This window comes from Mugil cephalus, chromosome 19 (genome assembly GCF_022458985.1).
Source record: "Mugil cephalus isolate CIBA_MC_2020 chromosome 19, CIBA_Mcephalus_1.1, whole genome shotgun sequence".
NCBI lineage: Eukaryota > Metazoa > Chordata > Actinopteri > Mugiliformes > Mugilidae > Mugil > Mugil cephalus.
In genome coordinates this window covers 2,262,213-2,546,325 of record NC_061788.1, presented here as the reverse complement: position 1 = coordinate 2,546,325, position 284,113 = coordinate 2,262,213, and the positions used below count along the sequence as shown (strand labels likewise).

At 41.4% G+C, this 284,113-nt stretch overlaps 14 protein-coding genes and 5 non-coding genes across 31 annotated transcripts in view; 10 read left to right on the top strand and 9 right to left on the bottom strand.

The window, feature by feature from the left end:
• The window catches only part of clip1b (CAP-GLY domain containing linker protein 1b), a 27,831-nt gene extending 16,510 nt beyond the window's left edge, over nt 1-11,321 (top strand). For 2 of the 3 annotated variants that reach the window (XM_047569058.1, XM_047569056.1), the window contains 8 exons: nt 1,422-1,528; nt 6,084-6,132; nt 6,343-6,383; nt 7,030-7,135; nt 7,229-7,388; nt 7,482-7,534; nt 7,623-7,735; nt 8,127-11,321. In XM_047569058.1, coding sequence (XP_047425014.1) covers nt 1,422-1,528; nt 6,084-6,132; nt 6,343-6,383; nt 7,030-7,135; nt 7,229-7,388; nt 7,482-7,534; nt 7,623-7,735; nt 8,127-8,361 — 864 coding nt within the window. In that variant the 3' untranslated portion in view covers nt 8,362-11,321. Of the gene's footprint in view, nt 1-1,421; nt 1,529-6,083; nt 6,133-6,340; nt 6,384-7,029; nt 7,136-7,228; nt 7,389-7,481; nt 7,535-7,622; nt 7,736-8,126 lie in introns of all 3 variants that reach the window. The other variant, XM_047569057.1, reaches the window with a different exon arrangement.
• Nucleotides 11,322-12,701: 1,380 nt separating this feature from the next.
• bcl7a (BAF chromatin remodeling complex subunit BCL7A) lies at nt 12,702-20,108 on the bottom strand. The gene is made up of 6 exons (XM_047570180.1): nt 19,930-20,108; nt 16,849-16,930; nt 16,623-16,719; nt 16,247-16,417; nt 15,151-15,254; nt 12,702-15,032 (listed from the first exon to the last, which is right to left on the bottom strand). Exons 1-6 carry the CDS (start codon nt 20,106-20,108, stop codon nt 14,958-14,960), a joined length of 708 nt encoding a protein of 235 aa, XP_047426136.1. The 3' UTR covers nt 12,702-14,957.
• A 1,937-nt stretch (nt 20,109-22,045) lies between these two features.
• eif2b1 (eukaryotic translation initiation factor 2B, subunit 1 alpha) lies at nt 22,046-25,292 on the top strand. The gene is made up of 9 exons (XM_047570611.1): nt 22,046-22,358; nt 22,446-22,547; nt 22,879-23,015; nt 23,164-23,280; nt 23,371-23,483; nt 24,516-24,584; nt 24,670-24,745; nt 24,906-25,031; nt 25,105-25,292. Exons 1-9 carry the CDS (start codon nt 22,346-22,348, stop codon nt 25,258-25,260), a joined length of 909 nt encoding a protein of 302 aa, XP_047426567.1. The 5' UTR covers nt 22,046-22,345; the 3' UTR covers nt 25,261-25,292.
• Nucleotides 25,274-31,227, bottom strand: ddx55 (DEAD (Asp-Glu-Ala-Asp) box polypeptide 55). Its single transcript, XM_047570610.1, has 14 exons — nt 30,994-31,227; nt 30,852-30,902; nt 29,684-29,770; nt 29,504-29,595; nt 29,231-29,293; nt 29,004-29,153; nt 28,061-28,253; nt 27,887-27,969; nt 27,415-27,546; nt 27,209-27,301; nt 26,976-27,090; nt 26,704-26,872; nt 25,526-25,818; nt 25,274-25,451 (listed from the first exon to the last, which is right to left on the bottom strand). Exons 1-14 carry the CDS (start codon nt 31,099-31,101, stop codon nt 25,302-25,304), a joined length of 1,779 nt encoding a protein of 592 aa, XP_047426566.1. The 5' UTR covers nt 31,102-31,227; the 3' UTR covers nt 25,274-25,301.
• Nucleotides 31,228-35,835: 4,608 nt separating this feature from the next.
• On the bottom strand, nt 35,836-39,262 carry tmed2 (transmembrane p24 trafficking protein 2). 2 transcript variants are annotated; one of them, XM_047570296.1, is made up of 5 exons: nt 38,929-39,262; nt 37,996-38,188; nt 37,855-37,872; nt 37,435-37,542; nt 35,836-37,354 (listed from the first exon to the last, which is right to left on the bottom strand). In XM_047570296.1, exons 1-5 carry the CDS (start codon nt 39,106-39,108, stop codon nt 37,230-37,232), a joined length of 624 nt encoding a protein of 207 aa, XP_047426252.1. In that variant the 5' UTR covers nt 39,109-39,262; the 3' UTR covers nt 35,836-37,229. The 2 variants fall into 2 exon arrangements, with proteins under 2 accessions (XP_047426252.1, XP_047426254.1); XM_047570298.1 differs by lacking the exon at nt 37,855-37,872.
• A 2,219-nt stretch (nt 39,263-41,481) lies between these two features.
• ptpn11a (protein tyrosine phosphatase non-receptor type 11a) lies at nt 41,482-56,999 on the top strand. Of its 2 annotated transcripts, none has more exons than XM_047569740.1 (16): nt 41,482-41,760; nt 44,001-44,123; nt 46,165-46,359; nt 47,079-47,274; nt 48,564-48,683; nt 48,762-48,875; nt 49,857-49,953; nt 50,059-50,138; nt 50,359-50,517; nt 51,363-51,494; nt 51,855-52,009; nt 52,099-52,166; nt 52,253-52,404; nt 52,488-52,606; nt 52,687-52,792; nt 54,242-56,999. In XM_047569740.1, exons 1-15 carry the CDS (start codon nt 41,747-41,749, stop codon nt 52,754-52,756), a joined length of 1,794 nt encoding a protein of 597 aa, XP_047425696.1. In that variant the 5' UTR covers nt 41,482-41,746; the 3' UTR covers nt 52,757-52,792; nt 54,242-56,999. The 2 variants fall into 2 exon arrangements, with proteins under 2 accessions (XP_047425696.1, XP_047425695.1); XM_047569739.1 differs by having other exon boundaries at nt 41,483-41,760; nt 50,059-50,156.
• Nucleotides 57,000-63,401: 6,402 nt separating this feature from the next.
• rph3aa (rabphilin 3A homolog (mouse), a) lies at nt 63,402-91,906 on the top strand. 2 transcript variants are annotated; one of them, XM_047569938.1, is made up of 16 exons: nt 63,402-63,531; nt 81,061-81,193; nt 81,336-81,465; nt 82,442-82,525; nt 84,086-84,248; nt 85,212-85,394; nt 85,532-85,747; nt 85,847-85,926; nt 86,276-86,350; nt 86,577-86,686; nt 86,758-86,884; nt 87,654-87,707; nt 89,000-89,151; nt 89,845-89,926; nt 90,009-90,105; nt 91,016-91,906. In XM_047569938.1, exons 2-16 carry the CDS (start codon nt 81,078-81,080, stop codon nt 91,147-91,149), a joined length of 1,803 nt encoding a protein of 600 aa, XP_047425894.1. In that variant the 5' UTR covers nt 63,402-63,531; nt 81,061-81,077; the 3' UTR covers nt 91,150-91,906. The 2 variants fall into 2 exon arrangements, with proteins under 2 accessions (XP_047425894.1, XP_047425895.1); XM_047569939.1 differs by having other exon boundaries at nt 63,416-63,531; nt 81,064-81,193.
• Nucleotides 91,907-93,983: 2,077 nt separating this feature from the next.
• Nucleotides 93,984-101,299, top strand: pla2g3 (phospholipase A2 group III). Of its 2 annotated transcripts, none has more exons than XM_047569993.1 (7): nt 93,984-94,622; nt 94,958-95,090; nt 95,968-96,102; nt 96,181-96,707; nt 96,817-96,949; nt 98,149-98,259; nt 99,144-101,299. In XM_047569993.1, exons 1-7 carry the CDS (start codon nt 94,085-94,087, stop codon nt 99,376-99,378), a joined length of 1,812 nt encoding a protein of 603 aa, XP_047425949.1. In that variant the 5' UTR covers nt 93,984-94,084; the 3' UTR covers nt 99,379-101,299. The 2 variants fall into 2 exon arrangements, with proteins under 2 accessions (XP_047425949.1, XP_047425948.1); XM_047569992.1 differs by having other exon boundaries at nt 99,141-101,299.
• A 1,412-nt stretch (nt 101,300-102,711) lies between these two features.
• On the top strand, nt 102,712-202,623 carry ttc28 (tetratricopeptide repeat domain 28). 2 transcript variants are annotated; one of them, XM_047570272.1, is made up of 34 exons: nt 102,712-103,104; nt 110,739-111,155; nt 162,340-162,487; nt 165,849-166,121; nt 166,214-166,344; nt 170,224-170,445; nt 171,251-171,439; nt 172,172-172,268; nt 176,711-176,907; nt 176,990-177,143; nt 177,227-177,398; nt 177,651-177,819; nt 177,907-178,067; nt 179,252-179,740; nt 179,825-180,017; nt 180,126-180,206; nt 181,138-181,390; nt 183,237-183,346; nt 186,405-186,534; nt 186,621-186,848; nt 188,153-188,333; nt 190,303-190,443; nt 191,172-191,316; nt 191,387-191,566; nt 192,576-193,132; nt 193,308-193,555; nt 194,284-194,408; nt 194,515-194,592; nt 194,679-194,838; nt 196,097-196,173; nt 197,338-197,467; nt 199,688-199,795; nt 200,002-200,665; nt 201,067-202,623. In XM_047570272.1, exons 1-34 carry the CDS (start codon nt 103,075-103,077, stop codon nt 202,097-202,099), a joined length of 7,671 nt encoding a protein of 2,556 aa, XP_047426228.1. In that variant the 5' UTR covers nt 102,712-103,074; the 3' UTR covers nt 202,100-202,623. The 2 variants fall into 2 exon arrangements, with proteins under 2 accessions (XP_047426228.1, XP_047426230.1); XM_047570274.1 differs by lacking the exons at nt 102,712-103,104; nt 110,739-111,155 and adding an exon at nt 135,699-136,106.
• Nucleotides 118,285-118,356, bottom strand: trnap-agg. Its single transcript has one exon. It is a non-coding gene; the product is annotated as a tRNA-Pro (tRNA).
• trnap-agg lies at nt 120,260-120,331 on the bottom strand. Its single transcript has one exon. It is a non-coding gene; the product is annotated as a tRNA-Pro (tRNA).
• trnap-cgg lies at nt 123,518-123,589 on the bottom strand. Its single transcript has one exon. It is a non-coding gene; the product is annotated as a tRNA-Pro (tRNA).
• Nucleotides 161,313-161,384, bottom strand: trnap-ugg. The gene has a single exon. It is a non-coding gene; the product is annotated as a tRNA-Pro (tRNA).
• On the bottom strand, nt 161,939-162,010 carry trnap-ugg. The gene has a single exon. It is a non-coding gene; the product is annotated as a tRNA-Pro (tRNA).
• A 965-nt stretch (nt 202,624-203,588) lies between the features above and the next one.
• On the top strand, nt 203,589-227,262 carry pitpnb (phosphatidylinositol transfer protein, beta). Of its 3 annotated transcripts, XM_047570459.1 has the most exons (12): nt 203,589-203,635; nt 209,631-209,661; nt 212,532-212,677; nt 213,803-213,894; nt 214,014-214,021; nt 215,401-215,475; nt 215,888-215,971; nt 220,322-220,399; nt 220,526-220,630; nt 220,857-220,979; nt 222,745-222,829; nt 224,672-227,262. In XM_047570459.1, the coding sequence occupies exons 1-11, from the start codon at nt 203,616-203,618 to the stop codon at nt 222,790-222,792; spliced, it is 810 nt and encodes a 269-aa protein (XP_047426415.1). In that variant the 5' UTR covers nt 203,589-203,615; the 3' UTR covers nt 222,793-222,829; nt 224,672-227,262. The 3 variants fall into 3 exon arrangements, with proteins under 3 accessions (XP_047426415.1, XP_047426414.1, XP_047426413.1); XM_047570458.1 differs by lacking the exon at nt 222,745-222,829; XM_047570457.1 differs by lacking the exons at nt 222,745-222,829; nt 224,672-227,262 and having other exon boundaries at nt 220,857-221,813.
• Nucleotides 227,263-228,383: 1,121 nt separating this feature from the next.
• naa25 (N-alpha-acetyltransferase 25, NatB auxiliary subunit) lies at nt 228,384-244,607 on the top strand. The gene is made up of 24 exons (XM_047570370.1): nt 228,384-228,513; nt 231,145-231,230; nt 231,333-231,471; nt 231,744-231,862; nt 231,954-232,028; nt 232,121-232,228; nt 232,672-232,750; nt 232,835-232,946; nt 233,100-233,189; nt 234,475-234,647; nt 234,748-234,860; nt 236,175-236,388; nt 237,261-237,350; nt 237,422-237,602; nt 238,345-238,444; nt 238,536-238,687; nt 239,309-239,434; nt 239,524-239,770; nt 240,839-240,962; nt 241,423-241,488; nt 241,575-241,672; nt 241,838-241,948; nt 242,052-242,192; nt 243,034-244,607. The coding sequence occupies exons 1-24, from the start codon at nt 228,456-228,458 to the stop codon at nt 243,154-243,156; spliced, it is 2,925 nt and encodes a 974-aa protein (XP_047426326.1). The 5' UTR covers nt 228,384-228,455; the 3' UTR covers nt 243,157-244,607.
• Nucleotides 244,608-244,997: 390 nt separating this feature from the next.
• Nucleotides 244,998-265,090, top strand: LOC124996550 (BRCA1 associated protein). Of its 3 annotated transcripts, XR_007110862.1 has the most exons (15): nt 244,998-245,375; nt 245,864-246,022; nt 246,128-246,314; nt 246,620-246,809; nt 246,917-247,030; nt 248,333-248,481; nt 249,844-249,919; nt 250,020-250,158; nt 251,490-251,599; nt 251,677-251,766; nt 251,843-251,946; nt 253,495-253,634; nt 260,063-260,428; nt 260,707-260,799; nt 262,180-265,090. XR_007110862.1 is itself a non-coding variant. In XM_047569692.1 (13 exons), exons 1-13 carry the CDS (start codon nt 245,297-245,299, stop codon nt 260,269-260,271), a joined length of 1,746 nt encoding a protein of 581 aa, XP_047425648.1. In that variant the 5' UTR covers nt 244,998-245,296; the 3' UTR covers nt 260,272-260,587. The 3 variants fall into 3 exon arrangements, 1 of the variants encoding a protein (XP_047425648.1); XR_007110861.1 differs by lacking the exon at nt 262,180-265,090 and having other exon boundaries at nt 260,707-261,482; XM_047569692.1 differs by lacking the exons at nt 260,707-260,799; nt 262,180-265,090 and having other exon boundaries at nt 260,063-260,587.
• Nucleotides 265,091-265,723: 633 nt separating this feature from the next.
• On the top strand, nt 265,724-272,787 carry tor4aa (torsin family 4, member Aa). Its single transcript, XM_047569693.1, has 3 exons — nt 265,724-266,098; nt 268,539-269,009; nt 270,296-272,787. Exons 2-3 carry the CDS (start codon nt 268,539-268,541, stop codon nt 271,142-271,144), a joined length of 1,320 nt encoding a protein of 439 aa, XP_047425649.1. The 5' UTR covers nt 265,724-266,098; the 3' UTR covers nt 271,145-272,787.
• Nucleotides 272,788-274,071: 1,284 nt separating this feature from the next.
• zgc:56235 (Voltage-dependent anion-selective channel protein 2-like) lies at nt 274,072-282,645 on the bottom strand. Of its 2 annotated transcripts, XM_047569461.1 has the most exons (10): nt 282,482-282,644; nt 280,569-280,640; nt 279,817-279,866; nt 279,488-279,490; nt 277,956-278,108; nt 277,813-277,865; nt 276,998-277,219; nt 276,045-276,195; nt 275,887-275,944; nt 274,072-274,932 (listed from the first exon to the last, which is right to left on the bottom strand). In XM_047569461.1, the coding sequence occupies exons 2-10, from the start codon at nt 280,633-280,635 to the stop codon at nt 274,841-274,843; spliced, it is 849 nt and encodes a 282-aa protein (XP_047425417.1). In that variant the 5' UTR covers nt 280,636-280,640; nt 282,482-282,644; the 3' UTR covers nt 274,072-274,840. The 2 variants fall into 2 exon arrangements, with proteins under 2 accessions (XP_047425417.1, XP_047425418.1); XM_047569462.1 differs by lacking the exon at nt 279,488-279,490 and having other exon boundaries at nt 282,482-282,645.
• Between the last annotated feature and the right edge of the window lie 1,468 nt (nt 282,646-284,113).

Here is a 284,113-nt window from a genome sequence, read left to right as displayed (position 1 = left end):
GTTCAAACTTTGGCTTTGATTTATTCTCTCAGCCTGTTTGAATTCTGTTGTGTCATAGTCGTCTATAGACTTTATCGTAAAATAAAACTGTTACGTTAAAGGTGTCACTGATGTAAATGGTGACAATTAGAAGTAGCACAGGTATGAGAAAATACTGAGAAGGTCTTGAAAAAGTCTTAAAAGGTACTGAAATGAACGTCTGACTTGTAAAAGGTAATTATTTTTTTCTTGTTTGGTGTATTTTGGTGTGTTTGGAGTCGAGTTTCTTCTTCTTCTTCTAGTTTTATTTATATTTGCCAGTGTTTTCTGGTGACCTGATTGATTGGTTGGTGTTTCATTCGTAGTATTTGTTGCCTGTTCTTATATATAAACTCTGCAGTTACTTCTTTGCTGTGTCTCATGTGTCAGTCAGCTGTAACAGTCGCTCCTATTGGACTATTTTCTTCACGTGTTTAACTTTAGCATCGTTCTGGTTCGGCCTCTTTTCAAGGTATGAAGCCGAAAACAAAAAAAAAAAAAATGGTCCAAGTTTTCTGAGGTGGTGACAAAGAGCTGGAAGAGAAGTGATGTGATGTGAATCTGAGTCAGTGTTGCTGTCACGGTGTCGACTTTTGATCTTTTTCTGTGATCTGTCTGGTTCCTGCGTCTCTATTTCCCCCTTTGATTGATTGATTGATTGGTTTCTGCCCTCGTTAGTTTCACATGTTACATGTTTCACCTCGTTAACTCGGCCTGTGTGTGTTTGTTTGGTCCCGTCTTTGCTTTAGTCTTTTGTCATGTCGTCTGTTGAGTTACCTGCTCGTTCACGTTCCCTCGTGTCTGGATGTGCTTCACAATGTAATCTGTCATTAAACGTGTTTTTTTTTTTTCGTACATGTCCTGCATTCAGATCAAACCTCCTACACATTCCAGTGTCTCTGTACTGTGCCATTAAAATAAAAGCTAAAATGCCCCAAAAATGAGACGTCACTCTGATATCAGCCATTAACCAACGTCCCCGTTAAAATCCTGCTCCAGAGACGTTTGAGCCGAGCATCGTGTTTTTAGCTTTTATTTGTTTTAATGGTGCCAAATAAACAAAAACATGCTCATAAGACAAAACATATCTCAATGTAAAAGTCATGTTTCGCACTAATTTGACCAGAAGCAGCTCTTTGTGTGAAACAAAAAGAGCACGGACAACAGTTTTAAACCCTCTGTGGGTGGGATTTAAAGTGTCGACCACTTACTTGAAACAAAACAAATAAAACAGCAGGTAATCGCAGCTGTAATTATATAATATCCTCATAATCGCTCCACACGGGGGGAGGGCAGAGTCGGCCCGTCGCCCGTAGAGAAATGAATCCAGTCCGAACGAGGTTATAATTGGCGTTTCGGTTTTTTAAATCTAAATATATTCTCTCTGATGGTCTTTTCTGCAGCTCGAGGCTTTGAAACAGCAAAACTCCAAATATCAGGAGGAGCTGAGTCTGTCCAAGGAGAGGAGCAGCTCTGAAAAGCAGCGCATCGGCGTCCTCTGCAAGGAAATGTGAGTACACGGGGTGACGGATGTGTTTTTTCCTGTAAAGGTGACCCTGCACAGCCAGTCTGCTGCTGTCCTGGAGGGGGGGAGGAAGGGGGGAGGATGGGGGAGGGTCTGTACCGTGAATTATACGCATGCATCGGTTTAACTGTTATGAGTGCGACTCTCCGGAGAGATGCTCCCACTTGTAAATACACCATAAATTGTTGCGTGAGACACGTAATCGCGCTGTTACTTACCGTTATTATGGATGCGTTGATGGAGAACAATGCACAAAACGTATAATAGTCACGGCCTCTTGGGTATTTCGGCTTCCAAATAAACATTCCTAAACCACGAGTCTTCACTGGAAATGTTTATTCAAAACGGTGCTCGTCCAAGTTAACTAGTGCGTCTCAGCTAAACTAAAGTCTCAGCTTAAGTTTGAGTTCAAAATAAAATATCATATCATTTGAAACTTGAACTTTTCGTTAAAACAATGCATCATATAGCTAAAGCTAACACGCTAACCTCCATCTACTATGAACCACATGCCCCATATTTCATAAATGGTTCTTTAGCCATCTTGTATGGATTGAGGCCTTTGCAGAAACATGTGACGTGTCGTTTCTCTGGGGAGTTAAATGCACCAACAACAACCGTATGGAAGAAATATCAGTATTTTTATGGATTCTATAATGTGCACAGTTGTAGAATCTAATGATGTACATGCTAAATAAAATGGCTAAAGGTTGAATTACATGTACGTTTCCTCCTGCAGTGGGAATCAGTTGTATTTTGTAGCAAGATTTGCTTTCAAGAGATTTAAAAACAAAGGTGCGACCACGTTGGCTCCTTTGGTTTTACCCAAATGTCCAAACAGAGACTGGGTCTGGTTCTAATTTTACTCACATCTTTGTAGAACATGTGAGCTTTGTGGTTTCTCTGGTCCAGCTTTAGTCAAGAGGTTGTTGAATAAATTCAGTGGCATCTCTGTGTCATGATATCATTAACCTCCTGAGAACAAAAACATCTTAATTTATTTACAATAAGATTAAAATCTTTAGGTATTTGGGGTCAGTAGGACCTAAAAAAGGGATTATTTCACTGTATATTACAATTTAAGTCACCAATGTGAACCAAAAACTATAAAACTGTTTATTTTGATGCAAAAGCAGAATTGGAAGCGATGAAATCCCAACGTCCTCAAACGTGTACTTGTCAATTTGTTAAATTTTCATGTCGTATCAAACTAGAAAAGTTACTAAGAATAAATAAATAAGTTTATTGACTCTTCGCTACCAGTAGATGACAGACAACAGGTACAAACATAATGTCCCCATATGAGGACGCTGGGTCTCGGGAGGTTAATTTCAGACAAAAATGTAAATTTCCTTTCTGGCTCATCCATAGAGACCAAGCTGATTTATTTTGTCTGTTTTTAGGCGAGCTTCACCTCCCAGCTCCCACAGGCTTCACAGGTTAATAAAATATAAATTAGCAGCAGACCTTTGACTGATCGCTCAGATTTTCACGTTGCCTCGTCTTGCTCGTAGCTGCTGACGCTGAGGTCTATTTATAGACGTTGTGCAAAGCTGTCGCGTGCCTCGTTTATTTATTTCTATTTTTTTTTTTTGCACGTGTTGGTCTTTGAGTCTTTACGTTCCCGCCCTGACTCATCGGAGCTCAGAGCTGCGACGTCACAGCTCCAGATGGATCTGAGTGGCTGAATTATAGTCATCAATATGTAGCATCCTGTCGGATAAAGAGGAGGAGGAGGAGGAGGAGGAGGGAATGTCAACAAATGAGCTGCTCGTCTGCTCCTCTGTGTTTGCTTAAATAATTTAAAGGATAAAATGCCTCAGAATGGATTAGTCATGTTCAAACCGCTGCGTCTTCCTTCCTCGTCCCAACAATGTGCTCCTCCATCCTCCATCCTTCCTCCTTCCTCCCTGCTCCTCTTATGTAACCGGTCGTCTCCTCCTAGAGCCGCCTGGCTCCAACATGGCCGCCGCTCTCTCCCTGTGACATCACAGCGCGTCTGTTTTTAGACTGTTTGTGTGGAAACAAAGTGTCTCTCTGTGCGTGTGTGTGTGTGTGTGTGTGTGTGTGTGTGTGTGTGTGTGTGTGTGTAGTGTGTGTGTGTGTTGTGTTGTGTTGTGCTGCTGTTGTGGGTCACGTCCAGTTTGCATCTGTTTGGTCCATCAGTCAAATAGAAGAAGAATAAAACCACATTTATTAATAAACTCAGAGACTGAACGTTCACAAGCTCTAAAGGCCGATCAAAGTTTCTACAGCCTGGTTCACTGGAGGAGGAGGAGGAGGAGGAGGAGGAGGAGGAGAGGAGGGAAAGAAGAGGAGGATAAGGGGCAAAGGAGGAGGAGGAGGAGAGGAGAAAGGGGGAAAGAAGAGGAGGAGCAGAAAGAGGAGGAGAGGGAGGAGGAGCAGAAAGGAGAAGAAGAAGAAGAGTAGACAGACAAGGAGAAGGAGGAGAAGAAGGAGAAGGATGAGAAGAAGAGGGAGGAAGAGAAGGAGGAGGAGATGAGGGGAAGGAGAAGGCAAAAACAAAAGAGGAGAAAAAGATGTGGGCCAACGAGGAGGAGGAGAAGGAGAGGAGGGATGGGGGAAAGAAGAGGAGGATAAGGGGGGAAGAAGAAGGAGGAGCTGAAAGAGGAGGAGGAGGAGGAGGAGAGGAGGGAGGGGAGGGGGAGAGGGATGGGGGGAGTCAAAGAGGAGAGAAAGAAGGAGGACAAAAAGGAGAAAGTGACAAAGAGAGAGAAGGAGTAGGAAAAGAAGAGGGTAGAGGAGGGGGAGGAAGAGGAAAACAAGGAGGAGGATGACAAGGGGGAGGAAGAGGAAAAGGGGAGAAGAAGAGGGAGGAGGAAGAGGAGGGAGGGGAGGGAGAGGAGAAAGGGGGATAGAAGAGAAGGATAAGGGTGGAAGAAGGAGGAGCAGAAAGAGGAGAAGAGGGGGGAGGAGGAGAAGGAGGAGAAGAAGAGGAAGGAGGATAAGGGAGGAGGAGCAGAAAGAGGAGAAGAAGAAGAGTAGACAGACAAGGAGAAGGATGAGAAGAAGAGGGAGGAAGAGAAGGAGGCGATGAGGGGAAGGAGAAGGCAAAAACAAAAGAGGAGAAAAAGACGAGGGCCAACATGGAGGAGGAGGAGGAGGAGGAGGAGGAGGAGGCCTCCATGTTCCTGTTCCTCCTGATGCTGCAGGAGGTTTGATCAGTGTGGAGCTGCTCCTCCTTGTCTGTGCTGCGTTAGCGTGAAGGTGTTAAAGAGCCTCGGTGAATGTGATTATCCAGCTGAATATTTCAGCCCGATGAGGCTCAGACGGACGATTAGTCACACAGCTGCAGATCTTCCCTACGAACGACCCACATGGGGCTAAACTCCAACAAAGTCAGCATCTAAAAATATCCACGTTCATACGTTCTCAGAGTCTGTCTCCACCGCGACTTCATCTCACAGATCAGAGTTACAACGTACGCAGACTTAAAACGTACGCTGAGTTAAAACGTACGCTGAGTTAAAACGTACGCAGACTTAAAACTTAGCATGTCAAGAAGGAATCAGTCTAACTTTATTTATTTGGAAGTCTTTCAAGAATAGCTCTTCCTAGCTTCCTAGCCTCTTAGCTAATGGTAGCACTGCCTAGCGTCCCCTCATCTCAGCTAACCCTAGTTCTTCCTGGCTTCCTAGCCTCCCATCCTCGCAGCTAATAGTAGTCCTTCCCAGCCTCTGAGCTAACAGTAGCTCTTCCTAGCATCCTAACCTCTCAGCTAATGGTAGCGCTTCCTAGCCTCCCAACTAATAGTAGCTCTTCCTAGCTTCCTAGTCTCTCAGCTAATAGTAACTCTTCCTAGCCTCCTAGCCTCTCAGCTAATGGTAGCGCTTCCTAGCCTCCCAACTAATAGTAGCTCTTCCTAGCTTCCTATCCTCTCAGCTAATAGTAACTCTTCCTAGCTTCCTAGTCTCTCAGCTAATAGTAACTCTTCCTAGCCTCCTAGCCTCTCAGCTAATGGTAGCGCTTCCTAGCCTCCCAACTAATAGTATCTCTTCCTAGCTTCCTAGTCTCTCAGCTAATAGTAACTCTTCCTAGCCTCCTAGCCTCTCAGCTAATAGTAGCTCTTCCTAGCCTCTCAGCTAATGGTAGCTCTTCCCATCCTCTTAGCTAATAGTAGCTCTTCCTAGCTTCCTAGCCTCTTAGCTAATGGTAGCACTGCCTAGCTTCCCATCATCTCAGCAACAGCAGCTTTTCCTAGCTTCCTAGCCTCCCAACTAATATTAGCTCTTCCTAGCATCCTAGCCTCTCACCAACAGTAGCTCTTCCTAGCCTCTCAGCTAACAGTAGCTCTTCCTAGCTTCCTAGCCTCTAAGCTAACTGTAGTTAATATTATTTCTTCCTAGCGTCTCAGCTAATAGTAGCTCTTGACTTTAGCAACTTTTACTTGCATGAACTTCAGAAGCAAAGACATGTAACAGATCATGAACATGGTTCTGGATTTAAGCCGATAGCAACGATCCTGACACAGAAATCACTTCTTGACTTAAATGTGTCACTTCTTTCCTTTCTCCCTCAGCGAGGAGCTGAAGCTGGCCTCCCAGAACTCCCAACGTCTTGATGATGAGGTACTGACCTTTCCAGATTTCACGTTGTGTAAATGATTTCCCTCGTCCTGTTGTGGATCGGGGGGGTTAAGGCGAAGCCAGAAAAGATGACTTGATTAATAGGTTTTGTCAGAGCGAGGTTTGACCTCCTGCTGCGACCGAACTCAACGAGCTCAGACGGGTTTAGCCGCTATTTAAATGCTTCTATATCTGTGTTTGTTCGTCTCTCAGCACAATGAAGACAACAATCAGCAGCCGGACATGAAGACCAGGTAAGAAACTCTAGAAATTTAACTTTTACTCGTAGACGCTTCATAAACGACAGACGTCTGCTGCAGAATCCACTTTGTGTTCAAGGAGAACAATTTAAACCAGTTATTCTCAGCTTTGTTTTAATTCAAACAGTGAAAAGTCACATCTCTCCCACTGCTCAATGTTAAATATATATTTTTTTTTTTCATGGTTTTATGGTTTATTTATCTTTTGCACAATGTAAAGTTGATGTGATCCATTGTCCTGTCGTGTTCGTGACTCCTTGTTGGGGGGTTATAAATGTTTTATGATGCACAAAGATGCACAAAACTTTATATGATTTTATTTAAACTCAATGCTGCACCTTTAACCAACTCAATAACACATTAGAAATAAACTGATAAATTTGATAAATTTAATTTTTTGTAAAATAATAAACTATTTGTATTTATTTATAATGAAAAAAAGGATGATGTTAGAGTAGATGGCTGGTTTTTATATCTATATGGAGCCTGTGAGGCAAAACCCAGGGAAAAACTAACTGAACGTGACCCAGGATTAAATGAATGCTTTAAAACAGGGAGAAACAAAAACACTTTTAAGTGTCTAACCCTCCATGGTTCATTCTCCATGAAGCTGCAACATAAATGTCTCATGTTTCTGCAGAGAAACCATCACCAACCAGGAACCAGAGGGAGACGGAAACTTCCAGAAATCCACTGGAGCTTTGATCTCAGAAAAAGACCGGGAACTGGAAACTCTGAGGAATGAGGTAGTCCCACATGTCTCTGTCCCTGGTGTCCCTGTGAACCCTCGGGGGGTTTGTGGAGTATTATGTATTAATGTGGCGTCCCTGTCGCTGCAGATCGCGGTGCTGCGAGGAGAAAACGCCGTGGCCAAGACGCTGCAGTCGGCCGTGGAGACGCTGGAGAGAGACAAGGTTCAGCTGCAGAGCCGAGTCCAGAGTCTGGAGCAAAGGCTCATGGGAACCTCAGAGGGAGAAGACGTGGAAGCTCCTTCCTCAGGTGTGGAGATGATTCTGCTCCGTCGTTAACGTCTGAGTTCTGTCGATAAATATTGGCTGAAATATTTTCTGTTTTATGGTTCGTTCCCTGAAGGCAACGCAGCTCTGGAGCAGCTGAGGGAGGAGAAGGAGTTCGCTGAGGGGCAGGTGAGTCTAGAAGTAACCGTTCATGTTTATATATTCTGTCTTTAAGGCTTGGTTTCAGCTCTCACGCTTTCCTGATCGTCTCCTTCAGATCAACTTCCTGAACAGTGTGATCGTCGACCTGCAGAGAAAGAACGAGGAGCTGAAGATCAAACTGAAGAAACTCGCTCTGGCCGAGTTCAACGGCAACGACGGCACCGACGGGTAAAAGCCTCAAACAGTCAGATGGTTTTAAACCAGTGAGAGGCACATTTAGAGTTTCTGTCTTCATAGCTAGCTCCTTTTAGCCCGTTAATATCAGAACATGAGCCTATAATTGATCTACAACCTCAAAATACACCTTTTAAGAATATTCTAGCAAATAAAGTGTAGTTTAGTCAGGCTACGTCTTATCAGATCCAGAGAATAAAATAAAATAAGATCATCCTCCAACTAATCAGAGACATTTAGTTTGAAACTAGTCTCTGATGACTGTTACTGTTCTTTAAGCGTCTTGTTTCTAGACTTTATGCTAATTTGTGCTAACCTGCTGTAGCGTAGTTTATTGTATGTGTAACGTCGTCCGTCATCGTCTGTGTCTCGTCTTTCTTTGTAGATTCGATGAAGTCGTGTCGAAGCGTGAGAAGAAGGCGACGCCTCGTCTCTTCTGCGACATCTGCGACTGCTTCGACCTCCACGACACCGAGGACTGTCCCACCCAGGCCCAGAGCCCCGACTCCGTCCCCCACACCACCTACCACGGCAACCCGGCCGACGAGAGGCCCTACTGCGACATCTGCGAGGCCTTCGGTCACGCCACCGAGTCCTGCAACGACGACCAGACCTTCTAGAGGACGCAGGCATTTCACTCCCTCCCTCCCTCCTTCCTCCTCCCTCCTCCTCCCTCCTCCTCTTCCTCCTCCTCTGTTCCCTCCGTCCAGCCTGACTAAAGCCCCTGCAGATTTTTTCCATAATGTATTTTTATACTGTATTTATGCATATCACTGTTCGCCACTGTCCTGCTCTGAATCTGACCCGAGAAGAAACGCTAACGCTCGTCCAAATACGCTGCTTCCTCCGGTGCAATATCCGTGTTTTTATCGAACTCGTCGTCCGCGCTCGTCGTTTCTAACGTGTTTCAGTTTCTAAAAAAAAAAGGAGAAAAGAGCAACTGTTGATTTTTATTACTTGTTTAAACAAAAGGAAGCACAGTTTAAAGTAAAGGGACATGAAGAAGCACCTCGACACTCGTCACATTCCTCCAGCCAGAGACGACCTGCCCAGTGATAGTTAGAAAGTAGAAAGATAATAGTAGAGAGAGTACCAGGGCCACTGCATCAGATCCACTGCATCAGGGCCACTGGATCAGGGCCACTGTATCAGGGCCACTGTATCAGGGCCACTGGATCAGAGCCACTGTACCAGGGTCACTGGATCAGGGCACTGGATCAGGGCCACTGCATCAGGGCCACTGGAAGGGAAAGAAGAGGCCGTGATATTTAGAGAAGAAAAGTTGTTATATTTCCAGTAAAAACTTGTTCAAGATTAGTTGAAATATTTACTTTTGGATAAAAGTGGCACCATCAGACCAAAAAAAACATCAACTGACATGAAAAACCTGAAATAATTTTAGCAGGAACACGTTAATATGCTGAGGAACTGGTCGATATGGATTCAGAAATAAGTCTGGAGGTAAAGGAAGTTCTGCTCCACCAAAATAAGTTGTAATGTTCTAATGTGTCCAAGTACTTTCACATAACAGTAGGATGGAATTTGAGGAAAATGTTTTACCCCAAAATGTTCTTAAAATGTTGAGGGAAAAATTACTTTTTACCAAAATAAAATGGGAATAATTTGACAAACAAAACATATAAATGACCAAATCAAAGCTCGGTCTGCTGACACAACACCTCAAAAGTCATTTATAACCAAAATTAAGACGGTTCAGTCACAGTTACCAAAAAACATCGGAACGTTTCATTTCATTTTCCTAAACTTCCAGATATAAAGACGCGTCTTTAGTCTTAAACTCTGTGACTTTACGACTTTATTCTTGAAATATTATCTCTTACTTCTCATATTTATTATGTTTCTGATGTCACTAATTATTTTGGAAATATTACGACTTTATTCTTTAAATATTAGAACATTTTAGAGCGGTATTATAAATATATAAATAGATTAAATATGTTTGTTTGTTTTTTAAATATTCTGATTTTATTCTCTAAACCTTCCTTTCCAGAGCTTTATTTTGAAAAGTCTTTAAATATCACACTATAACATAACTATTTTCTTTCTAACTTTATTTTTTATCTATATTTTTATTTAATTTTCTAAACCTTCAGACTTTATCGTCGTGACCCAAACTCCCTGAACATTAGAAACGAAGTTCAGCCGCGACCTCGGAGGTTTTAAACCCGGAAACGTTCTCGTTTGAGACCAGAAGAGTCAGAACTAGTTTCCATGTGTCTCCTGAACGTCTCCTCCTCCCTGAGGATCCGCTAAGAATCAACCTATTTATTGTTGTGGGATCTTTTCCAGCCCTGCTGTATGTAGCATCGAAGCCTCGACTAACTCTAGTTTTTGCACTGTCCACTTTAGAGATTCATCGTACGGAGCAGATTATTTCAGCGCTCGATACATTTCAGACCAATCACAGCCGCAATCATCACGTTTCTAAATCTAAGACGAGGTTAAACAGATGCAGTTAGAGAAACAAAGTCCTGTTCCCCTCTGTAGTTTAGATAAAGGTCTCAGTCACATTTGAGTAAAATAATCCTATTTCTATACAGGATTAAAGGATATTTTATTTTCATGGACGACCTTGCAATTACACCACCGACCACTAGGGGTCCGCGGACCCCGGTTGAGAATCACTGGTTTTACTCCACTGGAGTAAATATTTCTCAATTCAGTTTCAAATGAAGGAACTTCTCAGGTTTACTGATTTAAACACGGACGTCACTTTGTGAGGCTGCGACTTCAAATCATAAAGAGACACAAATACGTTTAGTGAACACGTTTATCACAGTTTACGTCTGATTTCTCACAATAATCCTTCACATTTTATCACGTTTAGTCTGAGACTTCACTCACATTAAACCAGTAATGACTCAAAGTTAAGATGTATATGCACTTATTTACTCGTTTACCCAGTTTCTCTGGGGTTTAAACCCTCAGATTTGTCTTTTAAAGAATATTAAGCACAGTTTAAAAAAGGACTGAAGGTTGTTCCGGCTTAAATATCTGTCACTTTAGACGAAATAAGCTAAAAAAATAATACGTATGGTCGTATGGTTACGCTGAGCACGGTTCAGTTAAACGTCTGTGAGGACAATACGAAGCTACAGAAGGTTAGCGTAGCTTAGCACAGAGTCTGGGAACGTTTACATTTTGGATTTTGCACCAGTTAAAAACCGTCCTCCCTTCTTTAGCCTCGTGTTTAAAGCTCGAGCCGATAACCATCCTCCCTAAAGTCTGAACTCTTGGATCATATTGAATCTTCAGAGAGACGTCCAGCGACTGAACATGTGTAAATACTGAACCTGACGAGTTTTATTTTTTTCTGCCCGTTTGTACAGACTTTAAAACATGTTGTACTTTCTACGTGATGAGTCTAATTCTCAGTGTTTTGTATGTTAACACCCTTTTCCACATGTTGATGACGTGGTGTGACATGTTTTCTATGTTCTGTGAACTCCTCAACAGTCCAATAGAAACGATACGAGACAAAGAAACGTTCTGTCGACTTTTATTTTTATTTTACTCACCTCTTCACCACTTAAAGCACAATTAAACTTTTTAATTCAGACTTTTTTTTGTTTTTTTTTTAGATCACATTTTAAAAACTGTTCAGTGAATTTGATCTTTTTCTTAAACTTAAAAGGTTTTATGAACAGCTGCGTTTTAGTCACTGGATTTTCCATTCACAAAAGAATATTAAAAAGAAAAGAGCAGTTTTTTGATTTTCATTTTAAAATTCATGAATTAAAATTGAAATTCGAGGCATTTTTCTTTATCGGTGTCGAGAAGAGATAAAGAAAACTTTAAATTTTCATTTTGTGTTTCTAAAAATAAAAAATAAAATCGTTAGACAGAAACAAAGAAAGCGCGTTTTTTTTCTTCTTTTTTTAAACCGGAAGTTGTCGTTTTCAAAATAAGAGCACGTATGAGGACGTCGCTGTGTTTCTGTCTGAAGTTTCCTTCTTTAAGGCTAAAATGTGTTTGATTCGTTACTCTGATGTGATTTTTGACGTGATGGTAAAACAAGGCTCATTATCTGTAGAAATCTATAACGTTAGCCAGTAGCTAATTATTCCCTCATTATATTATTATTATTATTATTATAAGTTTTCAACTGAAATATGCGGCTTAGTTTTCCTGCAGTGACGTCGTCTTCACTGAGACTATTTTATTGTTTAGAAAAACTACGTTCTGATCCATGAACTTCTGTTACACAGCTTTGTCCTCACACACGCTCTTACTTTGAAAACGACAACTTCCGGTCGCACAATATGAAAAAAATCGGGGACTTTTTTAGTCTCTAACGATTTTTTTGTTTTTAGAAACAGAAAATGAAAAGCCATCGGGTTTTAAAGTTTTGTTTATCCATTCTCGACCCTAATGAAAGAAAAATGCCTTGAAATCCAATTTTAATTTTAAAATGAAAATCTAATAAACGCTTATTTGTTGTTTTTTAAATGTCTTTTTTCTGAACGGAAAATCCAAAGACCAAAACATGCACAGACCCTGGACCATAACAAAAGTTCAAGTTTTTAAAAAAGGAAACTCATTTACTGAATGTTTTAAGACAAATCCTCTCAGTTATTCTACATATTTAAATAGAAAGTCGGCTTCTTCTGAAATAAATGTGACACGTCTGTTTTTATAAAGGTTGAGGTTCTGACTCCTGAGTTAAATCCTTTTTGAAACTCGAGGAACCAAAACAGAACCTGAACTCTGCAGTGACCTGGTACTAGGAGGTAGAAAGTTCTTTTATTTTGTTAAACATGTAAAAAGCAAAAACACGTCCCACAACTTGTCAGAGTTTCTAACATGTTCTCAACATGTTTTCAGTTGTGAGTCGACTGAAGGAAAAATGTCACTTTGACTCATTTAAAATTCAACATAAACAGTTAAACACACAGAAAATAAAACCTGCTCTCGTCAAACACCGACAACAAACGACCGCAACGTTTTTGTGACTTTTATTAAGAAAACAAAACCATTGGACATGATAAAAACCAAGCACTACTGATGGAATAAATAAGTCAAACCAAACCATAAATCTGTACACGATCTAAAGAAAAACAAAATGGTCCCAAGAAAAGAAAAAAACAACAGGATTTCATATCTCACAGCTCTTTTTTTGTTTCATTTTTTTTTTCTTTAAACACACAGTTATGAGCAAACTATAAGCAATTGGCTCGATCGGGTGAAAGCTACAACGTAAGTGAGATATTTTATTTTGAACTGAGTGTACATAATGCTGTTTATAACTGTTAATGTCAATACAATAGCATTTTAAGTTCCAGCGCTGCTGGACTGGGAATGAGGTATATGCTAATCCATCCTCTAAACCGACACAACTCTCAGCTTTTAGTTTCTTTTCTCTCCATCCATGTGAAACGCTGATTCTCTGAAATCTGATCAAGTAATTATTCGGTGTGAATCGACAGCCCCTGCGCGTGTGACGAAGTCGTCGGTCCGCAGTGATTTCAATCCACAAATATATCGATTGGTAAAGTAAATGGTGACATGCGTGAGGTTTTACATTAGAGGTCCTAGGTCTGAATCCGTACGATTAAAAGTTCAAGTAAATTGCGCGAATCTGCACAAAAGCCGAGAGCTCGATGGGGCCGTAAGGATTCAGCCGACAGACAGCACCTTGAAAGGAGGATTAGAACCGACGCCGGAGCTAAAGACTGGACCCTGGACCCTTCTGTCGTCGTAGAGAAAGTAGTGACGCACAGGACGAATGAGAGGAGGAGTAACATGTGTTTCAGGAGAAGACACGGATCAGTCACCGGGAGTCCACAGGGTCTCAGACGACTGAGCTAACGTCTGGCTAGTGTTCAAACCAAAGTCTCCAGCTCTTAAAGGAATAGTTCGCTCCTCTGGTTCCTTGCTGAGAGGCGTCGCGTGAAGAGAAGTTAGCACCAGGAGACGTTAGCTTTAGCGTAAACTCTGTAACAGCTAATGCTACGTTCAGAGCGACAAGCTACAACGTGAGACGTGACGCACGGCGGATCAAGGTTGAGTCCAACGATGATTCCGTTTAACCACAGAACCGGAGGATTAGAAGTAAACTAGTTACGGAGAAAATGCTACAAAACCTCGTTAACTCGTTAGCGGCGTTAGCTCCTGGACGTCACGGTTACAAAGCTGAACTTTCTTAATTTTCACTTCGATCGGTGGAGTTTATCATCTCTGAACTGACTCAAGCTAGCAGCTTCCCTTTGCTGCCGGCCTGTATGCTAAGCTACGCTAAGCTAAGCTAGCTCTCCTGGCTTCACTTTGAGCTCTCAGCAAGGAAACAAAAATCTACACATTCCTTTAAAAATCAAACTGTTGTAGTCGCATGAACTTAGTGACAATTATAAGGCGAAAAAAAAAAAACAGAAAACAAAATGAAACCATGGCACCAACATTGTAAATCAGAACCTGCTTGACCTAAAAACGAGTCTTAAATCGTAGCAACTCAAGGCACACACACACCTCCAGGACCTACGCTAGCTACGCCCGCCTTCACTACCCATCTCCACCAGTACCGTCGTCATCTCCGTCCTCTACAAAAACCACAAACTAATTCACTTTAAAAAAACAAAACAAACAAAGAAACAAAAAAACACGTGAATGGAGAAAAAAGACGTCCACTACAGCAGCAAATCTATCTGTGATCGATTGTGACATACCATAACAGTGCATTGACCCTCCTGAGAAAAAAACCCTAAACGTTTCCTAAACAAATATAGAACATTAGTCTAACAGGAGGCGGACGGGGGCCGTCGCAGGGTCCCCAGTGTTACTCTTTTTTAGTCACAGATGCAGGTCAGTGTTTTGTCGTCTGGCCTGGCGGTGGCTGGGCTGACAGCGCTGCCCCCCCCCCCCTGGCCACAGAGGGGACTGCAGCCCGGGGGGCTTCTCTTGGCATTAGTGAAAAGTGTGGAGGACTGGAAGGAAGCTCGGAGGTAATATCCATTCTCCCTCTGTGGCGGGGGAGTGTCGGGGCAAACAGGGGGAGGAGGAGGGGGAGGAGGAGAGGGGAGGAGGGAGGCGTCCATTCTCCCTTTAGAAGAGTTTGGGTGGAGAAGAGGGAGGAGAGGAGGAGGAGGAGGAGGAGGAGTAAGAGGGGAGAGGTGGTGTGTGTCCATTAGCCCTAAATTATCTAGAGTTAATGGAGGGAGGTACAGAGGAGGGAGGCGGGAGGGAGACGACTCCAAAACATTTAACTCTCCTCAAAGTCCTGAGACGAGGACTCCAGTTTGTTTTTCTTGCTGGGGGGGCCCTCCTCCTGTAGGTCCTGCAGGGAGAGAGAGGACAGGCGGCTTAGACGGTGGGGGGGGGACATGGACATGGACATGGACAAACAGTACAGCTGAGACGTCCCCCTTTAGCTTTACCTCCCGACGGGTTCGTACCTGAGTGGATTTACTGTCTGAAGAGTCCTTCTCCCCTGAGGACAGACTGTCTCTCTTGGCACTTTGTGCTCTCTCTGAGGTCTCTGATGACGGGGTGGTCTTACCTGGAACGTTTAAGTAAATAAAACAAAACACATCAGAACAGGAGTTCTTCGTTTGACAGTGAACGCAGCATTTCTGACTCTTTAGTGACACTGTGTGGTTAAAAGGAGGAACTGCAGAGATGGACACTTCCACTCTCTCAAGTAAGTCAATAAATGTATTAAATGTTTTATTTACGAAAGCTAGAATAATGAAGGAGGAATTACTATGGACACTTTAACGAATCAAACATCGTGGAAACGTTTAGTAAATAAACCAACACTGAGAATAATTCCTTCTTCAGACGAGGGACGGATGATACGAACTGAAACATTTCTCCTTTCAGGTCGAACAGTTTTAGTCAAATGAGCTGCTTCACTGCAGGTTTAAGGAGGAAGTTGTGGAGAAAACTTTAAGTCTGAAATGTGTAAACAGCAACATCTGGCTTCATATGGAACACACAGAGTTTTTTTTTAATTTACTATAACAATTAAATATCAAGATGAAAAGAAACAGGGACAATTACAGTTTCATTTATTTTAACATCTGTCTGTAACATTAATAGCAGTGCGACCGGCTACCGTAATAACTGTAGTGTGCGCGCCACATTATTTTTTTCTCATTCATAAAAAGCTAAAATCGGGGACATTTTCGGGGACAGCTTTAGCCGGGGGACAAGTCATCCACAAACGGGGACTGTCTCCAGAAATCGGGGACGTCTGGTGGTCACACTAATTTACAGGAGGACGTGGCCGCTGTCTCCAGACTCATTTCCCGAATCTCATCATGCTCCTTAGTCATTATCGTCACATGGAACAAGTTTTCTCCACATCCTCCTTATGAAACCTGAACCAGTTCTATGTTATTGATCAGGAGCCACGTTTAGCCACAGATGAGCGACTTGCATTCATCACATTTATGACAAACTCTCATTGTGGGGATTGTTTTTGTTTGTATATCGTCATGTACGATAGCAGACGTATATATGTGTGTTTATTAGTGTGTGTGCGCTGACCCCTCTTGCTGTCCGGGCTCTGGTCAGTCTTGGCGTCGCTGTTGTCGCGGTGCAGCGTGGGGGTGGTGGTGGTGGTGGTGGTGGTGGGCTCTGGGGCCGGGCTGGTGCTACAGCTGTTCTCCTGTTTCACCGGAGACGAGTCGGCGATGGAGCTCTGGTTGCTGTTGTCGTCTGAGACGGAGACAGATACGACAAATTAGTCCGACACTGAAAGACTAGAGCGATCGGGGCAACACTAGCGTTTCTGAAGGGATTAGAAAGTTTAATAGTGGACGGTGTCAAACTGGAATCAAGCATTTATTAAACATGCAAAGAAGAAGAGCTACGACGCTGAGATTAGACGAACATGAAACTAAACATTAGTCTCAGTACCCACCATGCATGTCCATCATCCCCGGAGAGGAGCTGTTCTCTGGAGTCGTCAGCTCTGAGCCGTATTTCTCATCTTTGCCCTTCTTCTTGTTCTTGTTCTTCTAAAAAAAAAAACAATAGTTCAAGTTAGAAAAAAAAAGGCTCCAGCGTGAAATAAAGTCAGGATGAATTAACGCAGGTTCACTGCTAATAACAGGATGATGATGATGATGATGATGAAGTGGACTCACGTCGTCTGATTTAGGCTCCGTCACCGGAACCCACTTATAGATACGAAGGGACGTGTCTCCTACAGTCACCCATTTCTTCTCCCTGCGTGGGGGAGAAAACCAAACCCAGCGTCACATACAGAACGTAATAAAGACACGAATAACTCCTCATATCATTTCCAGAAATTAAAGCGCATGAATCTAAAAAAAAACAAGGGTCGATATACGCAAAAGTTTGTCTTTATGGCAGCAACTTAATAAATTCATCTGTTCTGGTCGGCTCATGATTCATAAATGTTAATAGTTGTTATAATAAAGTCTGCTTCTGGTTTTCTGTTTATTTTCTGATAAAAAAAAGGAAGAACTTTAGAGTTTAAGAGTTTAAAGCTGTTAAAATATGATACGCACAAGTAAATTCTGACGGACGCGACTGATCGATCGATAGATAATTCAGTTTTTTCGTTTATTTTTGCTAAATTATATTTAAAACCCACCAACTTTTACTGACCGTTAGCTCAGAAAAAAGCTCATACATATTTATAAAAATAAACCACCAATTTTATCTCAAGTGGCCAGAACAGTAGTTTAACAGAATAACCTTTAAGTAAGGAATTTTTACACTGTAAATATTCATGCTGCGGGACAGATTAGACCTTCTGGTGGGTCGTTTTTGGCCCACGGGTCGTATGTTTGACACCTGTGCTTTAGCGGAAAAACTAATTTATTTTATTGTGTTATATCGCTGAAAAATATTTCAGTTAAATTATTTTAGAGTCATGAATGTCAACCGACTGAGCTGGATGTGCTCGATTAATCGACCTGATGAAAAAAAATTAGCCAACTCTTAATAATAATAATAAAAAACAACAGTACATTGTATTTATAGGCGCCTTTCGGGACGCTACAGATAAGCTAGCAACTGCTAGTTTGAGGAAAAAAAACATTTAAATTAATCAATGGCGATATTGATGCATCATGAAACATTAAGTTTGGATATTTTCTTTAACTTTCAAAAATATTTTCCGTTTCCTTTAACTGACTTTGAGCTGGGTACCCTTGATAATCGACTTGATAAAAAAAAAAAGTTAGCTAACTCTTCAGCCAAGTAACTGTTTAGCTCTTTGAATCTTAAAAAAATCATGAATGAATAAAAATTGTTAAAATAGTTAATGTCATTATAGATGTAGTATATAGCTTTAATTAAGTTTGTATATTTCTTTAACGTTATCATGTAAAAACAAACAAACAAACAAAACACCCCAACTTCCACTGTCTTTGCAGTCGATTAATCGACCTGAGGGAAAAAGTTAGTTAACTCTTTAGCCAAGTAACTTTTTAGCTAGCAACTGTTAGTTAGAGAAAGAGGAATTTGTTGTAAAAAACGAACAAAAAAAAATAATGAAAACTATTGTTAAAATAACTAATGCTATTTCAGATGTACTATAAAACGTGATTAAGCTTTTTTTCTTTAATTTCATGATTCTAAAAATATTTGTTAAGTTAACGCATAGCTAACTCTTTAGCCAAGTAACTTTTTAGCTAGCAACCGTTAGAGGAAAAACGAATTAATCTTTTTAGAAAAATCGCGAATAAATCAAATCTATTGTTAAAATAATTAATGCGGTTAAAGATGCTCTATAAATGGGAATTAAGTTTGTATATTCCCTTTAATTTTGTCATCTAAAAATATTTCTGTTAAACCGATATTATTATCTATGAGCTCGGTCACTCGATTAATCGACCTGATTAAAGGAAAGTTAGCCAACTCTTCAGCCAAGTAACTTTTTAGTGTTAATATTAATAATGCACTCAAGATTACCGGATTTATCCGTCAATCTTAACGCATAGCTAACTCATTAGCTAAGTAACTTTTTAGCTAGCAACCGTTAGTTTGAAGAAAAACGAATTACGGTAATCTTTTTTTTTTTTTAAATCGCGAATAAATCACATCTATTGTTAAAATAATTAATGCCGTTAAAGATGTCCTATAAATGGGAATTAAGTTTGTATATTTTCTTTAATTTTGTCATCTAAAAATATTTCTGTTAAACTGATATTATCTATGAGCTGGGTGCACTCGATTAATCGACCTGATTAAAAGAAAGTTAGCCAACTCAACCGCCAAGTTACTTTTTAGTGTTAATATTAATAATGCACTCAAGATTAAAAAATAAAAAAATAATAATTTAAAATTAGTATAAACGTAATTAAGTTGTTTCTGTGTCGTGTAAAAAATGTTTTCCGTTAAATTAACGTTAATTTAAATCCACCAACTTCCCCTGACTTTGCGCTGGGTGCGCTCGATTTAATCCACCTGATTAAAAAGAAACGAGACAATTCCGACCACGGAGCGGGGTCACACGCTTAAAACCACACACACAAAAAAAAAACCCAGAATGTTCTCGAAACAAAAAAAAACACAATGAAACACCGGAGCCGATAAATGTGAATAAAGTGTGTTTTTTTTGTTCCCCTCCCTCGTGTTTTTTAAACGTTTCGTACTGAGTCATACGTGTTCAGCCATGCAGCCCTACTTCCCTCTCCCAACCCCCACCCGCGCCTCCGTCTCTCTCCACCAGACCTAAAGGGCGACTCAAAGCGCTTAATTTAAAACTCCAGACGGACTAAAAACTGCTCCGACTCAAGAGCGCCGTCGTCGAATTGTTTCCAAGTCCCTAAAATAAAAAAATAAATAAATAAATAAATTTAAAAAACCCTCCTCTCCGTGTGTGCTACCAGCTCAGCGGCAGGAAAAGCAATGGCTTCATGTGACTGCATCGAAATGGCTTCTGGGTTCAACCCGAGCCGCTAAAAGGAGAAGGAGAGAAAAAAAAAAAAAAAAAAAAAAAAACACCGGGTACATGTTGTGTGTTTGATTTAAGCATCGCCCGCTCCAGTGCGCCCCGCTGCACCTGAGCCGCAAGTACATCAGCCCCGCGAAGCCCCCTTCAAATACAAAAAAAAAAAAACGTCCTTTTCTTTCTATTCCATCCCTCGCTCCCGTCTCCGTCCCTCTCCTCCCCCAACAAGAAGAAGCGAGGCTTTCTCGTGTTAGATAACGAAGCCTCCTTTTTTTTTCTCCTCTCTCTCTCTCTCTCTTACCATTTTCGTACTTTCTCAATAGCGGCCATGACCCTCTTGATGTCATCCTTCGCCCTGCTCCGGGTCTCAGCTCGGACTGACCTGCCCGACATTGCCGCGGTGGGTTTAATATTTTTAAAGCTCGCCGGCAGTTCAGACACAATGCAAACAGTAGAGCGCACAGGGAGAGCACTGCGCATGCGCGGCCTGATGGAGCACACGGAGGGAGGGAGGGAGGAGGGAGGAAGGGGGGAGGATGAGGGGGGAGGGAGGGGGGTCTGCAGCTGCACTGATGTCTCCCCACTGAGAGCGAGTGCAGAACAAAGAGAGGCTCTGCTCTTAGGAAATATCCCCAGTTTCACGTTTTAGCTGCACAATTTAAATAGAAAAAACTTTTTTTTATATATATTTAACGCGTTTATATTCATTCACAACACAACAGCACAGAGAGACACACAACTACAGCAACACCAGAGAAAAACTATTTTTAGATTCTGTTGCACTCTGGAAGATTTGGTCTAACCTGTATTTTCTTGCTCTTTAATGTCACTTTTTTATTTTTATTTTTGCTTTTACTATGTGCGTCTGACTTACGGGTCTTTTCTTCAAGGTGTTTTGTGTGTTTTTTGTTTTTCTGTGTTGATAGTTCTTGTAAGGACAAATAACACAGTGGTTCCTCGATGGTTAGTTTATATTTGTAGTAGGTTCTGTGTGCGTTTACTGTTTTATTAAGTCTCTTTATGGACAGTTTAAGACATTTTGTGTCTCTTTGTAGTCATTTTAAGTAGTTTTGTAGTGGTTTTGTGTCACTTTATGATAATTTTAAGTGGGTTTGTGTCTCTTTGTAGTGCTTTTGTGTCTCTTTACGGCCATTTACGTAGTTTTGTAGTAGGTTTGTGTCTCTTTATGATAATTTTAAGTACTTTTTTAGTGGTTTTATGTTTCTTTACAATCATTTTAAGTAGTTTTGTGTCTCTTTGTGGTAGTTGTTTCTACTCTCCTTTGTATGTCTTACACAGGTGTTCTCTTCAAGATGTTTTGTGGGTTTTTTCGTTGTGTTTTTATAGTTCTAAGTTTGTTGGTGTGTGTGTTTTTTTTTAAAATAGAGTTCATTTTGTAGTGAGTTTTGTTTCTTGATCATTTTAAGTCTTTTTGTAGTTGGTTCTGTGTTGTTTACTGTTGCTTTATGACTTTTTGTCTCTTCATGGTAGTTTTAAGAAGTTTTGTGGTGGTTTTGTGTCTCTTTACGGTCATTTTTCTACTGTCCTTTGTGTATTTTACTTTATATTTGGTACGGGTCTTTTTTTCAAGGTGTTTTGTGTGGTTTTTATTGTGTCTTTATAGTCCTGAGACAAACTGAGTGTGTTTTTCTTTAGAGTGGATTTCATTAAGTAGTGAGTTTTGTTTCTTGGTGGACATTTTAAGTGTTTTTGTAGTAGATTGTGTGTGTTTTTGTGTCTTCATAGTCATTTTGAACCTTTTTTGCGTAATTCAAGGTGTTTTTGTAGTGTTTTTAAGGCTCTTTGTAGTCTTTCTGATCTGTTTGTGTGTCTTTATACTTATTTTGACTCTATTGTAATTGTTTTATGTCATTTTAATCTTAACCAAATTCTTTAAAACATCTTTAACCTGGAACACAACCTGATATTTCTGGACCACAGATGATCTCACACATTATCTGATCAACCCTCAAGTCAATAATAATGATAATAAAATCTCCCAAAATCTAATCTTATGTTATGTAACAACACACAGTTATAATCTACCTGCTCCGCAGCCTGAAACAAATCTACATGAGCACGTTGCTGAAGATCTAGTAAAGTTAATTTGAGTCATTTATTTTTTCTTGCGGTGATTTTGTGTCTTTTTGTCTCGTTTGTCTCCGTGACTATGTTGTTTGTTGTTGTTGAACCCTGTTTGACTAAATTTTACATCTCCTTGAAGCGGTTTTGCGTCTCTTTTTAGCTCAATTCGCTCTTCGACCATGTAGTTGTTGTGTAAATAAATATCAATAATTACACAAATCGTAAACTTAGTCATTTTTTTTTTATTTAACGTATTTTCTTCAAATCCATAACTACAACATTTCCGACAGTCCCTGAAGGGGCCACGCACGTTGACGGTGTAAGGAAAACGTGCTGCGTCATCACTCTGCGACACATCAACGCGCAGTTTTGAGCTGTGTTACTCGGCAAATAGTGACAACAAAACTTTTCAGGCAGAATTTGGCGAGTTTTTGTGGATGCATTCTGATAATTGTGACTTAAATTCTTAATTTAAAACATTTATCTTGACTCTTGTGGAAACAACAGCGTTGAACAAAAGCTGCGAGAGTCCGCATCATCTGGCATGTGTCAGAAACATCCCGACTGGATCCTGTCATATTAAACACCTGGTGACTTTGAATATTGTAGTTTGAGCTCTTGTGGATTCCAGGATGAATGAAGGAGGTGAGTTTTTGTTGTCGTGTGTCACGGTTCTTGTCTCGGGTTGTGGTCGGGGACGTTAACCGGGTCTCGGGGTGTCCCCGGTTTCAGAGCTGGTGGAGTATTTCAGGGCTCAGATGAGGAAGGACCCGGACATGGCCTCAGCTGTGGCCGCTATCCGCACCCTGCTGGAGTTCCTCAAGAGAGACAAAGGTGCGTTTAAACCTGTCTCCATCCTCTACACATCCACCTGTGTCTGGTCTTTATTCTATGTCCTCTTCCTCCATCTTCTCCTCTTCTTCCTTTTCATTATCTCCTTCCTCCACCTCCTTTTCCTCTTATTCCTATGTCTCCTTTTCTTCCCTCGCCTCCTCCTCTTCTTCCTTTTCATTATCTCCCTCCTCCTCCTCCTCCTTCTCCCCCTATATCCCACCCACTGAGAGGAGCCAGGTTATCAGCATCATTAACGTCACCTGTCAGTGGTCATAATGTTATGGCTGTCTTTGAACCCCACATGGACGTCTCCCGTCTCTTGGTTCCTCAGGTGAGACCATCCTGGGTCTGAGGGAGAGTCTGATGTCGGCCACCGACTGTCTGATGGGGGTCGACTCCTCGGTGGCCGTGTCCTCAGGGGGGGAGCTCTTCCTGCGCTTCATCAGCCTCACGTCCCTGGAGCAACAGGTCAGTGAACGCACCATCAGCCACGTCTGCTCACATAGATCTGTCTCTGTTCATTATTCATTTTTGGACATTTACTGTCCTTTTATGGTCATTTTGTGTCTTATTTTTTGTTTCTTTAATCGGTGTGTGTTTGGTTCCTCGTTTCCAGGACCTGTCTCGCTGTAAGAAGGTGATGGAGGAGCGAGGAGAACTTTTCCTGGAGAAGATCTCCATGTCCAGGGCCAAAGTGGCCAAGCTGTGTCACACCTTCATCAAAGATGGCGCCGTGAGTTCACGTCCTGTCACACTTCCTTCTCTCTCTCTCTCTCTGTGAACGCCGGCGCATTCATTCTTCCCTCCGTCTTCCCTCTTTTAGAAAATACTGACCCACTCGTTCTCCAGAGTCGTCCTCAGAGTCCTGGAACGAGCCGCCGCCGAGAAGAAACGCTTCTTTGTTTACGTGACGGAGTCTCAGCCGGACGCCGCTGGGTGAGTGGACACTGAGAACTCTAGGAGACTTTTATTCTGAAAAGACTCACTGGACTTTTACAGTAGAACTTTTATTCTTAAAGGACTCACTGGACTTTTATAGTAGTAGACTTTTATTTTGAAAGGACCCACTGGACTTTATAGTGGTAGACTCTTATTTTGGAAGGACCCACTGGACTTTTATAGTAGTAGACTTTTATTCTGAAATGGCTCACTGGACTTTTACAGTAGTAGACTTTTATTCTGAAAGGACACACTGGACTTTTACAGTAGTAGACTTTTATTCTGAAAGGACACACTGGACTTTTATAGTAGTGAACTTTTATTCTGAAAGGCCTCACTGGACTTTTAGAGTAGTAGACTTCTATTTTGAAAGGACACACTGGACTTTTATAGTAATAGACCCTTATTCTGAAAGGACTCACTGGACTTTTATAGTAGTAGACTTTTATTCTGAAAGGACACACTGGACTTGTATAGTAGTGGACTCTAATTCTAAAAGGACACACTGGACTTTTACAGTGGTAGACTTTTATTCTGAAAGGACACACTGGACTTTTATAGTAGTGAACTTTTATTCTGAAAGGCCTCACTGGACTTTTAGAGTAGTAGACTTCTATTTTGAAAGGACACACTGGACTTTTATAGTAATAGACCCTTATTCTGAAAGGACTCACTGGACTTTTATAGTAGTCGACTTTTATTCTGAAAGGCCTCACTGGACTTTTACAGTAGTAGACTTTTATTCTGAAAGGACACACTGGACTTTTACAGTAGTAGACTTTTATTCTGAAAGGACACACTGGACTTGTATAGTAGTGGACTCTAATTCTAAAAGGACACACTGGACTTTTACAGTGGTAGACTTTTATTCTGAAAGGACACACTGAACTTGTATAGTAGTAGACTCTTATTCTGAAAGGACACACTGGACTTTTAGGTAGTGGACTTTTATTCTAAAATGACTTACTGGACTTTTATAGTAGTAGACTCTTATTCTGAAAGGCCTCACTGACCCGTCTCTTTGTTCAGACAACAAATGGCCGAGGCCCTGAAGAAACTCAATGTTCCAGTAACAGTCGTCCTGGACGCAGCCGTCGGGTAAATAACGTTTGGTTTTATTATTGTATAGACAATTAATAAGAAGAATTTTAATTAACTAATTAATTAATTAATTAATTTGCAGGTACGTCTTGGAGAAAGTGGATCTGGTTATCGTTGGAGCAGAAGGAGTCGTGGAGAGCGGAGGAATCATTAACAAGGTGCGTTCCAGGAAATAGTCGGGACCCTGTTTCTCCTCTTTATTTTTCTCCTTTTCACGTTTTATTCTCCTCCTCTTCATCAATTTGATGCAAACTCTCATCACCTGAGTCCCCCGTCTCCATGGTAACGGCTCTCCTCCCTCTTCCTCCCACCCTCCAGATCGGTACCTATCAGATGGCCGTCTGCTCCAAAGCTCATAATAAACCCTTCTACGTCGTGGCCGAGAGTTTTAAATTCGTGCGTCTGTATCCGCTCAACCAGCAGGACGTCCCAGATAAATTCAAGGTATTTTGTATTTTATTCTGTTTTTATTTATTTTATTTGTGAGTTATTTTATTTACAAGTGTTTTTTCCTCAGTACAAAGCCGACACCCTGAAGACGGTGCAGAACCTGTCGGAGGAGCATCCGATGATCGACTACACGCCTCCCTCCCTCATCACCCTCCTCTTCACCGACCTGGGCGTCCTCACCCCGTCGGCCGTTAGCGACGAACTCATCAAACTTTATTTATAACGTCTCAAATAAAAAAAAAAGTCACAGATTTATTTCCTCTGTTATGATTCTGTTTTGTGTTTTGCCTTTGGTCCGTGACTCGTTATCTGGCTCTCAAAGTCCTCCTCGCTGATTTGACCTTTCTTTAGCTTCTTGAGGAGACGAGTGTCGCTTAGAAGCTCGTTCATGTCTTCATCGTCCACGTCGGAGCCCTGGAGACACAAAAAAGTCGTTAAAAAATACTCTAAACATCTGTTCGTCTTGTTTCATGTGTGACTGAAAGTACCTCGTTGTGCTTCCTCTTGGCCGCCACCTTCTTCCTCCGCTCCTTCTTGGTCTTCTGTTTGGACCAGGCCTTGTTCTTTATGAAGTTCCTCTTAGGAAACGGCGTCTTCTCTTTGTCTTTCTGCTCCGCCAGCATCTTGCGTCTCTGCTTCTCCCTGTTCTTGTCCTTGTAGCGGATGGTGTCCGTGTCCACCCCCGCCTCCTTGAAGTCGGGAAACGTCTTTCCCTTCAGCTCGGGCATCCTCGGGAGGCGAAGGAGCGCGAAGCCTCGGGCCAGAGCGGCAAAGTCCAGATCTACACAATAATAAAAATAAAAAACATGTCAAAGAATTTAAACCAAACCGACATCGACAAAGATCCAGAGGGTCTGGATCAAGAAGATGCACTTGAATGCACAACAAGCTTCAAGCACAGGAAGCTAGGAATAGCTACTATTAACTGTAAGGCTAGGAAGCTAGGAGGAGCTACTGTAAGTCACCCAGGAAGGCTAGGCTAGAAAGCTTGGAATAGCAACTATTAGCTGAGAGGCTAGGAAGCTAGAGGAGCTACTGTTAAGTCAGGAAGATAGGAAGCTAGGAATAGCTATTATTAGCTGGGAGGCTCGGAATAGCTAGTATTAGCTGGGAGGCTAAGAAGCTAGGAGGAGCTCATTAGTTCAGAGGCTAGGAAGCTAGGAGGAGCCACTGTTAGCTTAAAGGCTAGGAAGCTAGAGAAGCTACTGTTAGTCGGGAGGCAAGGAAGCTAGGAGGAGCTAGTATTAGTTGAGAGGCTAGGATGCTAGGAATAACTACTATTAGCTGGGAGACTAGGAAGCTAGGAGGAGCTAGTTAGCTTGGCCTGAATCATGCTAATAAGATAAAACTTTATTTAAACCCTTTGGGGAAATTCAAACACTGCAGCAACACAAGTCAAGAAGAGCACGAGAAAGAAAACTAGAGACCAAAGACATAAAGTGATAAAAGTTGTGGATAAAGTGACGGAAAAAAAAATGTCTGATGGCATCGGGCACAAAGGAGCGTCTGATTCGTTGGTTCTACAGTTTGTTCTGTGGTTCTTTAAGCCACAGACGTTCACAAAGATTCAACACCAGCAAACTGTCGCCCTTCATCCAGGCATCACATCCTTTAGATCCGTCTCAAACTTAAAATACCAAACGGTTTCTTTCTTTTTTTCTTTCACCTTTGACCCTGAAGATGAGGCTACACTCGTGTTTGGCGTAGCCCTGGACGTACGAGACGAAGGCCCTCATCCCTCGCTCGAACATGGCGCGGTCCTCCAGAGCCATGGCCTTCACTTTGGGCAGCACGTCCACCACGTCGGTTATCGGCGGCATCTTCTGGAGCGGGCACTGAAAAAAAGGACGACGACGGAGGGCGTCGTTAACTCACAGGCTACGTTAGAAATTAGTCTTTCAAAGCGTCCTGAAGGTTTATTTCTCGCTCTGAACTCACCTTCTGGTTGATGGACAGGAAGTTGACGTACGATTCCTCCATCGGCAGCAGGAAGACCAGGGCGTTGCCGTGGTTACCGATGCGAGCCGTGCGCCCGCACCGATGCACAAACGCACTGAGGGGAAACAAAGGCAAACGACAAGGTAAATAGGATGCGCCGCTGTAAATAAATAGTCCCCTTTAAACTTAATTTTGAATGATATGATAGATTCAGTCGTGTCTGTTCGTGTCACCTGGCGCTGCTCGGGGGGTCGTACTGCAGCACCCAGTGAACGTCGGGGATGTCGATGCCTCTGGCCATGACGTCCGTACAAACCAAGATCCCACTGCAACGCGACGCCAACACAAAACATTAGGTTCTTTGGTTCGTGCACGTAATAAATAAAAACTTTTTATCGCCATGAGTTACGCTTTCTACACACAAACCGCTCAGTTTCACCTTTTCAGGGCCCGAAAGTCGGCGAAGATGCTGTTGCGTTTATTCTTCATCTTGCCGTGGATGCAGCGGACGGTGACTTTCTTCACCAGCGTCTCCAGAGCTCGACCGTAGTATTCGACACACGCACACGTGCTGCAGACAACAAGCAAACACACTAACGTACATGTACTGGACCTTGATCTGCAAACTACATCCCACATCACACCTTTTTCTAAAGTCAAATATTAAAAAGATCAAATCAACTCCAAGATGCCTCCTGCCCGGGGTCCCCAGACTGTCTGGAAACAGCCCAACACGTTAAAGTACGATATAGATAATATCTAACTTTCTCTACCACTTTAGGAATCGCCGACCATCCACCAATAATGTCACGAGCCACAGTACAGTAAGATCATGTCAATAGTGATATATATCGTTGATAAGAACGTGACTGAGCTTCATTTCCCTTCTAACGTCGGCCAGTTTAACAAACCTGAAGAAGACCAGGTGCTTCTGGTGCTTGTGTTGCCGTAGAAACGTCACCAGGTTGTTGAACTTCTCGTCCGTTCTGCAAATCTGAAACGTGAGAAGGTTTGTGTTTGTGTCGTTGTTACCCTTTTTTTTTAATTTTCTGGTAGTTTGGGCATGACGGGACGACAGAACTCACGGTGTAGTAGTTGGAGAGTCTGGACGGGGTCTTCTGGGAGGCGGCGACGGCGGCCAGGCCTTTCTCTTTGACGGTGATCCGGACGGGGTTCCTGAGGCCGGCCCTCACCAGCTTCTCCAGCTCCTGCGTCTGAGTGGCTGAGAACAAGCCTGTGCGCCTCTGTTTGGGCAGGAAGCCCAAGATGGTGTTCAGGCTGGAAAAAAACAGACAGTGGTAAGACAGAAGCTACTCTGTCCACTGATGTAAAGCCTCACGTATCTGAAGCTAACCTGATAGCCTTGGCTAGCTACCAAAAATGTGAGTTTCACAATCAGCATGTCGGCATTTCTTCAAATAATTCATTAAATCCAAAAATAGCCGACAACAAATATAACTGATGTTGTTTTTGAGCCAATCCACATGATTCTCCATCAACTGTGCACCACGTGGTGACTTGCCTGACAGAGTCGTGTAACCCAATTTTGCACACAGTCCTTTGCTTCTATCTAGTGGGCGGCTCATGAACAAAATCCAATCATCGTATATAGAAAGGGACCTTTTCAGAAAGATGTAACATCGGCCTTTGAGATTAGAGTGAAATGCGTGAACAGGAGGAGATATCCATATTTTTCTGGATTCTATAATGTGCACAAAGGTTGAACTGTGTGTATGTTGCCTCTTGTAGTGGGAATCAGTGGTATTTTGCAGCCAGATTCCTTTTGCAGAGGTTAAAACACCACTTTAGGTTCTTTGGTTTTATCCAAATGTCCAAAACAAGAGTCGGTCTGGTTCTATTTTTACTCAAACTTTTGTAGAATATCTGAGCGTCTTCTGTGAACTCTCGGTCCAGTTGGTCCAGTTCTAGTCAAGACGTTGCTCAATGAGTTCAGTTCGTGATATCATCGCTATCAGGGTGTTTCCTGCCGTCTAACCCAGAAGAACTTTTAAGCGAGTGATTCCACACCTGGCCTCGAAGCCCATGTCGAGCAGCCTGTCGGCCTCGTCCAGAACCAGAACATCCAGACTCTTGACTGAGCTCGCCAGGTCCAGACCGTCGGACTTCCTCCTGAACATGTCCTCCAGTCGGCCCGGCGTCGCGATCACGATGTTCGCCCTGAAAACACAGAGGCACGAATAAATGCAAGTCGTCCACCAGGGGATAGAACTAAACTAACTAAAATCCAAACGTACCCCTGCTCCTTGAACTTCTCCACGTCCTCTATCGGGTTAGTACCACCGATCAGTAAAATCTGCCTGTAAACAAACAAAAAAAAAAGTTTGATCCTTGGGCACAAACAGAAAACAGCTTTCTAACATTTCCAGCCTGACGAAGGAAATCAAATCAATTCAGGAAAGATTCGCCTCAGAGCTGTTTGAAAGGTTTAAGAGTGACTCTTTAAATGTCTCATAATCTGAGCTCATCTTAATTAATCGATCTACATCCTGCTGCGACTTTCTACTCACGTAAACTGTGGAAACTTCTCTATGAACTGTCCCATCACCTCACTGATCTGCAGGGCCAGTTCTCTCGTGGGGGTGACCACCAGGGCCCCGACCTGCACAAAACACGATTAAAGCTTTGACAATTAAGTCCAGAAGGCCACACATGAAGTCTTTGTGTTCAACAAATGTTTTAAGTCTCACCTGCATCTTCTTCAGCTTCTCTTCTCGCTTCAGGAGCAGCTCTATGATTGGAATGACGAACGCCAGCGTCTTCCCACTCCCAGTTATCTGCAGTGAAGCAGTGATAATAAACCAGAATAGTTCTTTAATGCAGCTTCTCCCACATAGCTAATAACTCAACCTGTCAGACCTTTAGAAGTTTACGAAAATTCACACAATTAACTCAGATGATTTATGTTTTCAAAGGTAAATATTCACTAAATGCATTAATATCTGCCTGTAATTCTGAATCCTGTACTGTATCTGTTATTATTTGATCTATATTAGAATAATTTCCACCTTTGAAGAATTTCTACTTTAATTGAAAATGTATTAAAATAAAACCAATCGAGATTGAGCACATTAGGATATTATATAATTTAATTTGACTTGATTTTATATTTAAAAGTATTATGTTTTATATAATATTACTTATTTAATTTATTGTTATTTATTGTTTTTTATATGTACTTTTTGAAAACAATAAAATGGAGGCTATATTAAGAAATATTCACAAGAAATATACATTTGCTGTATCCAGATTTCAACTTATTTTTAACTTTTTATTAGATTTATATTTCATTAATAAATGGTTTTCACAGATTTTCTTCATTGTTCATTAAAATATTGAAAACGTCATTACTCTGCTATTTTGCGTATTCGTACTGTAAAATAGGTTATGAATAGTTTTTTGAAAGGAAGTATTTCCATGACACTTTTTGTCTTCGGTAAATTTGATACACAAAGAGTACATTTTGTGAATGAAAGGGAGCAGAAAGAAGAATAATAATCTTATTATAATTTGCCCCTTTACCCCAAAAATCAATTTACAAAGAACTTAAATTAAAAAAACAAGAACACAATATGCAGCAAAATAATGATAATGAAACAAGATTAACTAAAATAGGTATCGGCCAACACTGACTTTAGTTCCCAATACACAACTCCATCATACAAAACAAAATCAAATGTTTTGAGACCTTTCATGATTACACAATAGATAGGACATCAAACCAACTATTTTAAGTACAGTATAGGTAGTTTTTATTATTATTATTACTCCTCCATTTAAAATTGTGGTCAATAATAAAAAGCAAAATCTCGTCCTTCACGGAGCTCCATAAATAAACCATGTACTGGGGGAACTCACCGCCTCTGCAGCCACGTCCTTGTTGCTCATGAACAGCGGAATACACGCAGACTACGAGAGGAAAAACAAAAATAAATCACTTTCTGCGTTTAGTGGAGACTGATGAGACGCCGCTGCTGTTATTTTTACGTTTTAAATTTACCTGAACAGGTGTCATATGTGTGAACTTCAGCTCGTGGAGCGTCTCTAAAATCCTCTCGTTGAGTTTAACAGGTAAACTGTCCCACGTCCCGTCCGTCGTATTGTCCATGTTGTCACCTAAACATGAAACACGAGTTTTAAGCTTTAAACTCTCAGCGAGATTTTAGCCACTCACACACGCTGCTCTGATATCCCTGTGCGCTGGTGTTTACCCGTCGGGTGGGAACTGAAGCTTTCAGACGTCAATCGTTCCGCATCACCGTGTTGTTATTATAATTTTATTCTTTATTATTAGTTCTTTTTTCTTTTTTTTTATCTTTACCTCGCCCTTAACACACTAAATTACTATATTAAATGTTTTGTCTAATTAAAGTTAAAATTAGAAACATAGTCATTTAAATTAAAGTACCAGAATCAAAAAAATACAATTTGTGTATTAAATGTATGGAGGACCTCGAGTGCCATGAAAAAGTAATTAAAGCATTTCGTTAATTGAAGTATACAAGTACGTTTATTTGTTAATCTGTCAGTAGAAAGTAAAGGAAGTACAGTTAATGCAATGTGATAGACAGGAAGTGGGGTTAATAAATCAGTGTTAAGTGATTAATTAACATTATATGAATAATAAAGGGAGAAGGGGGAGAAAAAACAAATATTAACTGTCAGTTAATTAAAATAACCTTGGAAAGTTTGGGGTTGATGCAATATGTTAGTAAAGAAAAGCGGGACAGGGGGTTAAAGGGGTAAAGACATGGGTAAGGTTCCTAAGGTTTAGGAAAGGAAAAGTGTGTTGGGATGTTATTTGCTGAAACACTGGAAGCAGGCAGAGAAGGGCTTGCTGGTTGATTTGGCCACGGATGAGAAAAACCTACAGACTACGCACGTTTGTGTTGTTGAACGCTGAGGACAAGGTATTTTCTTCATGGCGATAGTTTCCAGTGGGAGTGATTTTACCCTGTGCAAACGAGCCATCAGAGCCTTGACGAACACCTCGTCCAAACCCTCGTTATGTGACATCATTGCGGACAGAAGCAAACTCACCGAGCCAAACTTGTCCAAGAGGTCGCCAAACAAACCATAAAGGGCATCGTCTGTGTCTAGAGCCTCGGGGTTGATTATGAGGACGCCGCTACGTTTGATTTCTGCAAGTGTCTTCCGTGTAAGACGGTTAACAGCGTCGCTACGCTCCACATGACTCAGTTGTATTTGTGTGGCTTCAACAGTGTGTTTTAGCAGCTTCTGGAGCAGTTTTTGAATCTCAGCGCCTCCGTAGTTCTTGTCTGTGTTTGGTGTCGTATCACCTTCCTCTGGACTGGCCAGTATATTTGACAAGACCTCCTCAATGTCAGTCAGTGCTACAGACACTCGATCAACGTGGCTCACGGACTCATTTCTCAACCAGAGTTGCACCTGCTGCAAGAAACTCCTGACCGCATCTTCCGTCATGACGTAGGAAAGTTCAGGTGACGTGACGGGCGATAGCTCCTCCTCCCGTTTGACCCCGTATATGGCCGCGTCCGACAGTAGCTGCCCCTCTGGAACCGTGGGAATCTGATAAGTCTTCCCGCACATTAAATGATGATAAACGCTTTCCGTGAGCTTTTTGGTGAATTTGCCAACTTCACTGACGTCAAAGATACTTTCTGAGTGTTTGTTGACAGGTGAAGCGCACGGCGTTGTCTGAGGTAGGAATACGTCCTCCAGCAGACCATCGACATCGTCCATGACTGTCTGCATGCTGTCTTCACTGTCCTGAGGAGACTGCAGATCACTTGTGTCACTTATTGAGGTCCTGATCGTGGCAAAAGCCTCAGGCGAGGACATGGGAGAGTCCTCTACAACACCTGGCAAAGAATCCCACTCATGCGTTGTTGTTGATGATGTCTGTGATGGAGGCGATGGGGGGCTGATAATCACAGGAACCTCTGTCAGTGGCTTATTCATCTTGCTCTTGAGCTCCTTCACAATGCGACACATGAGTTCTCTGGCAAACCCTCGGCATCGACCGACTGGAGAGGCGTCTCGAGAGGACGGAGAGCGCGAGGCGAAAAAGGCCTTCAGCAAACTCACCAGCGAACTTGAACTCAAGTACGGAGTCAGCTGGACGTTACCAGTGGACGCTGGCTTGTGACTGGCAGCGCTGGCGTAGTGAAAACTCTGCAGGGCTTGGGCGACGATGTTGGCCGCGACGGCGCGAGTCAGGAGGACGGTTTTGAGCGGCTGCGCGGCGCCACCTGACAACAGTGTGGAGTACTTGTCAAGGATTTCGCTCACGGCCTCGGTGGCCACAAAAACAAAGCAGTCTGACGCTAACTCCCGTGGTTCACTGAGTGTTTGCACCACAGACGGAGCTCGTGTTAAAGACATTATGTGATGAGGCTGAGTGGCTACGACCGACTCTTTGTGTAGCTCTGGACTCGTATGCAGGGCTGACGACATCTGGTCTGGAGACACGACTTCTACTGGAGTTACTGGTGAAATTAATGCACAGCTATAACTCCCTATGGGTAGCACGTCTTGTGGTTCTGGCTCAGTCTGAGTAGCCAGCATATCCAGAGTTTGGACCCCCTCCAACTTAATCCTGGCAAAGTTTTGCCGAGACAAGTGCTCCATCCTGGCAAAGCATTCACTCAGTATCCTGATGGTGCACGCCACCATGTCGTCCAGAGCGCTGGTGTAGGATACAGTGCTGCTGATAAAAAATACTGGCATGTGCGATGGTGAAACAGGGGTTTTAAGAGCCACTGAAAGGACAAAATGAACCTTCAGCACCACCTCTTTGGTTACCAGCTGGGTCAGGTACTCTGAATACGCAGAGTGCTGCCGTTCAACCTGTAAAACCTCGGTGAAACTCCGCACAATTGAGTTTCCCAAGCAGGTGTGAATGCGTTCCTCTGAAACGCCGAATAATTCAGGCGAGAGAGGATCCTCTGAGCTGGTCCTGGCGACGTGTCGATACATCACCGGCATCACTGCACTGAGGACGACTTCGGAGACGGACTGGACGATTTTCATACACATGTCTGCCAGAACCGTCCTGGTTAAAGAGTCCGGTTCTCCGACCGCGATCATCCTCCACTGACCCGGGCTCAACTTCTCCAGGGACGTGGCGACCAGCGGACGGACGGTCGCTGATGTGATGAGCGGGAATTCACAGATTATCTCGGATGTTAGTCGAACCATTGCGAGATGAAAATGGAGAAGAGACGAGAAATATAATCGAGTGAAGTGTATTAAATACGGTTTCTTTCTGTAAGTTCTGTAAACTCTACTTTGTATAATGGAACAGTGTTTTTCTGTCCTGCTGATTATGTTCTATTAAAGATATATCATGATATCAAAGGCTCATGTTCTAGAATGTTCCTTTGATGTATGTTCCCGCGGAAACGCCAGCCACTCAGAATTCTTTTTCATTTTTCCCCTTTTTTCTTTCCCCCCTTTTTTCTTTTTCTTTTTTTTAACTTTTTTCCTTTTTCTCTATTTTCTTTCCCTTTTTTTTCTTTTTTAACTTTTTTCCTTTTTCTCTTTTTTCTTTCCCTTTTTTCTTTTTTAACTTTTTTCCTTTTTCTCTTTTTTCCCCTTTTTTCTTTTTCTTTTTTAACTTTTTTTCCTTTTTCTCTTTTTTCCCCTTTTTTCTTTTTCTTTTTTAACTTTTTTCCTTTTTTGCCTTTTTTTCTTTTTCCTTTTTTTTTGTTTTTCCATCCCGTCAACCACCCACACAGCCTCAGTCGACACTTCCTTTCTTTTGTATTTATTTCCATTTTTATGAATCACTAAATCGACACAACTTTGGCCGTAGATTCCGTCACAATTTAAAGTAAATGTTTTTATGAAATCATCTGTGTGAGGGTATTTTCTTTCATAATTTATCGAGTAGATTGACAGTCGACATATTTCTGAGCAGATTTGTTCTGCCAGTCGTTAAAGTTATGGTTAAATATTGCTTTAAACTGCTGTAAATTACAAATTTATACACATACACAGATCGGGCATAACATTATGACCACTTTCCTAATATTGTACATGTCTGCCTCATTATATTTACTTGTCAGTGGTTTTAATGTTGTGGCTGATCAGTTCATGTTGCATGTTTTTGTTTTATCTGGATTTCTGTATGAATTAATTTGCTACTCTCTTCTCCCCTTGTCTCACCTTCATACATATGCTGTAGTAGTAGACAATAAAATCCTTAATTTCTCATTTTGAACCTGTTTTCTAACCATAGCTGGTGATTTAATTTGGAAGATACACAAAGTTGCATTACACATTATATATACAAATATCTAGGCTGTGGTTTTTATACTTTTTGAGATATGGCACTTTTGAACATATGACCATAGCTCAAAAATATATGTCAAAATACTGAGTTTGCAGTCCACACTACTAATATAGATTAAAAATGAATGATATTTCATGGTGATATGGCATAAAGTAACATACATATTTCTGGTGCAACTATATAAGCACAGTATGTTTCTATGTGAAGCTAATTTGGGTTTTTAGATTCTACAGTCTTTAAAAAAGTTATTTTACTAAATGAAAATCTGTTGAGTAACTTTTACTCATCAAATAAATGCAGCATAGTCAAATAATATAGAAATGCTGATGTAGCAGCACTTCATGTACATCACGGAGCTGATTCATGGTTATTACTAGAAGCTTTTCTAGTCTGATTCAGTATTTCTGATTCTGATTCTGATTCACACAGGAAAAAGAAGCGACAGCAGCAGCTCAGCTCCGAGTGCTACTGCAACGAAATGGAGCAATTAATATTTAAACCCTTCGAGCTCTTTCTCTTCAGGCCACTATAAACTCATCACACTCGTTTAGAAAGACATCAGAGTAATCGTACAGAATATCGGCTTTATTATGAAACCTGGGGCATTTCCACGGACAACCATTCTGTATTTGTACAGCTGTATTTAGCAGATATTGTTTTAATCACAAAAAGAAAATTAAAAAAAAAAAAAAAACAAACATGTACAGAGCAGCTCACCTGCCCAAGTTCACCAAAGATTTGTTTCTGATAGAAAACCGGAGCATATCCGGTAACATGCGTCGCTCGTGGAGATGCTGCTGTGTGCTAGGTGTCAAGCTACGGCCTTGGACGTACGTTTTTAAATCGTGTGGTGAAAGAAGACGGTAAAAGAAGTTCCTCCAAATACTTGCACGTTACTGGATATGCTCCCAGAAAAAAAAAAAAAAAACGTTCAAAATTGTATACAATCGTATAATTTAAAACCCCCGACCCCAACAAAATAACTATAGTAGAAGCAACTAAAAGGTCACAGCAGTCATTAGGTGTCAGACCCCCACCCGCCCCCCCCACCCAGCAAGCCTCAATCAACATGTAACATCAGCATTCCTCTACGTTTTTCTGCTTTGGAGCCAAACCCCACGTAATTCGGTTAAATCCCCGCCCTGCTCCGGCTCCTCGACATCTTCAGGCCAAATTGTTTTAAAATTTAATCAAAGTGTGAACTCTCAGGCCCGAGAAACTACTCGCCTGTCGCCCCTTTTTTCTCAACTAGACGTGGAGCGAGACACGTCCACCCCCCCAGGAAAAGACGTCCACGAGTCGACAGACGGTCCTACGAGCTGCACGGTTTCCCTTAAAGACCGGCAGCGACGTGAATCCTTCAGGTGTTCACACGTTCTCATCAGGAGTGCAATTTGTTTGAGAGCGTTAGTGCAGATATCACATATATCTGCAGAGCATCGTCTGACTTTCACACTGGAAACACGATCCTCTGCATCTCAGACAATAAACTAATGCGTTCCGTTTTTTTTTTTTATTATTTCAAAATCCATTTAAATCTGGATGAAGGAAACCTCCTCCTGTAGACTCCACTTATGTCTATCCAGTGCTTTTTTTTATTTTAGTCTTTTTTTTTTGCCACTTACTTCAAATTATGAGACTCAAGTCGTCTTCACAGGTCAAACTGTACTAGCAAGTAATTAACTGTAGTTTTAAATTAAACTGGACAAACAAATAAATCTGTTAAGACAAATAAAGAAACGATGAACATCTATTGCAGAATCTTCCATCAAAACATCTGTAAAGAAAGAAACAAACAGGGAACAGGAAAAAAAAAGAAACAAAACATCTGAGATCCGATCATTTTTTTTGGGGGGTGGGTTTACTCAAAAACTGCCAGTCTCATGTCTGAATGTAAAATAACTGTCTTGGTGTTGGAGGAAACAGTGGAGGACACAGAGGGACTCGTTAAGATGGCGCTACACCACCCTCCGTACTTCAAAAAATCTCTTCAGGTAGTAAATCTGTCCGAGCGTCATGGCCACGAGGACCAGGGCTTCGAAGAACGACCACAGGACCACTCTGCTGTTTGTGTTGTCGTTGACTAGAAACAGAAGGAGAAGAGACAGTTAGCGAAGATGCTACGATTACAAACGACTCGACGACCAAACGTTTCGTCCTTACTTGCTCTGTGTATCCTCTCGCGGACCTCCATGTACTCCTGCTCGTGCTTCACGGCCGTCATGGCCACGGCCAGCTCGTTGATCATCTCCTCCAGCTTGTTTTGGTGAGCTGAAAGGGTGAATAAATAAATCGTGAGCAAATAAAAAAAAAATAAACAACTCACAACGCGGTGTGATTGTGCACGAAGAAAACATGCACACGGTTTATGCAGCACATGCATCACATCGTCACACTCGTGGCAGGTGATGCTGTGTCTCTGTTACCGGAGACACTTCATACATGTTCTCACTGTGCAGCAGTCAAACCATTCGCGCTCGTCTATGCTCGACATTAGTTACTACGGAAACAACACTGGTTAGAGGAGACTCTGCAGTGCATCACAAACTCAAAATGTCTATTTGTTTCTGCCCTGTTCCCTACCATCCCAGCCGTCAGCACCTACAGAAAGAGCCAAAGTACAGTCAGAAGGAAGGAGACTCACAGAAGAAGCTAAACAAGATTAAGAAAAAGCAGAATGAAGGAAGACGTTTGTTCTCAGCATAACCCGTGAAGAAAACCTACCTTCCGTCTCCATGTCCTGGCCTTTAGGTGCTTCTCCGATGTCGATCGTGAACATGACAATCTTGGGCGTCATGGTCGACATCTTGTTGCTGAAGCAGAACTTGTAGGTGCCGTCCATGTGCGCCGCAACGGAGTATTTCCCGCTGGACTCTCGGTCCCCTTTGTAGATCTGCTTACCATCTGGCCCCGTTATCTGTCGGAAAAGGGAAAAAGTAATCATTGGGTAACAACAACAATGCTGTGAAATCAGAGAGGATCCTATTAATAGGGAGCTGTGGATCACAGGTGCATCTTTGCTCGGCTGCTCCGAGAACAAAATCAGAATGTGTGTGTGTGTGTGCATAGCAAACAAAGTTAATTAACTGTGTCTATGACGCCTGCTGCAAAATGCTAAAGTCATTTCCTTCGGGAGAACAATAAAACTGACCTGAACTGAACTAATAACAGAGAATGTGTGGCAGCTTTTGGGAAACATATGGCAGCAACTGAACGCAACATAAACATCTCATTATGTACATTTCATGGTCATTTTTTTTTCATTATGACAAATAAACTCTATTAACTATTTAAAATAACATATCTTAGCATAACTACACTTCATTAAATATTATAATACAGGCAGTTAGCATAGTTAGCAGCTTATAGCCACTGCACTTCCTGTAGCATTAAAAATAGTTCAACGTAAATATAACATATTTATTTTGAGGAAACATCTAAATTGTGTTTTTAATAAGTTGTAATATGGAAACTGAATCAAACTTGTAGTTAAATGTCAAAAACCTGCCACTGGCTGAGCCTGACATCACGTTAGAAGCTAACAGCTAGCGGCTAACGTTAGCACGGGCCTAGTGCATCAACGTCGCAGTTGGTGCCACAAAAGCGCACATTTTTGGTTTGGTTTGTGGCAGTTTTCATGTCGGGAACGACTCTCACCTCCACGTCGATGTCCAGGAAGCCTCCTTCGGCCACCTCGAACATCAGGCCCATCTTGGTGCCGGAGTTGACCCGCTCGTAGAAGCACTCCTCGGCATGGGCGTCGATGCTAACGAAGTAACCGGACGCAGTGGCGCTGAGGACGGCCAGCAGGACGACCAGCTCCGACAGGGTCAACATGGTCCAAGCGTTGTGGAGTAAAAAATTACGTGGCGATTTAAAGAGTGGCCTCGTCTGCGTGTGCCTTGCGGACTGTGGGTTTGTATGAGTGGGGACTGTTGCGGGAGAGGAGCAGCTACAGCCTCAGCTGCTGTCAGACTGCCACGTACAGGCTAATAAGACGGCGAGCTGCGAGGGACAAACAGGAGCGAAGTAGAGGGTGGATCGATCCAAATATCGATACCACAATTGTGTATCGATATTTATCGATACCACTGTTTTAGTATCTAGCAAGTATCGACACCAACTGTGGTATCGATATTGATCATTTGGTTTCTCAAATCATGACTCCAGAGGTTTCATTATTTTTATTTATTTATTTATTGCTATTTTTTCTTTGCAGAGGTTTCATTAAAGAGGCAGCTTCACTGTGTTTGTCTAAATACTGCGGTTATGACACTTTTCTTTGAAATGGTGCAATGAAGGGAGACATTTAGCTTTATAGCCGTAGTTTCTGAATCCTACCTGAAAATGTTGTATTTGAATATGTTTTGAATTTGTTTTCATTTGTTCTCAAGTTATCATTTTGTGCTGTTACAACTGTTATTGTAATATTAACATATTTTTAATTTATTTAGTTTAAACTTTGCACAAATCCTGTATGTACTGGATTTTAACTGATTAATCCAAAAAAAAAAAAAATAATAATAATAAAAAATACATGATACAGAAGTTTTTATTGTCATTGTCTGATGAAAAACAACAGTTTGACTGTTCTTTGGTCCAGGAGCAATAAAATTGAAAGTATAGTAGCTTAACCCATTTCCTTTATTGTACATTATATATATATTATAGTCTACTCACATTTAACGCACAAATCCATCTGTATATGTTGATAATACCTCAGTCAGTCATTATGTACATTCTGCTCACTCACCTGAATATATGGCCTCACCTGTACATAGGTTTCCATCTGTATATATTGTCCATATGCTATAAAAACAACCTGTACCAAACCACTTATAAACCATTCATCATATTATAGACAAAAAACATCTGTCCAATATATAACATCATGCACAGTTCTGCTCCTCCTCTACTATACGGTTTCATAAATTTTAAATCTGCTGCTTTAAGAAAAAAAGACAGTGAGACTGTGGAGATGTCATACATAAACATTTTGTGTATATAACTACTAAAAATAAATAAAAATAAAAGTACATTATGAACAATATTATTTGAATTTAATGAAATCCTGTCCTTTTACAAAATATTTATGAACAACCTACAATTTCTTACAGAAAAATAAATGCTTGTCCGAGTGTTTGACACTAGTGCATAAAAAAATGCACTATGTTCATATTGCTTCGAGAAGCCATGAACCAACAAGGAACGAGGAGAAGTGTCATGTTGTTTTTCCTCTTTTTGACTGAACTTGTTTAACCTGCACATATCTTTGGGCCATGTATTTTAAGGAAAAGTTTACTCACCCTAATTAAGGTCAAACTGAGTGCTCACTGCGTCACAGTGAAACGTTGGCTACGTGACGTTTTCCACCTAGATTTTATTAAAATCAAATAAAATAGTTGAAATATGAGGCAGTTAGGCAGCATTTCGAGTTTGCATGAATATTTTCACTTTTTCTCAAATTATGTTTATTTGTGGAGGTATTGAGGGTGAGTTTAATTTTAGTTTATCAGTTCAAAATTAGTAATATTTATTATTCTTATCTGATGATTTGTGAAAAGTTTCGCTTTGACAGCAGCCTGAGGCGAAAGTTTCGCTTACTGAATTAATTTATTATTATCAATAATAATAATAATAAAACTCAAGAACATCCTTTCTACATCTGTTGTGTGGGGAGGAAGTTTTGGGACAGCACGCATGAATGGCAAAGAATGTTATACCTGTGTTTGTACAATACAATTTCATTAATATTCAAGAATTTTATTGTGTATATACACATAGGAACTTATGTGCAGTCGTTCAGGGATTCAGATAAGTTCAGTTTCTTTGCGTGAAACAAAGATTGGGAATTTAAGTGTAACAATATAGTGATAATTGCATATTTTTCTATACATAAATGTAGTTTTTTTTTAAAGTTGCTTCAAATTGTATCGCTTTTTATTGGTCTTTTATTTTGTTGTGTCATGTGGTTGCTCCCTGTTTGTTATTGAACGCGCTTAAAAAAATAAATATATATATATATTGAAAAAAAGTTCTACAAAGTACAGTAAAAACTCCAAATACGCACCAAAAAAACAATAAAAACTACGAAATAAAAAAGGGTCTAGACAATATTGATAATAAAAATAAAATAATAATAATAAAAAAAATGTTAATAAAAAAAAAAAAAAACTTTATTTTGTCGCATGTTTGGTGACGTCCGCAATAATCGACTTCTGTTCTGTTGGAGTCTCCGGGGCCGAGGCCTAGAGACGCTCTTTTTTTTTTTTTAGTACCGGACGACATTTAAATTTTTTTGCCGTCGATGCCCTGCCGGATTTCGGAGCCCGTTTCTGGACCGGCTATGAACCCATGAAGCACTTTATTCTGTGACTGAAGCAGTAACGGTCGGAGGCGCTAGTCGGCTAGGTGAAGCTAACTGCTAACTGCCAGCGAGGAAGTGAGGAACGAGCAAAAAAAAAAAAAAAAAAAAATGACATCTCGGAGGTAAGAAGGACTGTGTGGAAAAAAAAAAAACAACAATGTCTGCTGGTTGTGTTAGCCCAGCTAGCTGACTTTAACTGAACTCAGCTGTTTGGGGTCGACTGTTGAAACTTCCTAGCTTAGCTTTGGTCATTTGCTTCATTTACACCGGCAACTTGAAGCCGAATCTGAAGAAGGATGTTGAGTAAACAACGATGTATCAGTGCTAGCAAAAAACCTCCAGCGCTCATTTAGCTGCGGATAATAAACTGTAGTTAGCAATAGGCAAAGTTCAGATTGGCTACTCTCAGACGTTAGCCACTAAAAAGTGGCTAATGCTAACATAAAAATCGACCTGGAGGTGTTTATTATGCTTTTAGCTGATCTTTAACCCCCTTAAGTGTGTGTTATATTCGAGCCAGTTTCATTTACATCACATGTCATGTTCATAGGTCATTGATTTGACGAAGAAAGAAAAGATTTTAATCGGATAAACAAACAAATGTTGTATTGGATGTGCAGAGTTACACCAGTGACATTATACTATGGAAAATAGGGTAAAGTAATAAAGGTTTTCAGTTGAGGACGAAGCAGATTCTATTTATTTGGGCTTAATAAATTAGCAATAGGGAAACTTTAAGTTGAACCTGATTGTAGCTAATGCTAACATAAAAATCCAACTGGAGGTGTTTGTTTTGCTTTGAGCTGATGCTTCACTTGACGTTTGTGTTTAATCCGAGTCAGTTTTATTTGCAGACCAACAAAAGACATATAAACAGAGGATTGATTTGGCAAATAAAAACAGCTTTAATGGGAAAAAAATCACATTATTATACTGTAGCTATTGAATGTGCAGAGCAGACAGACGTTACAGTAAAATGTTCATAATACAAAGTGGAAAATGTTTAAACAAAGTCTCATGTAAAGGGCGAAGATTGTGGATTAACGCTTCACGCGTCACATATTTCTGGTTCAATAACAGTCGACAAGAAGAGCGTAGACGTCTTATAAGAATCAGAGAAAACTTTATTTATCCCCGAGGGGCACATAAGAATATACAGAGCAAACAAAATAAAATTCACGCACCGTCCAGAGAGGACGATGACGACAAGAAGACAAACCTGGGTGAGGATTTGGTTCACAAATCTTAGCAACCACAAACCAAACAAACAAACCGTCTCTTTTAGTTTGCATTAATAAATCCGCGATAGGCAAAGCTTAAATTTGCTGAAGTAAGGCTTGAATACAGTGACTGCGAACAAAAAATCCTGTTGGAGATGTTTATGGGCTCTGAGCTGATTTATGATCATGAATCCAAATAAGTTTCATTTACACAGCAACAAAAGAGGGTTCATAGATCCTGGAACTGAAAAAGAGAAAAACGCTTTAATGTTTCATATCTGAGCTATAGTGAAAGTGCAGAGAAGTTACATCAGCCTAATTATACTAGATAAAACCAAGGTAACAGTAAATAAACTAAAATATGTTTCTGAGAAGCTTTCACGGAAAGTCGCAAAAAGCTGGTGTGATAATAGACGACATAAAAACACACAACAACATTCACACGTTGTCCAGAGAGGAGGAAGCAGACCTGGATGGGATTTAGCTGGAATTTAATAAATTAGCAATAGGTAAACTTTAATATAGCCACTGTCAGACTTAAGCCGCTAATAAAAATGGATTACAGCTGATGCTAACTTTCGAAATGGATGTTTTTTTCTTGCTTTTAATGAGAAAAACAAACAGAAATGCTGTATGTTTTATACTATAGACAAAAATACACACTTATATCCCTTTATAATCCACAAACCGCACATTATATATTGTTTTAAAAGTAGAATTCACTCTTACTTACGCCAACTTTTACATTTAAGTGTGTCCCACCATCTAGCGCCACCACTTGTTTATAATACGTCCATGTGTCTGGTTCAAGTTCAACCCGAACTGAACCGTCTTTTAAGGAGAAGGAGCGGGGCTGAAAAACACAGAATCGGACAGAGAGGAAGTGGAGAAATTACGCATGTTAACGCTGAAAGGGAAGTTAGAAAATACTGGATGGTCATTTTTAAACGCCTGCAAAACCCTTCAAGTATGTTCCATCATAAGTTTACATAGTTTTGTTTCACCACAAAGGTTTAATCTCTTTTAACAAGCGATCGCCTCCTCATCCGGTTTTTCTTTTAATATTGAGTCTCGTCCCTTGAGTTCATTGTTGTTTGTGTCCTATGCTGATGCTGACCACTGCTTTACGTCTCTTCTCTCAGGTGGTTTCACCCCAACATCACAGGCGTGGAGGCTGAAAACCTCCTGCTGACTCGTGGAGTGGACGGGAGCTTCTTAGCCAGGCCCAGTAAAAGTAACCCGGGAGATTTCACCCTCTCAGTACGGTGAGAAAAAATATACGACTACATTATCTCCATCTGTTAAAACGGGCGTCACGCTGCAGGTTTCCTTCTTATTAAGTGTTTATCTCGCGCTGTTGTTAGTGGGTGTTGACGAGAAACTCAGCTTAATAAGTTTCAAACTGTCGATGAGTGCAGGTGATAAAATATTCAGCGTTAAAGACACGAGGCCTGAATGCTGGTGTTTTTTTTTACAGCTTATTAACCGTATAATTGACCGAGGAGTAAACAGTTTGAGCTCAGTCATTTACTGCATCTTCCCTGCTTTGCTTTTTGGAGGCGCCGCTAACTTAAAGCTGCCCCCGATCGATACCTGAACAATAACAACGGATCAAATGATGTGTAATTCAAGAGGGAACCCGACTCTGCAGCTTTTCTTTTTTAGCCTGTTTAGGATCAGGTAGGTGTGAAACTACCTAACACGCAGACAAAGCTGCCGGTAACGAGCAGGTCAACATCCAGCGTCACGAGGAGCCAGATGGTTCAGTCGGGAGCAAACCAGAGCTAAAGGAGAGTCAATATTAGACTTGCATTTATCGCACAAACATGAATCCAGGTGAACGCTCACGGTGCTGGATGTGTGAGGAGGTAATTGGTTAAAGCTTTAATGGCAGGATATTTACACAACTAAATGATTTTTTTTGTAAAAGAAAAAAGGTTCAAGCTCCATCTGAAGCACGTTGACTGAAACCCAGCATTAGCCAGAGAAGGAGGACCGGGCGTTTGTGGTTTTATCTGCGAGCCTGTGGAGTCATAAATTATCACCACGAAGTATCATTAACTCAGCTGATGTAGCCCATGTTATTTTTGTCTCATATTTGAGCTGTGCGCTCTCTCATCTTGCACCGTATTTACTTCCTATGGAAACAAAACAAGTCCTTGCTGGTTCAAACCAGCACGTCTGACTCTTTTCTTTTTTTTTTTTTATGCTGCCAGTAACTGTAAGTCACTGCAGAGCCGCTGCCACGAGTTCTCCTTTTTCTATTTTCTGACATGGTCGTGGTCACCTACCACCACTCAGCAGCTTGCGCCATTTTCCTTAATATTTATCAGCAGTTAGTCTTTTGCAGTTTCTCTCTAAGCTTATGCACAGAGAGCTGCACGATGTTCACTGTGCACGTGACACAGTTTGATCATTTAAATCATGGAGGCCTGTAGGATGCAGCTTAAGATTAGTCGGATGTAGCCAGAACCAAACGATGTGAGAGATTCAGCTCCCAACAGAGAGACTCCAGACCACCTGAGACGTGTAGACGAGGAAGCTGCTTCCCCTTTCAGGCTAGATAAGGATTATAATGTCAGTGCTGTTAGTTTGGGATATAATAAACAATAAAAATATAAAGGTTTCTGTCAGGTTTCTAGTTATATTCAGTTTAAACTAAGGATGTCAAATTCAACACCACTAACTTATGACCTCGCTCTGACTGGAGCTTTGGAAATGTGGAAGTGATCAAAGCTGCAAGTATGAAGTGTGGCTGTAGTAACTAATAAAAGCCCACAGGGGGCAGTAATACGCCCTCTAGAGTCTAAAGTGCCAAAAATCATCCCCCAAAACAAGCAGAAGAAGAAAGCACAGCTGGAGAACAGTGACAGATAAATGATAGTTCTTCATCATTATTTTAACTGTTGCATTAATAATAACATATAATTAACATATTATTTGCATAAAGCGGGTGTATTTCTCCATAAATTCACATTTTAAATGGATAAAGAGTCCAATTAATTAATGCTTTTAATGCTTTAATTCTGTTTACTATCAAAACTAACTAATTAGATTAAATTCTAGTTTAATTCTCGTTCTTAAATGATTAAGTTTTAGAAATCCATTGTTGGTTAAAATGTTAGATCTGCTGTTTAAGGATGTTTTTAGTCGTTTTCATCTAAAACACAGAAAACTGCAGATGCAGAAACTGTGTTTACCCATTTTTTTGACCAGATTAAGACACAAACCAGAGTGTATTTGTGCAGATTATCACAAACAGAAACATCAGCAGCGTTTCTCTAAAACGTTGGTTCTTCTCTGCAGGCGAAATGGAGCCGTCACCCACATTAAGATCCAGAACACGGGCGACTACTACGACCTGTACGGGGGGGAGAAGTTTGCCACCCTGGCTGAGCTGGTTCAGTACTACATGGAGCATCACGGGCAACTGAAAGAGAAAAACGGAGACGTCATCGAACTCAAGTATCCGCTCAACTGTGCCGACCCGACTTCAGAGAGGTGAGGGGGCAGTTTTCAAGATCCTGGTTAATATTATTGGGAAAATCTGACTTTTTTCTCTAGTTACAGTCAGTCTGAATATTAATATATAATATATGTGTTTATATATCCCAAAATATATGCAATTTTATATTTATGAATATAATAAAATATAATTCATATGTGAAATTATATCTGCAACATATGGAAAGATAAATCACATGTGTGTTCAGTATATGGTAGAATGTATTTTAAATACTTGTAAATATATATAGTAAATATAGTAAATGGTTTTGATTTTATATAGCGCCTGATTTCAACATTTCCTAACAGTGCAACATTTTTACAGGATGCTGTTTAACATAAAATAATATAAATTAAAGCATTTTCAATTACCAATCATAATAACTATATTTTTATACATGATAAAATATATATATCCATATATGGCACATGCATATACTCACTTATATTTGAGCATAAAAGGCAAAATATCACATAAAAATAAAGTGCAAAAGTTTTTTATATGTATCAACACACACATATGGATTAAGCACATTTTGTAATATATTGGGAAAATATAAATACTAATATGTTGCATTATATTTTCTAACATACTGTGATATAGTTTTGTGTTTGTACCTTTTTTTAAGTTGTTAGTAACCTTAAAAAAAAAGCACCTGTTCCAGTTGAATTATTGAAGCCGGTTTGTTGAGCGTTTGTCGTCGTGTCGTGGGCAGATGGTTCCATGGGCACCTGTCGGGCAGAGAAGCCGAGAAGCTGCTGACGGAGAAAGGAAAGAACGGCAGCTTCCTGGTCCGAGAGAGCCAGAGCCACCCGGGGGACTTCGTCCTGTCCGTCCGAACCGGAGACGACAAGACGGACACCAGCAGTGACAGCAAACCCAAAGTCACCCACGTCATGATCCGCTGCCAGGTAAAAACCCCCGGGACGCCTCTGGTTTCACGTCCAGACCCGATCTGATCTGATTGTATCGGCCTGTTCCACGTTCAACCAGAGAACAGAAGAGTTGGTTCCTGGTGAGGGAACGTGAGGGGACATTTAATGAAGTTATAAATCTATATTCTACATCAGGAGCAAGAATAATAAAAGACTCTGAGCAACTGCAGAGACACTTCAGCATCAATCAGCATTTTTCTGGATTTATATTTGCAGATTTATGTTCAAATATATAGTTTAACCTCCTGAGACCCTGCGTCCTCATATGGGGACGTTAAGTTTTAGGTTTGTTGTAGTTTATTCAGCTTTCGGCTTAATTTAGACCAGTTATTCCTCATAACTAGACACTGTAGTTTGATATGTAGTGGTTACAAACGGTAAATAAATACGACAGCAGCCGTTTTAGTGTTTTCACGAGACAAAAGTGGACAAAGTATAAAAAACGTATCATATTTTAGGACTGAAACTTGTTTATTTATGCTTATTAACTGTTCTAGTATCATATGACTCGCAAAATTAACAAATTCTATCAATAATAATGAGCTACACTGATGCTAATTAGCAAGTTCTCATTTGAGGGCGTTGGGATTTTATTGTAATTGTTCCATATTGGCGACTTTCTTGTATTATGCAGCGACTTCATTTGTATTTTTGTAGTTTTTTATGACTTTTTAGGTCATAATAATCCCAAATCTCAGTAGATTAATGTGTTAATGTTCAATTACTCACATAAAAGCAGAACAAATACAGCCTGGCACTCATCTAAAAATAATAAAACAAACACATTCTGTTATAAATCTTAAAAAAAAAATTAAAATTAAAATATGCACAGAACACCCAAGTTTGAAGATAAATGAAATGATTAAGAATCCACAAAAATAAATTCCAGTTATAGTGAAAAACAAAACTTCTAGTCTCCAATCGGCTTCTGATTAAAAACGAGCATCTGTCCAATTAGTCTGGAAGTTATCTCGTGATTATGGCGCCATCTGATCGGTGTTTCTTAATTAACTTACGAGGAGCTGATTTAATGGAGCATCTTTAGTGTGAAAAACGTTTGGAAGGACATTCAAAAGAGTTGGATCAGTGCTGGATCATTGAAGGTATAAGGATGAAGAACCCACCTGCAGAAACTCCATTTAGACGTTTAATGTCATGACGTTTCGGTCTGAAATGTGACCCATCTTTAAATGACTGTGTGTGTCCTGACTGCTCTGTCCTGACTGCTCCGTCCTGACTGCTCCGTCCCGTGTCTCCTCCCTCAGCATGACCTGAAGTACGACGTGGGTGGAGGGGAGAAGTTCGACTCCCTCACAGACCTGGTCGAGCACTACAAAAAGAACCCCATGGTGGAAACTCTGGGCACCGTGCTTCAGCTCAAACAGGTTCGTGTCCCGTTCGTCTCCGTCGTCCCCTCAAACGTGTCCCAGAGACATGTCCTGACGCCTGCTTGTCCTCCACAGCCCCTCAACACTACTCGTATTAACGCAGCCGAGATCGAGAGTCGAGTCAGGGAGCTGAGCAAACTAGCGGAGGCCACGGACAAAGTCAAGCAGGGATTCTGGGAAGAGTTTGAGGTAAAATCTTTACAAAAATCCTTTTATCTCAGAGCAGCTGTTCATGGTTCATATGTTACATGAATCACACGTTTATCTGATCATTTGTTTATTCATTCCTGGGATAGTAAATAAGTTCATTTTTACTCTAACAACAGACTAATAACAAACTTTCTAATTGAACTCGTTAGTGTAACTTTTTAAAACCTACAGTCGCCTGATGTATTTCTGTTTAATGAGCAGTTTAACTAATGTGACGACTCGAACTTGTAACTTTTCTTGGTTTTTCAAATGTTTTACAAAAACTAGATACTTTGTAAAGATTGTGACTCGTTCTGTAAATGTCCTGAAAACTAAACATTTCCCTGAGAGACGAACAGACGGACACATTCCCTGTTTGAGGAGGGTGTAAATATGCATCCAGAGCTATTATTTAAGGACATCCTGATAAAGTTTCATCCTGACCTTTTAATATTTAGCATCGGCCGATGTTAGTCCCCATGTTTCTTCTCGTCTCCTTCTAGAGTCGACTGGATTCAGTCCAATAAATCTCTCTTTAACCTCCTCGGGCCAAAGCACTCGTTTCCAGAAATGTTCCTCTCTCTGGAAGATTAGTCTCTTCTTTTAAACGTTCAGTTGTTGTTTGGCTGCAGCTTTTAAACCTGAGTGGACTCGTTTTACTCTTCACACGTTTAGTCACAGGATTCTAGTTCTTCTTCTCCTCCTTCTATTGGTTCTTCAACTTCTTTGTTGTTGTTTGGCTGCAGCTTTTTAGCCTGAGTGGACTCCATGGTTTTATTGTTGTCACATTTTTTTGAATCTTTGACGCCATTAAAACAGAAAAAAAGTGACTTTTTGACGCTGTAGCGACGTGGTTTTTGTTTTTTACTGCCGTCCTTAAACAGATGACTACGTAAGACCAGGCTCAGCTGAGGTCTGATCTGATCATTTTAAAGACGTCCTTAGTTGCTGAATGTGTCTCTCCTCCTCTTCTCTCTCCAGACGTTGCAGCAACAAGAGTGTAAGCTGCTGTACAGTCGTAAAGAAGGCCAGAGACAGGAGAACAAAAACAAGAACAGATACAAGAACATTCTGCCCTGTAAGAAAACCTGGTTCATGTCTCACTGTGAAAACGCTCAGAGTTCAGGCTTCACACTGACGCTCCTCTTCCTGTTTCTCTTTTTGTTTGTGTTTGTGTTTGCAGTCGACCACTCTCGCGTGGTGCTGAACGATGGGGACCCTAATGAGCAGGGCTCTGACTACATCAACGCCAATATCATCATGGTAGTATCTGCTGTCATGGTAAACTCACTTCATCCTCAGGGGAAACTCTCACTCCGTTTATTTCTGTGCATCATGATGTGTGGAGTTCACTCTGCAGCTCAGGACCAGGGCTCACCTGACCTACGCACCTGTGTTTGTGTACCTGTGTGTCTGTGTGTGCGTGTGTGTGTGTGTGTGTGTGTGTGTGTGTGTCTGTGTGTGTGTGTGTGTGTGTGTGCAGCCGGAGCTGGACATAAAGTGTAACAGCACCAAGGTGAAGAAGAGCTACATCGCCACTCAGGGCTGTCTGCAGAACACCATCAGTGACTTCTGGAGGATGGTGTTTCAGGAGAACTCCAGAGTCATCGTCATGACCACGAAGGAGGTGGAGAGAGGGAAGGTGAGAGGAAGAGAGGAGATACAGAAATAAAAAAACCCTGAACCTTCGACTCCTCCAGACCTCAGACCAATCAGAGCTCTGTTTATTAAATTCAAGTGAAGCTAAATTTAATTTTAATTTAATTTAAATGGTAAAACATCAGCTTTTATTGTCAGTCAGTCTGAATTAAACAGAAATGCACAGAGTGAAGGGAACTGGACGTATATGCTCCAATCAGCCACAACATTATGACCACTAACATCAACCAACTTGACATGACAATTCAACGTTCTGCTGAGAAACCTTTGGGCGTGATGTTCATTGTTGTGGATGTTACTTAGACATGTAGCACCCACCTAGACCAGACCAGCCCTACACAATGTCAGGGAGGTGGTCATAATGTTTTATATACAGTGGTGTCAACAGTTATGACAAATCAACATTATGCACATGTTTTATCCTCTTTCCCACCTCAACATTCAGAGATAAACAGCACATAGACATTTACACATGATACCATTAATATCAGGGATTTGACAAAACAGATTAAATTGAAATTATCTTCCAGTTCTGTTTTTATTTCCTCAGTTGCAGCTGTATACCAGAATAATATATTTTCTTGTTTAGCAGCTGTAGAAATTTACAGATGGATAATTTCAATAAGTGTTCTGTACCAACAGAGATCTCTAGTGTATGTGGTGGTTTCTATCTTATTATTCTTCTTTGACAGAGTGATGTATTTAAAGACGATGGATGGTTTAAAATAAGTATTTGGGGTCTTATGTGGTCATAATGTTATGCCTGATCGGTGTACGTCCCTGTTCTACATGCTATGACCACAATCTAATCCAGCTGTGTCTCAACAGAGTAAATGTGTGAAGTACTGGCCGGACATGTCGGCTCTGAAGGAGTACGGCGCCATGCGTGTTCGCAACGTCAAGGAGACGACCGCACACGACTACACCTTAAGAGAACTGAAACTGTCCAAAGTCGGACAGGTGAGTTATTTCTGAGAGGAGCATCGTTATTGCACTTAGATAATTTCATCACCGTACATTACAGGGTTTATGACCTATACTGCAGCCAGCCACCAGGGGGAGCTCCCCATTCATTTATTTCTTTTTTAATTCTAAGATATTTGTTTTTTATTATATGTGTTCTCCTTTTATATGTCTATCAGCTGTCAAGGTTCAGTATTTTTTTAATAAGTAACGTTTGTTTCAGCGTCTTCAGAAACGTTGAAAGTAACACGAGGATGCTTTAAAAAATACAGGAATGAATCAGTTTTTAAATTGACACAAAGATCCATAATTAAAGCGATCTCCTCGAGCTCTAACCTGCTACGTTTGCAACTCCAGAGCAACACTGAACGCACAGTTTGGCAGTACCACTTCAAGGCCTGGCCCGACCACGGCGTCCCCACCGACCCCGGCGGCGTCCTGGACTTCCTGGAGGAGGTGAACCTGAAACAGGAGAGCATCCTGGACGCGGGGCCGATAGCGGTACACTGCAGGTAGAGGCTCAAAAAAACACCCGGCGAAAGCTCCTAACAACACGTTTAATCTCCTCTGTGGTAACGATGGGATGTGTCGCGTGTTCCAGTGCAGGGATCGGGAGGACGGGGACGTTTATAGTGATCGACATCCTCATAGATGTGATCAGAGAAAAGGGTGAGTGACTCCACCCAGCTCCAGTTTGGAGTTTGATATCAAAGCAGCATCTGAACACAAATGTGCGTACATGTTCGTATTTGCAGGGGTGGACTGTGACATCGACGTGCCGAAGACCATCCAGATGGTTCGTGCCCAGCGCTCTGGGATGGTGCAGACGGAGGCGCAGTACAGATTCATCTACATGGCCGTGCAGCACTACATAGAAACCCTGCAGAGGCGCATCGAGGAGGAGCAGGTTGGCATCAGGCGGCGACTCACCGCTTTAAAGGTTTTACCGTTTTACCGTCTCTGAGCTTTCCTCTGATTTCTCCTCTGCAGAAAAGCAAGATTAAAGGGCGCGAGTACACCAACATTAAGTACTCGTTGTCCGACCTGTCCGGGGGGGAGCAGAGCCCGTTGCCTCCATGCACTCCTATTCCGACTCCCATCTGCACAGAGTAAGAGTTTGGGTCCTTAAAAAACCTGGTTGTTTAAGTATCTGCCGGTGGTTTCTGATTGAAGTGTTGTGCGTTGTCAGGATGAGGGATGACAGCTCCAGAGTTTATGAGAACGTGGGACTGATGCAGCAGCAGAAGAGCTTCAGATGAGACTCGCTCCGGACGCCGAGGCTCCATCAGTTCCAGGTAACCTCAGGCAAAAACGGCAATATTCACTAAATTTACATGATGAGTAACCTCCTGAGACCCTGCGTCCTCATATGGGGCTCGTTAAGTTTTAGGTTTCATTGCAGCTTATTCTGCTTCATTTAAATACTTAGTGCGCCATCTAGTGGTGGAAAAGGGTCAATATACTTGACGGTAAAAGCATGATTCATTCTAAAGACGAGGAACAAAACTCCATCAAATTCTATGGTTAAAACTTATTTATTTATACTTATTAACATTTATAGTTTGATATGACACAAATTTAACACATTTTATCAATAGCAACGAGCTACAACGTCGCTAATTAGCAAGTACTCGTTTGAGGACGTTGGGACTTCATTGTTCCGGTTTTGCTCAGCCACGTTCAGGTATTAAAGTAAACAGTTTTATATTTTGTCACACATTGGATGACTTTATTATAATATAAATGATGCAATAATCCCAGTGTCCACATATGAGGTGATTTCCCCAAAAACTACTACTTCCTGTTGAAAGATGATGCTTAGTTTTTATACTTCCTAGGTCCGACTGATCCCAAATACCTTGAAGAGAAATTAAAAATGAGGCTCAGACTATAAGAGATTTGGGTCGATATATTCCCAAACTCATCCCTCCCAACAACTGGATAAAAAATAAGCTCGATACTGAAGTTAAGCTACGCTAAACGTTAGCTAAAATGCTACCGTTGATGAACATCATCCACAACTCATTTAGCCTCCTGCTTTATTTTTACTTGCTGCAAAAAACTGTTAAATTTGGGGGTTATTTTGTGGTTGGCAAACCATCCTCACCAGCAGCTTTACCGCCACCTACTGGACTGGAGTGTGGAGAAAAAAGTTTCTCCACCACAATGTTGTTTTTCATCCATTTCAGTGTGAAGTGGTGCATTCAAAGCCCCCTGCTCTGTCTGGAAAATATAAATAATATCTTGTATTGTGTTCACGTCTGAGATTATATGTTGGTTTAAATCATCCTGTAGTTTGAGGCCAGACTCTTGAGTTTTAAGATTTTAGGATTCGCATCTTGTTTTGTTTTGCTACCAACATCTGTCTTTAAAAAAGGCTCTAAAAACCTCAGCGTGGCCCCCGTCCATCTAATCTCTGAGCTGCATTACTTCCACAAAAGACACAACCAAAATCAGCTTCATAGTTTCTATAATTTTAAGAACATATATGAACCAGACGTAAGAATAAGAATACAAATAAAATAATAAAATAAGAATAATTTACATGAGATATACAAACATTTTAGCTGAAGTGTCTCAGTATAAGGTGTAAATAAACAGTGTAGCTTGTAAATAAACGGTGTAACATGTAAATAAACGGTGTAGCTTTTAAATTAACAGTGTAGCGTCTAAATTTAAACCACTTTTTCCAGCTTTAACCACGGTCGCTTTATTTTATTTATTTATCTTTCTGTCCTTTTCAGGATCTCGATACCTGACAGTTTTTTCGCCAGCCACACCTTGACGCCTGAGACTTGACCGTAACGACATGGATCAAATGGGGAAATAACAAAACGCAAACACACACACACAGGAAAACAAAAGAAAAAAAAACAAAAGAAACGAAAGAAAAAGCGCGAGGGAGACCAGACACCTGGGTCGGCCGCCTCTTCTCTCACTCATCCTCCTCGAACATTTTCCCTCCAGTTGAATTCTAAACCACTGTGATTGTCAAGAAGAGCCTTTTTTTGCGCTGAATCCCCTTAACTAAACAGCAGTTTGGGTTTTTTAAGCCTTTGTAAATCTCACCCCCTCCCAATAAGGGCTGAGGGGGGGTAACACCTAGCTAACCTTTCGCTCATGTCTCATTTTTCTATTTCTTTTTGTTTGTTTTTTTGTTTTTTTTTATTAACCAAAGGAAAGTGATTGTTTCTAGATGGAAATTTTCTGGATAAAGGCCTGTGCCAAACTTTCCCCTTCCTCCCCCCCAAGTAAGTGATTTTTAACCACATTTAAAACGTTAGAGACCTTATTTCTGCACAAAAGTTTGGCCTCAGATTTCCAGAGATTATTTACTGACTGACTGACTTTAAAAACGTCTTTTCTTCCTCTTCTTCTTCTTCTTCTTCTTCTCGTCTAGTTCACATGGATTTAACATGTTGTTGTTGTTGTTGTTGTTGTCATTGGGATTCACAGCGTCTGTTAGCCAAACCATTCCTTAGCTCACGCCGAAGGTCCTTAATGCTGCGCCTTTTCTTTAGCGGCATGAACCGTTTTTCAGTCGCCGCCTTCGTTCGTTCGTTCGTTCGTTCGTTCGTTTGTTCGCCCGGTGGGTTTCTGAATGATCTCATCCGGGGGCCACATGCACGTTTATGTCAAGACTTCAGGGGAGTTTTTCATTTATCTCACCACAGACGCACGGCTGCCAAAAACAAAAAAACAAAAAAAAAAACAGCGTTATTTTTTACTTTTGCCTTTTGTGTACCGTTTTACAGTTGCCTTTTCGTGTACCATTGCCTGTTTCGAGCACCACATGTACTTAAGTTTCAGAGTCACTTTTTGTTTTAAGAAGCGTTCACACGTCTGTCGGCTTTCGGCGGCGTTCGCTGGTCCTTGTCGTGGTCGGCTGGACTCGGTGGTTCGTAAGAGACGAGTTCTCTCTCGTGTTTAAAGGAAGAGTTTGACACCGTTGGCGCCGTTCTCTCTCGTATCTGGACTGAATATGAAGCTACCGGCAGCAGATGATGAGCTGAGACTTTTCAAACTAGAACAAATCTCACTTTTGATGTTGACAGCGCTAATGCTAACGAGCAAGGAAGTGGCTGACAATGCTGTTGTTTACCTTAGCTTAGCGTGCTATATTAAGCTTATCGTCGCTACGGGCAGAATGAAACGAGGCCGGTGGAGGAGCCGGGTTTGTTTCCTGGTGTCAGACGAACTTTTGGGACCTTATGACGCCGTTGGATGGATGAGTGATGAGAGTTTTTATCCTCAGGGGAGCGCGACGCTCCGTCTAACAGGTGACGAGATGTTTCAGCCTGGACCAAAGCGGCGAAACGACGTCGCAGTCCACAGAGTAAAGGCTGAAAAAAAAACATCAGGTGTGAACTGGTTCTTGACTGATGATGCTAAGCTACGCTAATCACCAGCTTTTAAAGGGGCTGCTGTGAGAGTGGAACCAGTGTCAAACTGTTCCTTTATCGCTGTGTTTGACGCGAAGCCTTCTACTTTAAACTCGCTGACCTGGGAGAAAGAAGCGTTTCTCCTCTTTGCCTTTTTTTGCGCGACGGTCCTGAAGAACCACTGATCCACGATCACTGAGCGGCTTCTTTCTGCGACGGTTTTTTTAAAGCCAATAAATGAATAAATGAATCATGTGTAAAATCAGTGTTTTTCGGGAGCTGCTTCCTCTAACGCCCGGTTGCTGCTTCACAGCAAGTGTTCTTGGATTCCCCCCCCCCCCCCCCCCCCTCCTCGCCCCCATCCTCTCGTTGCCCGGGCGACGGCCATCCTCTACCTGAGACCCTCTGTAGCGCGTCGTCCCGTCGAGCGGATGAACCTCGTACCCGTCTAAACGTTTCGTGGCGCGCTTGCTCGTGGTGTTTCGTTGTGTCCTGTGACGTGCGCAGGGATGCTGCTAACAGCCATTACCTTCTCAGATACTTTCCTGTCTGTTTATTTTGTTTTTTTTCTTTTAATGTTTCTCCTCCCACATGATGATGATGATGATGATGATGATAATTAAAAAAAAAAAACAGAAAAAACGCTTTCCATTTATCATGTAAGCAATTTAGATGCATAGACGTGCCTTCTATGCATTTGTGTATTAGATTAGCTACTAAAAAAAAAAAGAATGAAAATAAAAACCAGTGCTCTTCACTTTTCATCCGCCGTTCAACAAACTGTAACATGACGTAAATGTGAATTCTTTCAACCTGAACAAAAAAACAATTAATAAATAACAAGGTAAAAAAAATAAAATAAACAAAAATGCAGACAAACTATATTTTTTAACATGTATATTGTACATGAGTTCCAGGTAGAGGAGAATGTACTTACTAAAAACATATCTACTTGCCAATAAAATATACTGTATGTATATTCCTGCAGCTTCCTCTCTGTGGACGCAGGGAGGAACCTCTCACACCGAGCTTCAGAGGTTTTATTGTATGACTTTCAATGCAGTTAACCATGTTAACATCCTCAGTACCAATAAATGGCTCGCTCATGCCTCAGAACGTCGCCGTCTGCTTTCTCTTTGGCTGCTGCTGTGAACACGTGTCGAGATATCGCTTATATCCACCAACGTTTAATTATTATTTCATTTCATTTGATTTTTATTGGATCTGAATCAGTTTAAAATGTTTCTCTCCTGATTTCCTTCCTTTTGTTTGTCGAGAAATTCAATCTGTTTATTTTGTTGTAATTAAAGCAGGTGGAGACGTTTAGTCACTTTATTAGTTTATCTTAATCCTGTTTGTTTTCCTCTTTGGGCCGAAGCTCAGTGAAGCCGACGGGAGCTTAATGACATTTAGGAGAAAGAAAGAAACAAAGAAAGAAAGAAAGAGCATCTTCGTATTCGTTCAGTGTTAAGTTCTCGTCCGCAGCTTCTGCTGTAACGTTTCATCTGTTGAGTCCAGATCATATTTTCTCTGAATTCTATCACCAACACGTCTCATCTGATACAGTGATGATTAAACTATTTGTATTAATTTCTGTTTAAAAATGACTGAAAGTGTCGTCAGTCCTGGAAATAAACGAAGAGAAAACAACACGAAACACAAATATTATACATTCACTCAGTCTGCATCCATTCCTTCCTTCCTTCCTTCCTTCTCACCTTGTTTCCTTCTGTCCTTCCTTCCTTCCTTTTTCTTTCTTTCCTTCCTCCCTTCCTTCTTTCCTTCCTTCCTTTGTTTTATCAATCCTTTCTTGGATTCCTTCCTTCCTTTTTCCTTCACTCCTTCTTACCTTCCTCTCCTTTCTTCGTTCTTTCATCTTTCCTCCGTTCCTTCCTTCCATACATCCTTATTTGTCCTTCCTTCCTTCTTTCCATCCTTTCTTCCTTCATTCCTTCTGTCCCTCCCTCCCTCCTTCCTTCCTTCCTTCCCTTTTCATTCTTTCCTTCCTCATTCTTCCCTTCTTTCCTTTGTTTTATCAATCCTTCGTTCCTTCCTTCCGTACATCCTTATTCGTCCTCCCTCCCTCCCTCCTTCCTTCCTGTCTTCCTCCTTCCTTCCTTCCTTCCTTCCTTCCTTACTTCCTCTCTCCCTCCCTCCCTCCCTCCCTCGTTCCTTCCTTCCTCCCTTCCTTCCTTCCTTCCTTCCTTCCTTCCTTCCTTCCTTCCTTCCTCATTCTTTCCATCTTTCCTTTGTTTTATCCATCCTCCATTATTTCCTATCCTTCCTTCCCTCCTTCCTTCCTTCCTTCCTTCCTTCCTTCCTTCCTTCCTCCATTATTTCCTATCCTTCCTTCCTTCCTTCCTCCATTATTTCTTATTCTTATTTCATTTTCTTGCAGAGTTCACTGGTAGAATTCACAGTTCATTGGTCCATCAATGATGAGCAGATGCAGCAGAACAGGCCCAAACCAGGACATTAGCGCCCCCATGTTTCATGGAGGGATGAGGTTCTGATGCTGGAATGCAGTGTTGGTTCATCTCCAAACATTTAAACCAAACTATTCTACTCTGGTCTCATCTGTCCATATCAGAGCATTGTTCATATTCAGGAAATAAATCATCAAAAATAGAATAGAATTAAATTTAATTGAGTTTCCTGATGATCATGTTTTGTGTTTATTTGATCTTTTTATTTCATCCACTTAAATCATTTACTTATTTCCTGATATTCAAACGTTAAATATGTACTGATGGTGTTAAACTGAAAACATTGAGTTCCTCTTGAGTCGTACGTTCTGTTGCCCCCGAGTGTTTGTGTCTGATGAATCTCTCTGACCCTGTTTCCCACTCGTTTTCCTTCTTTCTGGGTCGGTCTACGTACAGTAACTCCCAGCGTCAGACAGCGACGCACAAACTCCTCCGGGAGAGTTGGATTTCTCAGACAGAGACCGTTCACTATCAGCGCTCATCACTGGGACAAATAAAATAAAAAATAAATAAAAAAAGCCTCCGCTGGCTGTGATTCATGTTGACAGACTGTGACGTCCCTGCAGTAAAGAGAAACCAGCCTCCCGGTGAGTTCACGGGCGGCTTGGACACGGTCTCTCTGAAGGACTTCATCCTCAGGCCTGTTAGTGACGTTACTGAGGAGAGACAGTCGTATGTTTGAACGTTTGGATGCAGGCTGGACGAACACTCAGCCAACATGTCGCTGACCTTAAACTCTCAGCGTCGCACTAATGAATGTGGCATTTATCCGTCATTTGACATTATAACCGTGCATCCTTTTTTTTAAAAATCTTCTGCTCTACTTTCCTAAAATTCGCTGGTGTTTGGCTTTAAGGACTCGCTGCCTCGCATTGATAAAAGAAATGTTTTCTCCTGCCCGAGATAAGGAAACTATTTCAAACTCCCCAGATAAACATCAGCGTCTTTAGCGTCTAAACGCTCCAGGATGTTCACCAGGTCGTCTGTAACATGCAGGCGTTGTTTAGTGTCCCAAACAACCAGCTCACAAACGGCCTCGTGCAGACCTCAAATTAACAGGGATCTGGATCTGGGCTCAGTCCACATGTGGAGGTGGTTCTGGGACCATGTGACCTCATTCCTTTCGGTTAGTGTGAACACACAATGAGTCCCGGGTCCTGTTAAAGACCACCTACTGACCAGACGAGGAGCTGAACTCATTCATTAAATCACCGGTAGAAATGAACCTGAATCAGTGACGTCTGTTTATTAGTGATAAGACTTTTATTTGGACCTGGAGCTGAGAACCTAGCGTCGCCAGTCGTCCTGTATTGAGCCGTAAAGGAACCGACTTTGTCCCGTGTTTCCGTGAGAATCAAAAAACAGTCGTTAAAATGTCAGTTGAATCAATAAATGTCGAGGCCCTTTTATATGAACATTTACGGTAATTTTAATGCTCTACGGCTCTGACCAATGAGTCGACAATACAGAATCTCATCAGCCCTTCTCATTGGTCGAGGTACTGTTGCTTGGAGACGACGACAAACTTTAAAACTTTTTGTTATTTTACACATTTTTAAATACAAAAAAATAAATGGTTGCATTTATTGTTACAGAGGATAAGATGACATTTAGAAACCGAGCAGCAGGCTAGCAGTTAGCTACCAGCTAGCAACCAACAGGAAGACACTAGCTAACTTAGCCTAGCCAACAGCAGGAGGCAGCCTCCATGCTGCCACCACACAACCCAGAGATTAGCTTAGCTTAGCCCTGTTTACTGTCATTCAGTAAATCGTGTTGTTGCCGTGTCTGATTTAACTCTCTCCCTGGAGGACAATGAATATGGAATCATAATATGTTTTCCACGTATCTGTATCGCTCAAAAACATTCAAGTCAAATAGTTTAAAAATCATTTCACACACACAAAAAGAGACAAAAATATTTCACCGTGCTAGAGTTAGAAAGTCTATGAACCAAACTAAACAAGAAATAAAGACACGTATAAAACAGAAGTGTTCCTGGTTCTGAAACAGCAGAGATTCATTAGAGACGACACTAACTAACGTCAAAATAGAGATTATTAAGAAAGACTTTACAGCTTGTTCCAAAATATGTATCATGATGCACTCAACAACCAGCGGTTCCTGTTCTTCTGATCTGAGAGTTTATTTTTTTTGTCTGTACGAGATGAAACGTGCCCCACGGTGAAGTGTAACCAGACTCATTCTGATCACAACAGTTTGAGAGTTGTTTGTAGTGTTAGTACAAGGTTGTGCAGCGCTAAGCTAAATGCTAACGTCAGCCTTTAGCAGGTGTAATGTTCATAGATTCTTACCACATGAGTCGTCTCCGCTCCGACTCGTTACGTGAGCAGTGGTGTTGGACCGGACGCTTAATTATGCAAATATGTTGAAGAAACAAGGCGACGTGAAACACCTCAGGCGAACATGTGACGTTTAATTAAGAAAACTGGTTCATCTGTGGCCTCAGCATCAATCACAGCAGCTTTTTATTTAAACGTGAGGAAACACTTTGATGTTTCACTGTAAAACGTCTTCAAGTGTTTCTTCAGATTTACATTTTATTTTATGTTTTATGATTCAGATCAGCTCATTCATGTTTTTATACATCAACCTACCACAACATTAATCAGTTTATCAGTTAATATTCTGAAATGAACTCGTCTACATCATGATTAAAGGGTCTAATCTGAAAAAAAGTGCAAAAATGACTTTAAACACATTAACTGCAATTTGTCCAATAAAAGCGTCTGAGGTAAATATTATTTAAATATTAGTAAAGATTATGCTCAAAGCGGTCTGAGCTGATGCATCTATTTGTATGGTGTGAATGAGCTAGAGGACAAAATAAGTTGTTTCTTTCTTTCACTTTTTTATGAAGAGATGTGTTATTTTTTATTATTCTGAGGTTTCAGACAGTTTCAGTAATAACTGTGGACGGAACAGAAACTCTGAGACAAGATAGAGCCGTATAGAAATTGCATTTCTTTTTCTTAAGAAATGTCCAGTTGTTCATTACATGTGTTATTATAGTGGAGTTCATTAAATGTAAACACTTCATCATGTTCTTATTTGCACTAAAACATTTGGTTAGTTTTTTTATTTCATTCATTAATTCAAACAAAACAATTCGATATAAACACAAACGTTCCTGAATAGAATAGAAAACCTTTATTCATCCCTCAGTGGAGTAATTGCAGTTTGCAACATCACATATATATAAATATAGGGCAGAAAGGTAACAAGAATAAAGAGTGGACTGTGTAAAAATATTTTTAATAAAAAAAAATAGAATAAATAATATAAATTGTGAATGAAAGGAAACAGAAAGAAGAATCTGATGTAATCGTCCAAGAATCAATTTACAAAGAACTCATATTAAAAAAAACAACACAATAAGCAGCAAAATAATGGCAATAATAAAATAAAATGAAATAAAAAGGGTATTGGCTGATACACTGACTGTCATGTTTCCATTTTAATTCTCAAAATACAATTCCATATTCATCACAAAATAAAAATTAAGTTAATGGTCAGACCCTCCTGATTCAGAGTGTGTTTGAGAAAAGTCACTTCTAACATTTGGTTCTTTAAACCTTCACATAAAAACCCTGTTTCTGTCTTTTGTTTTTGTTTTTATTCTTCCAGCTCGCGTTAACGTTCGTTTAGAGCAGACCTCTTATAGCTCGGTCAATTAAATGTGCAGCGTAGCGCGATGACAGAGCGGCGCTGGGGGCCGATGTAGATGTAACTGTAGACGTTACAATTACAAAAAAGCCACAAGAGGGCGACGACAAGAAGGACGACGTCCGACTGCTGCTGCTGCTGCTGCTGCTGCTGCAGGTTCTGGACGCGTCGCTGTTGTTTGCTTTGAGCTGAGCCGTTCAGAGGGAATCGAACCTCTGGGACCTCAGCAAAGTCAATGGAAGCAGCTCAATGGCTCCAGAAGCTTAGAATCATCTCACATGTCAGTGGACGCGTCCTGCATGTGTTACAGTAACAACGCTCGGCTTTGTTGTTGCTCCACTGACCGCTCCAGAAAATGGCTTAAGGTTAAGCTCTCGTTGGTCGAATAATGGAATTACATAATGATTACGCTCCGTAATTGCACGGTGCAGCCGAGCCCATTGGGTTTCGTATTGTGTTGCACATAATAAGTGCAGCTGTTTAGCTGGAGGGAGAAAGAAAGCACTGAAAATAGATCTGTTTATTAGAAAGTATTCCCACATGGTGGACGCGTGCTAACGGCCGCTCACACAGACTCAAGTCCTTCAAACGATGACGCTTTAAATTAGTGGAACCACCAGCAGGAGGGTAGAAAAGAGATGATGCATTTAAAGACTGTTATTTAAACGGTTTATATTCTGAATCTGCAGAGAAACATCAAAGTAACGTGAAATAAAGAAGAAATACTTGATGGATTGATCGACAGGCCTCATAAAGAACCATTCAACGTTAAAAACACATTTAGAGAAACGGAAAACGGATTAAAAGGTACAGATTAGTTAATTTATTTTCTACAAACATAAAAAATAGGAAGTAAACGTCTGTTTCAGAATAAAACACGTTACTGGACGTTGAAAGTATTTGCATGTGATGCACGGTTTAAAATCCATCAAACAATGTGGCTTTAGTTTCTTTTCAGTAGCAGCAGTATAAGAAACTGATGCATTAACGTGCATCTGATGAAGGTAAATCTTAATTTTAAGGCTTTTTTCTTAAACGTTTTGTCTTATTAATGTGAATCTGCAGAGAAACATGTCACTGCAGTAAAATAAAATGTGAACACTTGAGCAAAATTAATCAAATTTGCAGTTAAAACGTAAATAATGGACGTGAAAGCTGCAGAATGGTGGATTTCAGAGTAAAAATACATTAGTAGACGCATGGTAGAGTGGATGAGCTTTAAGCTGCATGCACATCTTTATATGAGCATCTTTTCTTGTGCTGATGGTTGTGAGAGGGAGGAGGGTAGTAAAGGATGAAAGGATGGAGGGAGGGAGGCGGAGCGAGGCTTTTACTACGCTGGCTGAGCTGAGGAGGCTCAGAGCGGAGGAGAAGGATGCTGGACGCTGGACGCTGAGACGGTGCCGGCGTCGTTACACTGAGGAAACTCACATCCTGAACAGGAGCAACAACGACAACACATCTGTGTTCACGCCTCAGGTAACAAACAGCCTCACGGCTTCACTCATTTATCTTCATTAACTCATATCAGCTCAGACAGATTCTATTTTCAACTTTTCATTTGTTTAATTCTTAGGTTGGTGACAGTTCTCTGTGGTTTAGGTAAAATACTCTATGAAATAAAACATAATATTTGCTTATTTATCCACAGAAATCACATATTTTATGTTATTTGTGTAATAATATTAACTATTAACTAATATTATAAACAAAATATTTCACATAAAATGGAAACGTGTGTATTTAAGCTTTAAAATCTTATATTTTATTGTGTATTTGTTAATTTATTGTTATTATGTTGTTGTTAAATTTGATCAAAGTGAACAAGCAGTTTTTACAAATTTATTTAATTTTATTTTGACAAAATATGCTTTAGCATAGCTCGCTAACATGAGCTAACCACAGGCTAATTTTAATTCTATTTTGTTTCCTTCATTATGAAACTGTTTTCTGTTTGTTAGTTGATCTGATCTTCAGCTGAAACAGCTAAAAGAACAATATGTTTATTGTGTTTCTGGAAAAGAAAGTCACAAAACCCACTGACACAAAAATCTTTAAAGAAAATTACAACATTATGAATATAAAAAGAGGATTATTATTATTTTGGTGTCTAAATACTACATTACCCATGAGCCTCAGGTCCCATAGACGTGAACAGAAACCTGACTGAGACAAACAGAATTAGATTTTTAAGCTTAGTTGTTCTATTGGAAACACATTTAACTTCTCTTCCACCATCGACTTTCTATTAAAGATCCAGATTAGTTTAGAAAAACGTCTCATATTGATCCAGAACCATAGAAACGCTCCAGCTGTGAGTCCTCAAACGTTTTCTAGGGGAAGAATGAAAGGAATTTTATTTCCTGAACACGTGATGATCTTGTTATTAACTCAAGTCAAGGTAGAAAGGACAGAGTTTCCCCCAAAGTCAGACCACGTCTTTATGTGTTATTTAAAGGTGGGATTTAGTGGCGTCTGGGACTGAGTCGCTGCAACCGAACATGTAGGAGATCTGGAAATGGCTAAAACCCAGACTGAGCCAGTCCCATGTCTGTCCTTGTTGTTTGGCCTGAGTGGACTCCGTGGATTCTGTTTAGGGATTTTATCGTTGGTGGTATTGAATGATGATCAACTAATACCACATTACACTAGTTATTGGATTTACTGGAAGAAGAGCAGCAGCATTTCAGTTCTTTTCCTCCTTCTAGGATTTTTTGATGCTAAACCAATAAATATTAAAGCAGCAGATGAAGAAGTTTTAATGCCACGGAGATGTAGTTTTGGTTTATTGTAGGCAGGTTATTGTAATACAGTACCAATCGAGATATAACCCTAGTTTACAGGAACTTCCCACAACTACAATGCATTTGTCTTTTCTTGTGTTGTGTTATGTATTTTATTCTGAAATCCACTATTCTGCACGTCTTTCGCATCCATCTTTTAACTGCACTTTTAAGGTATTTTATTATTATTTATTAGTATTTGCACTTTATTTTGCTGTAGTGAGTCATGTCTCTGCAGAGTCACATTAATAGTTTAAGTAAAAAGCCTTAACATTAAGACTTAATGCTTCCATAATGAAACGTGTTTTATTCTGAAATGAATCATACAGTACATGACGTTTACTTCCTATTTTGTAGAAAATGAATGAAGGTACTTTGTTCAAGTATTTCTACTTTATTTTACTCTATGTTACTTAGGGGCGAAGGACTTCACGATACTTGAGTTGCGATACGATACTTTATTGCGATATCATGATATTGCGATAAATTGCAATATTCTACGAGAAATTTTAAATGCAGCTTAAAATACAAGTTGCATATATGTAGATCAGATGACATCAGTGATAATTCATTGGACAAATTGGGTCAAAAACCAAGATTAATCCAAATGATCCATTTTCAATTTATTGCACTTGTGCAGAAAAAGTGTTGGTGGAAGGAAACATGACTTTTTCTTTTAAAATCGATCTTAAAACATTCAAAATCGGTTTTAATAATACACTTCCTGTTGTCTTCCTTCCCACAACTAAACCTTATTAAATCAGTCTCTCACACTCTTTGGAGTCTTCGTGTTTTAAGTGGGCTGGTCAGAGATGAGGAGGCGAGGAGCTTTTATTCTAGTCTCTGGTCAGTTCCAGCCCACAGAGAGATGAAGCTTTCTAACATGTAGTGGCAGCGAAGGAGGAGGAGGAGGAGAAAAGAGGAAGGAGGAGGGACACGGTCAGTGTGGGAAATTGATTAGCGACTCAATAAGACATTTTTATTTGCTCTATCTTCTGCAGCCAGAGTCGGGCGTTTATCGAGGCCCCTCTTCTTTCCCATGCTCCGTATAAAACCCCCCTTTAACCCCCACCGATCGGCTGCATCGGGTGTTTGTGCGGCGGTGGATTAAACAGGCCGCTGAACACTCAGGTGCTGACGGTCGAGGTTAATGTGCTTGAGTCCACGCCAGCTCGACAGCCCCTGGATGCTGAATCCAGGAGAAACCCTTCTCAGCAGAGGCGTTTTATTCCCACGTTTGCATTCTTTGGTCCGGTGGCGTTCGAGATTTACAGTAATTGTCCTGAAAGCAGCTTTTAGTGCTAAAACAGCTCGGTGATAAAACATCCAGCCGTCAGCTTCGTTAACCAGGATCTGTTTAAATCAGCAGCAACAACAGTTTGTTTTTAGCACAATTTGTGAACACAACACTGACATTTCATGACCTTTAGACTAAACTGGAAAACAAACTTGTAACATCATCATTAATTTGTGTCAAACAGGTCAGTCTAAGTCCAGATTTATTCCATTTATTCAATATTTTTACTTGAACATGCTGCTCTCTGAATTCATTATTACACAGGATGAGATGTTATAATCCTTTGTGCCGAGATCTGAAGCAAAACACATTTAGAACTGAAACAAAAAAAACAAACAACCAGCAGGCTAGCCGTCAGCTACCAGCTAGCAACCAACAAGAAGACACGAGCTAACTAGCCTAGCCAGCGGCAGTAGGCTGCGGTTTTCAAGTGGCTACCTCCCTTCACCCATGTTTCTTTAAGTTAAGCCCACGACACCTCAAGAAGGCTCAACAGTGAGTTCCAGCGTCTGAAAAAAGTGATTTGATTTCTATTCACTCGGCAGCAAAATGTGTGATGTTGGAGTCTTTATTTGCTAATGAACTCAGTTTTTGGTCTCCACCAGCTACTGGCTGAAATATTCAACTCTTTCATTGAAAATGATCAATTTAAATCCAGACTTTTACCCTTTTAGCTCAGTTTTTGGCCTCCACCAGCTGTTCATAGATGTATTAAACCATGATGTTTACTAGCTAGTTGTTTCTATATAATATTATTCTTTGGAAAAAATAATTATTTACTAATTTTGCAGCTCTACTATAGTAAAGTCAGTATGTGCAGTGCAGTAAACTTAATAAAAAGATAATTCCAGTTAATTTAATATATATATTTTTGTATTTAGTATATTTCCAGTGTTTGTGCGTTTCCATGTTTTGATGCTATGCTAACATAACACTCTCTAGAGACTAGGATTCAGACATGACACAGCATGCATAAGGACAATAATAGCAATCTGTCTGAATTTAAACCAATGGAACCACATGAAGGATTAATGAAGAGTGGTTCTAATTTTTGGACGTTTTAACATGATGTCTATGGGGGTTTTACTCACTTTCGGATCCAGCCTCTAGTGGACGTTTAAGGAACTGCACTTCCACGTTGGCGCTTGATTTAAACACTGACATTAGCTAATTAATGGACCTACTCACCAGCATGTTGGCTTTTTTATAAATAAGTCAACCATTTGTCTTTAGTCTAGACTCGTAGACTGCACATTTAGCACTGAGCCACAGTAGACACATTTACAAACTTATTTATTTATTTACGACCTCCTCTGAGCTTCAGGCACTCCTGAATGACCAGAAACATCCACAGAGGGCCGGTGGAGACGGTGCATTACGTCTTGAAATCAATCCCCTGCAATAAATAATGATTATAACAGAGGAAATGCATCAAAACGCAGTACACACCGACTCCATGAGGTAATAAAACTGTGTGGTCTCGTATTATTGATAGAGTTTAAATGAGGACTCGTCCAGTCTGAGGGAGTCAAATCACCCCTTTGATCATAAAACTGTTCTGGGGTCAAATCCACTGTGACCTCATACGTTTAAAGCCGACATTGAAATTCATGAGGTTCCCTCTGTCGCCCCCTAAGGACCAAACTCATTCACTCCTTCACTGGAGGGTTGAGATTTTCACTGACCTTCATCCTGGATGGATGGACGGACGGACGGATGATGAGTGGAGGGATGGATGGATGGATGTGGATAAATGGATGGATGGATGGATGGATGGATGATAAATGGATGGTGGATGGATGTATGATGGATAGATAAATGGATGAATGGATGGATGATGGATAGATAAATGGATGGATGGATGGATGGATGGATGGATGGATGGATGGATGGATGGATGAATGGATGGATGGATGGATGGATGATAAACGGATGGTGGATGGATGTATGATGGATAGATAAATGGATGAATGGATGGATGATGGATAGATAAATGGATGGATGATGGATGGATGGATGGATGGATGGATGGATGGATGGATGGATGATGGACAGATGTGGATAAATGGATGGATGGATGGATGATGGATGGATAAATGGATGGATGGATGGATGGATGGATGGATGGATGGATGGATGGATGGATGGTGAGTTCATGGATGGATGGAAGGATGAGTTTAAAAATGGATGGATGAGTTTAAAGATGGATGGATGGATGGACGGACGGACGGACGGATGGATGGATGATAGATAGATGTGTATAAATGGATGGATGGATGGATGGATGGATGGATGGATGGATAAATGTCTAACATACCTCCACCACCTCCAGGCATTTGAATTCTTTAACACAGGAAGCTAAAAACAAAACACAATTTTCATCTTTTATTTAAGTAAAAAGCTCCAACATTTAAAAAATAATAATTCCTTCGAAGCTCATAAATATTAGACAAACCTAAAATATGAAATTCATAAATATTTATTGTTCAGAAAACTGTGAAAAACAAACTGTGTATGAAGAAGAATGTTTCCATTTGTTTCTCTGGTTTTGAAGCTCAGCGTGATGTCTCCACGGTGGCCGCCATCTTGGCCTGACTCCACCGAGACGCTGCTTTAGTCATTAACGTCTGTCTGTTTAATTAAAGGGTCACGCAGAGTTTGGTTTCGTTCTTGGCCCAGCACTCATTTATATATCCCTCCTGTAGTTGGTATATTAATTGGGAGGCTAACCATTTAGCTCGTTGAGTTTTGCAGCAGCTTGTTCAGTCTAGGGTCAAAATGGTGGATCCACATAACCTGGAAGACCAGATAAAATTTACCCACCTGCAGTTTCTTTTTGTTCTCCTGCAAACATCTGCTGGACCGTTGAGCTTGTTTGAGCCGGAGCTTTATGTGGTTGAGTAACAGTAGACGTACACATCTTCTGAGAGACATTCACAGCTGAATGTCTCTGATTGGTTCTGACTATCCAGTTGCATGTAGAGGTATATTTTTCTCTGAATCCGTCGGAACGTGCTCCATAATTTAAACCTAAATGAAACCTAAATGGCAGGTTAACCAGACTCATGCTCTGATTAGAGCTGAGTGGTTTCTACTCTGTGACGTCAAAGCTTTCTGCCACCCGTGCTGGGATTTGAAGGCCAGATTACTCTTATACATCCACATCATGCATTTACCATCAGAGTCAGAAATGGGGCTTGTGATCACACATGTGTGCGTGGACGGGTTTCAGGATAACGCAGGCGGCGATGCATCTTTGCAAAGCTAAGCTCCGTAAGCTGCTTCCTCACTGGTCTGATGAGCCTGAGTGGGAAAGGAGAGACATATGGGGGAGGTTGGGATGGAGTGAATGGATGAGGAGAGGATGCTGGAGATTGGTGGTAATGACGCTGATGGAGCGACCAGAAGTGACAGCTGTGAGGGACGGACGCTGGGTAGTGGGACGGAGGAGATGAGGGTTGTTGCGTTAGTGCTGAAATGTTCCCGTCTTATTCAGATGGGAGTGTTTGGGCTCCTTGGGGAATGTTCTGTGTACCGTAAATAACAGGGTCTTTGCTGCTATTGTAGATGAGGTTGCCCTGAGCAGGGTTCACCGTGATGACTCGTCTAATTAAAGGTTTTACGCAACTGATCTAATACAACCCACAACCCACAAATATTTGCTGCCCCACCCATTCTGACTGTGGAAAGGAAAAATCCCGTCTGCTTTGAGTTGTGTTCAATTTAAATTGTTCTTGGTGTAAGGACGGTAAAAATGAAAGGCAACAAATCATCTAATTGATTAATCAGTTCTCTTTAGCTCCACCTCTTTGACCATTTTATCTAAGTGGAATCAGGACAAGATGGCGACGGCTGCAGACGCCACGCTGAGCTTCAAAACTCAGCACCATAGACTGTATATAAATATGGATCGCTTCCTCTCATTGGCCAAAATAATGCTTTTTTCTCGGGGTTACGGACGAAAACCGTCTTGCAACTTTGGAGCCAAAGTCTGATTATTATGGTCAGAGGGCGGAGCCACTGTATTGATGCCCCGCCCACACTTTCTCCAGACTTTCTTTTAATTAATCCTATGCTCTGGTCTACCTCTTCCAGCTACAAGGAAATGTTGGATTAAAACTGAACTTCCCATGGTCCCATGGGACAGAGCGGTTAACATGGAAACTGGTGGTCGCCATTATGCCACATCCTGTTTCTATAGCGTAAAATAACAAACTAAAACCAACTTCATCCAAAAAAATGACAGTTGAACAATCTAAACATCTATAATGACAGAAAATGAACCTTGAAAAAAGTAATTTGACATGTATTTTAGTCTTTTAGTTTGGCTCAAGTCCCACCCCCTAACATGGAGTGGGTGGAGCTTATGACCTATACTGCAGCCTAAAGCCACCAGGGGGAGCTCTACTAGCTTTGGCTTCACTTTAGAGGAGCTGTTCCATATTTATATACAGTCTATGCTCAGTACAGGTCGCAGGTATTAAAATGCGTCCCCATCCAGCAAATGAGATCTGATCACAGTTTTGTGTTTTGTATGTAAGTAAACACCATGTCCTGGGTACATGATTCATATTTTGAAACAGGCTGCGCAGAAGTAATTGGTGTTCTGGTTACAGAAGTCGGGAAAATAACATGTGTGCAATATTTATTTTTGTTTGAGAGCAATGTGAAATAAAGTTTAATTTACTCAAATTGTAAATGGAACAGATAACTTGAACCAAGTCCTGGGTTTTTTACTGGAATTATTAACAGTGATGAAATCTACAAGACCATACGAGGCAGAAATTTATAAAATAAGTTTTAATTGTAGAAAAGAATACACTTTTAATCCCAGTTTGCTCTGTTTTGGTTTCACCAGGCTATTGTTTTTAGCCGTTGTTAGCAGGTCATGGGCTTGTAGTTCCCATATAACACATGAAAAACTTAAATTACACTGTAACAGCATTTCAACCTATGTATGTAGACAGATACTGTCTGTATGACCGAGTTAGTGCAGCACAAACTCATCAAAGGTGCTAATAAATGGAATAATACAGGAGCTCTTAATTACTGTTTACGTACGAGGCGGCCATCTTGGTAACTCAACTCAGACTTTGGGGTCGTTCCAGTTGAAAATTCCAACTTCCAAATCCAACTGGAGCACAACATATAACCCTGGAAGTTTCCATAATCTGTGTAACCTCTCTGCAGAGGAACTATAGCTCCTGGAATCTCATCTTTCTGTACAATCAGTGGCTTGAACTCCGGTAGCAGGACGAGTTCAATGAAAGGCGACAGCGACATCGAGCAAACATCGATGCAAACAGTGCAGCAGGTTTCACACGTTGTAGCTGGTGTACTCGTCCAGCTGGAGTTCTCAGACTGTGTCAGTGTGTGTTATTGTTTAGCAGTTGTGCGCTCCTGCTGAAAACCGGAGTTGAAGCGGTTTGAATGGTGGAGGCCTCTGGGCGTCGCAGGAAAACACAGGAGGATGACGCAGTCTGTCACAGCCTCCCTCCCTGCAGCCCTCCCACCCCTCTCCCAGACAGTGTGCGTTTGCTTGTGCGCTGACCTGTGTTTGTGTGCGTTTGTTAGTGTGACTAAGAGCCCTGCAGCTCTTCGTCAGCCCACACAGTCCCGTGGAGCCTAAATGCCTCGGTTTCCTTTTACTTCACGTCAATTTGCAGCGCTTTCCTCTGGGCCGCTGACCGTGTGTGACAGGTCCTCGCTCTGCACGCGCTCACACACAGCTTGTGCGCGCGCGCATGTGTGTTTATTTGCATGTCGATTTGTGTTAATGTTGGCGGCAGGCGGGTGGAGTGTGGGGGTTTACTACACTAGTTTGTGTCTGAATGGGTGAGCGGAAAAAGTACAGAACGGCAGAATTATCTCAAATAAATGACGTCAATGGAAAGACCCTCTTCGCTATCGCAGATTAGCATATTAGCATGCTAACACTGGCTAATCACGCCAAAATTCAATTAGTGTTGTGTAAATTTGGTCATAAACCAAAACACTGGGGAAGGACAAAGAAATCTGATGATGCTACTAATAAAAAAAAAGGGAAAAAGATCTCAAAATAGCTAATTCTGTGCTAATGTTAGCGTCATTTATTTATACTCTGGGTAGCTTTGCTTTTATAGTCACATGTAGGATCAAAGTGTTTAGTTTAATTTGTTTCATTCAGTCTGGTTTTAATGTTGCTGCTCTGGGTTCATTTCATTAACGCTGGTCGATCCAAAGTGTTTAAGGTCGTGTTGTTGAAACCTGCTGTTAATTAATGAATTAATATGTGTCTCCATTAATTTGGACTAGAACCAGGAACACATGGAAGGAAGAAAGAAAGGAAGGAAGGAAGGAAGGAAGGAAAGAGGGAGGGGAGCAAGGAAGGAAGGAAGGAAGGAAGGAAGGAGAATGACACAGGGAAGGAAGGAAATAGGAAATAGGAAGGAAGGAAGGAAGGAAGGAAGAGGAAGGGCAGGAAGGAAGGAAGAAGAGAGGGAAGGAAGGAAGGAAAGAAAGAGGAAGGAAGGAAGGAAGGAAGGAAGGAAGGAAAGAAAGAGGAAGGAAGGAAGGAAGGGAAGAGGGAAAGGAAGGAAGGAAGGAAAGGAGGAGAGTAAAGGAAGCAAGGAAAGAAAGAATGAAGGAAGGAAAGAAATAGGGAAGGAAGGAAGGAAGGAAGGAAGGAAGGAAGGAAGGGAGGGAGTAAGGACAGAAAGGAAAGTGAAGGAAAGAAGGAAGGAAGGAATCAAAGTGTAGGAAGGAAGGAAGGAAGGAAGGAAGGGAGGAGAGTAAAGGAAGGAAGGAAGGAAAGAACTAAGGAAGGAAGGGAAGAAGGAAAGAACTAAGGACACAGGGAAGGAAGGAAGGAAGGAAGGAAGGAAGGAAGGAAGGAAGGAAGGAGGGAAGGAAGGAAGGGAAAGGGGGAGAGACAGAAAGATGGAAGGAAGGAAGGAATAAGCAGGAAAGTAGGAAAGAAAGACAAGGAAGGAAGGAAGGACTAAAGGGGGAAATGATAGGGAAGGAATGAAGGAAGGATGTTGTATGAGCTTTGTCTCTTCCTGATCTGAGGACGTTAATTCAAGGACTGAACGAGGCCTCGGTGGCGTCATAACTCTGAGTCTCTGACTCCTTCTCCATCAGCGCGGAGCCGTTAACACCAGGTTCACCTCACAACCTCACAACCTCACAACCTCACAACCTCACAACTTCACAACCTCACAACTTCACAACCTCACAACCTCACAACTTCACAACCTCACAACCTCATAACCTCACAACCTCACAACCTCACGACTTATGATCTATAATCACACACACACACATGTAGCAGCGCTATATTCCTCCCGGGAGGAGGAACAACCTCCTCTCAGTCATCTCACGCTATAAAAGAGGCACAAATCAAGCTGGGCTTCATGTGGTGACATCTGTCCTTGGTGAGGAGGGTGAGGAGGGGGAGGAGGGGGGAGGAGGGGGGAGGAGAGAGGGGGTAGGAGGGGGCCTAGGGGAGGGAGGGCCTCAGAAACCACATCATCTCTCATATCATGACCCGATATAAGACAGTAGGACGTCCTGATGGATCCATTTAACCCTCCACATCCTCCTGTAGGAGCTCGTTAAAGCTGTTGTTCCTGCCGTTCATCTAATAATAATCTGGAATAAAACCGTCTCAGTCTTAACACAGTGACCAGCGGGAGTTTACCACCGGCTGCAGAGGGCTGGTGTAAACCTTTATTATTGCTACATGTAAACACTGGGTCTGATTGTTTATCTGTGGTTGGGATAAATAAATCTAATCTTTCTGAGCATGTTGGCCCCACCTAAAGGCTGATAAACGGCCGTAAAGCTGAAGTAATGTGTCCATGCCGTCCTGTTCAGACCTTTAACATTAACATCCGACCTGGGCAGTGCCAGTCATTAAGCGTTAAGTTCCCGCCTTCACGCTTTAAAATGTGCGTCCACGTCAGTCAGGTCTCAGTGTCTCTGTGTGTAAATAAACATTGGTTGGGAAGCAGTAGAATAATTATGTAATTACTTAATACCCAGCATCGTTTCAGAACCACGAACAGGTGTTTGTTGTGCACACACAGTTGACGTTTCTTGTTCATTTTAACGTCTGGTACAACTACATTTATATGGACAAATATAACGACAACAACAAAGACAAAGACAAAGACAGTCCATGTTTTACATGCAGCACCTGACGTTCTCCACCTGCTTCTGACCAGCTTCTCCCATCCTTGTTGCAGACATTTTAAAGACATTTGCTTTATTTTTGGGACTTGTTGTTCTCCATTCTGAGTTTGAGTATGATCTACAGCCTGGTCCGAATGTTCTGGTTGTTCCATCCGGGCTTTAACTGACACGTCATTCGATGCAGGAAGGAGTTAATCAGCTGATGAAAGAAGACAGTTTTCTTAAGAGGATGTGGTAACTGGTTCATTCACACAGTTGCATTTTTCCCTTTTCCACTCACACTGAAACAAGAGCAAATATGTGAAGAGCTGATAAAGTCTGGGTTGTGCTACGGCTTTAATGTCAGCAGGAAACCATTTTAGGCCTTTATATGTTCAGAGCTGCTTATGACATGAAGTAGCCTCTTATATACCCTGGGAATATAGAGCACGTCTAATAGGACATGAAGTATCATGGAATCAGCTGCATTTCTTGTCGTGTTCATTCTATTCTTCAGGTAATAAACCTTTTCTGGTACCAGGCATTAAAATGAACAGTGAAGTGAAGAAAACCAGGGCTGCACGTCAGGTTCCCGTGTATCGATCTCCACGCTGACGTTAGTTAAACCTGCACAAAACTCAGATTATAACTCTGAGTTTGCATATGAGGAAATTGAGGAAATATTTAACTGAATTCCACGTGGCTCTTTATGCATCAATAATTAACCACGTTGTGTAACGACAGAATCAGCCCTCATATTCAATCATTTCACGAGTTCATTCTAGTTGAGATTTATTTGGTCTTTGGTCCAGGGAGCGTTGCTACCAGCTCGTCTTCCACGGATCAGCCCTGGTCAGGAGGTGGACACTCATGTGTCCCAGACCACGTCCACATGTGGACTCAGACCAGATCTTCTACTTAAAGCTGCATAAATGCAGTAAAAAATAACCTGAACATAACACATTTCATGCTTCAACAGGTGAATGAGCTCATTTAAAGGCATCAAAACACATCCCTGTTCAAATGAGCAGACGTTTCTGAATCACTGAGCTCCTGACACAGTGAGTTGGACTCTTAACTGTCCATCTGTCAGACAGACGTCTTCTCGTCTTCTCGTCTGCTCGCGTCTTTGAGTTCATTCTTCCAGTCGCTGCTCAGCCTCAGTTCTCTTGTCGTTAACGTGGGCGCAGGCCCTGGATTAGTGCTGCTGATGTCTGCAAACATCATTTAATCTCTGGTTCCCTTCTACCGTCACACAGAACGGCCACACAGTCACTCTTTAAAAACTCTACGTTCACTTACAGCTGCAGGTTTGTCGTTCTGTCGAGGTTTAAGTAAAGCTCAGGTACATGTCTAAGATTTTTAAGGCTTTAAACCTAGAAAACAACATTCAAAAGTCTGGAAACATGTTGGAAAATACTGTTAAAGAAAGTGCTTTTTCTAAACTGTTCATTTGTCATTTCCAAAAGTGAACTAAACGGTGCCATTTTATTTAGCCTTTACATCATCAAATTCTTGTGCACATTATACAATCCATAAAAATATTGACATCTCCTCCACGTGGCTGCTGGGTACACAGGGACAAGTTCAGGTTCAAACTTTGTCTGCACTTGTTCCATTAGCTGAGTTTAGCTCTGACCATGTGATGCTTTCTACCTTCTTTCATTTTTAAACGACTCCCAGCATGAAAGCATGGAAGATGTGTACTTTTGCTTTTCATTTTGACTCCTTTAAGAGTTTTAATATATTTAACTGAATGAATAAACATTTTTTTTGAATAAAATCTACTTGGACATGTGTTTATAAAAGTTTAAAGTCTGATCGTTTAGCTAGAAACACCACACACCCTATTCTATGATCCACTTACTGCTGGTTTGTTGCATAACCCAAACAAGGTGCAGGGTTCAGATAATCACTTCATTAGGGCTGGAGGACGGCCGAGTGTTTGTGTTTGTTAGCATAGCATAGCATAGCATAGCATTAGCCGATGTGCATCTCCTCAGAGACGTAAGTGCAAGAGTTGTGAATGATCCGCTTGGTGGTAGCGTGTTTCTGCTTTAGTATTTCTGGCTGCTTCTTCATGTCTACACTTTTTGAATTGATTGTTTTGGAGTTGGTAACTGAGGAGGTTTGGAGATACAGACATTTCAGAAAAAGTTGAAACTCAAGCAGCAGGGAAGTAGAAACAAAATTAATCCGACTGGCAAAAAAACCCACAGCGCCCACTAGTGTTTGGGTGGTCGAACTGCATCAGTATCCTCTGGTATAGTTGGTCAGAGCTTCATCCTGCAACAAGATAATGAGCCAAAGCTTTAGTCCGAGCTAAACCAGAACTACCTCAGGATTTAAAAAACGAGATGGAAAGCTTGGAAACATGCAGTGGACCAGTCTCTAGACTTTAACCCCATGGAGCTGGTTTGTGATGAACTGGACAGAAGAGTGAAAGCAAAGCTCCCTACAAACAAGAGACACATATTTCTGGGAATAAATGTGTCAGGGTTGGGGGGGGGGCGGCCCTCAGGACAGATCCGAAATATGCAGGACATCCATGACCCCAAAAAGGTTGAGAACCACTGGTCTAAAGTGCTATAAAAGCAACTCCTTGAGCCTTGAGTTGCCCGGTGATAATTAGACACCACATCCTAACCCACAATGCATCTGGGCTCGATCATCTCTTGCTAGTGAGACACACGAGTGAAGCAGCTCGGTTGTAAACGGCGTCCGTGCTGCACATGAGCCTCGCTGAGCGTTCATCATGGGGGGGTGGAGGGGGGTGGAGGGTAATATTGATATGCTGTCATGCGTAAGCAGTCGCTGTGCTCTCCAGCAGATGACATTGGGAATCAGATAGAAGTGTCATGTCCCTGCTGCGCAGCTCCAGTGCACATTGATCCGTGAAAAGGCTCAATAGTCGATTTCTCTCTGCACGTGACGGCGAGGGACAGATGGAGAGAGACAACCCGTCCTGGCTCTAATTCATGCCGCATTGTAGTGTACATAGTGGAGATTAGTCGACCTCTGACCTCTGTGGATTTATTTACAGCTGGAACATTTGTAAATGTGCGTCTGCGTCTCCTCCTGTTACACAATTGATCCGTGATAATTGGCTGAAACCAAAGGATACGCTGATACCGTTACAAGTTATGGATAAATAATTACATATCAAATTCTACATCTGGAAAAAGGTGATGTTAATGAATGAAGTCTGTATGCTAAGCTAAGCTAACCACGTGCAGGGTTACCGCTACATCTCCCAGTGTGCATCATGAGGAGAAAATATTCCTTTGTATCTTGTGCTGCAAATAAAACATTTAACAGTTAAAGATACAGTGCTGCATATAGCATGCTAAGTCTGGATGCTAGTTATCTAGAGTTTGCAGTTAGCTTAGCTTAGCTTAGCACTGAGAAACAAGTAGAAACAACTGTCAAGGCTCTGTCCCAACTTTAACAAAACAAAACCTGCTTTTCTGAAGCACTAGCATTATGCTAAGCTAAATTAGCATCCTGCTGTTATCTGGGCTGCTTTTTGTTGCTAAATCTTGCCAGTCGTTTCCAATTCCGCTTTTGCATTAAAATAAACATTTTTTTTTTTAACATTGGTGACTTAAATTGTAAAATAGGGTGAAATAATCACTGTGTCCTTATTTTTTTTTATCCTTCTTAGGTCCTACTAATCCCAAATACCTAAAGATCTTTTGTAAAGAAATTAAAATGCATCCCTCAGCAGGTTAAAGGACTGGTTCTCATTAATCAGAATGCCTGAAAATACAAAGGATAAAAGGATAAAAGCCAAGGTTACTCGTCTAGCTGGGAAAGAAAAGAGGTGGGTGTTTTTTTTTATAGTGTTTTAAAGTGCTCAGTGGACCTGGGGAGGTACGATGCCCCCACCAGTAGAGAGCCTGGACCGAGGCCACGCCACGAGCAGCCGGTTTGATGACCTAAATGCCCTGGTTCTCGGCCTGAAAGTGTCTGAATATTTCCCGTCAGGGTGGACACACGCTGGCGGATGTCAGTCCTTCAGGTTGTCCACATTGTCCAGAGTGACAGCGAAGCTCGACATCGTTCACGGGGGAAGAGGACGGCAGCGATGAAGGGCGCTGAGGCGTTAAGTAAGAGCGACATTAAAATGTTCTTACTCAGCAGCCGCTGCCTCATCGCGTGTCTGATGATGCTCTGACATTCAGGTTGTTCTGAACAAAGGATAAAATGTGCAAACGATGAGTTAAATCCGTCCAGAACGAGCTGCAGGATCGGCATCAGTGTGTGTTTCAGCCGGCTGCCTGGACCAGAGGCAAGGAGCTGAGGTCACGCTTTGCTCTGAACAATGTTCCTGTCAGAAGATAATGAGCGCCCTCCTCCGCAGTGCTAAATGTCCTCGGGCGGGCATATTGTAGACCAGACTTAACACAACAGTGGTTCACTTTCCACCATCAGCAGTCGGCCTCAATTAACGCCCAATTTACAAATAGGACGCGAACGACGACCAGCTGATGCTCAGGAATTTAACGGCCAGAGGCAACGATGTAGCTGAAGGTGCGGCAGAGCTGGAATAAATCGAGGCTAATCAAATGAGCTCCTCTCAGACCTTTTAAGAGCAGAACATCTCCAGTCATGGTCATAATGCACAGAACTACTCGTACTGTTTTGACTCTGATTTTATTCTCGGGTAGTTGAGTTTGTGTGATTCACCACCACAACACATCAGAGTCCTGAAACCTGCTCTGAGCTTGAACATAGACTGTATATAAATATGGAGCACCACTTCCTCGCATTGGTCCAAACTGATGCTATTTCATTGGGGATACGAGCGGCGCCATCTTGTGACTTTCTAATCAGTACGGTTCGAGGGTGGAGCCAACTTGTTTCTGATTAATACTATGCTCTGCTCTACTGTTTTTTTATTTTATTTTACAGCTCTCATAGTCTCGCTTTACGGGGTGGTTGGCATGGCAACTGGTAGCTAAAATGAAACTTATCCAAAAATATTGACACTTGAACATTCATCAACATTATATTTATCACCTGAAATGAGAGAAACTCTCATTGATACGTTTTACCTAGTCCCGCCCACTAACATTGAGGGGGTGGAGCTTATGACCTGCACTGCAGCCAGACACCAGGGGGAGCTCTACTTGCTTCAGCTTCACTTTAGAGGAGCTGCTCCACTGTCCATCTTTATATACAGTCTACGGACATCATCGGTGGTTGGAGCTAAATGCTAACAATAAACATGCTATCATGCTCAAAGTGCTAATGTGCTAAGGTTTTCAAGCATGGTGCGTTCAGAAACAGTGAAAGGAAACTGAAGCTGAGCTCAGGATAAACTGAGGTCTGGAGTCTCTCTGTTGGGAAGTGATTCTCCTCCAGCAAAGATCTGCTGGGCCAATCAGACCGTTTGGAGGCGGGGCTTAATGTGATGATTGACAGAAGAGTTGAAACAGTTCCTTACTTTGTAAAAAAGCGGATTAGTGGTTTCTGTGAATGTTAATAGTAATTTATGTCAGCTCTAAAGTAGAAGTATGCTGTGTTTTATTGTCTCATCAATCCACCCCAAACTCCTCCCCCTCCTAGTTTCTTGATATAACTTTTCAGGAATTTCATTCAGCCGCCCTCACCACCACCACAGGGTGCTATACAATCCCACAGAATATTTCAATTAGGTTGTTAAAATAGTTGCTGTTTTTTCTTTATCGTATTAGCATGCTAACATTAATAACAAGGGCAACATGAATGCTTCTTCTGCCTAAAGCGTCCTGCATCACTAAAGCACAGCTAAAAATAATTAAACGCACTGAGGAGAAGGAGATTAAATCCTTATCAGTGTCCTGAGGTACTAGAGCAGATACGTAGGTTTCATCTGTAGCCACGGGGCCGTGTTTCTCAATTATCCATGCAACAAATATAGAGGCCGTGATCGGATCTCGCATAAGTTCCTTCAAAATACGTGGCCGGAGCAGAATTTTAAATCAGGAAACATCGTGGAGCCTGTCAGATGTTACGGTCGATGAGCTTAACTCAATAAATACATAGAGGTGTCAACAACTTAAAGATGGAACAGGTGAGATCAGACTGAAACTGTTTCAGGACCAGATGTAATTGAAGGAATCTGTGTTGATCCTGTTTTTCTTTCCACCAATAAATGATACTTTAACTTCCCTTGCATGTCTCTGTTTTTATATATAGACCCCTTCACCGTTCATAAACAGTGTGACGTTTTTTGAGGGACGGAGCTTAACTGGAGGCAAAAGAGCTTAAACACTACAGCCTGTAAACGGTGTTAGCATATTTCAAAGAACCGTTTTGGCAAAAACGGACACATATTTTAGAGAATAAACTAATACACTGTAGTGATACACTGGAGTGATTGTCTCACTCCAATCCTTTCATTTAATCGCGTTCAACCAAAGTCGTCTACGACTGGCAGTGATAAAACTTCAAGTTGCTTTTTCAGTTTTGGCACCAAAAAATACAGCAAGACGTCATTTTCAGCCTCCAGCTTCCCTCTGTTTTGTCTCCAGCTAACGCCGTGATGTCTGGGTGATGTAGACCATGAAGGCGTCGACACAGCGACACCTGAATGACAGTGAAGCTGCACAGACACATTTAGTTGTCATGCTTGATATCGTGTGTGACAGTTCCTGCAGCTGCTCAGCTTTACTTTACGTTTCCAGCTGAGTTCTGCATTTTTTTGGGGGAGATTTTGCTGGAGCTGCATGTTTTATCTGCATGGACACTTACTCTCTGTGTGTGTTTGTCTCTGTGTTTGCGTTTCAGCAGCGTCGGGTGAAACCATGGACGTGCACGGCGGCGCCCCGGGCGAGGAGCTCACCGACGAGGAGAAGGAGATCATCAACGGCGTGCTGGCCCGTGCCGCCATGATGGAGGCCATGGAGCAAGAGAGGATTGAGTGAGATGGAGAAACTGTTGCGTCGGTTGCACCCAATCACATGAGACGAGCGTGCACGGACGCTTCAGCCCGCTGATTGATTTTTATTTATCTCCTTATTGGTGGTTAAAACCTGCTGACATTTATTTGCATGTGCTCTCAGGCGTCTTTCCAGTCGCCTGGATAACATCAAGAAGACGGCGTGTGGTGACGGGGACTCGCTCTGTCTGCTGTGTGGGGCCTCATTCGGATCAGGGGGGGTCACGGCCGTCCTCTGTGTGCAGTGCAAAAAAGTAGGTGGATACTGCTGTTGTTGCTCCTGCCTGAATGGAGGGATTCTCTACTCCGACACTTCATTTTATTCTGTGTTTATTTCATCACAGTTCAGATGGAAACATTCTACTCTTTAACCATCAGAGTGACTCAATGTTTCTCTGAATTTGAAGAGTACAACGTTGGCATCACCCACGCAAGAAATACAACAGTGTAGATTGAACCTGAATGAGTCTGCTATGATAGATGAAGATATGATAAGATGCTCATAAAAACCCTCAACAAACTCATAAAACTGTCTTTGATATGTGTCAAGTTGCAAGGAATTTGTCTTGTCGAGGCTCTGAACACATCAGACGAACCACGGCTGCCTCCATCTTTGTCTGATACGACATCTGTTCTTCCAAAATTTGCAGCGTCAGTTAACGTTTTGGATGCGGAGCCTCGATTTACTTCCACCACACATTAACTTTTGACCTGGCTGCTTGGAAGCTGCATTTAATTGATTTAATTGGAGGCAGTCGCTCAGCTCACGGGTCGGTTAGGAGAGTTTCCTGCAGAGTCACTCAGCCTGTTAAAGTTACGTGGAAGGGTCAGCTGACTCTGAGATCTCATTTAAATCCATCATGTTTGTATCTGAGACATTTTCCTGGTTTTAATTGCGTCAAACTCCAGAAGACACGAGGCTTCACTCACTTGTCACAAATCTCACCCAAAGGAAATGGCTTGGTTGGTAACTCCAGGATTAGAGTACTTTTTCTTCTTCTTCTTCTTCTTCTTCTTCTTCTTCTTCTTCTTCTTCTTCTTCTTCTTCTTCTTCTGTTATATTTTATTTTCTATTGTCAGATCCTAAGAGGGTTCCCATGACGACAAGAAACCAATCATCCATGTCCTAACTTCTTGCATCACACTGTGTTTCTTGTTGAAGTGGTTGATGCTATGTGAACTGTGAACGTTTATGTTCAGTTGTGCGTTGTGTCTTTTTCTTTTCTGCAGCACATGTGCAGTGAATGTGGGATTTGGAGCAACAGCAGGACGTGTCCTACGTGGCTGTGTCGCATCTGCAACGAGCAGCAAGAGGTGAGGGAAGAGGCTTTTATTCGTGTAGCGTCAATAACGAACCAGAGTCTGGAACATACAGAGCAGAACTGAGGAAGGCAACGCAACAATAAACTCCTTAAGCTTAAGAGCATGTATCAGGGGACTCGTCCGCTTGGACATGGAGGGAGGCTGATAGCATCCTCTGCTGTAGTAGCACATGAATGCATCGGTAGCAAGAAAGAAGAAATTAGAGCATTGGAGCAACAGGGGGTCTGTGGATTTTTGGTTGATTAGACATTTTTTATATATATTTTTTTAATTTTCAGTCCCCCGGTGAAATCCGTTGCACGGCCCGCCGTACTGTTGCACAAAAATTGAACCTGTGTATTATTTGAATAGCTTAATATTAAATGCAAAATGATAATAATAATGCAAAATAATAAAAAACGTCAGATGTTCAGTGCATCCGAGGACGTAACTCATCTCCTACCTTTCAGACTTTTATCACAGAGCTGAATTTCACTGCAAATATGCAGCTTCTTCTTTAAGAAGAAGATATTGGACTCTCGTAAAGTTTAAATAATGAGTGTTCGTGTGTAAGACTGTTACACAATGCTGTTGTGATTATGACTATGTGGAGTATCTGTGGAGGTCTCTGCCTCCAGGAGCCCAGACTCTTTAACTTGATGCCCTCTCCTGTCAGTCATGCACAATATCTGCTCCGTAACACTGCACAGACAAAGTCTTCATGTCTAAACACTATGGAATAAAAAGACCAACAACATTAAATAATTCATTCAGAGTATCGGCTTAAAAACATGAGCAGTCACGCAAATTGAGACCAAGTGGCGTCTGGATGGATCAATGGGTGAGTGTTTATTGGTTATTGATCCAGTGAATAGATCCTCCCTCAGTGATCACTAATTAATCAGCCTTCAGCTCAAAATCGACATCCAAACGTGAAGTATCCGAATATTTAGAGCCTCGATGGACCACATAAAAACTAACGAGACCCTCATGAATGACGCTTTTCTAGGTCACACTCGTATCATTGCTAACATAATTTAAATCAGAGTAGTAAATAAAATACAATAATAAAAGCTTAGCTGAACCAAAAACAAACAAACAAAAACGCTATGGAAGCAGAAAAACGTCTGGAGGTCAGATTTTGTTTTTTCATCCAAATGCACTTTCCTGAGCTCGGACTGTTTGGTTAAATCAGCTGTAGCTAATCAGTTTAGCAAGTTAACGAGCGCTAACCAAATGCAGGAAATACAAATGCATAAGTAAAGGACAAGGTTGTCAAGTATATTGACTAAACCTGAATCCATTAATTTACCGTCAAACTTTTACGAGGATGTGAATAACACAAGATGGCGCCATTCCTGTGGAGTTTTCTCATAAACACGATAAACAGGATAAATGTGCTAAACATGGCCACCGGGTTTCACTTTGCTGGACGCAGTGAACCATCAGCACAGTTTCTTGTCAGCCAGTTAGACTGCAGCTCTGAAGGGTCCCCTCATGAATCATGTTCTGTTCATTGAACCGGGGTTACAATAAGTAACCTTTGTGTGTGTACTTTGTGTGTTCCTGTAGATACAGAAGCGTTCTGGAGCTTGGTTCTTTAAAGGGCGAGAGCAGCGGAGTCTGCCGGCCCCCCTGCCTCTGTCCAGACCCAAACAGTCGAGCTCAGAGAACAGATCGGCTCCGGGGGGCCACAGGGGCCCGAAGGAACCGACTACACATCACGGAGGAAACGGTACCTGATGGATATATTTATAATAATAATTCCATTTGGTTGTTGGACACACAACTGCTCTTTGTTCAGCTGACTGAGCTTTTCACCTGACCAAAACCTGTCTCTGTGATTGTTTTGCGGTATTTTTGTGACTTTGTGTCTCCTTCTGGTCAGTTTGTGTCTCTTTGTGGCTGTTTTGTGTCTCTTTGTGGTTGTTTTGTGTCTCTTCACAGTAGCTTTGTCTCTTTCTGATTGTTTTGTGTGTCTTTGTAGTAGTTTTGTGTGTGTTTGTGGTTGTTTTGATTCTTACTTTGGTATTTTTTGTCTCTTTGTGGTTGTTTTGTGTCTATTAGTGGCTGTTTTGTGTGTCTTTGTGGTTGTTTTGTGTCTCTTAGTGGCTGTTTTGTGTCTCTTTGTGGTTGTTTTGTGTCTCTCCGTAATAGTTTTGTGTCTCTTTGTGGTTGTTTTGTGTCTCTTCACAGTAGTTTTGTCTCTTTCTGATTGTTTTGTGTGGTTGTTTTGTGTCTCTTCACAGTAGTTTTGTCTCTTTCTGATTGTTTTGTGTGTCTTTGTAGTAGTTTTGTGTGTGTGTTTGTGGTTGTTTTGATTCTTACTTTGGTATTTTTTGTCTCTTTGTGGTTGTTTTGTGTCTCTTTCTGACTGTTTTGTGTCTTAGTTTGGTAATTTCTGTCTCTTTGGGGTCATTTTATGTCTCTTTGTGATTGTTTTGATTCTTACTTTGGTATTTTTTGTGTCTGTGGTTATTTTGTGTCTCTTCATAATAGTTTTGTGTCTCTTTGTGGTTGTTTTGTGTCTCTTCACAGTAGTTTTGTCTCTTTGTGGCTGTTTTGTGTCTCTTTGCAGTCATCCGAATGACTTCCTATCAGAAATGTTCCTGGCTGCTGTTCCGTTCGTTCAGTGATCCATCCAGTGAAGAGGAAGCTGCTCTGCTCTGACAGTTCTAATCTTATTTTGTCTCGTCAGAGCTCGGTGACGAACCACGGCAGCGTCCCGGTGGATCAGAACAGTGGGAGCAGACGGCGACAACAGCAGCTGACATCTGTAATGAGAATCATCCACATCCAGCAGCTGTAACGAAGACCGAGAGACATGTGTTGGCCTCCAAAACGCCGCGGACAAACGCACAGCAGGCGTCCTCCACCTCAGGTAAAGACACGCTGCTCCTTCTAAGAATAATCCAAACGCTGCAGGGGCTCCTTTCAGAACACTGGACGTCAACGTCAATGTATAAAAAGATGCGTCGCACTCTATTAAACACTATTGTGTTTCCATGATGTCCCCAGCTCCTGCTGCAGATGTGCACAGCAAACAGAGAGAAGAGACAGTGTCCCCTGCACCTGTGGAGGACAGAAGACAACCAGTAGTCTCCAGCTCTATTGCATCTCGTGTTCCTGCAGCTAGAGTCACTGTAAACCCACCTGCCAATAACCCGCCTCCCCCCAGACCTCCTCCAGATCGTACAGAGGAGGAGGACATCGACTACGACTCAGATGATGCCAGTAAGACTCGTTATTCTCCTGCAATTAAAACTTTAAATATAATAAATGATGAGAACGTCTGAAGACGTCGGCTGAGCTTCTGTGTTTTTACTCCTGCAGCTACTCTGGGCTCTCTGGAGTTCAGTCTACTTTACGAACAGGAGAACCACGCCCTGCATTGCTGCATCGTTAAAGCCAAGGTACATGGACAGGGAGACTGAACGGGGACAAGAAACCCCAACAAAACAAAAGAGAACAAGACAGAAAGAGACATGACAAGGTGGAATGAAGCAAGATGAGACAGGACGGACAAACTAAATAAGAGGAGACATGACAATAAACAGCGAGACGAGATGAGTAAATACACAGAACAAATGAGACTAAGGACGTAGGAATAGGCTGAGACAAGGCAGAGACAACAGGGAAACGGTATGACGACGAGACAAAAGGATTACAAGACATGAAAAAAACAGAAAAATTAAGACAAGATAGGAGATTATAAACTCAAAAGGGTCAATTTCCTACTAAATATGTCCTTTTTTGTCTCAGGGTTTGAAGCCAATGGACTCGAATGGACTGGCCGACCCGTATGTGAAGCTACACCTGTTACCTGGAGCCAGTAAGGTATGACATCATGAATTAAATTAGTCTCTAAACAGACATAGAGCAAGTTTATTGAATTAATTATTGTGTAAAAACTAAATAAATTCATTTTCAAGATCACTTTTATTTATTTCAGTCTAGCTGCTGTATGTGCTAACCTGCTAGCCGCTAATGGCGCCATTTGTAAAGATGGTGTTGGGATGTGTTTGTCACATGATAAACTCACCTGAATGTCTTTTGTCTTCAGTCCAACAAGCTTCGCACCAAGACACTTAAAAACACCCTGAATCCCGTCTGGAACGAGACTCTCATCTACCACGGCATCACCGATGACGAGATGTCACGCAAAACTCTCCGGTAAGAATGTCGAGCTTCGCCGCCTCTGTAGTTCAGAATGAAAATAGAAATCATCAACATCTTGTCTTCAGGCTGTCAGTGAGTGATGAGGACAAGTTTGGACACAACGAATTCATCGGAGAGACACGAGTGGCCCTGAAGAAACTGACATTTGACCAGAAAAAGAAGTTCAACGTTTGTTTGGAGAGAGTGATCCCGGTAAGGGCCACACAGACGCCTCGCAGAGCCAGAGAAAGATCTTTTCCAATGTAGTTTGAAACCAACAGTTTGAATCAAGTTAAACAGCAAAGCTATCGCTCCTCTGAAACATGTGTGACATGTAGTTGGATAGCAAACCCTAAGTACTGGCATCTTTAAATGATAGCTTGTAATTTGAAGCTAAAGCAAGCAGACGGTTAGCTTAGCACAAAGATTTAGTTGGACACTCCAGGACTATATGACTGATGAAATTTATTACTTTGATGACAGAGCCAGACTAAATGTTTGCACTTACTTCCAGTCGTTATGCTAAGCTAAGCTAAGCTAACTGATAGTGGCTACATTTTCCGTTTTAATTCTTGACTAATGCTTCCATGTTAAAACAAACACAGAAATCATGAAGTGTTAATGAAAACTGAATTTGACACCATTCTAAAAGTAAAGAAACAGTTAGCTTAGCTTAGCTTAGCATAGCTTAGCCTAAAGACTCCAGACTGGGTGCAGTGTCTGTCTAGACTCTCAAGTTATTATACAGACTACAGAAACAAAATGTAAAGCGTATCACTGCTATGGCTAGCTGCTTCCACTCACTCCCAATGTTTATGCTAAGCTAGGCTAACTGATAAGCTCATTTATTGAAACAAGAAATCAAATGTTTCCATGTTGAATGATATCTTTATATAAAGTCTGCCATGCGGACTTTGTTTTTTTACTTCTGTGTGATAAAGGATGATGTGATGATGATGATAATGATGTTTACTCTCCTCAGGTGAAGAAAGCTGTCGGAGGATCAGCCCGTGGGATGGCTCTGTATGAGGATGATGTAAGACTCTCTCATTAGATTATACAAGACATCTTTTAGTACATTTACATATTTTCTGAAAATCCACATTTACCATTATTATTATTATTATTATTATTATTATTATTATTATGTTTCAGGGACAAAACATTTAGCTTTAGTTCGTTCTACAGAAATCTACTCCACTGTGCTGATGCTATTATAATATCATTATTTATTTATCATGTATCAGGTATTTGAATGAATTTAGTTTCGTAAGCAAAAAGCTCCACCTACCACCTGCTCATGTTTCAAGTCCATATCACTGACTATCATTATCATATCTACCGACGACCTCGTAAGGAACATCAACCACATGTAATTGATCTGCATCAAATGTCTTCATCTCCGTTTCATTCACCCTCCAACCCCTGGTCTCATGTTAGTTTACATAAAAATTATCCCAGTACTTTCTTACACAGTTAAACTGGTTCTCAGCACCAGTTGAAGTTGAAGTATGAACAGTTATTTGACACCTCAGAAATCAGAACACACATGAATACAATACACAAGCAACAAATTAAAACAGTTAAGAGACAGAAAATGGTCACAGATACAAACCAAGCTACCAACTAATACTGGTTGCATTAATACATATATACTGTAACTAGGTGAAATGAATGTTTATGCAGCGTTTCTTCATACTGTGGAACTAAAAGACACTTACGCAGAATGAAAACTTGTGGTCCTAGTGGTGAACCCTGTGGAACTCCTCAACAGCATTATTGTTAGCATGAATATCATTTTTTTTTTTGTTTGTTTGTTTGTTTTTTGTGGGAATTTAGTCTGGGTTTACTCTGTTGGGAACTGATGATGCTCCACCAAAGATCTGCTGGGCTTTATATCACCTGAGCACTGTGGAGTTAAATTTGATTGGTTGTAGGACTATCCAGTTGTGTAAACAGGTATTTGAAGCATGCCCGGTATGAAAACCAGATGTATTATCATGAGACTTTAGTTTAGCTACAATAAGCTAGCATCTAGCAAAAAATAAATAAATAAATAAAAAAAGTAAATAAGCTAGAAATGATGGACTTTGGACTGAAACACATTAGAATCATGATAAAGTATAGAGAGACTAATCTGCAACGTAAATGGAGTTAAACCTGTTGCATAACGTCATATATGTGGATGATGCAAACATACATGATCCTCCATTAGTAGATACGATGATAGTGGCTGTGTAATCCCTCCAGACATGTGCACAGGGATCAGTGAAGACCTATTGACATGTGTGAATGTATGAATGTATGAATGTATGAATGTATGTGCAGGTGAATGAAGCTGAGGACTCAGAGGAGAGAGGTCGTATCCTGGTGTCGCTGACGTACAACAGTCAGCAGAGTCGTCTGATCGTGGGCGTGGTCCGATGTGCTCACCTGGCGGCCATGGACTCCAACGGATACTCTGACCCGTTTGTTAAAGTGTAAGTAGCTGCTAAGCTAGGTCCCGACTTAATATTTAAATTTTTAGTTTCATGTTTCATTTTATTTATTTGGATCTCCATTAGCATTGGCTAAGGCTATCGCTATTCAACACAGTTACCTTTACACTGCAGTACACAATTACTCAAAACACGCTACAACAACAACATGACACAAACAACAACTAAAAGACACCTCACAACAATCTACAAAACAAAACAAAAAGGAAAGTCATACATATAGTACATGACCTAGTTACAGGAGCAGTGACACCAGAATCTAATTCTTAGCATAATTCATGAATGGTCAGATGGTCAGTGACATATCTACTAACATGAGAAGTGATTTCAGTTTATTTAAGTATCTCATAAAACCATTTAGACTCACGTTGGTTAATTTTACGCAGGAGCCTCAACTAATTGCAGGTGAATTTTCCGGGTTTTATTTTCTATATCTTTGAATTGTCGTTAATGGTGGATGTACTTCCTGCTGAGTGTTGATTTATGTGTATGTAGTTTCCTGTTTTGTGTCCAAACAATCTGCCTCTGTGGGCTTAATAAAGCCGTCGGTTTTGTGTTGGATTGCTCTGACATTGGTATCGATCTGCCCGTCCCTGAACTCTCAGCAACAAATCACATGAGTGTGATTCTCTAAATGCTGATTCCTCCGGTTCCTTCTTCTTCTTCTCTCTCTAGATGTCTGAAGCCAGATATGGGAAAGAAAGCAAAAAACAAAACACAGATTAAAAAGAAAACCCTCAACCCGGAGTTTAACGAGGTCAGTCCTCCTTCCTAAAACAGACGTTTCCTGCTCAGACAGATCTCAGACAGGTTTCATGTTTTTACTTTATTTTTTCCAGGAGTTCAGTTATGAAGTGAAACACGCTGAACTGGCTAAAAAAAACCTTGACATCTCAGTCTGGGACTACGACATGGGGAAATCCAACGATTTCATTGGTAAGTGACAGTTACTGGTTTCTAGCCATGCTAACGTGCTAACATGCTAACAGGCTAATGGGCTGTAGGTTCATCCTCAGTGTTGGTCCAGACTGAAAGATCTCAACAACTATTGAACAGGTTGATGATTAGTCCTGATGACGTTACTTCAGCGTCTTCTAATAGTTTCCCAGATGATGTGAACCTGTAAACCGTGTTCTGGTGCCACCGCGACGCTTTTATTTCTGGTTTTCAGTCAAATGTTTTAAGTCGTGGGCAGATGGTTGTGAAAGTTGGTCCCGATGTTTCTTTTCTTCTCAAAATGAGCTGCATAGAGCTCGTTATTTATAAATTAGGGACATGCTATATTACTGAACATTATAAATAACGTAAATATGCCAGATTGTAGCTGATTTGTTGTCATTAAAGCAAGTTGATGTTCATAAAAACATGAGAAAAAAATACTGTGAAGAAAATGTAGAAAATCCCCTGAGAGGAACAGACCATGGACTTAATAAGTACACGTACACAAATTATTTTAGTGAGACAAACAAATACAAGGAGAACAAAAGTGACTCCATTCATTAGTGACCAGGATGTGACAGGAGAGACACCCAGAAATATCCGGATTGTACAGAACCTATTATTGCACATAGACTTACTCCACATCATTAGAATATTTATGTAACATGATAATAATGTATATTTATAAACAGAACACATATAGTAGGTAGGGGGTCTCTACTTAATCTCTCATCAGTTTGGGCTCCTTGGTCTAAAAAACGTTGAGGATCCCTGACCTATAGGCCGGTTCCATGGTTACAGGACTGGGCTGATCTGAGCCTTCAGATGGGACCTAAAGGCGTCTAGACGGGGTCATTCCTTTCTGGATGGAGGCTGATTATTCCATACGTTGCATTTCTTCCCTCAGGCGGGTGTCAGCTGGGCATCCAGGCCAAAGGAGAGTGTCTGAAGCACTGGTACGAATGCCTCAAGAACAAAGACAAGAAGATTGAGCGCTGGCACGTTCTTCTAAACGACAGCAGCGTCCAGTTCGAGGATTAAAACGCCTCCTCCCTCCTCCGCTCCTCCTTCTCCTCTCCCTGTAGGTTACTGTAGGTCATTGTCTTATGTCCCCAGGCTGTGATGTGAATGCTACATTTCAGGTGACCAACATGGATGTTAACCTCTGGGTCGTCATTTATTTATTTATGTTTCTTCGAAGAAGAAGTACTGACTATTATCACATCATAAACTCTATCATGTTATGAATAAACCCGACCGACTTACGGTCAGGATTGAACAGAGCGATTATCTTGTTTTATGGAGACGATAAGATCCTTGTCTTCCATGTGTTGTAACGAAGTGTCCGAGCATCTGAGCCCGCGGAGGATTCGCAGGTTTCTGTCTGACCTCTTTCCCTCGTGTTGATCTTTACTCCTGTCACATCAGATCCGTTGATCTCAGCTTGATCGAGCGTCGCCAGAAACATCCGTCTCTCGTGTTATCGTGCATCATCGTGTTGAACGGAAAACGGGACGATGTGAACAAACTGTTTTGTTGTTGTGCATGTCTCAGCTTTCTGTCTTTGTGCAGATCTAAAAAAAAAGAAAAGAAAAGAAAAGAAAAAGCTTCTGCATGATGTTTTCTGATGATGTTTTCTTCTAATTTGAGCCCAGAGTTCGTCCCATTGATGCGTTTTAAGGTCAAGTTAAATGTTTACAGCGACATACTCGACATTTTTCTCTCTGCACTGACACCGATGCACGTCTGAGCTCATGCTGTACCACACACGTGGCTGATAAATAAAGACATGGCAGCACTTCCTTTGTTCCCGCGCTTCCTTGACATCTGTTGTGTGACATGGCAGAAACTTTGTCTGAATCAGGCGAGGTTTGAGCCAATCAGCCGAGGCAGACACGCGGCTCACAGGTTTCTGAACTTTGACTCCTCTTGATAAAACCTCTTCACGCCAAGTGGGTGAAAGTTGACAGACTCGTTACACTCTGGAAACTCTGACCTTGAGTCCAGGAGAAGATTATTTTCATTTAAGCTGAGGAAAGAAGAAGAAATGAGGAAGAAGTGCCTGCACACAGTCACACAACCGACACAAAGACACAAATGACTGAAAAATCAGTAGAATTACACTGTGAACCTGACGCCTGCACCTCATTTAATCAGTAACTGTGGAGGAAATAATAAGTAAATCAATGTTTTAATCAATACAGACACAAATATACAGGAAGTAAAAGGAAAGATAAAAAATATGATAAGAAAAATGACAAAACAACCACACACAAATAGAAAAGAAAGGAAAGGAATGATTGCAAAGAGTAACAGAGGGAGCTATAAGTAATAACTACACAAAGGTGATGCAAAAATACAAAACAAATTAAAATAAGTCAAAAATATCCAGAGAAAATGCAAGACAGGCACAAATAGGGATGAAGATTTAACACGATATCAGGAAAAAAGACAACAACGAAGAAAAATGATCCAAAACAACATAAAACGGACCTAAAAACACATCACACCTGCCACTAACACACAAAAAAGAATGAAAAGCGACCACACAGAGTGAAAAACTGACAACGTGAAGAGACAAATGGAGACCAAGCGTCATAAATATACACAATTATCAAAAAGACGTAAACAATAGCTACTAATGGACACAAAAAGATGCAGGCAGCAGGCGACAAGAGACATCAAAATGCTACAAAAACATGAAACTATGGGAGAAGTGATAGAAACAACTAGAAACAAATAAAGATGCAGAATGACAAAAAGAGATAAACAGAAGAAAATGACACACACACAAAGACAAAAATTATCCAAAACGACAATAAACTGACTGGGCAAAAAATGAACACAACTGGTGAGAAGACGAGATACAGTTTAATCCTGAGACCTGAGCTTTAGTTGCATTTTTAATTTCTCTTTATTTGGGATTAATATGACACAAGAACCATAAAAACTAAGCATCACCTTTAAACTTAAAGTAGTTTTTAGGAAAAAACGATGTCCTCATATGTGGACACAGGAACTATTTCACTCAATATTATAATAAAGTCCCCAATATGTTAATTCTCACGTCTGAACATGGCTGTGCAATGTAATTAAGTCCTAATGTCCTAATTTGAGTTCTTGCTAATTAAAGTTATAGCTCGTTACTATTGATAGAATGTATCTGTCGTATTAAACTACAGAAGTTAATCATAAATAAATATGTTTCAAGTGTAAAATCTGATGAGGTTTCGCATCTTGTCCACGTTTGTTACATGATCGGCTGTAGAATGAATCCACTGAAATGATGCCGTCATGTTTTTACACCAACTAGTATAAAAGTTTAAATGAAGCAGAATAAGAAGCTGCTCCAAACCTGAAGCTTAACGTCCCCGTATGAGGACGCTGAGCCTCAGGAGGTCGAATCAAACGACTGTAACAGATATAAAACAACCACAAAGATGCAGAAAGATGAAATAAATGAACGAGAGCGGACACAACAACCTGAGGAAGATGAGAAGGAACAAGAAGAGACTGAAGACACGAACAAGGAGATGAAAAAGATGAAAACAGAACGTTTCAGTGGTGGATTCGGGGACTCGTTGTCTAATAATGTGTCTTAAATAAAACTTGTAAATGTTTTTAATGTGCCAGGGAGGCGTCCATGATGGTTAGGACCCAAAAAAACTAACATTTATGTAAATATTTGTCACGTTCTGGATGAACTGGTGTCAGTGCGTCACAGTCAGAGATGTAGGACAGATAGAGACAGACAGAGACAGACAGAGAGATGTTTGGCTACTGACAGGTCACATGATTTGGATGTTGTGTTTTATTTTGGATCCACCCCTCCTCCTCCTCCCCTCCTCCTCCTCCTCATCCTCCCCTCATTTAAACCCGGTCTAGACTCTGTCATTCTGTCATTAGATCCTCAGAGAGAGAAGCAGGCGCTCGTCTCTTTTCCATTTGTCTCCTTGTCTCCGCTGGACGCGCCACCATGACGCACGTCGCTCCCCTCGTCGCTCTCATTTTCGCATCATCTCTCCTGAGCTGCGGCGCCTCGGTCTCCTGCACCTGGACCAAAGTTTTCCCCAGCTCCGAGGTTCACATCAGCTTCCTCCGGAGCGAGCCCGAGCCCGGACCCGGACCCGGTCCTGCCGCATCATCTCTGCGGCTGTACCACAGCGTCTGGTCCGGGGAGCGCGCCCTGCTCGGCTGCGTCTGGAGCGACGACGCGGCGGTGACCCGGGACTACTGGTCCCTGTGCGGAGAGCGCACTCCACAGGAGGAGTTCTCCCGACACCCGGGGGAAGGCTTCGACCTGGACTCCCTGTCAGAGGAGCAGTGCGTCTCCCTGTCCTCTCCGGGGCTCACGGAGCTCCAGGGGCGCGCAGGAAGGAGGCCGGTGAGGAGCGCCGGTGATGGAGGCGACGGGTCAGAGGTCAGGATACATCGCCGTGTGAAGAGGGGCTTCATCGTTCCCGGGACCCTGTGGTGCGGCTCTGGCAACAAGGCGCCGTCATATGAAGATCTGGGTACGTTGGTTCCATTTGTGATGAATGTTAAGCATCATTAGGGGTTGACAGCCCTCAAGAAATGAACGGAGGGGTCAACAACTCACCAGCTTTTAGGGTTTTATTCATAAAGACCAGAAATATAAATTAAATAAATAAATAAATAAATAATAATAATAATAATAATAATAATAATAATAATGGGCAAAAGAGCAGAAACAAGACTCCAGAACAACTTCCCACCACAGAATAAATCTGTGACGTAGATAGAAGTATCCTGTGGAGCAGCTGCTCTGATTTTGGAATAAAGTTTGTGTCCAGCTGCAGAACTAATCCGGTTCTGGTTCTGGTTCCAGGGGCGTTCTCGGACACGGACAGCTGCTGCCGGGAACACGACCAGTGCAAACACTCCATCTTATCGTTCAACTCCAACTACGGCGTCTTCAACAGTAACATCTTCACCATGTCTCACTGCGACTGTGACCACAAGTGAGTGGGTTCAGCTTCGTTTACATCATCAGTGCGACTTTTATTTTAAAGCTTTGAATTAAGACTGAAAATTAGTTTGTTGAGGCCTAATAAACGAGTCTCTACCTCTTTTTATTTATTTATATCAGGGTGTTGAATTAGATAAGATAATACTTTATTGAGCCCAAGTGGGGAAATTCAAACTTCTGTATGAACTGTAAACTGATTAAAACTGTGTTATTTATTTATTTATTTATCCATCTGCTTCTTTTTGTCTTTTTTTAATTATTATTTAATTAATTTATTTTATTTTATTTCTCTGTTTGAATATGTGTCTATGGGTCAATATGTGATTAAAGGACTAAATCCATGGGATGTATCTTCATTTTTTTATTAAAAGTAAAAAAAAAATTCATTATAAACATGTCTTTACAAAATCCATAATTATTTATTATGGAAACAATCACTTATTGATAAAAAATGACCAGATATCACTAAAATGTAACTAAATAAATAAAAAACACCTTCTAATTAGCTGAACAATAATAAAATGAGCTCATTCAACACTAGTTTGTGATTGTGTTCTTTTTGTTAAGTTGTGTTAAATCCAAATCACGTGACCTGCTCCATTTATATTTAATATAAAGTAATGTGTGTCAGCAGTGTTACTACAATATATTTATGAATAACTTTCAATTTCAATTGTATCTATGATATTTCGAAGAATCTTTCTGTAAAAATTCCCTGTGGTGTTTGGTTCCTGGCGGCCATGTTGGTTTTAAGCCTGAAAACGTCACATACTGACCCCGATATGTTTGTATGTTTTATTAATAAATGAAACAGTTATTTCCTGTGGTAACTGAAAATAAAATGTCCTGATGACTGACTGTGACTGCAGGTTTCAGAGCTGCCTGAAGGAGGCCAACGACAGCATCTCCAGCGTGGTCGGCTACACCTTCTTCAACCTGCTGAAGATGCACTGCTTCAAGTTCTCCCACCGGCTCCAGTGCATGGAGAGGAACTGGTTCGGGATGTGAGTCGCGTTCTTTGGTTTGTTTAACGAGACGTTTAAGAACCAGTTCTTCATGTTGGTTCCTGCTCTGACTGACAGGTGTAAGGAGACTAAAATGGCTCTGTACGCTGAGGTCTACCCACCCACCCTGTACGAGTGGAACACAGAGGACTCCGTCAACTCCACCAGCTCCACTGACTCCACCACCGACTCCACCATTGACCCCACCACACCAGCCCTGGACCTGGACCCGGAGACCATCACCTCAGAGCCGAAGGTCTTCACCGCCCCTACGCATTCACCCAGCTCCACCTCCTCCTCCACCTCCACCTCCAGCTCCTCCACCTACACCTACACCTCCAGCTCAAGCTCCTCCTCCACCTCCTCCTCCACCTCCTCCTCCTCCTCCTCTTCCACCTCCTCCTCCTCCTCCTCTTCCACCTCCACCATCTCCTCCTCCACCTCCTCCTCCACCTCCAGCTCCACCTCCACCTCCTCCTCCACCTCCAGCTCCACCTCCACCTCCATCACTAGCATCTCAACCTCCACCAGCAGTAACACATCAGCAGCAGCATCGACGCCTGAGAGGAGAACAAACCAAACGGAGCATGAAGCTCGTATCACAGGTATTAAACTCTGAACACGTGTCAGTGGATCTGATGGTTATTATTCTGTTATTCTGTTTTTCTGTTATTATTCTAAAACACGACTGACCCTGATCCGTCCCCTCCACAGAGTTCCAGATCATGACATGTGGCGTCTTTAAGGATCTTGATCAGTGCAGGAATAAGATTCTGCCCGAGCAGAAGATGTACGGCCTCCACAACTCAGAGCCCACGACTCTGTATCACTGCAACTGCACCAGCAGGTGAGTTCACAACGAGATCTGATCCCACGGGACCCGTCACTCACTTCAGCTTCACAGTAACAGAGACGAGTGTCCATCACTGAGGACACGACGCAAGGAAGGAAGGAAGGAAGGAAAGAAGGAAGGAAGGAAGGAAGGAAATGAAGGAAGGAACGAACGAAGGAAAGTAAAGGAAATGAAGGAAGGAAATAGGGAAGGAAGGAAGGAAGGAAGGAAGGAAGGAAGGAAGGAAGGACGAAGGAATGTAGGAAGGAACAAGAAGGAAGTAGAAATAAAGGAAGATAGAAGGAAGGAAAGGAGGAGGGAAGGATCAAGTGAGGATAACAAGAAGGAAGGAAAGTAAAAGAAGGGAGGGAGGGGAGATAGGAAGGAAGGAAAGTAAAGGAAGGAAGGAAGTAAAGGAAAGGAAGGAATGAAGGAAAGAAGCAAGAAAGTGTAGGAAGGAAGGAAGGAAGGAAGGAAGGAGGGAGGGAAGGAATCAAAGTGTAGGAAGGAAAGAAGGAAGGAAGGAGAGTAAAGGAAGGAAGGAAGGAAAGAAAGAAAGAAGGAAGGAAGGAAGGAAATAGGGAAGGAAGGAAGGACGGAAGGAAGGGAGTAAGGACAGAAAGGAAAGTGAAGGAAGGAAGGAAGGAAGGAAGGAAGGAAGGAAGGAAGGAAGGAAGGGTGATTTCCAGAGTTAATTCTAGTTCAGATCTGGTCTTTAATGGGACCAGGACTCATTGTGTGTTCACACTAACCAAAGGAATGAGATCCACATGTGGACTCAGACCAGATCCACATGTGGACTCAGACCGGATCCTGGCCTCTAAGCTGGACTCTTGTGATCAGATGTTACTTTAAGTCTATAACTTTAAGGTCTTTGTGTTGCACTGCACAAATAAAACGTGGTCACAAGCATCTTAGATGTTTTCACACCTGAACCAGAGAGAGATTTCCGCCATGTGGACACGTGTCAAACCACTTTACACAAACCTATTTAAGCTCCAGAGTAAATATTTGAGGCCCTCATACAGATGCAGTGATAACACCTGGTAACCTGGGGCAGACTCGGTGGGGTGACGCTTCATAACTAGGCCAGTGTTTTACATAAGGTGAAGCAGATCTCTGTCCTTGAACATTATCCTAATCTGATGTTTGCGCACATGCCTGGTTCTCTTTTAGCTTTGGTGGTTTCTGATGTCTCACTGTTTGTCTCCCAGATTGTTCCAGACTTTGTCTAAACAGAGACGACTGACTGAAGTTCAGGCTCTTCTGCTGGGACACGTGTCTCGGTCCTGCTTCCTGCCCCGGGACTGCACGGCGGGCGACACGTCAGTACACAAATACAAATACAGATGCATTCAAAGTTTACTCTTTAATGTAGCATCATTATTGGCTAAATTAGCTTAAAGTAAATGCAGCAAAATGGTGATGCAGGTTGAGCTAATTTGACCTACTTTGCAAACAGACACTTGAAGTGCATTTTGTGTACAGCCAAAACATTCTTTAATCTTCACTAATTAATTTTATCGGTTTATTTTTTCTTTCCTGCCTAGCATGTTAGCTTAGCTAACGATGTTAGCTTGTTAACTAACTTTGTTGGTTAGTTTGTTATATAACAATTTTAGTTATGTGTTAGCGCTAGCTTTGTTGGCTAATTTGTTATATAACAATGTTAGTTACGTGTTAGCGTTAGCTTTGTTGGCTAATTTGTTATGCAACGATGTTTGCTAGCTTGTTAGTTCACTTTGTTGGCTAATTTTTTTTATATAATGACGTTATCTAGCTCGTTAACTGGCTTTGTTGGCTAATTTGTTATGTAATGATGCTAGTTAGCTTGTTGGCTAACACAGTTATGCTAATATATAATACACCGGTACCGGTGGCTAGCTGGACTATAATTTTTCCATACAGAAAACATTGACATCCTGAGTTAAACATTTCTTACAAAAGTTTTAAATGTTGTTAATGTTTATTTGTTTTCACTTGTTTCAACTTGAAACAACTATGGGTGTTTATTCTGTAATTAAATTAAGTGGGGGTATTTCTTTTGACTTTAAATGGGGGTATTTATTTGGGGGGTTTTCATTAGTTTATTTTTTCTTTCCTGCATAAAAGTTTAATCTGAAAAGTATCCAGTCAGATAAATGTGAAGTTCTTTTTTTGATAATTACAGCTTCATAAAACCTTCCATTCCTTCTGCTTCCTTCAGCAGCTGCACAGCGGTTGTGGTGACAGCTGACCTTCCCGAGCTGGAGCCCAGTGCAGCGGTGGATGAGCAGCGCCATCTTCAGGCCGTGCAGCTGAAGATCAGGAGGCCAAACACCAGGCGAGCAAAGAGGAAAGACCGAGCTTTGAGGCTCCACAAACTCTGCCTCAGGATGATCCGGCCCAGACAAACGAGCAGAAAACGAGGTCAAACCACGTCGAGAGGCCGAGCGCTGGTCTGAATGTTAATATTATACCAGGGATTCAAAGTGTTCAGCCTGATGTTAGTGCATAGACATCAAATAGAACCTGTCTGTGTTTGCCTTTTCACTCTAGTAGTTGGTTGTTTTCATTTCATTCCAGCAACTGTATCTTTAAATTAAGAAAGAAAATAAGTAATAATTGCTGGAATATTTTAAAGATGGCCTGCAATTAATAAAAAGTGAAATGAATATGGATAAAATAACATTTAAATGAATAAGCTTATTCTGAACACTTTGGTTCCCTGTGAACTGAATATTGTATTATTGTTGTGCAGTGTTATGTATTTATTTGGGATGCACTGTAGTTGTTGAGGCCAAACTGTTTGTTGCATCTATGGAACAAACTCACCAGCTCATTTAGGACGATAAAAGTTCTCCTAAGCTGTAACAGACCTCTTGGCTAGGAATGGCACACATGCAACTAATAACATTAATGGCGGCCGTGTTGCGTTCAGGTGTGCCAGGTCCAGATCCCTGCGATTATTCATGCTGGATCACTGTAATGACTCACCGGGACACTCGATACGACCGAGCCATGGTCAACGTGATTAGTTACACCTGTGTGAGATATCCGCCATGAGAGCGCTTTCTGTTTTTATCTGGGACGGCAACAACAACAAGTTTTAACTGATGTTTTAATTGGGACATGCCTTCAGTATTAAAACCCACAAGGTTTAAGATTTGTCTCAGACACAGTTCAGAGCGAAAAGAAGGATTTAAACCTAATTCATAGCAATGTGCATTTAAAGTGCCACACAGTTATTATGTTGGAGAATAATGGTAAATCCTGTCTGTATTGTGTTATTGACGTGTCAGAACACACTGTAAGTATTTGCACTGTTTTATATGAGTTGTAGATAGATGTAATTATGTTGTTAGTACAGATATGAAAAGGGATATGAAATGTGTAAATATGTGTATATAAAGAAATATATAGAAATGTTTAGTTTATGACAGGAGACCTAAACATATGATGGATTAGATTTTAAAATAATCCTTTGAGATGTGGTATTATATTCTGTTTGCTTTCTTTCTGACCGTTAGATGAGAGGATTAATCCCACTCTTGTGTTTGTAAATGTGATCAGCGTAGCTTAGTATGAAGGCTGGAAACAAATGAAAACAGCTAGCCCCCTTCTGTCCAAATCAGCTGTAAAGCTCACTTACAAACATTTTGTTTGTTTAATCCCAAACTCCACTTGCTTAAGCTTTTTTTATTTTCATTTTTAACTTTTTTGAGTTATGACATGTACTTCTGTGTTATCCTTGGACAGAACCAGCTAGCTGTTTACACATGTTTCCTGTATCTATTCTAAGCTAAGTTAACAATATCTTGAGTGTAATTTCATAGTCCCACAAGATGGCCATGAGAGTGTACCTATTTTTACTTCTGTGAATAACCATATGTGTTCAACTACTATTTATTTAAAATGTAAATATCATAATTTTAAAAACACATTTTGAGACATTAGCCTCAGTTTGTGCCACACACATGCTAACGTACATTTGGGTAGCAAAGCTAACTATTGTGTCTTTTGGATAACCAACAAACTGAAAGTATTTTTCTAAATTATATTAACAAACTAGAACAGGCTACATACATATTGCATCTTATCTTTCAAGGCTTAGCTATCTGGTTAATGCGACTGACATCTCTTACTTTCTAGATTTATTTAGTCCCTTTAGAACAGTGGTACAAACAACCTTCTGTAGAATATATATTTTTTAGAAAATTATACAATTAGCTGTATGTATGCTAATTAGCTAATGTGTGGCTCAAACTGTGGCATGCTGGACTTTTGATTAAAGGGACAACAGATGTTACACGTGTTTAATTATTTATTGTTCTGTTGATGTTTCCGTGAATTTTTGTGACATAATAAAAGTTTTGAAATGAAAAATGTCAAGTCGGCAAAATGCTAAATCTCCCTCCTTGCTTAGTTTTAAGTAAACATATATCACAAGTATCTTAACAAGTCAAATTCAATTGAAAACAGAATACAATTAAAATATTTTTGAGATTTTTTTTGAGCTTAGCTTTCAATAAAGACACCATTGTTACCTAGCTAGCTAATTCTATACTAAACACTGGCAAAAATCATGAACTTTTGCAATCATTTTATTTTTTATTATTTAATTTGTTATTATTATTTTTTTTATGTAAGTATCTTGGGTTTCAATAAAGATAGACTGGATAAAAACTATTCAGTGTTCTAAAAATGAAAAAAATTAAAATAAGCTTTTTAGCTTAGCTTGTAACCAAACTGACTATTTGTTTGCTAACTGGATTGAAAACTTAATCAAAAGAAACTTGGTTATAGGTTCGGTATAAGATTTTGTATTTTACACAATGCAATCAACTTAGATAGCTGGATCTAGATGAAAAATATTCAGTCTGTTAAATGCTAAAAAACAAAAAACAAACAAAAAAAACTATTAAGCAGCAGTGTTAGCCTAGCTTGTTAAATTAGCAAGTAATGTTGGCTAGCTTGTTAGCTAGCTATGTTAGCTAATTTGTTATGCAACGATGTTTGTTAGCTTGTTAACTGGTTTTGTTGGTTTGTTGTGTATCGATGTTAAGTTGCTTGTTAAAAGCGTCGTAGTTTGTTATAACGACGTTAGTTAGCCGTTAGCTAGCTTTGTTGGCTCCTTTGTCAGCTAACTTTGTTATGTAACGATGTTAGTTAGCTAGCTATGTCTGCTAATTTTTTAAGTAACGATGTCAACTACCTGGCTAACTAGCTCTGTTGGCTAGTAAGTTGTGTAATGATTTGAGTTATCTATTAGGTAGCGTTGTTGGCTGATATATTATGTAACCATAGATATGTTATGTAACGATGCTAGTTATCTGTTAGCTAGCTTTGTTGGCTAATTTGTTATGTAACTACGTTAGTTAGCTTGGTAGCTACTTTTGTTGATTAATTTGCTATGTAACGATGGTAGTTAGCTTGCTGGCTAACACAATTATGTAATTATGTGTGTTATGCGTAAGGAACTAAAAATTATAATTATTATTTTTATTTATCATTTTATCGAAAACATTGACATCGTGAGTTAAACTTTTGTGCTAAATTTTTAAATGTTTTTAATGTTTATTTGTTTTCACATGTTTCGACTTGAAACAAATATGGGTGTTTCTTTTGAATTTAAATGAAACGAGAGTATTTATTTTTTTAATTAAAGGAAATGGGGGTATTTCTTTTATTTAAATGAAACGGGGTTGGTTGTTCATTATGATGGGGGCAGAAGCAGCTGAGGGCGGGTGAAGCCTGCTGCTGCTGCTGCTGCTGTAATGATACAGTATCTGTCAGGTAACTCAACTCCTCTCTGATGTCATGAGCAGTAACTGAATCCAGGCTGAGGGCTGAAGGCTGCAGCCGTGGAGCCGCGGAGCCGACCGGATCCCCGCCTCTCACCGGACTAAAATTCCGCTACAGGGCGACGATCGGCGGTAGGAACATGGCGCACTCACTCCGGATTAACTTTGACCAGGAAGAAGTCTGGATGCTCGCTCCATAGCTCCGAGCCTCCCTCCAGCTCCGGGGTATCGATCCCTGATAATAAAACTGGATAAACTACAGCAGGGTTTGTTTTGGAGCCGTGTTTTCCTGCCTCCCTGCTCCTGCTGCTGCTGTGGGATGAAAGTTTAGAGCTGCGGTCGGAGGATTTAGCAGAGATGGAAAAGCAAAGAACGAGGAAAGAGAAGGTAAGAACAAAAAAGATCAGCGAGGGGCTGAGGGAAGGAAAGACAGAAGGGGGAGAAAGTTGGTCTGTGACAGTTTCCATCCCACCATGAGCTGCCTTCCTGCTGGATTTATTTTGAAACTTCTGGTTTGAGTTCACTCAGCTCCATCTGATTTCTGTCAGGCTGCAGAGGAGACTGCATGCACTGCAACTCCTCCACCTTTATCAGCCTCAGCCCTTTGTTTTACAGCCATAGGTGGAGGGTTTGACTTTTTAAAAAGGGCAAGTAGCATTTAATGGTTTTAATCAGAGCCAGGAAGCATCAAAAAAAGCACCACGTCTTTATCAAATACAGAAAAGGACACATAAAAAACACAAAAAGACAAGAGAAGGAGATTACAATAACAGAGATGTGACAAGTTAAACAATAAAAAGTGAATACAAATACAAAGGAGGAGTTTTTTCAACTTGTACAAGCTATAATGTTAGACTCAAGACAAGATATTAAAGGACATATGATAAGATATATATTTAATGTACACAGACTATTGAAAGGCACCAAACTGAATTTATTAGTCTGAACTCAGTCTCAAGCATTTGTTTATTGTAAGAAGAAGATTTGCACTTGTTATCTTAAAGGAAGCACAGTTAATGGTTTCATTTAGAGCCAGAAAGCTTCAAACGCCACTCAAATCCCTATTAAATATGGAAAGGGAGACATAAAAAGCACATTATGATAACAGGATAAAGATAAACACTGAAAATATATGGATCAGAAAGGACCAAACTCAACTCAGTTCAACTCTAAATTCAGTCTGAACCTGCATTTATGGTCATAAGAGGAGGTTTTTCAACCTGTACAATCCATAATATTTGACTCAAGCTCAAGTTAAATCACATGTCGTGTTTTATGGCATTAAATGGTTTTATTTAGAGCCCCAGAAACCACAGAAACCTTTATTAGATGCAGAAAAACAGACATAAAACCACATCAAGATAAGATATTGAATTGAATAAACGGTTTGCAAGATACAACCAGAAGGAAGCTAATTGAATTTAGTAGTTTGGATCAGTAAACCCTTGTTTTATTCTCATTAGAAGAGGATTAGAACTAGTAAGAAGGCCAGGTAGCAGTTAATGTATCTAATTAGACCCAGAAAGCCTCAGAAACTACTTAAATCTTTAATAAATATGTAAAAAAAGACATTAGAAACACATTATGATCGCAGAGGGAGAAAACACTACAGAATAAGAACCAAATTCAGCTCTAAAACCAAACCTAAGAGGAAGATTTTAACATGTTCAGGCTGTAATGTTTGACTTAACCCCCAGTAAAGAACAAGTTAAATGACAGGTCACATTTACTGGGTTTAATTAGAGCCAAAGAGCCTCAGAAACCACGAAAACATCTTCATTAAGATACAAAGAGAGGCATTAAAGGGCTCCATGGTGGAATATTAAGGGACATAAGGAGACATGCGCTGGATTAAAAATATAACGTACAGATAGTTCAGGATATGAAGCAAAGTGACGGAACAATAAATACTTAAGAAAAACCAGCGACAGGAAGGAAACTTGTGGAAAGCTTTAGTTCAGCCTCTGAATCTAAACAAGGAGATAATTCCAATCTATTTTAATCTGTCTTTTCTCATTCATCTCTATTTTTTGTGCATTTTTTATTTATTTTTTTCTAAATTAGTGGCACGTTACTGACACAGTGCGTGTGGTGACGGAGCATAATTACATGTAGTGGTTTAAAATGAAGCTTCCAGACTTGTTCAGTAAGACGTCAGCGAATCCTTTTAGAGAAAGGCTCATATTCTGGATGTTATATCGTAACTAACTATGAAAAAAACCTGACATCTTTTAGAAAACAACATCTGGAACTGAACTTATTTTCATTCCAGCTCCTCAAATGTGAAAAAATTGAACTTTTCTATGTTATTTGTGACAGAAAACTGAGAGTGTTTCGGTTTTGTGATTGTTGTTTGGACAGAATTAGATCTGAATATGGACGTTCCATTACAACTGGAAACTAATATGTGTTTGAAAGTAACTCAAATTCCTGGAGGCTCCTCCCTGATATGTAATATTGGCTCATTTTTTCCAGAGTAAACAAATAGACCAGTGTAATATTTCTGCTTCACATGTTTGTTTGGATTCTATTTATCCTCTCAACACATTCAAATACTTCTAATCGACATGTTTCATACTGTTTGTGCATCATTGACAGAATAGATTAAATGTAATATACAGGTTTTCTGTTGTTTGAGTGAATTAATTCTAAAAATAGATAAAGTTTCTGGTCGTTGTAACCTCCAGTTAACACAGAGTCACTATCAGTCGCTCCGGCTTCAGCTCGTTGTCTCGTATAAATTAAATTAGACGATGAGAAGGACACGGTTTCCTCTCTTTCAGGTATTCAGAGCCTGCGTTTCTGTCTTTATCTCCAGGAATGTTCCCGGCAGTAGTAAGACAGGGCAGAGGGGAAGTGTGTGTTTGTGTGTACAGGACAGGATATTCATGTCGTGGTTGTTCCGGCCTTTTATATTTTGGTCTGATTCTTAACTTGTGAGCTAATGTTCAAACTTACCCAGACACCTTCTGTGCTTTCCACTTCAAACGTCTAATATCGGTTCATTAAATCATCTGATTGATTATTTAAAACATTTGCCATTTCCTGCATCGTCTTTCTGGAAAAGTTACCACACAATGACAAAAACAAAGACACATGAACGATGAGAAACTAGTGAGAAAATATTAAAGGAGACGCCACAAACCACTGGAACCAATGATCACGTTAGTTCTGAGAAAACAGTCACAAAACTGAATTTATATTGAATCAAATCAAATGTATTGTATCTAAGCTTCATTATATTATTTTTCTGTAGGTTTTTATCTGTTTTTAATATAAAAAAAAACTTCCTGAAGTATTGGAATCAGAGCAGGAATGAAAAATGAATGTATGGAGCTCTAAATAACTTTAGGTTGTAAAATCCCGTGAAATCCCCTTGGCTGGACTATTAGTGTCCCACTGAGATGCTTGTCCAACAAATAATAAATAACTCAGTACATTAAAACTCCAGTTACTCCCTGAAGACTTTAATTCTTTCTTACGCGTTTCAAACACAAAGCCTCATTTTTCTTCTGTTGTTCCAGTTCTGTGGTAAGAGTCTTACAGATTTTAATGCCTCAGTACAAACGTTGCCGTGGTAACGGGTCCCGTGAGCTCTGCTTCATGTCACGTCCGTCAGATCTGAACCAGAACTTCAGAACCACCTAGAGAACAGCTGATTAATGAGTTGTGAATGTGTAGCATGAAGCTAGATTTTAAAGCTTTTATAATCTGTGAGAGTGGCATTTATATCTGAACAGGTGCATTTACTCCGCTAGAATGCTAGCTGGCAGCTAATCGGCTAGGTTGAGTGTTTATTTCAGGCTAGCTTAACTCTGATTCATTAACATAAATCTAACTTAATGCTAATTTTCTGCTACAAACGACACAAGTAACAAAAAAACAAAAAAAAAAGCATCTCACATCTTCATTAAATAGACAAAAGCAGACAAAAAAGCATCATAAGGAACCAACTTCAACTCGGTTCAACTCTAAATTCAGCCTGAACCTTAGTTTATAGTCATAAGAGGAGGTTTTTCAACCTGTACAAGCTGTAATGTTTGACTCCCAGTAAAGCACCAGTTAAATGACAGGTACCGTTTAATAGTTTTAATTAGAGCCGGAAGCCTCAGAGATATTTATTTTCACGTCTTCTACCTGTACCTGTATCATCCACTGGTGAGGACGCTAACGATGTACTGGAGCTGTTAGCTTTAGCTTTAGCTTCAGTGCATCCATTAGCTCCAAGTTAGTTAGCAAATAAATACTGTGGCCATCAAATGGACGGATAAAACTCTTCCTGAACCAGGAAGTAGTCTCCATGGTGAACCCTGGTCCAGGTCTCTCTGCTCCAGGTCTCCATGGTGAACCTTGGTCCAGGTCTCTCTGGTCCAGTTCTCTCTGGTCCAGGTCTCTTTGGTCAAGGAAGTAGTCTCCATGGTGAACCCTAGTCCAGGTCTCTCTGGTCCAGGTCTCCATGGTGAACCCTGGTCCAGGTCTCTCTGGTCCAGGTCTCTCTGGTCCAGGAAGTAGTCTCCATGGTGAACCCTGGTCCAGGTCTCTCTGGTCCAGGTCATTGTTTTCAGCTCTAAATAAACCAGTTTTTTCCTCCAGATTCACAAGACTCTAAAATAGAAATAAAATCTAAATATTGTTCCAAAGTCAAACATTAAACAATGAAAGATACATTTTTAAGCTTTTTCGGGGGTTTTTGCTTTTTAAATTGGAACTCAAATAAACTGGGAGGCTAGGAAACCAAACCTTAAATACCAAAAAGTACACGGACCCTGACGGGATGAGGCAGATTTATTTGTGGAATACCTTTCAAAAACAACAGTGAGAGCTGGGTTAGGTTATATAGACCTAGCGTCGTCAAGTCGTTCTGTTCTCTCGAGTTTTCGTGCCGGTTATTTGAAGTGAATCATCAGTTCACTTCATGACTTCTCTCTTTTGGTCTCAATCAAAAAACCCGTCGGCTGATGCATGTGCGAGTTTCACGAATCCCTCCAGTCTGCATATTTTAAGCGTGTACCCAAACAATTCAGTGGATGAGTGTGTGTGTTCGTGAGGGGAGAACAGCGAGAGATAATGAAGGCCTTGGTGTAAGCTCTGGTGAAAGGACAGATTTGGAAACGCCAGATCCGTGAGGGAGGCAGCCGCTCAGCGTTAAAGCTGCAGAGAAAAGCGCTTCACGCGAAACTTTCAGCACACAGTGACAGAAACGAACGAGAAGAACAGAACTTCCCCCCTTTTTTCTGTCTCCGTCTCTCGGAGGAATTCAAGCCGCTACCGCCGAGCAGAAAATAAAAGTGCACGCAGCAGTTTGGTGTCCCATTTGCCAACAACTGCAGCATCGTATCATGGAAATGAGGCTGGTGTCGTCTGGGAGAGAATCCTGACTGACTGACTTATGTAACGGCAGCCAGAGTTATTCTCGTTTCTCAGAGAGTTTTACTGAGAGCAGAAAGACTTTTGTCACTTGATTAATCTGGAACTTTTTGACTCACAGTACATTCGGTGAAACTTTGCAGATATTTGCAGATAGTGTTTTTGCAAACTGGAGGAGATTTTACAAGCTCCCTGTCAGCATTTAAATCACCTCCACCTTCACTGACGTGATGAAATCAATCACACATCAATTGCTGCGTTTCCATTCCCTCTAGAAATGCACAAAACCTAAATATGGAAATAAATAACTGGTAATGGAAACACCTACATTTCAGATGGTTTTCAGATGTGTCAATATAAAAGTTTATCGCAAAAAGTTGCAATGGAAACACTTTTTCCACAATTCCTCATCACCAGAGATGATTCAGGGGTCATGTGACCAGTTCACTTGAAGTCCATCTTCCTCAAAGTGACGAGAATTTAAGAGAATTATGAGATATCGTAAAACGAGACTTTACGAGAGTCACAGCACATTCACAAAACACGTTTCAATGGAAACACGTACAAAGTGCGATTAGAAATTTCAAAAATATCCCTTTTATTTTACGAAAAACTGTAACGGAAACACAGCTAATAAATGGAGCAGCCTACGCCCGTCATCCATCTCATCGACCTTCACACGTCTGTTCTTCTGATGCTTTTGAGCTTTCGTTTTAATCTGCAGCAACGTCCTCACTTTGCATCTGTTCAAACATTCATAGTTATTGAGTAAAAATAAAATAAAACATAAAACAAATCTCTTATGTAATAATCCAAACACAGCTCTAAATCATGAGCTTGATGCTGGATCAAACTTAACTTTAATGATTCACAAGAGAAAGTACTTGGTCACAGTAAGTTAGTTGCACCAATAAAATAAGATTAGATTACACTAAAATAAAAAATAAAAAGTATTAACTATTAAAATAAAATAAAAAACAGTGTAATCAAAATATCCTTGGCCTGAAAAACGTTGAAGACGATCATGTTGAGGTCTTTTGTTTTCCGATCACTGTGGCAACCATTTAACTATCGTAACAGCAGATACACCTGGTGGCTACTGGTGGTATTGCTACTTGAGTTAAATATAAAAAAAAAACTGTTTAGTGATTACAAATAGTTTGCCAGAAACACAGTAAGACAGGATAATATTGAGTCCTGATCTGGTCTTAAATCTCTTAAAGTTGGTCTCCTGCAGCTTCCAAAAGTCTTCCCTCGTCTTCTCCCGGAGTCGACTGGATTCAGTCCAATAAATCTTTCTTTCAGTCAGAGTTAATGTAGTGTGGAGAGGGGAGCTCATACCTTGTGTTCTCTACTCCAGAAATGTTCTGGTCCTCCAACGCTGCCGTAAACTCCCTAACCCTCTCTGGAAGATTAGACTCCAGGAAACTTTTCTCTTCCTTTAAACGTTCAGTGTTTGTTGTTGTTTGGGTGCAGCCTTTTAGCCTGAGTGGACTCCCTGGATTCTGTTTAGTGGTTTTATTGGAGCTGTTATTGGAGCTATCATCATCATCATCTGCCACCTCACCAAACATCCACGGTACACTACTTACGAAATGACGTCTGACTTGTGTTGTTTTTGGTAGCTTTAATGCTAGCTGACTGCCTTAAAACAGAAGAAGAAGAAGAAGTAGTTTTTGACATTAAAGAGACAGGGTTTCGGTTTATGCCAGACCCAAAATAAATAACTACAAAAGACCAGACATGTGTGAAGCATGATACGGAGCTGATTATTTAAAAAAAAAAAAACCTGAATTGGCCCGATAACGATTGAGACACGCCTGACAGCTTAAACATCCAAAACATCACTGACCAATATATACAACCTGAACCATTAAATGTGGCTTTGCTATGATTTTGGTTAACCCATGTTCTCTCCCTGTCCTCCCTCCACCCTCCTCCTGCTCCTAGGAAGCTATCGAGAGCTACTATTAGCTGGGAGGGTTCGAAGAGCTACTTTTAGCTAGGAGGCTAGGAAGCTAGGGAGAGCTACTATAAGTTAGTAGGGTGGGGGGCTAGGTAGAACTACTATTAACTAAGCGGCTTGGAAGAACTACACTTAGCTAGGAGGCTAGGATGCTAGGGAGAGCTACTATAAGTTAGTAGGGTGGGGGGCTATGTAGAACTACTATTAGCTAAGCGGCTAGGAAGAACTACACTTAGCTAGGAGGCTAGGAAGCTAGGGAGAGCTACTATAAGTTAGTAGGGTAGGGGGCTAGGTAGAACTACTATTAGCTAGGAAGCTATCGAGAGCTACTATTACCTGGTAGGCTATTCATCCAGGAAGGGTTACTATTAGGTAGGGAGCTACTATTAGGTTGAGCTACTATTAGCTATGAAGAACGAAATGAAAACCTCCCTGATGTTCAGCGCATCTCAACATTTCCCGATGAGCTGTAGCTGTTTCAGATGTGAAGCATGACACAGATCTGATTATTTTAAAAATGCCTGGATCGGCCCAATAACGATTGGGACACGTCTTACAGTTGATGCTTAAACACCCAGAACATCATGTACCAATATGTACGACCTGAAGCTTTAAATGTGGCTTTGCTATGATTTTATTAACCCATGTTTTCTCCCTGTCCTCCCTCCATCCTCCTTCTGCTCCTCAGTTCACTCTGTTTGGTTCCCGCTCCACCAGCAGCAGAACCACCAACCCTCCCTCCTCATCCTCCTCCTCTTCCTCTCCTGTGATTCCCTCGGCCCTGAGCGTGAAAAGACCCGACCGACTGTCCGGCTCCGGCTCCTGCTCCGGCTCCATCTCCGGCTCCGTCTCCGGCTCCGGCTCCGGCCCCGCCGGCGTCCTGAGCAAAGCCGAATTCCTGGAGCGCGTGCGCCGCAGTAACCAGGCCTGCCAGCAGGGGGAGTTCGCCCTGGCTGTTCGCCTGTACAGCGAGGCCTTGACCGCCGACCCCCAGAACTGCATCCTGTACAGTAACCGCTCAGCCGCCTATCTCAGACTGGGACAGTACGGCACGGCTCTGGACGACGCGATCAAGGCACGGCTCATCAACCCTAAATGGCCCAAGGTAAGAGCTTCGACCCCCGGTTACCCCTCACTGCTCCGCGTCCAAACGGTGCGTCCAAATTAAAAGGACCAGTTTAAGACGACTTAGCAGCAAGACTTGTCAACTTTCAACTTCAAACTGTAGACCAGTTTTTAAATTGTGTTGATGGGCCAAGTAAAACTAGACTCACTAGAAATAATTTACGCCACGATTTTTTCTGAATATTGTCGTCATGTTGGTGCACGAGAGAAATGGGGAAAAGGAAAACACTAGCAAGCAGATAGCAGACCATCAACCAATCAGGAAATGATGTGTCAATGGATGCTACCGAACAGGGAAAAGTTGTTGTAGCGAGGTTTTATTCAGTCTATGGAGCGACTGCGTGTTTGTGGTTTTCACAGTGAAAAACTTAACTTTTTCCTACTGGGATTTGATGGTTTTATTCTGGTTTTAGGTCCAAAGTGTTAATACAGTTAAGCTGAAAAGAATGAAACCAAACAAGGCGACAAGGTGAACAATTTTTAAGATGAAGTATGAAACGTAGTCAAAAAACGGCGAAATTATACTCTGGACTCAGCTCACTAAAGTGGATGTTTGATTGTTGTACGTGCTCTTTATTTGGCAGCTAATTATAAAAATGTTTTTCTGTCTTTGTAAGCTCAGCCTTTATGTCTTCCTGTTTGTCAGCAGTTCATGTACTGGAACCTTTTTGGAAGAGTTGGTCGAGTTATTGCCTGTTCAGAAAATACCAAAATCCTCATTTCCTCCTTCTCCTTCCCAGTTTCTGTCAGATCACTTGTTTTGCTGTAGGTTTTTTTTTTATTGTCGGTGCACGGCGGCAGAACGCAAGCCTGCTATTTGGATGCTGCAGGCCGCATGTGCTTTTATAGCGTAGGGTTAAGCTTGTGCTATATCATCTTTCTGTGTTTGACTGCACATAAATATAAGATAGGATGTGAGATGATGGCGAGCGCTGCAGGAGACTTGTAGTTAGAGCTACCATTAGCTGGGAAGCTAGGAATAACTACTATTAGCTTGGAGGCTAGGAGGCTAGGAAGAACTACTCTTAGCTAGGAAGCTAGCAAGCTATGGCGAGCTACTATTAGCTGGTAGGCTACGAAGAACTACTATTACCTGGTAGGCTAGGGGTCTAGATAGAACTACTATTATCTAGGAAAAACTACTAATAGCTGGTAGGCTAGAAAGCTAGAAATAGGTACTATTAGCTGGTAGGTTAGGAAGAACTTCAATTAGCTGGTAGGCTAGGGGTCTATGTAGAACTGCTATTATCTAGAAAAGGCTACTACTAGCCAGTAGGCTAGGAAGCTAGAAAGAGCTACTATTAACTGGTAGGCTTGGAAGAGCTACTGTTAGTGGGGAGGCTGTGAAGCTAGGAAGCGCTGCCATTAGCTGGGAGGCTAGGAAGAGCTACTTTTAGCTAGGAGGCTAGGAGTAATTGCTCTTAGCTAGGGGGCTAAGAAGCTATAAAGGACTGCTATTAGCTGGGAGGCTAGGGGCCTAGGAAGAGCTACCATTAGCTGGGAGGCTAGGAAGAGCTACTATTAGCCAGAAGGCAAGCAAGAACTACTCTTAGCTACGAGGCAAGGAAGTTAGGGAGAGCTACTATTAGCTAGGGGCTAGGTAGAACTACTATTAGCAAGGATGCTAGGAAGAGCTACTATTAGCTGGTAGAATAGGGGGCTAGGTAGAACTGCTATTAGCTAGGATGCTAGGAAGCTATGGAGCGCTATTATTACCTGGTAGGCTATTGATCCAGGAAGGGCTACTATTAGGTAGGGGGCTAAGTAGAACTACAACTAGCTAAGAGGCTAGGAAGCTAGGGAGAGCTACTATTAGCTGTCTGATGCTACGTAGTGCTGATGCTTTTAAATCTATCTTTATATTTTTACTGTGTTGATTGATCAAAGAACAAAGTAGACAAACTGAAACGAAAACCTTCCTGATGTTCAGTGCATCTAAACATTTCCCCGTGAGCTGTAAATCTCTCAGGGATTTAATTCACCATCATCGTGGTTTTAATGTCTAGTTAAATCAAGTCAGTGGCGTACGAGAGTCTGCGCTGTTAATAAACAATGTATAGTGTAACTTTTCTGAGCTTCCTTAACAGAGGGAATGTGAAAGGATCTTAACTCTTGTTGAAGTGGCTCTTTACATCCACCAAGAGGCTCAGAGTCATTCAGAGAGGGAAGGAGGCCGGAGTCTGGGTCTGTCTGGACAGCTGGGGCCGGTCCAGCTCGACTCCACTTCCTTTCTCCGCGAGAGAGAATGGACGGAAGTGGTGTTTGGGTGTGTGTATATATATATATATATATGTGTGTGTGTGTGTGTGTGTGTGTGTGTGAAAGCTTTGCACGGCTGTTATTTTGTTTTTGAAAGCCCGACTAGGCCTTGGCCCGAGTTGGGCTCTTAAAGACAATAACAGAAGCAGCATTCCTTAGCGTAGCGTCGTGAGCTCGCTGCAGCATTCACCTCAGGTCAGATGCAAGGTCAAGACTAATGAACTGCCAATAAGAGAGAGTCTCTCACCGAGGAGGAGGAGGAGGAGGAGGAGGAGGAGGAAGGAGGGGGGGGCGTTTACTTCTGCTTCAGCTCCTTCTTTCTGCCCTTCAGGCTTCTTCTTTTCTGTTCGCCCTCCCACAGTTTGCCCCACTGCTGCCCCCATCAACTTTTCTGTTGGCACAACGGGCGCAGACACGCACTCCGTCATGGGAACGGAGGGGTGGAGCTGGTCGAAAAGTCATTTGTGTTGCTTATCTGGATAACAACCCTGTACAGAATCTTGAAAACATTCGAGACGGCTCTGTTGTTCCTTTGTGATTCAAATGAAGTTGCATCCCAGAGGTAAAATGTGCTGCTGCTGCTGCTGCCGGAGAGAAAGCCTTCTTCCTAATGGAGCTTTTCTCTTTCAAAGCCGGCGGTTTTGTGTGTGAATGTTTGCTGCTGCCTGTGTGAGTTGGACGTGAAGTTCTTAGGAAGCTTTATTTTCCCACATTTAAGTGCATTTATTTATTCATATTGCTAAGCTCATAAACATTCGATCCGACACCGACCTTTTAATATCAAGTATTGACGCATCCAATCTTAAAGTTCCTCCCCTGTAGATTCCTTAAGTCTTTTCCTGTTTTGTGTTGTCCTAAAGTCAGAGTTAATGTAGTGTGGAGCTCGTATCTTGTGTTCTTTCATCCCACTGTGCAAAAGTGAAGCCCAAACATGGCGGAAATAGATGCTGCCATCTTGTTCTGTTGACTCCTTTCCAGCCTCCTCTCCTCTTGGTGGATCTTTGCGTCGTTTTGGTCTTTATCGTTGTATTTTGAAATATATGCAAACTGGATTTCTATTTGTAGACATTCATAAAAGCATCACCACTTCATAACACCATGCCAAAAGTGAAGCCCAGATATGGTTAGAAATGGATTCTGTCATCTTGTTCCTCTCCCCTTTGTCTATTCTACCTGAGATGCTAACGACTATCACACGGTTTCTGGCTTTATATTGTTGTGTTTTTTATATTTTTGGATTGTTGGTTGGACTATACAACACTTTCAAAGATTCAGTCTGGATTTCCTCTCTATTTGTAGACATTTATAAATGCACTGCCCCTTAATCCCACTCCGTAAAAGTGAAGCCCAAATATGGCGGTAATGGATGCTGCCATCTTGCTCCTCCCCCGTTTGTGTTGTGCTAACCCTGTTGTTATTGTCAGCTAATTATCATATCTTGTTTTGTTTCAAGCAATAAATCTCAACCATCATAGTATCAGACACAAATTTGCCTTTTTTTTGCTTTTCATTGTTGTATTTTAAATATTTTTTGATTGTTGGTTGGATTATACAAGAACATTTAAATATACAGTCTGGATTTCTTCTCTATTTGTAGACCACTCTGTAAAAGTGAAGCCCAGATATGGCAGCAACGGATGCTGCCATCTTTCCCCGTTGACTTGTTTCTATCCTAAGAAAGGAAGAAGAGCTACTACTAGCTGGGAGGCTAGGAGGCATGGTGGCTAGGAATAACTACTCGTAGCTAGGAAAGGCTACTTCTAACAGGTAGGCTAGGAAGCTAGAAAGAGCTACTATTAGCTGTGAGGTTTGGAGGAGCTACTATTAGGTGGGAGGCCATGATGCTAGGAAGCGCTAGGCTAGGAAGAACTACTTTTAGTTAGCAGGCTAGCTAAAGAGCTGCTATTACCCCAGACATGGCTTCGTTTTGCCGTATTTCTTATAGTTTTGCTTTTTATCATTGTATTTTAAAATATATTTGAAAAGATTGTTTAAATATACAAATGTTTATGCAGTTATTTTCATTTTTATTTTTTTACCATTTATGAACCACAAAATTAATTTGACTGTACATAAAGATAGACAACACAGCAAAAGTGAAGCCGAAATAAAGACGTGAAGCAGCCATGACCCCAGACCTTTTTTGCCTCATCGCCACCTAGTGGGTTTTTGCTTCATTTTTCTTTTAAATATATTTAAATTAATGGCCGAATTATAGAAAATGTTTATATTTTTACAATTTTTTTTTACGTTTACAAACAAAATTAATAAAATGGTCTCTTTGAGAACTGGATTATCTAATACCTGCTTTCTTCGGCTTGTTGTTGAATCTTTCCAAGTTCCTGGGTGGTCAAGTAAAACTACAAAAAACCTGACTTTTTTGTAGTTATGTTAAACTAGACGCTTGGTCACGTGGTTGTAGCTTAAACCATCCTGGACTGTTTTCTGGGAAGTTGTGGGACTTGTAGTAGGATCGGTGAAAATCATCAGCGAGCGCTTGTCGGGTCTCTGAGCCGGGAGTCGACCAGATGGCAGCCAGCTACGCCTGTTTACGCTGAAGGCCGTGGAGCTGCCCCCTGTCATTAAGAAACTACTCTGCAACCACACGCTGCAAAATATATTACCGACATACGTACAGAGAAAAAAAAAAAAAAAAAAAGAGACGTTTAGGAAGCTTCCCCACATGACAGAGTTTATATTATAAAGAGAGCTAAACGCTGGGAGTCAGTTTCCTCATGTTTGGGTTCCTCCCCTGGTTGGGTGCAAATTTAAAACCCCATGACTTGACCCGGTGGCGACGCATTGATGTTTTCTGCTGCGTTATCTGAATTTGTGTCACAGAGAGCTCAGTCTGGGTCAGTGGGGTAATCCAGGACTTACTGCAGAGCATGTGAGGGGCGAGTCTGCCTCCATCACGGCTCCACAACACTCACTTCCTCTATTGATTTAGCCGCTTTTGGAGCTCTTCTAGAACTACAGCAGAAGTTACTAGTCTATAAATCGATGAATCAGAATAAAGTGACGGCTAAACAGACTAGTCCAAGCTTCTCAGTGACGGAGATTTGCAGCTTTTCTTTGTCTTTCATGATGTTAAACTAAATCTCACGGGGTTCGGACTAGCCTGCAAGCTAGTTCCAAAGTGTAAAATGTAAAGCATTTCTCATCCTTTGTGATTATTTAGCAAACAAATCGATATTTCGACTTCACATATTGAAATGCACGTCTGATTTCATACACTTTTGACGTTTCCAAAGCTAGATCTTGACCCAAAATCACCAATACAGAGCAAAAACAAAAGTTCTTCAGTTTCATAATGATTTAAGCTGGAAAGAAACATTTTGTCTGGTACTAATACTACCTAGAGTAAAGACACAAATATTTAGCAGCATGGTGTGACTGCTATTATAGTGACAACAAATGAAAATAAATGTCACAGGATAAGAGTTTATGACCTCAGTTGTTTTTCTTACTCTCAATGAACCATGTCCAGGAACTAAACTAATGTTTCACCGTGCAAATATAGAGCAGTAACACGTTATTTTTTTTTGGTTCTGTGTGAAGAAATAAACACAGTCCGGAGAGGCAGGACAAGCAAGTGAAAGTCAGTTTAATGAAAAATAAAGAACTAAAGACGCTGTGGATGCAAGAAGGTTAAACCCAAAAACACAAGTCTAACAAAAGGTGAAATCAAATCCAAAGAGAAAGCAAAAAAACAAGCAAGCAGATTATTCAACAGATAACGAGGACTGAGGGAACATCAGGACTATATTTACCATAAAAACACAGGTGAGACTGTTACAAGGAGAAAACAATCATATAATCAATGGAGGGGAAAAACACAGACATGAAACACAAAGGAAGAAACTTTCAAAGAAGAAACAGGAAACTCAGGAAAATCAGACAGGATTAAAGAAAATGTTCAAAACTCTAAAATGCAAATACCATGATCTTTGGTGGAAGAAACCTTCATTTACAGTTGTTTAATCTCCGAGAAGTTCCTTTATAAAGAAGCACTTGTGTTTGGAACTAATTCTTCCGTATAGAGTAAGACTCTACTTGCGACTCACAGTAGCAGCAATGGCATCGAGTTATATTGAGATAAAAAGTCAGGTAGTCGAATAGGAGGAAGCACCCGGAATGTCAATAGCCCCCTGGAATACTGTCACTGGTCCAATATGACAAATAAAAATAAAAAAAATTCTCAAAACATTTGTGGATTTTCACAAAGAAATCCTGAAGAAAACCAAACAGAAATAATGGTGATTAATCACAATTAATAAGTATAAAAGTCAGTGAATCCTTGTTTCCAGTATCTGCTGTGACCTACTAACTAAAGGTTTCTGGTAACTGCTGATCAGTCGTCTGCAGCAGATGGAGAAATTTTAGTCCTTGTTGTGTTTAGATGACTAAACGTGGGCTCGTCCAGGATTTGAACCTGTATCTGTGGTTTTCAGCCTGTTTAAACCCTCTGCAGTCACTCACTAGTCTCCTGTAGAGAAGCAGCTTCCATGTTGGAACACCAACCTTTAAAACATCCCAACAAAACATTACCTGCTAAATGAACAACATTCAACATTTTGTTCTGCATAGAAATGACTCAAAGCACCAACAAGCAAAAGCACTTGTCCTTGTGTTGTAGCAATAGCACCAACTAAATGTTGTTTACAGCCGTTTGGAGGAATTTGATTCCATTCCTCAGAACAGAAACACTTCAGTACTGAGATGTTGGTGGTTTCCTCTCATGAGCTGATGCGTCAGGTCCTTCTCTACTGGGTTAAGGTCGCTCCTGAACATTCATCTTCTTCAAGTGTTTATCTGTTTATCTTCAGATGAACTAAATGGCTAAATGAGGGCTCGTCCGGGATTTGAACCCGGGACCTCTCGCACCCTAAGCGAGAATCATACCCCTAGACCAACGAGCCACATATCAGCTGTTCCTCGATGCTTTTCCAGACTCTGGTCTTTGTATTCCTGACATTTATTAGTGCTGTAGTTAGGTAATGGTCTGCAGCCTGTTTGGTTCTAATTCTACAAATGACGAAGACACATTTATTCTGACATTTATTTTAAGAAGCATGAAATAATATTTTCCTTGTGCACCCTTAAGGATGAGGTCAGCGATCGAACCCTGATTCTTGCAGCAGCCACTAGAGGGCAGCGCTGACATAAAAACCACCGGTCACAGCTTCTCCTTTGTTACAGCAGCTCAGCAGCCTTCACACAACCCTCATCACATCCAGACCATCCAGAGTCCACCTAATCCCACCCAGACCAGCCCAGACTACACAGAGCAGCACAGAAAGAGCTTTAAAAGCTGCAGAAGACGAGATGAAGCTTCTTTTTTTGGAGGGGAAAAAAAAGTGCAAATCAGCATCACACAAACCTAGAGTGACAATGAAGCCCTTCCTGCAGAGTGTGACGAGTTTAATTTCACAGACTAATTGTCTAATTGTCTGGTAGTTATCAGGAGATGTGCTCATATGCTGCTGTAGGACAGACTCAGTCCCGTCCTGAGACGTCCTTCATCCTCCCTCAGCGAACAGTCGGGGGCCTCGACTCGTCTGTCTGAGCAAAGGGAGATGAGACAGATAAAGAGCCGAACGAGATAATGAGAGAACTGGAACCAGAGTCACGGGATAAAGGTTTAGGTCCGTGGTTGTTTCTGCTGACGCTCCATGTTTGGCCACGTTTGGTGCTTTAAGTTTGGTTTTAGACTCTAAAATACAACAAAAACTAAATGGTATGCATGTAAAATTAGCTTTTAGTCCTTTAATGTATGGAAAAGAAAACAGAAAGACCTATTTTATTTCTTATAAAACTAGACATTTATGCAAAAGGAAGGAGGAGATGAAGGAAGAAGAAGCAGAAGAAGAAGAAAAAATAAATCTATTTACTTTTTCATATTTTTTGTAATAAACTTTGATTTAACTTAATATAGATATATCCCCATAATAGACCAAACTGTGCATATCTTATCAATTAATTTCTGAATTTGAAATTAATTTGAGATTTTTTTTTTGGAATGCAATTAAGTTTAATTTGCTGAACTCCAAAAAAAGAGATAAAACCAGTAAAACCTCTCAATCTCAGAGTCAGATCAGTGTGTGAAACCTCGTCACCATTAAACCAACACAATTAGAGGCTCATCTGTTTGGCCGCGTCCCAGCGACACTCTGCCAGCTCCACCGGGCATATGTGCCACCAACTGTCCATCTCCACCTCGCCTCCACCAGGAGAATCAATAACAGCAAAATAAAACGATGATCCAGCCTCTTTAACGTGGAAAAGTCTTTGTGCAGGCATCAAAGGATTAACGAATGCAGAGCTCAGCTCTTCCTCCATCAGATAAACACTCACTGTGGGGTTAACTCTCACTTGTATGTTCCAGCTTATCTTTAACCCAAAGATGAAATTATATATTCATGGGTTTAAGTGAAACTCTTGAAAAGCTCCATGTGACGTTGGGGGGGAGGGAATAATCTGAGCGACACAAGCAATCACATATGCAGCTTTCAGCCGCTGGGATCAGCTCTTCCCCAACGTCTTCATCGATAAGAGACAGAGTTCACAGGGAAACAGCAACTTCATATATTTCATTCACGTGAATATTTTTAGTATCTTTAGTTTTTCTCTTGTGTGTTTCGTGCACTTTTACCTGAACAACATCTTGCTTTGTCCTAAACTAAACGTCGTCTACAGCAGCTCGGAGGAATTTGTTCCCACTCATCAGAACAGAACCACTTCAGTTCTGAGATGTTTCATCTTGATCTTTTCAAGTACCTCTTGTGTTTTTTATGCTTGTTGTCTTCAGATGAACTAAAACGTGGGCTCGTCCGGGATTTGAACCCGGGACCTCTCGCACCCTAAGCGAGAATCATACCCCTAGACCAACGAGCCACAAGAAGATGTGACTGGAGTTGTATCAATGTCTTGGCGCTTGTATTTGTACGTCCATGGTCGACTTAGATACTGATGTGTCTACCTCCCATAGATCATTGTTCTGAGTGTGAGTGTTACTGAGATCATTGACCAGTTGTCTATTATGGAAACCACCACCCTTTAAAACATCTACAAACTCATGAAAAAGTGATGAATGAACGTTGAACATCCGTCCTTGAACACGTAGGGTGACCAGACGTCGGCGTTTTCCCAGACACGTCGTCTTTTTTGAGACCTAAAAATGTGTCCGGGCGGAATTTCAAACTTATCTAATCTATTTTGTCTGCACCTTGACTGCTGTATAATCTTTTTTTTTTATTTACAGAAGCCAGGTAGATGTTCAGTCATTTTTTTGAACATAAATGTGAAGCACAATAACCAGTGTCATTCATTTCTCAAAATGATTTAGCGATAGTGTTTATTTTGCACATGCATGATATATATACCCACATTTAACTTAACGTACCTCCACAGATCCACCCTCTTTTTCACGGACTCAGATCTGGTGACTGTACAACATGTCCAATCAAAGTAGAAGATTCCTGCACCTTTGATCTAGATGTGAATACCCACAAATAAGTCGTAGCATAATATCTCCCAACATAAACATCACGTTCACTTTGAACACGCCTTCGTGATTGCTTCCTGTTAATTGAACGCTAACAGGTTTTGTGGTGGAGGTGTGAATTTCTCCACCATCTCTTCAGCACCTTCTCCTCTCTGATGCTCGGCTGCTGTTAGATTCAGAGGAGCGTTGTGTCGGTGGGCTAAATATGACCTTCACCAGGGTCCCGGGGGGAACGCGCCAGTAACACGGCTGTCAGGCGCGAGCTGGTAATATAGTGGAATATCAGACGAGCTGAGGTTACCTGTTGGTGTGTGTGCGTGTGCTAAAGAGCATAATATGCACAATTTAATACGCTACAACCTTGCCACGAGGCATCAACAGATCATATTAGCTGTAAGTCAGCTAAGGAACGTAGCGTGGATGCAGACCTCGCTCTTGTCTTTACTGTTGTTCTTTATCTCCTCATACGAGCCTGAGCAGAGTGACTTTGTTGTGTTGAAGGGGTTTTTTTCTCAGCCAATCAATGGGATACATGGTGCAGGATGGTAACTCAGATGCTCCAGGATGATCTGGTGAGAATCCAGCAGCATATCATCACAGACTCAGATGGATCAAACTGTGGCCTTAAGTTCTACTACAGCATCACGGTATTTATATATGAATTATGTAAAAAAAAGCTAAACAAGTCAAATTACCTTTGGTCTTTTAATATATGAACAAAAATAAACCAGAAAGAAAAGCAAAGGATAAAATGGTTGTTATTTGATTCATATAAAACCAGAAACCAAAAGGCGTCGAATAAAGGCATCTGGACTTGTAGAAGAAGATGTTTCACAACTCATCTGAGTAGCTTCTTCAGATGAGTGGAGAACATCTGGAACAATATTCAGATTTAATTTTAGACTTTTAGACGACACAAGGCATCTGGTCATCTGAGTCTGGAGAAGAACCGGGTCTATTTAGACCTGGACCAATGCTCACCGTAGAGACTACTTCCTGGACCACAGATAGACCTAGTCCAGAGTTCACTATAGAGTCTACTTCCTGGACCAGAGAGACCTGGACCAACGCTCACCATGGAGACCACTTCCTGGACCAATGCTCACCATGGAGACTACTTCTTGGACCAATGCTCACCATGCAGACTACTTCCTGGACCAATGCTCACCATGGAGACTACTTCCTGGACCAATGCTCACCATGGAGACTACTTCCTGGACCAATGCTCACCATGGAGACTACTTCCTGGACCAATGCTCACCATGCAGACTACTTCCTGGACCAATGCTCACCATGCAGACTACTTCCTGGACCAATGGTCACCATGGAGACTTCTGCTTGGACCCTAGAGAGAGACCTCGACCACAGTTCACTATGGAGACTACTTCCTGGACCAGAGAGACCTGGACCAACGCTCACCATGGAGACTAGTTCCTGGACCAATGCTCACCATGCAGACTACTTCCTGGACCAATGCTCACCATGGAGACTACTTCCTGGAACAATGCTCACCATGCAGACTACTTCCTGGACCAATGCTCACCATGGAGACTACTTCCTGGACCAATGCTCACCATGGAGACTACTTCCTGGACCAATGCTCACCATGCAGACTACTTCCTGGACCAATGCTCACCATGCAGACTACTTCCTGGACCAATGGTCACCATGGAGACTTCTGCTTGGACCCTAGAGAGAGACCTCGACCACAGTTCACTATGGAGACTACTTCCTGGACCAGAGAGACCTGGACCAACGCTCACCATGGAGACTAGTTCCTGGACCAATGCTCACCATGCAGACTACTTCCTGGACCAATGCTCACCATGGAGACTACTTCCTGGAACAATGCTCACCATGCAGACTACTTCCTGGACCAATGCTCACCATGGAGACTACTTCCTGGACCAATGCTCACCATGCAGACTACTTCCTGGACCAATGCTCACCATGCAGACTACTTCCTGGACCAATGCTCACCATGCAGACTACTTCCTGGACCAATGGTCACCATGGAGACTTCTGCTTGGACCCTAGAGAGAGACCTCGACCACAGTTCACTATGGAGACTACTTCCTGGACCAGCGTTCATTGTACCTACTTCCTACTTGGTTGTTCTCAAGAAGGCGTTGAATAAAGGCAACTGGATTTATAGAATTTGTAGAATTTGTTGAAGATGTTTCGCCACTCATCCGAGTACCTTCTTCATTTCTGAGAGACTAGTGGGAAGCTGAGGTTTAAACAGGAAAACTGTTCAAACCGGTGCCACTAATTTCTATAACGGCTGGTTTCTTAAAGAGGAGGACTGTGTATCTGGGCTTCTTACTCTATGAATGGAGTCTAATGAAGCTGTTGTCAGTAGGAGCCTCCAGTCTCAAGGTGTGAATGGTGTTGACGCTTCTTGGAGACAGAAGTCACAACTATGTTATAAAGTGATGGCAGATTAAACCTCAGTCCACCTCCTCTGTTTAGAGAAGCTTTCTCCAATGTGACACAGATGGTTTCCTTTGCTCCTACTTGTTTCTTGTTGTACGACCCAGTTTCTCTTCAAATGAACTAAAACATGACCAACATGAGGGCTCGTCCGGGATTTGAACCCGGGACCTCTCGCACCCGAAGCGAGAATCATACCCCTAGACCAACGAGCCATGTTTACAGGATTTATAGAACCTGTTCCAGATCGTAGCCTTTCTGTTCTTGTTGATAAACTCTGTATTTCCTCTTGTGACGTCTTTTCACCGTTAATTATTGACTTGGATTGTGATGTTGATGAGGAAAAAAAACTGGAGCTTCTCCAGATTCACAAGACAAACGCTCACAGAGAAATTCAGATTTCATTTCATTTATTATATATATATATATATCTAAAGCTCATTGCACATTAATTAACTTCACAGTGAATGTGCCAGTGTTAGACAGCCGGCAAATTTTCAGTTGTTGTTAAAATTACAAAGCAAAAAGAGTCATTCACCACTAAAAACCTAAATAAAAGTCTAAAATTAAATCTGAATGTGGTTCCATGGTCACGTCCGTTTCTAACAGCCCTTATTTTATCGGACCAGTAATTATATTCCTTGTAACGTCCTGATTGTTGGTGTCTCTGCAGCGAGAGCTGATGTTCTGCTAAACATATTGACCCTTGAACCTATGACTCGAGGGCCTTTATGGTTTTATTTGCCTGTCTCTGTTCGATACCCACACGGATCCACCCTCCGCTCTCACCCAGGGGAAAAGAGATCAATGTCAAAAGCTTTCGGCTCGGTTACTAAATCAATTTTCTTCTTTTCTTCTCACTCCACGAACATGCGAACGCCGATAAGTACGACACAGACGCACACACACAGCTGGACGCGTCTGATAACCAAACAAACTCCCGTCTCTGCATTAGATTAGGCAACACTTTGACCCTGACCTCTGACCCCTGAACTGTTGACCTGCGCTTCACAGCCGAGGGCGGGAGAGGATGTTATTGTTGTAGTGACATTGATTTATTTTCAGAACTATAGAGAGACATGGAGGACGATGAGGAAACAGCTGTTTTATGATCATGTACTCAAATAAAAACACAAATATTTCACAGTTTCATTACGAGTTAAAGTCCTTCATTCAAAGTGAAACTGAGGTGCAATTATTATTAATGATAATGAGCTGATTTGAACTTTTTATATCCAGATAGTTTAGTGTTCAGGGCTCGAAGCTCAATGGCTTTAAAAAAGGGCTGTGATCAATTATTGTGAAAGAGAAAAAGAAGAGTCATGAAGAACATTTTCTTTCTTTTGAACCTATTTAACAGAAGAAGTCAGTGTCCAGCTCTGAATGTCTAGAGTCTTGGAAGACGACCAAGATGTCTCCACGTCTCCGTCGTCTCCGTCCTCATGGATTCCAGCTTTGGTTCATCTTGTTTTTCTACTTAATTGTTTCTGTCCCTCCTGGAAACTCCTCAACCTGATATTTATTTCTTTTTTAGTAGATGATTATCAGAGGTTAAGACCAGAGCCTCAACTCCTCATCCACCAGGAAGTTTCATTCTGATTAATAGAGGAGTCGATGCGTCATATAATATATATATATTATACCCCTTCACAGTTTGTAAACAATGTGATGTATTTTATGGGGCGGGGCTTAGCTGGAGGCAAAACATCTCTAAAACGCAAAACATTGTTAGCATATTTCAACGGACTGTTGTGGCAATAACTGAAGGCATACAAATTGTTAGACGCCCACAACCAACTCATGTTGCGTTACCTAGCTGTTACCATTAGCATTAACATGTAACAAGAATCCCCCAAATAATTATTAACTTAGTGTAATATCAGTCACAGTTTAGTCTAACCCATAATGTTATTCAGGCTGAAACTGATGACGCATTACATATTAATCTGACCTGATATCAAGTGTGTTGTTGACGATTGTCTCACTCTGAAAGTCGTCTCTGACTGGCAGTGGCTGGTGTGTGACAAAACTTCAAGTTAATGTTTTTGATTTTTTGATTTTGGCACCAGAAATACAGCAACATGACATTTTCATGGTTGACAGTGACAGTGTTCTCCTCCAGTTTCCCTCTGTTTTGCCTCCAGCTAACGTCATGACATCACAGTGACGTAGACCATGACGGGGTCTGCAGGGAGAACTCAGGTTTACGGTGTGATAACAGCATAAAGACAGAGGTTTGTCTTTGCTTTGTGTTGTGGAAACACGTCTTTTAGTTTGATGATGTGCTCACTCTCTCTGAGAAATCCCTTTTCATGGAAGAAAAGAGACTTAGTTTAGTAGAAACCCTCCTGTACTTCCACTAATGACAATGAAGTTTCCTTGAACGCGAGCAGCGAACATAATCATTTCACCTTCCTGCGTCGTCAAGTGCAGGTAGATTGGAAACGCTGCAGCGCTTCACGTCCAATTTTATTTCCCGGCGCTCAACGAGGAAGCTGCAGTTAAACATCCTTGATAAATTATACATCTCTTGCCAACAGAGAAAGCTCTCTGCGATGTGAACCTTGATGGAGAGCTTTATTTAATCAGAAACACTCTCATTCAGCCGGTTTTAGGACGGGAGTGGGAGGATGGAGGGAGGGTGGGTGCAGCTGATGGAAACTTGGCTGCGTTTATAGCGAGGATTGAGGGTCATTCTGTGATTCTGGAAAGACTGTGCAAAAAAATTATCAGATGGGAAGGAAATTAATTCTCCCTTTATTTCACAGCGCAGTGACGCTCTGAGGAAATATCACTGGCAGCTGCATTAATGAAGACTGGGGAATTGTTTTACATCCTCGAATACGTACCAGAGAGTATATTATCTGTGGTTGAGGGTGAAAACTGAGCATTAATACGCTCGAATAACCACATGTCGCACGGCTACAGTCAAGTCTTATCTTCTCTTATCAAAATTCAAGGAGCATTTTAGCATTTTTCAGCTCATTGTTTTGGTTTCACTGCCCATAAATTTACTTTGAGCCGACCAAGGCTCCCATGAGCACAAAATTAACATTGTGAGACAAATGTTAACCACAAGAAAACGTTCAACTCTAGATCACGGATGCTCCAAAAATCTCCTTCTTCTTCTTCCTCAACGTTGATCATGTGACTGGGCTTGGCATAGACTGTACATAAATATGGACACCACCAGTCTCCACGTCCTCTCATTGTTTAATGTTTAATTAATACTACGCTCTGCTCTACCTCCACTTATTATATAGAAATGTTGGATTATACACTATACGCTTATTTGTTTGTGTTTTACTACTCTCTTTATGGAGTGGTTGGCACGGTAACTGTTGGTCTCCATTATGTCACATCCTGTTTCTATAGCGTCAAATAACAAACTAAAACGAAAAACTAACCAAAAAAAAGACACAAGAACATTCATTACACAACAGTATATTAACTACCTAAAATGACAGAAACCATTGTTTTTAGTTTGGTCCAAGTCCAGCCCACTAACATGTTGGGGGTGGAGCTTATGACCTATACTGCAGCCAGTCACCAGGGGGAGCTCTCCTAGCTTTGACTTCGCTTTTGAGGAGCTGTTCCTCCTCCATCTTTAAACAGCCTGTGCTGATTTGTGACTACTGTTAATTTGGATTTGTACTTTGTGATAATGTTCAACAGCCTGTGTGTAATATATGAGACTCTCCAACATGTAATATTTTTTATTTTTTTGAGCAAATACCTCTAACACTTCATAAATATCAGACACATAATTCATGCGTTTAAGGCGAGTCTTTGACCTTCTAGCTGAACGTATTGAAGTGAATCATTTCTGGGAGTCAGCGTTGCCTCAGAAACTAACCTCGTCCTGGGAGATTTGTAAAGCGGGGACAGCGCAGAGAAGACGAGAGGAGTGTAGAGCGGGTGCTGAGGTGGATGAAAGAGAAACAACAGCAGGTGAAATACCTGTGTTGCAGTGTGTCGGTGTTTAGTGTGTGTTGTTGTGTGCTGGTGTCGTACGGGAGCAGAGATGAATGGTCTCATTTGTGGTTTGCGTCTGGAGGCCACACAGACTGATGTAGCCACACGGCTGCAGACTTTATCTCACGCTCACACCGTGTTCACACTAAACGCTGATAAATCTGAAACAAGCTTTGTGTGTCAGTGTTGCAGTTTTACAACAGAACAGTTTTCTTTCTGTTTGTTGTGTTTACATTTTTAAACCTACACAGATGCTGTAAGAATGACGTAATTACAAATATTGGTTGTAATAGTTATTGTTTCTGGAGGGAGGAGGTTGGGGCAGATGGATTTGTTTTGAGAGGCAGCTGTTTTATTTTCATATGAGTAGCTCTTCCTAGTTTCCCTTCCTCCAACTTAACATAGCTCTTTATAGCTTCATAGGCTCTCAGCTAATAGTAGCTCTTCTTAGCCTCCCAGCTAATAGTACCTCTTCATAGCTTCCAGAATAATAGTAGATTTTTTACCTTCCTAGCCCTCCCAACTAATAGTAGCTCCTCCTGGCTTCCAGACTTACAGTAGATCTTCCTAGCTTCCTAGCCTGCCGGCTAATAGTACCTCCTCCTAGTTCCCTAGCCTCACAGCACAACAGTAGCTCTTCCTATCATCCTAGCTTCTCAGCTAATAATAGTTCTGTCTAGTTCCCAGACTAATAGTAACTGTTCCTAGCTTCCTTGCCTCACAGATAATAGTAGCTCCTCCTAGCCTACCAGCTAAGAGTCACTCTTCATAGCTTCCAGACCAATAGTTGCTCTTCCTAGCTTCCTATCCTCCCACCTAACAGCAGCTTCTCTGCGATCTTCTTTAGTTTTGTCAGGTGTTGTCAGGTTGGTGGATGTGTGAACACTCTAGAATGCCAGCTCACTTCCCCACAACTCAAACTGTTTCATGGTTTGTCTTTTTACCAGCCGATGTTGGTCTGGGACGACAGATTGTTTCGAGGGTTTGCTGTAACTCAAGGCCCTCAGAGACGTCAAAGCTTATTAACCTCTCGTACACTTCCCTCCTCCTTTTATTTTTCTCCCCAACCTATATCATTTCCTCATTTGCCACAGAGAAAGCTTATTGATTTCTGCAGGAATTAATGGGTTTGTACGCTGTGTGAGAGAACGCCGCCTGCATGGGGATATTTCAGATGCAGCTGTTTATTTTAGTAAAGATGTGGTGTCCATTTAAAACCACTAAGGTAGCACAGGATTGCTAGGCCTACAGTCTGCATTGGTTTATTGGTTGGTTGACAGTCGCCTAATAATCACCGGGCCGAACCAGGCGCTTTTTAAAAGGGTGAGATCAGTATCAGGCTTCAGCCATGTCTGTTCTTTTGTTTTTGATCTGCTTTAAACCAAAAGCACGTCCCTGTAGCATCAAAACGTCAAAATGAAGAAGAACCAGAGTCCAGTGACTAAGCATGTCTGTGTATAAGAACTTTACTCTGGAAAATAAAGTTGAGTTCACTGAGGTAAAAGGCTGCACCCAAACAAAAACAAACAGTGGACACCACGTTTAAAAAAAGAGAATCAAAGCCTCAAAGCTACCAGAAGACTAATTAGAAGAACCAAATCTGGAAGAATGGAAGAGTCAGTATAGAAAACGAAGTCAGTCAGAGAGAAACGTACAAATTGTTCAACTTGAATGTCTGGTGAGGCGGTAGTCGCCTATTTAGGACATAGCCAAAGTAACTGAATGCTGCTCATGAACATGTTGGAGCTCATTCATGGTCTTGGTCTATTTTGAAAGCAAACACTCTGAAGTTTCTGTCACAAAAGTCAGAATCATTCTGTGTGGTTTTGTTCTTGCCTAATCGAAGGTGGCACACAGTTAAAAAATAATTTGTTTTGAAAAAAAATGTGTTGGCTGAATGTCTTTTATCAATGAAACCAGAAGAAAATCACATCGCGCATCATGCAGCATTTACTCAAACACAACTCATGTACAGAGCTCTGATTGGTTCAAGAAGATACTGATGTCCCATAAACCACCCAGTGGAGAGTTAAAGGGTTTAAAGATGGCAAAAAGTTGATTCCAAGATTGGTTCCTGGATAGTCCTCCATCCAGTCAGAGTAATTTTATTGTGAACGAATTCCATTCCATGTCTCTTAGATAACATGTACAAACACTGTTACTCACCACAATAAACCACGCCCCCCAAGCGATCTGGTTGGCCCGTCAGATCATTGCAGGAGCAGAAGCCCTACTTTCCACCATGAAAAAAAATTCAGGGGAAGTTTGTCAGGCTTCCAGTCCATGAACCAGCAGCACTAAACGTGTTAATAATGCAGCATGAAGGAAAAGGACTCACACTGAGCCGCTCCATTCATCACTGCCAAGGTGAGTGTTCAGTAGCCAGGTTGGCTGAGGAGAGCGCTCCATCAAACCGACTTTCCTGACATGTGGAGTGTGTAGGTGTGTTCAGACACAGATTTGATAAAGATATGCAGCTCGTCCATCAGCTCATCCTGCAGCCTGTGACTCACAGACCGGGGGTCGGAGGTCAGGGTTGGTTTTATTATCTCATCACTGAGATGCTGTCAGGAAAGCCAAGGAGCCACTTTAAGAGCTGGATTTATATATTTATTTATTTTTCCATGTTGTAGATTTCAGTTATCGTGTCTTGTGACACCGAAGCTTAGAGATGGAGCTCTTTTGAGTTTCTTTGCCTGGATCTCCTTTGTTTGCTCCTTCGTGACAGACTGTAAATATGCAGTTTACAGTTTTCATGAAAAAACAATGAGGTCGGCACCACAAGCACACAGTGACAGATAAACAGCTGTTACATTATTCATGGCATCTGAGGGTCGAGTTGGATTTAAGATAAAAACTGGCTCAATAGTAAGGTGTCCGGTACGTGCAGGACATGCCCTGATGTACATTATATAAAACTATAAATATAAGTTTAAAGCTGCACATCTTATCATTGCATTCTTCTACTACAGCATAAATATGTTTTTATAATAACATTAAATATAATAATTAAGTTTTTATCTACATCAAAACCAAGCAGAAACATACACATTAGCAAAAGCTGCAGTTCTTCCACTGTCCACTAGAGGCGGGCTCTTCTGGATTTTATAAGACTCACCTCTTTAATTATTTCAAGGCTTAAAGTTAATCATAATTAAGGGTTGTCTATAGCCTCAGCTCCACCTCTTTGAGCATTTTTGAATCAGGTAGGATTTAGGTGGAGTCCCTCCAAGATGGCGACGGCCAGCGGTGCCACACTGAGCTTCAAAACCGCTCTGGGTTATATTCATGGTCTTAGGAAATATGTGCGTATATATCTTATACTGTAACCTCTGAAAAATTAACCCAACAAGGATAAAGAATGCAGTCCCTCTAATGTCCAGTAGAGTCAGTCCTGAAAGACTTCTGTCAGACCAAGATGGCGGCCACTGTAGACGCCGCGTTGAGCTTCAAAACCGCTTTTCAGGAAACAAATAGGTGGCGTCAGGGAGCGTTTGTCCATATTTATGTCGTATCAGAGGTTATAAAGTCACCACAAAAGTAGAAGATGTAAAAGATCAAACAGCTGTTATTAGAAAGACCCTGTTTTATCTTATTTTCTGTGCTTTTTGATTAAAGGTGAAGGTTTGTAACACATTTCTACACAGAGACTAGGGGCTGGCATATATTATATCACTGTCTGTGGTAGAAACCAAGGACTTCACAATGAGATCTGTTGACTGATACGAGGTGAGACAAGTGTGTCTTTATGAGACGGAAGATGGAGGGAAACAATATTTTATTTCATTACGCGCCGTCATCTCCGCCGTCCTTGTCTGACAGCGTGACTGTCATCTGCATCCTGCACGAGGAAAATGACTTGTAGAAGCAAACAGACAAGACAGAAGGTCCCTGAAGACACACACACATTCAGAAAAAAATAAAAACACACAATCACCAAGTACATGTAAGAAATATTTGAACTTAAACCAGCAGTCAGTATGCAAATACCACAAGTCTGTCAATGACATGGTAGAGATGTTAAGGCTTCGGTTAAATCCTTGAGGGAGAACACAGACTCTGACTGTGACAGAAAACCTTTATATCTACATTAAAGAATAAAAACACACATTAAACCTACACATCTGCTGTTGAAGGTGCTGATTTTGTGGAAAGGTGAAGCTTTGGAACAACTTCATTAGACTGATGCGTTTCAGCTCACGTCCTTCATTAGGCTCAAACAATCAATTTAAATAATGTATGAGGTGAAAAATGTGTAAATCGAAACAGCACGTGTGCACGTATACACCAATCAGCCACAACATTATGACCACTGACAGGAGAAGTGAATAGCACTGACCACCTTGGAAACGTTTGGACCTGGTATTCATTCATGTGGATGTTACTTAGACGTGTAGCACCCACCGAGATCTTCTGTTGTAGCAGAAGAAAGCGCGATAATAACATATGCAGCTTTAATTTTTAATAGGGTTTTATATTCTACACTGCATTCTTAATGTACATCGGACACATGGGGGCTTGTTCTGCATGTACCGGACGCATCACCACTGAACCACAGTTGTTCTCAAATCCCTTTAGATGCCATCAATAATGTAGCTGTTCTTGCTTCAAGGCTGCCAAAACGAGTGTCTTTGCTTGAAATTCAATTAAATCTGTGCTACATTTAAATTGAAACCCAGTTGTTGGGTTTTCTCTGCGAGCAGAATGTTCTCTCACAGCATGTTTTTTTGTTGAACAATTGAAGGAGCTGATTTGGGCTGAGAGCGTTACAGAAGCAGGGTTATCATTCAGCTGATGACCAAATTAAAGCCACAGCGAGGCGTCACACTGAGCACCGAGTGGTAACTCTCCTCTAAATCTCATTTGCCCTTGGCCGTTTATTTCTGGAGATTAGGCAGTTCTTTAAATGACTGACAGTCACCCAGAGGCGGACACCACTGACACTGTGTGTGTGTTTCTATTATTGGAAATGGGGTTAGTGATCTTCATCCTTCACTACGATTTACCTTCACTGTCACTCTGTGAACTGCTTTTCTTTTTGTTATTGATCCAGGGAGCTTGTTACAACGGTGCATAACCAGAGTCACTACGAAGATGTTGTTTGGTTGTTTAGTTTCAACCTGCTGGGTTTTATCGCCGCTGCAATGATGAGGAGGAAGTTGGTGAATGTGGACATAAAACATGCTGTTCTGAAAGACACACACATTGAAAAAAGGAGTTCGGTGCAGGATGCTGGATCATGGAAGGTATAATAAAGAAACACCGTAGGAAAAATCCACACACCTGCTCCCATTTAAACTTTTATTTTCATGACGTTTGGGACCCGCAGGTCTTTATTCAGATGAAAATGAGCGGACATGGTCTGCAGAGAGGTAGGAGCTAAAAGAACATCCACATGAATGGAAGCACCCAAGGTTTCCCAGCAGAACATGGACCAAAGCATCGCACCGTCTCCACCGGCTCGTCTTCTTCCCATAATGCATCCTGGTTCCAGGTGTTCTCCAGGTCAGATCCATCACCAATGTCTCCGTCCTCCATGTTCCCTGTGGTCCGGTTCTGATGTGTCCAGACCAGAGGTCAGAGGTCAGCTTGGACACCCTGACTTCTTTCTATCAGAACCAGCATCAACTTCTTCCTCGTCTGTTGGGCCAGAACCACACGTCTCAGACTCACTGATCCTTGGTCCATGAACCTGACCCTGGTTCTCCTCCTTTACTGCACTGTTGACCACCTCCTCTTCCTTCCTTCTCCCCCTCCTCCTTGTTCCAGGACCTTGTCTCTGGTTCTTCTTCTTCCTTCGACCACTACAGACCAGGATGAAGAGCCTTAGTTCTGGAGATGTTCTGATTTAATCACCGTGACGTCATATTTTGGTCTTTTTAGTCTCTCAAAATTGTTCAACTTCACCATTTTTCCTGCTTCTAACATCACCTTGTTCTCTAATATATCTCCACCCACCGATAGGAGCCACGAGAACCAGATACTCTATTTACCTCACTTGTCAGTGGTCATAATGTTATGTTATATACTTTTATGTATAATACCTCATTTAAATGTTTATTTCCAGGGTAAATTACACCACTGCTGATTGAGCTGGCCCAGTTACAGCAACCTATAAACGCCGAATCAAAAACAGACACCAAGAGACAAATCCAGAGCCGTCATCCTCTGATTATCTGATTACCCCCCCAGTCTTTTACCAACGCTGCTGAATCCCTCTCCCTTTCTTTTTCTGTCATTGATGTGAGGACTCACTCTGTCTTTGTTTATGCAGGGTAAAGGATCCTAAAGGCTTTTCTCTGAGACCCTGTGTCCCTGCCCTCTCGACTTCCCTGATCCGCAATAATATTCCCCCCCAGCTCCAATTTCAAACAGCCCGCCCGCCACCCTGAGCGCAGAGACGCAAGGCGAGGTGTTGGGTTCTCCCTGCGCCTCCACTTGTGTGCAAGCCGACCATGTGGTTCCTGTTTTGGGAGACGACGACAATCTCCATCGCTTTAAACTAATTTCCCAAGGTGCAAGACGTGATCTGTCTTTGGCATCGACTGAGACGTTTTGTGCCTGACCAGGGCTGCACAGAAACACCATAACTCTGGTTCCTATCACCAGATTCACCTTGTTCCCTTAAACTCCTGAGACCCGAGCTTTTGTTCGGTGTGTGTTTTTAATTCCGCCGAGGTGTTTGGGATCAGTAGGACCTAAGAAGAATAAAAACTAAACATCACCTTTGAACAGGAAGTAGTTTTTGATCGTATGTGTCATGTCTCATATGTGGACACGGGGATTATTTCAGTGTATAATAATCCCATTGTGCAACAAATTATAAAACTATTTATTTCAATACCTGAACATTGTTATGCAGACTCATTGCTCTAATTGTTAGCTAATAGCATAATTGTTTGTTTTCTGGAAAACAGAAAAACGCAATTTATAGAAGCACATTTGCATTTTTTTTTATTGATATCGTAACAGCAAGTCAAAAAGTGACTTAGGCAATTATGCAATTAGGCTCACAAAATAAAACTGTTCATTTCCATGTCTGGACAAAGCTGTGCAAGAGCAGAATCGCAGACAGTGAAGTTTCAACGTTCTCAGCTTGTTACTATTAATGGAGTTTGTTAAATCTGTGTCATATCAAACTACAAAAGTTAATAAACATAAATAAACAAGTTTAAGTCGTATTTTTACATCGATTATTAACCTTTTGCCACCACATGTCAGACTGAAGTGTCTAGGGGTCTCTGAGGACTAACTGGTTTAAATTAGGCAGAATAACATGGTACTAAAATTAAAACTTAATGTCCTCATATGAGGACGCAGGGTCCCAAGAGGCTAAGACAAAGGTACGTTAAACAAGTCTAGTGGACGATGCCTCAAGGTTGAAATTTGTTCAACTTGGTAGCCACTGACTCCAAAGCTTTTTTTCTCCATTAACCTCCTGAGACCTGGCGTCCTCATATGGGGACAGGTTTTAGGTTTTTGGTAGCTTCTTATTCTGCTTCATTTAGAGCAATTGTCCTTATAAGTTCACACCTTTATCTGCCATCTAGTGGTAGCAAAGGGTCAACACACAAATTGTTGTAAAAAGTTGACAGTGCGTATTTCGTCAAAATCTTCATTTTCTTTTTATTTTTATGGTTGAAACTTGTCTATTAATGTTTATTAACGTCTCTACTTGGATATGACACGCAAATTTAACAAATTCTATCAGTAGTAAAAAGCTACAGTCACTCATATCCTGCTACTGCTAGCCTCTTCCTGTATGTACACCCCATTAAGATACAATCAGAATGCTAGCTCTGAATGCTAACGGGTAGTGCGCAACATTACAAAATATGAAATGGCTTGAGATAAATTTACATTTTTGCCACATCATATTCCAACATCCACAATTTTATGTGGTTAAAAGTTGGTCTGAATTGATTCTGCAAAGATCAGCTGACAATGAAATGTTTGGTGGGCGGGGCTTCATGCGGTGATTGACAGAAGAGTAACGGTAGTCACAGGCGTCATGTTTGAAGGATAATCCAGAGGATGCAGAGGTATTGTTTCTGTTTTTTCTTGATTAAAGCTAAAGCTGAATACCTGAGGAGTAGATTTAGAGCAGGACTGTTTTCGCTGGTGTACCTAATAAAGTGGCAAGTACATTTAAACCGTATTTCCTCGCTAATTACCTTTATTTACCTTTATTAAGGAGATTTTTTTCCTTTGCTCTTAGTGAGTGAGGGACACTTAAAGCCCCATATGTAACATCTCCCCAAGTCATGACGACTTTTTCCACAATGAAAACACAGATAAATGAAGATGGATGGAAGAACAAGTGTGTGTTAGAGAGACAGAGAGAGAGAGGGGGGAGAGAGAGAAGGAGAGGGAGGAGGAGGGAGGGTCGGTGTTGGGTTTCCCTCTCGTCTCTCCCGGTCCTCGGCTCAGTTGCGTCCTCAGAGCCGCTGGAGCAGCCGGAGCGCACGGACGATGCTCTGCGGGAACCGGCGCCTGGTTGACCGGACAGCGCGCACTCTGCTCGGCGTCACCAGCACCAGCACCAGCGTCCGCACCCCGGGATTATAACTCACTCCGTCCGACTGAAGCCGCTGCAAAAGCCGGCTGAAGGCAGCTTTCCCCCCCGCGCCGGGGTTTGAGATGCCTCTGCCTCCGCCGCCGCGTCCGCGTCGCGTCGCTCCAAACCGGCCGCTGTGACGCGTTGATGCCGCACGTATCCGCCTTCCAAATATGATGAAATGGCAGCCCCGGAAGAAGGTGAGTGCTCCAAAAGTTGCAGCTGGAATGCGGAGGACGGCTGGCACCGCGCGGATCAACAGGACTGTTTAAACACTTAGAAGAGAAAGCGCAGTCACGGCCACTTTATTAGGGATAATCCGTTAATAGCCGCATTTCACAAAGACACTGCAGCGACGTGTCTGCGGAGGATTATTGGAGGATTATACAGGAGATGAAGAATTCCACAAAGCTGAATAAAGTCCCTGTAAGCTCAGCATTCACTCCCAGAACCACTCCGAGTCTGTGCACGGAGCCTGCAGAGAATTTAAAATGTGATAAAGGTCACTGTGAGAGCGAGAGTTCTGCAGAGATAAGAAAGTTCCTTAAAGTCAGTTTATAGTCGGTGATGGCTGGTGCAGACCTCGTGCAGCTTGTGAATTTGCACCTTGTGTTGTGGCTGAAACAGAAAATTAATTATTTTAGTTTATTCGTCAAAGGAATCTGTTTATATTATATCAATGGTTTGAAAAAGCTTCATTTCACCAACGTATCCATGGTTTCCAGATGATAGAACCTGCAGACTTTGATGCTCATTTGATTGTGCAGTGCAGAACCTTGATATCTATTGAATCCATTGTGTACTACAGTGGAATCTGGTGGGCAGCGTCTACGTTCAAGGTTTCCAGGGGGTGAAACCTGGTGACTCTGTTGGTCCTTTGAGTTTTCTTTGTTAAAGTATTGAACTTCCTCCTGTGTGTAGTAAAGTCTTGCTGTCCAGCAGATGAATAGGTAAAGATTATTCCCCTGGCTTTGGTGATTATACGTAAAATCAGAATCTATCTTTGTGTTTTCCAGAGGAGGAAGCCTGTTGAATGTCTAAACGTCAGACGTATTTGGGACAAACCAGAACGTCAGATGTTCATGCTCCTGGAGGATAAATAAATCCTAAAGACTTTGATATTCTGAATTTTTCTCTTGCTCCACCATGATGGACTTATGTTGTGCAGAACCTTGATATCTATTGAATCCTGTGGCTTTTCATACTTTTCTTTGTTGCCATGAGGAGGTTGAAGCTTTAAACGTGATTGGTTCCCTGTTCTCTGATCATTTGTCTTGTCCAGTGAATGAAGACATTCAGGCTCCTGGAGGATAAATCATTGAGACTTTGATATTCTGACTTTTTCTGTTGCATTTTTGGTGAAGTATCTCAACATGTATCTGATTGAGTTCCATTTATATTGCTATGTATTCATAGTTTCCCAATGATAAACCCCACTGACTTTAATGATCTTCAGAGTTTTCCTTGCAGCGCCACCAGCAGGTCATTGATTTAACTTTTGCAGTGTAAAAACAGATGAATTGTGCTGGTTTGGTGAACTTCTGATCTTCTGAAGCTTGACCTTTTTTAAAGTTTTTCTTAAAATCTCCCAACAGCCGTTTGATGCGTTGCCATAGAAACCGTCTCCAGATGATGGATCCTCTGACCTTCTTCATGTTTGCATGTGTTTTGGTGAAACTTTCTCTTTTACTACTGTGCAGCTTGACGTGTAACTCTCATGGTTCATTCATAGTTTCCAGTGGAAGGATCATTTGTGTTTGTCTTTCTCTGACCTTCTGAACAGTTTTGTTTTTTTAAAATGAGATGGATTAGTTTGGAATCTGGTGTGTGAGTCATTGTTTCCAGTGGATGAAGTTCACTGACCTCTAGCACCAACTAGAAGCCAAATATTTGAAATTTAAATGTTAATTTTCATGCTCCCTGAGGATAAACTTCTTCATTAGCAGCTTCTCTGGTTTGTTTTTTGGTGAAATATCTTGGGATGTTTTACCTTTAACTACACATCATAATTAGCAGGTATTTGTTATCAGTGAAGCAGTCATATTGTCAGGTACATGCAGTGGAGGGAAAAACTAAAAATATTTGCTTGTGAACTGTAGCTGAGACCAAATATAAATCAGCAGGAGGTGAATACAACAAATTGATCCACATCATGTTTATCAAGCTACTCCTGGTTAGATCTTTGCATTTAGTTCAAAGCCTGACTGTTCCTTATTTCAGCCTCACTCTGGACTGTTTATTTTGTATTATATATATATATGTGTGTGTGTGTAAATTAGAGTAGCCCTGAAAATATGTTGCTGATATTTTCAAACCTCCTCCGTCTGTTGAGTGGGTAGTGTGAACTGGCAAGGGATCGGATGCCGAACCAAATTTGTTTCTGGCTCAGAGATCACAGGGAGCAGCAGCTCCTCTGGAAAGAGCACGAGGCCTGAACTTGAAGTGGTTGATCCAGCTGTAAAGACCGGAGAAGTCCCAGCGGGGAAAAGTTCCCCTCTTCATCCAGCGCAGTGTGCTAACTGATAAGGCCAGCAGTCAGCTGTTAGCGCTGTTAGCGCTGTTAGCGCGCTAATGGCCACGATGAGAGGAGACGAGGAGCCGTGGTTTCATCCTGAGTAATCCGCTCTAACCATCACCAGGTGTTTGGATATATCTGGGCGTCTATATTTACTGTTCACTGAATCACCATCGCCACCTCACACTGTCTGTATCGCGTTACAAAGTGTTAGCGCACACATGGACCACAGGTGTGACAGAAAATTAAATCGGGTGAAAAAGGCTGAATCGCTGCATCCCACGGACTCAAACCAAACACTAGTCATGTTCATCAGCTGGTGAAGCTGACTAAAAAAAAACCTCCTGAGACCTGAGCTTTTATTTGTCATGTGCTGTTAATTCCTCTGAGGAGCTAAGACGTATAAAAACTAAGCATCACCTCTGAGTGGGATGTGTAATCCCAAAGTCCTCAAACGGGTACTTGCTAATTAGCCACGCTGTAGCTTTTTACTTCTGATAGAATTTGTTAAATTTGCATGTCATACGAAACTAGAGTCATTGTGGAGTAGTGGTCAGAGCCCCGAGCAAACACCAATACATTAAATAGTCTTCACTTAAATGTGTGGTTGGTTTTGTATCACAACATAGCTAGCAAGCTAATGGCTACCCAGCTAGTAAGTCACAACTACCCGTTGAATTGTAAATCGTTTTATTCAACAAAAGGTTTCCAAGCTAACAAGTTAGCTAAAATAATGAGCTGGCAATTAGCAAAGGGAGGGATAGCAGAGCTGCTAATGGGAGTTTATTTGCACAACTATCGATAGAGCCCCGAGCAAACACCAATACATTAAATAGTCTTCACTTAAATGTGTGGTTGGTTTTGTATCACAATATAGCTAGCAAGCTAATGGCTACTGAGCTAGTAAGTCACAACTACCCATTGAATTGTAAATCGTTTTATTCAACAAAGAGCGTCCAAGCTAACAAGTTAGCTAAAATAATGAGCTGGCAATTAGCAAAGGGAGGGATAGCAGCGCTGCTAATGGGAGTTTATTTGCACAACTATCGATAGATCTATATATAAATATATATATGTGTGTGTGTGTGCTTTATATATATAACATTAGAGACACTGTAGTGGCGAGTCTCCTCTTTAAATGCAGCCTTGAAGCTTTGAGGAGATATTCTCAGTCAGAATAAGAGACGACCGACTTTCAAATTGAGAATTTTACACCTCAGCCGTGACTCAAACTTTTCTAACAAACTGACCAAATATGGGAGTTGTGCATTTAAGCAGTTCCCACTTTGAAGAAGAAGAGATGCAGGGTTTAGTCCGTGGAGACTTCACGCTGAACTGACATCTAGCCCTGGTTCCCGTGTTGAACAGCCTGGGGATCGTCTCAGGGTGACGAAAGCCTCTGAAAGACACTCACTGGACCACTTGTGGTGCTCGTAGTGTATATTTTCGCATGGATGTACAGTAGCTCTACTGTACATCTGATATTCTTCTCCCATGGGCTTCAGGAATCCTTAAAATACTTTCCTCTCACCACTTGTTGTGAGGGCGAGTGTCCCTGTAATGAAGACACAGGCGCTCGCTCTTATTTCGCAGTAAACAGCAGAGTGAATTGGGTCAGTCACTGCGAGATGAGCCGCTGTGTATTAATTTGAATCAAAGTGGTGTTTAATGATGTAAGATGCCATAAAATCAATATTCCCTTTCTGCTTGTCTCCGTGTTCCACATATTAGAGGCGATGCATGTACACAAACTACACACTCGTGCAGATTCGTTTCGTCGCACGCGGCTTCTGGGTCATTTCATCTGCAGCACGACACACGAAATGAAATTAAAAAGAAGGGATGAAAGGAGTGTAAACACAGATCAGGCGAACCTGGACTCAGACGCGTCGGTGTCAGGTTGACGTGGGTCCTGATGATTTGTTGCATTCTTTGAAACATGCAACGAAATGGCCTCAATTATCTTTGAGTTTTCTGTGGAGATTCATTTCTAATCAGCAGGTGTGTAACGTCTGCTCATGTTTGTCCTCATTAGAGTCTGACTTATGACTGTTTATCCCTCCTTGACCCACATACTTTAATGCTCTGTTGTGTAAAAGGCGTCCGGTGCTGTAGCTCTACGCGCTTTTACAGCTGCACTCCTCAGTGCATTGATCCGGCATAACATTAGGACCATCAGAGAGTGGACATGGGTCTTCTGAGGGCGTCCTGTGGTTATTAGGTTATTATCTACATGAATGAATACCAGGTCTAAAAGTTTCCCAGCACAAAACGGTTTAAATGTTATTTCAAGACTGTCAGTGGTCATAATATTATGGCTGATCGGTGGTATGACTGTATTGTACGTGCTCCCTTCATTGTGTTTTCTCCAGTGATTATTTCTTCCTCCTCTGTAATTGGACTAAATTATTTCGTTAATATTATTCCTCCAGTGGATTCTTCTCTAACATTAATGATCAGAAAGTCCCAAAAAAATGTTTGAGTAAAGAAACTCCTTCAAGAAAACTCAGTAAGTGCAGTTGTTTTTTGTTTGGCTTTGATGTTGTTATTTTTTTTTTATTCGTACTTTGACCTGGTTCACTGAGAATTTACAAGACGGAGCCTTAGACAAATAGTCAGATATGTTTAATTTATCATTTATTTGAACCCGGGCGGCAGATAAACATAGCTCGTCCTTCACTAATAAATAAAACCTCGTTCACGCTGGTAGCAGTTAGCATTCAGTCCGTCCTGTCTTTGGTGAGAGGCTGTTTAAGATGAGATATTCTGTGAAATACACGGTGTGTTACCTCAGGACGTTTGTTTGTGTTTACTCTTCCAGCTCATCCAGTTGAATGTGTTAAATATTAGGTTCATGAGTGAATGTTGCTTTCAGGAGCTCAACTATAAGTTGACTGATATATTTTATTTTTCACAAGTTCCTCTCTCTGTGCAGCGTCGCTGTTTATTTACCCGGCAGGAGTTTGCGAAACATTTCATATTCTATTGTGTTCTGCAGGACGGGCATCGCGCTGGGTGTAATGTGTTTACATACAACACAGCTAAGCGGCTTAAAGCTGCCCTCCTGCCTCTGATTTAAGACTCAGCGCTGCATTTAAAGCACCAGGGATTCGCTAAGACATATTGTTTTGAACGTGTCCACCGACTAATCACCACGTCGGGTTCTAATCCGGAGGAAAGATGCGCTGGAGGCTGTCGAGGCTGGTTAGTAGTGGCATTGTGCTGTGTGCGGCGTGTGATGGTGAAAACCCAGAAGAACCTCTCAAAACAAAACAGAGACGCAATTTGAGTTGAGCAGATGGTGATTTTAGCTCGGGTTCCCCGTTGAGTTTTTAAAAAACACAAATCTGCAGGTTCAAGTAAAACCAACGAGTGCAGCTACTTTTCCCATCCATCATTGTTATTCTGAGACAAAAACGTAAATATTTACTTCTTATGTTCCTGGAAAGGTCTCGTTTACCTTCGTACATGGACAGTTTCCGTTTGACTAATTGATGCTTCCTCCCATCTGTGCTGTGTCTCCTCTAGCTAGAGAGTCAATGAATAGAGGGAGCGGTGTTAACTTCTCAACGCAATACCTTCTCCAGTCTTAGTCCATCATTGTCAACGTGACATTACAGTGCGTCACTTGCAGTTTCTTGAGGCAGATTTTATAGTCAACTGTGCAACTGAACACGCAATAAAAACGTCCCAACCATCATAAATGATGCTCTGAATCACCTGTCACAAGTGTGTCATAAATAGACCGCAGTAATCATGGACCAAGACTTCATAAATGTCAAAATAAATCTCAAAAACAACCTCATAACTTTTATGACGCTGACTGAGAAACAGCATTTCACGTCTGGTGGATAGTTTAATGTCCTCAAGTATCAGATCAGATTGTTGCATCGTTACCTGAATGCAACACGGTGTTAAAGTGAAAATGTAGCCAGTTAGTCTGACTTATATTAAATGTGTGAGAAGGGTGAATGAATAGAGGGAGCGGCGTTAGCAGGAACAAACATTTACAGTTGAAAGCAAAAAGAAAAATTATAAAAGCTGTAATGTAATAATAATAGAGAATGTAAAGTATCAGCAACATCTAAAGAAATGACATTTTCGAGATGCCTGCCTGTAATAGTCAGACCAGAGTCAGAACAAAATAACATATTTTACTTTACTTTTTCATTGACCTTCACATTTTTTCTATCTCTAGAAGGTTTGTAAAGAGAATCCTGCTGCAGTAATGTGTGTAATTAAAGCCTCAGACGTGGTCGTTAGTCTGATAAATGTAAACACTTCTTCAAAAAGAGTAACTTTTAATGAGCGTCGGAGTGGAACTAAAACGTGAAAGTTTAGTTCGGGGAGTGAATAGAATCCCATTTTAAAGCGCCCTCGCGTTCGCTGCCGCCCGCTCCTTCTCTGAATGAAGCAGAAAACAGTTTATTCATGAAGGAATTCCCTCGGCGCTGACCAGCGCTCAGCTCTTCCTCCCTCTGAAGTGTGTCTGCAGGCGGTGAGGAGGACGCCGAGCCTCCTCCTCCAGGAGCTCCGTCATGTTCATGGAGCCGCACGGCTCCAATATCCTCAGGTTTTTTTATTCTTTTTTATTTATTTTTTTTTTACCTTCCTCGTCTCTCTCCGCTTGATATACCTCCTCCCGTTTATTTCACGCCTATCACCCCGTCTGTTCACACAGATACCGTCTGATTCTCCTTCTCATCCCTTTACTGCTCTCATGAGAAGGGAAAAAATGTCTTTCTTTCATGTAAGCAGAATAAAGACAAGAGGAGGACCCTGTGTGACTAGCACACCTCCTCCTCCTCCTCCTCCTCCTCCTCCTCCTCTGTTTTCTTTCCTCCTGTCTTTACGTTCTCCTCTTCATTCAGATATAACCATCACACCTCGGTGCTCAGCTCCTCTGTAGCTCCTCTTCAATGCTTCACACCCACTGAGGCGGAACAGATGTGTGGTAACATCAGCCGGGTCTCACTTCATCTGCCTGTAATGACTCACTTTATCTGTAAATGTGTTTAAAATCTGGGTCCGCTGGGATTTTTATTTCGTTTTTTGTTCACTTGAACTCCTTTTCAAAGTGAGGCTGCTGCTTCAGGAGGAGATTAATCCTCTGCCACATCCTCGGTGCAGCAGGAGAGAACTGAGACTCCGTTACCTTTAGCACAGAGCCTAGAGTCTGCTACGTTCATGCATATAAATACACAGAGCTGCTTTGTGTGGGCTCTTTAAAGCAAACAAGTGGGATTTAAAGAGTTCAACCAAGAAGATTTTCATACTTCTTCTAAAATAATGCTTTGTGGTAGGAGAAGTTGTCCTGATGTTCCATATTTAAATTGGAGAATAGTGGAGATGATGGTAGTTTTGAGTATGATGTGCTGGTCATGTTAGCAATTAGCATAAGCAAAAAATATGTTAACTAACAGTTTGCACCGTAGACTGTATATGAATATGGACAATGTGTCTCCACTTCCTCTCTATGCCTAAGACTGAGGCTGTCTTCTTGTAAATATGGGCGGCGCCATCTTGCTACTGTGAAACCAGAGTCTGGTCAGTACGGTCTGAGGGCGGAGCCACGGTATCAATGCCCCGCCCACACTTCCTCCAGACTCGTGTTTTCGTTTAATTAATACTACGCTCTGCTCTACCTCCACCAGTCACAAGGAAATGCTTGATTATACACTTTTTAATTATTATTATTATTATTTTACAAGTCTCACAGGCCCACAGGGTTTCTTTATGGAGCGGTTGGCATGACAACTGGTGGGTGCCATCATGTCACATCCTGTTTCTGTAGTGTCAAGTAACTAAAACTAAAGTTATTCAAAAAAAATTCAACATTCGTCAACATTATATTAACTAACTATACTGTAGCCGACCACCAGGGGGAGCTCTACTTGATTTGGTTTCACTTTAGAGGAGCTGTTCCTCCGTCCATCTTTATACTACTATATTATGCTACTACTTGTACTTCAGTGGCTTCGTTTCAGGTGTTAGACATATTATCTGGCTCTTTAGCTCTTTCTCTCTCTGGACGGACACTTTGTGTTCATGCAGGAAGCTTCATGTGGATACCTGTTGGTTGGGATTAATCGGAGCACAGCGCCTCCTGCAGCTTTTCCAAAGGTTAGGCAGTGAATCTAAAACACAAGTTAAGTTAAGTTAAGTTAAAAACTGAAGCAATGTGACAGATAGACTTTGTTCCAACCGGTGCATTGAAGTAGTTTTCATTTAACCTTCTCCTCAGACATGTAGCTCTAGTTTCTCTTCCGCTCAGTCTGCTGGTACTTTACCTCCTTCCTTCTCCGTCCTTCCTGTTACCTTGTGTTTGTAAATTTTCATTGATTCTCCGTTTGCACTTCCCACCGGCCTTTATATTAAACACACAACACCAGGAGGAGAGAGGGCTGAGCTCATCTCCAGATGTGGAACTACGTGCTCGTTGGACGTCCCATCACAGACAAGTCGGAGACGGTGGACGTCTCCGTTACCGAACAGAGTGAGAGGACGAAACGTCACAGAGCAAAACAGACGACTGAGGAGAAATGAGCAGCCCTGGTCTGTGCAGTGATGGGAATAACAGAGAGGAGAGGGGATAGCGTGTGTTCATATGTTTGGTAGCTGCACCTATTTTTAGTTTCATACCTGCTCCAGGTCTCAGTGGACCTGACCCACCAGAGCTGGGACTCATTCAGTACCTGTGTTTGCTCATAGTCTCATATATAACAAATGTTATTTATAGTTACATATAATTGTCAGAAACATTGTTGTACTGTGATGTTTTATAACCGATATATTTACACTAATTGGCCAATTTATCATCTTGTCTTCATCGAGGTTCTGGTATTAAGCATAAGTTCAAACACCTTATTTATTATTTATCTATTGATCTCAGACCTAGTTATTGTAGATAGAAGCATGAAATGTCTCCAGGAAACTCTTTCAGTCCAGTTTGCCCTCGTTTTGGGTTTGTTTATTGGATAAATTATAACCTGGATGACTAATAACTACCACCAAGAGGTAGAAATGATAATGTGTTCCCATATTAAGATGTGGATCAATGGGAGGGGCTTAAATACGTGGCTCCACCCCCTTTACTCACTACTGCAAAAGACGTCACCATTTCAAAGATGGCGGCGTCCAATTCTGACGTATTTTGGCTTTAACTTTTGTTCAGTCCAAGAAAGTAGACACAGGATTTAACAAAGAAAACAAAAGGTAATTTGAAACTGAGGATTAGTAACAATTTTTACTAATCTCATCAAAGATTTATAACGAGAGGATGCAGGAAATGGCGCATATGTAAAAAAATCAATAGAGATCTTTTGTTTTTTGATTTTTGATGCTTTTTTTTTTTTTTATCGGATTTTTTAAATCAAGAGCAATTTGAGCCTTTAATCGCGTCCTACACAGTTTGACTCAGTTAATTAAAAGCACCACGAAGCAGCAGAGAGGGTGAATGTTTGTGACTAATTCAGATAAAAAGCTATTAGAAATGTGACATGCAGACATGAAACACAGACAGGTTTCCAGCACATTTTTATCAGACTCTGCTTGCTGTGCGGCTACAGCGCTGAATATGTTGTGAGTGTGTGTGTCGCTGCATGTTGTATTCATTGCTCTGGCTTCTTAGCGAGACAGTGGGGAGGTGCAAATGTCACGCTGTCTGAAAAAAAAAAGCGAAAGCTCCTGAATGTGGAAAGTCTCAGGAGGAGGAAGACGAACTAGAAGCCACTTCAGAATATGAAAGCGCTGAGTGAAAGGTGGAAAAAAAAAATCCCAGGTTCCCTTCATACGTCGACCTCTCTGATGCGCAGACTGTTGCCTATAATCACATTCCCCAGCGTTTCTTCTGCTAAATTGAATTGTAATTGGCAGACAATGGGCGTGACATCTCAATTCACTGGCTGGCTCGTGCAGAAGCAGCTCGTCTAAATTGAGCCTAAAGTGGGCCATGCTTACTGATGAGCCCAGAGCGTTAATGAAAGAATGAAGCGGGGCTCAGAGCAGGAAAACACTGAGGCAGAGGGCACAAATGGGAGGCGTGCTAACTCTTTAAATTAATTGCCATTTGGGACCGGTGCCATTTATAATTATTAGAGGTGACAGCAGCAGTAGGAGAACGTATGTACAGCCAAACCTGAGCGAGCTGCAGCCGGAGTAACGGAGCTTTTATTAGAGGAAAAGGAGTGTTTGCATTAAATGTTGTCATGTTTAGCTAAAATTATGCTTGATTACGTTTAGAGGAAGAAAAAAGACTGGTTTCATACAGTCTAATGCAGCTGCAGCCTCTTCTTCTCTGTAACATGTTTATTATTTATCTTTTATACCCTTCACGTATTGGTCTTGATATTTTTGCTGCTCTCTTGTATGATGTTGTAAACTACAATTTCAAGGTTTCTTAATGTTGATCTTAAAAAGTATAGGTGATAGCATCAATAGCACAACGTCCTCACTGCAAAAACAGTGACTGGAGCTTTTATTAGAGTATGTGCGAGGAATCTACATTAATAAGGAAACCCTGTCATTCAGTTTGACACAGCAAACATGGTTTCTTTGATATTTTAAGGAATTGTTTATTGCTTTTTTAATTTTAAAATGAGGAAAGAAGGTTGGATAATTCAGAAAAAACATCCACAGTGGCTAAAGACCAGCCATTTTCTCTGGCTCAGCTAATGCAGCTGCAGCCTCTTCTTCTCTCTGCTGTCTCACATTACGCTATAACATGTGTATGTTATTCTATTTTATTTGATTATTTATCCTTTATGTCCTACACTTTTTAGTCCTGATATTCCTGCTGCTCTCTTGTTTACCGTTCTAAACTGCAGTTTCCCCACTGAGGGAGAAATAAAGGTTTCTTAAACTTAATCTTATAAAGTATCGGTGAAAGCATCAATAGCAGAACGTCCTGTGAGGGAGTGAGGCTATATTCAGTCTATGGAGCGACTGCAGACAAAGAGAAAGAGACTTTTAGATGTTATTGTTACACCAGATAGTTTAGTAAATGGTTGTAAATAGTTGTACAAAAATGCGTTATTTGCATTTCCTGCATTTTAATGGAGATAGTTATAAATAGCTTTGTTGTTTGCTGAATTTGTTTATAAGCTTTTGAAATTTACACTTTAGATTTGCATTTTAAGTTGGTATAAATGGTTTGTTAAACATGTTTTGTGGTTTTCACAGTGAAATATCTGGCTTTTTTATGCTTGGATTTGATGGTTTTACGTCCAGTGTGTTAATACAGTTTGTAAAAATTAAAAAAAAATAACTGTAAAATGACACAGGTGAGGTTGTGCTGAAAAGAATGAAACAAGATGAAATATAAAAACCAAAAGTAGTCACAAAACGGCCAATTATACTCGTGACTCAGAGGGTTAATTGGCTTGTAGTTCTTCTGAGAACCAATGACGTCACTGGTTCCTGAAAGACACAAAGACGAGTAAAATAAACACTGGTGTTGCTGTTCGCATAATTTTTAAGACTCGGCAGCCTCTCGTTGTGGAATGATTCACCTTTAAATGCTCATCAATGTTTGTTCCTCATTACTCGTTCTCTGTGCTTTCATTAATTTACTTCCACCCTGCTGTCTATTTATGTTTGTATTGGATTTTAACCACAAATCACTTTGGCTTCGTTGTTTCTAAATGAGTTAATGTCAGTGAGGACGTTCGCACCAAATCTCAGGGCGAGACGTCCGGTCGCTGTCGAGACTTTTCCCTGGAAACCACAAGGGTCAGTATCACGGAGGAAAAGTCAGGGGATCACAAGAGTCAGAACGGATTTATTCTGTGGGAACCGTGAAGGTTTGAGTCCGACATGGAGAGGAACAGACCCTCCAAGGCTTAACCCAGAGGAGGAGGAGAAGAAGGAGAAATCAGCTTTCTGTGAAATTATGTGACGTTTAGAGGAAATAAATGAATTTAAAGAGTCTGAGGAGGAATGAAATCTGCTTTCGCCGCGTCACCATCACAGCAGATTAGATTTTACGAAAGCTGTCACGGCTTCATATGTCACCTTAAATGAGTTTATCCTTCATCCAGAGGTTAGAAAGAGGAAGAGAAAGAACGGGAGGCGGGCGGAGAAATGTGCGAGAAAAAAAGAAAGAGGGAGTCAAACGTCAAAGAGAAAGAAAGAATGTGCAGGATGATGCTTTGACTGTGACGAGCGCTGTCACCTTTTCAGATGCCATTAAAAACCGTCGTGTCTTTCTCTGCTTCAGCCTCACACCCATAACAAGACTCCCGGTCTCATTAGAGGCTGTCAGAACGTGGAACGGCAGAACATTAGGATTCTTTTTAAAAAGACAAGAACCTGATTCTGTCCAGTAGCTGGTGGTTTTACTGGTTTAAATATCGACCTTGTTGATGTTTGACTCCTTTAGAAACAAGAATCCTCCAGAAATTATCTGGAGTCTGAGTTCAACTCGTCAGAAACAGGAAGAGAAAATGTTTAGTGTTGTGATAAAAGAAAAACAGATACATGACAACATAGAGGAGGTAAAGGAGGAGACGGAGGAGTGGAAGGAGGAGAGGGAGGAGGAGGAGACCCAGATGTCTCCATCTTTCTCCATCTTTGGTTCTTAGTTTATTTATTTCTGTTGTTTTTTATTCTCGTCGTCCGTAGAAACTGTGAATGTGTCTGAAACAGAGAGGAGCTCTAATCATCAGGGACTTTCCTCCTCAGCCCGACTCACTGAGGGAGAACTATGCTCCTCCACCCTCCTCCTCCTCCTCCACCTCCTCCACCCTCCTGAGTAATCACTGGCCTCACTGCTACTCCTTCTCTCCCCCTTTCTCCCCTCTTGTCCTCCACCTCTCCTCATCTCTCCCTAGATGATTTGGCTCTAATTAAGACCAAGAGAGGAGGAGGAGGGGGAGGAGGAGGAGGAGGAGGAGGAGCGTTGACCCTGGTCACTGTAGTAAAGGAAAAACACAGTTTGCTGCATAATTACAAAAATATATGTAAATATATATTAAACAGTATCTCGGGCAGGAACGGCTCATTCTAAGAGGCTTTATTACCATTTACCTGATTTTGTTTTTGGTGCAAACCAGACCTGGCGTCAGAAATGACATTCAGAGTGAAACTAGGAGGAGCTGGGGTGGAGGTGGGTTTGCAAAGCATCTTACAGAAGCTCCACCCGGTGCCCAATTTAGCCAGAAACCCAATAGATGAAGTGAGTGTTTACACACTGACTAAAATTGAAACTACTTCCAACTGTAGCTGAGAGTATTTGGGCTATTTCAGAAAATTTAGTCTGATGGAGATGCTAATGGTGATGCTAACAGATAGCATGTCACCTTTTCTTTCAACCAGATTGTTTCTGCTCGCCCAGACCTCTAAAAGTAAAACCAGGTAGATTTCCATTAACGTTAACACTCTTAGCGGGTGTTAGCATCGTTTAGCTGTGGTTAGCATCACAGTGTAGGTTGTTGTTGGTTGTAACCATAGACTGTATAAAGATGGACAACGAAACAGTTCCTCAAAAGTGAAGCCAAACCCATTAGAGCTCCTCCTGAGACCCTGCGTCCTCATATGGGGACGTTAAGTTTTAGGTTTTATCACAGCTTATTCTGCTTCATTTAAACCCATTTGTCCTCATTAGTGGATGCTTTAGTCTGCCATCTAGTGGTAACAAAGGTTATTTATTTATGCTTGTTAATATTTGTAGTTTGACATGACGTGCTTTTCAACAAATTAGTCATTTTTTGCTAATTATCAAGTACTCGTTTGAGGACGTTGGACTTCATTGTCTTTGCTCATCACACATTGGTGACTCCTTTATAATACAAATAATGAAATGATACCAGTGTCCACATATGAGGACTAAGTTTTTTTTCCCTAAAAACTACTACTTCCTGTTGAAAGATGATGCTTAGCTTAGTTTATACGTCTCTAGGTCCTACTGATCCCAAACACCTGGGAGAAATTAAAAATGCAAACCAAATAAAAGCTCAGGTCTCAGGAGGTTAAAGAAGATTCATTAAAGTTATATTTTAGTAGGTAACCAAGGGATTAATCAGCTGCTGAGAAAATAGTCGACACATTAATTATAAAATGAATCGTTTGGTGCAGCTCTGGTCCAACTTCAGGTCACAGAACGGAAAAATAAATAAAAACAGAGCGAGTGAGCAGTTCAGACATGTATTTTTTTTTTGTTTTTTTAGTAGAGATTTCTACGCTGGTGTTGTTTCAGCTCTTCCTAATGACCCCAGACTTCCGTCCCCGGCAGGTACAACGCGTTCCCGCGGAGGTCAGAGGTCACGGAGGCAATCAACCGATCAAACCCGCTGAGTGACAGTCTAATTACCCAGCGTGAGAGAACCCAAACCCCGCTGCTGTTCTACAGTTAACGGGATCAGAAGGCCACTTGTCCTCCTTCCTCCCCACTTCCCCTTTATGCATATTTTCCTCTTTCAAGTGCTACGACTCGAGTGTGTTTATATATATGTGTGTGTGTGTATGTGTGTGTGTGGGGAAGATGGCGGCTGATATTCATGTACATGAAAGGGTCAAGGAGGCGAGTCTGGGTCTGGGTCTGCAGATAAAGTGGAGCAGGGAGGGAAGAAAAAAGGGGAATTGGTTTTGGTCACCGAGGGACCGGAGCCCGGTGCTGAGGTTAACTTGGATTACTTGTGTGTGACAGAGAAAAGGCTTTTCTTTAATTCTGGCTCGGAGTAATTCAGTCTGTAGCAGGAGGTTAAATGTCCGGGGTTATCCTCACACACTCTCTCTCCGTGGATCTCGAAGCGTTGGTGTGTTTGGACGGATGTTTACAAGAAGCCGACGGAGAGGCTGAGGATCAGGTGTTTGAGCAGCTGAGAGATAAAAACAGGAAGAAATGTGTCAGCTGCTCCTTTACATCGACCTCCAGACGTTTCTCAGGGTTTCACGGGGAGATTTAGCGCCGTCCTCATGTGTTGATTTACGCTAAAGCGCAGACGTTCAGCCTCAGCAGCTCGGTTTATCTTTGATCTGAGAGAGGAGCTGGATCCACAGTGAGTTTGTTTTCTGAAATAATTCATACCAGACCACATGAACGCACAAGATGAGCTCAGACGGCAAGAGTTCAAAAAAGAAATCTCACCTGAATCGAGTTGGAGAAACTTCACAGATGTTCGTCTAACTTGAACAAACAACAGGATTTTATTAAGATGCGTGAAAGTGAAATGGATGTGAACCAAACAGAGGTTCTAAATCTGCCAGTGGAACCAAAAGATGAAGATCACCCACATCATTATGACCAGAGATCGACCAATGTATCCGCTGGCTGATATCTCGGGCTGATATTTGCCTTTTTTATTGTTTTTTGCCTCGGCACGATTTACAGACGGGCGCATCCACGGGCAGCCCTGTGCTGCTGGAGAAGCTGCAGCCCTGTGCAGCCCATACATGGCCCCGCCCACACCAGCAGAGTGTGTGCAGCTGGAAGCTGGAAAACTCTTGCAGTCATGTTGAGAAAAATAAGAGTTGGAAAAAAGAAACTTTTTCTTTTGGTTATTTTTTGTTAATCGTTAACAAACAATGACCTATTTACTTTATCACTCAGCCCCAACACATTAAAGTCATTAGCAACGGCCCTAATTTTTACTGTTGGAGTTTGGTAGCTGACGTTTTTTTTTTCTTCTCTTTCTGGCAAAACTAATACTTAAGGTTGTCAATCAGTCACTGTCCACAGAGCTGTTGTGCTGTTGTTAAGTTTTTGGTAGGAATATGTGTTGTTGTTAAAGCCAATGTGTAACACTAATGCTGCCTGTAAGATAATCATCTTCTGACTGTGCTCTATTGTATCATTTTTATCATGTAAATGGAGAAAAAACGGTATCGGTATCAAAAAAAGTTGGTATCGGCTCTAAAAAAATCCATATCGATTGATCTCTTGTTATGACCCCTGACGGGAGAAGTTAATAACATTCAAACCATCTTGTGATAGTTCAGTGTTCTACTGGGACCCACCTAGACCAGACCAGACCCCCCCACCCCCCCACCCCATAGCAATGACACTCCTTGAACCTGACACTGACACACAAAAACGCTTTAGGAACAACTAGATCCCAAACTGATCAAGTATCTTTGGGATGATCCACACTATATTAGGAAGGTGGTCATAATGTTACGCCTGATTGGTGGGCATCAGCATTATATTAACACATAAAGGATGCGACCTGTACTGCAGCCAGCCAACAGGGGGAGCTCCACCTGCTTTGAATTGCCATTTGAGGACCTGTCATGACGTCCACTTTTCATACAGTCTGTTACTCATTTCTAATTGTTGTTGAGTACAGACACTTACGTCGTTACAAGACAATAATTTGTTTCATCTGTGACTTTGACATGTAGTTCTGACTCATCCGTGTGTGGAATCGGTTCCCAGTTGTCAGATGAAGTTAATGATGTGGAGCTTGGTTTTCTCTTGAGCTGGTCACACATCAGACAGAAGGCGACTCCTCTCATTAGATCATTAGACCATCTCACCCTGATGTCACATCTCTGAGCTTCATGGACGACAGAGCAGCTCCAGACCGACACGTGTCTAACATTTAAGAACATTTAAAGCCATATATCTGTATTTCAGCAGCGCACAGACCTGGAAGCCTTTAGTCTGGATGTGGAGGTCTGTTTGGGGGGAGGAACCCAACCACAGCTGGTGGTGTAACATCTTTATTGGTCCCAGTGGAAACAGTAGTGATGGCCGCTCCAACTCAATTATTGCATCTTAGCGAGTGTCCCAGTGAAACAGTGATAAATATTCATGAGCATTAACCAGTGAACAGTTGGTGTGTGGGAGAAAATAGTTTCACTTTGGTCTAAGTGGACTTTTATTCCTCTACTAACTAGCGACTATTGAAGACCAGTGGATGAAGGCTTTATGTGGAACATGAGAACAAAAAAATACAGAAACAACAAATCAAAAAATAGTCAAAATGACAAAAACAATATTAACATAACACGTCCGAAAGCTTATTTATTCTCCTTTCTCAGTAATTAATGAGTTGATTTCAATTCACACAATATATATGTGTCATGTTTATATATGTACAAATTTACAGACAAAAGAAAAAAAATAATGTAAATAAATAAGTGAGTAAATGACGTGTGATGATTGTCACATATAAATCTATGTCTGTGACCTGGAACCTGCCCAGTAGATTTTAGTTGAGGTCGTTTCTCAACACCAGTCACATGAGTTTGATTCTGAAACACAGACTTAATTAGTTTAATAACATAAGTACAATTTCTTTTATAATTATATATAGAACATATAACAAATATATAATTTCATGATGGATTTATATCGAAATCTGTCACAAATATAAATCTGACTTTATGATAATTAATCAAATATATAGATATGAAATATAACCAAGTTATACAATATTAATTCAAGACTCACGATCACTTTATTCTGTTTTATTCTATTCTCTGCAGGGAAACTATTTTATCCAAGGAGTCCCGAGATAAGATAATAAATATAAAATAAATAAATAAATAAAATAAAATAAGAATAACAATGAGGTAGAAGTAAAATTTACAAAACAATGTACAGAAAATAAGACATTTATACATTATATAATATATTTATATACGTTTCTTAATTAACACCTGAATTAGGTGGAAAACACAACTTAAATAAAGTAAATGTCAACAAAGTAAATGAATAAACGTCATACGTCATGAAAAAAAAGACCTTTTCAGTGTGTTTAATGATCCTTTGAACATGTAACAGGAGTTTGAATTAAACTGAATAAAACTGAGATCTGAGCATAAGTGTTCACTCACACGTAGCTGCTCATAAACTGAACTGATTAATTAAATCCAACCAGTTCAATTAATTACTGAATATAAACAGAGTAACTATAATTCTATTTAAGTGTCTCCACACATGTGGTTAATCAGTGAAGTGATCAGTTACATCCTCGTCCCTCCAAACTGGACCCGTTGACTTCACGGCTTCACATTGTGAATATTTCTGCACCGAGCCTCAGTTTGCTTCTTATCTGTGTTGGATTATTGTGTTTTCCCTTTCATGTGTTTTCTGTAAAGATGCTGACTCAGCTGCATCATTTCTGCACCGCGATGCTTTACAAGCTAGAAATAAAAAAGAAACACAACAAACAGTTTGAATCAGGCCGTTGTGTGAGATCAGAGCGACTCTAATTCCCAGACTGTGAGTAACAGAACACGGGTTTAACTTGACTCGAGCCTCGTTAGAAGATGCCTTAAATTCTACAAGGAGGCATCCTCACAATACGCGCCGCTGTTTTTAATGACTCCCTCACAGGCTCTTAAATAATGACCTCACAGCTCACACAGCACGACTCCACATCACCCACTGTGGGATAAGTACGGTGTTGAGTAGTGTTGAGTTCGCACAATGAAGCTGCTGTTGTGAAGTGATGGAGTCATCAGTCATCAAACACTGAAATCCCAATGTTTCACTTTGTTATTTTTGCCGTAATTTCTGTCGTAATCATAATCTTATAAACCTGTTTCTAATTGGTGCTACTTTTCTTCCAGCTCTGCATGTATGAAATATTTACCCAAGTTACTGTTTTGGCGTATTTTATGCAACAGTATAACAGTTTACCCAATATCAGGGCTCCAGACGAAAAGCAAAATCGTCCCCTAATACGTCTCGATGATATATTCATTACTTTTAGCCATAAAAATACAACTAAGAGAGTTAAGAAATAAATAGAAATAAATTGTGTGTGTGAATGAGTTGGAGCTAAACTTGTATCTGACACTGAACAAACCTCAGCAAGCAACAGGCTAATTTTGTATCACATCTCAACTGTTGCACAAACAGAAAAGAGCAAAGAGTTCATGGTTCTGAAACAGCAATGAGCATCTATTTGCACCATGTTCTACTTTGCATAAAATTATGCACGTGTTTTATTTCATACTGAGGACAGAACTGAGATCTGAGCACAAGTGGCTCCTCGCACGATGCTGCTAACAAACTAAACCAGTAAATTAATCCAAGTTATTGTTGTAATTCTATCTTAAAAATGCACTGGAATGTGGTTAATAAACAATGTGTTCATGGCTTGATAGCTCATCCTCTTTTTTGCCTTGTTTCGTCGCTGTTGCACACGCAGAAAAGAAGAAGTTCATGGTTCTGAGACAACAGTAGATACTGACCTATGATTCTGAGACCATCTATTCGCACAGTGTTCTACTTCTACTTTGCATAAAATTATGTACATGTTTTATTTCATACTGAGGACAGAACTGAGATCTGAGCACAAGTGGCTCCTCGCACGATGCTGCTAACAAACTAAACCAGTAAATATATATATAGTTATTATTAGACTGTGTGTAATTCCATCTTAAAATGCACTGGCATGTGGTTAATAAACAATGTGTTCATGTTCGTGTACGTAAAGACTTGATAGCTCATCCTCTTTTTTGCCTTGTGTCGTCACTGTTGCACATGCAGCAATGAAGTTCATGGTTCTGAAACAACAGTACACACTTACCTAAGATTTTGAGACCATCTATTTGCACAGTGTTCTACTTCTACTTTGCATGATATTCAGTTTGTTTTTATTGCTAAATAAAAGTAAAACGCGCTGCATTGAGTCCTGGTAATGACCCAGCGGGAGGAGGACGCGGTAACTAAATATTATTTGTTCGTATAACCTTGATCGGACGCTCAGCGAGGAGCAAAGTTGGGACAGAAAAAAAAAAAAGAGGTTGAACCCAGTTTGAGTCCAGATGAAATGAGAGCGGAGGTCTGTGTGTTTTTGAGGCTGATTCTCTGATTTCCAAAGGCATCAATCTCCATCACGCCTGGTTTATGTGGTCCTCTCTCGGCCATCATCGCTCTCCCTCTCTCCTACCACTTGTGTCGCCATCTGTTCTCGATTAATGTGAGTTACGAGCAGTAATTGAAGCATCTGTTCATCCGGTGTGCATCCTTTTATCGCTCCCCACCTCTCTCCTTGAACTGATCAGTTATCATTTTTAGTTGGTTCACCAGTTCGACCCATGCTGTAATATCTCCACATATTATTTCATCCTGACTTTATTTCTGGCCACATCAGAGGGTCAGACTTTATTCTTACAAACCTGTCTTTGATCTTTATGATGTATCTGACTGTCTTTAATCTCTTTGTTAGAGCCGTAACTTTTAATCTGGCTGGTCAGTATTTCAGTCTCCATCTTGGCTCCTGGATTATTTAAAAATATCTAACATGTATTTTTATTTCTTGCAACGTGTTTTGTCTCCACTGTGTCCTGCGGGGAATATTTGTCTCTTCGGCTGCTGAAGGCTCTGCTGTGTTCAGCAGATCATATCGTACAGTGTTTGTCCTCAGTTTACCGCAGAGCTGCATGTGTACAGAGTTTTCTTTTCTAATAAAACAACATATTGAATCACTACAAAATGAAGCACAAGACAACATCAGTGGAAAAACACGAGTGAAAGAGCAGCCAGCGATGCGTCCTAGCTTCCTCCCAGCTAATAGTAGCTTCTCCAAGATTCTTACCCCCCACCCAGCTAATAGTAACACTTCCTAGCTTCTTAGCCCCCCAGCGAATAGTAGCTCTTCCTACCTTCCTAGCCTCCCAGCTAATAGTAGCTTCTCGTGGATTCTTACCCCCCACCCAGCTAATAGTAGCACTTTCTAGCTACCTAGCCTCCCAGCTAATATTAGCACCTCCTAGCTTCATAGCCCTTTAACTTATAGTAGCTTCTCCTAGCCTTTTAGCCTCCCAGCTAATAGTAGCACTTCCTTGCTTCCTAGCCCTCTAGCTTGTAGGAGCTTCTCCTAGCTTCTCCTAGCTTCCTAGCCTCTCAGCTAATAGTAGCTCTCCCTAGCTTCCAAGCCTTCCAACTAACATTAGCACTTCCTAGCCTTCCAACTTACAGTAGCTTCCTAGCCTCCCAGCTAATAGTAGCACTTCCTTCCTTCCTAGCCCTTTAGTTTGTAGGAGCTTCTCCTAGCTTTCTAGCCTCTCAGCTAATAGTAGCTCTCCCTAGCTTTCAAGCCTTCCAACTAACATTAGCACTTCCTAGCCTCCCAACTTACAGTAGCTTCCTAGCCTCCCAGCTAATGTAGCTCCCCCTAGCTTCCTAGCCTCCCAGTTAGTAGTAGCTTCTCCTAGATTCTTAGCCTCCCATCATATAGTAGCTTCCTAGCTTTCTATCCTCCCAGCTAATATCAGCACCTCCTAGCTTCATAGCCATTTAACTTATAGTAGCTTCTCCTAGATTCTTAGCCTCCCAGCTAATCGTGGCACTTTCTTGCTTCCTAGCCCTTTAGCTTGTAGGAGCTCCTCCTAGCTAATCCCAGCTAATAGTAGTTCTCCCTAGCTTCCAAGCCTCCCAGCTAATATTATCACTTCATAGCCTCCCAACTTGTAGTAGCTTCCTAGCCTCCCAGTTAGTAGTAGCTTCTCCTAGATTCTTAGCCTCTCGGCTAACAGTTGCTAACTGAAGACACTAAATTGTTGCAGGAGAGATTGAAGACCATCTTTCTGTCACAAAAAACTAAATTTTGTAACGTCTCGGTTCAGGAAGTTGTTGTTGCTCCAGGTTTTAAATCAGACCCATTGTTAAGTTTCCTCTGTCAGCGAATCCCCAGGAGAAGTGTAACTACAGGAGGTGCAAACACACTCGCTGACATAGAACCAGAATTAGCCTGGACTCTTTTTTGACTCTTTTATCGATCGCGTCTCTTTATCGGACACAGGCCTGTCAGCTAATCAGTGTGAAACACCTGAAACCAGACTGAGCCAGACGCTTCCTGAAGACACTCTGTGATCTGACAAGGTTTTACAGAGATGCTGCGAAACGCTGCTGAGAGACAGACTAAAAAAAAAAAAAAAAAAGTGTGTTGTAAATGTGTTAGACTGTCTGTGTGAGCTTAGCTGGCAAGAAGCTAACAGGCCGGATGTGTGTGAGCAGCAGGCTGGAGGTGGTGGAGGAGGTAGACTCTTCCTGCTGTCACTTTCTGTCTGATTCTGGCATGTTTACACCCTGGATGGGGGTAAAAAGCTCTGACACACACCTGCACACACACACACACACACACACACACACACACACACACACACTGCTCATCCTTACCTTATTGTTCCACCCGTCTGCTCACACACTGAGATAATGGTGATTATAGTTTAGCTATAATCATCCTCGTCTGACTGAAATTATCCCCGAGAACGGGAGACGAATGCCCAAATGTGAAACCCTGCATCCTCCGAGCTGCAGCCAAATCAGCGTGAAGGCGACAGATTTGAGGGGCAGGGATAAGTAGAAGTAGGCAGACAGGTGGGGCGTCCATATGTCACCCCGGCTACCGGCCCGGGACGAGGGGACGAGGGTCAGAGGCCAGGCTGCCGTCTCGCTCTCCTCTCAGCGTGGACTCTTGGCTTCGGCGCTAGGAGCTAAATCAGAGTCGCTGCATCTCGGCCTCGTCTGACCAGTGTGTCTGGATTTAACACAACTCTCTGTCTCTGCTTTTGTGTCTCTTGTTGAAGTGGAACTAAGGTACTTTAACTTAACTCTCCATCACGAGTCATGCAGTGGTTTTAGAAAGATGACTGGCTAGCATAAATAAATGAAAAGCTTAAATAACAGTCGCTAAGTTAAACGAACTGCTCGACCATTTGGTCTGCAATTAATCTGTAATTAATTAATGATAACTGATAATTAATTTCCCTCGTGGATCATTAAATTCAGTCTAAAAGTCAGCTTAGCTTTCAGTTGTAGTGTTTTTAAATCATTTAAATGTGCAGCAGGCATATTTTAAAGGCATAAACTGATAATAGAGTCTATAAGGTGTTAGAAAATTCCAATAAATATACACAAAGAACAAAAATTGCATATTTAAACATTTAATTTTCTTCGACAAAGCCACAAAACTCAAAGATGTTCTGTTTATTATCTTTGAGAGCTAATTTAGGACATACCCAAAGTTAATTGAATGCTGTTCATTTGAACATGTTGGAGCTCATTCATGAATCTTGGTCTCTTTTAAAAACCAAGACTCTGAAGTTTCTGTCACAAAAGTCAGAATCTCTCTAAGAGGTTTTGTTCTTGGGTAATGAAAGTTGGCACACGATTAAAAAATAAGAAGTCAATGGGTTCACCTGAATTTTGGTGAACCCATTGACTTTAATCAATGAAGTGAGTAGAAAATGACATATTGCATCGTGCAGAATTTACTCAAACACAACTGGTGTCCAGAGCTCTGATTGGTTCAAAAAGAACTTTCTACTTGTGGAGTCTAAAAATTCAGTTAAGCTTAGAGTTTTAGTCTTTTTAAATAATTTTAGTGGGCAACAGGTGTATTTGAATGCCATAAACAGATAATAGAGTCTATAAGATGTTAGAAACAATAGACATTACACATTTAAATACAAATTTTCTCCGACAAAGCCACAAAACCAAAGATTCTTTGTTTATTATGTCTGACAACTAAGACTAATTTCCAGTTTAATGAAATAACTTTCTACTTGCGGGGCCATAAAAGTTGGTTTAGCTTTCAGTTTTAGTGTTGTGTGCACAGTTTTATGTGTAGGTGTAGTTGAATGGCACAAACTGATAATAGAGTCTAAAAAATTACACATTTAAATATTTAATTTTCTCCAACAAAGCCGCAAAACCCAAAGATGTTTTATTTATTATCTTTGAGAGCTAAGATAAATCAGTAAATTCAGATTGTTAAATTGCCAGTTTCATCTTTTTATTTAGTTTTCATGAAATAACCTTCTACTCCTGGCTTTAGATTAAGTGTCGCAGCTGAAATCACCAAACATTTGTCACAGTTTTGTGTTAATCTTCCACATCGTGGCCTGTTCATATTCAGCAGAGACACCAACGCGACAAAAGGCCAGAAGCCTTAATGCGTCGGATTAGACTTGACCCCCGGACTCCATTTGTTTCAATGAAGCCGTCTGAGGACGAGGACAAAGACGAGCGCCGCGGTAGAAAGTGTCAGGCCGGACAGGAGCGTCCATGTAATCTAATTCCTCTCCTCTTTGTCTTCATTCACTCTCTGTCCCGACAGATTATGTTTGAATTGGAGGAGGAGGGAGGGAGGAGAGGGAGGGAGGGGAGGGAGGGAGGGAGGGGGTGATGAATGGATGTCGGAGGAAGGAAGACGCGGAAAGAGGTGGACGAGATGATTAAGTTACGGTGTGGTCACCAGTGTCGTCTCCTCGATCCTCCTCATGAATTTAATGTCGTGATTCATTGTCTGTGAAACCAGGCTCTAGTGAAGTGTGTGAGAACGAATGTGTACATGTGGTATCGAGGCCTTTTAATGGCCACTAACCCATCTGACCTTAACAAGCTACTTTTAAGAGGGAAACCATGACCTCGTAGTAATTGATTCTCCCGTTGTCCATCTATTTGACGCTGACAAGTAATCAGGTGGTTCTGTAGTTCGAGTCCAAATGGTTCAGAGTGAACGTGTCTGGACAGAGCTGGATCTTCTGTTTTTATTATTATTAAAAGAAAACGCTCCCTTGTGCAGAAACAACATCAACTAAATGTTTGTGGTAACAGCTGATCAGTGTTTACAGCAGCTTGTTTCTCAAAACAGAACCAGTTCAGTTGTGAGATGTTTCTATTTCCATCAACATTTCTGTTGGATGAAGGTCAGGACTTTGATTTGTTCCTAAACATTTATCTGGTTCTCCTTGGAGAACCACTTGTGTTCTTGGGCTCGTTCTTGAGCTAAATTTAGGAAAATATAAGAGTCACATATTTAAACTCATCAAGGTTTTAGGCTTTTATTTGTTTTAAGAAAAAACAAACAAGCAAAAAGACGCTCTATGCAGACGACACCGCTCGTTATCTTGTTGCACCACTTGTGTTCTTGGACTCGTCGTCTTCCTGCACGATCCAGTTTTTGTTCAGATGAATTAAATTACTAAATAAGGGCTCGTCCGGGATTTGAACCCGGGACCTCTCGCACCCAAAGCGAGAATCATACCCCTAGACCAACGAGCCATGTTCAGGTTGGTTCCAGATACAGTTCGAAACTCTGGTCTTTGTATTCTTGGATTACTTTGTATTCTTTGCAGACTTTTATAAACCCTCTGTATTTACGATAGTGACGTCTTTTGTTCATGGTGGACTTGGAGACTGATGTGTTTTCCTCCCATAGAGTGTTGAGATCATTTCCAAAAGCTTCCGAACTGAAACACCTCCCTTTAAAACATCTCCGGACCCTTTTACCTGCTGAACCCATGAATAACATTCAGTGGTTGTTCTCCTCAAAGTAGATGAGGAGAACCCAATCATACTAATGATACAGAAATATTATACTGATGTGTCTGTTCATTCAAGAAAATTAAAGTTGCAAAATTCTATGACCTCATTGTCACTAAATAACTAAGACGCTAGGAATCAGTAGTTTACAGAAACTTGGGGGATTGTTTTCCTTCCACATCATTTCTGTTGGATTAAGGTCCGGACTTTGACAAGAAAAGCCTAGCTGTTCGTTGTTTTGGTGCCTGACATAGGTTCTCATCACATAAATAATGTCAAACCGTTCACATAATGGGCTCGTCCGGGATTTGAACCCGGGACCTCTCGCACCCAAAGCGAGAATCATACCCCTAGACCAACGAGCCACATGTGCCCAAGTTCTTGGTGTGGTTCCAAACTCCAAACTGAACTAGTTTTGTGGAAATGTTCTTTTTGGACAGAGAGCAGTGTCCTTGTCTTCTCCACTCATTTTCCAAAGTAGGTGTAAAGTCTTGAGTCTCAACTGTCCACTGAATTTAGCCACATTACCTGCTTTACTACAGTCAGACTGAATGTAACGTTCTTCCTCTGTTGCTTCAGTTTCATTGCCATATTGGATAAAAATCACACTCGTGTCGTTTTGGCAGCGTTTCTCAAACCAGAAGTGCTTCACTGAGTCTTGAAGGTGACAGAACGTCTGTTCTTCTGTCCGCAGGCTTACTTTCGTCAGGGGGTTGCGCTGCAGTATTTGGGTCGCCATGCCGACGCCCTGGCAGCATTCGCCTCCGGCCTCGCCCAGGACCCCAAGAGTCTCCAGCTTCTTGTCGGGATGGTGGAGGCCGCCATGAAGTCGCCCCTCAGAGGTAAGAGCGTCCGGCTTCACCCGAGCAGCAAACCAAACTGCAGCTTCGTGTTTGAGCGTCGAAGGAGATGAAGAACGAGTCATTGTGCAACTTCTTTTATTCAATAACTTTACTCTGAGACCGAGATGGGAAAATGAAGGGAGGAAGGAAGGGAGGAAGGAAAGAAAGGAAATAATGAGGGAAGGAAGGAAGGGATGAAACAAGGAGGTCAGATGTGTCCTAGACCACCTCCAGATGTGGACAGAGACCAGATCCGTGTTCACACCTGGACTCTAACCTGGACTCCAGAGACCAGATGTGGTCTGAATGGGTCTGTTCTTCATGACAGAGCGCAGGAGAAACTTTGTTCCTGGTTCATTTCTGACTCGGTCTGTTTCCAGACAGTGAAAAGTGTGTTAGCATGAATTAGCTCCTCATGTGGTTTTCACCATAAAATATTCACAGGGTGGGTCGGGGGGGTTGTCATTGATCTCTCCGCCCCACGGTTCACTTTTATGTCCAGGTCTCAGCCGCGTACGGAGATGAAGGAAGCGAGCGCACAATCAAGAATGGTCTGCAGGCTAGAACTGGCTCAGGATTATGTGTTTTTTTTTTTTTGTTGTTTATTATTTATTTTTTTTGCCCTTCAGCAGCATCAGAGCGAGAGCGCGGGCCTCTGGGAGTAGCCTTCGCCTTGGCAAGCGCCAGCAAACGTCTGGGCACGTGGATTTATGCATCTGTTGTTTCACCTCAGAGCAAAACCTTGTCGAGCGCTCGCAAGATTCCCCCCCTTTGAGGTCGAGATGAATTGTTGTATTTTATTTTATTAACAAATTAGGCGTTTACAGAAAGGTCTGCAGCAGATGGAAGAGGAGCCGCTGTAGATGTGCGGCTCTGCGGGAGGTTGTTCTACAGTCCTGGGGCAGCAACCTTCAAAACTTGATCTCCCGTAATCTTCAAAGCCGCCGAATGTCCGAGTGTTGCAGGGAGCTGCAGTGTTTGAGTACACAGTCAGCAGCATGTCGGAGCGCGGAGGAGACCGATACGCTCGGTGGGGAGCTGCAGTGTCAACAGCAGGGATGAGGGGAGCCTCCTCTGGGTTATCTGTGCTCCTTCACTCTGCTGACGGCTGAATTAGTCGTTTCAAAGCAGAAACGCTTCATTTAGTCGTATATTTACTGGGCACGCCGTGGATTGGCCTTTGAGGCCATTCTGTTTGACAAGATATTTACTGAGATGACAAATACAAACCCAGAGAAGGTTTTTCCACTCCTGCGAGGGAAGACATTTTTTGAAATAACAAACACAGACTTAGTAGGAAAATATGAGTTAAGCTCTTTCTGCAGAAGTGTTGGGACGGTTTAATTATTTGAGGAATAAAGGAAAACTTCTGTATTTATTTCTATATGTTTTATTGTCATTTATTCGAGTTTATTCTAGTATTTTTTTTATAGCTTTTAATGTCGACGTAGTGCCTCTACAACACGTCATTACTCAGTGTTATTTTTACTCTGTAACCAGACTGATCTGGGTGCTTCATTTGGGAGTTTTGCATGGATGGAAGTGAAGCTTCAACATGTCTGAGACCAAACATTTGTCTAAAGTTTGTCTGGACTTCACCTCTAAAGATGCAACAAGGAGGAAACACCTGGAATTAGATTCAACATCTGACCACACATAGCATTTTATTAAAAGACCAGAGATGTAGCGTCTCTGATGCCTGACAGACGCCACACCACTGGTTTATTAATTATTTTATATTGGTTCATTTATTTCTTAGTCTTAGTTGTATTTATATTATTTAAATTAATATTCTGCTCAACTCACACGTCACAAAACACATTCAAAATAAAAAGGCACCGTTTTTGGTTTGTAAGTTTGTATGTTTTCATTCTTTAAGCACCAGCACTGATTCAAAAGTACCGTTTGGCTCCGGTATCGGATAAAACTTGAACCAGACCCAAACCTAGTGACCAGATGTCCTCTTTTTCCCGGACATGTCCTCTTTTTCCCGGACATGTCCTCTTTTTCCCGGACATGTCCTCTTTTTCAGACCTAAAAATGTGTCAGACTCAAACTATTTCAAGCCTGTGTTTCATTCTACTAAAGCCTCATATGAAGTGTCCAAATCTAGTCACTCATTATTTTTTAATAGTAGCACTTCCTAGCTAGCTAGCCTCCCAGCTAATAGTAACTCTTTCTAACTAGCCTCCCAGCTAATAGTAGCTCGACCTAGCTTCCTAGCCCTCGTGGTTAATAGTAGCTCGACCTAGCTTTGTAGCCTCCCAGCTAATTGTAGCTCTTGTTGTGTCTTCTTTTAAATGATGAATCCAGACTACTGCCACCTACTGGTATGAAGAATTATTTCATCCTTTCTTAAAACTATTTTTTTTTTGTAATTCCATGAACTCACAAGTAGAAACTAATGTGGGGTTATTTACTGGCCTGTGTTCCATACTCCTGCGTTGTAAAACAAACATCTGAGTGTAAATCAGAAATAGCTCCGTTCTCCTCCAGCGCGTTGACACCAGCTCCTCCAATCTCCCAGAAATTATATACTAATGCCGCATGCTTCACCTCTAACAGGTCTCCCTGAAGCTGTAGCTTGAGTTGACGTAGCGACATGTGAATAAATCTGCACCGCACTTCAACGTTTGAGCTTGACTGACTCATTAAAAATGCATCTGACGATACAACTGCTGAAATTCAGATGAGAGAAGATGTGAGATGATAAACGTCAACATTTCCCCTCAGTGATTCTGATTCAGTGAGAGGAACGAGCTTAACGAGCAGCTCTTATTCATTTATTAATCCAGGATGTCAGGCTCTGTGCATGAGCTTTTCCTCTTCTTTACTTTTTTATAATTTATTTTATTTTGCAAAAAAGAAACAAATAATAATATTTGTAAAAAATATTATGTGGCTAGAGAATGACCTTTTCTCTAAAGTGCATTCAGTGATTTATCGGCGTTACATGTTTAATTTAACAAAACGTTTTACAGTTTCTAATAGATGCTGCAGATCTTCTCCATTTTGTGAATATCCGCTGTAGCGTACGTCCATGTGTTCAGAGTGGGACTCATTCATGACAAGTATTTCCTGGTTGGAGCCTCTTTACTGGCAGCCAGCAGCATTATTAAATATTTATCTCTCATCAACAATTTCTTAGGCGAATATCCAAGATAATGTAGGAGGGAGGCTTTATAAATGTACTAATGCATTTTACTACCTGTGTCTGAGTTATATGTCTGAGTTCTTGTCTCTTGTCATAGAAATATTGTTTTTCTTTTCTTCTTCGTTGGTGTTTAAAGTCAGGAAGGCTCCCCCCGTTTCCGATCTCAGGTCATTTTCCCACTCATTCCCATGTCCTGACCTCTTGCAGACTCTCTTGAGCCGACCTACCAGCAGCTCCAGAAGATGAAGCTGGACAAGAGCCCGTTCGTGGTCGTCTCCGTCATCGGCCAGGAGCTGCTGACCCACGGTTTCCACGGCGCCTCGGTGGTGGTGCTGGAGGCCGGGCTGAAGATCGGGACGTGCTCGCTGAAGCTGCGAGGCTCCGTCTTCTCGGCCCTGAGCTCGGCCTACTGGTCCCTGGGCGACTCCGAGAAGAGCGTGGCCTACATGCAGCAGGACCTGGAGGTGACCAAGACTTTAGGTAGGACGGAGGGACGAGGACTAATGGCGGGAACATTGAGTGAATAATAAGACGGCTGTAGTGGACGTTGTCGTGTATGTTTTCACCGGCAGGTGACCAGTCAGGTGAGTGCCGGGCTCACGGGAACCTCGGCTCTGCGCTCTTCTCCAAAGGCAACTACAGGGAAGCTCTGGCCAACCACAGAAACCAGCTGGTTCTGGCCATGAAACTCAAGGACAGAGAGGTAGGTTTGCTCATGAATATTTATAAGTCAGCAAGACGTTTATTTCTGCTGTGAAGTTTTTAACATGGAGGTCTATGAGGATCAACCATAGACTGTAAATAAAGATGGATGCGAAGCCAAAGCAAGTAGAGCTCCCCCTGGTGGCTGGAGGCTGCAGTATAGGTCATAAGCTCCACCCCCTCCATGTTAGTGGGTGGGACGTCAAATAAAGTTTTTCAAGGATGGTTTCTGTTATTTCAGGGTTAATATAATGTTGACTAATGTATATGTATATATAGGATGTGACATAATGGCGTCCACCAGTTGCCATGCCAACCGCTCCATAAAGGAGCGGGATTTGTAAAAAATAAAAAAATTACTACAGTGTCTGATAATAACTTTTTCACTAGTAGAGGCAGAGCAGTATTAATTTAGCGAAAACGCGAGTGAGTCTGGACGAAGTGTGGGCGGGGCATCGATATCGTGACTCTGCCCTCGGACTGTACTGACCAGACTATGGCTCCACCCACATTCCTGAGAAAATAGCGGAAGTTTGGCCAATGAGAGGAAGTGGAGACAAGTTGTACAGTTTATAGGATCGACTCACCTTTGGAACCAGCCTCTAGTGGATGTCAGAGGAACTGCATTTTTAGAGCTCACATAGAGGGAACTAGCAGAAGCCCGTTAGCCACGTCATTATTTTTGGCTGTTCAGTTCACAAAAAGAACATCATCAGTAAAATTTGCAGTTTTTCACATTCCAGACACGTTAACTTTAAAACGTACGATGTCAACTTCCACGGCGACATAAAATTTTGCATTTGGAATAACATTTCAAGATGGATGTCTTGACTCACTTTCGTAGCCAGCATCTAGTGGCTGTTAAAGAAACTGCAGTTTTTGGCAACTAGCTTCATATTTGCTCAGGTTGCTGATTTAACCAGTCGTTTAAACAAGCAACCAAGCTAATTAGCTGGCTAACTGATGCAGCTTTTCCACGATTCTTTATTGATTAAAATGGAGAGTAACAAGCAGAAAATATAAAGAAGCTTGAAGACGACATTTTGTAGCATGCGAAGGCTGCTGCATGTTGTTGTCTTTAATGTGTTCATGGCTGTGATCTGATACAACCCAGGAGGATTTCAGTCGCTCCGTCTTTTCTGGAAAGCAGTTTTGCCTTTTCTTTTGCAGCCAAACTCTTCACTCTTCCTCGTGAAACACTTCGGACACTCGTGTAAAACGCAGTTAATTCAATTTATTTCTGTTGCAGATTAGACTTTGGCTCCTTCTCGTCTGGAAGCACAAAGCGAAGCTGTCAGGTTGTTTGTGTGTGTTTACCTTTTGTTTAACTGCTCCCAGATGCTTTACTTTACTGTGCCAGCATGTGAGTATACAACACCGTGATGTCTAATGCTTTATTTCATCAGAGGACTCTGGGCTTGTGCTCGTGTGATGGCTATTTTTTTTTTTTTTTGTCTTTTTAATATTCTACAGAAACACAAACAGCCTCGCGTGTTGATCGATAGCGGCTGGTGTTGTCTGCTGTTCGATTTAGCGCTCTGGATGAGCAAATAGCTTCATGTACAAGTGGCTTCAGGCTGAGGCTCTGTCATTGATTAACAGTAGATTGATCTTTATTCGTTCCTGTTTGCAGAACCTGACGGTGTCATTGTCAGAATTTGAGTGTTGCATTATGGGAATTGTAACCAAAACATTGTGGCACATACACATATCTCATGTATCTTGTGTTATAGCGTAATACTGTTAAAGATACTGGGTGCATTCTGGGAGATAGTACATTAAATTCCAACGCTGTCTGTATTTGTATTTTTCTCCTTTTGGGTTCATTTTAGGCAAATATGCATCTTACCTAGTTGTAAGTTCGACTCTTATGTCTTTGTTAAAGTTTTTCCAAATGGGAAAAATTTGTAATTCAGGGAACATTGTGCACAAATATGGGAGATATTCTCATCTAACTCTTAAAAGAAAGTTTACATTTGCTGCATTAACATTTCAGGCTCTTCTAGTAATGATAATAAAATCCCCCTGGTGGAGGAGGTGCAGAGGTTCTGATGGTAATGTGGAATAAATTCATTCAGAGCATGTTTGATCCACAAATTTCCACACATAAGGCGACAAAGTAGGAAGGAGGGAAGTTAGGATGAGTTACCATTAGCTGGGAGGCTAGGGTGCTAGGAAGAGACACTGTTAACTGGGAGGCTAGGAAGTTAGGATGAGCTACCATTAGCTGTTAGGCTAGGCTAGGAAGCTAGGAAGGGCTACTATTAGCTGGAGACCTCGAAGCTATTGGCTGGGAGGCTAGGATGCTGGGAAGAGCTACCATTAGCTGGTAGACTAGGAAGCTAGGAAGAGCTACCATTAGCTGGTAGGCTAGGAAGCTATGAATGTGGATGAATTTTTGAGGCATCATAAAGAAGATGTTTCGCAAATTAGATAAAAATGTCCGGATACAGGAAGTTTCTAATCTCCTACTGTCATTTAAAACTGAGCACATTGGCACTGCTGTAGTTTAGAGATCGTCAGCTCTCTGGAGCCCCCTACTGGCCTGGGGTGATTTCTTTAAATTTTATTTCCTGTCTGTCTCCCTCCTTCTTTCATAAATCCTCCTCAAACACATTTAAACACAAACTCTCAGAGTCCCAGAAACAAAAATGATTGGATTTTTTTTGTGTGTGTGTTTTCTCGTCACATAGAAAAAATATTTCGTTCCTTCAGGGAAATCAGGCACCTGTCTGGCCGGTCGGCTGTTCACATACCCAGAGGCTTCCTGGTTGTTTATTAAATCTCTCTTTCCTGTGTCATCTGGACTTTATGTGTTTACTCTCGTCACTTCGCTGGGAACTGGGGGTTTTCAGTCTCTTCTTGAGCAGAAATGAAAAGAGCAGCGTGTCCTGGGTTTAATTAGAGCTGGTAAATTCCACTAAAGGTCAGTTTGCTTGTGTTCGGTGACAGTTTTTTAGTTGTTAGGATCCTGGACGAGTGTCATCAGAGCTTAAATTGTATTGAACAAACGTGTCTCTCACGTTCTGAATTAGTGAACATTTCCACAAACCACAATCAAACCTGATTATTCATGTTCCTGTAACGAACATGCTGATCGTCCTCGTTTAATAATTCATACTCATTCTCTCTCACGTTCCTTTTGCATTTTTTTTTTTTTTTTAATTTGCAAACATTTGATTTCAGCCCCCGACTCGTTCTCACTGTTTGCTTTCAAAGATCAGACTCATATTTTAATTTCTGAGACGACCTTGAACTTTTAGCGTCGCTGTGATTGTTCTGACATGAACCAACGCGTCTACAGGGATCAATGATCTGATCAATGATTCTGATCAATGATTCTGATCAGACATGAACCGTTACCACGGAGACCGAATGAAATGATGTGACCAGACGTACACGAGTTTACATCAAAACATTAATTAGCTGTAGGACTTTATTGATGAAGAGGAGAAGAAAACGAGGAAGAGGAGACGGAGTGATAGGAGGACAAGAAAGATGAAGGTAAAGATGGAAGATGAAGAGGAGAAAGGGGGAGGAAGAGGAGGAGGAGGAAAAGAAGGAGTGACAGAAGCTTCTATTGTGGTCTGAAAACATTATATTTGTGACAGATTTCTACAGAAATAAAGATAAATTCTAAAAGAAAAAAATGTGTCTGTTGACTGTTTGTGTCTTTATCTGAAGTGGATGGACTTTTGGAGACGTCACAAAGACAATGTCCAACTAAAAATGTCAGACAGGACACAGGTCAAGTGACATATTGAATCTAAAGCTACTCGTGGATGTGCCTTTTCATCTACTTTTCATGGTCTGGATTCTAACAGTACTTTGTGTTTCATGTCTTACTTTATGTTACATGTGTTACTTTGTGCGATTTCAGGCGGCGTCCGGTGCTCTCAGCAGTCTGGGTCATGTCTACACAGCTATCGGCGACTACCCCAACGCCCTGGCCAGCCACAAGCAGTGCGTCCTGTTGGCGCGACAGACCCAGTGCCAGCTCTCCGAGGCCCGGCAGCTGGGCAACATGGGCGCCGTGTACACCGCCCTGGGAGACGTCACCAACGCCGTGCAGTGCCACGAGCAGCACCTGGACATCGCCAAGGTACAGTGATCACCTGACGTCATCAAACCTTGTGTTTTTAATCTTTTACACAGTTTCAAACACAACAGGGTTTTCTGCTAGGATGTTCCACTGTTGTCTGGGAGGCTAGGAAGAGCTACTGTTAGCTGGGAGGCTAGGATGGTAGAAAGAGCTATTATTAGCTGGGAGGCTAGGAAGCTAGACAGAGCTACCGTTAGTTATGAGGCTAGGAATTAGCCTCTATTAGCTGAGAGGCTAGGCAGCTAGGAAGAGCTACTATTAGCTGGAAGGCTAGGAAGCTGGGAAGGGCTACTATCAGCTGGAGCCCTCAAAGCTAGGAAGAGCTACTATTGGCTGGGAGGCTAGGATGCTAGGAAGAGCTACTTATAGCTAATAGGTTAGAAAGCTAGGAAGAGCTACTGTTAGCTGGGAGGCTAGGAAGCTAGGAAGAGCTACCATTACTTGGTAGGCTGGTAACCTATGAAGAGCTACTATAAGCTGGGAGACTATGAAGCTAGAAAGAGCTACAAGGAAGCTAGGGAGAGCTACCATTAGCTGGAAGGCTAGTAAGCTATGAAGAGCTACTATTAGCTGGGAGACTATGAGGCTAGGAAGAGCTACAAGGAAGCTAGGAAGAGCTACCATTAGCTGGAAGGCTAGTAAGCTAGGAAGAGCTACCATTAGCTGATCAAACAGGATGCAGGTGGGTGACATTAAAATGTTTTCATACTGGCTCCACCGCCACATTCAAACATTAACGAGTTAAAGACGTTCTCTGAGTGTCCACAGAGGACGTCTCTGACTGACGGGGACATGTCTCTGACAGACTCTGGACAATCGGCGAGAGGAGGCGCGAGCGTACAGCAACCTGGGCAGCGCCTACCACTCCCAGCGGGACTTTGACAAGGCCGTGTCCTACCACACCAGAGTCCTGGAACTGGCCCAGGAGCTGCAGGACAGAGCCATCGAGATGAGGGCCTACGCTGGTCTGGGCCACGCTGCCCGGTGCATGCAGGTACAGATCCGTCTCTGTGGGCCGGACTGGTCCGGTCTGGTCCGGTCCGATCCGGTCCGGTCTGATCTGGTCTGGTCTGGTCTGGTCTGGTCCGGTCCGGTCTGCCCGATACATACATGCAGGTAGAAATACTTCCAGATACACGGGTCCTGGGTAGGGATCTCTGATCTGGAATCATTTGGTATCATTTGGTGTTGTTTGGTCTGGTATCGTCTGGTATCATCTGGTCTTGGACATGTCGTCCTTTTATATTGTCCCATCTTGTCCCATCTTGTCTCATCTTGAACTTTCACATCTTTTCTTGCCTTGTCTTGTCCCATCTTCTCTCTTATTGTTTTGTCTCGTCTTGTCTCATCTTATTCCATCTTGTCCCATCTTGGCTTATCTCGTCTTGTCATATCTGGCCTTGCCTGGCCTTATGTCGTCCTTTGTTATCTTATCTTGTCCTCTCGTCTCGTCTCATCTCATCTCGTCCTCTCCTTTCTTGTCCTTTTTTACCTTGTCTTATCTCGTCCTTTCTTATGCTATCCTGTCCTCGTATCTGGTCTCGTATTGTCTCGGATCAACTCTGTCTTACACCTTCTTGCCTCATCTTGTCCTTTCTTGTCTTGTCTCGTATCAACTCGTATTGTCTTACCCTGTCTTATACCTTCTTGTCTTGTCCTGTCTTATCCTACCTCCTCCCGTCCCCTTCCCCCCTGTCCCGTCTCACCCCGTCCCTCTGATCCTCAGGACCTGGAGAGAGCTCGTCAGTACCACCAGAACCAGCTGGAGATCTCCCAGGAGCTGCAGGACAGAGCCGCTCAGGGACGAGCTTCGTCCAACCTGGGTAGGTTTGACATGTCCTGAATCATGTTTATATCATTTTTCTGATGCGTGAGTTTTGTCTTTCTGGACGTGGACACATTTCTAGATGGTCTCTCTGAACCTTTGACCTGCTCTGTCTTTGTTGTCTCATCCTGAGTCTGGACAACTCGACCTGCAGCCTTAACCCTTTATAAGGTCAACACTCATTTAAATACCCAACAAACTTTGACTGATAAGACATTTCTGAGATATTTCTTTAAAATTTCCCCTTGAATTTGAGATTTCTTTCAATCCACACGAACATGACTCCCCATATTTTAGTAACGGGATAAACAAAGGCAGAAGATGTTTACGGTAGTTGCACAACCACCCTACTGTTGCACATGTTTGAAATAAAAAAAAAATATTTAATTTATGTGCACATTGAAGACAGAAAACTCTAAAATAGTTGTTGTGCAGGAGAGATGGACGCCAAGAAAGTCTTATGAAATACCTAAAATCTGAATAGATAGAACAGTGATAGACAACAACCTTACTATAGACAAATAGACACACACACATACATATGTAGAATCCCATACATGTGGGCGTAGTGTTTGTCCTTGTTTTAACTCACAGAGTTTGTCCATTCTTGCCAAAACAGTCAGTTGAAATATGCTAACCACCGTTTACAGTGTTTGACTTGTTTTGCCTCCAGTTAAGCTCCGCCCCTCAAAATACGTAACATTGCTTACAAACTGTGAAGGGGTCCGTAGGACACATATAGTGGGTGGGGGGTTCCTACTACATCTCTCCATCAGTTTTAGGGTCCTTGGCCTGAAAAACGTTGAAAAACCCTTGATCCATTGTTGTCGAAGTGTGAAACTTTTAATTTTTTTTAGTAAATCAAGATACGGTTATGGTTCTTTGTTCTTCAGTGGTAAATAAATGTAAACTGATGATTCAGACACTTGTCAACATTGGCACATTAGACAACATTAGGACACTTGTTCTTCTTCATGGTTCCTAATAAACGTCACTGAGAAGAACAATGTGATGAAGTGACTAAATATGGTTCCTGGCCCCATAAGGGTTAAAGATCTCAGTGACTCTTTGTTTAGTCACGTGTGAAGATGCTGCAGCTTCTTGTGCTCGCCGGTTAAATGATGGGATTAGATGTTGTGATGCTCCTGCTCTCCATTGTTTGTCAGTTTCTCCTATCACATGACTGCAGCTGAGCCTCTCTGGACAGTCAACCCTCATGTTTTATTGAGCAGGGTTTGGTTTTCTGCGTCCACGGTGAAATCTGAGAACCGGTGAACCCGACTCCACCGCTGAGTGGACACCTCGCCACCGTCTGTGCATTAGAATTAAAAACCGAGGACGCATCCAGACATGATTTATCGGTTACGCCTCGTTAGGCTCAAGATTTATCAGCTGTCACATGGAGAGTTAAACCACGCAGTTAAAATTTTACTTCACAAATAAATTCCCCCACTAACAACAATAATATAATATATAATAACAATATAAAAAGAAAGAGAGAATCAATCAAATCCACGTGAAGTCAGATACATTAAATAATAGTTAGTGCTTCTACAACCTTTAAACAAGGTCTCCTCCCAAATACACATTTCTAACCATTTCCGCACATGATTTTAGTCAGTTATGTTAAATTGGGCATTTATGACAATTTAATATGACTGTTAATATGACGCATTCATTTGAAGTCCATCTTCCTTAAAGTGACGAGAATTTAATAGAATCACCAGACGAGACTTCAAAACACCTTTACTTCAGTGGAAACAAATACAAATTGATATTTTGGAAAGATTGCTTTTATTTTGTGACAAACTATTACTGTTTGTCTTCATTTCAGTGGTCATAATGTTGTGGCTGATAGGTGCGTATTTGGGATGAATCCCTGTCACTGCATTTTGGAGTCGAGGAGGAGGAGGAGGAGAGGTGATGGTGGAGGAGGTGGAGGAGGAGGAGGTGATGGTGGAGGAGGAGGAGGAGGAGGTGATGGTGGAGGAGGAGGAGGAGGAGGTGAGGTGGACTCTGATGTGCGACTAATAGGCTGCAGTCAAAGACGCTGACAGACGAGCTTCATCATTTATGGATGATTACGCTGGTTTGACGAGACCTTCTCCTCCTCCTCCTCCTCCTCCTCCTTCCTTCTTCTTTCCTCTTTTGTCTTCTTCTCTTCCTTTCCCGTCCCTTGTTTCTACCCTTTATTATCTCTTCTCTTTTCTTTCCTCTCCTCCATCGTTTTCCCTTTCTCTTTTTCCTCCTTTCTTGCTCTTCTCTTTCCTCTCTCTTCCCGTTTTTATTTCTTCCCTGTAACACTGTAGAATGAAGTAAAACCTTGTCCACGAGACAAAATCACAGTAGTTTAATGTTACTGTAAAAGTCACGGTAGACAAAGGGTTAATGTAAAGGAACCAGAATAGTTCTGACTCAGAACAACAGAACAGAACCGTCTGTGACTTATCAGTAACACTGAGGTTATTTACACAAGGCTTTGTCTTGTGCTTGTGTTAATTTTGTTGCGTCTGTGTTGATTTATTTCTTCTTTTTTTTTTTGACTGAGAGGGAAAGTGATGGCAAAAAAAGCCTCGAAGGAGGACGTAAAGAAGGAAGGAAAGGAGGATGTAATGATGGAAGGAAGTAAAGAAGGAATGAAGGAAGTAAAGAATATAGTAAATGAGGAAATAAAAAGAAAATAAGGAAGTAAACACGGAAGTCAACAAGGAAGTAAGAAAGTAAACAAGGAAGTAAAAGAGGAAATAAACCCGGAAGTAAACTTGAAAGTAAACTACCAAGTAAAGGAGGAGGTAAACAATGAAGTCCTCTTTTTTCCTCCTCCTGCTGTTCCTCATTTCCTCTCTCTCTTTTTTCTCCCATCCTCCCATATTTACTCCTTTCTTTCTCTCATGACCTATCTCCTCTTTCCCTCCTTTTGTTTCTGCTCCTCTCCTTTTTTATCCTTGTTTCTTCCTCTCCTGCTTCCTCTTCTTCACTTTTCCTTTTATTCCTCATCTCTCCTTCCTCCTTTGTTTTGCTCTTTCTCCCTCCATCCTCCTCCTCCTCCATCCTCCTCCTCCTCTTCCTCCTCCTCTAATCTCTGCTGTCTCAGCCAAACTCCCTGTCATCAGATATCATTTTCCTCTCCTCTAATCCTGTGTCACACCTCCTCCTCCTCCTCCACGCTCGGGGGAATCCCACACTCCTCCTGCAGATCTCCTTTAGATCCTCCTCCTCCTCCTCCTCCTCCTTCTCCTCTTACTGGGTTTGTTGGCATGTGCTCCTAGTTTGCAGAGTTTGGGAGGAGGAGGAGGAGGAGGTGTAGTCGCCTCCTCCTCCAGCTGACTCTGCAGGTATCTCTGTAATCCTCTTAGAGTGAGACCCCAACGAACCAGGTCTCCTCTCCTTATCAGCCTCCTCCTCCTCCTCCTCCTCCTCCTCCCGTTCTCTCTGGACCGTATCTCCAGTTTTCTTTTTTTTTTATTTTATTGTTCAGTCACAGCTCTTAAAAAAAACAAAAAAAAAAACACTTCAATCTGTATCTTGTTGTTGTCTCTAATTTTTTTATTTCATTCATCATCCTCTCGTATCGTCTGGAGTGTTTTCATCGTTGATTGCTCCTCTGAATCTGATGATAATGAGACATCTCATGTTTCTTTGAGATGAAATACATCAGCAGAGAATGTTTCTAGGAAAATATTCAGAGCAAACATTTGATGTCTGTGTGGATTTATAGATCTGAAATCTACACTGACTGAATTTTAAACCAGGACAGTTCATCTCTGGCCTCGTCTTTGCCACCTTGTTGGTCAAGAGACTCGATTCTCATCAAGCCTGAACCTCCTTCTCATAGCCGATGGGTGAAACAGATGTTAACTGTCAATGAGACTTAAAAAATCTCAGGTTTTCCCTCAGTGGTTCCTTAAAGACATTTGAAATGACGCTGAGTCTACTCCTAAATGATTGTGGATCTTTGACATCTCTGTCAGACTGTGACGATATTTTCCTTGAGTCCCGGTACAACAACTGAATAAAAACATACAAAAAAGAGAAACAAGCCTTAATTCTTGGTGTTAGACTTTCAACAAGGTGTTGAAAACATTCCTCAGAGACTTTGGTCCATATTGACATGATAACATCACACAGTCGCTGCAGATTTGTCGGCTGCACATCTATGATGAGAATCTCCTGTTGACACGAGGCAGGATGGATCCATGCTTTCACATTGTTAAAGCCACATTCTGACCCTCACATCCAGATGTTTCATCAGACCAGGCAACGTTTTTCTAATCTTCTATCATCTCAGATTCCTGTTCTTAGCTCTTCTGCTGCTGTAGAACTTCTTCTCCAAGGCTGGACCTGTTCAGAGATGGTGTTCTTCATTCCTCGGTTGGAACCAGTGGTTATTATTTGACCTCTCACATCAACCAGGCCATTCAATGAGTCTATATTTCTCAGGTATCATCCACCAGATGAAGGGGGAGTATGAGGCGGCGCTGACGCTCCACAAAGCCCACCTGTCCTTGGCCCAGGAGCTGGGGGACTACGCCGCCCAGGGGAGGGCCTACGGCAACATGGGCAACGCCTACCACGCCCTGGGCGTCTACGACCAAGCCGTACGCTATCACCGGCAGGAGCTGCAGATCTCCCTGGAGGTAATTCCCCCGGTGCCTCAAAGCGACTCTTAATCGATGGTGTAAGAAGCAGCTCCTGAGTCTTTCGTGTTTGTGGTTTCAGGTGAACGATCGTCCGTCGCAGGCGTCCACGCACGGCAACCTCGCCGTGGCCTACCAGGCGCTGGGCGCCCACGACCGAGCTCTGCAGCACTACCTGCACCACCTGAGCATCGCACGGGAGCTCCGGGACACTCAGAGCGAAGCCAGGGCTCTAGGCAAGAACGGAGATTCAAGGGGATGGATGAAGCTGGTTTCTTACACAGAGACACGTTTAAAATAAAAATATTTTCCTTTGCAGCAAACTTGGGCAACTTCCACAGCTGGAGAGGTGAATACGCTCAGGCTTTGCCCTACTACCAGCAGTACCTGGCCTTGGCCCCCGGCCTGCAGGACCTCGAGGGGGAAGGCAAAGTCTGCCACAACCTGGGCTACGCTCACTACTGCCTGGGACAGTACAGAGACGCTGTCAGGTCAGAGAGTCCACATACAACCTCACTAATAACAATAAATAAATCTTATTACACCACAAGGTTCAACACTTTCACTATTTACTATTTACTGTGCACGACTTTATAACCCAGTCACACCTTTTTCATATTCTAATTCTAGCTTCTTAGCCTTTTTCTAACTTTACTGCTACGTAAAAGCAGGAGATCCTTTCATCGAGGCTGTTTTAAATGACAAATGTGTTGTTTTTGTTTGTTTTTTAATTAATTTTCCAGGTATTATGAGCAGGACCTGGCCTTGGCTAAAGACCTCCAAGATAAATTAGCGCAGGCTAAAGCCTACTGTAACCTGGGTCTGGCCCACAAAGCTCTGGGGGAGTACAACAAAGCAGAGGAGTGTCAGAGATACCTGCTGTCGCTCGCACAAACCCTGGACAACACCCAGGTCGTCGCCCACCCAACCCTCCAGCAGAATCCTTCTCTTTTAAACAGGAAGCAGCCTCTCATGTCTCTGCGGTTTGTTTGTCAGCAGGCGGTTTTCCGGGCCTTCGGGAACCTCGGAGATGTTTGCGTTTGTCGGGGGGATCTCCCGGGAGCCGTGAAGCTGTACCAGCAGCAGCTGTCTCTGGCTCAGAAGGTCGGCGACCAGAAGATGGAGGCCGACGCCTACTCGGCGCTCGGATCGGCTCACAGGTGAACGAGCCACGAGGAGCCAAGACCAGCTTATGCTAAGCTAATCAGTTTTAGTTGTCATGGCTCCTGTCAGTGGGTGCAGATATTAGAGAACAAGTTCTGTGGAGAACATCCACAATTGTAGCTTTGTCCAGAAAAATAATAATGTGCAGTTTGTGTAGGAATGTTGATTTACTAAGATCCCAAATAAGTGGTTAGGATTAGGGTGAGTGACGCCCTATTTAAAAGAGGATTTTACCGCTTTCCACTAGGGAGAATATGGAAGAGCCATGGAATTGGAGGCATTGGTGCAAGAGGCAAATAATAAATAAACATAACAGAAATATTAACACACCAGGAGAAAGACAATATGAGACAAGGTCAGTGCTGTGGAGAAAACAAGACGAACAGCAGGTGAAATTAAGAAAAGATGGAAAGACGTAAGAAGAAGAACGGAAAAAATGTCTCCTGATAAAACCTCAGAAAATAAAACAGGTGGCTCCAAAATGGTGTCGCTGAATAATGTCTGAATAATGTTGATAACTGCAGCCATGTTTGGGGTCCGTGCACATTTGTTGATCTACCCTGAGGACCCCATGTCCCACTCTGGAGGGGGTACCTGTGCTTATCGTCTTCACCTCCAACATTAGCTTGATTTCAAGTGCTAACCTGCTTTAACATGCAAGTTAATGAGTCTCCCACAACACCTTCCTGCAGATGTTTCACAATAAGAGCGTTATAAAGAAATGCTCACTGAAACAGCAGAGGCCTCATAATCTGAAATGGATGCAGATCGTGTTCAGTTATTTACAGCATCATGCAGAAACCTGCAACCGGGAGCAAGATCTCTGAATAAAATATAAATTACACTGGCGAAAAAGTCCTGTTAGCCACTGTAGTTTAGATAAAGGTCACATTTGAGTAAAATAATCCTATTTCTATACATGTCGTATGATCTTTTTTAAAAAGGATAAAAGAAGGATATTTTATTTTCATGGACCAATTCCAGTTACAACACGGACCTCCAGTTGAGAATCACTGCACTAAATAATCTGTTTATTTATCTTCAGAAACGCCCCAATCTGAGTATTCATTAATCCAAACATTTTACCCATTAGAGAGACACAACCTTCTTAGTATATCAGCCTAGTCATCAGTTGTAAAGACCGTTTGTAAATTAGTGTGGTTGCTTCCTCTGATTTCAGGTTGCTCCGGCAGCTGGAGACGGCGCTGTCCTTCCACAGCCAGGAGCTGACGGTCCGAAAGGATCTGGGCGACCGGCAGGGCGAGTGCCGTACCCTCGGCCACCTGGCGGCGGTGCACATGGCCCTGGGAGACTACGCCACGGCCTTCCAGTGCTACGAGACCCAGCTGGGCCTGGCGCAGGGGCTCCGGGACGCCCGCCTGGAGGCCCAGGTCCACGGGAACATGGGCATCACCAAGATGAACATGGGCGTGTTCGAGGAATCCATCGGCTACTTCGAGCAGCAGCTGGCCATGCTGCAGCAGCTGAGCGGGACCGAGAGCATACTGGACAGGGGCAGGGCCTACGGGAACCTGGCGGACTGCTACGACGCCCTGGGAGACTACGAGGAGGCCATCCAGTACTACGAGAAGTACCTGACGGTGGCTCAGAGTCTAAACCACGTCCAGGACCAGGAGAAGGCCTACAGAGGACTCGGCAACGCCCACAGGTAGGAGGCCTGACAGTGGCCAATGGGAGATTTTTACCAAACTAAATTTCTTTAACAATAAAAGTTCTTCTTCCTGTGGTTCAGGTCCATGGGCAGCCTCCAGCAGGCTCTGGTGTGCTTTGAGAAGAGGTTGGTGGTGGCCCATGAGCTGGGCGGGGAGGGCGGGGGGAAGGCTCAGGCCTACGGGGAGCTGGGCACCCTGCACAGTCAGCTGGGAAACTACGAGCAGGCGCTGTCCTGCCTGGAGCATCACCTGAACATCGCACGCACGGCCGCGGTAAGTCTTCACCTGCGCGGGGTTTTTGTTTTCAGCTTCTTTTCTGCTGAATGTGAATGTGAATAATCCCCCGAACGTCGACGCATTAAACCTGATTCTAACCGTCAGGATAAATCCCTGGAGGCGGAGGCGAGCGATGCACTCGGAGGCGTTTATCAGCTGATGGCAGACAACGAGACAGCTCTGCAGGTTTGGGCTGACTCAGTTTATTTTTTAAACTTTTGAAGCTTTTACTTAAAGTACATTCAGAACAATAAGACAGAGAGACGGGCCTAATTGTTGGAGGCGTACTGACTCGATTTGAAGGAATAATTCCTAACCTCTCAGCTAATAGTAACTAGCTAGTCTCCTAGCTAATAGGAGCACCTTTTAGCTTCCTAACACGCTTGCTAATAGTGGCTTTTTTCCTGCTTCCTAGCCTCCCAGACACAACAAATTAAGCAGTAGTGGAATAATAATAAAAAAAAATAGAATAAAATACACAAAACCCTGAAAGTTTCTAGTATTTGTCATATTTCTCAGTGAAAAAACTGAAATGTTCCATGATGTAAATTTCCTGAACTGTACCTACTCATTCCAACCTAAAGCTAATAGTAGCTTTGCCCTAGCTCCCTAGCCTCCAAGCTAACAATAACTCCTCTTAGGATCCTAGCCTCCAAGCTAACAGTAGCTCTTCTTACCTTCCTAGCCTTCAAGCTAGCAATAGCTCATCATAGCCCCCTAGCCTACAAGCTAACAATAACTCTTCTTAGCTTCCTAGCCTCCAAGCTAACAGTAGCTCTTCTTACCTTCCTAGCCTCCAAGCTAACAGTAGCTCTTCTTACCTTCCTAGCCTACAAGCTAACAGTAGCACTTCTTACCTTCCTAGCCTACAAGCTAACAGTAGCTCTTCTTAGCTTCCTAGCCTCTAAGCTAACAGTAGCTCTTCTTAGCTTCCTAGCCTCCAAGCTAACAGTAGCTCTTCTTAGCTTCCTTGCCTCCCACAACAAACTAAGCATACATTTCCTTACTGTACTGTAACTTATTCCATAATTGTTGGAGGCATACTGTTTCAAAATTAAAGGATTGATAGCCGTCATGTCAAACTTGCTCAGAGTCTCATCCATCTCTCCTGTTCCAGTGGCACCAGAGAGCTTTGGATATAGCCGAGCAGATGGGATGCGTGAGGAGCCAGGGTCGAGCCTATGGCAACCTGGGGTTGACCTACGAGGCTCTGGGGAACTACGAACGGGCCGTGGTTTTCCAGGAGCAGCACCTGAGCGTCGCCGCTCAGACCAACGATCTGGTCGCTAAAACTCTGGCCTACGGGAGTCTGGGAAGGATTCACCACGCTCTGCAAAACTACGCACAAGCTGTCATGTACCTACAGGAAGGTGAGGCTACTGAACACAGGGTTAGCTGTGGCTAATGAGGCTAACACATGACTGGAAAAAGTCTGAAAACGCTGCTTTGTCGCCATTAGCCAGATTTCTGACTGCAGTTTTTGGGCTAATTCAGCATCTTGTTGGTTGGTGGAGTCATTCTGATTGGCTGATTAGCTTAGAGGGCCAGTGCATGAGAAGAGGAACAGGAAGGGTGAAAAGAAACTAAACGACAATTCGTCTGATGCTTCAAATACACAAATATTTCCACAACAACAGGATGATCAAGTATGAATAAAACATAAACCATCTTCCTAGCCTCAAAATTCTCCTATTCATCGTTTTTTCCCTCTGATTCACTGGATTGCAGTTTTTTTCTGTTTATTCATGTTTTTTTGTTGTGTTTTTATTGCTTGTCTTTCAGAAAGGCACCTCAAAATAAAATGCGTTATTAGCCTCCCAGCTAATAGTAGCTCTTCCTAGATTCTTAGCATCCCAGTTAATAGAAGCACATCCTAGCTTCTCGGCCTCCTAGCCTCCTAGCTAATAATTGTTCCTCCTAGCCTCCCAGCTAATAATAGTTCCTACTAGCCTCCTACCCGATAAGAGTTCCTCCAGTTTCTCAGCTAATAATAGTTCCTCCCAGCCAAAAAATAGTTCCTCCCAGCTAACAATAGCTCCTCCTAGTCTCTCAAACTAATTTAGAAGTAGTTGAATTTAAAAAGAATAACGCACACTACACCCTGAATGATTCTTGGTTTTGAAGCTCAGTGTGGCGTCTCCATCCTCATTAAAGCCCGACTCCTCTTAACTCCCAGATAATTAAAACACAGAAACACGTAGATCTGAGTTATAAATAAATTCTTCCCTGTGATTGAATATTTTTGATTTGATAACTCTTTTGTTGAACATGTTAGTGAAAATAAATGCAAGTTGGTCATGTTTAAAAGGAGTAAATATGTGGTATGTTTGTTTTAAACATGGAGTTAAGTGTCATTAACTGACATTTGAGAAACTTCAGTTATAACTTTTTTTTAACTCCCTGGAGGTTGAGTCTTGATCCATTTTTCTGACTCCAGCTGTTCAGGTATCAGCCTGTTCCTCCAACATCTATCAACAAACTCAGCGAGTTGTGATGAAAAGCGAGTGAAGCATTAGTCGCGGTCCTCCTCCCTGCAGTCATTCAGACTTTCATCTACATGTGGGTCTGTTAGGAACATAGTGAGGTGTATTTCTGAAACCGTGAAGGAGCGTGAAAGGCAACAGAAGAGACGCTTTATACTGAGAGTGTGGATTCCATAATCCTGTTTGACTAAACTTCTTCTCTTTTAAACACAAGTGCATCTCTCACAGCTCAGATCAATTAAAATAATTGTAATGGATGTTTAATACTGGCTCCGTAAGTCACGGTTTGTCACTTGACTCAAAGATCTGATGGATTTTAATTGGTCATTAACTTGATGTAAATTCCGTGTTGTGGCCACAGCTGAAGAAACATTCGTATGTTCGCTTTCCAATTAACCTCGTCATCCGAAAACACAGACTCAGAAACATCACACGACCAGAGGAGCAGGAAGAACAGTGACGAGTGACTCCTGAATTGATAATTGATGAGTTCTCGCTCAGTCTGAGACACTAACGAGAGCTAAAGACAAACTGTCTTTGCGAGATGAAACCTATCGGAGGGCGAGCTAAAGAGAATACGAGAGCCAGATATAAAAGGGGGGAAAAAAAACAAAAGGAACAATGAGAGAAAAGGAATAGCTAATGTGAGCGCAGGGGGGCAACTTTCAGATGTGAGCCTCTAGGAAGTCACGTCTGATTCTTCCTCCTCCTCCTCCTCCTCTTCTCTCCTCAGGGCTTCGTCTGGCGGAGCAGTTAGGTCGGAGGGAGGATGAAGCCAAGATCCGCCATCGCCTCGGTCTGTCTCTGTGGGCCGGCTCAAACCTGGAGGAGGCTCAGCACCAGGTCTGTGTGCGCACTGCAAAATCAGAAAAAACCATCTAAGACCACACTCTACAGGTGTAACTAATGGATATCACCATGAAACTTCTCTGGTTGATTACTTACATAAATGCAGTATTTTATTTTGTATTACACGTTTTCCGTGAATTTATATTTAAATATGCAAATGAGGAATTATCTACTAAAATATGCACTAATTTGTATAAATTTCCAGACCAGAAATCTGAATAATGGCTTAAGTGAGGTTCAATATTCTTGTTTCATTTTGTTAACATATTATATTTCCAGGTATTTAACAGAAGGTATTATGGATATATATATCTCTTAGGATGGATATCACTCCACAAATCACAAAATGCTGTCACGAGTCCAAAGAAATCCATTTTTGCCACGTCTTTAGGAGGAAAATGTTCTATAAATCAGGCAGTCAATGATATATGAGAAATCCCCTCTGTAATTACCTGCAGAATGTAGTTAGGAATAAATATGGAAAGTTTAATATCTGTAAACGCGACTGAAGTGGAGATTTTTGACTCAGCATGTGCAGAAAATCTCATTTTGAGAAAACGACAAAATGTATTTTTTATTTGAAAACCACTATAAACCAAAACCACATCTACTCAAATCCTTCAAAACATATAATTTAATCATATCAACATATATAATATCAAAATATCAGACTAATATCAGACTCGTCTCCTTTTACCAAAGACAGTTTACGGCCGGATGAGTCTTTCGTCTCCTTCATCTGGCTTTTCTTTGACTTTTCTTGCTAATTTGAGCTGTAATTTTCTTCTTAGAGAAGATCAACCAATAAGTCCCTCGCAGACAAACACAGACTGGCAGAATATCTGGTCACCTGGCGCTTTTGAACCAATCATGTCACAATTTAACACCAACCAATGAGAGTTCAGCTTCAGATCGGCCTTCCTACTTCACAAATGGGCGCCAATACAAAGGATATGACCATATCCAGCTCATAACAGTTCCTCCTAGCCTCCCAGATAGTAACAGTTCCTCCTAGCCTCCTAGCTAATAACAGTTCCTCCTAGCCTCCCAGCTAATAGTAGCTCTTCCTAGCCTCCCAGCTAATAGTAGCCCCTCCTAGCCTCCCAGCTAATAGTAGCTCTTCCTAGCCTTCCAGCTAATAGTAGTTCCTCCTAGCCTCCCAGCTAATAGTAGCTCTTCCTAGCCTCCCAGCTAATAGTAGCGCTTCCTAGCCTCCCAGCTAATAACAGTTCCTCCTAGCCTCCCAGCTAATGACAGTTCCTCCTAGCCTCCCAGCTAATAACAGTTCCTCCTAGCCTCCCAGCTAATAACAGTTCCTCCTAGCCTCCCAGCTAATAGTAGCTCTTCCTAGCCTCCCAGCTAATAGTAGCGCTTCCTAGCCTCCCAGCTAATAACAGTTCCTCCTAGCCTCCCAGCTAATGACAGTTCCTCCTAGCCTCCCAGCTAATGACAGTTCCTCCTAGCCTCCCAGCTAATAACAGTTCCTCCTAGCCTCCCAGCTAATGACAGTTCCTCCTAGCCTCCCAGCTAATAACAGTTCCTTCTAGCTTTACTTTCTTTGTTGAGTTATTTTTTTTCTTTTTTTGAGCCACGGTCTTAAACTTTTGAGCACATGCACCATGAAGTGTTGCCGACCTTCCCCTCATGCAGCTGAACCTCCTTCATCCTCCTCTCAACCCTCCTCCTCCTTCCTGTGATTAGTTGATAGAAGAATCTTCTTTCTGTCTCGTCCTCTGACAGATTTTCTCCTCTCTTCTTCAAATAGCGACCAAAGCAACTAACGCATCTGATGACGACAGAACAAAAACACTGGTTCTAGAGTAAAATCTATCTCTGAAATAGCATCAGTTTCCCTTTTAACATTTTCCCCAAATCCTTGTATGACTGGACAGTCCCAGAACATGTGTGTGGTGGCATTTCGCCAACTTAATGTCATATTCTTTTCCCATAAGACGAGATGATGATGATGATGATGATGATGAAGGGGTAAATTCCAGAAGCTGAAACCACAAAGTTAGATAGATTTTGCTTGAAAAAATGACCAAAACTCAAGTCATTTAATCGATTCATCGTTTCTCGTGTACGTCTACGTACGACCGGATCGTTGAAGTGACATTTGATTTGATTTGTTTGTGAAGTAATCACCAACTAATCAGGTAATTAACAATAAATGAACGGGTGAGTAAATGAACTTTTTGGCTTTTTATCCCTTGGTTCATGAATAACTTCAATGCTCATCATCAGTTTGAGTTTCACAGAGAAGATAGAATCAGCCTCCGTCCTCCTGAGGCTTCCTGTGTGTTTGCAGTGCCACCCAGTGGACACCACGTTAACAGCATCAGCTGCTTCTGCTTTAAAATCACACGTTGGTGATTTTTATAGACAAATAAAACAGTTCAGTAGATGTTTCCCTACAGGATTTCAGGACCTAAACAGAACTAGATTCAACATTCAAGTGTGTATTGTCACAACTTCCACAATATAATAATAGGGATGTGATATGAGATCTGGTTACGTCTTCCTGATCTTTTCCTTCTTTCCTTTATTTTAGAAGTCTTGATGCAACACTGATCAGTTTCACCTGGTGAAAAACTTTCACACAAATACAAAACACCACTTAAAGAAGATTAGAAAGCAAAATAAACACATGCACAATGTTTAAATACCCCCCAAAATAAACATTGTAGATAAGTAGTAAATATTAATTTTCCAATATTGTACGTAAATATGTTTTTGAAGAGAAATTTGATCTGATCTCTTAGTTTTAACGACACAATGAATCAACATCTTTTGCAGGATAAATTTTCTAAATGTATTTTAGTTTTATTTAGCACGCGTTTCTTAAATTATCTGCATTTAGCATTTTGATTATATTTATCCTACATGACCCCAGCAGCCGTCAGTGTCCACAACAACCAAGCAGCTCATGAAACAACCTCACAAACAATCTGCCAGAAAATCTAATCTCACCAGCTCCTTCTTCCTTTTTTAAAATAAGCCTCATTTGCACAACTTCTTGATTCTTCATCCTTTTCATTGATGTGTGTCACAGTTGTACAGAGCGTCCACGCTGTTCGAAGCCATCCGCCACGAGACGCAGCACAGCACCGACTACAAGCTCTCGCTGTTCGACCTGCAGACCAGCTCGTACCAGGCTCTCCAGAGGGTCCTGGTCAGCCTGGGTGAGCTCTGCTCAGTTTAAAAAATCGTCTGTTCTCATCACCCAGACCGTCCGACCTCTAACTCCAGACGTGTTTCCGTCTCTCAGGCCGACACGACGAGGCGCTGGCCATAGCTGAGAGAGGACGGACCCGGGCCTTCGCTGATCTGCTGGTGGAGCGTCAGCAGGGAAACCAGCAGACGGGCGGCAGCGACCCGTACATCCCCGTCACCGTGGAGCACATCCTGGAGACGGTCAACGCCCAGAGGGCCATGGTCCTCTACTACTCTCTGGCTGGAGGCTTCCTCTACAGCTGGCTGATATCTCCAGGCTCAGGTGAACGGAGACGCCTCCTCTTCTTCGTTCAGTTATTTATTTTTTATTTAGCTTTTACTTAACCAGGAAACGTCCCATTGAGATTCTTTTTCATGAGGGACCTGGCGCTTCCTGTACGAAGGCTTCAAAGATTTCCTACTGAAACTTGGCGTACGCTCAAGTTCTGAAAACACTGAACAAACATGAACATCTGTGCATGAATCTGAGCACATTTCCTTTGTATCCCAATCAATGTAGAACTGAGTGCACATGTAAATATGCAAATCATATTTATATGGACCCTGCACCTGAGACTCCTCTCTCTGCACCAAAGTAAGATGTAGGGGCTGGGTGGTACGACCAAAAACTTTTCAAAATTCTGACTGTATATTACGGTATTTTTTTTCCACGTATAATCACGTGTTCACAACATTTTCTACTGGTTGAGAGGAATTAATACAGTAGATTAACCAAGGATGGACTATTTTACTGTGATGATGAGTAAATATTGTAGAATAATCCCACAGGTTAGCATGGCCGCGTGTTAGCACTGACTAATGATGTGGAAATCTGGGGACATTTACAGCTCAGAGATAATAAATAAATAAAATAAATGTTATCAAGACAAAATAAATAAACAGGGACAATTACGACTTCATTTATTGTGACATATTTCTTCATATTTAAACATATTTAAACTTCTATGTCTGTAATGTCAATAGCCGTGCGATCAGCTACCGTAATAACTGCGCACAACATTTTTGTTCTCATTCATAAAAAGCTACAATTGAGACGCTTCACAGCGTTATATTGATAGTAGTCCAGTCTGAAACAGCGTCTCGTGGCCCAACTTTCAGAACGCTGTGTAATCAAATACACTGATATGACGGTAGATTAAAAATTCATATCATAATGATAAAATATACCGATATTAGGTGTGAACCACCCAGCCTTAGTAAGATGGTAAAAAAAAACTACACAGAAAGCAGAAGTTCCTTGCACAACACCCATATTTAGATAAATATCAGTATTTTTATGGATCTATAATGTGCACAATAACAGAATTTGATGGTTTTCAGGCAGTTTCATCCATGTAGACTGTTTAATCTGGAACATCTGTAGGTGCTGTCCACCAGAAACCCTCATGATTAAGTTCTGTTCACCTGTAGTTGAATGAATCTGTGAGGATTTTAATCACCTTCTCCACAACATTTGAATCTCCATCACTGGTTTGTTCCAACAAAGTCAAAGATGAGACATGTTCCTCGTAGTTTGGGGCCTTGTTTGCTTTGTCTTACTTCTACTTTGTGTCCTTCCTACGACAGGAATTGTCAAGTTTAACGAGGTTTATCTTGGAGAATCTGGACTGGACACGTCTGAGTTCCAAGATGGCGGCGGTGGGAGCCCACAAGGAGGAGGAGGAGGTGTTGGAGGAGGTCCCTTGTCTCTGGAGCAGTACATATGTAACGCCAGAGAGGCTCTGGGAGTGGACAGCCACTACAGCAGGTGGTGATTTCCCTCAGTGTATCAGTCAGTTAAATGTAGCTGGTGATTCCTCCATCGTGCTGCTGCTGCTAGAATATATGCTGCTGGGTTGGATGGACGGATTGTACCAACTAATTTAGTCTCCAGAGGATAAATCTTTAGGACTAGACTTTTCCTCTGAAGCCTCCAGCAGCTCAAACTATTCACCCGTTCACTAAAACATCTACTGTATTTCATGGTCACCAGAGGATGAACGCGCTAATGTCAGAGATTTGTTGTCTTCTCCTCCAGGACCTCAGTGAGATTGACATCGTTATTGAAAATGATTGGATTGATTCGTATAAAACGTTGTCCTGACATTTCATCGGGGATGAATGTAAATGTCTTGCATGATCTCCTCAGTATATTCACCAATATCCAATAAAATTCTGCACAAATTAGCCTAATTAGCTAAAGCTATAGCTATAGAGGATATGAACTGACATCACTTCCTCCCCAGGCCACGCCCCCTAAGGGGCAAAAACGTGGTGAAATGAGTAAATACAATCAGTAAATAGAGAGAGACCAGGAAAAATGTGGATTATCAGATCAAATTAAGAACAACTGGACTCAGCAATGATCCATATGAACTAGCAAATAACAAATGGTCCACGAACATTAACATGTGGCCAGAAATCAGTTCTCCTAATATTCATATGGACCTGATTTCAACACCGGGAATTACTATATTTATACTAAAGTAGGACCTTTTGGGAAGATTCCCATCAAGCTAATTAGCGGCCTTTAAGATGCTAAGATGCTAACCTGGGCTGCCTCATACAGAGCTGCTTGTCTCTTTTCTCTTTAAAAACAAAATAGTGCAAAGTGAAGATGAATCTCTCGGCTCCCTCCCACCAGCTTTTCCCTTTATCCTCAAATATTTCACCCACAACTTTTCAGGCCTCGGTTGGCAACGACCGGACCCGTCTGTAAATCACTAACATGTGCCGAGTCAGCAAACGTTCCCCCACACAAACTTCTTCTCATCTGTCTGTGAAAACCATTTCAGTGGAGCTTCACCACGTCTCTGTGTTAAAACTGTGTCCAGTCCGTAGGATTCAGAAGGTTTTATTACCATCCAGTACGTATCCAGGCAGAAACTGCTAATTTAACACAGATTAAAATGCGTAAAATGCTGAATCAGAAGATTCCATAAAATGTAATGTTGTTGGCTAATGGAAAGTCATCGGTCCAGCACATGATTAATTAAACATTTCTCTTATTTTATAACGAAAAGACTCGTCTTAAAGAAACTCTACAGCCAGAACCGAATCCTTAATAGTTTTTTTTCCAATTTTAATAGTTTTTTATTGATTTTTCAACAGCAACATACATCAACACATCAGAGAAAAAATGAAATAAAATAAAAATGAAAAGACTCAATAGACTTACAGATAAAGATCTATTGCTGAGACCCAAGCGTTTGTTTGTAATGCATCATAATATCGTTAAAATAAGATTAAGATCTTTAGGTATTTTGGATTAGTAGGATCTAAGAAGTATAAAAAAAATAAGCATCATCTTTGTTTTTGACATAAATTATGTGGAGACGGGGATTATTTAACTGTATATTACAATTTAAGTTCCCAACGTGTAACCAAAATATAATGTACCAGGACAAAACTGAGGTCTTAATTATTAGTCCTGGAGCTCAGAGAGAGAAAATTAATACAACACCTCAAACACTGGCATTAAAGTCCTCTCAGCAAGTAAAAAACCTTAGTTTTGTTTTTTTAAAGTCTGGTTGGTTGATTGATTGATTGATTGATTGATTGATTTGCTGGTTGATTTGCTGGTTGATTGGTTCATAGGTTGTTTGGTTGGTTCATTGGTTGAGTGGTTGGTTGGTTGGTGATTAGTTTCGATAAGATCATCACCTAAGAGAACAAAGTGATGAAGAGGGTAGTTTTTAAAGGATGAATGTAATAATCCTCCGTCTGTGTTGTTGCAGGGTTTGCTCCAGCAGCGAGACCGAGAGCGAAGCCGGAGACTTGTTGGAGCAACAGTTTGAGGAGCTGAACAACAACCTCACCTCAGCCACCGACCCCACGGGATACCTCCGCATGGTGTCCAGGAATAACCTCTTCAACAGGTCTGACGTCTCATCATCAGCTTTAAACGATCCTGTGAAACATCTCAGTTTATACAGGATGGATTAGTGGAAAATGCTGTGCAGACATTTACCCTGATGATTACGATGACTTGGTACCACTTTATTATATCTACCGGTTCTATTCACCTCCACCTATTGGATGGATTTCATGCTCCCTAGAGGACATACGACACTGACCTGGATTCTCCCACCAGTAACTCATGATGTTCTCACATCCAATGAAACATCTCAACATAGTTTGGATAAAATCTTGTATCACAGGATGGATCCCAGTTCCTCCAGAATGAGTTGACTTTAAGGCTTAGACTGAATTATCTCGACTCTTATTGGACGGATTGGGACAATAGATTAGACAGAGATTTCATGGTCCCCAGAGGATGAATTCTATTGTCTCCTATGATCTTTAAACGTATCCTCTCACTCCATCCTTTGCTCAAAATATTGAATCTTTTGTTAATCTCAGATATCAGAGGATAAACAAGTGGATTGAGTTATAAATTCATGATCTCCTGAGGATGAACTTTAAGCTTTTTTGTTGTAGCACCATCAAAATAAAACCTTTGCGCTAATTAGTAAATGTTAGCGTGCTAACAAGCTAAACTAAGATGATGATCATCTCTTTGTGGGAATGTTAGCATTAGCTCTTCCTAGCTGCTGTTTGTCTCGTTTCTGAATTCGTTTTCTGTTTGTTTTCCTGCCTCTAACAGAAGCTGCCAGAGCATGACGAGCCTCTACAGCGCCACAGTCTCTCCAGCGAAGGACGGTTTATCTTCTCCTCTGTACCGACCCAGTAACATCAGCAAACCTCCTCTACGAGCCCTTTATGACTTACTCATAGCGCCGATGGAAGGGGTACGTACAGTATGTAGCTTCACGCTTTGCTCTGCTGTGCTTCCACTTCATCCTTCCTTCACCTCTGCAGGGCCTGATGCACAACAGTGGACCCGTGGGCCGACACAGGCAGCTCGTATTAGTCCTGGAGGGAGAGTTGTACCTGATCCCGTTTGCTTTGCTCAAAGGCAGCTCCTCCAACGAGTACCTGTACGAAAGGTTCAGTCTAATTTCTGTCCCTTCGTTAGCCAGCCTGGCAGCCGCAACCAAGGTAATTAAACACTATCAACTAGTATAAGTGACTGTCTGTGTTTGTTTGTTACTAATTTACTTATTTTAGTTGAAATGAGGGAAACTGGACTTGTACAGTTTATTTCCTTCTGATTTCATTACTGTATTAATTGTATTTAAATGTGAGGGGCAGCTAAAGTGGAACACAATCCACTATACGATACTTATCACGATACTTGAGCCACGATATGATACATTATCACGAGATTATGATATCGCAATATATCGCAGTATTCTTCATACTGAGGAATTTTAAATGCAGCTTGAAATACAAGTTGCATATATGTAAATCATATGACAGTGATAATAGTCAAAAATTAATATTAATCCAGATGATCCATTTCCAGTTTATTGCACTTGTGCAGAAAAAGTGGTGGTGGAGGTGTGGAAGGTGTTGAAGAAAGGCCCAAAACATGACATTATGATATTGGTATTTTGGTGGTAAAACAGAAAACGAAGGCAGTGGAGCCATTTTACTCTCAGTGAGACCTTTACAGTAACATCTAACATTCATGGAGACTCGTTTCAGCCACATTTAAGACGTGTCAGTGCTTTTAATGATTCTATAATGTGCACAGTTTTCGCAGTTTGCTGTCAATGAACTGTCCAGGCTGAATAAAATGTTGGGTTGAATCGTGTGTACGTTGCCTCCTGTGGTGGAATCAGTGTTAATTTGTGGCTAGATTCATGTTGTAGAGGTAAAAACCCAACGTGGAGGTTGGTTCTTTGCTGTCAGGCCGTTTTCTGTTGTCTAAATTAATCAGGCATAGTAATGGTGGTACTGGGAATTATCCACTCTCTGAAATCTTACCAGGGTCCTGAACATGGAGCTGATGGTTTTAGGTTTTTAGGTCATTTTAAGCAAACTTAGCTTCTTAATGAAAATGTATGATAGATGTAGATCTGGAGAGTCAAGAACTGCAACAAGATACATTTTTTAGCCAAAAAACAAAAGAACTGTCTCTGATGTGTAACTGTTCATCCTCCAGACTCCTCCACGTCGTAGCGGCCCCTTACTCTGTCCGGACGGAGGCTCGGTGGCTGCGGTGGTCGGGGCTCCTCGCCTGCCCCCCAGCGTCATGGACCGCTGGCTGTGGGGGCCTTTACCCTCGGCCCAGGACGAGGCTCTGTGGCTGGGGGAGCAGCTGGGGTGTCACCCCGTCACCGGAGCGGACGCCACCAAGGACAGAGTCCTGTCCGCCCTCAGTCAGGCCGAGTGCGTCCACTTTGCCACGCACATATCGTGGAAGCTGGCGGCTCTGGTGCTCGCCCCCAGTCTGGAGCACTCAGGAGGAGACGCAGGAGGAGGAGGAGGAGGAGGAGGAGGGCGACTCAGGGAGAAATCACAGGTGGAAGCTCCCGATCAGGACGGGAGGAGCAGGTTCTCCTTATCGAGGCATCACAGCGGCTCAGAGAGGATGAGAGGAGCTGATGAGAGGAGTGAGGATGGAGAGAGTGTTTGTGACAGTCCTCCTCTTCACGACTTCCTCCTCACCGCCGCCGACGTCCTGGACCTCTGCTTAACCAACAAACTGGTGGTTCTGAGGTACGAGCTTCATTTAAGAGAGCTGATCTGACCTCAGACCAGTCGACTCGACTCAGCTTTATTTATAAAAGTGCTGCACATGGGTCAAACAGGAGCACAAGACATAAAACAAACAATTAAAAAGCAATAAAACACTGAAAAGAGTAGAAAATACTTTGACTCTTTGTGCCCTCAGGTTGTACCCGGAGTCCAGCAGCAGGGTCACGGCTGATGGGGTGGTGGGTCTGACCAGAGCCTTCCTGGCCGCCGGGGTCCAGTGTGTTTGCGTGTCCCTGTGGCCGGCGCCCATCGCCGCCTCCAAACTGTTCACGCACACCTTCTACACCGCCCTCCTGAACGGGACCAAGGCCAGCGCCGCCCTGACCGAGGCCATGAGGACGCTGCAGGGCAGCAAGCACTTCTCACATCCGTCCAACTGGGCCGGTGAGCTGAGCCTCTCTGCGTAGATTTACAGGCAACACGTCAAAACCACAACGGGTTATTACTTTAAATACAGTCATAAGACAAAATGCATCACCTGTGGTCTTAAAATGTGCGGGTGGGACGTCTAGTACGAAGACATTTTTAAAAGCAAACTAAAGATCTACCTTTGTAGTCTGGCTTTTAATTAATTATTTTATGGCTTTTAACTCATTTTTAAGTTATTTTATTATTTTTACCTTTAAGCTGGTGTTTATTTGAATTTTATTTATTGTTATCCCTTAGGTAATTACTGAATTATGATTTATAAAGTTATTTTTTTTATCTCTATAGAGTGGTGAGTGTTTTTAAACCTGCATGTTTTTCTGCTTTGTGTTTTATGTGAAGCTCTTTGGTTCTGCATCGTCTGTATGAAAAGTGGTAAATAAATAAAGTTTGGTTGATTGACTGGCAGACATTGATCAGATGTGACTGTTCTGTATCTAGGATTTAAAAGTCAGAACTAAAATTTTAAAATGAATTATACCAGAAGCCAGTGGAGTTCAGCTAAAACCGTAGTGATACGAGTTAAAATTAATAATTTCCAGATCAGCTTATGACACTTTTGTTCTTATTTTTGAAATGCTGAGCAGGATAAAGCACCACAAGCAGCACATGTTACATAATGTAACGCTGCATCACGATAACCTAGAAGCGGGTGTTTAGATGTCGTGGTGTGTGTTTCCCTCCAGGTTACATGCTGATCGGCTCTGATGTGAAGCTGAACAGCCCCATGTCTCTGGTTGGTCAAGCTCTGGCTGAGATCCTGCAGCATCCAGAGAGAGTCAGGGACGCTCTGAGAGTCCTGCTGCACCTGGTGAGACGTCTTCAATCATTATCAGCTGGACAGCTTTAAACAGATCAGGAGTATTTTAACTAATAACATGAATAAATAACAGTTAAATGCATGTTTGTGTCCACAGGTGGAGAAGTCTTTGCAGCGCATCCAGAGTGGACAGTGTAACCCCATGTACACGTCGCAGCAAAGCGTCGAGAACAAGGTCTGTGTGTTGACCAGCGTCTTTAAATGTCCCCTCCGCTCATGTCCTCACGTGTCCTCTCTCTTTCCCCCCCCCCGGGGTTAAAGGTGGGTGGGGTCCCAGGGTGGCAGGCCCTCCTGTCCGCCGTGGGCTTCCGGTTGGACGTGTCCAGCACCGGCGCTGGACTCCCTGCGGCGGTTTTCTTCCCGACGTCCGACCCCGGGGACCGACTGCAGCAGTGCAGCACCACCCTGCAGTCTCTGCTCGGTACCACGGCTCCATCACTCACTCCCTCACACTCATGACATGATGTTTGTCCTAAACGCAGCCGTCTGATGTGGGATTTCACGTAATGAGTCCGTGTTACATCAATGAAAAAAGAAACAGAAAAAAAAAACATTCAGGACATTCATTAAACAGAAACCCAGAGAGTTGCACAACACAACAAAACACAACAAGAAACTCAAAACTGACAAAGTCCCCACAATAACCTGAGTCAGAGAGTATTTGGACTATTACAGTGAGTTTGTTCTGATGGTCTGGTCGTGTCTGTTGTGTCCTTATTCATTATCTCAATAGACTCCAGAGCAGATGCTAATGGTGATGCTAACGGCTAATATGGCAGCTTTTCATTCGTGTTTTTCTGCACATACAGACCTCTAAACCTAAAACCAGGGTAGATTTCCTTTACCTTTAGCAGTGGTTAGCACCACAGAATGAAAACTGTTGGTTCTAACCCGGTGGCTGTTTGGGTTCTGCTGTGTTTCTAATCACATAGTCATGGATGGTAGATTCATTAATGATCCTCTACAACATAATACAGACGACTTCCTCATAATAGCTGGTTAAGACTTATGCGTTAAGTTCACGCAGAGGCTAGCGCCTGTATGCTAACTGGTGTCTGTATGCTTACTGGTGTATGTATGCTAACTGGTGTCTGTATGCTACCTGGTGTCTATATGCTAACTGGTGTATGTATGCTAAATGGTGTATTTATACTAACTGGTGTCTGTATGCTAACTTGTGTCTGTATGCTTACTGGTGTTTGTATGCTAACTTGTGTCTGTATGCTAGCTTGTATCTGTGTGCTAACTGGTGTATGTGTGCTATCTGTATGCTAACTCCTGCTCAAACTCATTTATGCGTCTTTGCACTTCTTTGTCAAAGTGCTGAAGATGCTAACTGGTGTCTGAATGCTAACTGGTATCTATCTCCCAAGAAATGCACCAGAGCACAACAGCTCAGATTTGTCCTCTTGCTAAAAAAAAAAAAAAACTCAGCACAGTGTTTGGGTGGAATTGTTATGAAACAAGCCAGACTGACGAGGTACAAGTAGAAATGTCTCATACTGGTGTAGGTTGTGATCTCTAAATGAGCCTTTACACTTCAGACTCAACACTATGTGCTTCAATTAATGATAGAATATAGTAGAAAACATCTTTTCGTATTACGCCACATACATTGTTTGGTTGAAATGTGTTTAAATGGATGGTGTGTTAATCTAACCTCCCGTCTCGTCCTGCAGGTCTCCCTCCTCCAGCTCTGCAGGCTCTCTGCAAACTCGTCACAGCGTCTGAGGCTGGAGAGCAGCTCATTCATAAGGTACCGACATGTTGTACAGTAGGAACGCAGTGTTGGTCACGACAGAGGTGGAAGAAGGACTCGGATACTTTACTGAAGTAAAAATACAGCAACGTAACGCTGCCCTCAGATCTGGTTGATTTGGCAGGTGGCTCTTGTCTCCTATATACATTCAGAACTGAGCCACTGCCGTAGTTTAAAGCTCGACCTTCCACCACTGGCTCATACCAACATGTTGACCAATGCATGTGTTGTTTTTATGATCGCTGTGTGTGTCTAAGTGATCGTGAGGCGTCCAGATGTGATATTTTTCCTGCTATAAAACAAGGGAAACCTGCAATTAGCATCCACCACCACTTAGTATATAGACACCAGTTAGCATACTTACACTGGTTAGCATAGATAAACAAGTTAGCATACAGACACCTGTTAGCATACATACACTAGTTAGCATACATACACCAGTTAGCAAACATACACCGGTTAGCAAACATACACCGGTTAGTATATAGACACCGGTTAGCATACAGACACCAGTTAGCATACTTACACTGGTTAGCATACAGACACCAGTTAGCAAACATACACCGGTTAGTATATAGACACCAGTTAGCATAGATAAACAAGTTAGCATACAGACACCTGTTAGCATACAGACACCTGTTAGAATATAGACACCGGTTAGTATATAGACACCGTTAGCATACAGACACTTGTTAGCATATAGACACCAGTTAGCATTCATAAACCAGTTAGCCTAGATAAACCAGTAAATAGACAGACACCAGTTAGCAGCTGTCAAAAACGTTAACATTAACGTGGATGAATCCATCATTATGATTAATCTGATTAAAAATTTGAATCGTTTGACAGCACTAGTAAAAACAGGTCTCTTCATCCCGTCACCATCATCTTTGCATGACTCAGTGTCCATCATGTGCACAGGAACAAACCTCTAAAGCTCTGTTTCCTCTCCTCTCACACTCACTTCACTCAGGCCGTTAAAAACATGGCAGGAATGGTGAGTTTCTGAGGAGGCTTCGATCAGCACTGTTACATTAGCTTTAAGTCTTCGCTGTGACTTTTGAAATGAGCCTGAAGCTTAAAAGGCATCATCATCATCATCATCATCATCATCATCATCATCATCATTATCATCATCATCACTTCCTTCTCTCTCCAAAGCTCCACCAAGTGCTGGTACAGCTGCAGTCGGGCGACAAAGAGCAAGACTTTCCGCTGGCTCCCATCCAGGTGTCGATAAGTGTTCAGCTCTGGAGGCTCCCGGGATGCCACGAGTTCCTGGCTGCACTCGGTGAGTCACTGATGGAAGCTTCACTTTCGTTTCACGTCCAGAAAAAACCCACAGAGGCAGGGTTCCTGCATCCAAACACGTCCACTCGTTTAAACTTTCACAGCCGTGTGGGCCAACTGGATTTAATGCTGCCTCAGAATCCCCCCAAGAGTCATAATAAAACTGGGCGAAAGGTTGTTTGGGGGTTAAAAGTGTGCTTCTCTTTTTAGAACCAGAATGTAAAAATACTTTATTAGTATCAAATCACATAACTCTCATACATCCAGATCTTAATATTAATATCCGTCCTCGGTTACCTCGTCTTAACACCTATGTTTGCGCTAAAATGTGTCTTCACATTTATCCCCAGCCAGCACTTGGGATCTGATCTCAGTCTGTAAATAAACAAAGACCTGGGGAGATGATCCATATTTTGGAACAAGCTGTAAAGTATCTCTCACTGAGTTTTTTCGAAACGTTCAAATCGACCTTTCAAGATTTCAACCCTTGGAAAACAAACTCATACACTGGTAGAACTGTGATATATGGAATCCCTAAGCTGCCATGCATTCATCCCTTTTCCCTTGATAACGAGTTATTTAATTAGTTCCGTCACACATGACCTGCCATGTTGACTGATAAATGCCCTAAACACTGTAGTAATAACACTAATAATATCCTAATGTAATGGTCTACTGTAAAGTGAGACATTTGTTTTGTGCTTTAATATTTGATAACGATAAAGTTTCTGTAGATCTTGAGAAAAAAAACTTTGTTTTCCTGTGATAACAAGATAAATAATTCAAGATCTCAAGAAAACAGAGGAAATTAACTCATTATCAAGGTAAAACAGAGGAAACAATATGTATGAACGCATGACCTCTTAGGGCTTCCGTAGTGACAAATGTGTTGCAGCTGTAAAGAAAGTAAGAGAAAACTGGAACTTCAAATAATATTCACAGAGATTATGACTGTATGAAAGCTTCAGAGTTTAAGGGTCATCTGATGTTAAAATTGTACCATACCATTAATTTCTTCAAAAATGCTCCAAAAATACCATAAGGTAATATTTTTTTACATAAATATTTTAATCAACTTCAGCCCTAATAATAAATATCAGAAGTTTGATTAATTTCTGACTTTTAATTTTGATGGATTTTTTAAAAAAAAATTTAAGAAGTGCGACATTCAATGTCGACAAATCTCATTCGTGGTGACAAAAACATGAAATTTCGCGAACATTTCATTTAGTTCTTCAAATAACTTCGCCGCTTTAAGATAGCCGCACAAACGAGGTGCCATATGAAAGCGTCCTCATGATTATGACGATGTCTGTCTCTTCACTGTGCGACAAAAACTCAGAGAGCTAGAAGCCAAAGAGTCGCGAAAATAACATTCGCAAAATCATAAAGTGTGTCCTACCTTTGTTGTTTTGTGATTAATTGGTGGTTGCTACTGTAAATTCAAACGTGGTGTTCGATTCTCGAGACTCTGATTGGTCTATAGAGGTGTCAAGAATTGACCAATTGATTAAGTGTCAAGATATTCTCCTTTGAGTTTCACCCAAGTCCTCCTTTTACACACGGTCTCGATGAATGAGTCAAAACTGTTGTATTTGCATTTAATGGCACATATGGTGCCAAAATGTGACAAAAAGGCATCATTTGTGATTCCACCTGGACATAAATGGACTAAAACATTTCAAAGATTTTTCAGATTCACCTTTTTACCATTTACTTTTGCACTGTTACTCATCAGATTTTACATAACTGATTCACTGATTTTTTTAGGAGAAAACAAAAATTTATATTTTTCACTTTGTTCCAGGTGAATTTTCTCTGCCACAGTAACATATATCTTTATTCTGATACTTTTGTATTAATCTCACTGGTGTTTGTGTCACAGGTGACGAAAGTTATTCATACAGATATATTAGATAGAATAAGATGTGACACATTTATTATTTTATGTCATTTTCGCGCAGGAGGCTGAAAAATAGGAACAGGGACGAAGAGGTTTAAACCTTTTTAATCAGATTTTTCATAGTTTCATTATGAACTAATATCAAGTAAAACACATTTAAAAGTAACACAGTAGAAAACAACTGGAGGGGACTTATAGGCTGGTTCCTCTGGGGTCGGGGCTGAAGGCTTGGACCAGTTTAAACATTTCAGATTGTATTTATTAAAACGTCTTTCACTGTAGAGCTGGCGTCTTAAATCAGTGTTTTTTCTGTGTCAGGGTTCGATCTGTGTGAGGTGGGTCAGGAGGAGGTGGTTCTGAAGACGGGGAAACAGGCGTCCAGACGAACCATGCACTTCGCCCTGCAGAGTCTGCTGGCTCTCTTTGGTGAGAACACTTTGGTTTATTTATTTTAGAACAATGTCTTCATTAGTGTTATTTCTCATGATGCTCATCAAACATATACGTGTCTTGTGGTACATGTGCCGTTCTTGGTACGTCCCTCAAATAAAACCCCAGGATCCACTGAGTATTGATCGATCTCCTTCTGAGTTGTTGTTTAATGTCAGATGTGTCTGCGTCTCCTCTTCCAGACTCCACGGAGCTTCCTAAGCGCCTCAGCATGGACAGCTCCTCCTCCCTGGAGTCCCTGTCCTCCTCCCAGTCGGCCTCCCAGCCTCACTCCCTCCTGCCCATCTCCTTCGGCTCGTACCCGCCCCAGCCCACCTCCTCCTCCTCCTCCTCCTCCTTCTTGCCCCCCGTCTGCCCAGACAACCTCTCCTGCGACGCCATCTCCGTGTACAGCCTCAGCTCCCTCGCCTCCTCCCTCAGCTTCCTGTCGCGGCCGGAGCCCGCAGGAAGTGATGTCATCAGCCAGCGCTCGTACCCCCGGGAGCCGGACAGGTCCCGGGGAGGAGGAGGAGGAGGAGGAGGAGCAGGAGGAGGAGGAGGAGGAGGAGGTTCAGGGCTCTACACCTCGCAGCGTAGAGGTCGACCGGCCAACCCCGGAGCAGGAGCGGCGGGAGAAGGGGAGGACGAGGAGTACGAGGGGTTCTCCATCATCAGCAGTGAGCCGCTGGGGAGGGGGGGCAGGGACTGCGACACCCTCCCTCTTCCTGCGGGACGGCGGCACAGAGGAGGAGCAGCAGGAGGTCATGGGTTTCCTGCCACGGCCTCCTCTAAAGGCAGCATCAGCACGCCCACGTCTCCCATCAAAGCCCCGCCCCCGACGGTTCAGCCCCGCCCCAAACAGGAAGTGTAAGTCTAGCCTGGATAGATAGATAGATAGATAGATAGATAGATAGATAGATAGATAGATAGATAGATATTTTTAAAACCATCATGGGTTATATTTAGATCTACACAAAGAATGAAAAATAAGGAAAATCATTTCTTTTAATCCTTGTCATGTAAACAGTTTCACTTCCAGGTCAGATTTGTAGTTTTATTTCTGCATAATGTTAATTAATAGTTGTATTTCATAAAGAACTACACAGATTTGTCTGTGGATCTGTCTGTGGATTTGTCTGTGGATTTGTCTGTGGATGCCACCAACGCACTGAACAAAGAGAGAATAGAGCAGTAAATGGATTTAAGGGTTTAAGACGAGATATTTATCGTCTCTAATGTCTTTGACTCTTTCTGTCTCTTCCCTCTAGGTCATCTCCTCAGAGGACAGGACCAGGACAAGGATCAGGACCAGGACCAGGATCAGGACCAGGACCAGGACCAGGATCAGGATCTGGACCAGGATCAGGACCAGGATCAGGACCTGCACCTGGACCAGGATCAGGAGCTGGAGCAGGGAAGGTCAGCAGCTCCGAGTCGGACCAGTCCAGCACGGAGACGGACAGCACGGTGAAGTCCCAGGAGGACAGGGTGGGACCTGCAGGACAGCTGGACCCCCAGGAGCTGGCCCAGAAGATCCTGGAGGAGACGCAGAGCCACATGCAGGCTGTGGAGAGTCTTCAGAAAGCCACGGTCCGAGGCGGCGCCATGAGGACGTCCCAGTCCACTCCCTCCACCCCGACCCTGTCCCCCACCGGTGGAGCCCGGGGGTTCCAGCCCTCTGAGACCAGCGCCTTCAGCCGACCCCCCAGCAGGTCCAGTCTGAGGGCCTGCACCTCCCCTCTGTCCGTCTCCAGCCACCGCTCTCCTCTCGCCGTCTCCACGCCTCCTCCGACTCGGCCCAAGCCTCCGTCCCGCTCGTCCTCCCTGCAGAAGCTCGGCCCGTCGGTGAAGAAGCAGCCTCCCCCACCTCCGCGCTCCCCCTCCGTCGGCGCCCCGTCCCCGGCCCTGTCCTACTCCTCCCGGGGCTCCGTCTCGGCCTCCTCCAGCCCGGCCAACACCCCGGAGCTCCAGCGCTCCAAGCAGGAGCACAAAGTCCAGACGATGCACAGCTTAAAAAGCTTCTGGGCCAAGAAGGAGGCGCCCTCTGCTGCCAGTTTGCTGCGCGGCGGCAACAAAAAGATGAGCACGGTGCAGAAAGACGTTCTGGGTTTACTGAACCTGTCCCCGAGACACGAACCCGCCAGGAAGGATTCAAACCGTCAGCAAAAACTGGAAGCCACGAACCCTCCGCCTCCGTCTTCTAGTCCTCTAACGAACTCCAAAGGAGGCGTCAGACTTCCCTCCGGCAACGGCTACAAGTTCCACACGCCCGGACACTTCTACCCGTCCTCTAAATGTTGACGCGCTGAATAAAAACCAGCCGACTCTTTTCTGTTTTTTGTTATTTTGTGAAGGGATGCGAGAGCTGTTTGAATGTGATGACTGTGCCTTCTTCTGGACAGAGCTGGAAGGACAGAAATAACTCAGAGCGAAGCGTCTCTGGCTTTAAAGTGTTTTTTTTATTTTTCACGACCGCCTCCAGAGTTGAACACTGAAAAGAAATAGTTTTTAATTTCCCGTCAACGCTCGCTATGTTTGTGTCAGTTTGATTCACGGTGTAATAATTAATTAATTATTAATTGTCGTGGTTTATTTGAAGTCGATACACATTTTTATAAAAAAAAACATTAAAACAAGGAGAACTTTTTGATATTTTTATGGAGATTTCTTTCTTTTTTTTTAACGTGTGATTGTCAGCGTGGTGCCTCTTGCTGTTTGAGTGTTTTCTTTAACTTTATAATGTACAATTTTGCAGCGACGCCAGATTCTTCAGGAGAAACTCAACTCTCAAGAAGTTGGCAAATAAATAAATAATAATAAAAAAAGCTTCCTTGTCTTGCTTTAATTACATGATAATCAAATAATGTATATATTTCTCATTTTTACTTAACATAAAAACAAATGCAGCCCAGTAACATCTGGATTTCATTATGAGACATAAGAGTCATTTCTGATTGGCTGCGTAGATTTTTTGCAGGAGCAGAATCAGTTCCCAAAGGAGAAACTCTAGATGAACATTTGTAGTTGGAGTTAATCAGGAGTTGCAGCTATTTGTGTGTTTATTGTGCAAAACTAAACAGAAAAGTCGTTACCGTGGAAACACAATAGTCATAAACTTGATTGTCAATTAACATTAAAATACTAGAATCAGTGGAAGAAAAGGAAGGAAAAAAAGTGGAAAATGCATTAAATTTTCAGAATATATTTGCCACAGTAAGTATTATATACATATGTAAGACTTTTTTTAAATTGTCCAGCAGTGCACATTTCAACAGCAGCTATACACAAATTGGAAAAATAAACAAATCAATTAATTAATCCCCCCAAAATAATAAGCAGAATAAATTATTAATGGGTATCTGTATATATATATATATATAACAGTTTCAAATAGCCTGCACACTTGATAGATAGATAGATAGATAGATAGATAGATAGATAGATAGATAGATAGACAGCTTCATCACATAGAATAATAACATAATATATTAATTATATAATAATTAGATTAATATATATATATATGAATATGTGTATTTATATAATGAATACTATATGTCTGTGTGTGTGTGTATAAATCACTTTCTTATTTCTTCATTTTTTTTTTACAAATAAAATTATAATTCCTATGGCCTGATGTAAACAGAACAAAGTTGCTCTTTAAATGGATATTACGGTAAATGACACTGGAACAATGGTGTGGAGCTTCCAGCCAATCAGATGGAGCTATGGGGGCGGAGCTAACCTGTTGATAATTCCCTCATTCTCAGTGCCGTCGGCTCCTAGTGCGCAGCCGCAGTCGGGTCGGGTGACGAAGATGGTGCTCATCAAGGAATAGTGAGTCTCAAGTGTTTTTTTAAAATAAAATGTATTTTACCTCACGCAGCGGCATATTTCCACCCGCCAGTGGGCTCAGTAGCGACCGTGGGACACGTGTGTCGCGATTGTTGTCCTCTATCGCTGTGTTTGGCTGCGGAGTGGCCGGTAAAAGAGGCAGCTTTAAGCGGGGTGGATCAGGACGTGGATAACGGGACACACCGGTCTCTCTCTTTTTTAGGCGTTGCTAGTTGGAAGCTAACTCCAGCTTTGTTGACAGCAGAGACACTAATTAAGACACAAGACGTGACACATTGTTTATTTATCTCGCGTGTGGGAAGTGTGCTTGTCATATTATGGCGGAATTTGACGAGAAATTACCTTCTTATCGCGAACGAGTGGTATAAAAATGCTGCTGTGGTTACACGCAATCAATCTGTACAATCAGTTAGTTAGCACGACTTTGATTTATTTATTTATTATTTATTAATTTATTTGTTTCTGATATGCAGCTAGCAGCGTGTTGTATTCACGGAAGAAGCCGTGATGTTAAGCTTTGACAGATTAAGGCTCCCTTCTCCCGTCGGATTTACCACAAATGCTAGCGAGGCTAAGTTAGCTTGAGTTAGCAGCCGGGTGGCTAGCTGCTAGTTAGCATGACATTTCCTGTGGTTTTTACGTGTTTAAAACCAATAAAAAACAGCGGAGTCGAGGCTCAGTTGTTACAGATAAACGAGGCTTCAGCTTTTAACAGAGACTTCCTGTAGTTTTTGTCCCAAACCACGTAGCAGGTGTTACCCTTCAAGGCAGAGGAGGTGGGAGCTGTTGTTAGTGGAGCTGGGCCATGTCATAAAACCAGGTTTACAGCTAATACGAGCAATAATCAGCAAAATAAACACTTTTAATGGTTAAAACCAGCTATTATAGTGTCATACATGATGTAGAAATGTAGTATGATTACTAATTTAGTGTTTTTCTCATGTCCTCGGTTATGTGTGTGTGCTATTTACTATAATGAAAATAATAATATTATTTCATTCATCTATTTATTTAAAAAGAAGGTTGCACATTAATCAGTTTATTAGTGCCAGTGTTGATGCTTATTTTCTTTCGTAGTCCTTTTGGTAAAGATGTAATAAGAACCATTATCTTATATGTGGAGAAAAAAATCAAAGTTGTTAAAATTACAAAGCAAAAACGAGTCATTCTTCACTAAAAACGAGGCATCAGGCTCGAAGCTAAAACAAACACAGGAACCAAGAACAATACATGGCAACATAAACAGAGCAATAAACACCAAACTTTCAGGCTGTGAGGCAGATCCAGCTAATGATGTTCACGTATTTGGTCCTTCAGGTGGAGACGCTGCAGTTTCTGATGATAATAAGTTTTTTATTCAGTAGTTTAGAACAGAAAAGTTGACTAAAGGCACTAAATCTGTGAGAGATCACACCGTCCGTCTGAAGGCTGCCAGGATGTTTCTGCTTTATTACGGCACAGAGTATTATTATTATTACTATTATTATTATTATGATTATTATTATTATTATTATTATAGTACTGATAGTAATGAAGTATTAAATTATTATAGATCTGTTGAGAAGCGCTGGGACAAAACAAGTCAGATATACAGAATATGTCATTTTCAGTTTGTTTATTTTAATTTTGTGTTATTTTTGTCCCTTTGTGTACGATTATTTTGTTTGCTTTTTACATGTTTGAAATAAACTTAGCAGTAATAGATATTTAATTCAATGCTATATAAATAAATATATATATTTTTAATCTTCTTTTTATTACTTAAACACACTCACCAGCCAGTTCATTAGCTACGCTAGTTTAAACAGTGTAATATTACATCATGAAGGCTCCAGTGTTCATCATTAAATTCAAGATGATTCACCAGCGTTTTCTCTCCTATAAATAATAATAAAGTTAAATAAATACACAGGTTGTTATTTACACTCACTGACCAGTTTATTAGGTTCACGAGTGAAAACATTGTAATATAACAGCTCTGCTCTGAATCCTGAAGGATCTGGTGTTTGTTTAAGTTAGTTTAAAAACAGAGACGTGTTGATTGAAATGTAACGTAATTGTGTTGAACCGAGACCTGTTCCTATTATTTTGACATTGGGGTCAGTGAACTCGTCCAAGTAACAGAAACTGGATCCTCCGCAGTCGTCAGTCATCATCCAGTTTCAATTCAGTTTCAGCACCTGACGTGCAGAAACCGTTATGTTGGATTACTTTCATTTTCATTTTCACTCGTGCATCTTAATATTTTCACAAACGAGAGCATGACATAGTATTTTTAATCTTAAATCATTTCTGTTATTCATTTGTTATCTGTAATATTTTTATTTAAGATGTAGGTCTGTCAGACTCCTCACTTCCTCATTTATTATCTGAGGTACTTATTATTTATAAATATTATTTATATACTAGTTCTGCATCAAATTAAACCAATTATTTTCTTATCAACACAAAAACATCTATTTTATTGTCACATATGTTGGTGAATAACGTTTTTAAACTTGTGTAAATAAATTCAGTTTCAGTTAACAGCGTAGTTTCTTTTCTAAGAAATACATGTGTCATTCATGCAGCCATAACATTAGTATTAACTTATTTAACACTTCTGTTAGAATAATAAAAATATAAAGCTCTGCAACATAAACTGGATTATTATTAGCACAAAGAGTTTTAACTCACTGCACAAGAGTAAACAGTGAAAATAACAAACATCTGAATTCACGTCCAGTTTTTATTGTTATTACTGTAATTTTTTCAGTAATAAATAGACTTAATGTGGAGATATGTCAAAGTGTCTCTGTTTATTGTTCCCAGGTAGTTTCACACAATATTAACTACAAACTGCGGTTAGCTGACATTTTCTGGTAGTTTTCCACAGTGAGGATGGATAGTGAGGTATAAATATATAAAGATAAACTCTGTGCTGGTCATTCTTCGTTGAATGTGTCTCTGCAGCTTCTCTGGATGTAAAACTGTGGTTAGACTCTGGTCTGCTGAGTCTAAAATGTGATAATCCCAATTTAAGGCCTTAACAAATCCTAAATATGAGCATATTTTGCATTGCACGTCTTAAATTACATTTACTCTGGTCTATATTTGCAGTGTGACCCTGGTCTATCATGTCTCTGGTCCTCGTTAGTGGAGTCCACCCCAGGGACGTCCTCAACTTTGTTATTCTGAAAGTCTCTGATTTCATTATTTGTCGTACTTTGTGTAGGTTTTAAAGTCTGAAAAAGTCTTAAATGTCACTTGTTCAAACCTGCAGAAAGCCTGGTCTTAACCTCCTGACCTGCAGCGTTGCATAAGAACTCAGTTGTTATCACGGTTGTGAAATTCAGCTTCGTTCATGATTGACAGAGGAGCTGAACGTTTAGCCCCTCAGGTCTCCAGGTGATCGAACGTTTCCCAATTAAATGATCAGGTGAACGTGTGCTACGCTAACGCCGCAATGATCAGCGTCAAAATATGATGCGCTGTGTGAGACGGGAGTTAGAGACGGTTGGAACCTTAACGCTCGACCTACTGATTTTTATTAAATAAAGAAACGTACTCGTCCTGAGAATTCTTTTACCTGACGTCTTCATCGTTAAGTGTCTGTGAATTAAAGCCGGTCTGGTTCCTAGCCTCCCAGCTAATAGTAGCGCTTCCTAGCCTCCCAGCTAATAGTAGCTCTTCCTAGCCTCCCAGCTAATAGTAGCTCCTCCTAGCCTCCCAGCTAATAGTAGCTGTTCCTAACCTCCCAGCTAATAGTAGCTGTTCCTAGCCTCCCAGCTAATAGTAGCTCCTCCTAGCCTCCCAGCTAATAGTAGCGCTTCCTAGCCTCCCAGCTAATAGTAGCGCTTCCTAGCCTCCCAGCTAATAGTATCTATCCCTAGCCTCCCAGCTAATAGTAGCTCGTCCTAGCCTCCCAGCTAATAGTAGCTCCTCCTAGCCTCCCAGCTAATAGTAGCTCTTCCTAGCCTCCCAGCTAATAGTATCTATCCCTAGCCTCCCAGCTAATAGTAGCTCTTCCTAGCCTTCCAGCTAATAGTAGCTCTTCCTAGCCTCCCAGCTAATAGTAGCTCGTCTTAGCCTCCCAGCTAATAGTAGCGCTTCCTAGCCTCCCAGCTAATATTAGCTCTTCCTAGCCTCCCAGCTAATAGTAGCTCCTCCTAGCCTCCCAGCTAATAGTAGAGCTTCCTAGCCTCCCAGCTAATAGTAGCTCCTCCTAGCCTCCCAGCTAATAGTAGCTCCTCCTAGCCTCCCAGCTAATAGTAGCTCCTCCTAGCCTCCCAGCTAATAGTAGCTCCTCCTAGCCTCCCAGCTAATAGTAGCTGTTCCTAGCCTCCCAGCTAATAGTAGCTGTTCCTAGCCTCCCAGCTAATAGTAGCGCTTCCTAGCCTCCCAGCTAATAGTAGCGCTTCCTAGCCTCCCAGCTAATAGTATCTATCCCTAGCCTCCCAGCTAATAGTAGCTCGTCCTAGCCTCCCAGCTAATAGTAGCTCGTCCTAGCCTCCCAGCTAATAGTAGCTCCTCCTAGCCTCCCAGCTAATAGTAGCTCTTCCTAGCCTCCCAGCTAATAGTATCTATCCCTAGCCTCCCAGCTAATAGTAGCTCTTCCTAGCCTTCCAGCTAATAGTAGCTCTTCCTAGCCTCCCAGCTAATAGTAGCTCGTCTTAGCCTCCCAGCTAATAGTAGCGCTTCCTAGCCTCCCAGCTAATATTAGCTCTTCCTAGCCTCCCAGCTAATAGTAGCTCCTCCTAGCCTCCCAGCTAATAGTAGAGCTTCCTAGCCTCCCAGCTAATAGTAGCTCGTCCTAGCCTCCCAGCTAATAGTAGCTCCTCCTAGCCTCCCAGCTAATAGTAGCTCTTCCTAGCCTCCCAGCTAATAGTATCTATCCCTAGCCTCCCAGCTAATAGTAGCTCTTCCTAGCCTCCCAGCTAATAGTAGCTCTTCCTAGCCTCCCAGCTAATAGTAGCTCGTCCTAGCCTCCCAGCTAATAGTAGCTCTTCCTAGCCTCCCAGCTAATAGTAACTCTTCCTAGCCTCCCAACTAATAGTAGCTCGTCCTAGCCTCCCAGCTAATAGTAGCTCCTCCTAGCCTTCCAGCTAATAGTAGAGCTTCCAAGCCTCGCAGCTAATAGTAGAGCTTCCAAGCCTCCCAGCTAATAGTAGCTCGTCCTAGCCTCCTAGCTAATAGTAGCTCTTCCTAGCCTCCCAGCTAATGGTAGCTCTTCCTAGCCTCCCAGCTAATAGTAGAGCTTCCTAGGTTCCCAGCTAATAGCAACTCTTCCTAGTCTCCAAAATAATAATAGCTCTTCATGGCCTCACAGCTAACAGTAGCTATTCCTAGCCTCCTAGCACTCCAGCTAGTAGTAGCCCTTCTTAGCCTCCTGGCTAATAGTAGCTCTCCCTAGCTTCCTAGCCACCCAGCTAATAATAGGGTATAGAGCTATAAAAGCAGCTGGTCATTGAGTATAGTTTTTGTGATGCTTTCAAGTGCAACTTCTCTGTCCAGAAACGGGCAGTGCAGTGTCCTTATGTTCCCTTTTAAAACTGGTGTTTGGTGTTTGTTCAACCAACAAAGCTGAAGTCGTCTAATGGACGTTGAACCACACCCAGAGACGTCTGAGTGGCTGGAGAGCAGGAGGGAGAACGGAGGAGGAAATGAATCTCGGTTATTACTGAGATATGAAGCTAATTTCAGGCTGCAGCGTTTATCTGAGACAGAGCCGTGAATGCAGCTCTGTATCAGTGACATTATTACAGCTTTGTAATTGTAACCTATTTATAGTGATATTTATAATTTAAAGAAGCGCTCGGATACTATGAACTGTTTCACATCATAAACTCTTCAATAAACTGAATTTGACCTCAGGGGCAGTTAAGGGCAAAATAACAGAATAAACACATTGGAATAGATACATACAGAAAACATAACCCTGGTGATGAGATGTTTTCTGAATGAATTACTAACTTATCTCCTTGTTTCTTCCTCTCAGCCGTGTGGTGTTGCCGGTCTCTGTGGAGGAGGTGAGTATTATTATCATTATTATTGTTATTATGTGAAATGAACTTTGATGCGATGCGTCTTTAGATAGTCCCGGTTTTGTTCTCGTGCTCACACAGAACGGTCTTTGTTAGCGAGTGTCAGGCCGGTGGTGGTGGAGAGAGAAGAACTGGAGTCGGGTGTGGGCTCGACATTTTAAACCACAATCTGGGTTTCATGTTCACAACCGAGTTTTTTTTGTTATTTTGTACAAACGTCGTCTGTTTAGCCTCTAAAATAGACGTCTGGTTTCAGTCTTTATGACATTACACATTCAGCCCTAAAACAAAAGCAGGAAGAGCTTTTAGACTTAGACTTAAAAAAACTTTAATGATCCACGAGAGAAACTAGTTATGACTTAGTTGCACATAAAAATATATAAAAAATAAAAATAAAATAAGACCGATAGATGCTTTATTCATCCCAAACTGGTGAATTTCACAAACAATAAAACTAAAGAATAAATATTATCCAGCAAAATAAAATATTCATTAAAGTATTAAAAAAAAATCAGAATTAGCATAATGAGCAAATGTTCAAAAGTAGTTGGAACGAACATGAAAACAGAAATAAAGCAATTACAGTTTTTCAGTTTTATCTTCGTTTAACTGAAATTTAATTCTTATCCGATTTTTGACTTGTTCTAAGCAGCGACACATTGACTTTAATGGACTGAAGTCACCTGGAGACAGTGTGAGATACATCCGAGTGTCGTCTGCGTAGCTGTGATAGTCGACACTAGAATGTTGCAGAGTTTGACCCAAAGGCAGCATGAAGTTAACACGTTGGTTAACATAGAAGCATCCAGCTTTTTTAACCGTGGCCTGATGGCAGCTACATTTAGGGCTTTAGGAAACATGCCTGATTGAAGGTAATAATTTATTATTTGCTGTAGATCTGTTTGGACGGAACTTACGATAGTTTTAAAAAAAGTCAGATGGCACCGTGTCCAGACAACGAGGTCGATGGTTTAAGATGCTCAACTGTATTAAATCCTGACATCACAGTTGATTTACTCCTCGGTGGTTTAAAGCATTCCTTCATTTTATTATTTTACTGATTCGTGTTGATATTTAGTCTTTTAGATTTGATTTTTTTCATTGAAAAAGTAAAAAAAACAAGCAAATTCATTGCATTTTTCTGTGGAGGAAAGTTTCGAAACTATCTCTTTTGTGAGCTTATCAGCCACAGCATGTTGTTATTTCAGGTCGGTGTTGCTGTGTAGCCTTGAGTAACTCGGGGTTAAATTAAAAAGACTTTGTTTGAAGAGGTCGTGGTGGATTTGAAGAATTCACCCTCATAATGTTCCTCCATGGTGTTTTCTGTCTGATCGACGTCATCTTAGTTTTAATAAGTTTTAACAGTGTCCATGACATTTTGGAGTTGAAATTATCCAAGAGTTCATCAACTGTCTGTTTGGTGACGTAGCTACAGCCTCTATAAACTCAGCCCTGTTATTCTCATTTATGCACCTTTTCAGAGGTTAACTGAGTGTTTGGATTCATCTGTAAGTCAAAGGAAACACAGAGAAATGATCAGAAAGAGCCAAGTCCTTAATATCAACAGAGGAAATGTCAACATCTTCTGAGAAAACCAGGTCCAGAGCGACTCTGGGTCCTTTCACATGTTGGAAGAGGCCGAAAGAGTCAAGTAGAGAAAGTTCTTTGGCATTTGTGTCCATTTTATTGTCTATGTGAATGTTAAAATTAAATTAAATTAAATCCCCTGTTATGATAAAAAAGACGACTGGACTTAAGGTTTATTATAGTCGGATCTTTTTATTGGAAAACATTTTTAATATCGGACACATAATGATAATAGTTAATTAATAATTATTTATCTATGCTGATAGTTTTTGTGCATCACTATTTAAAGCTCTACCCTGATAAAGGATAAATGAGGCGAAACAAATTCCAACAAACCTCCTAAATATATAATTATACACTCATCTTGCCAGTTCATTAGGGACACTAATGAACATTTAGTGTTAATTTAACTCCGATGTCTCTTAAAGTCAGGACGTACGACCGTGACGATGTGGAAATAAACCAGAATATGAAGTTTGGTTAAAGTGAGTCATTTACTGTCCATGCAGACTGAGTTATGAGTTTTCTGAGTAGCTGAAATATGAATAAATGAAAGAGAAATAAAAAAGAAAACCCCTAGGAAAATATCAGTACATTAAAAATCATGTGTTTACTTGTGATTAAATAATTTAATTTAATAATTTCCCTTATTTCTAATAAAACCTTCCTGCTCTATATCCTCCTGTTCTTTTGTTGAGTTGATGTGTATTTATCTTAGTTCACAACGTCAAAATATTAGGAACATGTGTCAATTTAACAGTAACTACAAAGAAGAAGAAGAGGGAGGATTTAAATCTTTTCTAGATATTTCGTTTCTTCTCTCTTTTTAATCTGCTGTTCCGTCCTGGAAAGGAATGTAAAATAAATATAAACCAGTTTAAAATAAATATTATAAAGTATTAATTCTTCTTCTTCTTCTTCTTATCTTATTATTGATAGGAAGCAAAGTATTGAAATATTATTGATCTATTAAGGGTGGGACTAAATAAATGTAAATGTATAAATAAATCCTCTCATTCCTTTTCAGATATGTAGATTTTTTATTTCTTTTTCTTTTTGTGTTATTTGTGTTCATTTCGTTTATTTGTGTCTAATTATTTTATTTGCTTTTTACAAAATAAACTGAACTAGTGGCCGTTTGTGGTACTGCGCCTGCCCGTTTTCCCTCCGGGGTCCTCGCTCGGCCTTTGCCCGTCCTTGAAGTTAATCTAAAAGGATTTCTTGGAGTAGTTAAGGCTGCACACTCACTTCTTCCTCGTTTCCCTCAGTATCAAGTAGGGCAGCTGTACTCGGTGGCCGAGGCCAGTAAGAACGAGACGGGAGGAGGCGAAGGCATCGAGGTGCTGAAGAACGAACCCTACGAGAAGGATGGAGAGAAGGGACAGTACACACATAAAATATACCACCTAAAGAGGCAAGTGCAGTATTTAATCAATTAAAGGAGGAAACGGGAACTGAACCTTAACCTCCAACAAACACCACTGGTTTTACTAGGATCATATTTTATATCGGTTCATTTATTTCTTAGACTTTGTTGTATTTATATTATTTAAATAAAGCTTCTTCAGACCAAGAACCTCCAGACTGATGGAGACATTAAGTAGTGACCCCTCTACCTACTATATGTGTTGTATATTAAACTCAGCTTAGTGCCATTTATAAATATACATCATTATCACTTTGCATTTAATGTTAAGCTATTTCATTTTTTATTTATTTATTTATTTTTTACTGCAAACGTGTGCAACAGTAGTGCAAATGCCGTAAACACAAACCTACCTGACATAAACATAGACACAAACATGCCTACCTGGTGTATAGTTGACATATAAAGAAGAGAAGCTACGCTGTTAGCTTCTCTTTTGCTAACATTGCACCTTGTGTCTTAGATTTCACCTGACAACTGAGCTCTCAGTCAATTTATCCTGTTATTGAAATGTGTTAGATTCATGTTAATGTGTATTTAAAGAAATTTAAATTTGTGGGGGAAAACATGAAAAATCCAGTCAACCAAAGATTTTTGTCCCTCTTAAATACCTATGATTTAAATAAATATTCTGTTCAAATTGGACGTCGAAAAAATACCTTAAAAATAAAAAAGCACCATTTTCAATCAGTTTTCATTCTTTAAGCACCAGAACCGTTTGATTTGTCCCAGTATAAATAAAACCTGAACCTTAGACGTCCTTAGTCCCCAGAGGACACGTCCTTATGACCTGATGGTGAAATGTCCAAATATTTATTGGACGTATTTGTATAAAATCTTGTATTGATCTTTCATGTGGACGGATACGACTGATGCTTCTTTTCCTCCAGGAGCCAGAATGAGGTTCAGGTTCTGTGTGAATTTTTCTGACTATTATTAGATGAACTGGAACAAAAGATTCTCCAGAAGAAGCACTTTTTAAAACATCTTCTTCTTAATCACTAATATCTGTAACTTCAGGTGTTTCCACTTATTTTTATTATTATTTCAGGAAGTAGTTTGTCCCCAGTTTACTCATAGGAAGTAATGTGTTTTTACGTTTCTTCTCTGCAGTAAAGTCCCGGGTTATGTGAAGATGATTGCACCAGAAGGAGCGTTAGTTTTTCATGAAAAGGCCTGGAACGCGTACCCATACTGTCGCACCAGTGAGTTCACCCCTTATAAACACAACGAGCAGATTTACTGAGTCGGTTTATTGATGAATGATCTGATACTGACGCTTCTTCTTTTTCTTCTTCTCCTTCTTCTTCTTCTTCTGCTGCAGTTGTGACGGTGAGTTGTTGTTATTTTTTTCAACTATTTTATTGTTTTATATTTTTATAAAACCCGGGTCACACCAGTGAGTCCTAATTTAAATAAAACCGTTTCCATGGAGACGACATAAAATTATGTGATCAGACATTTGTGTGTGTGTTCACGTCAAAACGTTAATTAACTGAAGAACTTTAGCGACGATGAGGAGGAGGAGCCTCACATCTACTGGAGACAGATCAGCAGGAGAAAACTGAAACATGAGGAGGAAGAAGAAGAAGAAATGTGAGGAAGAGAAGAAGAAACGTGAGGAAGAGAAGAAGAAGAAATGTGAGGAAGAGGAGAAGAAACGTGAGGAAGGAGAAGAAACATGAGGAAGAGGAGAAGAAGAAACGTGAGGAAGAGGAGAAGAAGAAATGTGAGGAAGAGGAGAAGAAGAAATGTGAGGAAGAGGAGAAGAAGAAATGTGAGGAAGAGGAGAAGAAGAAACGTGAGGAAGAGGAGAAGAAGAAACGTGAGGAAGAGAAGAAGAAACGTGAGGAAGAGAAGAAGAAGAAACGTGAGGAAGAGAAGAAGAAACGTGAGGAAGAGAAGAAGAAGAAACGTGAGGAAGAAGAAGAAGAAACATGAAGAAGAAACGTGAGGAGGAAGAGAAGAAGAAACGTGAGGAGGAGGAAGAGAAGAAATGTGAGGAAGAGAAGAAGAAATGTGAGGAAGGAGAAGAAGAAACATGAAGAAGAAACGTGAGGAGGAAGAGAAGAAGAAACGTGAGGAAAAGAAGAAGAAACGTGAGGAAGAAGAAGAAGAAGAAACGTGAGGAAGAAGAAGAAGAAGAAACGTGAGGAAGAGGAGAAAAAGAAACATGAAGAAGAAGAAGAAATGTGAGGAGGAAGAGAAGAAGAAACGTGAGGAAGAGGAGAAAAAGAAACATGAAGAAGAAGAAGAAATGTGAGGAAGAGAAGAAGTAAAGGTCTGGAAAGGAGAAGATTAAGGAAGAGGAGAACAGGAAGAAGATGTCCAGAGATGGATTCTAAGAAGCTCCACACGTCGTCCATCCATGTGGTTTAATTAATCCAGATTAATTTATTATTAGATGTAGACATTCCACTTAATTAACGTGACGAGTTGAGTCTTGTTTTAAATCCTGCTGTGGCCGAACCTTTGAATATTCTCTAACATTTACCTCCGAGCTCATTGTTGCTGTGGCTTAAAAACAGTTGTGAGTCTGAGCCGACGGCTGCAGCATCACCAGCGTTGTTTCAGTTCAGACGTCTCATTGGTTGATTGGATTTAGCCGTTGGGTTTGAAGCCTCCGTTCATTGATGGCGAGATCAGCTGCATCTACATCATTCAGTTTAGGTTTAACATAAAGTCTCTGTCTTCTCTTTCTCTGCTTTCAGAATGAGTACATGAAGGACGACTTTATGATAAAGATCGAGACGTGGCACAAACCTGACATGGGAACAGTAGAAAATGTAAGTGACCTACACCTTTTCCATTAGCTTCATCCCTCATTGTACTTTGTGTTGGTTCATTTCTTTTGTTTGAGGTTAAATGATAATCGAATAAACTGAACTGATGTTAGAGGCACAACAAACACAATCTATCCTACATTTCCCAAAGTGCAAAGTGAGAGAATATCTCATGAATCCATGGTCTCAGTTTATCAGATGTAATGTCAGTGTTTTCACTTGCAGAACATTTTGTGTTTTGGTGCATGAGGCCGGGTGGGTTGAAAGACGTAGCTGGTTCAAACCTTTGAGTGTGTGAATTTGAATCTGATTTGCTTTACACTCTGGACAAATTTAAATAATGAAAAAAAGAAATACAAGTGATCCCTTGTCGATGCTAATCAGAGGTCTGTGCTTTCTGTCTCTTTGGTTCCAGGTCCATGACCTGGACGAGCAGACATGGAGGACTGTGGAGGTGGTGCCCATAGATATTTCAAGCAAAGATGAAGTGGCCCACGGGGTGAGTTTCAAACCTGGTGTTTCATTCAAAAAATCTAAAATAGGGGCCAAATAGGAGCAGTGAAAATCCATTTACCTGTGAGGTTGGAATGACGTCACACCTGAGTTATCGGTGTTCCAGTTACAGAAGTCGGAAAACAAGATGGCCGCCTCCACGAAAGCTCATTTCTTTCATCTTTCAATCTTTCATTTCACGTGCAAAGTGAAATGAAAGATTTAAAAAATTCTTGATATTAACTAATATTATTGCTATAATGTTAAACTAAATTTAGGCTTGTTTAAGTTACACAAATTATACGTTTAACAGATTAGAAATGGAACAAAGGCTACTGTTTTTAGCCGTTGTTAGCGCAACATGGGCTTGTAGTTCCCATATAACACATGCAAAACTTAAATTACACTAGAACAGCATTTCAACATTATGTATGTAGACAAATACTGTCTGTATGACCAATTTAATGCAACAACAACTAATCAGAGGTGCTAATAAATGGAATATTACAATGGGGCGGCCATCTTGGAAACACTGGCGTAATGAGGATTCTATGACTTTCTAAGTAAGAAATCTGACTTCGGGGGTCGTTCCAGTTTAAATCTCCGACTCTGAACTCAGAAATTCTGCCTTCTGAGTACAAATGACAGCATAACATAGCTGGAGCTAACCACCTAGCATCAGCTAACGGGGAAAACTACACCAAACTAAGAATTTCACAATCAGCTTGTCAGAATTTGAACTTTTTGAGTCTGTTCACGTGATTCTCCATCAACTATGCACCACATGGTGACTTACCTGACAGAATCTGAGCTTCACTTTTCATACATGGTCATTTCCCTCCATCTACTGGGCTAATGGTAACTGCAGGTCACAAACACAGCAGTGCCAGCGTTTTCTAGGAAGCCATGTGGAGGAAATATCAAAACTTTTATGAATTTTATAATTTGGTAGAGTTTGGTAGAATGTCCAGACCAGATAAAATGGCTAAAGGTTGTTTCAAGTTTTTCAAAGCTCCATTGACGCGTTGTCATGTCAACCAGTCGTACAGGTTTAGCTTAGCATTTAAATAGATGACGCCGTGGTATTTATACTTGTTACTGTAGAAATTAACCAAACACATTTAAATTGTGTGGACGTGGAAAGTTGGAAACTGATTGTGCTCCTGCTGAATCTGCCGTGCCAAGTAACAGTAGCCATTAACGAGTTTAATTGGTTTACCATTGATTGGAGGACTATCCAGTTGATGGAGAGGTATTTCTCTGTATCCAAGGACGGACTCTCTCTCAGAGACCTCGAGGAAACTTTCAGTGGTCGTTCTGGAATCAGGGTCATCCTATATTTGGGTCAGTATGGTATTAAGTGAGTGGATAAGTCGTAATAACGGTAACGATGTGACCAGAGCACCCAGTCAGATGAACCGGTGTTGGTAAATGATTGGTCAATGACTTCTTCAAAACCTTCTCCAGCTTGTCGTCATTTAGATATTTTTGGCTTTTCTTGGAGTTTCTGGAAGTTTTTATCTCGTCTTTCTATTTTTTGGGTTGATGTCAGTTTTTTGGACTTGAACAATGATGAATGTTGAACACTTCTAGACACTGTAAAAGTGTTTCCTGTCATCATCCAGTGTTGATTATTTGTTCTGAAACCCAAAGTGTAGATTTGTCGGCTCCTAATGTTCCTGCTACGTCTCCTACTTTTGCATTTACAGCCCTTGGAGGGTTTCATGTTTAATTGAAAACTCCATTGAACGAATGTTGCTGGATCTCAACCCCGAATGCAACTCTTAAAAAGCAAAGCTCAATATCTCTCAACTCTCCGTAAAACACGTTCAGACATTCTCAGTTGCCAGTGATATTCAATAAATACATGTATCTCTATGTATGTATTGAACAAATGGATGAACTGGAGTTAAACTGAACCATTAAATTGACTTCCACCCAAACTAGTGTTGAAGAATCTTCCCATTAAATTCATGCATAAAATTTAAATCGTCAGGATTTTTTTTTTAATGATTGATTGACTCTTGAGTTATTTCAGTATTTACCATCAGTTCGTTCAAAGAACACATATTCCTCTTCTTATTCTCTTGTTCTCTCCCTCGGATGGAAATGAGTTGAATCAGCTGATTTTTATCCACTAGGAATTAAACCTGTGAATGCAGCTCGGGAGCTTGGCGAGTTTTCTCGCTGTGAATATAAAAATTGCTCCTGTTATCGCTGTCAGTGTCCCAGCAGATGGTCCATTATTCTCCATCTGTGGAGCAGCTCTAGAAAATGTAATATCTGTTCGTTATCTTTTACATCATCTGCGTCTTTGCTGCTCTGCAAAAAAAACTATGAGAATTCAGTAAAAGAGAAGCGCCATCGTGGCTCATTGATGCTTCGCCAGTGTTTGGTTTGGAGGCTTTTCCAGTGTTTCTTGGTAAAAAAGCATAAATAAAAGGGGCAGCTGTCTTTTTAAAGAAGATTATTGGCCCTGTAAAGCCTAAACCAGCATGTTACTACTGGTTTAAATCTAAAAGGGGCCAGGCATTAAGCCATTTTCCTCGAGGTGGGTCACGGTTGTCCCAGCGTCGTCCCTCTAGCTCCTGCTCAATAATGACTTAAGTGGATCTGTGCCGAGGCCAGGGTTTAATCTGAACGTCCATCTGCTCCAGGTATTCGCCGAGCTTTCCCGACAGAGCGGCTGGATTAAAACAGCACAGTGAGTCTTGAGCTCGAGGGTTGGGATTTGGTGCTTTGGGGCGGGGAAGGCAGTGAAAATAAAATCCTGCTGCTGATTCCTCCTGAGTCTAAACATGCTGGAAGTTTGAGGTTTGGCTTAACTCGTCTAAACTCGTTCTCTTCACGAAAGAAAGAAGGAATTCAGTTGGTTCTCTGACAGAAACATTCATCTCCAAACCAGCTCACGAAAACTGGTTTTCAGCCTTTGACATTTATTTTAACGGATTAATTATCTTGAGAAGTTAAAGTCACTTGTCACTTTACTGTCGCTTCATCACCTGGGCCATAAAAAGCTCTGAATTCACAAATAAAAAGTGAATTTAAATCTGATCCACCTACAATAGATAATTGGCCAAGAGATGGAAAGACTTACGTTCCTACTTAGACTTAAAAAGAAGCTTTACATGGCAAAATGGTAAAAGTTGGTCTTTGTTTCTTGGGGAATAGAGTGTTATGTTCAGGGACTTTCTGCTTTAACCTTGATTGGGCAGTTTATTGGTTTTCTTTGCCACGTATTCTGTACGTTTTTGGCTGGAGTTGTAGTTCATGGGTTGTGTGATGTTGTTTTTGTGGATGTTGGGAGTTTGATGTGGACTCATGATGATGTTCATGCACTGTGCTTGTTTTTTATTATTTTAATTTCTCTGTTTGAAATTGGGGGAAAAAACTCAATATTAATTAATAATTAATCATAGAAATGTCTTAAATAGATTTCACCTGAGCTCTGTGAACTAGAAGTAATGTTGCTGCCTTCAAACTGAACTTTGCTGCTTCGCTGCCCACATGCCTTTAGAAACCGTAGGAGGTTTATGCCCCCAAACCATCTAAGCTAATCTAACTGGAGCTTCAAACAACCTGAAGGAGCCTTTAGCCATTTGATTTAGTCCAAACATCATAAAACTCTACCATTATAGAAGGTTTTGCAGCCATTGTTCTGACATGTAACCACTCAGGGAAATGAGACGCCAAAGCACGTTGGACATTGTTGTAAAGCTCTTGGTGCCTAGAAAAACACTGGTTCTGTGTTATTAATGTGGAAATACCATCAACCCATTAGATAGAGGGAAAAGACCATTAATGTGAAACTTAGATTTACTTACAAACAACTTTTCGGTTGCTTCATAGACTTTGGTGTAATTTCTATAACCAGGACACTTGATGAGTATGTGGTGACAAATACGTCCAACGTGCTGCAACTCGCATGGCAACAAAAAAAAGTTCCTCCATTATCAGCTGTAGATTTTAAACCAACACCAGAGTCATTATTTGGTGACTCCAGTATTAGTATCCATCCATAGATATGAGTAATAAATGTTAACCCTCATTGAAATACCTATGTTATCATAGGACGACAGAAGTTTTACTTTTTTGAAATTTTTGAATTTTTTTAATTTTCATGGAGAAAATCCAGATTAATAAATGTCTCATATCTGGTTCCTGGTTCTTAAACTAATGTAAACGTGTATTTGTCACATTACAACATCAACATCATCACATTAGAAACATTAGGACACTTGTTCTTCCTGATTAGACCTGACGACGTTTCCTTGATCTTCTCTGAATGAAAACCATAAAATATTAAAGTGCAGTTAAAGATGTTGTTGTTAATGTTTTCGTCTCCTGTCTTTTCCAGGACTATAAGCCTGAAGAGGATCCGGCTCTTTTCCAGTCTGCTAAGACGGGCAGAGGACCTCTAGGCCCCGAGTGGAAGGTACTCGACATGTATCATCTCGTTCAACCTCGTATCCGCTCACGTCTGTAATTACTGATCAACACTTCTTCTTCTTCTTCTTCTTCTTCTTCTTCTTGTTTGTCTTTGTTTCCCGTTTCTCTGCAGAATGAGCTGAAGACAGATTGTCCTTACATGTGTGCATACAAACTGGTCACCGTCAAGTTCAGGTGGTGGGGTCTGCAGACCAAAGTGGAAAATTTCATCCACAGGGTAAATCACACATTAAAACACATTAAGAAATAAATAGATAAAAGTCAAACGTCCTGAAGCAGACGTCCTGTTTAGTGTCGGGTGTCGTTTCTGTTTTACACAGCAGAGGGAGACATAACCTCAAGAATTAAACTTAAGACATGAGTGTAACTATCCCAGAAGAAGAGCATCAGTTTACTTGTTTACATTTGAATAATACTGAGACATTTTCTTCTTCTTCCCACAGCAAGAAAAGCGTATTTTCACCAACTTCCACCGCCAGCTGTTCTGCTGGATCGACAAATGGGTCGGTTTGACCATGGAGGACATCAGGCGGATGGAGGAGGAGACTCAGAAAGAACTGGAGGAGGTGATTAAACTCGTCAGAGACACGACTCTTCTCTCAGGTCCTCGTTCAGACCTCACGTTAACATCTGGACCTGGAAGATCTGGTCTCACCTGCCTGTGTTCACATCTGGCGTTAATCAGTTAAAATGTGTCTCCACATGCGTTTCACGCCGGACCTGGAAGATCTGATCTCAGTTCAGCAGTAAATAAACACCAGCATCATTTCAGGCGCAGTAGAATATAAGAAATATAGAGAATATTTAAATACACGTTGTGTGTATGAACATCAGTGATAATTCATTAGACAAAATGAGACAAAAAAACAAGATTAGTCCAAATGATCCGTTTCCAGTTTATTACACTTGTACAGAAGAAGTGGAGGTGAAGGTGAATGTGTGGAAGTCGTTGACCATCGGCCCAAAACGTGACTTTTCCTTTTAAAATCGAAATTGTATCGGAAGAAAAAGTATCATGATATATATATCGCTGTATCGATATTTTATCCCACAACCCAGTCTCTAACGGATCCCTGCCTCCTACTGGACCAGAACCAGGGGCACAAGGAAGGAAGGAAGGAAGTAAAGTGAAGGAGGGACGGATGTAAAGTGAAAGAAGGAAGGAAGGAAGGAAGGAAGGAAGGAAAGAAAGACGTGAAGGAAGGAAGGAAGGACGTTAAGTAAAGGAAGGATGTAAAGGGCAGGAAGGAAGGATGGATGTAAAGGGCAGGAAGGATGTAAAGTGAAGGAAGGAAGGACGTAAAGTTAAGGAGGGAAGGACGTAAAGTGAAGGAAGGAAGAACGTAAAGTGAAGGAAGGAAGGATGGATGTAAAGTATAGTGAAGGAAGGATGTAAAGGGAAGGAAGGACGTGAAGGAAGGAAGGAAGGATGGATGTAGAAGGAAGGACGTAAAGACGTAAAGTGAAGGAAAGAAGGAAGGAAGGATGGAAGAAAAGAAAGTGGGAAGGAAGAAAGAATGTAAAGGGAGGGAAGGAAGGAAGGACATAAAGGAAAGGAAGGAAGGAAGAACATAAAGTGAAGGAAGGAAGGAAGGATGTAAAGTGAAGGAAGGAAGGAAGGATGTAAAGTGAAGGAAGGACATAAAGGAAAGGAAGGAAGGAAGGAAGGATGTAAAGTGAAGGAAGGATGGAAGGAAAGAAAGAAAGTGGGAAGGAAGGATGTAAAGTGAAGGAAGGGAGGAAGGAAGGACAAAGTAAAGGAAGGAAGGACGTAAAGATATAAAGTGAAGGAAGGAAGGACGTAAAGACGTGAAGGAAAGAAGGAAGGACGTAAAGTGAAGGAAGGAAGGACGTAAAGGGAAGGAAGGATGGAAGGAAAGAAAGTGGGAAGGAAGGATGTAAAGTGAATTAATGAAGGAAGGATGTAAAGGGAAGGAAGGGAGGAAGGAAGGACATAAAGGAAAGGAGAGTGAAGGAAGGAAGGAAGGACGTAAAGATGTAAAGTGAAGTGAAGGGAAGGAAAGAAGGACATAAAGGGAAGGAAGGAAGGATGTAAAGTGAAGGAAGGAAGTGAGTGTAACACTGAATCAGCTGTTGTCTCTGATGAATCTCTACCCACCGTTGTTTCAGAACCAGGATCAGCTGGTTGTTGCCGTGGCGACCAGGTCCTGGACTCTGTGATCATATCTCTCAGTGCAGGTGTTAATTTAAAGTCTCACTGACTCTGGAATCTGCTGCCGTCTCCTCGGTGACGTTTAAAGGAGGCGGAGTCGGACTTTTAGCCGCCTCCTGTTCTGGCTTTAACTCGTTTTGCTCCTGGTTTCACATCAGATGCGTCAGAAAGGAGACGTGCGAGGAACGTCTGCGACGGACGAGTAGAGGCCGCGGCCGTAGCTCAGACACTAGAGGCGGCTGAGTAAGTCTCCGTGGAGGGAGGGAGGCGCTGCATGGATCCTCCTCCTCCTCCTCCTCCTCCTCCTCCGCCCGTCGCCGTTATTTCTACGTCTTCTGTTCTTCTTTTCAGCCCCGAGCTTCTCTCCGTTCTAACCTTCTGTTTTCATCTCACCCGCCTGCTCCTCAGACATGGACCGACTCCAGCCTCCGCTCAGATAAACCGTCACATCATTATCAGACGTTAAGGAGAACAAACTAAAAACCTGTCACGTGTTTGGTGAGATAGTAGAAGATTCAGGTCAAACTCTGGTTTAAAGGCTGCAGACAAACAACAACTAAAAGTAGAACTGGAGGAAGAAGGACGAGAAGAACGAGAGGATGAAGAACTAGAGGAACTAGAAAAACAACTAGAGGATGAAGAAGAACTGGAGGAAGAAGGACGAGAAGACGAAGAGCAAGAAGAACAGGAACTAGAAGAACTAGAGGAAGAAGAACTAGAATCCTGTGACTGAACGTGAAGAGTAAAATGAATCCACTCAGAAAACAACAACAAACACTGAAGGTTCTTAGTCTCCAGGAAAAGTTCCTGAGAGAGTTTTAGAGGAACATGTTGGAATAAAGAACACGAGGAACCAGCTCCTCTCTCCACATTAACTCACATTAACTGGACTTTGTAGAAACTGGTCTTAGTTGGGTCTGGTCTCGTTACCTTGAGCAGGAACTGGTCTGAGGTCCATGTCTGGAGAACCGGGTCATGTTCCGTTATGTTCTGTTCGGTTCTGTTCGGTTCTGTTACGTCCACTAATGTTTTTAACGTTTTCTTCCAGCTGCTTCATCTTCTTCGCTCTGTTCGTTTCCTCATGTTTACGTCTTCTCTGAGTTTTTCCCTTTTGTTTATGTATTTTATTCTGCACGTTCTGTGTTTAATGATGAATTATTGGAACAGGTCGTCTGCAGGTTCTGTTATTATTATTATTATTATTATTATTATTATTATTATTATCATTATTATTATTATTATTATTATTATTATTATTATTAAATCGTCCCCTGATCTAGTTCAGGTCGTGTTGATCAACATGAGATAAACAGTCTGAACTTTATGTGGATTTAAAGTTTGGTTTTAGACACTAAACATCAGAAATAATGAAACAAGTTTATCTCTGGAGGAACCGAACGTTATTTAATTTGTATAAAAGCAGAATTTTTTGTAGCTGAAGAAGAAACTTTTCTTTTATTCTCTATGATGAAAAAGAAAAAGTTAATATTTTAGTTAATAATTTTCTTTCTACTAAGAACATTCTTCTTCTTCTTTCTCTTTCCTTCTTCTCCTTTTTTCTTCCTTGATCCTCCTTTGTTCGTTCTTCTAGCACCTCCCTCCTTCCTCCTACTTCCCTTTTCCTTCCTCCATCCTCCCTCCTTCTCCTTCTTCCTCCTTTTATTTCCTCCCTTTTCTTCCTCCTTCCTCCTTTTATTTCCTCCCTTTTCTTCCTCCTTCCTTCTTTTTTTTCTTCACCTACAAAAACTTCTGCTTTTATATGAATCAAATAACAACTGGTTTCACTGTTACTTGTTTAGCAATTTTTTTTTTTATCATTTTAGACTCGAAAACTTGAAATACCAAAAAAAAAGAATACGTTGCCCATCGAGCCTCCTGATTATTTATTTATACATACATATATATATATATATATAAATGAATTACCTGACATGACCAGTTTACATTGACCATGATTCCATTATTTGGTTTGTTGAACCTGCAGACTTCCTGTTAGTCTAATTATTAATATTAATAATTGCACGTATAATTATATAAAACTCTAAATAATATTAATAATCTAACCTAAAGTGTCTTCGCCCTCAGCTGCGTAAAACAGGTCCGATTCGAGGCACCAGTGCTGCTCACGAGCAATGAGGCAAATCAACCAAACCCCGTCACGATGACGCCATCGGAGACACGCCCACCAACCACGACGACGAGGAAGTGTGTCCCCCTCCCCTCCCCCAGCTCCTCCTCCTCCCCCCCCCCCCCCCCCCCCCCCCACATCCCCGACGTCGCCTCTTCCTGTCTCTCATGAATCATTGGGGGGAGGGGGGAGGGGCTTGTTTGACTCGATTGGTTAACAGTACTGTACAGACCCTACTCCCCCTCCAATCACACGCCTCCTCTTCACCCAGAAAACAAACATTTTTTTTGCATACATATAAAAAAAAAACGACAAAAAAATTCAACAAAAAAAACAAAAAAAAACTCTTTGCACAGAACGTAAATAATTGCCTGACATGTAATTTGTTAGTTGATCATTACGATGGGCTTCGTTTTTATTCAGGTGTGTTAACCGTGACTCAAGACAGTCAAGCCTTTTTAAATTAAGTAGAATGTTGTTGTTTTATTTTGTTTTATTTTATTTTATTTTATTTTATTATTTTTTAGCTGCACCGGTTCCCACAAACATTGACTTGAGCTGTTGTCGGACCATGTATCTCCCCACCGTCACTTCCTGTCTCGACTTTAATCCTCGTCTCTTCCGCTCGGCGTCGTCTGTAATCTGGTGTTGTATTTTTATTTTGTCTAGACCTCCTCCCCCGTCCTCCCCCCTCGTCTCTCGCCGCGCCCTCTTGTCTGCCAGTTGGTTGGGAAACACTTTTTGTTTTGAAGCTAAAATTATTCGCGCACGATGAGATCGACCCCGTCACTTGTGCATGTGGACGACGGCAGCTAACTTTTTCATTTTTTTTTTTAAATTTTATTTTATTTTCAAACCCGTCGTTGCATGTCGCTCGTGTGCGTCGATCGGAGATCGTGTTTGGCGCCCTCTAGTGGGGACGAGTTCACCTCCCGTTTGAAACTGGGAGGACTTTGTGACGTCTTTGCCTCGTGCTGTCGCTGCATGGCCTTTCTCCTCGTAGCGGCTCGGCCTCCAACTCAAGCTTTCACCTTTCTTTCTTTCTTTTTTTGTAATTTTTATTTTAAAAACGAATATGTTGGAGAAGTCTGCGTGCATGAATCGAGTTATTTTTTTTTCCTCTCAACTGACAGCGCATAAGGGTCCAGGCAGGCCTGCTGAGTTTGTTGCTGTGGATTGGCGAACTTTTTATTTTTATTTTTTATTTTTAAAGCTTTTCATAAAGTCTGAGGAACTTTTCTGTACTTGGGAGTTTAATCCTTTAACACCTAAGCCTCAAAATGTCCTCCTGGATCATAAAAATGTCAGAAAATGTCCTGCGAGTGAGTGTTTTTGCCCATTTCTTTTCTAATATCTGGCAATTATTTAGACTTTACTGCATGTTATCAGAGTGTAATAACCTTCCGGAGGCGCAGGTGGAATTACCGTAATGTTCGACTGTAAAGTGCAACGTAATTACGGTAATCCAACATTTGGTTTTAAATATGGGTTAAATAAGCTCTGAAATCGTTCCTGTATCGTTTCTTTGGCTGCGTTTTATTTAAATATTATGATTTTTCTTTTCCATGGCTACAAGAGCGAGCTGTGCGCAGGTCCTGTCGGGTCGTGAGGTGAAATGTCCAGCTTTTTTTTTTTTTTTTTACTGTGATCGGGCGTCTTTAAAGAGTTTTAAGTGTACTTTATAGAAGTGGACATAACTTGTACATACGAGCACTGACGAAAGCCGGGTTTATCGTTCATTACTGTACCGCTAGGAGTGTAACTTTGCGAGGGTTTTAACGTCGGGACGGCGTGCTGTTGGTTTAACTGTACCTCATCCATGCTTATGAATGTGCAGCTGTACAGATGAGGGGGAGGTGACGCCTGTACAAGCATGACATGGACCCACTATATCACCACCAGTTCACGAGGACAAACAGATTCACTATAAATAGACTAGAATGCATGCTCTCTCTTCTTTCTTTCTTTTCTTTTTTTTTTATCTTTACACATTTCCTTTCTCTTGTCTGGACGATTCTCCAGAGAGAAAAGGAAATGTGCCGTTTTGTTTTCGTTTGTTTTTATTTTTTTTTTCCTTAAAGGGGGCGTCTCTCTCCTCAGAATCAAACTGGACTCGGCTCGACCTCAGACTTTACCGGCGAGGAGTGAAAAGCCTGAGAAAGTTTGAGGATGACGAGGAGTCGCCCCCCCTCCCTCTGCATCGACCGACTGTGAGGGGGCGGATAGAAGCTTAGGGAACAGATGGGAGTCCAAAAATACTGTTTTTCTTTATTGTAATCATGAATAAGAAGCACTTGCAAAAATCTACTGTTTTATTTGTTTTGTTTTATGTTTTTTTCTTTTCTTTTCTTTTTTTTTTTTTGAAAGGCAAAGATATTCACAGTGTATTCGATTATTTTTCTTTTTTTTCTGATAAGGCAACATTCAGGGGAATTAGTAGTGAATGTAATACAATTAGTTTCTTGTTTCCACGGCCCGCGAGCTGTGACAGAAGGTCTAGACAATGGAACATAACAGAATATCTAATAAATTTGAACAAATAAGAGAAGTGGTCTCAGGCTTATTTACTGATTTATTTGTGTGTTTTCATCTATTCACTGCACGAAACACAACATCACAATGACAAAGGTTAAGTTGGAAGTTTACATAAAACTCAGTGACTCTGTTTGACATTTCAAAATCAAAAATGACGAAAAAAAGAAATTTTGGTTCACGCATGGATTCAGGAAGGAGTCACACACATTGTTTTAAAAACTACAAACAACCTTCAGGGACACAAGAGGAAACGGATAAGAAATTATCTATATCCAAAATAAATAGAAAGTCCTGTAACGATTTGACATGGCTGAAAACAAAATATGTTTAAATAAATATTTATTTATTTTTGTATGAAAATTTTTTGTTACATTTCTTTATATTTTTTCTGGAATAGGATCTTTGTGTTTTTTTTTTTTTTTTATTTATTTTTTTTTTATTTAAGCCAGATTAAAAAATTCAGATCATAATTAAAAGATTCAATCATAACTAAAATAATACTGAAAGCAAATTCTTTGTTTTGACTCTGAAATGGAAAGAAACTTTTTTTCTTAATATCATTCAATCGATAACTTTTTTTTTAATCCAAATAAAAACATACTTTTAATCTGGAAATTGCTAAATTAATATTTAGATATTAAATATTATTGCTAAATTAATGTATTGATGTAGAGACGACAAACCCAACTGTGTACGTTTTCAGAAAATAGACGAAATCAGAATCATAATTACAAAAATATTTTGTTATAAAGGGGAAAATTTGCATGTAAAATTTATTTTTTTTTACTGAAATGTAAAAATGAACTTACTTAAATACTTATTAGCCTGATAGCATAATTATCAAGTCATTTTTTTGACTTGCTGATACAACATCAATAAAAGATATAATGCACTTCCTTGAACTTTATCAAAAAAGTGTGTAAAAAAGAAACTCAACAGGTTTTTTATGCTTTTTGGATATACCATGAGAACTTTCAAAGACTTGCTAAAAAAGTTGTGTTTTTTCTTGTTGTCTGAAAACGTTGAAATATGAGGCAGTTATACTAACGTAATTTTAAGATAAATATAAAAAATAAAATTAAAAATTCCGACAGCCTTTGGCCTCCATACATTTCCTTCCAGCGAGGAAAAAAAAATCCTTTAATCTTTCCCGAGGCAGCGCCGAGTGCGCATGCGCGAACACTTACCCACCAGGTAAACTCCACCATGGCGGCGAGAGGCCATGTGCAAGACCCCAACGACAGGAGACTCAGACCTATATACGGTAAGCTTTCAATGGGAAGTTACATTTTTATGCGCGTTTGGAGGGTTAGCGGACGAGGACGGGCGTTATACCGGCGCATGTGTTGGATCGAGGGGCTGCGGGAGTCGGAGGGCAGCGATGCGGCCCCTCCATCCAAAGCCACGGACTCGGCTACCCGCAGCGCCCAATGACAGTGCACCTTGCCCGGTCTGAAACCAAGCCCCCCACCGGGGTGGGACGCCGGGTCGCTGCATGAAACCTCGTTAAAGCTGTGGATATTCTCGGTGGTGTGTTGTGGCTCTGCACATTTACTTGTTTGTTTATTTAATTTTAATCGACCGGTTTCGCTCACTCTCAAAGTCGAAGTGCTTTCTCCTTTTTTTTTTTTTTTTTTTTTTTTAAGCTAACGATGCTAACTGTTTGACAGCTAGCATAGCATGCTAATGTGTCGGCTAACTAGCCAAGTAGCTCGGGACATTCAGCAAGTGGACAAAATAGATAAAAGTTGTATGTCTGTGTGGACTATTTGCTTCATGTTGACTCGTTTTTCCTCTGTAATCGGAGTCCACTCTGAAGCTTTAGCTAGGCTAAGCTAAATCCGGGGACATTTACAGCTCGCAGATGGAAGAAGAATTGAATGTTACCAGTATGAAATGTACAAACAGAGGCAATTACGGTTTCATTTATTTTGACGTATTTATACATATTTAAACATATTTGAACTGCTATGTCTGTAATGTCAATAGCAGCGCGACCGGCTACCGTAATAGTTGCATTCTGCGGGCAACATGCTCACTCGCTCGGTCCATCCGGCTACCGTAATAACCGTTGTTGTAGTCTGCGCGCAACATTTTCTCATTCATAAAAAGGCTAAAATCGGGGACAGCTTTAGCCGAAGGACAGGTCATCCAAAACGGGGGCTGTCCCCAATATTCGGGGACGTCTGATGGTCACCCTAGGTTAGCATCCAGCTAGCATTTGCTCCACATAACGGTTTAAGGGCAATGATTCGAGCTAGGCTAGCTAGTTAGCCTGCTAGCCGTGGAGCTGTCACAAACTTCTCATAGAGCCGCTAAAGACACGAAACAGCGGAGATAACGGGTTTATTTGCGAATGAATTCATCAGAAAGCAATGTTTTGTGATGTTTTTGTTTTTAATTTAGTTATTATTAGCGTTTTACTCAGCAAAAACAATCAGCTGGCTGGCTTTGTTTTTAATGTCCCTTCAGTCTTATTTCAAAGGGCAGCGGTGGAGTTTTAAGTTATTAATTTACTTAAACTTGACAGCTGTAATGTAATTTATGTAAATATTTTATGAGATTAATCTAAACTGATACAGTCTCTGAGGATTTTATTTGAATCTCCAGGCTCTTAATGATTTCTGGTCTTTTTACTTTTTCTTCTTCGTCTTCTCTTTGTCTCCTTTTCTTCTTCTACTGCTTGGTGTGTTTTTTTTATTATTTCTTCTTCGTCTTATTTTCTTCTCTTTTGTCTTACTTTCTTCTTTTTTTCTCTGTCTTTTTTTTTACTTCTTTTCTTCTTCCTCTTTCCTTCTTCTTGTTTTCTTTTTCTTATTTTCTTGGTCTTATACTTTTCTTCTTCTTCTTCTTCTGTGGTGTTGGTTTGAACAGACAGAATAGACACATGACACAACCACATTGTACCGTCTGGCTCGGTTAATTTTGGCACCCAGCTGTCCCGAGGAGGCTGAACCGAGGCGTCCACACTCTCAGAAACACTTTACGAAATCGCTTTTACTGGAGCGTCAGCGCAGAATAGATTAAATCATCGATGCATTTCTCAATATTTAAAGTTCAACCGTTTTGTCTGAGCAGTTCTCTGTCACGTAAGACGAAGAAAAGGAGCAAATTTCACACAGATGTGATCTGACATGTACGTGTTCACATCAAAACATTAATTAACTGTAGTAGTTTATTGGTGAAGAGAAGCATCACATCTACTGGAAATGGAACAAAAGAAGAAGAGCAGGAAGATGAAGAGACAGGAGGATGAGATGAAGAAGAAAAGGAGGAGTAGTAGAAAGAAGAGGAAGAAATAGATGGTAAAGAGGAGATGAGGAAGGAGTAGAAGCTGTTAAAAAGGAGGAAGAGGATGGTGATGTAAGGAAAAAGAGGAGATGCAGAATGTGATGAACATCCAAACATAATCTAATGAGATGAGGAGGAGGAGGAAGGATAAGACAAGAGTAGAAGAAGAAAGAAAATGGGAAAACGGGAGGAGAGAAAAAGAGTAAAGTTTGGAAGCGTTGAGCTTTATTTATTTCAAATATATTCAAAAGAAAAGGATAAAAAAATAGAAGAAAGAAACAATATATTCAAAATGGAGCGGGAGGAAGTAAAACTTGCCGAGTCACATCAGTTATTTGACTTAAATACTTCCATATTTTACAGTCCCTCTGTCTAAAAGACAGAACAATAAATAAAGTAAATAATAACATAAATTACTGGTAACACTGAAAAGGAGTTGGTGGAGTTTTTCTTTTGCAGAGTGCACATTGTTTGTAGATTTCTTTTGCAAGCAGACAGACTCAGAATAGATTTATTCCAGATTTCCTTTTCCTCCAGGAGGTTTTCATTCTCATTCTTACAGGAATAGTAATTGTGTTGTGCGTTGTCCTTTTTGTTTCTCCAGACTATCTGGACAATGGGAACAATAAAATGGCGATACAGCAGGCGGACAAACTGCTGAAGAAACACAAGGACCTGCACTGTGCCAAGGTGGGCGCCTCAAAGAAAGAGCTGAGCTGAGCTGACTTTAGTTGGTCTGCACGGAGGATTTCTAGTTTCTCTGAAACTTCTCTCGTCTCGTCTCGTCTCCAGGTCCTGAAGGCCATCGGCCTCCAGAGGACGGGGAAGCAGGACGAAGCTTTCACGCTGGCCCAGGAAGTAGCGACGCTAGAGCCGACTGACGACAACTCCCTGCAGGCCCTGACTATTCTGTACAGAGAGATGCATCGTCGTGAGTTTTTTAATTTTTATTTTATTGATTGGTTTGTTTGTTTGAGTGTGATGCACGTTACTGAGCCATCTACATAATATGTTTAAATGAGAAAAAGAATAAATCTCAAGCATCCATCAGCTCATACAACAGAAAATAAGCTTTGCAATAAATACCATCATCTCTGATAAACTCCAAAGTAACGCCTCAGACCTCAGGGACGAGTTTACTTTGATAATAACTGAATAAATGAAGGTTTTATTGACACTGACCGGGTTGAATGTGTTTGACAGCGGAGCTGGTGACGAAGCTGTACGAGGCCGCGGTGAAGAAGGTTCCTCTCAGCGAGGAGTATCACTCCCACCTCTTCATGGCCTACGCTCGGGTCGGAGAGTACAAGAAGATGCAGCAGGTGAGAAGAAGTCGCGTTAACTGCGAACGCGTTAATTAACCGACTGTCACTGATCAGACGCTAACGAACGTCGCGTCTTCACGCTCCACAGGCGGGAATGGCCTTGTACAAAATCGTCCCCAAGAACCCGTATTACTTCTGGTCCGTCATGAGTCTGGTGATGCAGGTAGGGGGCGCTGTCTCCTGAGTTCACATCCTTCTCCAGGTGGTTTTTTGTGGACTTTGAAAACGATGTTTGTGTTTTTTTTATTTCTGAAGGCGATTTCAGCGCAGGACGAAAAACTGTCCCAGACCATGTTCCTGCCTCTGGCTGAACGCATGGTGGAGAAGATGGTGAAGGAGGAGAAGATCGAAGCGGAAGCTGAGGTGAGATCACAATCAAAACCTCACACGAGTACCGATCAGGCATAACATTATGACCACCTCATGTCTAGGTGGGTGCTACTTGTTGAAGGCCACGTCCACACAGGCCAAAACTATCTTTTTATCTCTGGTTTTCCTTGGTGTCGTTTCGAGAATTTCTCCATAAACATCGATCCAATGCAAAACCACATCTAGTTGTAGAAAAATAGTTCCAAAAAATCCAGATTCATCATGCTGGTCGGTCTAAACGTGCAGGACTTATTCGTGTGGACGTGGTCTGAGTAACGTCCGCATGAATGAATGTCGGGTCCAAAAGTTTCCCAGGAGAACGTTTAGTTATCACAGGATGGTTTAAATGTCCCGTCAGTGGTCATAATGTTGTGGCTGATGAGTTGTCTTTGGTTTTAAAGCACTGATATGTGTGTGTGTTTTGGTCGTGACCGTAGGTGCAGCTGTATTTCATGATCCTGGAGCGTTTGGGGAAATGTGTGGAGGCTCTGGACGTGATCCGAGGTCCACTGGGAGGTTCGTCAGCGCTGCATCGGTTCGGTGTTTGTTAATCTTCTGGCGGCAGGTTTAGGTTTGAGTTCATCGTGCGTGTTTCCACAGAGAAGTTGACCAGTGAGCTGCAGAGCAGAGAAACCAAGTGTATGAAGCTGTACCAGCGGCTGCAGCGCTGGCCCGAGTGTAACGCTTTGGCTCACAAGCTGCTGCTCAAGAAGTGAGTGTTAAAGTCATTAATACGTCATGAAATGCAGCAGCTGATTAATGGATAAACAGCATCTTCCCTGATCACACAGCGTTTAATCAGAGCTGCTGCCGTCGTGTTTTTACTTCCTCCGTAATTAATCACACGTTCGTTCCTCTCGTCTAGTCCTGATGATTGGCAGTTCTACCCCTCCTACTTCGACTCCCTCTTCCACCTCATGGACCAGTCGTGGAGTCCTCCAGACGATGGAGAGCAGTGAGTCTTTCATTTTTTATTTCTAATAAATGAGTTGAAACATTTAAACATTAGAAACGTTTAAAAGTTTCATAGAAGCTGAATCATCAGAGCATGAAAACATGAACCAGTCCTGAAAATAGAGAAACAAATAAAACACATGAGATTAAACGAGATTAAACAACAAACCAGGATGGAAGGAGTCAAAGAGAAGGAGGAAGGGAACGAGGAAGAAAAGAGGGAAGGAAGGATGAAAGAATTAAAGGAAGGAAGGAGGAAAGAGAGAAGGAAAGAAAAGGAGGAAGGGAAGAGAAGGAAGGATGTGGAAGGGAAGGATGGAAAGAATAACAGAAGGAAAGAGGGAAGGAAAGAAGAAGAGAAAGAAGGAAAGAACACGAGAAGGAAGGATGGACATGAGGAAGGAAGGGAAGAGGGAATGAACAAGGAAGAAGAGGGAAGTAAAGAGAAGGGAGGATGAAATAATTAATGAATGAAGGATGGAAAGAATGAGGGAAGAAGGAAGGGAATGGGAGAAGAAATGAAAAAGGGAGGAAGGGAAGAGAAGGAAAGAACAAGAGAAGGAAGGAAGGGAAGAAAAAAGTGAAAGAACAAGGAAGAAAAGAAGGAAGGAAGGATGAAGGAAAGTAAAGAAGCAAGGATGTAAGAATTAATGAAGGAAGGAAAGAATGAGGGAAGAAAGGATGAAGAGAAGGAAAGAATGAAGGGAGGAGAGAGAAGGAATGAAAAAAGGAGGAAGAGAAGGAAGGATGTGGAAGGGAAGAATGGAAACAATAACAACAGAAGGAAAGAGGGAAGGAAGGAAGAAGAGAATGAAAGAAGGAAGGAGAAGGAAGGAACACGAGAAGGAAGGATGGACAGGAAGGAAGGAAAGAGGGAATGAACAAGGAAGAAGAGGGAAGTAAAGAGAAGGGAGGATGAAATAATGAATTAATGAATGATGGAAAGAATGAGGGAAGAAAGAAGGGAATGGGAGAAGGAATGAAAAAGGGAGGAAGGGAAGAGAAGGAAAGAACAACAGAAGGAAGGAAGGGACGAAAAAAGTGAAAGAACAAGGAAGAAAAGAGGGAAGGAAGGATGTAAGAATTAGAGAAGGAAGGAAAGAATGAGGGAAGAGAAAAGGGAACGGGAGAAGAAAGAAAAGAGGGAAGGAAGGATGAAGAGAAGGAAAGAAGGGAAGGTTGGAAAGAATAACAAAGGAGGGAATGAATGAGTGAATGAATGATCGATCTTTGGTTCTAAGCTGTTTCTGTAAATGATCGTGTTAAACTGTGTGAATGATGAACAGCTGTTCCGAGGGGCCGGTCCATCACACCGTGGCCGACGTGGTGAGGTTCGTGGAGGAGAGGATAAAGGGGGAGGACGGGAAGGAGTCCAGGTCCCTGAGGGGTCCGTACCTGGCCCGCCTAGAACTGATCCACCGGCTGAGAGGGAGGGGCTCCCCCGACCAGAGCCTGCTGGGTAAAATGCTCACAAACCATAACGATACAGAGATGATGCTGATGCTGGTGCTGATGCTGCGGTCGTTGCCGTTGGTTACGGTGTGTTTGGCTGTGAACAGGTGACCCTCTGGAGCTGATGGTCCAGTTCTTTGGGAGGTTCGGAGATAAACCCTGCTGCATCACAGACCTCAAAATATACCTCCACCTGCTCCCCCCCGAGCAACACGTTCAGGTAACAACGCTGCTCCTCCTCCTCCTCCTCCTCCTCCTCCTCCTCCTCCTCCTCCTCCTCCTCCTTCTCTTCTGTCTCTTCTGTCTTCCTCCTTCTTGTTCCTTCTGCTTCCTCTTCATTTATTCTTCTTCTTCCCCCTCCCTCCTCCTCCTCCCCCCCTCCCTCCTTCCTCCTCCTCCTCCTCATCCCGCCTTTTCCTCTTCTACCTTCCCATTCCTCCTTCATCTTCCTTCCTCCTTCTTGTTCCTTCTGCTTCCTCCTTCCTCCTCATTTATTCTTCTTCCTCATTCCTCCGCCTTCCTCGTTCTACCTCTTCCTTTTTCCTCCCTCTCCTCTCTTCTCCCCCTTCTTTCTCTTCCCTCCTCCTCATTTTTCCTTCTTCCTCCTTATCCTCCTCCTTTCTTCTTCCTCTTCCCCGTTCTTTTCCTCCCTCCTCTTACTCCTTCCTCTTTCTTTTTCTACCTTCCCATGTCTCCTCCACATTCTTCATCCTTCCTCCTCCTCCCCCTTTTTCTCTTCTACCTTCCCATTCCTCCTTCATCTTTTGTCTTCCTCCTTCTTGTTCCTTCTGCTTCCTCCTTCCTCCTCATTTATTCTTCTTCTTCCTCCTTCCTCCTTCCTCTTCCTTCTTCCTCCTTCCTCCTCATTTATTCTTCTTCTTCCTCCTTCCTCTTCCTCCTTCCTCCTTCCTCCTTCCTCCTTCCTCCTTCCTCCTTCCTCCTTCCTCTTCCTTCTTCCTCCTTCCTCTTCCTCCTTCCTCCTTCCTCTTCCTCTTCCTCCTTCCTCCTTCCTCCTCCCTCTTCCTTCTTCCTCCTTCCTCCTCATTTATTCTTCTTCTTCCTCCTTCCTCTTCCTCTTCCTCTTCCTCTTCCTCCTTCCTCCTTCCTCTTCCTTCTTCCTTCTTCCTCCTTCATCCTCATTTCTTCTTCTTCCTCCTCCTTCCTCCTTCCTCCTCCCTCCTCCTCCTTCCTCCTCCTCCCTCCTCCTCCTTCATCTTTCTTCTTCTACCTTCCCATGTCTCCTCCTCCTTCCTCCTCCAGGTCCAGGTCTGTCCCAGTCATGGATCATTACTTCCTGTCTCTAAAATAAACCTGATCTTATTTTTTCTTTATTGTCTAAAACCAAACCTTTAAATCCTAAAACCGTCTCTGATCCAGGTCAGAACCAGGTTTAAATTCTCTCCTCGTCTCTTTAAATATCTTCTTAAACATCTTCATCCTCCTGATCTGACTCTTTGACACGTTTGATGCCCATCTCCGTTGCCGTGGTGATCACGTCTCAATCCGTGTCTCTCGTGTCTTTTGTGTTCACCAGTTCATTAATCGTCTGAGCGAGGCCGTCCCTCTGACCGAGCGTCAGGACGACGGCGGCGTCTTCTCGTTTCCCGCCGACACCAGAGCTCTTCAGAGGCACCTGTGTGTGTGTCAGCTGAGCCGAGCGCTCGGCCTCCATCGCTCTCTGGACGTGGACGGGAAGCTGAGGCTGATCTCTGAGCTCAAGGCCCATTACCGCCACGGCCTCAAGTTCGGTGAGAAGGGGGGGGGTCGGAGGGGAGGGGCTATGTGGGACGTTGTCAACGGCAACGTGGGTGTTACCATGACGGCAGCCGTGATGAGGAGGAGGTGGAGGATGATCATCCTTCCTCATCTATCTTTCCTTCTCCTCATCTTCTCCCTCCTCCACCTTCTTCATCTCCTTCATCTTGTTCCTCCCAACTCTTTCTCCTTCTCTTTCCTTCTCATATCCCCCCTTATCGTTCCTCCTTCTCCTCCTCCTCCTTCTACTTCTTCTCTTCTTCTCCCTAGTCCTTCCTCTTCCATCTCTTTCCTCCTTTTCCTTCTTCTTCCTCCCTCCTCCTGCTCCTTCCTCCTTCTATTCCCCCTTATCCCTCCTCCTCCTCCTCCTCCTTCTTCTTCTTCTTCTTCTTCTTCTTCTTCTTCTTCTTCTTCCTCCTCCTTCTTCATCTTCTTCCTCCTCCTTCCTTCCTTATCCTCCCTCGTTCACCCTCTTCCATCTCTTTCCTTCATCTCCTCCTATATCATGTTTCTGCTTTATTGTTTTTCTTTATCCATCACTGCTTCTTCTCCTCCTTCCTCCTCCACCTCCTTCTCCTCCTTCATCCACCTCTTTCCTTATTCTCCTTCCTTCTCCATCCATTTCCTTCTTCTTCTCTGTTCTGTTCTCCTTCCTCCTCCTTCTTTCTTCTTCTTCTTTGGTTTTACCGCTACAGTCAAAGCTGTTTTGTCTCTTCAGCTGTTTTCATGTTAACATCAGACCTGGTTCATTCTTAAGATCCTGTCTCGTCCTCGTTTCCTTGGTCCTGATGTGGACGTCCTCTGACTGGTTGTTTGTCCTGATGTGGACGTCCTCTGACTGGTTGTCTGTCTCCGTCTCTAACAGGGAAGAACGCTCTGAAGACGGAGCTCCAGTTCTCAGACATGTATTGTCTAATGGCGGCTCACGTTTACATCGACCTGTGGACGGAGACCGGTGAGTGTCTCAGTCTCTAAATGTCTCTAAATGTCTCTAAATAACTAACTCGATGTGTGTGTGGGGTGTAGGTGATGAAGACATGGCCTGGCAGAGTCTGGGTGTCCTCCAGGAGGGTCTGTCCCACAGTCAGTCCAACGCCCAGTTCAAGCTGCTCCTGCTCCTCCTCTACTGTCGCCTTGGAGCCTTCGAGCCGGTGGTCGACCTTTACTCCAGCCTGGACGCCAAGCACGTCCAACACGACACCATCGGGTCTGTGACATCACAGCTCTGCCCCAGAACCAGATAATTAACTAATTAGTAGAAGAACTCTGTCCTAGAACCAGATAATTAACTAATTAGTAGAAGAACTGTCCTAGAACCAGATAATTAACTAATTAATAGAAGAACTTTGTCCTAGAACCAGATAATTAACTAATTAATAGAAGAACTGTCCTAGAACCAGATAATTAACTGATTAATAGAAGAACTGTCCTAGAACCAGATAATTAACTGATTAATAGAAGAGCTGTCCTAGAACCAGATAATTAACTAATTAATAGAAGAACTGTCCTAGAACCAGATAATTAACTAATTAATAGAAGAACTGTCCTAGAACCAGATAATTAACTAATTAATAGAAGAACTGTCCTAGAACCAGATAATTAACTAATTAATAGAAGAACTGTCCTAGAGAACCAGATAATTAACTAATTATGTAGAAGAACTCTGTCTAGAACAGAATTAACTAATTAGTAGAAGAACTCTATCCTAGAACCAGATAATTAACTAATTAATAGAAGAACTGTCCTAGAACCAGATAATTAACTAATTAATAGAAGAACTGTCCTAGAACCAGATAATTAACTATTTAGTAGAAGAACTCTGTCCTAGAACCAGAACCAGGTTTGATTCTCTCCTCGTCTGTAAATGATCTGTAGAAACTCCTCAAACATTACCTTGTCTCAAATATCTTTATCCTCCTGATCTGACTCTGGCATCTTTTGTCTTCCAGGTTCCTGTTAACCCGTTACGCCGAGTCTCTCGGTCACTTTGCTGCAGCCTCCCAGTCCTGTAACTTCTCCCTCAGGTTTTTCCACTCGAACCAGAAAGATGTAAGTCTATGATTTTAATCCCTGAGGTTTTAACATCCTCCATCTCAGAGTCTGCTCCATCATTTTATGTGTGTTTGCTCCTCCTGTCCAGACCTCAGAGTACATCATCCAGGCCTACAAGTACGGAGCCTTTGAGAAGATCCCAGAGTTCATTGCTCTCAGGAACCGGTTGAACCAGTCGCTTCACTTCGCTCAGGTCCGTACTGAGAGGATGCTGCTGGATCTGTTCCTGGAGGCCGACATGTAAGAACACCATCAAACAAAAATAATAAAATCCTTTCCTTATTTTTCGTACTTCATGTAGGTCTTTAACCCCTAATGGTCTTAAAAGTCTTAAATTCAACTTATAATGATCTTAAAAAGTCTTAAATTTAACCCATTGTTGTCGCCAAATCTTACATTTAATCTATAATTGTCTTAGTCTTAAATTTAAGCCATAATGATCTTAAAAAGTCTTAAATTTAGCCCAAAGTGATCTTAAAAAATCTCAAATTTAACTTATAGTGGTCTTAAAAAGTCTTAAATTTAATCTATAATGGTCTTAAAAGTCTTAAATTTAACCCATAATGATCTTAAAGTCCTAAATTTAGCCCATAGTGATCTTAAAAAATCTCAAATTTAACTTATAGTGGTCTTAAAAAGTCTAAAATTTAATCTATAATGGTCTTAAAAAGTCTTAAATTTAACACATTATAGTCTTAAAGTCTTAAATTTAACCCATAACGGTCTTAAAAGTCTTTAATTTAACCGATACTGGTCTTAAAAGTCTTAAATTTAACCTATAGTTATCTTAAAAAGTCTCCTGTTCAAACCTGTTGTGAAGTATTTTGTCCGCTTCATATTTATCTTCTGTTTGCTTTCCAGTGTGTTGAGTCTGGAGGAGAGTGTGAAGGCCATGTCTTTGTCTGCAGAGGAGGACGACATCCCCTGGGACAGTATGAGGGACAACAGAGACCTAACGGTGTTCACCAGCTGGGAGCCTAAAGACAGGTACGATCCGTCTTTAGTTTAAGAAGAAGAAGAAGAAGAAGAAGAACTGTTGTTCCTCGTATCGACCCGTGAGCCTCTTCCTTCCACAGACAGCTGAGTGACGAGCACCGGCGTCAGTCTCTGGAGGAGGAGACCACGTGGCTGAGGATACGCTCCCTGACGCTCCGCCTCCTCGCCTCGCTCGCCACCCTCGGCCACGCCCCCTCGCAGCAGAACTCGGAGGTGTCCAACGAGAACGGCGTCGGGGACAAGACGTCGAGCCTCAGCGGGCTCCTCTCTCAGCTCAACCAGACGCTACAGACAGCAGCTCAGACGGACACAGAGAGACGCACACAGGTACCGACAGCGGAGTTTACACCTGGAACACTTTAATTAACACAATTTAAATTTAAATTTAAATCTAGAGAATGGTTCTGGAAATATTTTTAACTTATTTTTAGCGTTCATTTTAAACATTTCAAGTTTATTCCCAAATTTCGTTAGTCTAAGAAATAACACAATAGCCCGAGTTTGAAATTTTATTTTTTTTCATATTGTAGCAATGAGTCATAAAATGACTTGGGCCATTATGCTGTTAGGCCAACGACTTTTTAAATAATTAGTATTTATTTTTCATTATTATAAACTACTGGAAATCTGAATAAACCTGAAAAACTATATGAAAATAATCTTGACATTTTGACACTTTTTTTTTATTCTTTTAATTCTTAAATGAAGAAATTAAGAGATAACGCTTTGGGAGGAAAATGAGATAAACAAATAAATAAAATAAAATAAAATAAAAATATAAAAAAATATATTTTAAACAAAATATTAAAAATATGGCAAAAAGTCATAATTTTTTTAGCATTATTTAGAAATTTTGGGGAAAAAAGATTAAATGACCCTTAAAAAAAACAACAACAACAAAAAAACATGAAATGTTTAAAGACGGCTTCATATTAGGTAATCTTGATTTTTTTTTTTTATTCTTTTAATTTTTAAGATTAAGAGAGGTTTTTGAAAATGAGAGGGTTGAGGGTAAATAAATAAAATTGTCTTAAGAAATCCTAAATATTAGAAAAATCCTTTACTATTAATGAGGAAATATTACAAATGTGACAATAGTCCTGACATTGTGAGAATTATTTAGAAAATCTGGGAATAAGCCAGAAAAAAAATGTAAATAATAATAATATTTAAAAAAAGAGAATAATCTTGGAATTGTGGGAATGATTCTGAATAATGTTTACAGGAATCCTAATAATGTGGGAATAACATTCCTCAGACACATATTTACATTTTCTCTGCACGTATTGCACATAAAATATCTATAAGACTATGACATAAAAGCCAGCGTGGTGGATTAACGTCTCCAGGCGTCTTGCTCAGCCGATGATGTGTTTATTGTTGTTTTTGTTCCAGTATCCGTTCCTGGGCCCCCCCTCCACCCGTCTGGCCTCCGCTCTGTCCAGTGGAAGCTGCCAGTGCCAGGCTGCAGCGCTGCAGCTGTCGGTTCACCTCCAGGAGCTGGAGACGGCCGGACTCGGTGAGGAGACGGGACTAGAACACCACCTCCAAAGAAAAAAAAATAAACAAATAAATCAGAAAACCTTTATTTATTTGTCTCCAGGGGTCAATTCAGGAGACTGAGTTAAAATAAGTAACATGGAATAAATATAATACATGTATAAAATAAATGAAAAACGCAAACCTGAAAATATAATTAGAAGGTTTTGGAAAAGAGTTTCAGGATTGTTATTAACTAAACCCAAATCCCATCTGAACTACGACTTCTTCTTCTTCTGTTCTAATTGTGCAGAGTCAAAGCTGCCAAAAATCAAAAAGTAGAAGAAGATGAGGAAAGCGGGAAGAAGAAGGAGAGAAGGATTCCTCCTCCTCCTCTCATCTTCTTCTTCCTCCTTCATTCCTTCAGTCATCTCATTAAAGAACTTGACCTGTACATCTCCAGAGTTTTATATTCATCCTCCTTCTCCTCTTCCTCCTAGATGAGTCGTCGGAGCTTCAGACTCAGATCTGTAACGGTTTCAAATCTTTAGTAGTTCAACTTCAAGGTGAGTTCAGGCCCAGATTATGTCTGCATTATCTCTGGATTCTATTTTATCTCTTATCCTTCATGTTTCCTGTCGTCTCTCCACAGAAATACTCAATAAATGCAAAGGAGATTTATTGGAGATGAAGGAGAACAAATTAAAAACCCGGCCGTCGTTATTAGAAAACCTGATCTTCTTTGTAGAGGTGAGTCCTCGTCTTCAGCCTCTGGCGTTAAACTCTCCGGGTGTTAAACTCGTGGAGTTAAACTCTCCTGGTGTTAAACTCTCCTGGTGTTAAACTCGTGGCGTTAAATTCTCCTGGTGTTAAACTTGTGGTGTTAAACTCCTGGTGTGTGGTTTCTGTGAACAGACGGTGAGTGTGGTCTTGTGGACGGCTGGTCACTGCGCTAAGATCCTCCGGCCACTGAAGAGCAGCCTACAGAAGAAGAAGAAGAAGAAAAAGGACGTGAACACGGCTCTGGTAACAATTTAATCCTCTGATGAGTTTAGTCTGAGAGAAACAAAGAGGCTGAGTCTAGACGATGAGGACCAAACATCTCCCCTCTCCTCCCCCTCTCCTCCAGCCGGTGGTGGTTTGTGGCTTCCAGGAGTTGACGGGGAGTTTGCAGGACCTGCTCTCCCAGACTTTGGAGCACATAAGGGGTCAAGAGTCCAACGTGACGGCCCTGAAGCTGGCTGCTTTAACCCTGGAAGGACACACTGAGGTGAGAACTAATAAAGTACTTACATGAGACTTTTTTAACTAATAAAGTACTTAAATGAGACTTTTTTAACTTCATAGCACTTAGATGAGACTTTTTTAACTAGTAAAATACTAAGATGAGACTTTTTAAACTAATAAAGTACTAGGTGAGACTTTTTTGACTAAAAGTATTTAGATGACACTTTTTTTGACAAATGAAGTACTTGGGTGAGACTTTTTTGACTAATGAAGTACTTGGATGAGACTTTTTTGACTAATAAAATACTTGGATGAGACTTTTTTGACTAATGAAATACTTGGATGAGATTTTTTTAACTAATAAAGTATTTAGATGAGACTTTTTTAACTAGTAAAATACTTAGATGAGACTTTTTAAACTAGTAAAATACTTAGATGAGACTTTTTTTAACTAATAGAGTACTTAGATGAGGCTTTTTAACTAGTAAAGTACTAGATGAGACTTTTTTGACAAATAAAGTATTTAGATGAGACTTTTTTGACTAATAAAGTACTTAGATGACACTTTTTTAACTAGTAAAATACTTAGATGAGACTTTTTTGACTACTGAAGTATTTAGGTGAGACTTTTTAAACTAAAGTACTTTGATGAGACTTTTTTGGCTAATAATGTACTTGGATGAGACTTTTTTAACTAATAATGTACTAGATGAGACTTTTTGGACTAATAAAGTATTTAGATGAGACTTTTTTGACTACTGAAGTACTTGGATGAGACTTTTTTTTATAATAAAGTACTTGGATGAGACTTTTTTGAATAATAAAGTACTAGATAAGACGTCCCTTTATGTTATTTTTTCTTATCATTTCTCTCTCTGTTCCAGGAGGAGGCGTCTTTTACTAAAGCTGCTATGGACAAGGTGCAGAGCAGTTACCTGCGCTCGTTACAGGAGGTGGGAGATCTGCTGAGGAAGAGGGTGGAGACTTTAAAGAACCTCAAGATCTGATTAAAACGACTGCACCACCACCACCACCATCACCATCACCACCAACAACCACCCAAACCCTCCTTCCTCTCCTCCTCTCGGTCGTTCCCTGGATCCTTCGACTCTCACTCTCACCTGGACTCTGGAACATTTCAACTCTAATCGCACATAAAAGCTCGATAGTAAAACTCACGTCGGTTATAAGTGAAAACCAGGACCTTTTAAAAGAAAAATAAATAAAAATAAAAAAATATATAGATCATGTTAGAAGAATCAAACAAAAAATACGTTTTAGAAGAACTAATAAATTATTGTACATAGAGGAAAAACGCAAACTCCTCGACTAGATGAGAATATAAAGACACAATAAACCACTATCCTGTTTGTCGCTCGGTTACGTTTCGTCTGTTTTTTGTTTTTTTGGTTTCTGGAAGTAAAGACACTTCACTCTGAGGACAAACTTTCTTTCTGCTGCTTCTCCAGGCACAGTTTGAACCTGATGCACTCCTGGCTGCCAGCAGGAAAAACAAAAAACAACAAAGCCTTTAGACCGACGTTTCCTCTCATTCAGCAGTTATTTCTTTTTGTTTTGCTTTGTGCGTCTCGTGTGTGTGTGAGAGTTACTGAACCACCTCTGTCGTTGCAGTATTATTATTATTATTATTATTATTATTATGAAGAGCAAATGTTGCAGGACATTTTATATAAAGAAAAAAGAAGTTGACTTGTCTGCTGCTTTTTCTTTTATTAAATCCTATGAATAATAGTAGAAGAAGAAGTGGCTTGTGGACGAGTCTGAAAGGAGATTTTTTTTTATTTTTCTTTTTTTTTTTTCCCAAGCGGTTAAAACTACAAATGCACAAATCAAAGCGGCTTCATCATCGAGAGGATTTTCAACACCCTGACGACTTGTGATAATTTTTTTTCTTATTTTTCAGCAGCAGCGACATTTGCAGCAGTTTGGACCTAATTTGTAAATAAAATTTACAGCATCCTGTGAGGAATTTGGCGCTTTTTTTTTTTTTTTTAAACGCAGCTGCAAGGAAATGACGATCAAGATTTTTTGTGCGTGTCCTCTGTTTATGTTTTTTATTATTTTTTTTGTCATTCCTGCTTCATTCGCTTCGTCCTAAAAATAAAAATAAGTACCATCGGCTGCAGCGTTCACAATGGAGCTGCACTCGCTTTCACTATTTTTTTTTTTTTTTTTAATCAATAATTTGGTGAAAATGTGATGAACTCGTCTCATTAAGACAAAAAGACACGTGTGTCTGCTAATAAGTGAAATAAATGAAGGCTGTCTGTGTGGGTGGATCTGGAGAGGAGATGTGCTCTTGTTGTGGTTCAGAATAATGATTGACAATCTGGAGCGTCATCTCACCGCCATCTTTTTGTTAGAAAATGGAAAATAGAAACACTGGAATGTCAAAGCTTTTTTTTTTCTTTTTTAAATAAAAAAAAGGTAAATGTGAGTCTGTGCAATGTCTTCATTGTTATAGTTGAAATAAATTAAACTGGACTTTTTAAAAAAAAAAAAAAAAAAACTAAATTAATTTGCAAATGTCTTAAAACATTCATTCCACTTTTAAACCATTACAAAAAATCTCAAATAATTCAGATATAGTAAAAAAAAATTGTTAGAATTATTTTCTAAAAACATCAAATTAAAGTGAAGCAATTATTATTTATTATTTTACTTCTTAGATGAAACTTCCCTAATTAAGTACTTAGATGAGACTTTTTTTTATATTATTTTAAAAATAAAATCAAATATTATTATTTTTAATGTATGCAGTTCACCGTTATTTCCTGTAGGTGGCGGAGAAGCGCCCGCGGTGAATTACTGCTGATTCACCCTGTGCCAACGAAGAAGAGGACATGTTATAAACAGCTGTGGACACACAGTCAGGGGAAGCTAACAGTTTAGCATCTGTCTAAATATAAATGTCATTTATTTCTGAGTTTAATGGCGGCGAAGACGAAAAAAACAACAACAGAATGACTAATATACGTGTCGTGTAACTGCCATTTGCTTCGGTGCTAGCTGCATTTAGTCAGCCGAAGCGGGTTAGCTGGGCTTAGCTTAGGTTAGCTTAGCTTAGCTTAGCTGTCGCCGGGTTGTTTTTATTCTCTCGAAAAGTGTCTTTTTGTCTTAAAACACATGAGTGTGTCGCTGGTCGTTATCCGTCTGGAATTAGCCGACCAGTCTCCTTCTCCGCAAGGTTTCCAGTATTCTGCAGGTGAGCTAAAGCTAGCAGCTAACCTAGCATTACAATAGAACAGAATGGACTTTATTGCCATTTGCACAGGTACATTTGCTTGTACAAGGTTTCCCGAGTCGGCCTTTTTTAAAAAAATAAATAATAAAAATAGAAATAGAAAAGGTAAACGTTTTAAAAAGCAAAACTATTATTCTACAATATATAAACTCTTTCTGAATAAATATTAATAAATACATAAGTGCACATTTGGTGATTGCACTAGAATTATTGCACTTGTGGCGATTGTCTATACATTGTAAGTGGCTCAGATTGTAACGCTTAAGTATATAAAAATTATGCCATAGTATTCATGGTGGGAGTTGTCTTGGGGATATTAATAATGTGGATATTATTATTGTTTTGCCCCTTTGCTGCTGTCTTGTATTGGTTTAATAGTGTGTGTGATGATGTCGAGGTCCAGTTTGTCCACCTGAGGAACACCTGTCCCCGTTTGTCTCGTCCAATAGAAGGCATGTCTGACGAGGAGCTGCAGGAGAAATCTCTGGGTTTGGCCAAACACACTCTGAGCGGGAAGAGCGACCTGGAGAGATCGGCCGTCCTGCACCAGCACATCGGCAGCAGAGCCATGGGCGACATGGTCATAGAGACGTTTGAGCCGAGCCCAGGTCAGCACCAGTCTGCAAGACTGTAAAAAAAAATATTACGCAATGTAAACCTTCTCACCACGTTTACGCTTTTAAAAGACTTTAAACTGTTGGATGTCCTCCCAGATAAAGGCGGCGGTGACGAGCCGAGCGCTGAACTTCAGGGAGCAAAGAGCGAAGCGGACGGTCGGGATGAAGCCGAGAGTTCGGCTCCAGATTCTCCGTCCAAGCAGCTTCCCGACCAGATCTCCTTCTTCAGCGGGAACCCGTCGGTGGAGATCATCCACGGCATCATGCACCTCTACAAGACCAAGTGAGTCACATCTGAACGCAACAACAATTTTCTTTGATTACTCAAGAACAAAACCACTTAGAGAGATTCTGACTTTTGTGATAGAAACTTCAGCTTTTAAAAGAGACCAAGACCATGAATGAGCTCCAACATGTTCATGAACAGTGTTCACTTTACTTTGGGTTTGTCCTAAATAGGCTGGAATGATACGAGGTTAACACACAGTCACACAAACCCTACAACACTCACGTTGTGTAGATTTAAAGCACTTCTCATCAGAATAAATTGAATTACAACAGTGTCCTCCATTAATGTCGTCCTGACAGTAAAATGACGTCTCTGACTGAGGACGTGAGACGCAGTGCGATGGTCTGTATCCTGACCGTCCCGGCCACCATGACCAGCCACGACCTCATGAAGCTCCTGGCTCCGTTCAACGACGTCATGGAGCACATGAAGATCATCCGGGACTCGACCCCCAACCAGTACATGGTCCTCATTAAATTCTCCTCACAGGTCAGTTCTTAAATCTCAAGCACGTTTGATTGGTCTTTGGTTTAATGTTTGTAATAGTTTGTCGTGATCCAGTGTTTCCCTCTGTGTGTGTGTGTCTGTGTGTTTAGGCAGACGCAGACAGTTTCTACACAGCGTGTAACGGACGCCAGTTCAACTCCATAGAGGACGCAGTGTGTCAGCTGGTCTACGTGGAAAGAGCCGAAGTTATAAAGTCTGGAGAGGTGAATGTTTCTCTGTTAGTATTTTATTCTGGAGAAAAAACGTAGCCATGTCCTCATACACCTGTACACGTGTGCAGCCACGTAAGAGGTTAAACCACTAGAGGGCAGCAGAGACGAGGTTTTCTCCTCTAATTTATTAGTCTTAACTCATTTATTAGTTTTAAAAAAGGCATCTGGACTTGTAGAGTTTAGAGGAAACGTTTCATCCGAGTTTCTCCTTCAGCTCTAAGGGACCGGAGGGAAGTGTGAGGTTTAAACAGGGAACTTTGTGGGTAAAAACCCGTCAGAAAGAAACACTTGTGCAATTAATTTCCCTGAAAAGCTGGATACTCGCCTCTCGTTGACCGTGGGGACTGTTTGTCCCCGTCCTCTTTCGCTATGAATGGCGCCTTTTAATGAGCCATTGTCCAGTGTCAATGTGTGAATTCAAGACTTTATTAATCATTAGGAAGGAAATTGCGGTGGACTGAAGCTTTGTGGCGACAGGAGTTAAGACTGTATTTTAAATTGATGGCAAATTATATCTCAGGCCACTTCCTCTGTTTTAATCTAACTCTAACTTAATTAGCTCCGTTTTCCATTGCGATTTTTTGTGCGTGTTTCTATTGAAACATGTTTTATGAATGAGCTGCAACTCTCGTAAAATCTTGTCTTTACGTGATATCTCATAATTCTCTTAAATTCCCATCACTTTGGGGAAGATGGACTTTAAATGAACTGGGAAAAGGTAAAATGACCTGCAGCCATAGATGCTTCCTTTAGTCGTCTTTCAAAGCGTCTGACTTATCGTGTGTCTGGAATTAAAAAATAAAAAATCCAGCTCATCATTACAACTTTCATAATTAATCCTAACAGTTAAAGTAAAAATCTACCAGCTCTACTCTTTCTTTACACTTTATTTTACGTATTTGTAAAGATAAATATGTTTGTGTTAAAGGTCCCAAAGGTCCATCTCTTTGTAGCCGACACTCGGACGCCCCGGGCTCTGGTTGCCTAGGTAACCCTCTTATATCGTATATTTCCCAAGTTAAATGTTGCTCACGTTCAGGTGAAGTTAGCTCGTCTTCTACCGCTCGAAAAAGAAAAACACCATGAACGACGCTGACGCTGCAGGTCACTGTCATCATGGTGGATCTGGTGGAAGGAACCAAAATGGCCGACGATGTGTTTCCTTGACGTTAACGTTTTTGAGGATGTGTGTTTGAAATGAGTGGAATCTTTCCCCTAAAAACCAGCAAACCTTTGACCCTCGGCGGTTTCCTGAGTCTAAATTGCGTCCGCCGCCTCCTTTTTCCTGCTCAGGGAGCCAGTCTGCCCGTGATGGAGTTGACCGAGTTGCCGAAATGCACCGTGTGCCTGGAGAGGATGGACGAGTCCGTTAACGGCATCCTCACCACGCTCTGCAACCACAGCTTCCACAGCCAGTGTCTGCAGCGCTGGGAAGACGCCTCGTGAGTTAACGCACATGCACATGCACCCACTGGCCACTTCATTAGGTTCATCAGTGAAAACAACCAGTGAAAACAACACGATATAACAGTATAACACGTCTAAATCTAAACCGGTTTGTTCAAATCATTTTAGAACCCACTGATTTTAAAAACAAAAACCTTTTAGTGGTTAATTTAATCCTGTTTAACTTCATCATCTAGAGAAATACATCAGCAGCAGCGCGGGTAGATCCCATCAGTGTTTTGGATGTTTAGACTAGTTTTTTTATCTCTGGCATCTCCAAAACAAACATGCAACACAGTTCAGCCGCACACATCCGCGCACAACAACTCAACAACAAGTCTTTCTTAAAGGGACGGAGCTTTTTCTCTCAAGATTTCTCTCCCAGTTTTTCTTAATTAACCCTCAGGCATCAGTTTAATTTACCACCTGCTTGTGACCTGAGACGACAAAAACGTCAATGTCCAAAAACTGCTATAAAAACTTAACAGTTTAATGTTTTTTTCTGAATAAATCTCTTAAACCATTTCAGCACTTTACAGAACTGCCAAAAAATCAGTCATTTAGAGGAATTTTAACCCTTTAAATGCAATTTTTTTATGACAAAAACCTTAAAAATGTGCTGTTTTCCATAAAGCTGATATTGGGTGGCTGGGGCATATTTTTTTAATTAATTAATTTATTTTTTCAGATCAGTCTTAGATGTCACCAAGATTATCTAAAATATTGCCTTGATAACATTATTAGTTTTTCTGTAGCTTCACATTTAAAATGTACTACCCTCTTGTAACCTTGGTTGGCAAAAATGTCCCATTGACTTCCATTATAAGTACGTTTTTTTTTATTGCCTGAGGGTTGAAATAAAAAAGTACAGAAGCCCTAAGCAGCCATGCATTCACACATAATATTTCCTGTCCTCCTGTTTTCTCGATGTCTCCAGAAGCTTAAATGTTATTTGGGAAACATCCAGTCGACCTGTTACATTAGGCTGTAATTAGTTTTATTACTACATTATTATTTACATTAGTGTTACGGGACTTTTCTCTCGAGAAAACAGAGAAATTAACTTCATTGGAGGAAATGATATGTATGCATATGAATGCATCAACAATTAATGACCGGGCTAAATAACAGGGCGTATATATACATATATTTATTATATGTAACTAGATCATTTTGATTTAAATGTAAAAGTGGCTCACAGGCCAAAAAAGACCTGGAGTCAGCTGATCCTCAGTCTGCTGGTTATTTCTCCAGGCTTCATGTCATGTGTTGTTGTTGTTGTTTTTTTTTTGTCTTTTAATCTCACAAAGGGCCTCTGCCTCTGTCATGACTGACTCCTGAATGTGCTGTGTTTTCAGGTGTCCTGTGTGCAGATACTGTCAAACCCCAGAACCGGTGGAAGAGAACAAATGCTTCGAGTGTGGCGTTCAGGAGGTAACGAACGTCGTCCTTCGTCTCTGTGCCTCTCTTCATCTTAACGTGGTCTTTTTTATAAATGTTAAAACATCGTAAGTAACCCACGTTTCCTGTGCAGAACCTGTGGATCTGTTTGATCTGCGGCCACATCGGTTGTGGTCGCTACGTTAGCCGTCATGCCTACAAGCACTTTGAGGAGACGCAGCATACGTACGCTATGCAGCTCACCAACCACCGAGTCTGGGACTACGCAGGAGGTAACGCACCTGTGTTTGTGTAGAGATGCAGGTTATTAGTGTGATTATGTTCACGCTGCATTAACCGGTATCGTCCTGTAGAGGCCTGTAAATAATCTGCTGCTGACACTTGGGTTGCAAAACTACTGAAGTTTTCAGATCAGATGCTAAACGGATGTAATTTTGCCACTGAAGTGACTTTATCTGTGTATTTAGGTTTTCTGTGACTTTACCAAGTTGTAAGCTCTTTGCATTAATTTCCTATCAATTAAGTGTTGTTGTTTAGCTCATTCTGTGATTAGTACTGAAGTTAACATTTTTTCTTTGGCTTTAGCAATGTAGTTAGTTGTTTATATCACTTTAGCACAGTGCTAAGCAGTGAAGCTGACGTTTTTTTCTTTTAGTTTAGCTGTGTAATTAGCTCTTACTATTACTTTAGCACTGTGTTTGTTTTTCTGTGACTTTTTCCATGTTTGTAGCAGCGTAGTTGACATTTTCCACATTTTTGTTCTGTGACTGTAGCAAGTTGTTAGCTCTGTGTTAATTTAAGGATTATTTTTGGTGTTAGCTTATCCTATGACATAGTTAGCCTCTTTGACTTTAGCTTTAGCAATGTAGTTAGTTGTTTCTATCACCTTAGCACAGTAGTCAGCACAGTTTTCTGTGACATTAGCAGTGAAGCTAGCATTATTTTCTTTTACTTTAGCTGTGTAATTAGCTCTTCCTATTTAGCACTGTTTGTTTGTGATTTTTGAGTTTTTAGCAGCTTTTCTGTGACATTAGCAGATAACATAACTAGCCTTTTATATGTGTACGATGTAGTTAGCTCTTTTATTACTTAAGCAGTTGGTGACTTTCCTGTGATGTCAGCATTGTGTAGCGACGTTAGCATTAGCGCTCCTTATTAATTTAGCATTGTCCTTAGCTTATTCCATGACTAGTCGTGTAATTAACCTTTTTCTTTCATGTGAGCTCTTTGTATTTAGCAGTGAATGTATTTATATCAGCTCTTCCCATTAAAATAATGTTTGCTTTTCGTATTAATTTATCCTGTTATTTTAGCTTTTAGCAGATAATATCCTTAACCTTTTCTATGACAGTTATGTAGTAGTTAGCACTTTATTTGACTTAAACTGTGAATTTAGCTGTTTTTGTTTTACTTTTTCACAGATATTAGCTTTTCTAAGAATTTAGCAGTGTTGTTAGCAGCTCTCTTTATAACTTCCCAGACCTCCAGGTGATGCGTTAGTTTGCTTAACTTTAGCGTTAGATATGAACCCAAGACAACCAATGTATTTTCATCTTTGATGAGCTTTGCCAATTTAAATAATATCCTGTCTTCTATGTTGTAGATAACTATGTGCATCGTCTCGTGGCCAGTAAAACTGATGGTAAGATGGTTCAGTACGAATGTGAAGGAGACACCTGCCACGCAGAGAAAATCGACGCCCTTCAACTGGAGGTGAGCAGCTCGTTAACGTCGCTTCGTTTCTTAAATCGACCTGAAAACGTTGTAACGAGCTCCTGGTGTCTCTGCAGTACTCGTACCTGCTGACCAGTCAGCTGGAGTCTCAGAGGGTTTACTGGGAGAACAAGATCGTTCATCTGGAGAAGGAAACAGCCGAGGAGGTAGCCACGAACATCTGCATCACATTCATGTAAATGTTCTCGTTTAACTCCCCTCTCTCTGTTTGCACCTTTTCAGATAAACAACATGAAGTCCAAGTTCAAGGAGATGATGGAGCGATGCGATAACCTGGAGCAACGTTTAGGAGAGATAACCAAAGAGAAGCAGGGCGTCGAGAAAAAGTAGGTCCTGCGTTTACCCAGAACACCAACTACCTGCAATAAATGAGTCCTCTGCTTTTTTTAGGACGACCGGTGTCTTTTTAAAATGTCGTTCAAAAAGAAACCAGAGAAACATCTGGATTATTAAACACATGGGGAAAAAAAAAAAACAGGAGAGTGATAATAAAGACGTGTAAACACTTGAGCACGGGCTTGTTGACCCAAATACTTCTCAGTGTTTTTCCATGTAAGTTAACAAGTGAAAACAGGATCCCCCTCTCTTCTTCTGTTTCCTTCCTCTTCTCCTCCACCTCTTCCCATTCAATTTCCTCCTTTTATTTCTCGTTATCTTCTTCCTCTTCTTCCTCTGTTTCACTATCCTCCTCCACCTATGATTCTTCATCTTCTTCCTCACCTACCTTTTTTTTCAACTTCACCTTCTTCTTTTTACCGTCCTCATTCACTTCACCTGTTACTGTCATAGTCATAATGTAATGGCTGATATTGTGTATATACATGTATCTTGTGTGTGCTCTGATAACAGACCACAGAAATGTTTTCCCGGCAGACGTGTTGACGAGTCTCAACAGAAAACCTTTAATCACTGCTTTTATTTCTGCCCCGAGCCCGCCTTGTTTTACCGCGTTTCTTCTTTTTATTTTTCCTCTTCCTCCTTTTTTCATCCCTTAACTCGGCGAGTTATATATCAAAACGTGCGGTTTGATCGGGATCGGTGTGCTATTACTTTTCTTTACAAAATACGAATTTTTCACGACGTAAGCCCCCATTGAAAATGAATGGGACGGGCAAAAAAAACAAACAAAAAAAAACAAACAAGACAGTTTTAGGTCTACTGCTCAGGCATACTTTCACCTAGAGACTTCATTTAAACTTTAAAATGTAGACACAAGCTTTGTGTATTGGTGTATGAATTCTCGTTTTGATAAGTCATGTAGTTTTTGATCAGTCACTGTTCAATGACCATGATCTTTTTCGTAAACATTAATTCTAGAGTGCGTGATGTCACTACTCCCAGTGAGAGAGCGTGTGGGAAATTGCCTGAAACTTTTCTCTTTCCACGCCCATCCTGGACACAAATTACAAACTAGACACATGATTTTTTTTCCACAGTTGTAGACAAACTTGTTGTGTTTCTCACAATGTGCTCAACAAAGCAGTGAGACATACAGAATTTAAACTGTGACCCTCTGATCGCGGTCACGTCCCAGTATCTTCTCCATTGACTCTAATGCAAAGATTTTACCAGGGAAGCAGAAGGGACCCCTGTTTTTAACTCGCACATGTATCTAAAATATTTGGTCTAGAAGGACAAAAGATATATAAGAGGGACAAAATCAACCTCTTCTCTGTGTCCCGGCTCCGCGCGGTTCTGTCGTCATTGACGACCACCTTGAGTTGCCACGGCAACCCCTGACCCTCAGGCTTGAGCCACAGCTGAGACCAAGTCATTAATCAGGGACTCCTCCTGATGTCTCTGCGGTTAATACAGCTGATACCTGAGCTGATGCCTCTTCTTCTTCTTCTTCTTGTTTTTATTTGTGTGTCCAGATGCACTCAGCTGAGCGGTCGAGTGGTGAAGCTGAGCCAGGAGCTGAAGGAGGAGCAGGAGATGAATCACTGCCTCCGAGCTAATCAGGCTCAGCTACAGGCCCAGTTAGCAGAGGAGGAGCGCAAAGGAAAAGAAACCGGTAAAAAAAACTTTTTCTAGGTCCTCTAGGTGAGGTGGACCCTGAAGCATGCTGGGATATACGCTTTAATCATGATGGATGTTTAAAAGCTGCAGAACAAGAGTTTTAAAAATAATATAATAACCTTAAATAGCTCCAACCGTTAAACTGTTTCTTGTTCAAATATTTTCTGACAACTGTTTGTTTATTCCACGTTAGGGGAAATTTCCTTGTCACAGTAGAGCAGAAAACAGTAACGAATTTGAATATTATGATAAAAATATACAATAAAATAACAACAAAAATAGAAATGGAAAGACATTATGTATGTGCAGTGTGGTGGTAATTAAAATTGCTGAAATTGGTAAATAATTGCAATTGTAAAAACTATAGATGTCCAATAGTTTTTACAGATATGCTGATATTACGCAACTCTTCATTATCAACACTGACATGTGCAGACTTTTTACATCAAAACTATATTTCCTGTTGTGTAATGAACACACTACTGGGTGCATTCATAAATGCAACATGACTTTCCAAATGTAAACATTTTCTGTGCAAAATAAGACGCCAGCTTCAACTTGAGTTATGGAAAATTGCCATTTTATTTACTAAAGTGCGTTATTTTACTGACTGGGAAACTGAACGGCTGTAACTGTTGTAGCGTAATTGGGTTCGTAGGCTTCAGCATTTCCGAGCCTCCGTGAACGCAGCACGCACATTAACCAGCACGTGCTAGCTGTGACTAACAAGCTAGCTTGTCCGCACATGTGGGTTGGAATGAGTTGTGTCCTGCACATAGTAAATTTGCATTTTGCAGTGACGGGTCACAAACTCTTTGGTTGACGGGATGTTTTTACATGTATATATTTTTTTTTTTATTTTCCCCCCACAAATTTAAATTTCTTTCAATGCACATTATGCTGCAAAGGAAGAGGGAATTACATTTCAAACACGCTGCAATATTAGCAGAAGAGAAGCTAAATAAGTTAAATATGTAGAACTAGGCCGAGTTTAATATAGAACACACACAGTAATACTATACGATATACTGACTTTACTACAATGAACTGGCAAATGAGCGCATGTTGCAGTGATAAATACACCGTGATGAAATGAAGCAGAAGTCGTGGGTTGAAATTGAAGCGAAAGAACGGAAGTTGTTTATTTTTAGTGACCTACACTGAGACTTCCCGAGAGCATTTCTAGACGCCTTTCATTTTGACTCATCGTCAAGTTACGCAACACTGATTCATGTTCTTAATCTACAAAAGTTTCCTCACTTTCAGATTAAACATTCAGCGAAATGCTCACGTCAGCTGTGGTTTAACCGGGTCATGACAATTAGAAAGTTTAGCACCATAGTTGGCACCGTTTCTGTGACTTTAGCGGCGTTGTTAGCTCTCCTTACATCAGTGACTGTAGCTTTTCATACAACTTTAGCATTTTAGTTAGCTCTAGCTCTCTTATTTTAACAGTATAGTTAGCTCTTTGTAGTAACTTAGCTGTGTCGTTAGCTCACCCTATTAATTTAACATTATTCTTAGCTTATTCTATGATTAATAGTGTAATTACCCTTTTTCTTTCACGTGAGGTCTTTGTATGTAGTAGTGAATGTAGCTTTTTATGAAGCTTTAGTATTGCAGTTAGCTCTTTGTAGTAATTTAGCTGTGTAGTTAGCTCTTTGTATTAAGTTAACTGTGCAGTTAGCTCTTTGTATTAATTTAGCTGTGTAGTTAGCTCTTTGTATTAAGTTAGCTGCGTAGTTAGCTCTTTGTATTAAGTTAGCCGCATAGTTAGCTCTTTGTATTAAGTTAGCCGCATAGTTAGCTCTTTGTATTAAGTTAGCTGTGCAGTTAGCTCTTTGTATTAATTTAGCTGTGTAGTTAGCTCTTTGTATTAAGTTAGCCGCATAGTTAGCTCTTTGTATTAAGTTAACTGTGCAGTTAGCTCTTTGTATTAATTTAGCTGTGTAGTTAGCTCTTTGTATTAAGTTAGCTGTGTAGTTAGCTTTTCCCATTAATTTAGCTGTGCAGTTAGCTCTTTGTATTAAGTTAGCTGTGCAGTTAGCTCTTTGTATTAAATTAGCTGTGTAGTTAGCTTTCCCATTAATTTAGCTGTGCAGTTAGCTCTTTGTATTAAGTTAGCTGCGTAGTTAGCTCTTTGTATTAAGTTAGCTGTGTAGTTAGCTCTTTGTATTTATTTAGCTGTGTAGTTAGCTCTTTGTATTAAGTTAGCCGCATAGTTAGCTCTTTGTATTAAGTTAACTGTGCAGTTAGCTCTTTGTATTAATTTAGCTGTGTAGTTAGCTCTTTGTATTAAGTTAGCTGTGTAGTTAGCTTTTCCCATTAATTTAGATGTGCAGTTAGCTCTTTGTATTAAGTTAGCTGCGTAGTTAGCTCTTTGTATTAAATTAGCTGTGTAGTTAGCTTTCCCATTAATTTAGCTGTGCAGTTAGCTCTTTGTATTAAGTTAGCTGCATAGTTAGCTCTTTGTATTAAGTTAGCTGTGTAGTTAGCTCTTTGTATTTATTTAGCTGTGTAGTTAGCTCTTCCCATTAATTTAGCTGCGTAGTTAGCTCTTCCCATTAATTTAGCTAACTACACAGCTGTTTTTCAGTGACTTTAGCAGATAATGCCATTAGCTTTTTCTACGTCAATGATGGATATAACTTTTTTTTTATTACTTTAGCTTTGCCGTTGGCAACTTTTCTAGCAGAATTTAGCACATAAAATTGTTAGCTGTTTGTATTTAGCTGTGTAAGTAGCCTTTTTTTGACAATTATCTCTTAGCAGTTAACACTTTCTTTGACTTGAGCTGTTCATTTAGCTGGTTTTCTTTGACTTTAGCATTGTAGTTATCTGTTTCTAAGAAGTTAGCTGTGTAGTTAGCAGCTCTATATATTATTTCCTCCAGGTGATGTATTAGTTTGCGTAACTTTGAAAAGTGTTGAGCGTCGTATGCAGAGAATCCAGAGAAACAGGAATGAGTGAAATGTCTGACAGCAAGAATATGGAAATGATCACAACTTCCTCTTTACTCAGTAAAAGTTTGCAAATCCTAAACAAATTGCTTGACCTGTGTCACATCCTGTAGGTCGACAGGAAGTAATAAGTCAAAAACAAGAAAACACTGCTCACGTCTGCAGTGATATTTATTTTTACAAACCCTCTTTTTATAGCGAAGCACCTTTCAGACCTTTGTTTGTGGAAGGTTTTTCGTTTCTACTTTGCCTGAGGGCAGCGTAAATACCAGGCTTAGATGTCTGAGTGGAAAATGTTACGTCTGCCTGTATTTTTCCTTCGGCTTTTTACTCCGAGGATGAGGACTGTTTAAACAAATAGTCGAGCGACACGTGTGTTTACGCTGAAGAAACGGCCTTTACCAACGTATATTCTGCCGGAATATGTGTCTCAGAACTTATAATTCGTCTTTTCCGAGCATCCACAGTCAGCGTTTAGTCACGGGATGTTATGTTTACTGTCGTGCGTTTGTCTTTTGAAAGCTCGTCTCCTGACTCAGACTAAATGAACATTTGTGTAAATAAATCCGTCGTGTTTCTGCTGCTTTGTGAAGTTGAGATTATAACAAAGGCCCTCAGCTAGCACGCTAACGTGCTAACGGTGACTCGTCCGGGCGGAGGAATAAATCCGTTCTCTCATGTTTGGTCCACGTGGAGTAGAGACATCATACCACCACCTCCTCCTCCTCTTTCTCCTCCTGTTCCCTCTTCCTTCCTTTCTTTAATTCCTCCTTAATTTCTTCTACTTCTTCTCCTTTACAACCTCCTCTTCCATATTTTTCTTCTTGAACTCCTCCTCCTTTTCTTCTTCGTCTGTTCTGTTTCCGGTAGATTTGTGTTGACGTTAATAATAAATAGATTTCAGTGAGATTATCATGTCTCTGTCATGGCGCCTCCAGGTTTCATCACTTTCTTCACCAGCTGCTTTTCTTCTTCTTCTTCTTCTTCTTTTTTTTTTAGTGTTGCATCTCGTTTCCTTTTGAGAACATCAACGTCTCTAGTTTCCTCATCTGGGTGTTAGTGATTAGCACAGGAAGTGAAGCTCAGCTCCTTCTACAGCCACCACACACATGCATGGTCTATGTGTGTATGTGTATATATGTGTGTGTATATGTGTATATATATATATATATATACGTGTGTGTAAAATAAGTATTGAACACATCAGTTTTTCATAGTGAACATATTTCTGAAGGTGCTATTGACGTGAAATTTTCACCAGGTGTTGGTGAAACCAAAACAAATAAGTTCAGAAATAATAATGTGTAATAATGTAAAATAACAGAGGGGGGAAAGTATTAAACACACACAGAAATGGAGATGGAAAAAAGGCATGAAAAGCCAAGACACCAGCTGAAATCTATCATTGATCAGAAAACCATCCTGCCTCTTGTCAGTGCAAATGAATATCAGCTGGTTCAGTCCAAGCTGACGCTCTATAAAAAGGTGTCACACAAGGAACATCTCATGATAAAAGCAAAGATCTCTCAGACCTTCGCAGCCTTATAGTTCCCAAACGTTCTGATGGTGTTGAACGGAGGATTATTAAACTAATGAATGTTCCACTGAGCTGTTTGGGCCGTAATCAGGAAGTGAAAAGAACATCATTCAACCATAAACCGGCCACGACCAGATGCTCCTCGCAAGATTTCTGACAGAGGAGTGAAATAAATTACCAGAAGAGTTGGACCACGAGTGCAGAGCTTCACAAAGACCTGGAATTAGCAGCTACAATGGTTTTCAAAGAAAACAATAAGCAATGCACTCAGAGGCCACGGCCTGAATGCAGGCGAAACACGCAAGACTCTTCATTTCTGAAGGAAAAACATGTTGAAGCTCGTTTAAAGTTTACTGCACAACATTTGGAGAAGCTGTAAAATACTGGGAGAACATAGTCTGGTCAGATGAGAGTAAAACTGAACTCTTTGGATGCAATAACACACCATGTCTGGAGGACAAAAACAGTGAAGTTTGGAGGTGGAACATCATGGTGAGGGGCTGTTTTTCTGCATATGCTACTGGCAAACTTCATATAACTGAATGTACCAAGACATTCTGGAGAAAAGTCTGCTGCCATCGACCAGAATGATGAAGATGAAATGAGGATTTGATAGAAGAGGCTTCAAGAACCTAAAAGATCTAAAGACTGTTTGTGAGGAAGAACCTGAGCAACGTATGTGACTAGTTTCTCCAAACAGGAGGCGTCTGGAAGCTTCATCACCAACAAAGGCTTTTCTTCTTTCTGTGCATAGATTAGTGGGGCTGTTACCAACAGGTGAAACTTTCATGTCAATATCACCTTTAGAAACATGTTAACTATGAAGAATTGTGACGTGTTCAATATGTATTTCACCTGCTGTTTATATGTCAGTTTTAGTTTAGTTTTAGTTTAGTTTATATGTGAGTTTAGTCTCCTCCGTACTCTACTCTTCCTCCTTCTTTCCCTCCTCCCCCTTTTCATCTTCTTCCTTTCTCTTTTTCATCTTCTCCTCCTCTTTCTCCTCTTCCTCTGTTTGACTCCTTTCACTACGTCCACTTATAATATTTTATTAATTATTTCCTCTCTGGCTCTATATCATGTTTGTTTATCTGGATGTAAACACAGCTGTGAGGACACTGAGCTTAAGAAGTTTGTTTTAAAGCCGTACATCCATCAGTGCATGAGTCATTTCATGCTTTTCTCTCTCTCACTATGATTTAATTGGCTGATAAATACGTTGTTGTGTGTCTAATGAACATCGAGGCTTTATTTAGATACTTAATAAATGCCTTAAGACTGAATTTGCACGACTAGTCCGGTGAGATTAGTTATAAAACACGAGAGTAGCAGCATCAGGACTGAAAGATGATTTAAAAAGTATCTGTAAATGGAAACAGACGCTGTTTATGTGCAACTTACAATTAAAAAAAATAAATAAATATACCGAATTTATCTTTAACTTATTTGAATGAGCTACGTCACATAGCTATAATATTCTAATAATTATTTAAAGACATAACTGCATATATGTAACATATATATATTCAGAATAATGAGAACAAACGATTAATTCCATAATTTATTTTACATGATGACAATTATTTACTCAAATGCCATAAAAATAATTTTTATTTTTTTAACTGTCTGGAAAAAGTCTGGAATTTTTAAATTTCAAATGTGTAGTAAAAGTCGACATAAAATAACAAATATATAGAAATTAGTAACAAGGAGAAACATATATATTAGTCATAGAAATATAACATAGAACACACGTACAGTCGTATAATTAATAACAGACCAGGAGGTGGAGCAGAAGAAGGTGTTGACCTGGTTCCCAGACTGATCCAGTATCTGTGAGATGATCCCTCCCGTCCCCTCAAAGACCCATAGGACCCCTCGTCTCTGCCTTCACTAAATTCAGATGTTTGACTTCCTGTCTTCCAGGTGAGCGTAAGGACGAGGCCATCGCCGAGCTCCAGGAGCAGCTGAGAGACGTGATGTTTTACCTGGAGACGCAGCAGCAGATCGAACATCTGCCTCCGGAGGCGCGAAGTGAAATCCAGGAGGGTCAGATCAACATCCCGGCCGCGGCGTCCGACGCCGACGCCGCCGCCGGCCGAGGCAGGAGGGGGCGGGGCCGGAAGAGGAAGTAGGCGGAGCTAGGAACTGTTTCACAGCCGAACCTCGTCTTTTTTTTTTTTTTTTAAACGTAAACGCGTCTTCGCCAAACGTGGTGGTTCCCTCAGAACGCACTCCCAGACCAGACGACGGGATCCTCAGAGGAAGAGTTCGGCCTTTAGAGGCGTCGGTGTAAATATATTCTGCTGTTTCCAAATCTTAAAGAGAATCTATTTTGGTCATAAACGCTTTTATTTATTTGATCGAGACAAATTGTTCATTTGTGCCCAGTTTCTTCTTATCGGAGCCTGTTTGACTTTGTTTTCTTTTTGGGTAAAGAGAAACTTGAATATGTTGACGGCTTTTTCGTGTCCTTTTTTTTTTTTTAGTCGGATGCAGAAATGATTTTTTTTTTTTTGATGATGAAGAGAGACGCACTGATCTGATGTTTACGTATCTTTTCTCTGCAGTGGAGTTAATGAGTCCAGGGGCAGAAGTCAGGGCAGGAGGAGCAGGAGCAGTATTTCCTGTAGCGCTCCTCTTTAAGGAGGAGGTGAAGCCAGGTAAACCTTTTAGAAACAGACTAAACAACCTGAACCATCATTTCAGACACATTTTAATATGACCACTTTGCAGCACAGCAACACTTTAAATCTCCGATATTTTAAGCGTTTTTCCTAAACGCTGGAGTCAAACTACGCTGCACTTTCTCAGAAATACTCTCAGAACCAGAGTAACTCACGTTCTGTGTTTCATCATGAGGCGTTTCAAGCGATGCAGAGAAAAATGAAACGTCCTCCAACCAGATCAGATCCTCCCGATGCCTTAATCCTCGTTTTCTGATCGTCCTTTAACGTCATTCATGACAGCGCATTTCTTTGTAAACAAACTACACGGAGCTCGGATGAATCCTGTTTCCAGTTTTTGGAAAAAGAAAAAAAATCACAATGAGAAAAAATAATAAACAATCACTTATTCCATTTGTTTGAAAACCTACAAGTCACTTCTTCTGGAATATGATACGAGTATTTGATAAACTGAACAAAAATTAAAAGGTTGATATCGTTCTCGTGTTTGTACGTTAATATGAAGCCGTAGTCACTTAGCTTAGCTTAGCTTAGCTTAGCATTAAGCCCAGAAATGGAGACAGCTAACCTGTTTCAGATCAGATCCTCCAGATTCCTAATCCTTATTTTCTGTTCGTCCTTTCATTGTAATAATAACAAATAAATAATCACCTACTCCACTTATTCCATCCAAGTCAGTTCTTCTGGAATATGATACAAGTAGTTGATTAACTGAACAGAAATATGAACAAAAAATGAAATATCTTGTGAACTTTTACTCGGGTTAATCAACACAATAATCAGTCTAATGAGTGATTTTCCTGCTGTTACTGGACTAAATCCTGATCAGGCAGAAATTTATTCCACGTGGGTTTAATTATGAGGCGTGTTTCAACTAAAAACAAAAATCTGAATCCATCCAATTAGAGTCGTTCTCAGTGAATAATCGCTGGTAACTGTTCGTCCTTTGAAGTTATTTCGCTGTAAATGTGTTTTTACAAGACGAGACGTAGAAGAAACATCATCAAAAATTCACTTCCCGACGCTCGGTTGATTGACTGATTGACTCAGCAGATCTTTGTTTGGCAGGAATTATGTTCCTAATCTGTGCACTGAAGTGTTTTGTGGTGAAACGTGTCTGTGCTCAGACTTGTGGATGTGACACGTTCCCGGAGGCTCAACAAAAGCTGTGATTACACCCAAGTCCCGGCTTTGGGGTTGAATCGTTAATCACGTTTTCATCTTCACAGTTTTCTTTAAATCAAACAAACTATTTTAATTCCAGGTCGTGAGTCAATGAAACACAAAGAGGAAAAAAAAAAAAACGCCCATGAGGCTGATTATGGTTCATCTTCCTCATCTTCTTCCGACCCTCAGGTGAAGCCTCCATCCTCGTCCGTCCCGTCCCGTCCTGTATACACAGACCACAGAGGCCATATTTTGAAAACATCCTTCAACTTAAATCTGACCCTGAGCCGGAACGAGCGTAAAGATACGACGAGTGGATGGGCCACGTTTAATGTCTCGGAGACGCTTAAAGGAACTCGTTTCATTTGCTGTCGATTCTTATGTTAAATTCTGCATATTTAAGAAATGAAAGCGGTGCTAGCGGTTTATGCTAAGCTAACACGTAGCTTCATAGTCCCAGCAAGGTGATAAATAAATAAATTAATAAAATAATAAGATGTCAGTTAGCTTAGCTTAGCATTAAGCCCAGAAATGGAGACGGCTAACCTGTTTCTGCCTAAAGGAATCAAGCTAATTACACTGTTAAAAGGTGAATCTTCGCTAAGCTAAGCTAAGCTAACACATAGCTTCATAGTCCCAGCAAGGTGATAAATAAATTAATTAATAAACTAATAAGATGTCAGTTAGCTTAGCTTAGCATTAGCCTGTTTCTGCCTAAAGGAATCAAGCTAATTACACTGTTAAAAGGTGAATCTTCGCTAAGCTAAGCTAACACATAGCTTCATAGTCCCAGCAAGGTGATAAATAAATTAATTAATAAACTAATAAGATGTCAGTTAGCTTAGCTTAGCATTAGCCTGTTTCTGCCTAAAGGAATCAAGCTAATTACACTGTTAAAAGGTGAATCTTCGCTAAGCTAAGCTAAGCTAACACATAGCTTCATAGTCCCAGCAAGGTGATAAATAAATTAATTAATAAACTAATAAGATGTCAGTTAGCTTAGCTTAGCATTAGCCTGTTTCTGCCTAAAGGAAACAAGCTAATTACACTGTTAAAAGATGAATCTTCGCTAAGCTAAACTAAGCTAAGCTAACACGTAGCTTCATAGTCCCAGCAAGGTGATAAATAAATAAATTAATAAACTAATAAGATGTCAGTTAGCTTAGCTTAGCATTAGCCTGTTTCTGCCTAAAGAAAACAAGCTAATTATACTGTTAAAAGATGAATCTTCGCTAAGCTAAACTAAGCTAAGCTAACACGTAGCTTCATAGTCCCAGCAAGGTGATAAATAAATAAATTAATAAACTAATAAGATGTCAGTTAGCTTAGCTTAGCATTAGCCTGTTTCTGCCTAAAGGAATCAAGCTAATTACACTGTTAAAAGGTGAATCTTCGCTAAGCTAAGCTAACACGTAGCTTCATAGACCCAGCAAGGTAATAAATAAATAAATGAATAAAATAATAACATTTTTTTTTAGCCTCGTCATCGGATTAGCTGCTTTAAGTAAACAGGAAGTGGTTCATCGTGCAGCCGCTGACCTTTAGAAACATCTCGACCGGCCTCAAGGCTCCGGTTTTGGTTTTAGTTTTCAAACTGAGGGGGAGGAGGAAGGTTATTCCGCTACAGCCACACCTTCTGCATCTGAAGACGTCGCCTTCTGATTTAAAGCTGCCGACGCAGAACACGCGCTTCTCGCTTTCTTGACACCTAATTGCTAAAAATAAACCTTTTATCTGCAGCATCGCATCAAGGTGCAGCTTTTCGCTGCCGTAACGTATCGACATCTGAGAGGAAGAGGCCGAGCGCCACGCTTCCTACCTCAACCTTAACAGTTTACTCGTTGGACGTAAACTGTGTACAGAGTCGGGGTGTAGCTTCTCACAGAGATACACTAAAGCAGGATTCCAAAAATATATATAAATCTTTAAGAGTGACGCCACCTGCACGTTTTCAGTCCAAAATTAGTCACAGGCGTCTACAAACAGGTTTTTTTTATGAATGCCGCTTACTCCCACATGTTAGTTACTGGCAGGGTGGATATAACGTATCAGTCTAGTCCTGCATGAACACTAAGAACAAGATTTATTCTGACATGTGCAGGCGTAGGCAAATGAGATGCTATGCAAACACTGGACACACCTCTCGCTTTTCTATTTATATCCAAACGCGACCTTGTGCATTCTAGGCCTGGAACTGAGTGTCCACTCGGAGCTGTTGAATAATCTTTTGTTTTTTTTGGTTTTTTAAATCATCTGAGCAGAAAATGGCTTCATTATTTTCTGGCTGAGACGCTTCAGTCACAGACTCTTTGTTGCTGCTTCTCTAAAACGAAACCATGAATGAATGATAATATTTGAATACTTTGATTAATATTCAGTTAACGAAACATGCGCTACCTTTTGATACGCCCGATGCTTATGCAACACTCACTTATTAGCCCATTAGAAGGTGAATTGTAGTGTTTGCTAACCCCTCTGAGCTAAGCTAAGCTATCAGACTCTAGGTTTTCTCTGAATAACGTTAGCTAGATGTTTGTTTCTGGTCTTTTTTTGTCAGGATTAAGAGAAGAAAGTCAATACCGTTCTCGTGTTTGTACGTTAAATATGAAGTCGTAGTCAGTTAGCTTCTCTCAGCTTAGCTTAGCTTAGCATTAAGCCCAGACATGGAGACGGCTAACCTGTTTTTGCCTAAAGGAAACAAGCTCGCTAATTACACTGTTGAAAGGTGAATCTTCTCTTTTATGGTTATTTTTTACAAAGTAAACTATCCATAACGTGTTAGCTAACTGCTTCAGTTACTAGTCTTTGTGCTATGCTAAGCTAGCTGGATCTCAGTTGCCGCTTTGCATGGACGCATTTTCTCAACATATACTTAGACTTTTCCCAAACTTCTGTTTTTGTACAAATCATCCAATCAACACGTAACATGTTCGTTATGTTCTCTGCTATTAGTTTTTATGCTAAGCTAAGCTACACAAGCGCTTGTGTTTGGTTAAACTAGCCAGCTCATATCTGTAGCTTTGTATTTATATAAAGTTACATTTTTTTACCCCTAAATTTTGTTTTTGCCCAAAATAAACAATCATCAGATAACATGTCAGCTAGCTGTTTTCCTCTATTCCTATTTTTTTGTGCTTAGCTAAGCTAGCTGGCTCTCATGCTAAGCTAAGCTAGCCAGCTTTTGTGTGTTGCTTTATATTTTGTCAACATGAACTCAAAATTTTTCCCAAAAATCCATTTTTTGTACAAATTAATGAATCAACAGATAAGATGTCAGCTAACTATTTCCTTCTGTCACTGTTCTTCTGTGCTAAGCTAAACTAGCGAGCTTTCAAGCTAAGCTAAACTAGCCAGCTTTTGTGTGTGTTGCTTTGTATTTCCTCAAATTCAGTTTTCGTACAAATTAACCAATCGTCAGATAACATGTCATTTTTATTTAGTTTTTGTGCTAAGCTAACATAGCCCGGCCGTTGATTGTAGGTTTATATAACTCTTCAGAAAACTCTTGTCACAAGTAATTTCCCACCCATGACCTCATAAAAAGTTCACCATGATTACTGGGAAATGAAGTCTGTGGTCAGTGTTATCCTCTGTGACGAGTGATGAGATCGATCACATTTCCTGTAGATCTCAGCGATAATGATCAAGACCACTGCAAAGAATCAAGAGGAAGATTTTTATCAAATGTTGAATTTCTACTTCACATACAATTTTAAAAACTCTCAGAGAAGAGGTGACGCCCACAAAAACTTCCACCTGGAGAAAGGTGAGAAGTCCTTGGACTGGATTTGTGGCTTTTTTTTTTAAAAAAAGAAAAGACCAAATGAAAGCTGAGAGCTGCTCGATGAACTCGATGTGGTGGGACGTGTCAAACCTCGAGAAAAAGCAGCAGCAGCAGCAAGAGGAAGAAAGAGGAGGAGCCAGCAGATGGTCTAGAACAGGATTTAGAGGTAAGATCAGTCAGATAGGAGGTCTCTCTTCTTCCTGAGCTGAGCCGTTTGCTGTGCGGGGCTTTTATCTGCTTTCTACATTCCAACAAACTATGGACTAAACCTCTGCACCCGTTATTTCTGCCCAGGACACGTTTTCACACACATTTTCTTTTAAGGTAAGAAAGTTCCCTTTTTCATTCTTGCATGTTTTTTTTTGCTTTTTTAGGGCTCAGGTTTCTAAAAGTCTCTCAGCTGTTCAGTCAGACAGGGAAGCAAAAAAAAAAAACGCCAACATTTTTCAAACAAAATGCTGGAGTCAGCTCTGAAATGTCTGGTATGTTGCCATGTCTTTCAGGTCTCTGCATGTGAACAGCAGTAAAACAAGAAAAAAACTCTTCTAAACCCCTGATAGTGTCTCTCTGGCTCGGCCTCTTCTTTCCCTCAACAGCTTTGGCTGAATTCTTTTGTGCTGAAGTTAAAAAAAAAAAAGTTGGACGCTCAGCTTTTCCAGAAAAGACTCTGTCTCTGTGCCAAGATTAATATCCGGCACACAATGCATATGCTGTAGTCCGGACAGAAAGAGAAAAAACAGTCCTATTTATAAGTCAAATTTATTGTGCAATTGTGCTCATTTGTATGTGGTACTTTTTCTTTTTTTTTTGTGCTGGGTGTAACTGATAGTTCCTCCTTTTATGTGAGGCTAAAAAGTCCCACGCTGAACAGAAAGAGTCTCACAGCTCTGGTTAGTGAGCGTCTATGCGGGTTATTCGTTAGTATGTGGAGATATTTCCTCCATGCGAAGCTATTTCCCTTTGCACAGAGGGTTTTGCAGAACTTCCATTATGTAGAAGTTCACCTGTTTTTTTGCGCAGGTGGAGTTGAGAGAAAGTTCCCTTCCCACTTCCCTCTTCATGTCGGAAACATTTCCAAGTAATTTATGCAGCTGATTTGAATATTTGAGGGAAGGTGGCTCTGAGCACGAACCCCGTTAGCGCTCGCTGACCAGGGCAGAGATGGAAATGATGGTTACTCTGATAAATGAGATAAGTGTGACTTGGAGGGATCGAGTTGTGATGTTTATCTTATCTGGTTTCTGTTTGGAGTTTGGCTGCAGACGTGTTTCCACCACAGCTGGTTTGGGATCAAGGTTTAGTTTTATCTCTCAGGGAAACATCTGCAGATATTTCTCTCACATAGACGGAGGCCTCCTGGGTTTTTCACGCATGTCTAAATCTCCTGCAGCTGCGAGTTTCAATACTCAGAAACCAAAAGTAATTAATCCCCAGCTTCAGCATCTGGTGATTAGTGGTTAGGTAACAGGTCAAAGAGGGAGAATTATTACATGATTTGGCAGCTAAAATGCAAAATAAATGACTGTTAACTTGGCTCTTTACCTCGATTAAAAGGTGAATTTGCGGACGTTATATAACACGTTATATAAGATGATCCATTACGCTCACGCCTCTAAACTGTGAAGGTAAAACCAGCTGATACTTGCTTAGCCTAGCCTAGCTTAAAACATTCCTCTGTGTAAGAGTACTCAAGTAAAAGGTGAATCGTACATTTTGCCTCCACTACTTGTCTTTGTGCTAAGCTAAGTTTTTTTTATAAACATTTTACTTTACATAGTTAAATCACCACAGTATTTAACATATAAGCTTGATTTCCAGACATATGAGATGATAAATTCACCCTGCACATCATTATGCTAAATATGAAGGTAAAACTGAGTAACATTTAGCTTAACTTAGCAGAAAAACACACTTAGCTTAGTTACGTCACTAAGTATCCAATTAAAAGGTGAATTGTTGGTATTAAAATTCAGTTTTGGCACACATTACAACCAGTTAGCCCAGTGTTTGCCTCCGCTGCAGGTCTTTGTGCTAAGCTAATAGCTAGCCATGTACATTTGTATAAAGATTCTTCTTCATGTACTTAAATAATAACAGTATTTAGCATATAGCACATGCTTGTTACTGCAAACGTTACTCAAGAAGATCAATATCGCTAACTATGCTAAGTCACATGTAACTATCTAATCTCTGTGCATCGCTAAGATAATCTTAAATAAATGTGCCAAGTTGTACAAGATGCTAAATCTCAGCCACGCAGAGCTAGCTGTTTCCTGGCTTTATGCTAAGCTATGCTAACATGGGAATTTTCTCAACGAACAAACGTGATAAGAGTCGAGGTCAATTTATCTTCACTACTCACTCAGCGTAGCTTGTTAGCTGACAACTACATGGTTTTCTACAGTCTAAACAATTTAGCCGCTAATTAGCTAAACGTTTTCCACATAAGTGAGTGAACATTGAATTTAACCGACCAACTGAAAACACATCTGGTGTGTTTTTAGCTCGTTTCCAGATGTATTCATCCAGCTAATAAAACGAAGGGTTAGCTAACTGTGTGTGGGTGTGTTTTGTGGCCAAGAAGCTGAAATTGAATATTTGTGGGTTATAAAAAGCAAACAAAGCCAAAAGAATGTGATGATTCCAGGAAGAGTAATTTCACAATAGTTGAATAATTGAATCTTCACCCTGATTCACTGTGAATGTTATTTTTATGCCTCATTCACATTAATCTGATGATGATTAATCTGATGTTTCTCTGCAGATGAGCGACCAGGAGAGCAGCACCTCCTCCTCCCAGACGGAGGGAGAGTTTGAAGGAGAGATGGATGAGGAGCAGGACAGAGGGATGGAGGAGGAGGATAGAAACGAGAAGGGCCGAGGCAGCCCGGTGCCGAGTCTGTCCAACTTCTCGTCCTCCCTTCGCGCCGTCCTTCGCATCAAACACAAGTACCAGGCCATTAAGAAGCGGCGGCAGGAGATGGCGCTGACGGTGGGAGGGTCCGGGGTCCTCATGGGGGCGCCGGTGCGCACCAGCCCCAAGATCTTCACCTTCGACGGCCTCACCCCCAGCCCCTTCTCCGCCCTGTCGGCCCCCGTCCCCCAGAAGAAGAAGAGGAGGAGGAGGAAGCGAGTGCTGTTCCCCAACGGAGGAGGATGCAGGGCGCCGCCCAAGCAGGAGCACAGCCGGGCCAAGTACTGCCTCTACCTGCTCTTCGCCATCGTCTTCATCCAGGTAACGACGGCTTAAAACACGAGTCTCTCTTCTCCCAGATGGAATATTTACAATAAACTGACCACAAATATATAAAATAAAACTATTAAATGATGGAAAAACCCACAGAGACACAGAAAACCGCCACAAAACGTGGAGGAATGTGGATTTATTGCACTTTAATGGGGTCAGTAATTCAGAAAATACTAGAAATCTGGATTATGAGTTTATAAATAAACATTAATAGTTAGAAAAAGACTGAATTTTCCTTTTTGACGATCTGTTGACTGAAGATTTGTCAAAAATTCCTGCACAACCAGAGATTTTTCTACCTTCTTCATCCTGACGACCATGAAAGTTTTACTGCTGAATGGATTAGTTTGATATGTGGTGCAGGTGTGGATGTGCAGTGAGGTCGTCCAGTAACCAAAAGGTCGGCGGTTCGACTCCGCCCTGTCCCCAGTCCGTCCATTATGTCCTTGGGCAAGACACTTAACCCACCGTGGCCCCGGGTGCTTCCTGGTTATATGATTGTAAGAGGCCGTTGGCGTAAATGTGCAGCAGCAGCACCACCAGGGTGTGACTGTGTGAGCGCATGAATAATGCATTCACTTGTAAAGCGCTTTGAGCATCTGAAAAATGGAAAAGCTCAATATAAAACCAATGCATCATCATCAAATGTCTCCCAGAAACCCAACACATCCAGTTTAACCTCAACCAGCTGGTTTTTCTTGACTGATTGTTCTTAAACGTTCTTTACAAATAAAACTTGAATAATTCCTTTTCATTAAAAAGCTTCTGCTTCTTGTCATCCAGGTCACGGTTCATCCAAAAAAGATCCAGATCTAGAAGAAGTTCAGGTCTAACAGATTATTGATTTGTTCTTAAACGAGAAATAATGTTCAGCTAATCTTTTTCAAAACCAGTTCTAAGATGATACTTAGGTTCTACTAATCACAAATACCTAAAGATCTGAATCAAATTAGGATCTATTCCAAACTAAAGCTTAAGTCTCAGGAGGTTTTTTAACATGGGGGTCTATGGGGATTTGCTTTTTAGGGGCCTCTAGTGGCCACTCGATGAACTGCAGTTCTGAGCTTCACGGCTCAGACCTGGTCTTTAACAGACTTTTGTTTCTAGTTGGACATCGCCCACAGATGTTCCTGATTAAACCCTCAACCCCCACATCTCTCTGTTAGAACTGAAGCATCTTTTTTTAAGAGGCTTTGGAGATTTTACCAAGAAACCGAAGCTTTGTGCTGCAAAAAGTCCTTGACCTGAAGACTTGTTCAATCGTTCCTCTGCAGGTGTACAACGCCATAGAGAACCTGGACGACCACGTCCTCCGATATGACCTGGAGGGGCTGGAGAAGACCCTGCGGAGGGAGGTGTTCGGCCAGCAGGGGGCGGTGGAGGATCTTCTGTCCCACCTGAAGGACTACCTGTCCACGTACGTCCACAACAAGCCCCTGGTGGTGTCCCTGCACGGCCCCAGCGGCGTGGGCAAGAGCCACCTGGGACGCCTCCTGGCGGGACACTTCCGCTCGGTGGTGGGCGAGACGCTGGTGCTGCAGTACTACGTCCTCCACCACTGCCCCCAGGAGGCCGACGCCCTGCGCTGCGCCTCCGACCTGGCCGCCATCATCTCGGAGATGGTGGAGCGCGCCGAGGAGGAGGAGAAGATCCCGCTCTTCATCTTCGACGAGGCCGAGCACATGCACGGCGAGATCCTGGACGCGCTGTGGCAGCTGGTGGCGTCCAAGCAGTCCAACGAGTACCTGAACGCCGTCTACCTGTTCCTGAGCAACCTGGGCCACGGGCACATCACCAAGCACATGCTGCACAACTCCTCGAGTATTTCCACGGCGTCCGGGCGCCACAGCAACCTGGTGAAAGAGCTGATGCCCATATTACGCGCCACCCTGGAGGAGCTCCACCCGCTGTGGACGGAGGCGGAGCTCCTGCCGCTCGGCCTCCTGGAGAAAGGCCACGTCATGGAGTGCTTCCTGGACGAAATGGCCCGAGAGGGCTTCTACCCGGACCACACCAACATAGAGCGCCTGGCGGGGGAGGTGGAGTACTACCCCGCCGTCGGCGACCACGAATACTCGCAGACCGGCTGCAAGCAGGTGGTGGCGAAGGTGAACATGCTGTGAGGAAACGCTCACGTCATCGACGTTCTTTTGTAAACATGAAGAAAGAAGTTTGTGACGAAACTTGAATGACTCAACTCGTTGCCGAAGCTTTCAGCAGAAGTTTTTTGCAAGAAAAAAAAAACACAGAAGCGATGTGGGAACGATGGACCTGAAAGGGTCGGTTCACCCGAAAAACACCTGAGTCCACGCGTCCAGGTTTAGAGGAATTTAACTTATAGTAATTTATAGCAGAGGATGAATCCCAGGAGCTTCAACCTCAAACATTTTACGCTGCATCACAAACAAGTCGAGCTCGTCTCATTAACCCTCCATCGTTTCCTCCGGGTGGTTGATGGGACAGCGGGATCTTTATGAACCAATCAGAGCTCAGGACATGAGTTTGAGTAAATACTGCACGATGTGATATGTCATTTTAATGTCAGTAATCCTCAGAGGATGATGTTCCTTTCATTTTTTTTATTTTAGCCGTGCTGTGAGGTTAGCATTTATGATTCTGAGCGAAATATCTAAAAACAACAAAAAAAATTAAATATTAAATTTATTTCTGTTAGTAAAATGTTTAGCTCATGCTAGCGTTTAGCTCAAATCCAAACACCAGGATGTTTTCTGTTGCTCTAGACTGTTTCTGTGTCTTACGTTAGCATGTTAGCTCAAATCCCCACCACAGCTACATGTCGCTACCGTGTCCTAGCTTCTGTTTAAATGTCCAATCAAAATCAGACTGAAATGGGAAAAATATTGTCTGTGAGGTGAAGATGAAGCTAATGCCATTCACTAATAAACGTTAGCTTAGCATTCACATAAAGAACAAGAAATAAGTCAAAAACATAACTAATGTTCATTAAACTAGAAACTCTCATTGGTTAGTTTTGGTTTCTTATGTTAGCATTTAGCTTAGCTGCATGCTGCTAGCCTTTGTTTAAATGTAATTTTCCCAAAAATTTCAGTTTCTGTCTTTACATCCAAACAGATTAGAAATTAATTTTAGAAGATGAATGTACAAAACTTCACCACATACACAACAGTTCAGATCTGCATGGTGACTATGAAGAAGTCATGGGCTGATTAGCTTAGCTTTTTTTTGTTTGTTTTGTTTTGTTTTTTGTGATTCGGGTGAACTGATCCTTTATCCTCGTCCAGATAAAACTAAAGTCACATCCACTAAACCCGGCAGCTCCGCCACATGTGAAAGCTGATGAAGAAAACAGACGTATGTGATACAAGAAAAGGGGAAATATGAACCTTAAAGATAAGATAATGATCTTATGATCTAATTCTCGGTTTAACACGATCAGATAGTCGTCAGAGAGTGTTATCTTTTAGTAACTGCCAGTGTCAGGTCTGCAGACGAAGCTGAAGCTACTTCGTCTTTAGCTCGTAGACGGTGAATCTTAGGACACGTGGGAATGTTTATTTATTACAGAGAGAGGTTTTTTACCTGAAGGTGCTCAGTGTTCACATCCAAAGACACGAACCAACCCTGGACTTGCACTGGCGAAGAATCTCACGAGAACGTGTTTAGTTACGATGTTTAGGTTCATCTCTCCTTTTTTTTTTCTTTTTTTTATATATATAAATATAAATATAAATGTCAATTTTATTTGTCATGTGCCTTGGAATTAAAGACACAATTTAAACACTGATGTTGTAAAAATTCATCTCATTTGATTTTCTGCCATGATTTAGATTAAAACACAGAAGCAAACACGAAACTGTGGATACTGAGGTTAGCTTAGCATTAAGGCAACTAGCCTAGCTCAGGCTTCCATATATTAATTAACTTGAAATGTAATTCTTACATAGATTTTTTTTACTACAGATCGCATGTAGTATTTCAGTATTCGTTATCACTTCCTGTCTTTATGCTAAGCTAAGCTAGGCAGCTGCCAGCTTTAGCCTGTCATGAAGAATATAAAATTAATACTTTTCCTTTTTTAGAAACATGCTAACTTGGTTTCCTCTTAACACTTTAGAATATTAATATATCCCTCAAGTCTGTGTGGTGAATATGAAGGTAATACCCTCAGCTAATAAGCTTAGCATAGCATTAAGGTAAGAAAGAACTACCCTCCATAAAACCATAAATCCTTTTCTCTTATAGAATATTGTAGAATCACATAGAATGTTGTAGCTTTGGTATTAATTAGTTTTTTGTAATATTACTTCCTGATCTATGTTAAGCTAAGCTAGGCAACTGCTACCTCTAGCTAACTGCCATCAGCAAATTAGCTTAGCATAGCATTAAAGCAAGGAACAACTACCTGTCTTTATGCTAAGCTAAGCTAGGCAGCTGTAACGTGTGGCCCCACATGTCGAATCTATAAATCTGAAAGGAATAGTTTTTCATCACTAAACTGATTTCTTGCTTGGAATAAAATAACATTTACTCATTGAATCTGAAGCCAATGGCACCAGCTAATTAGCTTAGCATAGCATGGCGTTAAGGCAAGAAACAATTACACAGCATAAAACCACAAATCTTAACTTTAGTTTTTTTTCCTATAGATTTTAGTAGGTCTAGTATTTGTTTTTCTTCCTGTCTCTATGCTAAGCTAAGCTAAATAGCTGCTGCCACTAGCTATCTGCCACAACTGGCCTAGCATAGCATTAAGGAAACAAATACCTTACATAAAACCAGAAATCCTTTCCACCCTTTTATTCACAGAATTCTTTCTTGTTGTAATAGTTCTTTTTTTATTTTTATTGTTACATACTGTCTTTATGCTAAGCTAAGCTACACAACTGCTAGCGTCATCTCCACGTGTTGAATCCACAAATCTTACAGGCATAGTTTTTCATTACTGAACTGCTCTCTTGCCAAGACTTGTATTCAAATACAAATAGCATTTGCTCATCTGAAGCTACTACCACCAGCTAATTAGCTTAGCTTAGCATTAGAGCTAACAAAAGAGCAGGGAGATGTCACATTGCTTTTTTTCCATTTTTTATTATTAGAATTCCCTTCGTTTACATTGGAAAAAAATGAGGTACTGTGTCTAACAGACAAAGATGAAAATGAGCTTCATTACCATGACGACACAATGAGCTGGAAAATAAAAATAAAGCAAAACAACAACAACACGTTTTGACGCTGTACGTGGGGACACGACACCCTCTTCTCGTCCTGTCAGGTTGCGGAGGAGAGGACGAAGATCACAGATAGATGAAAACAACGCAGTAGGAAATAAAACTAACTACGCCGGCTACCAGAAGATTCCTCTACGTTGGTTTCATCTACCGAGACGAGGTGAGAAGGAAGCGAGAATATCCTCCGGTCATGATTCAGAGAAAACACGTTTAAAACAAGCTGCACGGATCAAATAGTCCAAATTAAATAGAAAAACAATAGAAAACAGACACTCTGCACCTTTTTTTTTCTTTCAACCAAGCGATTTTCTTTTAGCTTAGCATAGCGTTGTTTCACTCTTACATGCTTTAACGAGGCTTTAACGAGGCTTTAACGAAGCTTTGACGACTACTTCATCCGATGACCTATCCAGAGAAAATAAATAAATAGTAAACAGCGTCAGGATCGACCTCCACACTCGACTATCACTGTCAGAAATTCTCGGAAGAGGCGTGAACACGAGGGGGAGGCGAGGAGGGAGGGAGTGAGGGAGAGTCCGGTGATGAGGAAGAGGAGCTACGTGATGAAGGTGGTTGGGTGCTTTTCTTCTTTGTTGGTGCGTGTCCTCTTTACGCCTCCAGCTCGAAGCCCATGCCGACCTTGTGTCCGCCGGCGTTGAAGTTCTTCCCGTCGATCAGAGCAGAGAGGGTGACCTTCACGCCTGCAGAGCCACAAAATAATACAAAAATAATTCATTTATTGATTAAATTAATAAATAAATGACATGAGTTAACAGTTTGGAGCCAGTTAGGAAACCTGAGCCAGCGTTTAAAAGTTTAACGAGAACAAGGAATTTAACGCTTTGTTTCGCATCAGTGACGACAATTGGAGCAGCTGACACTGGAGGAGGCGTAACCATGGTAACCAGCTGACTAGAGGAGTAACCACGGAAACCAGCTGTCACTGGAGGATGAGTAACCACGGTAACCAGCTGACACTAGAGGCGTAACCACGGTAACCAGCTGACAGGCTTCTTCTTCTCCCCCTCCACTTCCTTTCTTCTACTTATCAAGCTGTTTCCTTCCTCTCCTCCTTCCTCTTTGTGGGCCGTCTAATGTTTCTCCTCCTCCTCCTACTTGTCTTCATTCTTTTCATCAGCACTTCCTTCCCCTACTTCCTGTTCTCTCTTCTTCATCTTTTCCTCCCCCACTTCCTTCCTCTACTTCTCTTTATCCTCCTTTTATTCCTTGATTGCCTCCTTCTCTTACTTCCTTTTGCTCCTCCCTCTAATTCTTCTCCACCTCCTTTTCCTTCCTCCACTTCTCTTCTTGTTCTTCGTTCTCCTTCTCCTCTTTTGCAAATCTTTCTATTCTTCTTCTTCTACACTTCATCTTCCTTCTCCTTCCTCTTCTACTTCCAACTTGTCTTCTTTTCCCACCCCCTGACCTCCATCTTCTACACTTCCTCTTCTTTCTCCCCCACCTCCCCCTCTTCCTTCTACTTTTTATCCTTCAACACCTCCTATTTCTCCTTCCTGTTCTCCGTCTCTCTTCCTTCTTCTTCTCCTGTTCTATTTCCAGTAGGTGTGAAGCTCCTCCTTCTCTTTCTCCAGTGAACACGTGTTCAGTCTCCATGGCAACAGCCCGTCTCCTAACCAGGAAGTGTTGCTACGTACCTGGCCTCAGACTCTGGGTGTAGCCGACTCCGATCAGGCTGGCGTTGTTCACTTTGGCCTGTGTGTTGGGGGACAGAAGAAGAAGAAAAAGAAGAAGAAGAGGAGACGTGAGACACGACAGGAAGTGGAGCGATGAACGGACTCTGAGAGGAACTCACCGACAGAGACGCGTCTTTGTCCAGCTTGTATTTGGCGGCGATGCCGAAGCGAGTGTTGTTGCTGCCGGCGGTCCAGGCCAGAGTGACCGCCGTCTCCAGCTCCTCGTTCACCTTCTGGTAGATGGAGCCACCGAACTCAGTCCCATCGTTACTGAGAGAAGAAGAAGAAGAAGAAGAAGAAGAAGAAGAAGAAGAGAGTCTTATTAAGATATTAGTTCAGTTCAGATGTATTCACATCCTGAAGGAAATTCATTTTGCAGCAGAGACACAGTGGGCACGATGACATCAACAGAACACAATTAAAGTAATAAAGAGACTAGGTCGTAGAGGCTGGGTTGTACACCGGTTCATACTGGATACCGGTGTATTTGGTTACACAGCGTTGGGAACGTTGCACCGTGAGACTCTGATTCAGACCGGAACATTTTCAATGTGGCGCCTCTGAACAAACATGGTGAAGATGGAAAGGTCCAAAAAATGACAAAAAGACTTGTGCCACAAAAAGGAGCTGTGTTGGCTGTTTATTTGTTTTTTTTTATGGTGACGAGACGTCCCCGATTTGGATGACCTGTCTCCAATTTTAGCTTTTTATGAATGAGAAAAAATATCTTGCACACAGAATACGGTTATTACGGTAACTGAGAAGTTAAAAACTACGTATAAAATAAGTACAAATAAGTGCAGAGTATGAAAGAGGCAGGATGGGGACAAAGCTGGTCCACAGAGTTAAGCCTGTCCATGGAAATACAGGCGAAGTAAGAACATGTCCACACGGACAATGTGAAGGGAACCACTGATCAGTGAGGACAACCAGGAAAAAAGGCTTCACTCTGTTAGGGAGCAGAATGACTGGAAGATGAAGTGATGCCTCCATCGTGCCTCTGGGGGCAGTGCTCTGATCTGGGTCCAGGTTCAGAATAACCTTTATGACGTGACGAGTATGAACCACTCACACGTTGGTGTGTAGCTGGAAGTCTCCGGCCCGGTATCCCAGGGCGAAGTTGTTCTGGGCCAGTTTGGACTTGGCCGTGTCGAAGGCCATCTGGTAGCCGGCCAGCCAGCCCTCGTAGCCCAGCACGGCGTTGGCGTGGATGATGGGACCCTCGAAGTCCACGTCGCAGCCCAGGTTGACGTACTCGCGCTTGTAGCCGGTCTTCAGCTTCCCGCTCTTCTTACTGAGGAAGAGGAAGGAAAGGAGGGGACGAACACGACACACGAAGAAGAACTGTAACGTCTCCTCTGGAGCAAAAAGGAAGAGCTCCTATTAGCAAGGGAGCTAGGAAAAGCTACTGCTGTCTGGGAGGCTAGGAAGAGCTACTATTAGCTGGGAGGCTAGGAAGCTAAGAAAAGCAACTGCTGTCTGGGAGGCTAGGAAGAGCTACTATTAGTTGGGAGGCTAGGAAGAGTTACTGCTAGCTGGGAGGCTAGGAAGCTAGGAGGAGAAGAAGAACTACTATTAGCTGGGAGGCTAGGAAGAGTTACTGCTAGCTGGGAGGCTAGGAAGCTAGGAAGCTAGGAGGAAAAGAAGAACTACTATTAGCTGGGAGGCTAGGAAGAGCTACTATTAGCTGGAAGGCTAGAAACTCTTATTCTACAGTTTATTGTTGATCATTGTGTTGTTGTCGTGAGCGACTAGATTCTTTTTTTATTCAGATTTTTATATTTTCCATAACGTCAGTTTATTCCAGGTTAAAGAGGAAGGAAACGAGTGTAAGTGATTAAATATAGATTTTTCAGCTGATTATTAACAGAAGAAGTCGTGTCTCACCCTGTGTTCGGGACAAAAGACGTGTCCAAGGCGACTTTCAGTCCTTGAGTCAGCTGTGGATGAAGGTAAAGTGTTAGTTTAACGTCTCTTTAACGTCTCTTTAATGTTTCTCATTCGGTTTTATGAATTTCGTATAATCTGACCTGATCTTCCACCGTGACCTCGGTCGCCAGAGTGTTGTCTGTGTTCCACTTCTGGTTGAAGCTCAGGCCCAACTCCTTCATCTTGTACTTGGTCTCCAGGCTTCCAGACGCCTTCCCTGTGTCCGTGTTACTGGAGCCAGACGTGTTGAACTCCTGGAGGAGGAGGAGGAGCAGGAGGAGGAGGAGGAGGAGGAGGAGGAGGAGGAGGAAGAGGAGGAGGAGGAGGGAGAGTTAGACCCAGAAAAGATCCATAAAATAAAAAGATCATTAATAATGATAAAGACGTCAGAGACACATTAAATGAACAAAAGACACAGGACGAATGAAACCTGGTCCATGTTAGCAAGGAAGGAGGGAGGGAGGGAGGAAAGGAGGAAGGGAGGGAGGGAGGAAGGAAGGGAGGGAGGGAGGGAGGAAGGAAGGGAGGAAGGGAGGGAGGGAGGGAGGGAGGAAAGGAGGAAGGGAGGGAGGGAGGGAGGGAGGAAGGAAGGAAGGAAGGACAAAAGGTAGAAAGGAAGGAAGGAAGGGAGTGAGTGAGTGAGTGAGTGAGTGAGTGAGGAAGGAAGGAAGGATGGAAAGAGGGAGGGAAGTGAGGAAGGAAGGAAAGAAGGAAGGACAAAAGGTTGGAAGGATGGAAGGAAGGAACGAACGAAGGAAGGAAGGAGAGAAGTGAGTAAAGAAGGAAGGAAGGAAGGAAGGAAGGAAGTGAGTAAGGAAGGAAGGAAGGACAAAAGGAAGAAAGGAAGGAAGGAAGGAAGGAAGGAAGGAAGGAAGGAAGGAAGGAAGGAGAGAAGTGAGGAAGGAAGGAAGGATGGAAAGATGGAGGGAAGTGAGGAAGGAAGGAAAGAAGGAAGGACAAAAGGTTGGAAGGACAGAAGGAAGGAACGAACGAAGGAAGGAAGGAGAGAAGTGAGTAAAGAAGGAAGGAAGGAAGGAAGGAAGTGAGTAAGGAAGTAAGGAAGGAAGGAGGTGAGTAAGGAAGGAAGGAAGTAAAGAAGGAAGGAAGGAGAGAAGTAAGTAAGGAAGGAAGGAAGTAAAGAAGGAAGGAAGGAAGGAAGTAAAGAAGGAAGGAAGGAAGTGAGTAAGGAAGGAAGGAAGTGAGTAAGGAAGGAAGGAAGGAAGGAAGGAAGAGAGGGAGGAAGGAAGGAAGGAAGGAAGGAAGGAAGGAAGGAAGGAAGGAAGGAAGGAAGTGAGTAAGGAAGGAAGGAAGGATAGAAGGAAGGAAGGAAGTAAAGAAGGAAGGAAGGAAGGAAGTGAGTAAGGAAGGAAGTGAGTAAGGAAGGAAGGAAGTAAAGAAGGAAGGAGGAGACTGAAACACACTGACAGTATTTTATTTTAACTCCGGGGTTTAAACGCAGCAACGAGACAAACATGAAGCTGAAACTTAAAGAACGAACGCTGATGATTTTCATGCTGCAGGAACGAACGTTTAAAACCAAATAAACGAGAAGAGGAATGAAAAGCGAGCGGAGACGATGCTGGTGGATGAAATGAAACGTGTCGGCAGCCGCGCGGTCCCACATCGATCTTACCATCTACGTTAGAGCGGCGGCGTCCAGAGCGGCGGCGTTTGGCAGCGGCGTTACCATGGAGACAGAGCATCAGTTAGGGAGGAAGCAGGTAGAGACACAGACACATCTGGTCATGTTTCTCTACGACGCATTAAACCTGGAAACCTTCAAGCTCCCAGTCACAGCAGCAGCTTCATCACAGCAGACTCTTTATTTTTTATTTTTATGGCCGGGCTGAGTTTTTAATCTTTTTTTTTTGGCAGGATGCGTTTGAGGAGCAGCGCATGGTTCAGCCACAGAGACGCAGGAAGAGCAGGTAAAGATAAATACAGATAAAGACGTGTTCTTACCACTCCGCTCTGAGATTTGGTCTTAAGGTCCAACTTCACGACACCAAAGCCTGTTGAATAATATTAATAATCGTCTTTATTTCACATCAAAGGTGTAAAATATGTGTAAAAAGTTAATAAAAGAAAGTTAAAATGCTAAAAACAAAACAACAGATACATTCTTTATTAATAAACTTTATTAAAATATCAATTAAAAAAATCTATTAACGAGACGTTTAAAGATTTCTGAGTCATAAAACTTCAGGAAAATATCCCGAGACGTGTCCATGAGGAGCTTCATAAATAATCAATACGTTATTAGAATCCACTTAAAAGTGATTAATAAATAATAAAAGCTCGTAAATGAGGCTGCAGGTGGAGAGGATTCGATAAATGGTTAAAAACTAGTTTGGATGAACTCAGGCTGGAGCCAAATTAAAGTCTTAAGATTTATTTCATGATGTTATAAAGTTGTTGCCTCTGGAAAATCATTACAGATAATTACCTCAATAGTGCTTCATTTGAAATAATAATAATAATGATGAAAAAACAAAGTAAAGGCAGGATGTGGTTAGATTTAATTCCATTTAGTTTTGCAGTTAGGTCTAACAGGAGGATGGATTAGCTTAGCATTAAGACTTTTTTTCTACTTTAGCTTATAAAACATTAATAAGATGATGGTTTTTACAGATATTACCTTTAAAATCATCTCCACGGATACGAGTCGGCTAATAATTCACTCCCGGAGTTTAAATCAACACAATAACACTCACCATAGCCCTTGCTGAATATGTCCTTGGCTGCTTTGCCCAGGTCTGAGTATGAAGGAGGGACGGCCATCGCACCTGAGGACACAAACCAGCCGCTTTTTAAAAAGAAATAATAGAAATATAATTATAAATGATAATAATAATAGACTGTAAGAAAAGCGGACGCCATGACAGTGTATGCAAAAGACGAGTAGGAGAATTTTGAGCTCCCCCTGGTGGCTGGCTGCAGTATAGATCACATAAGCCCCGCCTCCTCTATGTTAGTGGGTGGGACTTGGACCAAACTAAAGCACTAAAATACAATTCGTCCACATAGACTGTATGTAAATAAGGACACGTCTCCTCTTCCTTGCATCGACCAAACTGATGCTATTTTCTGAGGGACACTGGCGGCGCCATCTTGTGACTTAGGAGCAAGAGTGGGGCGGAGGGCGGAGCCACCTTATTGATGCCCCGCCCATTAAGTCACATTCTGTTTCTATAGCATCAAATAATTAACTAAAACTAAACCTGAAGACTTGAACATGCATCGATATTACATTAAATACCTAAAACCACAGAAATCATCATTGAAAAATAATTATTTGATGTGTATTTTAGTGGTTTATTTCAGCCCAAAGCCCCGCCCACTAACATGGAAGGGGAGGAGCTTATGACCTATACTTCAGCCAGACACTAGGGACACTAGACACCATCCATCTTTATATTATTAGCCTGTAGTCATCCCGTCCTTTTTATTTTGATGATGCTGATGTATGTTCACGTTTCGATTTATTTAAAAACAGGATGTGACATCATTATAACTGACAGTTGCCATTGACAACCGCTCCGTGAAGCTTCACCGTGGAATTGTGAGTGATGTCTAGTTGCATTTGAGAGCAACGTCTGACTAGCTTTAGCATGTCAGCATGAAAGCATCGAAGAGCTGCACACTCCTGCTTTTATCAGCGTTAAAACAGAAAAGGCGAAGTCGCTTCTGCTCAGTTTTCACAGGTGGTGAAATGTCCTGGGAGTAAAAGGCTCGTAACGAGAGGAGAGAGTATCACATCAGCAGCATCCTCCTCCAGCCTCTAAGTCACAGCAGTTTTCCCGTGCAGCTGAATAATGATGTCGGCGTGGCATGATTCAGACGCCAGGTCTCCGTGACCTCCAGGGGGAAAAGGAACAAGCTGTTCTCTGAGAGGCTGCAGAGATGCTAACATCAATTTAAAAAGCTGGGAGGACAATTAGAAGGTCAAGTAAAAAAATAAAAAAATACATGTGATTCTTAAGGAGACACATGTAGCAGCTAAGCTAATAATGCACCAGAACAAAGGGATCTATCTCTTTATGGATAAAACATCTAAAATTAAAAGAGCAGTGTGCTCCTGCAGCTAAATGCACATTCTTACTGCAGATGTGTGAACAGCTGGATTAGATCAACTCCAAAAGAACAAAGCTAAGCTAAGCTAAGCAGCCTTTTCTGCTCTCATCAAATAATGCTACATGCTGCACGTCCTATTTGGGACAAAGGACAACAGATGGGCAGAGGAAGAGGTGTAGGGGGGGTTTGACAGTCAACCCCCCCCCCCCCTACACCTCCAGAACCAGAACACACGCCCCTTCGCAGCCGGTTAGCCGGAAAGCGGCTAATAAAGCTGCTAACAAATTAACAGGCACATTTAAAACTCTAACTCTGAATATATTACAGTGTTATACCTGTGTTATAATGTAATGCACCTATAAACCCCGGGATTAAACGGTGCATTACGAGGCTAAACATCATTACATAACGGTTACCCTTAGCTAAACCGCTATAACATGCTAAGAAGATATCTACCTAACCTTGGTGATAAACGCACAAATATCACAAAGATATTATTTTATAAAGCTCACGGGTGCGTTTAAGTTGCAGTAGCGGCGTTACAGCTCCTTACCGGTGCAGGAGATGTGTTTGTGAAGCCGGGAGAGTCCCTGGAGTGATGCTGCGGAGAGGAGTGACAGCTAGCTTAGCTTTAGCCGCGTCTATAACGGGGACAGGGCACAATGAAGGAGACCTAGCACGGCGCATGCGCAGAGCCGGCGAGAAATAAGCGAACAAAGAGTCGATGCGAGAGCAGGAGACAAATCGTGCGCGCACGAACGAACTTCGTTTACATCGATTTCTACAACAGTAAAAGTACGGGAGCGAATTAGGGACATAAATGAGAAAAAAGAGAGGAGGTAGAGTTTTTTTTTACTATAGCTAAGAGAAAAAAGCCGAAACGTCGAGAAAAAGTCGGAATACGATGTCGAGGGAAAAAAATCCTTAACACTTTAAGGTTAAAGTCATGTTTTAGAAAGATAATTTCAAGAATAAATAACAATTATATGTATTTCTCTTAAAACCGTGAAGATGAAATAAATATAAACTTGGAATATGACCTTTATTTAAAAAAAATACAGTGTGATATGTTTGTTACATTTCATGTTTATGGATATATTGTATTTGTTTATGCATTGAATGATTTATCAAGTATCATGTGGGAAATATAATGAAATACTTTTTTTTTTTTGCTGATGAATAAGAAAACTTCACTATTATCAGCTTTAAATTAAGTTGCCACTTCTTCTTCTACTCTAACTGACAAGTATTTGTGGATTTGTGTGCATCTTTCTTGTGTGTTTTAGACCGTAATGAAATGAAATGTCACCAATAAGTGAAGAAAACTTCAACATACTGTCTTTGACGGTATGTTAAAGGAATATTTTGTTGTTGCAAACTGCAGTTTCCTCATTGTGGGACAAATAAAGTTTTTCTAATTCTAATTCTAATTCCTGCTCCTTTCCAGTCATGGCAATGCACCACGATGTGCTTTATATCCGTTTTGTTTTCGATTTATTTGAGGCTGTGCATAGCCATGTGAGACATAAAATAAATAAATAAAAATCAAACTGGACTGAATGTGGCCCCCGAACTAAAATGAGTTTGATGAACCTGGTTTAGATGGAGAGAGAAGCAGCGAGTGTGAACTAGATTTAAGAGCATAAGACCTAAGACGATGTTTATTTATCCCACGTATGGGAAATTACCTTGTCACAGTAGCACAGAAGTATATAAGAAATATATGCAAAAAACAATAAAAGACAACATTAATTTGAAAGAATGTACAAAAACTACAAGCCTCGTTAGAGCTCTATTCATAGGTGAGTAGCCTAGACACACAGTTTCCCCCATTCAAGGACAGGTAAGTATCAGCCATTATGGTAATTAGTGACCCCAGTTAAACCTCAATTTCCCACTAGTTTACCAGAACTGAAGAAGCTACTCGGATGAGTGGCGAAACGTCTTCAAGAAATTCTACAAGTCAAACTGACCTTATTCAACGCTTTTTTGGAAAAACTACAAGAATAGACAGAATAGAATAAAAGGACAAAACAGGTCTCAAAGACACATCTCAGGTGTGAGTAACTGTTAAATCAGGCTGGGATAAGGAACCTGTGGTAGATTTACTTCTTGCAGCGTGGAATATAAATACAAATAAATATAAATAAAAAGTTTGAAAGAACAGTCAAATTTTGTCCATAAA

Coding starts and splice junctions, on each gene's coding strand:
- bcl7a (XM_047570180.1), bottom strand. CDS start 20,108: ATGCGCAGTGCTCTCCCTGTGCGCTCTACTGTTTGCATTGTGTCTGAA. Junction 16,418..16,622: donor GGGGATGATGGACATGCATG/GTGGGTACTGAG, acceptor TCTCCGTCTCAG/ACGACAACAGCAACCAGAGC. Junction 15,255..16,246: donor GAGCCCGGACAGCAAGAGGG/GTCAGCGCACAC, acceptor TAAACGTTCCAG/GTAAGACCACCCCGTCATCA.
- eif2b1 (XM_047570611.1), top strand. Junction 24,746..24,905: donor GCGGAGGAATCATTAACAAG/GTGCGTTCCAGG, acceptor CCCACCCTCCAG/ATCGGTACCTATCAGATGGC. Junction 25,032..25,104: donor ACGTCCCAGATAAATTCAAG/GTATTTTGTATT, acceptor TTTTTTCCTCAG/TACAAAGCCGACACCCTGAA.
- ddx55 (XM_047570610.1), bottom strand. CDS start 31,101: ATGGACAATACGACGGACGGGACGTGGGACAGTTTACCTGTTAAACTC. Junction 29,771..30,851: donor AGGACGTGGCTGCAGAGGCG/GTGAGTTCCCCC, acceptor GCTTCACTGCAG/ATAACTGGGAGTGGGAAGAC. Junction 25,452..25,525: donor CCAAGAGGAAGCACAACGAG/GTACTTTCAGTC, acceptor TTGTGTCTCCAG/GGCTCCGACGTGGACGATGA.
- tmed2 (XM_047570296.1), bottom strand. CDS start 39,108: ATGTTGACCCTGTCGGAGCTGGTCGTCCTGCTGGCCGTCCTCAGCGCC. Junction 38,189..38,928: donor TCCTGGACATCGACGTGGAG/GTGAGAGTCGTT, acceptor CTTTTCCGACAG/ATAACGGGGCCAGATGGTAA. Junction 37,355..37,434: donor CGAGAGGATACACAGAGCAA/GTAAGGACGAAA, acceptor TTCTGTTTCTAG/TCAACGACAACACAAACAGC.
- ptpn11a (XM_047569739.1), top strand. Junction 44,124..46,164: donor GATTTCACCCTCTCAGTACG/GTGAGAAAAAAT, acceptor TCTTCTCTGCAG/GCGAAATGGAGCCGTCACCC. Junction 48,876..49,856: donor GATTCTGGGAAGAGTTTGAG/GTAAAATCTTTA, acceptor TTCTCTCTCCAG/ACGTTGCAGCAACAAGAGTG.
- rph3aa (XM_047569938.1), top strand. CDS start 81,078: ATGGACGTGCACGGCGGCGCCCCGGGCGAGGAGCTCACCGACGAGGAG. Junction 85,748..85,846: donor CTACGACTCAGATGATGCCA/GTAAGACTCGTT, acceptor TTACTCCTGCAG/CTACTCTGGGCTCTCTGGAG. Junction 85,927..86,275: donor GCTGCATCGTTAAAGCCAAG/GTACATGGACAG, acceptor TTTTTGTCTCAG/GGTTTGAAGCCAATGGACTC.
- pla2g3 (XM_047569992.1), top strand. CDS start 94,085: ATGACGCACGTCGCTCCCCTCGTCGCTCTCATTTTCGCATCATCTCTC. Junction 94,623..94,957: donor GCCGTCATATGAAGATCTGG/GTACGTTGGTTC, acceptor TTCTGGTTCCAG/GGGCGTTCTCGGACACGGAC. Junction 96,103..96,180: donor GAGAGGAACTGGTTCGGGAT/GTGAGTCGCGTT, acceptor TCTGACTGACAG/GTGTAAGGAGACTAAAATGG.
- ttc28 (XM_047570272.1), top strand. CDS start 103,075: ATGGAAAAGCAAAGAACGAGGAAAGAGAAG. Junction 188,334..190,302: donor GTGGACAGCCACTACAGCAG/GTGGTGATTTCC, acceptor GTGTTGTTGCAG/GGTTTGCTCCAGCAGCGAGA. Junction 196,174..197,337: donor GAGAGCAGCTCATTCATAAG/GTACCGACATGT, acceptor CTCTCTCCAAAG/CTCCACCAAGTGCTGGTACA.
- pitpnb (XM_047570457.1), top strand. CDS start 203,616: ATGGTGCTCATCAAGGAATA. Junction 209,662..212,531: donor TGCCGGTCTCTGTGGAGGAG/GTGAGTATTATT, acceptor CGTTTCCCTCAG/TATCAAGTAGGGCAGCTGTA. Junction 215,476..215,887: donor ACATGGGAACAGTAGAAAAT/GTAAGTGACCTA, acceptor CTTTGGTTCCAG/GTCCATGACCTGGACGAGCA.
- naa25 (XM_047570370.1), top strand. CDS start 228,456: ATGGCGGCGAGAGGCCATGTGCAAGACCCCAACGACAGGAGACTCAGA. Junction 231,231..231,332: donor AGGACCTGCACTGTGCCAAG/GTGGGCGCCTCA, acceptor TCTCGTCTCCAG/GTCCTGAAGGCCATCGGCCT. Junction 240,963..241,422: donor GCTGGAGACGGCCGGACTCG/GTGAGGAGACGG, acceptor TCTTCCTCCTAG/ATGAGTCGTCGGAGCTTCAG.
- LOC124996550 (XM_047569692.1), top strand. CDS start 245,297: ATGAGTGTGTCGCTGGTCGTTATCCGTCTGGAATTAGCCGACCAGTCT. Junction 248,482..249,843: donor CAGCGCTGGGAAGACGCCTC/GTGAGTTAACGC, acceptor CTGTGTTTTCAG/GTGTCCTGTGTGCAGATACT. Junction 253,635..260,062: donor GCGCAAAGGAAAAGAAACCG/GTAAAAAAAACT, acceptor CCTGTCTTCCAG/GTGAGCGTAAGGACGAGGCC.
- tor4aa (XM_047569693.1), top strand. CDS start 268,539: ATGAGCGACCAGGAGAGCAGCACCTCCTCCTCCCAGACGGAGGGAGAG. Junction 269,010..270,295: donor TCGCCATCGTCTTCATCCAG/GTAACGACGGCT, acceptor GTTCCTCTGCAG/GTGTACAACGCCATAGAGAA.
- zgc:56235 (XM_047569461.1), bottom strand. CDS start 280,635: ATGGCCGTCCCTCCTTCATACTCAGACCTGGGCAAAGCAGCCAAGGAC. Junction 277,866..277,955: donor AGGTCACGGTGGAAGATCAG/GTCAGATTATAC, acceptor CTTCATCCACAG/CTGACTCAAGGACTGAAAGT. Junction 275,945..276,044: donor ACAAAGACGCGTCTCTGTCG/GTGAGTTCCTCT, acceptor CCCAACACACAG/GCCAAAGTGAACAACGCCAG.